The 288,358-nt window shown below is 46.0% G+C and overlaps 2 protein-coding genes and 2 pseudogenes across 5 annotated transcripts; 1 reads left to right on the forward strand and 3 right to left on the reverse strand.

The window, feature by feature from the left end:
- Positions 1 to 48,143: 48,143 nt before the first annotated feature.
- TRUB2 (TruB pseudouridine synthase family member 2) lies at positions 48,144 to 162,154 on the reverse strand. Of its 4 annotated transcripts, none has more exons than XM_063933236.1 (9): positions 162,092 to 162,154; positions 76,846 to 76,977; positions 76,623 to 76,754; positions 75,943 to 76,017; positions 74,078 to 74,139; positions 63,008 to 63,089; positions 50,780 to 50,852; positions 49,604 to 49,740; positions 48,144 to 48,725 (listed from the first exon to the last, which is right to left on the reverse strand). In XM_063933236.1, the coding sequence occupies exons 2-9, from the start codon at positions 76,961 to 76,963 to the stop codon at positions 48,436 to 48,438; spliced, it is 969 nt and encodes a 322-aa protein (XP_063789306.1). In that variant the 5' UTR covers positions 76,964 to 76,977; positions 162,092 to 162,154; the 3' UTR covers positions 48,144 to 48,435. The 4 variants fall into 4 exon arrangements, with proteins under 4 accessions (XP_063789306.1, XP_063789303.1, XP_063789304.1 ...); XM_063933233.1 differs by lacking the exon at positions 162,092 to 162,154 and adding an exon at positions 128,211 to 128,241; XM_063933234.1 differs by lacking the exon at positions 162,092 to 162,154 and adding an exon at positions 83,420 to 83,642.
- Positions 83,725 to 86,530, forward strand: LOC134944565 (SRSF protein kinase 1-like). Its single transcript, XM_063933232.1, has one exon. The coding sequence runs from the start codon at positions 83,865 to 83,867 to the stop codon at positions 85,626 to 85,628; it is 1,764 nt and encodes a 587-aa protein (XP_063789302.1). The 5' UTR covers positions 83,725 to 83,864; the 3' UTR covers positions 85,629 to 86,530.
- On the reverse strand, positions 154,524 to 154,641 carry LOC134947008 (5S ribosomal RNA; annotated as a pseudogene).
- On the reverse strand, positions 154,782 to 154,899 carry LOC134946010 (5S ribosomal RNA; annotated as a pseudogene).
- Positions 162,155 to 288,358: the final 126,204 nt, after the last annotated feature.

Consider the following 288,358-nt stretch of genomic DNA (forward strand, 5'->3'; position numbering starts at 1 on the left):
CTGAGGCTCGCCTTCCCCTAAGGAACTACAAGTAGCACTAAACACAACCTCTCATCACTTAAATGATTATCTGTAATTCTGTATTGCATGAGCGAGGTAAAACAAATATTGATACACAGTACATATACGAGTTATTCTTCCTGGCACGTTTCCAGTCTCATTATACATTATACAGATATAAATAATAAATTAATCAAGTATAATGTGCCTAGTTGTCATTAGATGTTTGAGGGTACTAGCAAATATTAAGTATTCCTCCAGTCCAGATGTACTATGCAGGGACTGCAGCAAATATCTCCAATACATAATGGATGCAGTGTGTGCGGTGCACACGGGGCCCCAGATAGGCCCACACCGCACATCCTGCACCCAGTTTTTCAATACTTGCCTAACTGGAGTTCCCCGCAGGCGGCAGCAGTGCTGGACAGGTCACTGGGTATATTGCGCAGCGGCCATTTTTCCAGCATTCATTTTGATGTCTGATTGAGATAGTCGAAAAGGGGGCCAAAACCTGTCGGATAAACACGTGGATCAGCAGCTATTCCGCCGATCCACGTGCTTTTCGACAAGTCGAATGCCTCGACTTGTCGAAAAGCTCTGAATAGGTCGAATTCAGATTCGACCATAAAAAGTCGAAAACTGACGTCTTTTCGACAGACGGCAGTTTTCGACTGCAATTGAATATACCCCATAGTCAGGTAGAAGTAACTTCAACAAGTCCTTACTTGTTCTAAGTGGTGTTATAGAAAGGGCAGAATGCTTGTTCTATGTGGTGTATTGGGAGCCCCCTGGTGGCAGAATATTTTTCCAAAATGATTCACAAGTATTTTTCTTTTTATAAATATAAAGAGACATTACAAAAGATGAGTGTAAGTGTAAGCTAGTCTTTTCTCTATCGTCCTAGTGGATGCTGGGGTTCCTGAAAGGACCATGGGGAATAGCGGCTCCGCAGGAGACAGGGCACAAAAAGTAAAGCTTTTTCCGATCAGGTGGTGTGCACTGGCTCCTCCCCCTATGACCCTCCTCCAGACTCCAGTTAGATTTTTGTGCCCGGCCGAGAAGGGTGCAATCTAGGTGGCTCTCCTAAAGAGCTGCTTAGAAAAAGTTTAGCTAGGTTTTTTATTTTACAGTGATTCCTGCTGGCAACAGGATCACTGCAGCGAGGGACTGAGGGGAGAAGGAGTCAACTCACCTGCGTGCAGGATGGATTGGCTTCTTGGCTACTGGACATCAAGCTCCAGAGGGACGATCACGGGTACAGCCTGGATGGTCACCGGAGCCACGCCGCCGGCCCCCTTGCAGATGCTGAAGACAGAAGAGGTCCAGAATCGGCGGCTGAAGACTCCTGCAGTCTTCAAAAGGTAGCGCACAGCACTGCAGCTGTGCGCCATTTTCCTCTCAGCACACTTCACACGGCAGTCACTGAGGGTGCAGGGCGCTGGGAGGGGGGCGCCCTGGGAGGCAAAATGATACCTATAAAGGCTAAAAATACCTCACATATAGCCCTAGAGGCTATATGGAGATATTTAACCCCTGCCTAATTTCTCTAAATAGCGGGAGACGAGCCCGCCAGAAAAGGGGCGGGGCCTATCTCCTCAGCACACGGCGCCATTTCCTCTCACAGTTCCGCTGGTCAGGACGGCTCCCAAGTCTCTCCCCTGCACTGCACTACAGAAACAGGGTAAAACAGAGAGGGGGGGGGCACATTTATGGCGATAATTTGATATAACAAAGCAGCTATAAGGGAGCACTTATTATAAGGCTATCCCTGATATATATATATAGCGCTTTTGGTGTGTGCTGGCAAACTCTCCCTCTGTCTCCCCAAAGGGCTAGTGGGTCCTGTCTTCGTTAGGAGCATTCCCTGTGTGTCTGCTGTGTGTCGGTACGTGTGTGTCGACATGTATGAGGACGATATTGGTGTGGAGGCGGAGCAATTGCCAAATATGAGGATGTCACCCCCTAGGGAGTCGACACCGGAATGGATGCCTTTATTTATGGAACTACGGGATAGTGTCAACACGCTAAAGCAGTCGTTTGACGACATGAGGCGGCCGGACAATCAATTAGTGCCTGTCCAGGCGACTCAAACACTGTCAGGGGCTGTGAAACGCCCTTTGCCTCAGTCGGTCGACACAGACCCAGACACAGGCGATGACTCCAGTGGTGACGGTGACGAATCAACCGTATTTTCCAGTAGGGCCACACGTTATATGATTTTGGCAATGAAGGAGGCGTTACATTTAGCTGATACTACAGGTACCACTAAACAGGGTATTATGTGGGGTATGAAAAAACTACCTATAGTTTTTCCTGAATCAGAAGAATTAAATGACGTGTGTAATGAAGCGTGGGTTGCCCCTGATAAAAAACTGATAATTTCAAAGAAATTATTGGCATTATACCCTTTCCCGCCAGAGGTTAGGGAGCGCTGGGAAACACCTCCTAGGGTGGACAAGGCGCTAACACGCTTATCTAAACAAGTGGCGTTACCCTCTCCTGAGACGGCCGCACTTAAAGATCCATCAGATAGGAGGATGGAAAATATCCAAAAAAGTATATACACGCATGCAGGTGTTATACTACGACCAGCTGTAGCGACTGCCTGGATGGGCAGTGCTGGGGTAGTTTGGTCAGAGTCCCTGATTGAAAATATTGATACCCTGGACAGGGACAATATTTTACTGTCGTTAGAACAAATAAAGGATGCATTTCTTTATATGCGTGATGCACAGAGGGATATCTGCACACTGGCATCACGGGTAAGTGCTATGTCCATTTCGGCCAGAAGAGCTTTATGGACGCGACAGTGGTCAGGTGATGCGGATTCAAAACGGCATATGGAAGTTTTGCCGTATAAAGGGGAGGAGTTATTTGGAGTCGGTCTATCAGATTTGGTGGCCACGGCTACTGCCGGGAAATCCACCTTTCTACCTCAAGTCACTCCCCCACAGAAAAAGGCACCGACTTTTCAACCGCAGCCCTTTCGTTCCTTTAAAAATAAGAGAGCAAAGGGCTATTCATATCTGCCACGAGGCAAAGGTCGAGGGAAGAGACAGCAACACGCAGCTCCTTCCCAGGAACAGAAGCCCTCCCCGGCTTCTACAAAAGCCTCAGCATGACGCTGGGGCTCCTCAAGCGGACTCGGGGATGGTGGGCGGTCGTCTCAAAAATTACAGCGCGCAGTGGGCTCACTCGCAGGTAGATCCCTGGATCCTGCAGATAATATCTCAAGGGTACAGGTTGGAATTAGAGACGGATCCACCTCGCCGTTTCCTGAAGTCTGCTTTACCAACGTCCCCCTCCGAAAGGGAGACGGTTTTGGAAGCCATTCACAAGCTGTACTCTCAGCAGGTGATAGTCAAGGTACCTCTTCTACAACAAGGGAAGGGGTATTATTCCACTCTTTTTGTGGTACCGAAGCCGGATGGCTCGGTAAGGCCTATTCTAAATCTGAAGTCCTTGAACCTGTACATAAAGAAGTTCAAGTTCAAAATGGAGTCACTCAGAGCAGTGATAGCGAACCTGGAAGAGGGGGACTTTATGGTATCCTTGGACATCAAGGATGCGTATCTCCACGTTCCAATTTACCCCTCACACCAGGGGTACCTCAGGTTCGTTGTACAAAACTGTCACTATCAGTTTCAGACGCTGCCGTTCGGATTGTCCACGGCACCTCGGATCTTTACAAGGGTAATGGCCGAGATGATGATTCTTCTTCGAAGAAAAGGCGTATTAATTATCCCATACTTGGACGATCTCCTAATAAGGGCGAGGTCCAGAGAACAGCTAGAGATGGGATTAGCACTGTCTCAAGAAGTGCTAAAACAGCACGGGTGGATTCTGAATATTCCAAAATCCCAGTTAATGCCGACAACTTGTCTGCTGTTCCTAGGGATGATTCTGGACACGGTTCAGAAAAAGGTTTTTCTCCCGGAGGAAAAAGCCAAGGAGTTATCCGAGCTTGTCAGGAACCTCCTAAAACCAGGAAAGGTGTCTGTACATCAATGCACAAGAGTCCTGGGAAAAATGGTAGCTTCTTACGAAGCAATTCCATTCGGCAGATTCCACGCAAGAATTTTCCAAAGGGATCTGTTGGACAAATGGTCAGGGTCGCATCTTCAGATGCACCTACGGATAACCCTGTCTCCAAGGACAAGGGTGTCTCTTCTGTGGTGGTTGCAGAGTCCTCATCTATTGGAGGGCCGCAGATTCGGCATACAGGATTGGATCCTGGTGACCACGGACGCCAGCCTGAGAGGCTGGGGAGCAGTCACACAAGGAAGAAACTTCCAGGGAGTATGGACGAGCCTGGAAACGTCTCTTCACATAAACATTCTGGAACTAAGAGCAATATACAATGCTCTAAGCCAGGCAGAACCTCTGCTTCAGGGAAAACCGGTGTTGATCCAGTCGGACAACATCACGGCAGTCGCCCATGTGAACAGACAGGGCGGCACAAGAAGCAGGAGTGCAATGGCAGAAGCTGCAAGGATTCTTCGCTGGGCAGAGAATCATGTGATAGCGCTATCAGCAGTGTTCATCCCGGGAGTGGACAACTGGGAAGCAGACTTCCTCAGCAGACACGATCTTCACCCGGGAGAGTGGGGACTTCATCCAGAAGTTTTCCACATGCTGGTAACCCGTTGGGAAAGACCAATGGTGGACATGATGGCGTCTCGCCTCAACAAAAAACTGGACAGGTATTGCGCCAGGTCAAGAGATCCGCAGGCAATAGCTGTGGACGCGCTGGTAACGCCTTGGGTGTACCAGTCGGTGTATGTGTTTCCTCCTCTGCCTCTCATACCAAAAGTATTGAGAATTATACGGCAAAGAGGCGTAAGAACGATACTAGTGGTTCCGGATTGGCCAAGAAGGACTTGGTACCCGGAACTTCAAGAGATGATCACGGAAGATCCGTGGCCTCTACCTCTAAGGAGGGACTTGCTTCAGCAGGGTCCCTGTCTGTTTCAAGACTTACCGCGGCTGCGTTTGACGGCATGGCGGTTGAACGCCGGATCCTAATGGAAAAAGGCATGCCGGAAGAAGTCATTCCTACTTTGATTAAAGCAAGGAAAGAAGTAACCGTGCAACATTATCACCGAATTTGGCGAAAATATGTTGCGTGGTGCGAAGATCGGAGTGCTCCGACGGAGGAATTTCAACTGGGTCGATTCCTACATTTCCTGCAATCAGGATTGTCTATGGGTCTCAAATTGGGATCTATTAAGGTTCAAATTTCGGCCCTGTCGATTTTCTTTCAAAAAGAATTGGCTTCAGTCCCTGAAGTCCAGACCTTTGTGAAGGGAGTGCTGCATATACAGCCTCCTGTGGTGCCTCCAGTGGCACCGTGGGATCTCAATGTAGTTTTGGATTTTCTAAAATCTCATTGGTTTGAACCACTAAATAAGGTGGATTTGAAATATCTCACTTGGAAAGTGACCATGCTTCTAGCCCTGGCTTCTGCCAGGAGAGTGTCAGAATTGGCAGCTTTATCTTACAAAAGCCCATATCTGATTTTCCATTCGGACAGGGCAGAACTGCGGACTCGTCCGCATTTTCTCCCTAAGGTGGTGTCAGCATTTCATCTGAACCAGCCTATTGTAGTGCCTGCGGCTACAAGTGACTTGGAGGACTCCAAGTTACTGGACGTTGTCAGAGCATTAAAAATATATATTGCAAGAACAGCTGGAGTCAGAAAATCTGACTCATTGTTTATATTGTATGCACCCAACAAGATGGGTGCTCCTGCGTCTAAGCAGACGATTGCTCGTTGGATCTGTAGCACAATCCAACTGGCACATTCTGTGGCAGGCCTGCCACAGCCTAAATCTGTAAAGGCCCACTCCACAAGGAAGGTGGGCTCATCTTGGGCGGCTGCCCGAGGGGTCTCGGCATTACAACTTTGCCGAGCAGCTACGTGGTCAGGGGAGAACACGTTTGTAAAATTTTACAAATTTGATACTCTGGCTAAGGAGGACCTGGAGTTCTCTCATTCGGTGCTGCAGAGTCATCCGCACTCTCCCGCCCGTTTGGGAGCTTTGGTATAATCCCCATGGTCCTTTCAGGAACCCCAGCATCCACTAGGACGATAGAGAAAATAAGATTTTACTTACCGATAAATCTATTTCTCGGAGTCCGTAGTGGATGCTGGGCGCCCATCCCAAGTGCGGATTATCTGCATAAATTGTACATAGTTATTGTTAACTTATTCGGGTTATTGTTGTTGGAAGCCATCTTTCAGAGGCTCCGCTGTTATCATACTGTTAACTGGGTTTAGATCACAAGTTGTACGGTGTGATTGGTGTGGCTGGTATGAGTCTTACCCGGGATTCAAAATCCTCCCTTATTGTGTACGCTCGTCCGGGCACGGTACCTAACTGGAGTCTGGAGGAGGGTCATAGGGGGAGGAGCCAGTGCACACCACCTGATCGGAAAAAGCTTTACTTTTTGTGCCCTGTCTCCTGCGGAGCCGCTATTCCCCATGGTCCTTTCAGGAACCCCAGCATCCACTACGGACTCCGAGAAATAGATTTATCGGTAAGTAAAATCTTATTTTTATTTTATTTGTATTGAACCAATGAGTGATTCATGGATCATAAGAAATAGTACAGAGTAAAATACAATGGAAATATAAAAAAAGGCCCAATTGGGATTATTCAATTGTTATTGCCTTCTGAGGTGATGAGCAAAAATGGCCTCCAAAACAGCATTTTTCACGTGCACCCAGTATTTTAGTCAGGTTCAGCCATTTTGCACAGGTACATTTGGGCACAATCAGTGCGATAAAACAGTGGTTCTCAAACTCGGTCCTCAGGACCCCACACGGTGCATGTTTTGCAGGTAACACAGCAGGTGCACAGGTGTATTAATTACTCGCGGACACATTTTAAAAGGTCCACAGGTGGAGCTAATTATTTCACTTGTGATTCTGTGAGGAGACCTGCAAAACATGCACTGTGTGGGGTCCTGAGGACTGAGTTTGAGAACCTGTGCAATAAAACAATGGTCACATAAACAATTGCATAACGCTCTGTCTAAAGTGACAGGCGATATGCAATTGCCCATTAAAAATTGAATCACCTCCAAGTCTTACTAAACATTACAATGAAAATGAGATATATTGTATGAATTAGAAGTAAAGGGTTAATCCATATCAAATGGTCCAGAATTAAATTAATTGGGTGTGGGGGGGGGGGGGGTGTGTGTGTGTGTGTGTGTGTGTGTGTGTGTGTGTGTGTGTGTTGACCCCTGTAAGTTAATAGTCAGAAACCACCATTACTTTATCTTTATTAAGAAAACAAAAATTGCTATCCCTAATGCACACTGAGTGAAAAATAACACTACATAATAATCAGATTATACCCCTTTCACATCGCACAAATAACCCGGTATCGACACGGCATATTGCTGTGTCGAACCGGGTCAGTGTGCGATGTGAAAGGTTCTTTGACGATTTAGCGGGTCGCCTGACCCGGTAATTCAACCCGGTAAAAAAGAAGGGTTTTACCCGGGTTGATTACCGGGTCAGGTGCGGTGTGAATGGGAGCCATGTCGATGCGACACGGTTCCCATTCACAGCATAGGGAGAGGCGGCGCAGGAGATGAGCTCATCTCCCGGCGCCGCCGCCTCCACCCCCGCCCCTGCTGCTGCTGCTCCCTCCGCTGCTATGGCAACCGACCCGGTATATTGCCGGGTCGGAAAGCCAGCAGCGGAGCGCAAATGCCGGATCCCACTCGGTAAGTACACGTTTGTCTTACCGGGTAGGATCCGGCATTTGCGGTCTGAATGCGGTATAATACAGATATCTGGCTGGTCCGATGCATCCTGGAAGTCTGAAAAGCTTAACCGTTTGTTGCCCAATCCACTGTCGCTTCATCATATCCCAAGGTGGATCCTGTGGACTGCAGAGAAAGGATGTTATCTAGGTAAGTCTACCATAACCTACGCTTTTTTAAATCTGGCAATTAAATGTGGCCTTAAATTTCAGTCATAAGGAAGTGAGGTAGGGAAATAGTTACATGACAAAACATTTAGATTGAAAAAACCGACATACCGTATATACTCGAGTATAAGTCGACCCGAATATAAGCCGAGGCACCTAATTCTACCACAAAAACCTGGGAAAACTTATTGACTCGAGTATAAGCCTAGGGTGGGAAATGCAGCTCTAGCCGTACACAGCCCTCAGTGCCAGATATGCCCTCATACTGCCAGATATGCCCCCACAGTGCCAGATATGCCCCCACAGTGCCAGATATGCCCCCACACTGCCAGATATGCCCCACAGTGCCTGATGTGCCAGATATGCCCTCATGCTGCCACATATGTCCCTCATGCTGCCACATATGACCCTCATGCTGCCACATATGCCCCTCATGCTGCCACATATGCCCCCTCATGCTGCCACATATGCCCCCTCATGCTGCCACATATGCCCCCTCATGCTGCCAGATATGCCCCCTCATGCTGCCAGATATGTCCCCTCATGCTGCCAGATACGTCCCCTCATGATGCCAGATATGTCCCCTCATGATGCCACATATGCCCCCTCATGCTGCCAGATATGCCCCCTCATGCTGCCAGATATGTCCCCTCATGCTGCCACATATGCCCCCTCATGCTGCCAGATATGCCCCCTCATGCTGCCAGATATGCCCCCTCATGCTGCCAGATATGTCCCCTCATGCTGCCAGATATGTCCCCTCATGATGCCACATATGCCCCCTCATGATGCCACATATGCCCCCTCATGCTGCCAGATATGTCCCCTCATGCTGCCACATATACCCCCTCATGCTGCCAGATATGCTCCCTCTCCAAGTGCCAGGTATGCCCCACAGTGTTGTTACTTACCCCTCCGTCGATCCCGCGCTGTCTTCTGGAGGGACACGAAGCGCACAGCACGCGCCTCTCCTGTGTCCCTCCTGCATCTTCGGCGGCAGGTCTATTAAAGGAAGTGCCGGTTCGTGATCAGAGGTCACGAACGGGTACTTCCTGTAATAGAACCGCCGCTGCTGCCGCCGGAGATGCAGGAGGGACACAGGAGAGCCGCGCGCTGTGCGCTTCGTGTCCCTCCTTCACACTGCTCTGCCTCTGCCTGTCACTGACTCGAGTATAAGCCGAGGTGGCTTTTTCAGCACAAAAAAAAGTGCTGAAAAAGTCGGCTTATACTCGAGTATATACGGTACTTCCTGAGGAAGAATTATTGTCTGAGTTTTTATCGTCTGATGCTGTCCGTTCCATTTGGAGAGAATCAGATGTTGAAGGGATCTCTAATGGAATTGAGCATATTCTACCATGTCGAAAGTCGAGACAGTTGACCCCAGAACTCGCATTGCTGCATGGATGGATATTCTGCGACTGTAGCCATTCCTGAACCCTCATATGTAATGAAGCTATTTTGTTTAGAGGCAGAAACATTCTCTGAAGACTGGTATTGAATACAGCCCACAGATTAGTCATTCGTTGTAACGGGACTAAGGAGGACTTTGCCCATTTATGAGCCAGCCGTGAGTCTGTAGGCAGGCTATTGTCAGTTGGAGATGGCGTAACAGAGTTTCCCGGGACTGGGCCAGGATCAGCAAGTTGTCCAAATATGGGAAAATCCTTATTCCCTGACGACGAAGGTGAGCTGCCATCACAACCATAATCTTGGTAAACACCCTTGGAGCTGTAGCCAGTCCAAATGGTAGAGCCTGAAACTGGAAATGCTGTTGTAGGATAGCAAACCTGAGACAGCATTGATGGAAAAGTGCTATAGGTACATATAGGTAAGCATCTTGGATATCCAGGGACACTATGAAATTCCCTGGGTCCCTTGCCAGGATAATAGACCAAAGGGTTCCATACGGAACCGAGGCACCCAGATATATTTGTTCAGAGTCTTGAGATTGAGAATGGGTCGGTAGGATCCATTTGGCTTCTGAACTAAAAACAGGTTGGAACAGAAACTCTGTCCACTCTGAGCCGTAGGAACCGGCATTATCACTCCTGACTGCAGTCATTTCTGCACTGCATCTCGAAGAGCCAGAGCCTTTTATTCCACTGGAGACAGGCTGGTACATAAAAATATTTGAGGAAAAATTTCCTGAAGGATAAAGCGTAACCATGAGATACCGCTCCTTGCACCAAGGTATCCGTGGTGGAATTTTTCCAAAGATGTGCAAAAAGAAGAAGTCAGCCTCCCATCCTGGCGTCCCGCAGGTGGGGGCCCCCACCATCAAACTGACTGCTTGTCTTCTGGTTTAGAAGCTGGGCGTCTGGTTGACCATGTCTGTTTCCCTAGTCTATTCCTAGTCTTACCAGATCTGTCTGGCTGAGACTGTTTGCTGTAAGCCTTTCCTTTAGTTTTACACTGTACCCGAAAGGACTGGAAAGCCGGAAAACTGGGTTTAGTTTTACATGTAATGGGAAACTTCACCTTTTTGGAGTCTGCTTCAGACACAAGAATATGATCTATTTCTGTACCAAACAGAATATTTCCAACAAAAGGCAAAGATTCCAGGACCTTCTTGGATTCTGATGAAGGTTATGCAATGGATAACCCTCAACATAAAAGACTGTTAAAAACTAAATTCCTAAATGGGTTGTCAGAAGTCTATAGAACTCAGTTGTTCCAGGTTAGGCCAGAAACTTCTTATATGGAACTTGAAGCAATAGTTCAGGTGCTAGAAGGAATGGAGGAAAGGGAGAATGAAAAAATAAGAAAAGCCAAAGAAAAGAATGCCATACCGAAGGTAACAGTTCACGTTGTCCAGGAACAAAGCAAGTGGAAAATCAGAAGCCCAACACAAGGGGCCACAGGAAGGAACTCAAAAGAAGGAACCAAGCAAGATGACAGAAAGTGTTATTTCTGCAAGCAAGAAGGACATTTCAAGAAGAATTGCAGAAAATACAAGGAATGGTGTGAAAACCAGCAAGAAAAACCTAAAGCATGAAGAAGTGGCTTCCCGAGGTACCTCCCTGCCAAAACACCATCTGAACAAGAAAATGATCAAGTGACCCTTGTACTGCCAACAGGTCACCAATATCAATGCATTATAGACTCGGGAGCAAGCCGAACAATTTTACAGCTGCAGGAGGTACCAAGTGAATTAATGACCACTGAGACACTTCTAGCAACTGGTTTAGAAGGAACTACAGTGAAATTAAAGGAAAGTAAACCTATGGTATTAACCATTGAAGATGTTGAAACTCCCATTCCGGTCCAATTCCTCACTTCTAGTACTTGCCCAGTAAACTTATTAGGAGCAGATGTTCTAAAGTTGATTCAAGCCTGCATACAGTACACACCAAAAGGAATTACATTTTCCAGTAAATTACCAGAGAAGGTTCATCAACAGATGGAAGCAGCCATACAGATATATCATATAAGACAAGATTCCAACCCAGCACCAAAACAAGATTTGGCTGATGTACCTGACTGGTTAAAGGCAGTACCAGAAAAACTCTGGTCCAAAGGAAAGAATGATGTTGGACACATGCGGGTTCAGCCAGTACAGCTACAGCTGAAACCAGGAACGCAACCAGTATCAATCAGACAATATCCCCTTACAGAAGCACAATCAAAAGCCATAACCCAGCAAGTGGAACAATACAAGAAGGTGGGGGTTATTAAAGAATGCAGATCCCCTTTTAATTTTCCTTTGTTTCCCATTGAAAAAACAAACTAATACAAATGAAGTTCAATATAGGCTTGTTCATGATTTAAGATAAATCAATAAAAGACTAATTGTCAATACTCCAATAGTACCCAATCCTCACACTTTACTCAATCAGATTCCGACTGAAGCTGCATGGTTTTCGACAATCGATCTCGCGAACGCATTTTTTTTTTTTCAGTCCCCATTACAGAAGAAAGCCAGAAGTTTCTAACATTCACTCACGAAGGTAAACAATACTGTTGGACACGATTACCCCAGGGGGGAGCAACCAGTCCATCAGATTTCTCAGAGGCAATGGCATTAATCCTGCAGAAATGGAGACCGCACTTTGCAGACACCCAGTTAGTTCAATATGTCGATGATCTGCTTATTGCTGCACAGACAGAGGAGAAGTGCAAAAAGGAAACAGCATCACTACTCATCTTTTTGGCAGAAGAAGATTGCAGAGTGTCAAAAGACAAACTACAGCTAGTACAGAAAAAAGTTATCTTTTTAGGACACTGCATATCCCAAGGAACAAGGCATCTTACTGATGAAAGAACAAAAGCAATAACTCAAGCAAAAACCCCAAGAACATTAAAAGAAATCAGAGCTTTCCTGGGCCTTATTGGTTATTGCAGAGAATGGATACCCTCAGCTTCATTACTGATGCAACCTCTATATGAATTAACAAAAAAGGAGGCGTCAGCAGAAAACAGGGACACCATTGAAGAAGCAGTAAGAAAACTAAAGCAAGCCATAATAACAGCCCCAGCATTGGGATTGCCTGATTTATAAAAAACCTTTTAACCTATTCTGCCATGAAAACAGAGGGCATTCTTTAGGGGTGCTCACCCAGAAATACGGACCAAAACAAAGACCAGTGGCATACTATTCAGCCCAGCAGGATCCGATTATCAGAGGAGCACCATCCTGTGTCTGAGCAGTGGCAGCAGCAGCGATACTCAAGGAAAAGGTGGCAGACATTGTGCTTGATCATCCACTATGTATACAAGTACCTCACGCTGTAACAGAAATACCAAGTCAAGCAAAAACCAAGCATATTTCTGCAGCCAGACTTACCAAATATGAAGTAGCGCTATTAAGCGCCTCCCATGTCACCATCACAAGATGCACTGTACTAAACCCAGCTACACTCCTTCCCATCAACGATTCAAAAGAGGGGAGGAGAGGGAAAATGGTAATGATGGTGAATCGTCAGATGAGGAGAAAAATGCTGCTACAGACGCAGAAAATACAACACAATCATCTCTACATGATTGCCTAGCCCTCATGGAATTAGTGACTTTACCTCTTCCTAATGTCCAAGATACACCACTGGACAATCCAGACATGAACCTGTTCGTCGATGGATCAAGATATTATGATAATGGATCCCCAAGGACAGGATATGCAGTAACAACTGAAACTGAAGTCATAGATTCTGGACCATTGCCACCAAGCATGTCAGCACAAGAAGCAGAACTCATAGCAATGACCAAAGCCTGCATACATGCTGAAAACATGACAGCTAACATCTACACGGATTCACGCTATGCTTGGGGGGGGTCCCAGGATTACGCTGTTATTTGGAAAAGTAGGGACTTCAAAGGTGCAAACGGAAAACCCATCAAACATGCCAGTTTGATAATGGAACTCTTCAGAGCATTGGAACTACCTAAAAGGATTGGCATAATCAAGGTACAAGCACATACTAAGAGCCAAACCATGGAAGCTAAAGGAAATGCATTTGCAGATGCAGAAGCCAAGAGAATTGCCTTACAATCAAAAGAACCTGAGCAAGTCTTAGTAGCTCAAGATGTGAAGCAAATGCCCAGTGAAGAGGAGTTGATCAAAATACAACAGGCATCACAAGGAGAAAAGGAGAAATGGACACGATTGGGGGCAGAAGAAGATGAACATGGACTTTGGAAGTCAAGAGAATTAAAGTACTGTCTACCAGCAGCTCTATTTCCACCTATGTTACAAGTAGCTCATGGACAAGTACATCATTCAAAGGAAGCCATGGTGAATAGAGTACAAGAGCATTGGATAGCTCCAGGCTTCAATAAAGCTGCAACAAACTTTGTAGCAGGATGCTGGATCTGTGGAATCAGCAATCCAGGACAAAGAACCAAGACACCTCTAGGAACTATACCCAAAGCCTCTTACCCATTTCAAAGACTACAAATCGACTATATACAGTTGCCACGAAGCGGTCCATATAAATATGTACTAGTAGCAACGGACATGTTTAGTCACTGGGCCGAAGCCTGGCCAGTAAGCAAAGCCACAGCAAAAACCACTGCAAAGAAACTGATAGCAGAAGTAGTATGTAGATTTGGGGTACCTGAGGTTATAGAATCAGATAGAGGTACACATTTCACAGGAGAAGTCATGCAGCATATAATGAAAGATTTGGGGGTACAGCAGGCCTTCCACGTGCCTTACCGTCCCCAGGCGAGTGGGAGGGGGGAACATCTGAACTTTGACCTTAAGCTAAAACTACAGAAAATGATGACACAAACCAAAAGAACTTGGCAAGAATGCCTACCTATAGTCTTGTTCAATATTAGGACCACACCTATGAGACCTAGTAAGCTGACTCCATATAAAATATTGTTTGGGTCAGCTCCAAGAACAGGTTGTTATAATCCACAACAGTTACAACATAATCATGGTGATTTAACAGGTTATGTACAGGAGGTCTGTAAAACATTGACTAACCTCCATTGCCGAGTGTTTTCTTCCATTCCAGACCCAGAAGGATCAGCTACGCATAAGCTAAATCCAGGAGATTGGGTCTATTTAAAGAGACATGTGAGAAAGACCTTTGAACCAAGATATGATGGTCCATATCAAGTGCTGCTAACCATGCCTACCTCAATTAAGGTGAAAGGTCGTGATACCTGATTACACGCCTCCCACTCGAAGAAGTTGACAGTGACTCTCCAGCCAGAAGAATGAAGTTGCTTATCCTTTGGTTGTTGTTACGGGTAATCCCCAAGGTTTGGGCTATAAGTCCAGGGGACTGGTTTACTGAAAGGGGGTAGTTCAGGCCTAGTGTAGGTAGAATAGGGAGAAAAAGTGGAATCAAAGAGGGGAAATGATGGTGTAGGAGCTTCCGCAATATAGCAAATATATTGATTCACGCTTTTTCGCATTTATTAAGATATTTACTGTTAATCACAAAATGTGTTCATGTATCCTTAAATATATTGCACAGATATTCAGAAAACTATATACTCCGAATATCTTGTTTAAAGCATGAATTGTTCAAGGACAAGGCAACACCAGATGTATCCAAGGCGGACAAGGCAACACCAGATGAATCCAAGGCTAATTGGGAAGAATGTTGAAGAATGTTTTGAGTTTATGTCCGAAAGACTGATAATCACAAAACAATAACCATTTTCAAGGATGTTCTAGTTGCCAATTGGAACATTGTATGACAATTGATGTATTTCAGGGTCTGAGACATACATGGTGTATTCTGATTGGCTAAATGTATTGGCAAGCATGATTATTTTTTAAGCTATAAAAATAAACCTGTGACGGCCCCTAGCAGGTCAATTATGATTTGCTTAGGTTACACATAATCCTGTGTCATCTTTTCATTCACTGACCTCCAACCGGTTGCTAAAGGAACAGAATTCTGACTGATGACTGCAGAGAGTTTATAGACCAGACCAGAAGAGGTTAAATTACCCTAACAATTCCGAATCAGTCTTCCATGCACGTAGCCAAATAGCTCTGCGAGCTGCTAATGAGGAAGCTACTGTACCCATATCCAGGGCAGCTTCTTCCATAAAAGCAGCTACCTGCTTTATACATGCAATATGGGATAACTGTTTTCTTGTAGCTGTTGAAAGATCATCTTCCAAAGCTTCTGCCGAGACTGCTACTGCCTTAGCCATCCAGGCTGTGGCTATAGCTGGGCTAGTCACTGCCCCTGCTAAGTAAAAACCAGTCTTTAAAAACCCATCAATCTTTCTGTCAGTCCCATTGTTTAACGATGTTGAAGGCAGAGGTAATGTAGATTTGTGCACAAGTCAAACTACATGCACATCTACTTTAAGAGGAACCTCCCTTTTAAAACAGTCTACCGTAGGATTGGGATTTCAGCTGGTCTAAATTAGGAAATTCTGCTTAAACTGTCTTTGGATGTTTAAATACAGACACCTTAGTTTTCAACACAGGCTCGGCTGCCTCTTCAATTGACAGAATGGATTTAACAGCCTGAATTAAATGAGGTATATCCACTGATGAGGAATGCTCCTCCTCTCTAGAAGCAGATTCAGAATTGGAAGATTCAGGTTCATCACCTGAAGTGTCTTCTGATTCTGAAAATCATGTAGACAGTCAGGACGAAGCCCCCTGTCTATGTGATTTCTGTTGCATGTAAGGGTTGTTGCATGTAAGTGGGAACCCCATCCCTGGTACTGTAGCAGGAGTCATACAGTTTACTAAATTAGACAACGTCTGTACAAAAGCTGCCCAGGGAGGTTCCTGTGACAGAACAGGTACCTGACTTGGTGCCAGTCTATTCAATAGGTTTTTATGAAAACTATAGCAATTTGCTCACAAGTCATCTATTACCAGATCATGTGGTGTTGACCCAGATTTGCAGGACAAACATGATGTTAAATGTAGATGCCTCATCAGCTTTGCCTTTTGTGGACATAGCAATAATAATAACCAAACCAATCAGTGTAAATATACGCATAAATGTGACCGTATTCACTTTAATACTGTAAAGTGAAATACAGTCAGATCCCACCCTGCCTCGCACCAGCATTGAGGATCTGAACAGAACAAAAATGGACAGCTAACATAAACAGAGTTAGTCAGCAATCACACTAGCAGTCGGTCACAAAACAATAATGCATTAATATACATTGCAAGATGAGCACATTTCAACTACATAATACATATAAGTAGGTATGAAAATAATACTGCATTACCTTAAACCGGACATTAAACGTATTCAAACGCACAGTGAATAATACAGCAGGAAATGTTCACAACGCTCATTTGCATCAGGCACCTACTCAGGTCGGTAGGAACTCAGTGCTGTATCACCTGCCTCAGGAGAGCGAGATACAGGAAGACTTAAACCCCACTTCCATGTGTGACCACGCCGCAAACAAATGGCTGATAGACTCAGACGCACCAGTGTACTCAGCCACACATGCGACTGTTACCGGTATAATATGTTATGCATCTCAGACAGAAGTGGAAATAGCAGTTCATGGCGGGAGACTCGGCGGAAACTGGTCATGAACTGGGGGGGGGGGGGGGGGGGGGACGACCAGGGGAGTCTTACTCTCCACCGCTGACATCAATCTGAGGAATCGTGGCCTCAACTGATCCCCAGCACCTATGATCCCTGTGGTCTAGCGCTGGTGCACCCAAGGTGGCAGCCGCATCAACCAATGTCCGGTAGTCTCCCCCTGGAACAGTAAGGCTGCGTTACATGCATCTTGAACTACTATTGGTAAAGAGACACCTTACCTTCTCCCCATTCTCAGGCCGCAGCCTGGGATCATCAGTACGGACTTGCTAGTACATCCAGTCTGACTCCCGCCGAAACAGCAGTGTACTCGGAGGTAACAGTTGTCGCGACCCGACGGAGAGTTGTTGGAGCGTCTTTACCATTATACGTTTAAGATGCATAGAAAGATCATTCATAAAAAGAAAAAAACACTATAACATAACAAAGCTTGTGGCTGCAAAAAAAAATCTAGCAACCCAACTGTTCAATGTGGCCGGCTCCTGCCGCACCAAAAAAAAAAATGAATTGCCTGAGCCAGGAGGCGGGGATATATGGAGCTGGCCTAGTGCATCCTGGGAGTCTGAAAACCTTAACTGTTTGGTGTCCAATGCGCTGTCGCTTCATCATATCCCAAGGTAGAACCTGTGGATCATTGAGGACCCTAATAGAGAAAAGTCTATTTTTTGGTTTGTATTTCAGTGGGAAGAAATTAAATTTCAGAGCTGTAATTTTGTTTGGGAATAGATATATACTCAAAGATTTGCCAAACAAACTTTGATTTATCTATCTTGTCTACTTTTTTTATTAGAGCACTTTGAAATTGCTTTTCTGTTTTTCACCTGAATTGACTTCTTCTATTGCTGGAGGGGGACCTGATAAAAATGTCAAATTCACAGCATACACAGTACTCTATGAGGGGTAACTGTAAACAAAAAAAAAATGGAGTTTGATATTCCATTTCAAAAATGGAAAAACATTTTTGAATAATGTGTTGTTGTTTTTTAAATGGTCAAGCAACCATGGCTGGACCACTCCACATGGATTAACCCTAAAGTAAAATAAAATTGCCAGAATGTTTGGGAAGCAATTAGACCAGAGGTTCTCAAACGCAGTCCTCAAGACTGAGGTGCTAATTAAGTCACCTGTGGCCAAGCATGGATAAACTTAAAACCTGGACTGTTGGCATGTCTTGAGGACCACGTTTGAGAACCTCTGAATTCTCAAACTCGGTCTGCAGGACCCCAAACTGCTCACGTTTGCAAGGTCTCCTCACAGATTTGCATGTCCTGTGTGATTGCTTACAGTCCCCCCTACCCGCAGCATGATTAAAATGCGTCGTTTGTGGGGTAGAGTGGCGGCGGCGATCAGGACCGTTTTACAAAATGGGGTCTGCCTCACAGACTTTCTGGACCTTGCTGACCAGTTCCGACAGCCAGTCTGAGTAAACTTTGACTCACACAGACTTGCCGGGGGCTGCAACTATGTTAATCAATGGTTGCGATGGTGATCCACAGATGCAGCACTTGTATCGCAAATGCTGTCAGAAGGCATCTTTTTCTACAGATTCCTCCTGTTGAATTTGCATTTTAGTTGTACAGTATTGCCTGACATATTGGATTCTGGCCCAGAATTGTCATACAGCTTTTACCACATTTCAGAACTTTTCAGTTTTGGTCACCTTTTCCATTGCAACCTCAACCAATTCCATGCAGAAAACAGAAACAACTTGAAAAGAGACATAATAGGATTTCAATTACTTACCGGTAACTCCATTTAGTACCATGGGGTATAGACAGGTCCACTTGGAGCCATGGGCACTATAGAAGTTTGATAACGTGTGCTGGCTCCTCCCTCTATGCCCCTCCTACCAGACTCAGTCTAGGAAACTGTGCCCGAGGAAACGGCCATACTTTGAGAGAAAGAAATAGATAAGGAAAGTGGTAATCTTTTGAACCAGCACAACCATAAAAAGTGGAAATCTATCCTAACCAAACTTGAAAACAGGAACAGCAACAGCAACAGCTAAACCAAACAACAATACTTAAACAAGTAACCGTACAGGAAGAACGAAGCACCGGGCGGGTGCCCAGTATCCCCTACGGACTACGAGAAAAAGATTTACCGGTAGGTAATTAAAATCCTATTTTCTCTTATATACTAGGGGATACTGGGAATCCATTTAGAACCATGGGGAATATGGAGGCCAATCCCGGGATCGGGATCGGCGGGATCCCGGGATTTGAATCCCGGGATTGGAGCCTCCAATTCCGGGATTCAAGGGATTACAGTGCGCATGTGCGGGAGGGTTGGAAGCGGCGCGGGAGCGCGGGTGGGTGTAAGTAATAACACTTACTATCAGGTGGCCACGGCAGCCATGGACACCCTGAACGCAGCGGCAATTTAAATGAAGCGCCGGCCGCCAGCCAATCAGAGCTGGCGGACCGGCAGCCAATCAGGGAAGCTGCCGCAGCAGCGGTAGCCAATCAGGAGCGACTGCTGCGGCAGCTTCCCTGATTGGCTGCCGGTCCGCCAGCTCTGGTTGGCTGGCGGCCGGCGCTTCATTTGAAATGCCGCCACGTTCAGTGTGTCCATGGCGGCCGCCCACCTAATAGTAAGTGTTATTACTTACAGCCTCCCTCTGACGCCGCTACCAACCCCCCCCCCCCCCCCCCCCCCCCCCTCCACGGCACGACATTATAGTGTTCTATCACCTCCCCTGTCCTGGACATAGACTGCTTACCTGGGCCGCAGTCTATATCCAGGACAGGGGAGGTGAGAGAACACTATAGTGCCGTGGAGGGAGGGGGGTGGGGGGGAGTCCGGAGCGGCACCTGTCTGTCAGTGTCTGCGCACACCTATGCCTACCCACTCCCTACCTCCCGCACCGCTACCTACCCCCTCCCTACCTCCCACACCCCTACCTACACCCTCCAGCGCTGCTCCCTACATCTTTCACTGGTCCCTACCGCAATCCCGGGATTGAACGTTTTTCAATCCCGAATCCCGGGATTGAAAAAACGGCCCGGGATTGGCCTCCCTAATGGGGAAGTACCAAAGCTCCCATACTGGGTGGAAGAGTGCCGGGGTTCCCGCAGAACAGATTGACCAAACTGAAGGTCTTCAGAGGCCAAGGTATCGAACTTGTAAAACTTGCCAAACATGTTCAAACCTGACCAAGTAGCTGCTCGACAGAGCTGTAATGCCGAGACCCCCCCCCCCTTTCCCCCCCTCCCCGGGCAGCCGCCCAAGAGGAACCCACCGACCTAGTAGAGTGGGCCTGTACAGATTTCGGAATCGTCAAACCTGCCGTGGAATAAGCATGCTGGATAGGGAGCCTGATCCAACGTGCAATTGACTGCTTAGAAGCAGGACACCCAATTTTATAGACATCATAAAGAACGAACAGCGAGTCCGATTTCCTGTGACGAGCAGTTCGCTTTACATATACCTTCAAAGTCCTTACAACGTCCAAAGACTTTGAAGTAGCAGAGGTGTCATTAACAACCGGAACCACAATTGGCTGGTTGATATGAAACACTGACACCACCTTAGGAAAGAATTGCTGACGAGTCCTGAATTCAGCTCTGTCCTCATGGGAAATCAAGTAGGGGCTCTTGTAAGACAACGCCCCCAGCTACGATACGCGCCTTGCCGAAGACAAGGACAAAAGCGTGACGGTCTTCCACGTAAGATATTTTATGTCTACCTCCTGTAACGGTTCAAACCAATCCGATTGGAGGAATTTCAGAACCAAACTGAGATCCCAAGGTGCCGTGGGAGGCACAAAGAGAGGTTGGATATGAAGAACGTCTGGACCTCAGGGAGAGAAGCCAATGGTTAATGAAATAAAATAGACAAGGCCAAAATCTGAACTTTTATGGAGCCTAGACGTAGGCCCACATCAACTCCCGACTGCAGAAAAAGCAGGAAACGTCCCAGATCAAATTCCACCGTAGAATATTGTCTGCTCTCACACCAAGAGACATAATTCTTCCAGATACGATGGTAATGTTTTGACGTTACCCCCTTCCTGGCTTGTATCATAGTCAGGATGACCTTGTCAGGAATCCCTCTCCTGGCTAGAATCAGCCGTTCAACTTCCATGCCGTCAAACGTAGCCATGGTAAGTCTTGATAAACGAACATGGCCCTGTTGCAGAAGATCCTCTCGAAGAGTCAGAGGCCACTTGTCGAGTTCATCGCCAAATAAGGCCTCACCTGTGAAAGGCAGGCCTTCCACACCTTTTTTGGAGTCTGCGGCAGCAGTCCACTGACGTAGCCATAAACCCTGCATGCCGACACTTTCATAGCTGAGGTGCGTGACTTAAGCAAACCTATCTCCTTAATGGCTTCCAGCATAAAGTTTGCAGAATCTTGGATGTGTTGCAGGAGTAAAACAATTTCCTCTTGAGGTAAAGTGTCCAAGCCCTCAATTAAATTACCAGACCATTTAGCAATGGCTCACGTAATCCACCCACATGCTATAGTGGGTCTCTGGGCCACCCCAGCAGTTGTATACAAAGATCTGAGTGTAGTCTCAATCTTACGATCAGCTGCATCCTTTAGGGAGGCTGCACCAGGAACAGGTAAAACTATGGATTTTCCCATTTTTTCCTATCCTCAGGAGGAAAAGGAAAAGATGATAATAACTGCCTAGGAATTTGAAATTTCTTATCTGGATTAACCCACGGTTCCTCAAACAGGGTATTTAGTTCCTTTGACACAGGAAAAGTGGCTGAGGATTTTTTCTTCACATTAAAGAAAGATTCCTCACACACCTCTGTCACCTTATCAGGAATATTTAGGACTTCACTGATAGCGTCTATGAGAGCCTTAACACCTTGCGATAGAGTACCCTCCCCTACCTCTATGTCCACCTCACCCTCCTCCATTTCAGACCCCTCATTATCAGAGTCAGAATGCAGGATATGGGCCAAAGTACATTTTTGCGGACCAATGGTAGAGGACTGAGACGCTGGTCTGAGTATTGAGTCCTTTTGCATAAACTCAGTCATAGACTGTCTTAAGTATTGCGTCTCCTTCTCATTACAAGACAATTTAGTAGAGATGGTGGAAATCATCCCCCGAATGGAGTCCAGCCATGCTGGCTCCGCCCCACTAGCTTGAGAAGGAATACTACACTGAGTACACACTAGTGAACCCCCTGGAGAAGAGGAACACTGTGCCTTGCATGATACACACACTTTGCCTGACATATTGCAGTAGTAACAGCACACACACCGGAAAAAGGTTAAAAACACAACCCACAAAGAGCCCTTCCCGAGAGACACAGAGAGAATAGAACCAGCACACGGCGCCCTTATAGCTAAAGCCAAGCTTAGCCGGGTCGCAGACTAAGTGCCTAGATTAGGGACTTGGTACACAAGTATAACACTCCCCCTGCTATGACCCCCTGGTACCACTGAGGTAATCTGGAGGCACTCTGGAGGAGCTGCGCATCCCTGCAGTCAGCGTATGTGTTAGCTGCAGTAGGGTAAAATGGTGCCTGAGAGCTGCTGGATCCGCTCATAGTGAAACCCCGCCGCTTCAATGGCACGTGGTCTTCCCGCTCTTCTTTATACTGGCTTTATGTGTCTGAGTGCATAAAATAGAGTAAGCCCTCTTATAAGATGTAACACCAGTCTGGGTACTCAGTCCGCCCCGTCAGCCGTGCGTCTCCGTACCCTAATGACGCCATCATGGCCGGCGACCTGCCGGCTTAGTACTCGCCACTCTTCCTTCTTCTGGCTCTGTTAGGGGTGGCGGCGTGCTGTGGTAATGTACGCGGGGAACGGGACCATTAACCCTTAGTGGGTTTGGGCCGTTCCCCTCCTAAATCCCACGAAGCAGGCAGGCTGGTGACATCCAGTCCTGCCTGAAAATAACAAACTTTTACAATAAATGCAGAAAACTCTTCAGGAGCTTCCAGAGATGTGACCGGCTCCTCCGGGCACATTTTCTAAACTGAGTCTAGTAGGAGGAGCATAGAGGGAGGAGCCAGCACACATTATCAAACTTCTATGGTGCCCACGGCTCCAAGTGGACCCATCTATACCCCATGGTACTAAATGGATTCCCAGTATCACCTCGGACGTAAGAGAAATGTGTGTTTTGCATCATTTTATCCCTGTCTCCTCACAGCAGACCCGTGAATCTCCGCACTTTGTCATCATGGTGGGGATGGGGCCCAATGACGTGAGAGTACAATAGCAAAATCTGCGACCTGCTCTGAATAACCCCTTTAATCCCGCTCCCTCCATATGGCGACACTGCCCGCTTCACTGGGAAGTAGGAAGGATGCGGGTGACCTTGGCTTGGTTGTATAGTTGTAAGGAGTCATTGGATGGGGAGGCAGGATGATTCTGCAATGCCTTGGATAGGAAGTCATGTAAAGATTTATATTGTGCCACTGATTTTTTTTTTTTTTGTGTGTAGACAAAATGAATAATATGCCCTCTCAGGACTGTCTTTGGTGTACCCCAAAACAGAGTAAGTCTTTCCGGGTAATCTAGGTTATAGTCTAGATAACTCATCCATGTAACAGTAAGGAACAGATAGATCTGGATCAAGCTAGTACTAAAGACATAGGACATGGTCAGAAATCAGTATATTGTGAATGTCAGTGTGTTGGACTTATGTTTATCAAAGAATCATTAACTTAAATGGCATTAATTCTCATCCAGGAGTGGTGAAAAACTTGGCTGTGGGATTTTGGAGCCGCCAAACTTCTGTGAGCTGGAGAGAGGATTTAAGAGACTAGATGTTTCCACAAGGAGGAAGTTGGATGTGTAGAGGGAGGTTGTTTATGAAAAAGGGGGATCATCTACTAAGTTCAAATTCCCTCCCACAGTAAGAAGAAAACTAGAATGATGAGCCATACGGTAAGGTCCTGCAAAAACCCAGAGGTAGCCAGTTTAGGATAGTCAATATTGACTAGGGAAGTGGTTCTCAAACTTTGTCCTCAGGACCCTACACAGTCTCATGTGGATCTTTGGAAAGTGACAGTTGGTCATACACCTGCGCCCAGCTCGGTGACCTGGAAAATGTGAACTATGCGGGGTCCTGAAGACAGAGTTTGAGAACCACTGGACTAGGGTATAATGAGCGCCCCATATCTTCACATTAGGATCTGTCACCAATTGCAGATTATTATAGTTGAGGTCTTTATGGAACAAAATGTTCACACCCCTGGTCTTCTTCTGGAAATTAGCAGAGACACACTGGCCTAGCCACAGAGACTGAAGGGAGGACCCGTCACCAGACACCGAATATGTTTTTTATCCCCCCTTCCCCGCCAGCAAGCAGGGAGAATTAGGGGAGGAGAACTCTGATAGCAGTAGACCCAAATTGGGGGAGCGAGAGAGGCGAGCTAAAAACTATAGAAACACAAATACAAAAAAAAAACCTGCATTGCATCATACAATATTTTCAAATATTTTTTAAACCTTTCCAAAAACTAAACGAGCACCATGTAAACATTAAGTAAGGTGCAAAAAACAAATTTGGATAGCTCTAACAGAAGTACATAACCTTCAAGGTGATATGAACTAGAGGAATTAGGGAGATAATACATGGAATCAATGATTAGAGGACCTGTCCTGACCAAGCTTGCAAGTGACGTGATTTAGCCTGAGTGGGATCTGTAAAAAACATAGGTGACCATTATCCTGAATCTTGAGTTTGGATGGGTACATTGGTTCAAACTCGAGGCTAAATGTAATAGGGTGTGAGAATGCCTGTATGTTTAAAGTGGCAATCATTTACAAGGCAAAACCAACCTGGTTTTGCAGTGTTAATGATTGCCACTTTAAAAATACAGGCATTCTCACACATGCTCCTGGCAGCCTATTAGATTTAGCCCCAAGTCTTGTTATCATGGAGTAATTTACACACATCTGAGAATTCTCTGTGCTTCTGGGATACTGAAGCCAAGAAATCTTGAAAGATTAAGAAATATGTATCATCAACAGAGAGGTGTGGAGGTTTTAGGACCCTGTCTTTTCCCCACTGTATATACCCCATCTATACTCCACCATCCCAGTATCCCCTATGGATGTAAGAGAAATAAACAAACTTTGCTTTAACCAGACTTTAGGGCCTATGTACTAAGACTTGGAGAGAAACAAAGTAAGGGTGTGTACACACGGTGAGATCCTTGTATATGCCCGATTTTCACTTGCGATTTCCCTTGAACTCCCCGGACTAACTTTTCTTGAGATATGGACTGTGTGTGCTTCCGATTTTGGCTTATGTGAGATGTCATTGACATGTGAGATGAACTAGATAGTACACCGATCTAGCAAGTGAATACAACAGAACTTTGGATGAAAAGACATTCCAGATTTTACAATACTATACTTGCTTAAGGCAGTGTGGACACCACACTTTTATGACACCATGCCTCTGTGAACAGGACACGACAGCCCAGTTCAATGTTTGTTTTATTACACCTTGGAATCTGACAAACCTATAATTACCTATTCCATTGGAAACTATGAGAATATGATAGTTTGAATTGGTAAAATATGAGATAAAAGGACCAGACTTGTAGTTAGGAGTTAGAAGGAAGAGGGAGAGGGAGAAGAAGAAGGAGAAGGAAGGAAGTCAGTCAGGAGGAGAAGTCATGGAGAACATGCAGAAGGAATGATTCTTGGGATGGCAATCTTTAACTTGCAAGTATAAATATGATAGTAATTGAAACTGTTTGTGAAACTTATGTCATGTTGTTTTATGTTATGTAACGAAGGAAACATAGCATAGCTTAATATAATTATAATTAGTATATATATCACTACTGTGTATATCTTATTCTGTACGATTTGATCTGCCTGTAAATAAAGAATCATATAAAAAGAGCGGTAATATTCAAGCTTGAACTCTCTTTAAGGAATCTTAACTTCATAATTTCATAAGTCATATATATATAAGGACTGCATATATTTATCAGCCAATTAATTTGTAAGCCTGACATAATATATTTGCAGATATATATGATAACGCATATTAATTTAAATATATCCATATATTAATAACCATATATGTTATATTAAATATTAATATTCATAAATAAGATTCCATAAATCAATATTGGCGACCATGAAGGGACTTGTTATTACTGAATCTGATTATCTGATTTATAATATTTATGAGGAGTAGCAAATGCTATAAGCTGGCTACCAAATCTGCAGAATCACGGTGGGGATGTATCTATGAAAATTTATTACCATTGTGTAATGTCAATTTTGTATTCTGTATAACCTAGGATAAATGTGTTAGTGCAATATACGTTATTTTAACTAACATAATATCTATTAGGAAGCAGCACCAATGGCTATAAGCCTGCTGGCAAAGTACAAGATCACAGTGGAATAGGTTACAAATGAGAATAAAGAATTTAAAGGCCTAGAATAGAAAATGTGCACAGTGGAAATGAGTATTTCCAAATAAATGTATAAATGTACCAGGTATTAGAGTTTAACCTTAAGACACCGGTCAATCTTAAGGAGAGGATACCTTCAGTACTAAAAACAAAGAATATATAAATTTAGCATTGTAATGTTAAATATGCAAAAAGTTGCAGCAGCATTAGGAAAAATGCGCAGAACTGCGGCTTTAGAAGCCAAACAGAAATGTAAAGAAGGATCAGGTTCACGTCTTCGTAAGGCGTGCCTGACCATTAATGCAAAAATGCATTCATTATTTAAGTCCCTTAAACAGAAAAATAAACAAAAAAAGTTTGGGGCAGAAGCAAAAAGCCTGGCAGATTGTAAGCAAACTGTCATGACCTCTCAGGAGGAGATAAAAGAAAGTACAAGGGAGAACATTGTAGATGTAGGTGAGACTCAGGACAGCATTGTCCATGTGCAGCACACAGAGTCTGCTATGGTCACACAGACCACCAGCAGAACAGCCTCTTTGGTAAAAGAAGAAAGTAGCAATGTGCCGGATGTGTCTATCATCAGACAGCACATTAATGTAAAGGAGGTAGCAGCAATAGGAGATGTCCCCTATACTGTTTCTACTAAAGGGGAAGATTATTGTAACCCAGATTATGAGTATTCTGCTGAATACACTCTCAGAGTTCCCAATGTAAATGAAGAATTTGTTATGCCCTTAGGCAAAGGTGAATTGTCAGCAGATTTAAACACTGATAGCTGCAGTACAGTGCACACAGGGGTGGAGAAGTTCCCCATGGTGAAAACTCCCATGGCAACCAGAGTTGCAAACCTTGAAATGTATTCACCTGGAAACATGTTTAAAGGGAAAATCCATGAAATTAATTCAGGAATGCATGTTTACAAACAAAGTTCCCAAACTTTTGTAACCCCCACACAACACTCAGAGAAATCTAGTGATGGTGCAAATGTTTGCATGCTCTCAGAGAGACCACATGCAGAGTGTCATTCTGCAAACCACACACCAATTAACAATGACACAAAGTATCACCAGGATGAGAATCTTTTTATGCCCTGGCGCCATAACCATTTTATTACAGGTGTGGAAAGACAGAAAGCCCTGGGACCTGCAATACATATTTGGCAAAGTCTAACAAGTTTCTCTCCCCACAAGAATATTTTTCAGGAAATACAAGATGCTTCAAGACCAAGAAGCCATGCCAAGCAGCAAACGCTATGGTTGGAGACAGTCTGGGACCAGGCTGCATCACAAGGGAGTATGGTCACAAGTGAATACGGTAGTATCATTCCTTTACTTGTTAGATCCAATGTAGCCATTGTTTGCTTTGATGTTCCAACAGCCACAGTTTCCAAATTAAACCTGCATCATATCTGCAGCGACAATTGTGCTGCCATTGACACACAAGGTGACAGGAAAGATTGGCACAGGCCAGAAACAATTGTTTGTTTGTTATTCAATCTTTAAAGACACATTTGTAAATTCTGTACCTGATAACATGCAGCAGATAGGACAGAATGCATAGCACGGAAGGTTAAATCACTGTATAAATATCTGTGATATTCATTGTATGTCTTTTTGTTTGATTCATAGTAATCCTGGCAACCTGTATACAGAATGGTGCAAGACTCCAAAAAGACTCTAATTTACAAGGGAAAAGGTCTTCATTAACCCTTTCATCGCTGCTATCCAGCAAAATCTACATAGCATCCCTAAAGACTGATATATGGATAAATCCTCAAGGAGTTTTCCAGTTTCACAAGAAAGGGGAAGGTTTTCATTAACCCTTTCATCACAAGTAATCATTACTTGTCTTTCAAACTACATGTACACCCCCACAACAGTGTACAGCACATCTCATCACTGTGATTATACAGAACTGTCTCATCCCTTCATATACCTTAATCAAATATATGTAAACATTTGTCTGATATATATATATATATATATATATTATGTAATTGTATTATATACCTTGTAAATATTTTATGTTTTTTTAATATTACACAGTAGATACTACCTATGCTTCCTTCGTAAAAGCTTCAAAAGTAATTAAATATCTAATACAGGATGGTATACCACGTTATAACAAATTGGGACAAGATTATTAAGTGGGATGAATAATTCTCTTAATAAAGACTGTAACAAGTCAAAGGGAATTATTTGTAGCGTAACAGGGTCAACTGTATATGCACATGGCTGCATATAAAATAATATTGGATGGAATTAGATATATTTAAAGCCATTCCTAAATGATATTTAATATCTGTTTGAAGCAAAATTATATTCATTTATTGTATTGATAGGATGTTACTATATACACATCAAAAGCATTTTAAATAATTATTAGTCAAAATATAGGTAGGATAGAAAACGCCTTTATATGGGTTAAACTGGTATAAGTTTATTTAAGATTGAGATGTATAAATAGGTTCAAGGTAGAATAAGGAGACTTAAGACTGCATGGTAATTTATTCAGTGAGGAAATACAGTAAACAGAGTAGGTGTACTACTCGCAGCCATTTGTGGTACTATTGCCCGAAGACAATTAAGACCTACTATTAACAAGCAAAGAAAGAAAGAAAGACTGGTTCATATATGACTGTTCTATTCAAAATCACAACCTGTTTGTGCAAAAGCAATATGGACACTTGTCACAACTGCGGCATTGGAAAAACATTTAAAGGACGCACAAGGCTAAAGACCATTACTGAGGGTCGTCACAAGTACTGAATGTTCAAGACACAGCACTCGACGTACACAGCCCTCTGCCTCAAACAGCGAAATGGCAAGCAAAGGAGCAGCTGCTATGAAGAATTCTACTTCAACTGCCTCCATAATGCAAACGCAAGGCGTCTCCAATTGCAAGCAAACCACGCAGATGACAGTCTTATACCAGTAAATTGCTACAGCCAAGAACAGCAAAAATGTCCAAACGTACTGATCCAGATACAGAAAAAAGGTCTACAATTGGGCTATGGTATTCCAAATGTCTGTAGAAATTAGTTTTCCTCATGAATACTGAATAAAAACCTCAGTCTTGGTCTGCTTTAGTTAAAAAGTAGAATAAGGTTAGGTAAGCTAAGAATTTTTAGAGATTTTTAAAAATCATAATGGTTATTATTATTACACTTATGGTATATATTATGGTTACAACAAAAGTTATGTTTTGAAGAATATTTTGAAATGTATTTGGAAGCAACTACGCTAGTTTAATGTGTGGCCAATCAAAATAATTTCTCATGGCCACAAGGGGGCGACTGTTGCCTTATAGGTAATTGTCCGCACTTAGTATAATATTAGGCCATAAGATGTTGTCTGAATCAAAATATAATTCATTATAAATAGGCGATGTTACCATAGTGGACAGTATACTGGATATATATATAGTAAGGAATAGATATGAAATAAGTTTGAATGTATGAGGTAATGTTTAGCTGATTTAAGAAATTAGGTTTGTGTATGTGTTTATATAGATATACTGTATATTTGTGTTTTACTGCAAGATGGTAAAAAATAGTGTAGGGAACAGGTTTATTCTGCTCTAGTCATAAATAAGGCCAGAGAGGTTACAGTAAGATCAAGAGTCATTGTAGAGAAAAGGTATTAGGCCATAAATGATAATAGGTATGTGACAGAGCTCTGTTGGTCATTGGAATTCACAGGTGTGCTTACAGTAGATCAGAATCTACTGGTTTGTCTATTGTCCAGTGAAGGTTAAAAGCTAGGGAGCATAAATTAACTACTATGAAAAGAGATCACATCCATTGATAAAACATTGTGTAACCGACCCCAGGAAAACTTGTCAATACAACAGAACTTTGGATGAAAAGACATTCCAGATTTTACAATACTATACTTGCTTAAGGCAGTGTGGACACCACACTTTTATGACACCATGCCTCTGTGAACAGGACACGACAGCCCAGTTCAATGTTTGTTTTATTACACCTTGGAATCTGACAAACCTATAATTACCTATTCCATTGGAAACTATGAGAATATGATAGTTTGAATTGGTAAAATATGAGATAAAAGGACCAGACTTGTAGTTAGGAGTTAGAAGGAAGAGGGAGAGGGAGAAGAAGAAGGAGAAGGAAGGAAGTCAGTCAGGAGGAGAAGTCATGGAGAACATGCAGAAGGAATGATTCTTGGGATGGCAATCTTTAACTTGCAAGTATAAATATGATAGTAATTGAAACTGTTTGTGAAACTTATGTCATGTTGTTTTATGTTATGTAACGAAGGAAACATAGCATAGCTTAATATAATTATAATTAGTATATATATCACTACTGTGTATATCTTATTCTGTACGATTTGATCTGCCTGTAAATAAAGAATCATATAAAAAGGGCGGTAATATTCAAGCTTGAACTCTCTTTAAGGAATCTTAACTTCATAATTTCATAAGTCATATATATATAAGGACTGCATATATTTATCAGCCAATTAATTTGTAAGCCTGACATAATATATTTGCAGATATATATGATAACGCATATTAATTTAAATATATCCATATATTAATAACCATATATGTTATATTAAATATTAATATTCATAAATAAGATTCCATAAATCAATACAAGGATTGACTTGCCTGCACAGTCTATCTTTTCTTGCGATGCCGACCAGGCGGGACCGCGCATCGGGATCGCAAGGTGACTTTCACCTTGCGATCTGCACTAACTTTTCTTGCGATTTTGACTATATAGTCAAAATCAAAAGAAAATATCTCACCATGTGTACACACTCCAACTGTTAGGAGACACAAAAACACTGTGAAGCTGGCAGTTATTAGAAACGACCACCAGGTGGAGGTGTTACACAACAGCGGGATCTTTCCTGTTATCTGCCATCCATTATTTTGTTACAATATATAACATGACAATTTAAGTAGCTACACACAGTATATGTATATATATATATATATATATATATATACACACACTGCTCAAAAAAATAAAGGGAACACTAAAATAACACATCCTAGATCTGAATGAATGAAATATTCTTATTAAATACTTTGTTCTTTACATAGTTGAATGTGCCGACAACAAAATCACACAAAAATTATCAATGGATATCAAATTTATTAACCCATGGAGGTCTGGATTTGGAGTCACCCTCAAAATTAAAGTGGAAAAACACACTACAGGCTGATCCAACTTTGATGTAATGTCCTTAAAACAAGTCAAAATTAGGCTCAGTAGTGTGTGTGGCCTCCACGTGCCTGTATGACCTCCCTACAACCCACACAAGTGGCTCAGGTAGTGCAGCTCATCCAGGATGGCACATCAATGCGAGCTGTGGCAAGAAGGTTTGCTGTGTCTGTCAGCGTAGTGTCCAGAGCATGGAGGCGCTACCAGGAGACAGGCCAGTACGTCAGGAGACGTGGAGGAGGCCGTAGGTGGGCAACAACCCAGCAGCAGGACCGCCACCTCCGCCTTTGTGCAAGGAGGAACAGGAGGAGCACTGCCAGAGCCCTGCAAAATGACCTCCAGCAAGCCAGTGTGATTTTGTTGTCAGCACATTCAGCTATGTAAAGTACAAAGTATTTAATAAGAATATTTCATTCATTCAGATATAGGATGTGTTATTTTAGTGTTCCCTTTATTTTTTTGAGCAGTGTATATATATATATATATATATATATATATATATATATATATATATATATATATAAATAAAATAAGAATTTACTTACCGATAATTCTATTTCTCGTAGTCCGTAGTGGATGCTGGGAACTCCGTAAGGACCATGGGGAATAGCGGCTCCGCAGGAGACTGGGCACAAAAGTAAAGCTTTAGGACTACCTGGTGTGCACTGGCTCCTCCCCCTATGACCCTCCTCCAAGCCTCAGTTAGGATACTATGCCCGGACGAGCGTACACAATAAGGAAGGATTTTGAATCCCGGGTAAGACTCATACCAGCCACACCAATCACACCGTACAACCTGTGATCTGAACCCAGTTAACAGCATGATAACAGCGGAGCCTCTGAAAAGATGGCTCACAACAACAAAAACCCGATTTTTGTAACAGCAACTATGTACAAGTATTGCAGACAATCCGCACTTGGGATGGGCGCCCAGCATCCACTACGGACTACGAGAAATAGAATTATCGGTAAGTAAATTCTTATTTTCTCTGACGTCCTAGTGGATGCTGGGAACTCCGTAAGGACCATGGGGATTATACCAAAGCTCCCAAACGGGCGGGAGAGTGCGGATGACTCTGCAGCACCGAATGAGAGAACTCCAGGTCCTCCTCAGCCAGGGTATCAAATTTGTAGAATTTAGCAAACGTGTTTGCCCCTGACCAAGTAGCTGCTCGGCAAAGTTGTAAAGCCGAGACCCCTCGGGCAGCCGCCCAAGATGAGCCCACCTTCCTTGTGGAATGGGCATTTACAGATTTAGGCTGTGGCAGGCCTGCCACAGAATGTGCAAGCTGAATTGTACTACAAATCCAACGAGCAATAGTCTGCTTAGAAGCAGGAGCACCCAGCTTGTTGGGTGCATACAGGATAAACAGCGAGTCAGATTTACTGACTCCAGCCGTCCTGGAAACATATATTTTCAGGGCCCTGACTACATCCAGCAACTTGGAGTCCTCCAAGTCCCTAGTAGCCGCAGGTACCACAATAGGCTGGTTCAGGTGAAACGCTGAAACAACCTTAGGGAGAAATTGAGGACGAGTCCTCAATTCTGCCCTGTCCGTATGAAAAATTAGGTAAGGGCTTTTATAGGATAAAGCCGCCAATTCTGACACACGCCTGGCCGAAGCCAGGGCCAACAGCATTACCACTTTCCATGTGAGATATTTTAAGTCCACAGTGGTGAGTGGTTCAAACCAATGTGATTTTAGGAACCCCAAAACTACATTGAGATCCCAAGGTGCCACTGGAGGCACAAAAGGAGGCTGTATATGCAGTACCCCCTTGACAAACGTCTGAACTTCAGGAACTGAAGCCAGTTCTTTCTGGAAGAAAATCGACAGGGCCGAAATTTGAACCTTAATGGACCCTAATTTTAGGCCCATAGACAGTCCTGTTTGCAGTAAATGCAGGAAACGACCCAGTTGAAATTCCTCTGTAGGGGCCTTCCTGGCCTCGCACCACGCAACATATTTACGCCAAATACGGTGATAATGTTGTGCGGTTACATCCTTCCTGGCTTTGATCAGGGTAGGGATGACTTCATCCGGAATGCCTTTTTCCTTCAGGATCCGGCGTTCAACCGCCATGCCGTCAAACGCAGTCGCGGTAAGTCTTGGAACAGACAGGGTCCCTGCTGGAGCAGGTCCCTTCTTAGAGGTAGAGGCCACGGGTCCTCTGTGAGCATCTCTTGAAGTTCCGGGTACCAAGTCCTTCTTGGCCAATCCGGAGCCACGAGTATAGTTCTTACTCCTCTCCGTCTTATAATTCTCAGTACCTTGGGTATGAGAGGCAGAGGAGGGAACACATACACTGACTGGTACACCCATGGTGTTACCAGAGCGTCCACAGCTATTGCCTGAGGGTCCCTTGACCTGGCGCAATACCTGTCTAGTTTTTTGTTGAGGCAGGACGCCATCATGTCCACCTTTGGTTTTTCCCAACGGTTCACAATCATGTGGAAGACTTCTGGATGAAGTCCCCACTCTCCCGGGTGGAGGTCGTGCCTGCTGAGGAAGTCTGCTTCCCAGTTGTCCACTCCCGGAATGAACACTGCTGACAGTGCTATCACATGATTTTCCGCCCAGCGAAGAATCCTTGCAGCTTCTGCCATTGCCCTCCGGCTTCTTGTGCCGCCCTGTCTGTTTACGTGGGCGACTGCCGTGATGTTGTCTGACTGGATCAGCACCGGCTGACCTTGAAGCAGAGGTCTTGCTAGGCTTAGAGCATTGTAGATGGCCCTTAGCTCCAGGATATTTATGTGAAGTGATGTCTCCAGGCTTGACCACAAGCCCTGGAAATTTCTTCCCTGTGTGACTGCTCCCCAGCCTCTCAGGCTGGCATCCATGGTCACCAGGACCCAGTCCTGAATGCTGAATCTGCGGCCCTCTAGAAGATGAGCACTCTGCAACCACCACAGGAGAGACACCCTTGTCTTTGGTGACCAGATTATCCGCTGATGCATCTGAAGATGCGACCCGGACCATTTGTCTAGCAGATCCCACTGGAAGGTTCTTGCGTGGAATCTGCCGAATGGGATTGCTTCGTAGGAAGCCACCATTTTTCCCAGGACCCTTGTGCATTGATGCACTGAGACTTGGCCTGGTTTTAGGAGATTTCCGACTAGCTCGGATAACTCCCTGGCTTTCTCCTCCGGGAGAAAAACCTTTTTCTGGACTGTGTCCAGGATCATCCCTAGGAATAGAAGGCGTGACGTCGGGATCAGCTGCGATTTTGGAATATTGAGAATCCAACCGTGCTGCCGCAACACTATCTGAGATAGTGCTACCCCGACTTCCAACTGTTCCCTGGATCTTGCCCTTATCAGGAGATCGTCCAAGTAAGGGATAACTAAAACTCCCTTCCTTCGAAGGAGTATCATAATTTCGGCCATTACCTTGGTAAAGACCCGGGGTGCCGTGGACAAGCCAAACGGCAGCGTCTGAAACTGATAGTGACAATTCTGTACCACAAACCTGAGGTACCCTTGGTGAGAAGGGTAAATTGGGACATGTAGGTAAGCATCTTTGATGTCCAGAGACACCATATAATCCCCTTCTTCCAGGTTTGCAATCACTGCTCTGAGTGACTCCATCTTGAATTTGAACCTCTGTATGTAAGTGTTCAAGGATTTTAGATTTAAAATTGGTCTCACCGAGCCGTCCGGCTTCGGTACCACAAACAGTGTGGAATAATACCCCTTTCCCTGTTGCAGGAGGGGTACCTTGATTATTACCTGCTGGGAATACAGCTTGTGAATGGCTTGCAATACTGCCTCCCTGTCTGAGGGAGACGTCGGTAAAGCAGACTTTAGGAAACGGCGAGGGGGAGATGTCTCGAATTCCAATTTGTACCCCTGAGATACCACCTGAAGGATCCAGGGGTCCACTTGCGAGTGGGCCCACTGCGCGCTGAACTTCTTGAGACGGGCCCCCACCGTGCCTGAGTCCGCTTGTAAAGCCCCAGCGTCATGCTGAGGACTTTGCGGAGGCGGGAGAGGGCTTCTGTTCCTGGGAACTGGCTGTGTGCTGCAGCCTTTTTCCTCTCCCTCTGCCACGGGTCAGAAATGAGGAGCCTTTTGCCCGCTTGCCCTTATGGGGCCGAAAGGACTGCGCCTGATAATACGGCGTCTTCTTATGTTGAGAGGCTACCTGGGGTAAAAATGTGGATTTTCCAGCAGTTGCCGTGGCTACCAGGTCTGATAGACCTACCCCAAATAACTCCTCCCCCTTATAAGGCAATACTTCCATGTGCCTTTTGGAATCCGCATCACCTGACCACTGCTGCGTCCATAACCCTCTTCTTGCAGAAATGGACAGCGCGCTAACTCTTGATGCCAGTCGGCAAATATCCCTCTGCGCATCACGCATATATAAAAATGCATCTTTTAAATGCTCTATAGTCAGTAATATACTGTCCCTATCTAGGGTATCAATATTTTCAGTCAGGGAATCCGACCACGCCACCCCAGCACTGCACATCCAGGCTGAGGCGATTGCCGGTCGCAGTATAACACCCGTGTGAGTGTATATACATTTTAGGATATTCTCCTGCTTTCTGTCGGCAGGTTCCTTTAGGGCGGCCGTATCAGGAGAGGGCAGTGCAACCTGTTTTGACAAGCGTGTGAGCGCTTTATCCACCCTAGGGGGTGTTTCCCAACGTGCCCTATCCTCTGGCGGGAAAGGGTATGATGCCAATAACCTTTTAGGAATTATCAGTTTTTTATCGGGGGAAACCCACGCCTCATCACACACTTCATTTAATTCCTCGGATACAGGAAAAACTACAGGCCGTTTTTTCTCCCCAAACATAATACCCTTTTTAGTGGTACTTGTATTATCAGAAATATGCAAAACATTTTTCATTGCCTCAATCATGTAACGTGTGGCCCTACTGGAAGTTACATTTGTCTCATCATCGTCGACACTGGAGTCAGTATCCGTGTCTGTGTCTGCCATCTGAGGTAACGGGCGTTTTAGAGCCCCTGATGGCGTTTGAGACCCCTGGACAGGCACAAGCTGAGTAGCCGGCTGTCTCATATCGTCAACTGTCTTTCGTAAAGAGCTGACATTGTCACGCAATTCCTTCCATAAGCTCATCCACTCAGGTGTCGACTCCCTAGGGGGTGACAACTCTATTATAGGCAATTGCTCCGCCTCCATCTCATTTTCCTCCTCAAACATGTCGACACAATCGTACCGACACACCGCACACACACAGGGAATGCTCTGATAGAGGACAGGACCCCACTAGCCCTTTGGGGAGACAGAGGGAGAGTATGCCAGCACACACCAGAGCGCTATATATAGACAGGAATACCACTATATAACGTGCTTTTCCCTTTATAGCTGCTGTTATTATCAAAACTGCGCCAAATTAGTGCCCCCCCTCTCTTTTTTACCCTTTCTGTAGTGCAGGACTGCAGGGGAGAGTCAGGGAGACGTCCTTCCAGCGGAGCTGTGATGGAAAATGGCGCCCGTGTGCTGAGGAGATAGGCTCCGCCCCCTTCTCGGCGGCCTTTTCTCCCGCTTTTTGGTGAATTCTGGCAGGGGTTAAAATACATCCATATAGCCCTGGGGGTTATATGTGGTGTATTTTCGCCAGCCAAGGTGTTTTACATTGCTGCTCAGGGCGCCCCCCCCTAGCGCCCTGCACCCTCAGTGACCGGAGTGTGAAGTGTGCCTGAGGAGCAATGGCGCACAGCTGCAGTGCTGTGCGCTACCTTGTTGAAGACTGATGTCTTCTGACGCCGATTTTTCCGGACCTCTTCTTGCTTCTGGCTCTGTAAGGGGGCCGGCGGCGCGGCTCTGGGACCGAGCTCCGAGGCTGGGCCTGTGTTCGGTCCCTCTGGAGCTAATGGTGTCCAGTAGCCTAAGAAGCCCAAGCTGGCTGCAAGCAGGCAGGATCGCTTCTTCTCCCCTTAGTCCCTCGATGCAGTGAGCCTGTTGCCAGCAGGTCTCACTGAAAATAAAAAACCTAAAACTAAACTTTCACTAAGAAGCTCAGGAGAGCCCCTAGTGTGCACCCTTCTCGGCCGGGCACAAAAATCTAACTGAGGCTTGGAGGAGGGTCATAGGGGGAGGAGCCAGTGCACACCAGGTAGTCCTAAAGCTTTACTTTTGTGCCCAGTCTCCTGCGGAGCCGCTATTCCCCATGGTCCTTACGGAGTTCCCAGCATCCACTAGGACGTCAGAGAAATATATATAAACTACGACGATAAGAAAACACATGGTGGCACTCAAGAGAATCTTCTAAAAGTGTAAAATATATTGAGATTGCATATAGGTTATGCTATCTCCATGCTAAGTGAAGTGCCGGGAAAATTGCACATATATATATATATATATATATATATATAAAATCTATGCCAAGGCAACCGGACGCCACCAGCGCTGTGACATCATCCCTGCAGGATGAGATGGGCGCATCCATAACACAGCTCTCGTTCCCAAGAACAAATTTTGCGGGCTTCTTCATTTATTTAAAAGTAAGATGACACTTTTTTTGATGTTTGTTCACCTTGACAAGGGGGCGTTTGAGCCCCGAAATGTCAGCTGTATATGACGACATTTTATTACTAAAGCTTTTAAAAGTCTCTGAGTGCCGTTGTTTGCATCTTTAAGTATTCTCTATTATCCAGAAGGCACCTGAGCAGGAGCAGCACATTTAGGCAGTGGAGTGTAGTGATATTGGAACTATATATACAGTACATCCGTAAAGTTTTCACAGCGCTTCACTTTATTCTTGAATCAATTAAGTTTTCCCTCAAAATTCTACACACAATACCCCATAATGTCAACATGAAAAAAAGTTTTTTTGATATTTTTGCAAGTTTCTAAAAAATAAGAAATCACATGTACGTAAGTATTCACAGCCTTTGCTCAATACTTTGTTGATGCACCTTTGGCAGCAATTACTGCCTCAAGTATTTTTGAATATGATGCCACAAGCTTGGCACACCTATCTTTAAAAAAATTTTTTTTTTTTGATTATCGAATTATTTGATATTTGTTAAATCTGCTACTTTATCACTTAACTACAATGTCTAAATATCCAACATGCTCAGTGATTACTCTTTAGTCTTATACTTACGTTTTTAACTTTCATTTTGCTGCATAGATGGTTAATTTATATCTACAAACCATAATACTGTGTTGGAAAAAAAAATTCTGATCACATGCAACTATGCAGTATTTCTAATAGAGGTTCCTTTTTTTTGTTTTCTAATTTTGTACCCTTAGGGGGCATTATCAAAATCAAATTCTAAATTTGGTTATTTTACCCTCATAGGTAACTTTAAGATACCTGTGTAATTTCACACTAATTTTCAATAGGTCCAGGTAACCCGCCTCTCTCATCCACTGTCTGCTATATCGTTATATGACGGTGGACAGTAGAAGACGGGCCCTGAACCTATACGTTTCCTGTATCCTGCCTTTTTTCAGTACTTTCTTATCCTGATGCCGGTCATAAAATTTCTCTGCAATGCAAAAGTAACAGAGAGACCGTGCACTTTGACGGATAGTAGAAGTACCTCTTCTGGTATGTGCCAATAACCAGACACCCTCTCATTCACAATCTATGTGATATTACTGCCATATCTCACTGGCTACGCCCAATCTCGCCAGATCGAAGCTAAGCAGTGAGGAGCCTGATCAGTACCTAGATGGGAGACTGCTAGGGAATATTAGGTGCAGTAGTAAATACCTCTGTCTCCATGTGAAAAGCAGAAGTGTTGGAGCAACCTTTGACCCTTACCAACTTCACACCTATAATCTCTTTTTTCATTCGTTTGATTCTAGACTAATTCAGAGATTTTTCTTTCACTGTACATGTTGACTAGCAATTTAGCATTAGCAGATTGTCAGATACCAGGTTATATTATCATAATAGGCAATGGTTATTGGACGAAAATTCTTAATCTAGATTGCCATATCGAATGCCTATATGTCGTATGTCGGAAACCTTTTTTCCTGTTATGTTGAAATTGAATTTCTGATATTTTCATCACTGTGTCACTGTCACCGCAAAATATTTATAGAAATTGGAGACTTGATACTCCTATTCATCAATCTTTTCTTATTGTTAAATGAGAATCTCTTTTCAGATTCAAAAATACAAGCAGAGGAAGGTTTAAGATTCTTTACAAACCTTCTTATCAAGCATTATATGTGTGTTTGTGTACCTAATTTTTATACATTCTAATTAAAAGTTAAGTTTTATTTCTTAAGCGTGCCCCAACACAGAGTCTCTCTTTTCTCTCTTTAATATTGATACATGCTATTGACTCTGGGTGCACCACCAACAACAGCAACTCCTTGGATACCGATTTCAGGCATCGCTTATGCACATGCACTGTTGGTCTACAAGGGACAAATTTTATAAGAACCCATTTCAAAGACATTACTTTAATCCTGTGCGGTACCAAACTAACCTTTTCTCACACCTATCTTTGGGTAGTTTCGCCCATTCCTCTTTACAGCACATCTTAAGCTCCATCAGGTTGGATGGTAAGCATCGGTGCACAGCCATTTCCAGATCTCGCCAGGGATGTTCAATCGGATTCAAGTCTGGGCTCTGGCTGGGCCACTCAAGGACATTCACAGAGTTGTCCTGAAGCCACTCCTTTGATATCTTGGCTGTGTGCTTAGGGTGGTTGTCCTGCTGAAAGATGAACCGTCGCCCCAGTCTGAGGTCAAGAGCAGGTTTTCATCCAGGATGTCTCTGTACATTGCTACATTCATCTTTCCGTCTATCCTGACTAGTCTCCCAGTTCCTGCCACTAAAACACATCCCCACAGCATGATGCTGGCACCACCATGCTTCACTGTAGGAATGGTATTGGCCTGGTTTCCTCCAAACAGGACACCTGGCATTCACGCCAAAGAGTTCAATATTTGTCTCATCACACCAGTGAATTTTGTTTCTCATGGTTGGTCTGAGAGTCCTTCAGGTGCATTTTGGCAAACTCCAGGCAGGCTGCCATGTGCTTTTTACTAAGGAGGGGCTTCCATCTGGCCACTCTACCATAGAGGCCTGATTGGTGGATTGCTGCAGAGATGGTTTTCCTTTTGGAAGGTACTCCTCTCTACACAGAGGAATGCTGTAGCTCTGAAAGAGTGACCATCGGGTTCTTGGTCTCCTCCCCGACTAGGGCCCTTCTCTCCCGATCGCTCAGTTTAGATGGCCGGCAAGCTCCAGGAAGCGTCCTGGTGGTTCCGAACTTCTTCTATTTATAGATGATGGAGGCCACTATGCTCATTGGGACCTTCAAAGCAGCAGATATTTTTCTGTACCCTTCCCCAGATTTGTGCCTCGAGACAGTCATGTCTCGGCGGTCTACAGACAATTCCTTTGACTTCATGCTTGGTTTGTGCTCAGACATGCACAGTCAAGTGTGGGACCTTATATAGACAGGTGTGTGCCTTTCCAAATCATGTCCAATCAACTGAATTTATCACAGGTGGATTCCAATTAAGCTGTAGGAACATCTCAAGGATAATCAGTGGAACAGGATGCACCGGAGCTCAATTTTGAGCTTCATGGCAAAGGCTGTGAATACTTATGTACATGTGACTTTTTATTTTTAATAAACTTGCACGTTGCCATTATGGGGTATTGTGTGTAGAATTGTGAGGGAAAAAATGTATTCCATTTTGGAAATAAGGCTGTAACATAACAAAATGTGGAAAAAGAGAAGCGTTGTGACTACTTTCTAGATGCACTGTGTAGCAACACCAACCTAACCTGGATAGCGCGGCTATCCCAACAATAAAATGGGACCGCAACGTCGGTCCAACCAAATACTTACACAGGTAAGCAGGAACGAAGCACTCAGTCGGGCGCCCAGTATCCACTACGGACTAGGAGAAAAGGAATTACCGGGAGGTATTAAATTCCTATTTTCTCTTACGTTCTAGTGGATACTGGGGTCTTTTACTTTAGTACCATGGGAAAGTCCCAAAGCTCCCAAACGGGTGGGAGAGTGCTGAGACCCCTGTAAAACCGCCTGACCAAACTGAAGGTCATCCTTGGCCAAGGTATCGAACCTATAGAATTTAACAAACGTGTTCGAACCAGACCAGGTTGCAGCTCGGCACAATTGGAGGGCCGAGACACCCCAGGCAGCAGCCCAGGAAGAGCCCACCGACCTCGTCAAGAGGGCCTGAATAGACAGCAAAGGCAGAGCCGCCGAAGTATAGGCCTGTTGAATGGTCAACCAGAGCCAACGAGCAATAGATTGCTTAGAGGCTGGCCGACCAATCTTGGAGGCATCATAAAAGGACAAACAGTGAGTCAGATTTCCGATGACGGGCCATCATTTTGACATAAATCTTCAGAGCCAGTCCACATCCAAGGACTCAGGAGCAATGGAAGCATCAGATAACACCGGAACCACAATAGGCCGATTCACATGAAAAGCTGACACCACTTTCGGCAAAAACTGAGGAAAAATCAAAGGGCTCTTCAGAGATACGCCTGGCAGACGCTAAAGCCAATAACATTACCGTCTTCCATGTGGGAAATTTCAACTCCACCCCACATAAGGGTTCAAACCAATCTGATTGGAGAAAAGACAGAACCACATTGGAGGTCCCACGGAGCCGTGGGAGGTACAAAGGGCAGTTGCATATGAAGAACACCCTTCAGAAAAGTCTGTACTTCAGGCAACATGGCAAGCTGTTTCTGGAAGAAAATAGAGAGCGCCGAAATCTGGACTTTGATGGAGCCTAAGCGTAGGCCCATATCCACTCCCGCTTGCAGGAAAAGTAGAAAACGACCAATTCCAAATTCCATTTCTACTTTCACACCAGCAAACATACTTTTTCCAGATACGATGATAATGTTTTGACTTAGCCATCTTCCTGGCCTGGACCATTGTAGAAATAACCCGAGAGGGAAGACCCTTTCTCGCTAGAATCTCCCTCTAAACTTCCAAGCCGTCAAACGTAGCCGCTGTAAGTCTGGATAGACGAACGGACCTTGCTGAAGAAGATTGTCTTGGAATGGCAGAGGCCAGGAATCCTCTAGAGTCATGGCCAGGAGGTCCGAGTACCACGCTCGTCGAGGCCAATCTGGGGCAATTAGAATTGCCAGAACGCTTTCCCTTCTTAGCCTTTTTAGCACCCTTTGGAGCAACGGTAAAGGAGGGAACAGGTACACATACTGGTATGTCCACGGCGCCGTCAGTGCGTCCACTGCTACAGCTTGCGGATCCCTCGTTCTGGAACAGTAACGTCATAACTTCTTGTTGAGACAAGAAGCCATCAGATCTATCTGCGGAGAGCCCCATCAATGAATTAATTGTTGAAACACCTGGGGATGTAGGCCCCATTCCCCCGAATGGAGGTCGTGCCTGCTGAGGAAGTCTACTTCCCAGTTGTCCACTCCTGGAATGAATATGGCTGAGACGGCCCTTGCGTTGGCCTCCGCCCAGAAGGGGATCTTTGGTACTTCTCGCATCGCTGCTCTGCTTCTTGTGGTTTATGTATGCCACCGCCGTGGCGTTGTCCAATTGAACCTGGATCGCCTGACCCTTCAGGAGATGGGAGGCTTGTAGAAGGGCATTGTAAACTGCCCTGAGTTCCAGGATGTTTATCGGTAAAGTCGATTCCTGAACTGACCACAACCCTTGGAAATGGGCTCCTTGGGTTACCGCTCCCCAACCCCGGAGGCAGTGGCAGATCTTGCCACGGGAAAGCAGGACTTTTGCCAGGAGGGCGCCGCACCATGTCAAGATCCGCCACTGTGCAGAGTGCCCCCCCAGCAGTGCCCCCGCGCTGTGCCTCCCCCCGCTGTGAGAAGGGAACCAGACGCTACACGTCTAGTTTCCTTTCGTGGCGCTGGTCCCCCCCGCTGTGAAGGGAATCAGACGCTAAGCGTCTAGTTTCCCTTCATGGAGAGGACCTTTGCTGTGCGGTGCGTGATGACGTCATCGCGCACCGCACAGCATTGTAGCATAGACGCTAGGGGTCATAATTGACCTCTAGTGCCTATGCTGTGCTATGGGGAAGACGTCATGACTGACGTCTCTCCCATAGATCCGAGGAGAAGAGCGGCGCCGGGGGGAGGTCTGCAGGTCTGGAATCAGGAGCGGGGTATAGTAAGTATACTTTGTTTGTTTGTTTTTTTATTTCCTTTCAGCGGCGCTACAAATGGGGGCGTGACTGACCACGCCCCCACATTAAGCCACACCCCTAACTTTTGCCCGGGGCGCCACAAGGGCAAGAACCGGCCCTGCCCGGAGGCTTGCATCCGTTGTCAGTAGAGTCCACAAGTGGATATTGAAACATCTGCCCTCTACCAGGTGAGGAATTTGAAGCCACCGTAATAGAGAAATCCGGGCTTTCGGAGAAAGGGTCACTTCCTGATGCATATGCAGGAGAGTACCCGACCACTTGTCCAGCAGATCCAGTTGAAATGGCCGGACATGAAACCTGCCGTATTGGATTGCCTCATAAGCAGCCACCATCTTGCCCAGTAATCTGATGCAAAGATGTATAGCCACCCTGTGAGGACTGAGTACTGAGCGGACCACAGCCTGGATAGCCGAGGCCTTGTCTATCGGGAGAAACACCTTTTACGATACCATGTCTAGTATCACTCCCAGGAACTGAAGACGCTGGGCCGGTTCCAGGTGAGATTTCTGGAAATTTAAGATCCACCCATGATCCGCGAGTAGGTGAGTAGTCAGATCGATGCTGTGTAGCAAACATTCCCTGGACAAAGCCTTTATCAGGAGATCGTCCAAGTAGGGGATTATGTTTACTCCCATCATTCGCAGTTGGAGCATCATCTGCGCCATGACCTTGGTGAAGACCCACGGAGCTGTGGATAATCCAAAGGATAAGGCCCGAAACTGGAAATGGTCGTCCAATATGGTGAACCTGAGGTAAGCCTGATGAGGGGGCCACATGGGAATGTGAAGGTAAGCGTCCTTGACATCTAGAGACATCAGGAACTCCCCCTCCTCCAGAGCGGACACCACCACCCTCAGGGACTCCATCCTGAATTTGAACTTTCGTAGATACGGGTTGAGAGACTTCAGATTCAAGATGGGCAGCACCGAACCATCTGGTTTGGGAACGACAAAAAGACTGGACTAAAAACCCCTGTTGCGTAACGAAGGAGGCATAGGAACTACCACCCGTCTGCAAAAGTTTTTGAATAGCCTCTTGCAAGGTAACTTTTGCTGCGGGTAAAGCTGGTAAGCCCGACGTGAAAAACCTGTGAGGAGGGAGCGTTTGGAATTCCAGCCGGTATCTATGGGAAATGAGGTCCCTCACCCAAGGATCCCGGCAGGACTCCGCCCACATGTGAGCGAAGTAGTGAAGGAGAGCACCTACCCGAAAGTCGCCTTGTCGCTGGGGCCAACCGTCACGCGGACGGTTTAGCGGCAGGGGATCCGATGGTCTGGTCCAGGGAGACAGCAGGTGCAGGGTTACGGGACTTACCACAAGATCCTCTGGAAGTGGTGGAGACCCCTCGGCCCCTGCCTCTGAACCTTGCCACACGAAAGAACTGCAAAGAGGGTCCGGTGTAAGAACGTCTAGCATGTGGCGCAGCCGACAGCAGATAGGTAGAATTACCCGCCATTGCTTGGGAGATCCATTTATTCAATTAGTCTCCAAACAAGGCATCACCTGTAAAGGGAAGATCTTCTACACCCTTTTTGGAATAAGCGTCCGCCGCCCATTGGCGTAACCACAGAGCTCTGCGCGCTGAGACCACCATTGCAGTAGTGTGGCCATTAATCTTACACAACTCCTTTATAGCCTCGCTCATAAAATTTGCAGCATCCTGTACCCGCAAATGATTGTGGGGAGCTGTGCTGCGCCTGCTGACGTATAAATGGCCTTGAGCGTGGTCTCAATTTTACGGTCAGCAGGTTCCTTCAGGGATACAGCCCCAGGGACAGGCAGTACCAATTTTTTTGAGAGTATGGACACAGACGTATCGACCGACGGGGGTTTTTCCCAGACCTTCCTATCCTCACCTGGAATTTTAAATTTTTTATCAGGGTTTAACCAAGCCTCCCTGGTCAGAGAGTTAAACTCTTTAGACACCGGAAAGGTAGCTGAACTATTGGGTCTTACATTATTAATGTATAACTCCTCATCTGGTTCCGCCACCGGGTCCGGTATGTGAAGGACCTCTCTTAGAGCAAAAATGAGAGCCTCCACCCCAGAGGACAGAGAGCTGTCATCGTCCATATCATCATCATCATCCACATCTGGCTGATCAGAATCGGACCGGAAAACCTGTGGCAATGAGCGTTTAGGAGAAGTCACTAGAGGAGGCTGCGAAGCCATCTTGGAATCTGCTGCCTTAGTCACACAATCGAGTGTTTTAACACCTGTCTCTCTCGTTTAGCTGCAGCTAGTTCAGAATTTACACTGAGAATCATGCACTTAAAGCTATCCAACCAGTCAGGTGCCTGTGAGCTGGGTCCTTGAGTAGACAAGGAACATTGCTCACACATGAGAGACCCCGCTGAAGACGGGGTAGAATTACAAGCAGCACACATAACCAAATCTTCAGACATTATACAGAAAAATACAGCGCAGCCCTTTGCCCTTTGGAGTGACACAGAGGAGCGGACCCAGCACACAGCAGCACAATGTGTGTAAATAAGTGTATGTAATAGAAGTGCAGCGGCTCTACCGCTTGCGTGCTCCCCCCTGTCTAAGACCCCCTGGTACCAGTTCAGACAGTCTGTAACAAAGTGGGTCCCGGAGGAGCAGCGTGCATGCAGCCTTGATGACCCGCAGCAGCATAAAATGGCGCCTTCTCGCCGCTGGTCCCGCTCCGGGAAGCCCCGCCCCTTCCAATAGCGCGCTGTCCCTCACAAAATGATACTGGCCACAAGTGTAAAACACATCAGAAATGTCTGCAACAGTCCACACAAAGTCTTAAGGGCCCCATACACTACAACGATATGTCTGAGACTGAAGTCGGATGTAATTTCCCTTGAACTCCCCCGGGACCTTCCCAGGAGTGATTCCATACGATTTGGTACTTTTGTGCTATTTTTGCATAAGATATATCGCATGCGATTGATGAAGCCGCTATACATCGCATGCAATATATATCGTACGGCATACGATTGTACCATGAGATATATCTGATGGGCTGGATAGAGGGCTACGGGGGCTGGGAGTGTCCTGAGAATGCCAGTCACACTTCCCTGTGATACATCGCATGCAATATATCACATGCACAAAAAAAACACACTTTTTTCATCCAATTCTGATATATCATTAGTGCAGCACCAACGACCTAGGGGATCCTATCCGACAGCCACGGGGACGCGCATCAGATTGGATACGATCTACACATACGATTGTACACAATTTCATACAATATATCAGACGGATATATCGGAATTGTATGAAATCGTGTAAAATCGTACTAGTGTATGGGGCCCTTTAGATGACAGTGAGCACTGCGGGGCAATAGCCTTGAGACAGTTACGTCCGCGGCGGGCACCGCAGCTCCGGGCCCGTGACCGCCGCGTGACATGCCGCCAAACTGCACCAGGGACCCGGTAACCGGGGCCCCGGTGTAACACTCACCGCACGTGGTCTTCGGCATCTGTTAGAGGGTGGCGGCTAGCTGCTGGCGTGGGCACACATACGGACGATGAGTGATCAGCACCTCAGGAGCTCAGTGTCCTGTCAGCTGGGATTACGAACCATTAACCCTTAGGAGTTGGTTCGGTCCCCCCTCTAAGTCCCACGAAGCAGGTAGTCCAGGCATTCCCAACCACGGTCCTCAAGGCACACCAACAGTGCAGGTTTTAGTGATATCCAGGCTGCAGCACAGATGGTTAAATCAAAATAACTGAGGTACTAATTAAGTCACCTGTGCTGCAGCCTGGATATCCCTAAAACCTGCACTGTTAGTGTGCCTTGAGGGCCGTGTTTGGGAATGCCTGAGGTAGTCCGTCTGCCAAGCAGACCTACCTGAAAATAATAAACTAAATTCAAATTTAAAAGAAAAATCGTTGGAGCTCCAGAGAAGTGCACCCGGCACCTTGGGCACATTTTTCTAAACTGAGTCTGGTAGGAGGAGCATAGAGGGAGGAGCCAGCACACACATACACACACTAAAGGTTTTAAAGTGCCAGGATCCAGTGGACCCAATCTATACCCCAATGGTACTAAAGTACAAGACCCCAGTATCCACTAGGACGTAAGAGAAATTGTTTTAATGGTGTATATGTGTCGCTAGAGTATTAATGTGTCAGATTTAAACTATCATTATATTGTATCAATCCGTGAGTGACCATTATAGGAATCTTTTTTTTCTCTTGGATGTTTGCTCCGGTACCAGAAAAACATGTCGCGCTATTAGGGTAAAGACAACAAAGACCATGTTATTACAGTTACATTATTATTATTATTATTATTATTATATATTTTAGTGATTTATTATGTTTGTAGCTGCGTAAAACAGGTCATGTTGAATAGAAATACATTCCTGCAAAATTGTCATTGTATAATAATATCTTTCTCTCTCATTGGTCATTTAAAGTACTGGGAGAGAGGTAAATACTCAGTCGTGGAACAGTGTTTTGGGATGTGTGTGGCTTGGATTGAAGTGTGGGTAGGGAAAGGCTAGAGAAGCATGACAGTAACAGCTGTATAATGCATTTAAAACATTTAGATATTTTTATACACATATGCGGGGAAAAAACATAACTAAAAAAGGAAAAAAAAACTGGGGTTGTATCCAATGGTTAGTTGCAGCAATGACCATGGGAAGGTGTTGGTGGGGGGATGCTACTGCAGTCAGATTTCTGTTCTCTCTTATGGAAGTCCAGAGACTGGACAGGTAGTCAGGATCTCCCAGTATTAGCAGAGACAGTATGTAAGGACTGTAAGTGGATCTCTCACATTATGGTACGTAGTGTGCATAGAGAGATATTCCCTGGTAAGTGTCATGGGGTCCTTATCTCTCCATTACCAAGTGATTCCTGATTGTCACCACTCTCCAAACTCCTGTCTGTGCTATCCATCCACAACTCTGAAGCTCTCTCCCTGCACTCTTCAATTGCTCTGGAGATACTGTCCAGGTTCCAGTGCGAGTTTGTCAGCGCACAGTCCAAGGTGAACGGGCCTTCCCGTGTGCGACGTACTTTGGTGCAGACTGCAGAGGATCGCAGCTCCAGGCCGATCTCATGGACCAACTTGCGGAGGTATTTCTGGGTCTCGTGCATGCACTGAATCTCTGAGGGGAGAATAAAACCTAATAACAGCAGCAGCCTATGGTTACACATAGCACATAGATCATCAATAGCGCTCATACAGGACCCGTCGCCAGAGAAGTGACATTTCTAGACAATTTGTCATTTCTAGATTAGAGGTTGTAAATACAGTGTACACAGTGTAACTGTGTGACAGGTTCACTTTCATCAACATACATCATTAATATGGTGACGGGGGCATCACACTAACAAAATGTATCTATGGAGGAGATTTAATTAAGTGCAAAGTGCAGCTGCACACATGGGGCCTTATTCAGCTTCCATTGGAATAGCGCCACATGACGCAAAGTACGGATGTTCGGTACTTTGTGAACGCGCCGGACCTGTACTACACATGTGCAGAACACATCTTCAACGTTGGACACAGATCAGCAGCAGATTGTCAGTGAGTGACAGTGTGCTGCCCTATGGGGGCGCGACGGCCTGTTTCCTAAACAGCGGTGTGTCGCCGTCGTTGTTGGGGGGAGGACGAGGCCAAGATCTTTGTTTTATCTGCGGCGGCAGGCTTGCGTGATCCCATGGGGCCCTAGGACGCAGCTCGGATCTGTAATGTAGCAGGAGGCGTGACACCCCCTGCTGCATTATTATATTAGAGCTACCGCTGCTGCTTTCATGCAAGTATCCACCAAGCTCCTCCGACCACATCTGTATCAAGCCCACTGCGTGTAATTACGGTAGGAAAACTCCACTTCCTGTATAATCCAGACTATATAAGCACCTCCCAGCTATACAGCTATTTTAAATTATAAAACATATTATATATTTACATAGATGCTGTGTGTATGTAAAAATTCCATGAAAACGACCTGTTTACTTTCTGCAGACTTATAATGACCCTTACCTATAGTGAAATCTGGTGGGGAGAACGCCACACATCGCATTCCAAGTACGAGAGGCGGGGTCATCACCTCAGGGCGGAGCTGGCCCTGTACCGCCATGTCATACGCCTCCTGACTTTTTAGGTCTATATGACTGTGCCTAGGGAAGAAGCAGCCTAGAGATTAGGTTTGTTCTTTAGGACTAATAAACAGTGTTTCTATAAAGCAAATACTTCCCCTAAATATAAGCAACAGATTATCCGAATGCTGTTACATCTAAAAGACAAAACTATTTCATATACACCTGATGCAAGTAACACAGAGGCGTTCAAGTATTCGTGTATAGAAGATAGGTAAAATAAAGTGCGCAAGAAAGCAGCTCCTAGGACCAATATGGAAAAAGTGTCGCCTTACACTTGAGCAAATCTAAACTATTCACAAAACCCCAGAAAGTTCCCTGGGCACTTATATGCAAAATAGAAAACAAAAAAACAGAAAAAAATATATATAGCGTAATGTATTACAATTATTGTTAAAGATGAGAAGTAGATGAGACCAAATGAGCCTCGTACTACAAGTTCCAGTCTACTGTTTAGGTAGACTAAAAGCGTATATACAGGAAGCGGGCACCCCCGATGTCACTGCCACCTATGAAACGCCTCCTGTTGTGTGCTCTTCTCCTTAATGAAGTAATTTATATATATATATATATATATATATATATATATATATATATATATATATATACACACACACACACACACACACACACACATATATATATATAAAAGAACGGAAAGCTTTCCATAGCATAATACCGTTTATTCACACATTATAAAAATGGTTTCTACAATGCCCGCTTTCTGTATATACGCTTTTAGTCTACCTAGACAGCAGACTGGAACTAATGGTACGAGGCTAGTTCAAGTATTCGTCAGAAACTCTGTATTTTATGGCGTAAGACATGTATCCGTGCACACTGCAGGAATCCCTAGATAGTGAAGTGAACACCTGCTTGCTATTGGTAGTACATACGATTTACATATAAAGTGTATATATTGTACACCTACTTGCTATCCGTACTACACACAAATTACATATATTAATGTCATCTTTACATAAGATACATATAAAAAAAAAATGCAGATATAAACAATTGTTAAGCTGAATGTAAAGCCTGATCTGGTGTATGAACCTACATTAGCAAAGCCTTTTGGTTGCTCCCCTGAATCATTGCCAGAACCCGCTCAAACTTGTCTCTTGTGATATGATCTGTGGAGAGAATACAGAGTCAGTGCTTGTTCCAATGTTTCTATATGCCATACGGTAAAACACCAAGCCATGCACGCCAGGTCTATAAGCATCACAGACCATGATGTAGCCATCCACAGCTCAGCAAATGGTGCAACCTACAGAACACACACAGCTCACTGTGGTAGGTTAGTTTGGGTGCCACCCTTCTCCTCCCCCTCCTTATTCCCATTCCATTTTGTTCTGTCTATATAACCCTACCGGAGAACAATGGATACTAGTTGGATAAAGGTGGCCCTCTGAGTTTCTATGCTGTTTTACAATTGTCTTGTATAGGATTGCCTATTGAGGCCTCTGTACACCATTTCTGTGATATGCTGATGCTTTCCTTTTGTGTTTCTTTGGCATTTAAAATAAAGATAGCAAAAAAAAAAAAACCCCACGCCTGTAAACACGTCATGTTATCACCATTGATTCTGAAGGTGTCACACTGCAGAAACCTGGACAAAACAAAGGTTAAAACAAAGGTTAAAACAAAGTGTAGGGTGGGCTGTGCTCATAATGCAGATTACAATTTATTGTCAAAAGGACAGAGCTGGGACAAGGAGAGTGTGACTCAGTACACATTATTAGAGTGCAGGGAGCACCGGTATGAGAAGGCTAAGCTTTAGTAAAGGTGTGGGCCTTCAGTAAGCTTTGCATGATTTGAAGGAGTAAAGTCTGATTAGGCAGGGTAGGGAATTCCATAAGCAGATAGTTGCACGGGAGACATCTTGTAGCCAGGAGTGAGTGGTGGCTAACAGGACGTGATCATCCCCTCCAGTACCTGTAGGTCATCATCCTCAGTAGCAATAGATCCCTCACGTGCATTACCCCCACTCCCATGTCCATTGGTCCTCAATGAAGAATTACCACCTCCACCCCAGGGGCAGCAAATTCACTACTGCAGTTGGCCTTTGTCTAGGTTTTTGTTTTTGTTTGAAAAATAAGATTTTAAACATACCGGTAAATCTTTTTCTCCTAGTCCGTAGAGGATGCTGGGGACTCCGTAAGGACCATGGGGTATAGACGGGCTCCGCAGGAGACATGGGCACCTAAAAGAACTTTCTAGTATGGTGTGCACTGGCTCCTCCCTCTATGCCCCTCCTCCAGACCTCAGTTAGAGAACTGTGCCCAGAGGAGATGGACAATACGAGGAAAGGATTTTGTTAATCTAAGGGCAAGATTCATACCAGCCCACACCAATCATACCATATAACCTGGAATACACATAACCAGTTAACAGTATGAACAAACAACAGTACCGGTCCAAGACCGATTCTAACTGTAACATAACCCTTATGTAAGCAATAACTATATACAAGTCTTGCAGATTTTCCGCACTGGGACGGGCGCCCAGCATCCTCTACGGACTAGGAGAAAAAGATTTACCGGTAGGTTTAAAATCTTATTTTCTCTTACATCCTAGAGGATGCTGGGGACTCCGTAAGGACCATGGGGTTTATACCAAAGCTCCCAATCGGGCTGGAGAGTGCGGATGACTCTGCAGCACCGACTGAGCAAATGCTAGGTCCTCATCAGCCAGGGTCTCAAACTTGTAGAATTTTGCAAAAGTGTTTGACCCCGACCAAGTTGCTGCTCGGCAAAGCTGTAATGCCGAGACGCCCCGGGCAGCCGCCCAAGAAGAGCCCACCTTCCTAGTGGAATGGGCCTTTTCTGAATGCGGTAACGGCAATCCAGCCGTAACATAAGCCTGCTGAATCGTGTTATAGATCCAGCGAGCAATAGTCTGCTTCGAAGCAGGTGCGCCAATCATGTTGGCAGCATACAGGACAAACAATGCATCTGTTTTCCTAATTCTAGCCGTCCTGGCTACATAAATCTTTAAGGCCCTGACTATATCCAGGGACATGGAATCCTCAAAGTCACTCGTAGCCACAGGCACCACAATAGGTTGGTTCATATGAAATGAAGACACCACCTTAGGTAAAAATTGAGGACGAGTCCTCAATTCCGCTCTATCTACGTGAAAAATCGAGTAAGGGCTCTTGTAAGACAAGGCCGCCAATTCTGACACACGCCTCGCAGATGCCAAGGCCAACAACATGACCACCTTCCAGGTGAGAAATTTCAACTCCACCGTTTTACAGGGTTCAAACCAGTGTGATTTACGGAACTGCAACACCATGTTCAGGTCCCATGGTGCCACTGGGGGCACAAAAGGAGGCTGGATGTGTAGTACTCCTTTTACAAAAGTCTGGACTTCTGGAAGAGAAGCCAATTCCTTCTGAAAGAATATTGACAAGGCCGAAATCTGTACTTTAACAGAGCCTAACTTTAGGCCCATATCCACTCCTGTCTGTAGGAAGTGGAGAAAACGACCCAGATGGAAATCTTCCGTAGGAGCATTCTTGGTTTCACACCAAGAGACATATTTCCGCCAGATACGGTGATAATGTTTCGCAGTCACCTCCTTCCTAGCCTTTATTAGAGAAGGTATGACCTTCTCCAGAATACCCTTCTCCGCTAGGATCCGGCGTTCAACCGCCATGCCGTAAAACGTAACCGCGGTAAGTCTTTGAACATGCAGGGCCCCTGCTGTAACAGGTCTTCCCTTAGAGGAAGAGGCCAGGGATCTTCCGTGAGCATCTCCTGAAGATCTGAGTACCAGGCCCTTCGAGGCCAGTCTGGAACAATGAGTATTGTTTGTACTCTTTTTCGATTTATGATCCTCAACACTTTTGTGATGAGAGGAAGAGGAGGAAACACGTAGACCGACTGGAATACCCATGGTGTTACCAGAGCGTCTACTGCTATTGCCTGAGGGTCCCGGGACCTGGCACAATACTTCCGAAGCTTCTTGTTGAGGCGTGACGCCATCATGTCTATTTGAGGAACTCCCCAGAGATCCATTATTTCTGCAAAGACTTCTTGATGAAGTCCCCACTCTCCTGGATGGAGATCGTGTCTGCTGAGGAAGTCTGCTTCCCAGTTGTCCACTCCCGGAATGAAGACAGCTGACAGAGCGCTTACGTGATTTTCCGCCCAGCGAAGAATCCTGGTGGCTTCCGCCATCGCGACTCTGCTTCTTGTCCCGCCTTGGCGGTTCACATGAGCTACTGCTGTGACATTGTCTGATTGAATCAGAACCGGTAGGTTGCGAAGAAGAATCTCCGCTTGTCGAAGGCAGTTGTATATGGCCCTTAGCTCCAACACGTTGATGTGTAGACAGGACTCCTTGTCTGACCATAGTCCCTGAAAATTTCTTTCTTGGGTGACTGCTCCCCATCCTCGGAGGCTCGCGTCCGTGGTTACCAGGATCCAGTCCTGAATGCCGAACCTGCGACCCTCTAGAAGGTGAGCACTTTGCAGCCACCATAGAAGAGACACCCTGGCCCTGGGGGACACTGTTATTTTTTTATGTAATTGTAGATGGGACCCGGACCATTTGTCCAGAAGATCCCATTGAAACGTCCTTGCATGGAACCTGCCGAAGGGAATGGCCTCGTAAGTTGCCACCATTTTCCCCAGAACCCGAGTGCATTGATGAGCTGACACTTTTTTCGGCTTCAGTAGTTCTCGGACCATGTTCTGGGGGTCCTGGACTTTTTCCAACGGGAGGAAAACTTTCTTTTGCTCCGTGTCCAGTATCATGCCAAGGAAGGCTAGTCGAGTTGTCGGAACCAACTGTGACTTTGGTAGATTGAGAATCCACCCATGTTGCTGAAGCACTCTCTGAGAGAGTGACACGTTCTCCAGTAATTGCTCTCTTGATCTCGCTTTTATCAGGAGATCGTCCAAGTATGGGATAATTGTGACTCCTCGCTTGCGCAGGATCACCATCATTTCCGCCATTATCTTGGTGAAAATCCTCGGGGTCGTGGACAGCCCAAACGGCAATGTCTGAAATTGGTAATGACAATCGTGTACCGCGAATCTCAGGTACTCCTGATGAGAGGGATATATGGGGATATGAAGGTAAGCATCCTTTATGTCCAGTGACACCATAAAATCCCCCCCCCCTTCCAGGCAGGCTATCACCGCTCGGAGCGATTCCATCTTGAATTTGAATCTTTTCAGCTACAGGTTTAGGGATTTTAGGTTTAAAATGAGCCTGACCGAACCATCCGGCTTCGGGACCACAAATAGGGTTGTCAACAGCGAGTGATTATCAGGGTTCCCCTGAGCCAACAGGGAAAAGGGTATTCCCTTTTCCCTGTTGGCTCAGGGGAACCCTGATAATCACTCGCTGTTGACACAGCGTTTGAATTGCAGCTAGCACTACTTCCCGCTCTGGAGTAGAAGCTGGTAAGGCCGACTTGAAAAATCGGCGTGGGGGCACCTCTTCGAATTCCAGCTTGTAGCTCTGGGAGACTATTTCTATCACCCAAGGGTCCACGTCTGACTGAACCCAGACTTGGCTGAATAGTCAAAGGCGTGTCCCCACCTGAGCGGACTCCCGCAGGGGAGCCCCAGCGTCATGCGGTGGACTTAGCGGAAGCCGGGGAGGACTTCTGCTCTTGGGAACCAGCCGCAGCAGGTGTCCTCCTGCCTCTACCCTTACCTCTGGCGAGGAAAGAGGAGCCCCGACCTCTTCTGGATCTATGTGACCGAAAGGACTGCATCTGATATTGTGGGGGTTTCTTTTGCTGTTGGGGAACAAAAGGTAAAAAGGTCGACTTATCCGCGGTAGCTGTAGTGATCAGGTCCGCGAGGCCGTCCCCAAACAATACATCACCTTTGTAAGGCAAAACCTCCATATGCCTTTTTGAGTCTGCATCCCACGTCCATTGGCGGATCCACAAGGCTCTTCTTGCCGAAATAGCCATAGCATTGGCTCTTGAACCCAGTAAACCAATGTCTCTTTGAGCGTCCCTCATATATAAGACTGCGTCCTTAATATGAGCTAATGTTAACAAAATTGTATCCCTATCTAGGGTATCAAGGTCAGCTGACAGTGTATCTGTCCAAGCTGCTACTGCACTACATACCCATGCCGACGCAATTGCCGGTCTAAGCAAAGTACCAGTATGAGTGTAGATAGACTTTAGTGTAGTCTCTTGCCTGCGGTCCGCAGGATCCTTGAGGGCCGCTGTGTCAGGGGACGGTAGCGCCACCTTCTTGGAAAGGCGTGTTAAGGCTTTGTCCACTGTGGGAGAGGATTCCCAACGTACCCTGTCCTGTGTAGGGAAAGGGTACGCCATAAGAACCCTTTTGGGAATCTGCAGTTTCTTCTCTGGAGTTTCCCAAGCTTTTTCACATAACTCATTAATTTCATGGGAAGGAGGAAAGTTTATAACCTGTTTCTTTCCCTTAAACATGTGTATCCTCGTGTCGGGCACCGAGGGCTCATCAATGATATGTAACACATCTTTAATTGCAATAATCATGCACTGAATACTTTTTGTCACCCTGGGGTGCAACTTTGCTTCATCATAGTCGACAATGGAATCAGAGTTCGTGTCGGTATCTGTGTCCCTTATTTGTGAGAAGGGACGTTTCTGAGACCCCGACGGGTCCTGTGAGTCGGTACAATCTGTAGATTGATTACCTGCCGACGCTCTGGACTCTGCTTTGTCCAGTCTTTTATGCAGTGAAGCTACACTAGCATTTAACATATGCCACATATCCATCCAATCCTGAGTCGGCACCGCCGACTGAGACACACCACTCATCTGTTCCACCTCCTCTTTGGATAAGCCTTCCGTTTCAGACATGCCGACACACGTACCGACACCCCACACACACTGGGATATAACTATTAGGGGACAATTCCCTAAAGAAGGCCCTTTGGAGAGACAGAGAGAGAGTATGCCAGCACACACCAGCGCCAACTGACCCAGGGAAAAAAAACCCAGATAGCGCTTTTACATATAAATGTATACAGATTTCCCCACTCACTGCGCCTTAAATATGTGCCCCCCTCTCTTATTTTCAGCCCTCTGATGCTCAGCAGGGGAGAGTCCGGGGAGCCAGCGTTCTCTGCAGCCTCTGTGGAGAAAATGGCGCTGGTTAGTGCTGAGGGATCAAGCTCCGCCCCCTCGCACGGCAAGCTTCGGTCCCGCTCGAGATTTTGAAAAAAAAATGGCAGGGATTCGTAGTTTACTGTCCCGCAGCCTAACTACATGCTTCTTGCCAAAAAATGAGGTTTATTACTGCCCAGGGAGCCCCCCCCTGCGCCCTGCACCCATCAGTGCAATGTGTGTAAATGTGGGAGCAATGGCGCGCAGCTACCTGCTGCGCGCTTACCTCATGAAGATCTGAAGTCTTCTGCCGCCTGACGTCTTCTTATGATCTGTCATACTCACCCGGCTTCTTTTTTCCGGCATCTGTGAGAAGGATGGCGGCGCGGCTCCGGGACGAACCCCAGGGTGAGACCTGTGTTCCGACTCCCTCTGGAGCTAATGGTGTCCAGTAGCCTAAGAAGCAGAGCCCTTAACTCTTAAGAAGTAGGTCTGCTTCTCTCCCCTCAGTCCCACGATGCAGGGAGTCTGTTGCCAGCAGAGCTCCCTGAAAATAAAAAACCTAACAAAATTATTTTTACAGAAAACTCAGGAGAGCTCACTGTAATGCACCCTATCTCCTCTGGGCACAAGATCTAACTGAGGTCTGGAGGAGGGGCATAGAGGGAGGAGCCAGTGCACACCATACTAGAAAGTTCTTTTAGGTGCACATGTCTCCTGTGGAGCCCGTCTATACCCCATGGTCCTTACGGAGTCCCCAGCATCCTCTAGGACGTAAGAGAAATATATTTATTGAGTTTTCACAATAAAGCAAAGAAAGATACAAACATTTGTGCAGTGTCAGAAAAGGGATAAGGGAAACATCCAAGCAAAACAGTAGGGAGATATAAACATAACATGCTGTCCCGTACTAGAGAAAATACAATATAATGGACAGAAGGATCCCGTATTAGAGTAGGCTTATGGTAAGAATGGTAAAGAACAAAGCCAAGATTTCGACCTTCAGTTAAGTAACGTAATGGACCGGCACAAATGGCATATAAAATATAACAGTAAAATAGAGAATACAAACAAAGAAGGAGCAAGAGGGACGAATCTGGAAAAGGAAGGGAGGGAGGGACACAGGGTACGAAGTTAGTGTCTGCAAAAGACATAAAAAAACTTTTTTTGTGACGGGCATACGACAGAATGAGAACAAAAAATATAACAGGACTCACGATACATGTATGTAGACAAGCATTAAAAGGTTAAACAAATATGGTCAAGGGTCATTGGCAATGCGACGCAATAAGAGCCATTTTGTTGAATCAAATAAAGATAATAATAATAATAATTTTATTTATATAGCGCTCTTTCTCCAATAGGACTCAATGCGCTTAACAGATACATAGCATAATATAGTACAGAAAATAATGAAGTACATTTTCATAAAATACAGAAGCATGAAGATACTAAAAGGGACATTATGGAAATGCTTGAGTAAACAGAAAAGTCTTGAGTCTACATTTGAAGGATTCTATAGTTGGGGCCTCTCGCACTGTGCGGGGAAGTGAGTTCCATAGAGTCGGAGCCGCATGACTAAAAGCTCGACCCCCAGATGAATTACGGTAGATTCTAGGTACTGCTAAAAGTCCTTCATCTACAGATCGCAGTAATCGAGTGGGGCAGTATGGGGTCAGAAGCTGTTTCAGGTACCTTGGTCATGTAATGCTTTGAAACTCAGTATTCCAATCTTGAAGATGATTCGCCATCGTACAGGCAGCCAGTGAAGGGAGTAGAGGATGGGTGTTATGTGGCTAGAACGGGGCTGGTTGGTTAATAGCCTGGCAGCTGTGTTTTGCACCAGCTGTAAGCGCTGCAATTCTTTTGCTGGTAGACCAAGGTAGAGGGCATTACAGTAGTCTAATCGAGATGATACAAATGCATGTATGACTTTTGGCATATCATCTGAGGGAATTAAGTGCTTGATTCTGGCTATGTTCCTCAGGTGAAAGAATGAGGATTTGATTGTGGCTGATATCTGATGTTTAAGTGTCAAGCCACCATCCAGGACAACGCCAAGATTCCGCACACGATCACTGGTCTGTAATTCTGAATCCCCGAGTGTAAGTCCAGTTGGTTGGCTATGCTGCAGTCTTGTCCTTTGATGTTGCGGTCGTATCATAAGGACCTCTGTTTTGTCCGGGTTCAGTCGCAGCCAACTGGCGCTCATCCACTCCTGTAGTTCAGCTAGACAGCCATTTAGGGTTGCTATTGGGTTATCAATGCCCGGAGCAAAGGACAAGTACAGTTGTGTATCATCTGCATAGCAGTGGTAGACCAGGCCATGGCGCCTGATTATTTCACCCAATGGGAGCATGTATACTGCAAAAAGCATGGGGGATAGTATAGAACCTTGTGGGACACCACATGGCAATGGCACTGGTGGTGATGAGTATAATCCAGATGATACTCTCTGTGACCTGCCTGTGAGAAATGATTTGAACCAGTTTAGGACTGTGCCATCCAGACCACAGAAATGTATCAGTCGCTCAAACAGAAGCCCATGGTCCACGGTATCAAATGCTGCCGAGAGATCCAGAAGGATTAATATTGAACAGTCACCTCTGTCTTTTGCCATCAGAAGATCATTTAACACACACACCAGGGCTGTTTCAGTGCTATGTCTTCTCCTGAATCCTGATTGAAATGGATCATAAATATCATGGGTTGTCAGGCGGGTTTCCAGTTGATTTGCAACGACTTTCTCAATAACCTTTCCTAGGAAAGGAAGGTTTGATACCGGTCTGTAGTTGGTCATGCAGTCGGGATCTAAATTAGGTTTTTTAAGAAGCGGTCTAACAATTGCTTCCTTTAGGGGTCCAGGAAAAGTGCCTGTCTGCAAAGAGCATTGAACAATTTTTGTAAAGACAGGACCAATTATATCCATACAACCTATTAGAAGCTTGGTTGAGGCTGGGTCCAGATCACAGGTGGTGGGACGTAAAATCCGAGCAATTTCAGCAGTGTCCTTTACATCCACTGGATCAAAGCTGGTCCATGAAGGCAGGTAGCTTATATTGGCAGGTTTTGTAGTTTGGCACTCCTTTGATGTCACTGTGGAGATTCCAGCCCGGATGGTGGATATTTTATCTGCAAAGAAGTTTGCAAACTCGTTGCATCTTGCCTGGGAGAGGGTCTCATCAGTCTGCAGGCATGCTGGCTTGCAAAGCATTTCCACTGTGCGGAAAAGTTGAGCTGGCCTATTGTTTGCTGCTGTGATCTCATTTGACAGGAACTGTGCTTTCTTACGAGTGATTGTTGATTGATATTCTACGTTATGCTTTATTAGTTTTATTTTGTCATCCACTAGATTAGTCTTCCTCCATCGTCTTTCCAGTCTACGCCCCCTTTTCTTGAGCTCACTAACACTGTTGTCGAACCATGGAGCTTGACGTTGTGGTTTACGAGGTCTTAAACGCACAGGGGCGATAATATCAATTGCAGCCATAACTTCACTATTATAATAACGGACTAGGGAACAGGGATCTTCACAGGCACCCAGTATAGCAGAGAGATCCAGATTTGCTGCAAGAGCCTGGGGAGTCATACCCCTCCTCGGACGATACCTGGTCAACTCCACGGGCAGAGATCTTAATTGAGGGGTTGCAACTGAGAACCAGAGGGAGTAGTGGTCTGACCAGATGACTGGGTTTATTTTTAGGTCAGTGACTTCTAATCCAATCTGAAAGACAAGGTCCAGAGTGTGACCACTTTTATGTGTGGCAGAGGGAATGACCTGTGTGAAGCCCAGACCATTCATTGTGCACAGGAGGTCTTGGCCAAGGCGTGAGAGCTCATCATCCACCCATGCATTGAAATCCCCGAGGATGAGCCATCTTTGATGTTCCAGAACCAGGCCAGCGACAGTGTCTGCAATTTCTTGCAGAAATATCTTTCCATCTCCAGGTGGCCGGTAAATGAGAAGTACTCTGAAACCTAATCCTGTCGAACTCCGGGCAGCAATGCACTCAAATGAGCGAGTAGTTTCAATAGGGTGGACCCTAAGTTTAAGTTCTTTTTTGAAGCAGATAGCCACCCCGCCACCCCTGCGGTCCAGTCTTGGGTTGTGGATGACAGTAGTTTGTTGGTACTGCAGCCTCCAATATAGGTGCTGCATTTTCATCTAGCCAGGTCTCTGTAATACAGGCTAGATCTGCAGATTCAATAAGGTCAGCAATTGTTGCAGTCTTGTTTCTTATAGATCTGGCATTACAAAGGACTGACCTGATTGGGCATACCAGAGGGCCTTCAGTTTTCTTTATGCTAAGTGCAGGAGCTCTGGGTATGGGGGTCACAAAGTGAGAGTTGACAGTTCTGTCCTTCCAAACACAGGGCCGTCTTTTGGGTATCACTTCTATTTGATTGTTCTTTGAGTATGGGGGTGAGCAGGTGGGCAAAGGACTTAGATGGTTACCGGGGGAAATACATTTCCGGCCTGCTCGCTTCCCACGAATGCGCCTGTGTTTTCTTTTTAAAATGCCAAGGGATTGGAGAATAGAAGCCTGTGATGGTGTGATAGGAACTGCAGAACGTGGTGGGCGGAGTGAAAGAATGAAGCTGGAGCAATACGTATACATTTGGTCATCAATGACAGATTACTATAAATTTGAGCTGCATATGATGATGAGAGAGGGAGAGAAAGCAGTGGGGGGTTTTTTTTGTTTGTGTTTTTTCCTTTTTGTGTTTTGTTTTCCCCCAATTCGGTATGTGATTCAATATGATAATTGGATTATGAACAAAGTTATTGCAATAACCTATTGTGTATATTTGAAGCAAGTAATAAATAAAATAACTGCTGATTTAGTCAATTATCCTAGGATAGGCAGCCTTTTGGAAAGGTGTTAGAAGCCAATTCCTACTGTGTAGGTGTGAAAAGTCTCAGTGTGAGAGGCCTTTGAAGTAGATTTTTTTGTGGGGGTAGTGATAATGTGTCCTGGAAATGGATCCTGATTTTAAACAGTGAGCCTTCAGCAATTCAGAGCCTGAATGTACTGATATTAGTAGATTAATGCAATAAGTCAGTTATTTGTTGCTCAGAGAACAGAGGTGGATGATGTCTAAGTGAGGGGCTGGATGTAGCCAAAGATAGGTTGTAATCCACAGTACCTTATCTGGGTAATGTCCAATGCAGAGTACAGCAGCTGCTAAACTGAAGGATTTCTCAGTGGAGGTATGCAGAGGATTCAGTCCAGTGTGTATCTCAGCGCAGGAATGCAATCCGTTGGTTTTGATGAAATGTCCGCGTAGAGTAGTACAAGTTCAAGGTAAGTCCTTGGATATTTATGATGATTCATAGGTCTGTTGTGGTGAATTTAAGCTGTTTTATGGAGATGATCAGGAGCATACAAAAGGTGAGGCAGCCATCTTGGGCGCCACTCTGCTCTCTTAGATAACACATGTTGTTGGTGGGAAGAGTCCAAAGATTCTATAAATGGCCCCATTTTCTGTAAAAACGTGTAACATTACATTCAACACTTGACCTTTGTCTGTTACTTGTCTCTTGTGTTATACAGAGAGAGAAAGTAACGCAGTTATGTAATGGGTACATGCTCCATACAGTCAATGTAATACACACGCACATACATTTGGAAGTAATCATTGCCCTTATCCTGTGAACTCTAATGTTACAAGGTTACATTCGCTCAGCAGTTCTCGCTCTGATGCTCTCTCATACAGAGAGCTAGCATGTAACCCATCGGTGGAACAAGAAGACACATAGGGGCTTGGGATCAACTGGTTTTTCCTTAATGCTGTAATCAAGGAGATGAAAGGCCGTCACGCACGTACACCTACTTTGGACTTGAAGGGGTTAATGTTGCAGCTGACATTAGTTTACAGTATTGTCGGGTTTTATTACTGGTTTTAGCGGATCTGTTTTCCACCATTATATGTACGATGTACCCAACGCATGAGGTTTCTTGCATAACAATGTTCAAAGTGTGACTTCATCACAGCAGTCACCCAAAGATAAAGGGGTGTATGGAATACTCATGCTAGTCACATGACACCACGACAAGGCAATGCTATTATGCCAGATACTGAAACAGACTTGTCAAGCAAAGTGATTGGTGGACTTAGATGACATCACAAGCCAGTGTGAAGCTTGCAGTGTTAGCTACTATTACTATACTGAAGATTTAAATGGGCAGGTCTCGAGTAAAAACCACTCACCGAATGTCGTCTTCTCAATGATCTTCCCGGCATCTGAAAAATCACTGGAAGCTTTGCCAAACACACCACATACTGTGTAATCCTTGCAAAGAAGGCAAAAGTGTTGGTAGAAAAGTAAAATAAAAGTTAAGGTGATAAAAAATAACCAAACAAACATGCATAAACAACCTATTCAGCATGTTGCAAACAAATTCAAAAACTTTTCCACCACTAAAATGAAATACAGTAATTCATTACATACAGTTAGGCCCATATATATGGGAAGCAGTTAAAATACCGCCAGTCGGGATCCCAGCAATCACAACAGAGATGCCGGAATACCGACTAGCAGTGAAATCCTGACGCCAGAATCCCGGCGACGCAGGCTATTCTCCCTCTGTGGGTGTCCACGACACCCATAGAGGGAGAACATAACCTGTGGTGAGCGCAGCGGGCCCACAAGGAGCTTTCCAGCGCTTGACCCGCTGTTGGCATCCTGGTGGCCGGGATGCAGCTGTCGGTATACTGACGGCTGGGACGCCGATAAAGCATATATTATATATATATATATATATATATATATATACATATACATACACACACACACACACACACAAGGAGTTCCTGCACTCTCACAATAATCAAGTCAGCTGCTGGGGTGTCTATCAAGGTCCAGTCACAAAGAAGTCCGGGCCCATAGTACAATACAGGAAATCCCACTTACGTGAGAAAAGATAGCACTCTCCAGACTAAATATCCAATACAGTCAAAAATAAATTTAATGTAAAAGGTAGTCTCACAGTTCAAATGAAGTATCAAACGATCTCCAACAATGTCCAACGTTTTGGTCCCTGACGGGGCCTTCTTCAAGGAATAAACACAGTCAATAGTGGCAGCAGTTCAATATCAATGAAGTCTTGCAGGGAAACTGGAGACACAGATGGTGCCTCACCGGCCCCTGCTAAATACCATAGTAATTGGCGCTAGCCACGCCCCCAAAATGGCCGCCGGTCGTGTGAAACGCACAGCTGGACCGCATGCTTATCCCCTCCACCTGGAGGTCTGCTGCGTCCAGCTGATAATGGTAGCAGTGTGGCAACATAGCGGGCCTCATCAGGGCTAGAGCTGTGCATGGGGTGCATCGCTTTACCTCCGGTGACGCGATATCACCATAGCAGCGGCTCCGAAACCCGGAAGCGGTCAACGTCCATCCCTGGACCGCATTTGGAGCGCATCGCGTCACTTCCGGTGACGCGATGTGCCTAGCAACTGTAATCGAAACCAAGTCAGCTCACACTGCTCGCGTATTAACAGTGCATGCCTGCAATCTGTGCGGGTAGTGTCAGGGGTAGGGACGGGCATGGGGTGCATCGCGTCACTTCGGGTGACGCGTCATCACCGTAGCAGCGGCTCCGATACCCGGAAGCGGTCAGTGTCCATCCATGGACCGCATTTGGAACGCATCGCGTCACTTCCGGTGACGCGATGTGCTAGGCAACTGTACTCAAAAACAACAATCAGCTCACACTGCTAGTAGCTTCATACAATGTATTGATAGGGCATGCCAGCAGTCTGTGGGGATATAAGGCTGCAGTGTCAATGTTAGTTACAGGTCAATGCTGCATATCAATCAGGTGCAGCAGAATAAAGATAGTTAATAATGGTATAGCAAAGGCCGGTGAGGTCACTCAGGGGGATACATACTATATGCAGTTAGGTGCAAATACAAGGTGCCAAATAAAGTGTAATAATCAATAAAGGTATAACAGTGGATCAAAACATGCCGTGGGAAAAATTTCATTTAACAAAGTGACCATGTTATAAACACATAGTGTATGATCCTGGTACGGCAATAAATCATCCAAGCTCTATTTCAAAAAAATTGACAAGGGGTTATTTTCATTCATGCCCCTCGGGGCTATCGTGTCTAGTCTATGGATCCACATGCTCTCCTTTTGTTCAGTAGCAGGGCACGGTCTCCACCCCTGGGTGGTGGCGGTATCCAGTCAATCAGCTTAGATCGTAGGTCAGAGACCTGGTGTTTAGAAGTCATAAAATGCCTGGCTACAGGTAAGACTGCCGAACCAGTGGCAATAGCCTGGTGTATAGATGTCCTGTGGTTTGCCATGCGATCCCTGAACCGTCTTGTGGTCATTCCCACGTAGTATAGCCCGCACGGGCAGGTCAAAATGTAAATCAAATGGTCCATGGCACAGTGTAGTCTGAATTTGATCGCTATGGGACGACCCGAGTGTGGATGCGGAAAATGCAAACCCGTAAGCATGGCCCTACAGGTTGTGCAGCCAGTGCACCTAAAGCATCCTGACCACAAGACGGTTCAGGGATCGCATGGCAAACCACAGGACATCTATACACCAGGCTATTGCCACTGGTTCGGCAGTCTTACCTGTAGCCAGGCATTTTAGGACTTCTAAACACCAGGTCTCTGACCTACGATCTAAGCTGATTGACTGGATACCGCCACCACCCAGGGGTGGAGACCGTGCCCTGCTACTGAACAAAAGGAGAGCATGTGGATCCATAGACTAGACACGATAGCCCCGAGGGGCATGAATGAAAATAACCCCTTGTCAATTTTTTTGAAATAGAGCTTGGATGATTTATTACCGTACCAGGATCATACACTATGTGTTTATAACATGGTCACTTTGTTAAATGAAATTTTTCCCACGGCATGTTTTGATCCACTGTTATACCTTTATTGATTATTACACTTTATTTAGCACCTTGTATTTGCACCTAACTGCATATAGTATGTATCCCCCTGAGTGACCTCACCGGCCTTTGCTATACCATTATTAACTATCTTTATTCTGCTGCACCTGATTGATATGCAGCATTGACCTGTAACTAACATTGACACTGCAGCCTTATATCCCCACAGACTGCTGGCATGCCCTATCAATACATTGTATGATGCTACTAGCAGTGTGAGCTGATTGTTGTTTTTGAGTACAGTTGCCTAGCACATCGCGTCACCGGAAGTGACGCGATGCGTTCCAAATGCGGTCCATGGATGGACACTGACCGCTTCCGGGTATCGGAGCCGCTGCTACGGTGATGACGCGTCACCCGAAGTGACGCGATGCACCCCATGCCCGTCCCTACCCCTGACACTACCCGCACAGATTGCAGGCATGCACTGCTAATACGCGAGCAGTGTGAGCTGACTTGGTTTCGATTACAGTTGCTAGGCACATCGCGTCACCGGAAGTGACGCGATGCGCTCCAAATACGGTCCAGGGACGGACGTTGACCGCTTCCGGGTTTCGGAGCCGCTGCTATGGCGATATCGCGTCACGATGCACCCCATGCACGGCTCTAGCCCTGATGAGGCCCGCTATGTTGCCACACTGCTACCATTATCAGCTGGACGCAGCAGACCTCCAGGTGGAGGTGATAAGCATGCGGTCCAGCTGTGCGTTTCACACGACCGGCGGTCATTTTGGGGGCGTGGCTAGCGCCAATTACTATGGTATTTAGCAGGGGCCGGTGAGGCACCATCTGTGTCTCCAGTTTCCCTGCAAGACTTCATTGATATTGAACTGCTGCCACTATTGACTGTGTTTATTCCTTGAAGAAGGCCCCGTCAGGGACCGAAACGTTGGACATTGTTGGAGATCGTTTGATACTTCATTTGAACTGTGAGACTACCTTTTACATTAAATTTATTTTTGACTTTATTGGATATTTAGTCTGAAGAGTGCTATCTTTTCCCACGTAAGTGGGATTTCCTGTAAAAAAAAAAAAAAAAAAAAAAAAAAAAAAAATTATATATATATATATATATATATATATATATATATATATATATATATATATATATATAGTTTATTAAAACATATTCAAATTACAGTTATATATTGAATATGTATTTGAAGTTCAGACTATCAGCTTTAATTTGAGGGTACTCACATCTAAATTGGAGGAAGGGTTTAGGAATTTCAACTGTTTAATATATGGCCCCCTCTTTTACAAGGGACCAAAAGTAATTGGGGAATTGACTCAGAAGCTGTTTTATTGACAGATCTGGGTTATTCCTTTGTTACATCTTAAGCAATTAAGCAGGCTAAAACTCTGGAGTTAATCTGGACAGATGAAACGAAGATCAACCTGTACCAGAATGATTAGAAGAAAAAGTATGTAGAAGACTTGGAATATCTCATGATCCAAAGCTTACCACCTCATCCATAAAATATGGTGAAGGCAGTGTGATGACCTTGGGCTTGCATGGCAGCCACTGGCACTTGGTCACTACTGTTTAATGATGATGTTACTGAAGATAGAAGACTGTCTGCTCAGATTCAGCAAAGTTGATTGGACACTGCTTCACAGTACAGATGGACAATGACCTAAAACATACTCCGAAAACGGGTGTAGTACGGTATGCCGGCGCTCGGGCTCCCGGCGACCAGCATACCGGCGCCGGGAGCCTGACCGCCGGCATATCGACAGCGGGGCGAGCGCAAAGGAGCCCCTTGCGGGTTCGCCACGCTGCGGGCACGGTGGCGCGCTACACTATTTTATTCTCCCTCCAGGGGGGTCGTGGACCCCCACGAGGGAGAATAGCCGTCGGTATGCCGGGTGTCAGGATCCCGGCGCCGGTATACTGTGCGCCGGGATCCCGTCATTCGGCATACTGAATACCACCCCCGAAAACAACCCAGGAGTTTAAGGCAAAGAAATTGAATATTCTGCAATGGGCGAGTCAGTCACCTGAGCTCAACCTAATGGAGCATGCATTTCACTTGCTGAAGACAAAGCTAAAGGCAGAAAGACTCATAGAAATGTAGCATTTGGTGATGTCCATAGGTTCCAGACATCATGCAGTCACTGCCTGCAAAGGATTCTCAACAAAGTCTAAAAAAAATGTATATTTTATTTATGATTTATGTATTATGTATGATTTGTCCAATTACATTTGAGCTCCTGAAATAGGGAAATGTGTTTAAAAATGGCTGCAATCCCTAATATTTCCATACATTATTTTTGTTTAACTCCTGGAACTAATGCTGAAAGTCTGCACTTTATTTTCATCTCCATTGTTTCATTTCAAATGCATTGTGGAGGGGCAGATTTATTAAGCTCGGTGAAGTGATAAAGTGGAAGGTGATAAAGTACCAGCCAATCAGATTTTAATGTCCATGTCACAGGCTGGGTTTGAAAAATGACAGTTAGGAGCTGACTGGCTGATCCTTTATCACCTTCCACTTTATCACTTCACCGAGCTTAATAAATCTGCCCCAATAATAAGATTTTACTTACCGATAAATCTATTTCTCGGAGTCCGTAGTGGATGCTGGGGTTCCTGAAAGGACCATGGGGAATAGCGGCTCCGCAGGAGACAGGGCACAAAAAGTAAAGCTTTTCCAGATCAGGTGGTGTGCACTGGCTCCTCCCCCTATGACCCTCCTCCAGACTCCAGTTAGGTACTGTGCCCGGACGAGCGTACACAATAAGGGAGGATTTTGAATCCCGGGTAAGACTCATACCAGCCACACCAATCACACCGTACAACTTGTGATCTAAACCCAGTTAACAGTATGATAACAGCGGAGCCTCTGAAAGATGGCTTCCTTCAACAATAACCCGAATTAGTTAACAATAACTATGTACAATTATTGCAGATAATCCGCACTTGGGATGGGCGCCCAGCATCCACTACGGACTCCGAGAAATAGATTTATCGGTAAGTAAAATCTTATTTTCTCTATCGTCCTAGTGGATGCTGGGGTTCCTGAAAGGACCATGGGGATTATACCAAAGCTCCCAAACGGGCGGGAGAGTGCGGATGACTCTGCAGCACCGAATGAGAGAACTCCAGGTCCTCCTTAGCCAGAGTATCAAATTTGTAAAATTTTACAAACGTGTTCTCCCCTGACCACGTAGCTGCTCGGCAAAGTTGTAATGCCGAGACCCCTCGGGCAGCCGCCCAAGATGAGCCCACCTTCCTTGTGGAGTGGGCCTTTACAGATTTAGGCTGTGGCAGGCCTGCCACAGAATGTGCAAGTTGGATTGTGCTACAGATCCAACGAGCAATCGTCTGCTTAGACGCAGGAGCACCCATCTTGTTGGGTGCATACAATATAAACAACGAGTCAGATTTTCTGACTCCAGCTGTCCTTGCAATATATATTTTTAATGCTCTGACAACGTCCAGTAACTTGGAGTCCTCCAAGTCACTTGTAGCCGCAGGCACTACAATAGGCTGGTTCAGATGAAATGCTGACACCACCTTAGGGAGAAAATGCGGACGAGTCCGCAGTTCTGCCCTGTCCGAATGGAAAATCAGATATGGGCTTTTGTAAGATAAAGCTGCCAGTTCTGACACTCTCCTGGCCGAAGCCAGGGCTAGAAGCATGGTCACTTTCCATGTGAGATATTTCAAATCCACCTTCTTTAGTGGTTCAAACCAATGAGATTTTAGAAAGTCCAAAACCACATTGAGATCCCACGGTGCCACTGGAGGCACCACAGGAGGCTGTATATGTAGCACTCCCTTAACAAAGGTCTGGACTTCAGGGACTGAAGCCAATTCTTTTTGAAAGAAAATCGACAGGGCCGAAATTTGAACCTTAATAGATCCCAATTTGAGACCCATAGACAATCCTGATTGCAGGAAATGTAGGAATCGACCCAGTTGAAATTCCTCCGTCGGAGCACTCCGATCTTCGCACCACGCAACATATTTTCGCCAAATTCGGTGATAATGTTGCACGGTTACTTCTTTCCTTGCTTTAATCAAAGTAGGAATGACTTCTTCCGGCATGCCTTTTTCCTTTAGGATCCGGCGTTCAACCGCCATGCCGTCAAACGCAGCCGCGGTAAGTCTTGAAACAGACAGGGACCCTGCTGAAGCAAGTCCCTCCTTAGAGGTAGAGGCCACGGATCTTCCGTGATCATCTCTTGAAGTTCCGGGTACCAAGTCCTTCTTGGCCAATCCGGAACCACTAGTATCGTCCTTACGCCTCTTTGCCGTATAATTCTCAATACTTTTGGTATGAGAGGCAGAGGAGGAAACACATACACCGACTGGTACACCCAAGGCGTTACCAGCGCGTCCACAGCTATTGCCTGCGGATCTCTTGACCTGGCGCAATACCTGTCCAGTTTTTTGTTGAGGCGAGACGCCATCATGTCCACCATTGGTCTTTCCCAACGGGTTACCAGCAAGTGGAAGACTTCTGGATGAAGTCCCCACTCTCCCGGGTGAAGATCGTGTCTGCTGAGGAAGTCTGCTTCCCAGTTGTCCACTCCCGGGATGAACACTGCTGACAGTGCTATCACATGATTCTCTGCCCAGCGAAGAATCCTTGCAGCTTCTGCCATTGCACTCCTGCTTCTTGTGCCGCCCTGTCTGTTCACATGGGCGACTGCCGTGATGTTGTCCGACTGGATCAACACCGGTTTTCCCTGAAGCAGAGGTTCTGCCTGGCTTAGAGCATTGTATATTGCTCTTAGTTCCAGAATGTTTATGTGAAGAGACGTTTCCAGGCTCGTCCATACTCCCTGGAAGTTTCTTCCTTGTGTGACTGCTCCCCAGCCTCTCAGGCTGGCGTCCGTGGTCACCAGGATCCAATCCTGTATGCCGAATCTGCGGCCCTCCAATAGATGAGCACTCTGCAACCACCACAGAAGAGACACCCTTGTCCTTGGAGACAGGGTTATCCGCAGGTGCATCTGAAGATGCGACCCTGACCATTTGTCCAACAGATCCCTTTGGAAAATTCTTGCGTGGAATCTGCCGAATGGAATTGCTTCGTAAGAAGCCACCATTTTTCCCAGGACTCTTGTGCATTGATGTACAGACACCTTTCCTGGTTTTAGGAGGTTCCTGACAAGCTCGGATAACTCCTTGGCATTTTCCTCCGGGAGAAAAACCTTTTTCTGAACCGTGTCCAGAATCATTCCTAGGAACAGCAGACGAGTTGTCGGCATTAACTGGGATTTTGGAATATTCAGAATCCACCCGTGCTGTTTTAGCACTTCTTGCGACAGTGCTAATCCCATCTCTAGCTGTTCTCTGGACCTTGCCCTTATTAGGAGATCGTCCAAGTATGGGATAATTAATACGCCTTTTCTTCGAAGAAGAATCATCATCTCGGCCATTACCTTTGTAAAGACCCGAGGTGCCGTGGACAATCCGAACGGCAGCGTCTGAAACTGATAGTGACAGTTTTGTACAACGAACCTGAGGTACCCCTGGTGTGAGGGGTAAATTGGAACGTGGAGATACGCATCCTTGATGTCCAAGGATACCATAAAGTCCCCCTCTTCCAGGTTCGCTATCACTGCTCTGAGTGACTCCATCTTGAACTTGAACTTCTTTATGTACAGGTTCAAGGACTTCAGATTTAGAATAGGCCTTACCGAGCCATCCGGCTTCGGTACCACAAAAAGAGTGGAATAATACCCCTTCCCTTGTTGTAGAAGAGGTACCTTGACTATCACCTGCTGAGAGTACAGCTTGTGAATGGCTTCCAAAACCGTCTCCCTTTCGGAGGGGGACGTTGGTAAAGCAGACTTCAGGAAACGGCGAGGTGGATCTGTCTCTAATTCCAACCTGTACCCCTGAGATATTATCTGCAGGATCCAGGGATCTACCTGCGAGTGAGCCCACTGCGCGCTGTAATTTTTGAGACGACCACCCACCGTCCCCGAGTCCGCTTGAGAAGCCCCAGCGTCATGCTGAGGCTTTTGTAGAAGCCGGGGAGGGCTTCTGTTCCTGGGAAGGAGCTGCCTGTTGCTGTTTCTTCCCTCGACCTCTGCCTCGTGGCAGATATGAATAGCCCTTTGCTCTCTTATTTTTAAAGGAACGAAAGGGCTGCGGTTGAAAAGTCGGTGCCTTTTTTTGTTGGGGAGTGACTTGAGGTAGAAAGGTGGATTTCCCGGCTGTAGCCGTGGCCACCAAATCTGATAGACCGACTCCAAATAACTCCTCCCCTTTATACGGCAAAACTTCCATATGTCGTTTTGAATCCGCATCGCCTGTCCACTGTCGCGTCCATAAAGCTCTTCTGGCCGAAATGGACATAGCACTTACCCGTGATGCCAGTGTGCAGATATCCCTCTGTGCATCACGCATATAAAGAAACGCATCCTTTATTTGTTCTAACGACAGTAAAATATTGTCCCTGTCCAGGGTATCAATATTTTCAATCAGGGACTCTGACCAAACTACCCCAGCACTGCACATCCAGGCAGTCGCTATAGCTGGTCGTAGTATAACACCTGCATGTGTGTATATACTTTTTTGGATATTTTCCATCCTCCTATCTGATGGATCTTTAAGTGCGGCCGTCTCAGGAGAGGGTAACGCCACTTGTTTAGATAAGTGTGTTAGCGCCTTGTCCACCCTAGGAGGTGTTTCCCAGCGCTCCCTAACCTCTGGCGGGAAAGGGTATAATGCCAATAATTTCTTTGAAATTATCAGCTTTTTATCAGGGGCAACCCACGCTTCATTACACACGTCATTTAATTCTTCTGATTCAGGAAAAACTATAGGTAGTTTTTTCACACCCCACATAATACCCTGTTTAGTGGTACCTGTAGTATCAGCTAAATGTAACGCCTCCTTCATTGCCAAAATCATATAACGTGTGGCCCTACTGGAAAATACGGTTGATTCGTCACCGTCACCACTGGAGTCAGTGCCTGTGTCTGGGTCTGTGTCGACCGACTGAGGCAAAGGGCGTTTCACAGCCCCTGACGGTGTTTGAGTCGCCTGGACAGGCACTAATTGATTGTCCGGCCGTCTCATGTCGTCAAACGACTGCTTTAGCGTGTTGACACTATCCCGTAGTTCCATAAATAAAGGCATCCATTCTGGTGTCGACTCCCTAGGGGGTGACATCCTCATATTTGGCAATTGCTCCGCCTCCACACCAATATCGTCCTCATACATGTCGACACACACGTACCGACACACAGCAGACACACAGGGAATGCTCCTAACGAAGACAGGACCCACTAGCCCTTTGGGGAGACAGAGGGAGAGTTTGCCAGCACACACCAAAAGCGCTATATATAACAGGGATAGCCTTATAATAAGTGCTCCCTTATAGCTGCTTTATATATATCAAAATATCGCCATAAATTTGCCCCCCCTCTCTGTTTTACCCTGTTTCTGTAGTGCAGTGCAGGGGAGAGACCTGGGAGCCGTCCTGACCAGCGGAGCTGTGAGAGGAAATGGCGCCGTGTGCTGAGGAGATAGGCCCCGCCCCTTTTCCGGCGGGCTCGTCTCCCGCTATTTAGTGAATCCAGGCAGGGGTTAAATATCTCCATATAGCCTCTGGGGGCTATATGTGAGGTATTTTTAGCCTTTATATAGGTTACATTTGCCTCCCAGGGCGCCCCCCCCCAGCGCCCTGCACCCTCAGTGACTGCGTGTGAAGTGTGCTGAGAGGAAAATGGCGCACAGCTGCAGTGCTGTGCGCTACCTTTAGAAGACTGCAGGAGTTTTCAGCCGCCGATTCTGGACCTCTTCTGACTTCAGCATCTGCAAGGGGGCCGGCGGCGCGGCTCCGGTGACCATCCAGGCTGTACCTGTGATCGTCCCTCTGGAGCTGATGTCCAGTAGCCAAGAAGCCAATCCATCCTGCACGCAGGTGAGTTCACTTCTTCTCCCCTCAGTCCCTCGTTGCAGTGATCCTGTTGCCAGCAGGACTCACTGTAAAATAAAAAACCTAAGCTAAACTTTTTCTAAGCAGCTCTTTAGGAGAGCCACCTAGATTGCACCCTTCTCGGCCGGGCACAAAAATCTAACTGGAGTCTGGAGGAGGGTCATAGGGGGAGGAGCCAGTGCACACCACCTGATCTGGAAAAGCTTTACTTTTTGTGCCCTGTCTCCTGCGGAGCCGCTATTCCCCATGGTCCTTTCAGGAACCCCAGCATCCACTAGGACGATAGAGAAATTAGGCAAATTGTGTCAGTTTCCAAATATATATGGACCCAACTGTATTTTTTAGCACTTATAAGTTTTTTTTTTAGACCACCTATACAGAAGTCTTGACAATACACCTAAGAAATAACTATACATGGGGAAAAAAAAACATAACCAGGTTGTCTTACCTTGGAACAATGGCTTTCATAGAACGTTGGTAGAATTCTGTTGCCCTGCCCAATTCCAAACACTGAAAACAAAACACAAACAGGAAGAAATAAAAACCAACACTGCATGAATACAGTTCAAACTTAAAATTGGCAAAAGTATCAGGGATGGCTGAGTAATGGCCTCTACATATTAGGTGGTATAGTAAGCAATATCGCTCATTTCTACCCTCCGGAGCGATATCGTTTACTATATTGCCCTGTGTGTATTCTGCTGACGACAACCGATGCGCGGCCGCGCGAGTCGTTAATGACACTTGGTGTCGGCAGTGCATGCAGCTCAATTTGGACTTATCGTCCAAAACTGCATAGAAACATAGAAACATAGAATTTGTCGGCAGATAAGAACCACTTGGCCCATCTAGTCTGCCCCTTTTTTTTTTTTTATATATTATTTTTTTTTTATCACTAACCTTATTTGTTCCTTATTTCTTTGTAAGGATATCCTTATGTCTATCCCATGCATGTTTAAATTGCTCTACTGTCTTAGCCTCTACCACCTCTGATGGGAGGCTATTCCACTTGTCCACTACCCTTTCTGTGAAATAATTTTTCCGCAAATTTCCCCTGAACCTCCCCCCCTCCAGTCTCAGTGCATGTCCTCGTGTCCTATTGCTTCTCTTCATTTGGAGAATGTTTCCCTCCTGGACTTTGTTAAAACCCTTCATATATTTGAAAGTTTCTATCATGTCCCCCCTTTCTCTTCTCTGCTCCAAACTATACATATTGAGATTTCTTAGTCTTTCTGGGTATGTTTTGTGATGTAGGCCATGCACCATTTTAGTTGCCCTCCTTTGTACAGTTTCTAATGTATTAATATCCTTTTGAAGATATGGCCTCCAGAACTGAATACAGTATTCTAGATGAGGCCGTACCAATGACCTATACAGTGGCATTATTACTTCTTTCTTTCTGCTGCTGATTCCTCTCCCAATGCAGCCAAGCATCTGACTAGCCTTCCTCATTGCCTTGTTACATTGCTTACCTGCCTTTAAGTCATCTGAAATAGTGACTCCTAGATCCCTTTCCTCCTCAGTAGTTTCCAGTATAGTGCCGGGGCACGACGTCACTGTGCCATATCGATGGCGATATCACACAGTGCGGCAGATGTATTAAGCCTGGAGAAGTGATAAACCAGTGATAAGTGCAAGGTGATAATGCACCAGCCAATCAGCTCCAATATGTAAATTGACAGTTAGGAGCTGATTGGCTGGTGCGTTATCACCTTCCACTTATCACTGCTTTATCACTTCTCCAGGGTTAATACATCTGCCCCAGTGTGCATGCCCACGTTGGACGGCCCATGCCGCGAGGGGGACATACTAGGCTATGTCGCTTATGGAATGTACATTTACAATAATGAGTAGCTGCTTTTCCTACCATATCTAGCATGGGGACTGTCAGGACCAGCTTGTGTCTCATCCAAATGACGCTGATGTTTATGTAGTGAATAAATCAAGCAGAAAATAGGAATAATTTCTCCTGGCGCCCTACAGTACCAAATCAATTATCCTGTTCAAAAGTTCACAATCCCTAAGCAGCAAAGTCTTCTGGGGGTTCAAGTCCTTTCTATGAATTCAAGGGGATGTGCACCAATATTTCTCCCGCTGCATGGCGCGTGGGTGCTTAAAGGGAAGCCAACCACTCTTTTTCATGTAATGGTCATAAATGATGTCACAAGAAGATATAAGAAGGAAAAGAAAGCACCAGGAAAAATTTGTTCTATTTTCTGCTATTTCAGTGTTAGCGACAATATGAGTAACTTATATTGTGCAGACAAAGGGAAAGCTTAATATATTTTGTCTATTTACATAACAAAAACTCACCTAATACCCCAGATGATTCTATATCCAGCTTATGCACCACACCAATCTTCAGGTAAGTGTAGTCTGGTCCCTTAACTGTAAAGCAAACAAGAGACAATGAGAAATAACATTACACTAAGGGGGTCATTCCGAATTGATCGTAGCTGTGCTAAATTTAGCACAGCTACGATCATCCACACTGACATGCGGGGAGACGCCCAGCACAGGGCTATCCCGCCCCACATGTCAGTCCGGGCCCCCCCAACCCCCCTGCAGAAGTGCAAAGGCATCGCACAGCGGAGATGCCTTTGCACTTCAAGAGTAGCTCCCGACCAGCACAGCTCTAGCGTGCTGGCCGGGAGCTACTCGTCGCGTCCCCGGCCCGCAGCGGCTGCGTGTGACGTCACGCAGCCGCTGCGGCCCACTGCCCCCAACGGTCTGGCCACGCCTGCGTTGGCCGGACTAAGCCCCCTAAACGTCGGCTTAACGCCGCCGTCCAGCCCCCTCCCGCCCAACGACCGCCTCAGAGGCTATCGCTAGGCAACGACGGCTGCCATGCGCCCGCGCATGCGCAGTTCCGACCCGATCGTTGCACTGCGGAAAAAAATGCAGCGAGCGATCGGGTCGGAATGACCCCTTAAGAACGCAGACACAACTAGAGACAGGTAACCGTTTTGCTATATTAGATGGTTGGTACCCACCCAGTATATGATCAGCCAGGACAGGAACAGCTGTCGCTGTCTTCGTCAGTTCAACCCCGCTGCTGCCCTCTACAGCTTGTGGTAGGAAAACGATCTTCTGCCGCGGTGGACGTTGCTTAAGAGAGTTCAGCTCTGTACAACACATAAGAAAGATTATAGTTGCACAAATCTATGCAAATCCTCATTATAACAGCTGCAACATTACAAAACAAAGTTTCATTACCTTTCAACAGCTTTATCTTTACTGTATCACGTACAGACCTCCAGTCATATCCAGGAGGTTTATATACTGCAAAGAGACCGTGTAATTTACGAAATGCAGTGGAAGCAGACCGAGCCATGACTACATTAATCACTAAGGAGAAATATAAATATTATGGTTAATGTCTATTACAGACAACAATCTATATCTAAGCTGGGTCTGCAAAGCAAATATCACTTTAGAACATAATTGATAATGTTATTTTGCCAACCATTATGTTTAGAGTCCTAAATTATTCTGGAATGTTCAAACAAAATGGGCAAAAAGGATAATGTAAAATCATCCATGACTAGCTGATGTGTCCGGTTTCAACCAGGCAAAGGTTTGCTGGGTGGAATATTTTACTCCTTTTCACCCCCTTCAGTCAAATTTCGAAAAAAAATCCCTGCTTAGTGGGTGGCTGCAAATAATTGACGCAGTTTCCAGACCACCCAAACAGGTCACATGTTTCAGGTCCCCCTGCAGGTGCACAGGGAGAATTTACCAACTGTCACATTTCCAGAGCACAATGGTGATGCATTGTAAATGACAGGCGGACGTCTTGCCACATAAGTCCAAAACGAAGCAACGACAAAATTTTTCAGCAAATCTACAGACCAAAACCTTTCATTTGGTATATGATATGCCCTACTCAGGAAACGGCATCATAGAAATATGTCACTAATAAAAGTTGTCCGTCTGCTATTAATAGATAATATTAAATGAGAAGATCCATAATTACAGTTATCACACTATCTGTGCATTCAATCAGCTGTTAAGCTGCAGCAATATATCTACTCATATTTCTCAACATTTATATATCATTTCTGGACACAAGTTGGCGCGGAACATCAGCATCTAAGCATGTGAAAGCATCCATACCATGCACCAAAAACTAATTTTTCCTAGTCATCATGCCACACATCATTAACGCTTTTCAAAAACTCTGGAGGTTGCAAAATAGCTGCCAGCTGCACAGATCTAAACTCACAGCATGTCATGTAACTGAGGAGGACAAGCATCTGACAGTACATGGAGCAGGCACAGCTCAGAGCAGCATTTCTAAGCCTCTTTCTGCATTGCATCATGTGCCATTACAGGCGTGCGCAGGGTCTTGATAAGGAGTACGTGGGCCATGGTGGAACAGGGGATTTATTTTTCAATAGGGACCTATGGACATGGGGTGGAAAGTGTAATGCCACTGGGCGATATATTACAACTGGAGGAGAGGGTGGCTAATGCCAATGGGGGAAGGGGCAGGTTATTTTTAATGGGGTCATCGGGACACTGGGTGGGTGCTAGACAGCCACTAGGAATTTTTATTTATGAAAATCATTAAATACATTTTTTTTACTTCCTTAAATTTAGAAAAAATAAATAAAAATTGCACTTTAAGATAATCTTTCCAGATATTGGGTTTGACTGAGGCTGTGTACACACGGTGAGATTTTTTCTTACGATTCTGACTATATAGTAAAAATCTTAAGAAAAGTTAGTGCAGATCGCAAGGTGAAAGTCACCTTGCGATCCCGATTCAATGCCGATGCGCGGTCGGCATCGTAAGAATAGATAGTCAAAATTGACTTGCCTGCATAGTCTCTCTCTATAGAAGAGATAGTCAAAATTGACTCTTAGCCAAAATCGCACATAGTCAGTATCGCAAGCACACTCATTATGTGCTTGCGATACTGACTATGTGCCAACCTAGCCCCTGTTGCATAGTGAAAATCGGGCATAGCCCGAATCTCACCGTGTGTACGGGCCCTGAGAGACTAAGCAGGAGTCGGGAAAGCATGCACAAACACGTAAGGTGCATACACATGGGGGTAAATTTACTAAGATGTGAGTTCTTTTTAAGATGGGATGTTGCCCAAAGCAACCAATCAGATTATACTTCACATGTATCACCTTCTAGAACATAAAATCTGGAATCTGATTGGTTGCTATGGGCAACATCCCATCTTAAATAGAACTCCCATCTTAGTAAATTTACCCCATGGTGAGATCCTTGCTCTGCCCTTTTTTGACTATGCGAATTCCCTTGAACTCCCCCAGAGCACAGATTTTGACTATACTTTGTACTAGATAGTACACTGGATAGTCAAGATTGACTTGCTTGCACAGTCTATCTAGCCTTACGATACCGACCCCACGGGACCGCAAGCTGCTAAACACCTTGAGATGTGCACTAACTTTCCTTAAGATTTTGACCATATTGTCAAAATCTTACAATTTTATCTCACTGTGTGTATGCACCTCTAGACTCGGAATGCACAGCTATAAGAAGTGTGCTAAAACATAATTTGGGATTGGCATCTCTGTACTTAAGACAGTTGTTTTTGGACACCTTGCGTCTGACTGAGCAACTCAATTGTTGCTACGTTCCGGCACAAATACCGCAGGCGCCAGGTTTAGCTGCCTTCGGAATTGTTCGTCCAATTATTCACGCCTGTCAACACCATCAGTTAAATAACCCCCTGTCTAAAAAAAAAAACCAGGTGATCAGGTGTGAGTTTGGGCACAAAAACATTTGAATCATCATCTACATAGAAATAAATTGTATCAATCTTCTCTGGGATCTATGTTATTTTTAATTCATAAGCAGTTAGAGGAGTGAATACCCATTGCGGTATCCGGATGATCAATGTAAAAGTCGACAGTCAATAGGTCAACAGCGCTAAAGGGCATCAGGTACAAAAGGTCGACATGACGACGGTTGACACACGTTTTTCCAACATTTGCTTGATTATCTATCTACGTGGATGATTGGGAATAGCAGCCTGTGGCAAGCTGAGCGAGCCACCTTGCCCAAAGCGTCACAAGCCCACACGTTTCTACTGATGGCGGTCATATATGATGAAACATACAAGATTTCACCCCCACAAAAATTAAAAAATTAATTGTGTCGACCATTGTCACGTCGACCTTTTGTACCTGCTGACCTAGACACTGCAGATCTTCCATACCACCCCCACCCATCACACATGCACAGTTAGAAAATAAAACAAGAGAAAGGTATTTTCACTGTTGGCCTTTGGGGATGTCGGAATTTCTTCAGTCAATATTTTGACCTGAAAGGGGGGGGGGGGGGCTTGTCGGTGTTGTGATTGTCGGTATCTGAATTATGTACACGTCGGTTGTCTGGATAATGAGTGCGTCAGCATTGTGAAATGTTCGGAATTTTGTTCTGTTGATATTTTAACGGTCAGCGTAATGGTTGTGTTGGTGTTCCATTTGTGTCTGTATTATTTGTGTCTGTATTCTAGTGGTTTCGGTATATTGTCATTCGGTGTTTGGTTGTGGGGTTTCTGTTAATAGGTGTTTCTTCCGTCGGTAACTTAACTAGGTACCTCCTCCGCAATACAAAATAGTGTACAAAAGTAGAGCACAGTAACTATAAAGATAACAGGATGTAATGCACAGTAGTGTTCACACTACGTGCAGGGTGTTAATCAGTGAGGAGGGCATATTTTAATATAGAAGAGCACAATTATACGTGATGTATCCCTGCAGCTACAGTAGCCATTAGCGATACATCACATCTAAAATGTTACCCTTCAAAATACAAATATGCCCCCTCACTGACCAGCAGCACCCCACACCTAGGGGTATATTTACTAAGCTCCTGATTTTGACCGAGAAGGTGTTTTTTCTTCAAAGTGTCATCTCGGAAATTTACTAAACTCAAATCACGGCAGTGATGAGTGCATTCATATTTTTGTTTAAGTCAAAGAAAAAAAAAATATGAATGAATACACCATCGGTCAAATACGCCTGTTATTTGCTAGAACTCTGTAATTTACTAAAATTTGTATTTCACAAACACTGCCGGCAATAGCCAAACACTGCCGTGAATAAATACAAATCGTAAAAAAAAGCAGTTTTCAAATAGACCTGCTTTTTTTTACCGTGTTCTGATAGGCATGCACGGATCCGTGCATGCCTATCAGTGGTAAGGGGTGGGAAAGTGTTAAATGTAAGAAAAAAAAATGCGTGGGGTCCCCCCTCCTAAGCAAAGCCAGCCTCGGGCTCTTTGAGCCGGTCCTGGTTGTCAAAATTTGGGGGGAAAAATGACAGGGGTTCCCCCATATTTCATCAACCAGTACCGGGCTCTGCACCTGGTCCTGGTGCAAAAAATACGGGGGACAAAAAGCGTAGGGGTCCCCCGTATTTTTTGAACCAGCACCGGGCTCCACTAGCCAGGTACATAATGCCACAGCCGGGGGACACTTTTATTGTGGTCCTGGCATTACATCCCCAACTAGTCACCACTGGCCGGGGTACCCTGGAGGAGTGGGAACCCCTTAAATCAAGGGGTCCCCCCTCCAGCCACCCAACGGCCGGGGGTGACGCCCGTGGCTGTCCCCCACATCCAAGGGCGGCGGATGGGGGGCTGATAGCCAAGTGTAAAAAATCAGAATATTGTTTTTAGTAGCAGTACTACAAGTCCAGGCAAGCCTCCCCCGCAAGCTGGTACTTGGAGAACCACAAGTACCAGCATGCGGTGGAAAACCGGGCCCGCTGGTACCTGTAGTACTACTACTAAAAAAAATACCCAACAAAAAACAGGACACACACACCGTGACAGTAAAAGTTTATTACATACATGCACACCTCCATACATACTTACCTATGTTCACACGAGGCTCGGTCCTCTTCTCCATGTAGAATCCTCGGGGTACCTGTGAAAAAAATTATACTCACAAAATCCAGTGTATCTTCTGTTCTTTGTATAATCCACGTACTTGGCAAAAAGACAAACCGGAAACCCGACCACGCACTGAAAGGGGTCCCATGTTTACACATGGGACCCCTTTCCCCGACTGCCAGGACCCCCCCCCTGACTCCTGTCAAAGAGGGTCCCTTCAGCCAATCAGGGAGCGCACGTTGTGGCACTCTCCTGATTGGCTGTGCGCTCCTGTAGTGTCAGTGAGGCTGCACACGGCAGAGATACAATGTTGCGCCTATGCGCTCCATTGTATCCAATGGTGGGAACTTTGCGGTCAGCGGTGAGGTTACTTTCGGTCAACCGCTGACCGCAAAGTTCCCACCATTGGATACAATGGAGCGCATAGGCGCAACATTGTATCTCTGCCGTGTGCAGCCTCACTGACACTACAGGAGCGCACAGCCAATCAGGAGAGTGCCACGACGTGCGCTCCCTGATTGGCTGAAGGGACCCTCTTTGACAGGAGTCAGGGGGGGGGGTCCTGGCAGTCGGGGAAAGGGGTCCCATGTGTAAACATGGGACCCCTTTCAGTGCGTGGTCGGGTTTCCGGTTTGTCTTTTTGCCAAGTACGTGGATTATACAAAGAACAGAAGATACACTGGATTTTGTGAGTATAATTTTTTTCACAGGTACCCCGAGGATTCTACATGGAGAAGAGGACCGAGCCTCGTGTGAACATAGGTAAGTATGTATGGAGGTGTGCATGTATGTAATAAACTTTTACTGTCACGGTGTGTGTGTCCTGTTTTTTGTTGGGTATTTTTTTTAGTAGTAGTACTACAGGTACCAGCGGGCCCGGTTTTCCACCGCATGCTGGTACTTGTGGTTCTCCAAGTACCAGCTTGCGGGGGAGGCTTGCTGGGACTTGTAGTACTGCTACTAAAAACAATATTCTGATTTTTTTACACTTGGCTATCAGCCCCCCATCCGCCGCCCTTGGATGGGGGGGGGGGGGGGGGGGGGACAGCCTCGGGCTTCACCCCTGGCCCTTGGGTGGCTGGAGGGGGGGGGGGGGCCTTGATTTAAGGGGTTCCCACTCCTCCAGGGTACCCCGGCCAGGGGTGACTAGTTGGGGATGTAATGCCAGGGCCGCCAGGACCACAATAAAAGTGTCCCCAGGCTGTGGCATTATGTACCTGGCTAGTGGAGCCCGGTGCTGGTTCAAAAAATACGGGGGACCCCTACGCTTTTTGTCCCCCGTATTTTTTGCACCAGGACCAGGCGCAGAGCCCAGTGCTGGTTGATAAAATATGGGGGAACCCCTGTCATTTTTTTCCCCATATTTTGACAACCAGGACCAGCTCAAAGAGCCCGAGGCTGGTTTTGCTTAGGAGGGGGGACCCCACGCATTTTATTTTTTTATTTTTAACACTTTATTTTTTTTACGAAAGGTGCACAATGAAGCCCTGCACGGATCTCACAGATCCGGCCGAGATTCATTGTGTTAATGTCGGCAGTGTTTTACTATTCACTCCCGTAAAACACTGCCAAAAAATACGAATGACATCGACTTTGGAAAACACGAAAATGCAGAATACGACAGCATAGTAAATTAGTCGTAATAAATTCAAAAAGTTGCAATTTCACACATTCAATGTCATTCGTGTTTGAACTTTAACCTCATTCTGAAATTACGATTTTTTGTAAATATACCCCCTGGAGTGAACAGTAATACAGTTGGGCATTGTGGGTACCACCATACATTGTAGGCACCACACATACCTGGCGCCGCAGCATTGTTGCAGCAAATATGATTGGACTAACTATATTACTACAGATAACAAAACACAGCATTACAGGCTAACAACCTAGTATACCGGTACGTACTGCGTGTCTCACATAAGCAACATTACAATAAGACCATATAATGAGCAATCAAGGAAGAATAGCAGCATACAGCAACACCCGATGTCCTCACTGTAGGCGGAACGTCAGAGCACTGTCCATGTCTCTTGTGGTGGCCGCCACCTTTGTCCTCCAACCTCAGTGAGTCCTTATCAGACACCACTTCCGTCCCACCGGGGTGTACCAAGATGGCGGCTGCCCTCATGGTGAAACCACGTGGGAAGCCGGCGCTCCTCCCCTAACGTACTCCCTGCCGCTCTCGCGAGCCTGTCAAGGATCAGGTGACCAGAGCCGGCAGTTTGGGGAAGACGGACCTGTACGCCGGGGGGCGTGGTTTGTGAAATCTCGGCGCCTGGACGGCGGAAGTGAGAGGACAGAGGTCGCGGCGCATGCGCTTCTAATCCCTCCTTCCCGACCCGGCTCAGACATGGAGAGGAAGGTGCTGGCGTTACAGGCGCGCAAGAAGCGGGCCAAGGCTAAAAGAAGCGTGAAGAAGCCGGCGGAGACCTGTCAGCGCAGGCCGGCCCCGCAGCCTCCCTCAGACGACGAGGAAGAGGAGGAGGAAGAGATACTAGGCAGCGATGACGAGGAACAGGAGGACCCCAGTGACTACTGCAAAGGCGGCTACCACCATGTGAGGATCGGGGACCTCTTTAGCAACCGCTACCATGTCATCCGCAAGCTGGGCTGGGGCCACTTCTCCACTGTCTGGCTGTGCTGGGACCTCCAGGCCAAGCTGTTTGTGGCCCTAAAGGTGGTGAAGAGCGCTGAGCACTATACAGAGACCGCCCTGGATGAGATCCGGCTGCTGCGCGCGGTGAGGGACACGGACCCCGCGCACCCGGGTCGGGAAGTCGTGGTCCAGCTCCTGGACGACTTCAAAATATCTGGCGTCAACGGCTCCCACGTCTGCATGGTCTTCGAGGTCCTCGGACACCACCTGCTGAAGTGGATCATTAAGTCCAATTACCAAGGGCTGCCGCTCCCCTGCGTGAAGAGTATCATCTGTCAGGTCCTCCAGGGCCTGGACTACCTGCACAGCAAGTGTAAGATCATCCACACGGACCTCAAGCCAGAGAACATTCTGCTGTGCGTGGACGACACCTACGTCCGCCGGCTGGCTTCCGATGCCACCCAGTGGCTGCGCTCTGGTGCCCCGCCACCTTCGGGATCAGCGGTGAGTACGGCACCGCAGCCTAAGCCCTCCACCAAGCTGACGAAGAATAAGAAGAAGAAGCTGAAAAAGAAGCAGAAGCGCCAGGCCGAGCTGCTGGAGAAGAGGGTGCAAGAGATGGTGGGGATGGAAGTAGAAGCTGTAGAGGGTTCTCAGGAGGCCCAGGAACAGAAGGATAGCCCAACCCTTCATGAGGGGTCAGATGTGAATGGACTGCAGAATGAGGCATCTGATACCCCAATCAATGAGGATATATTGTCCCCAGGCGATGCACCTCCTTGCAAAACGGAGACCAGCCATAATGATGATTTGGATGAGAGTTTATTGAGCCAGCCACCTGTCCCGCACAAGGAACCAGATGAGGACAAGGAGATTTGCCAGTCTCAAGCAGGTGACATATGTGAAGAACAGAAAGAAACCATCAAAATGGAAGAGAGTGAGGAAAGGCTAGTAGGAGATGGTAAATCAAAAGCTGCCGACATTTTATTAAATCCCCTCGACCCCCAGAATGCAGAAAAGATTAGAGTGAAGATTGCAGACCTTGGAAATGCATGCTGGGTGCAAAAGCACTTTACAGAGGACATTCAGACTAGACAGTATAGATCCCTGGAAGTTCTCATTGGCTCTGGCTACAGCACTCCAGCAGATATCTGGAGCACTGCTTGCATGGCTTTCGAGTTGGCGACAGGCGATTACCTGTTTGAACCGCACTCAGGTGAAGACTACGCACGTGATGAAGACCACATCGCCCTGATCATCGAGCTGCTGGGCCAGATCCCACGCAAACTCATTACGGCTGGAAAACACTCCATGGAGTTCTTTACTAAAAAGGGAGATCTCAAGCACATTTCAAAGCTCAAGCCCTGGGGTCTGTCTGAGGTCCTGAAGGAGAAATACGAGTGGTCTGAAGAGGATGCCTCAGGATTTGCAGACTTTCTTCTGCCCATGTTGGAATTAGTCCCTGAAAAGCGGGCTACTGCTGCCCAGTGCCTGCGTGACCCCTGGCTACAGTCCTAGAGACATTAAGGCATGCTCACGTTCGGACACCATTCGTTCGTAAAAGGGCTATGTTTCAACCTACAGTCGGGGGGTGAACATTTTATTTCACTGAAGCAGTGGTCAGAAAGTTTAAATCTGTTACGTGTCATGTATTCCTATTACCATGGCATCTATGGCAGAGCTGTTGATAGACAAGGATGGCCTTGTTTTAGGGTTGAAAGCTAGAGATTTGGTGGAAAGTTTCTCCAGTAGTTAACGCTATCCTTGGTTACGTTCAGTTTGGAGAGAAAAAACCAAGTCCTCTTATTGCGATGCTGACATGGACTCCTGGACTTTTTCATCTTTATAATGATCCCTTTTTCATATATTTTTATGTGTCCATGTTTGGGCTACAATGCTCGTCCTGTTTCCATCTTTTTTTTTTTCATAGCATCCATGACACAAGTTAATAATTCCATTAAAGCTGCATTTTTCCATTTTCACGTTAACAGAAGCGGTCCGTGAGATCAGCCTTTAGAGATTACCGTAAACACTACTAAGAAAAATATATAGCAAGTTTTCAGGACTGCTGGAAGGAGACCTGAACGCTTGTTATAGATTACATGCATCATCTCTACATACATACATACATACATACATACATACATACATACATACATACATACATTTATGTTGTTGTTTTATGCCCTTCTATTGCAAAAGCAGAAGACCTCGATTTTTTTAAAAGAATGTTAATTTGTTTGTTTATACCGTGTTCCCTAACTGCATTGTGATTTCAGATATCACAGGTACCGTCAGTTGGGCAGTCCGGCTGTTTTACATCACATTTGTTCCATATCTTTCATTAATGAAACAATTTGCTGTAATTTTGACGTATTATTGGAAGAATTTACATAATAAATACTATTTAGTGCTAAAAACAGGAAAAGAAACTTGATTTTACGTTATATATAAAAAAAACTACTTGGGGGTTTTTTATTTTAAAGTCAAAGAAATCTTAATGCTTGTGACCCTCCTTCCTTCCTTCGTTCTGTTCTGAATGACGTCGTCAAGCCCTGCGCGGAATGACAGGACACAGTGGCCAAAATTGGGTGAATGTGTAAAATGCAGCTAGCGGTCAGTAGGCGGTGACTTGGAATTCCGAGATTAGTTATTTCACATGGTTCCTATGAGTGCATACTTCATTTTTGTTTTAAATTTGCTAACTTAATGTTTTTATTGCAAGGTTATGTTCAGTAAGACTGTACGCACAGGCAATTCAGGTTTGGAATTTTCATTTATAATAAGTCAGCATGAGGTTGTGTATAGCTCTCTTCTGCTTAGTCTTTTAAGTTTTTAAGCAGTGATTGTCCACTCAAACAGATCATGTTTTCTGGATTTCTTTAATCATGCACAGTTTGTTAAGGGCCCTACACATTAGGCGATAACACTGAACGATATGAACGTGCTCGTTCATATCGTCCAGTGTGTAGGCATCGTTGGTGCCGGGTCGCTTATGCATGCAGGCCAACTTCACTCCCCCGCTGCCGGGTCGGCCGTATCAGCCGTCGGCAGCGGGTCGCCTAATTGTGTAGGGGGCATTAGATTAGTAATGCTCCCACCTGCTTCCACAGAGTCCCTGAAAACATGACCTGTTTGGGAAACTTGAGGACTGGAGTTGAGAACCACTGTTCTAAAGCTTTGTAAGCGCAGAAGGAGTTAAATTGTAATTGCAGCAGTAGCTATGTGACTTTTGAAAGGTGCCTGCTCATACCCATTAATTAACCCCCCTCACCCACCTATTATAGCAGATCAACAATAACTGGATAGCTGCAGCTGCTGTCCAATCAGAGCTCTTATGGCAAAAGTGTTAGCAGGTATGAAAATGTAAATTCTTTCGCCGGCTGCAGTCGGAGTATGGGCCTTTGCTGATGCGTGGATGGCTGGGTGTCACCTGAATATTTGGATCACTGCTGTTCTGCAGCTTGGTTTAGCGGTCTATTTACTAAGCCTTGGAGAGATAAAGAAGACGGAGATAAAGTACCAGTTAATCAGCTCATAACTGTCATTTTTCAAACAGCTGGTAACATGACAGTTGGGAGCTGATTGGTTAGTACTTTAACTCTGTCCACTTTCTCTCTCCAAGGCTTAGTAAATAGATCTCTTAGTGATCTACAGTTACATCTTAGCTGTGGCTGGACATCACCATCTCAGTCTGCCAAGTGGTGTTAATCACAATCCATAATGACTTCTTTTGTACTGCTGTGAAAATGAACTATTCATAGCGCTGTTGCAAGGAATATGAAGAGTTACAAGACACAGTGGGAAATGTCTGCCTGTTCCTTTAAGCAGCAATCATTTAAAAGGCAAAACTAGGTTGCTTTTGCCTTGTAAATTATTGCCTCTAGAAAAATTGGGTGGAAACATTCCGATACCTGCATCTCTCAGCCTATGTCGTTTCACCCATACAGTAGTTATATTGGAGGGGCTCAGTGTTAGAGACCCGTTCCAGGTTCTATTCCTGCTGTATGGGTGTCGTGGACACCCACAAGTGGGAATAGTCTTGTGGCGCCGGCATTGCCAGCTGTCTGTTTTCCGGCGTCTGTATCCTGAACGTGAACGCCGGGATCCTGACAGCCGACAAATTAAACATACACCCCACAAAATTAACTTTTTATAATATAATTAAAATATATAAATATGAAACCAGGGATTTGTATTTTGCTGCTGGTGATAAATAGGCACATGCCACTGTTAGATGTTAGTGGAGTAGACACTAGCTGGCAGCACACATTCAGAATCCATGCAGATGTGTCATGTGACTCTTCCACAAAGCCCCTCCTCTGTAGAGTCCTGTAAACACGACTGCTTACAGCGCTGTCTTTAAAATGCATCGGTCACTTTTACTCACTGGATGCAGCCATTATGTGTGTGATCTGATTTCAGGAAGAATGCAGCTTAACGTCACTTGTGCCAAATAGGGTGCGTACATTTGGTTAAACCCAGCAAATGACAGCCTCCATGGTCTGTAGGTCCTTCAATAATTGGTTGTTATTGACACAAGTTCTTAACCATCAGGAACTTCAATCAGAACATTAAGAAAGGGGAATAACGGATGCGCTGTGTTCCAGGAAATAAATTGAACGATGAGAGCCAACAATTTAAATATATAAATTTATTAATAATAAAACTACATAAGTGACCTTAAAAAATCAAATCAAGAACACCTCTAAATGTTCCGTTTGTAGATGTCTAGTAAGCATATGTTAACAGTTGTTATAAATAGTGTCCATAATTTGCAAAGCACTGATAATTGGGCTGATAGCCGGTAAATGAGATACAGGTGCAGTCTCGGAGTGTAGCAGGCTGTATTTAGCTGGAATAAACGGCTGGCAGATAAGCAACAAATTCAGTCCCGGAATAGTAGGTGTATGTTATCACCGGACATGAGATAAATGTTTTACCTCTCGGATGGGCTGGCGATTATATACACCTACTATTCCGGGACTGAATTTGTTGCTTATCTGCCAGCCGTTTATTCCAGCTAAATACAGCCTGCTACACTCCGAGACTGCACCTGTATCTCATTTACCGGCTATCAGCCCAATTATTATCAGTGCTTTGCAAATTATGGACACTATTTATAACAACTGTTAACATATGCTTACTAGACATCTACAAACGGAACATTTAGAGGTGTTCTTGATTGGATTTTATAAGGTCACTTATGTAGTTTTATTATTAATAAATTTATATATTTAAATTGTTGGCTCTCATCGTTCAATTTATTTCCTGGAACACAGCGCATCCGTTATTCCCCTTTCTTTCTCATCTTGTCAACACCACACATAGTGTTCACGGATGCGCAGTCTTCCAGGATAATATTAACTTTGACACAATTGTATGTATATATATTATTTCTCTAACGTCCTAGTGGATGCTAGGGACTCCGTAAGGACCATGGGGAATAGACGGGCTCCGCAGGAGACAGGGCACTTTAAGAAAGAATTAGGAATACTGGTGTGCACTGGCTCCTCCCTCTATGTCCCTCCTCCAGACCTCAGTTTGAATCTGTGCCCGGACGAGCTGGGTGCTACTTAGTGAGCTCTCCTGAGCTTGCTAATAAGAAAGTATTTTGTTAGGATTTTTTATTTTCAGAGAGATCTGCTGGCAACAGACTCTCTGCTACGTGGGACTGAGGGGAGAGAAGCAGACCTACTCACTGTGGATAGGTCATGCTTCTTAGGCTACTGGACACCATTAGCTCCAGAGGGATCGAACACAGGAACGCACCCTTGGTCGTCCGATCCCAGAGCCGCGCCGCCGCCCCCCTCGCAGACCCAGAAGCCAGAAGCCGGCGTGAGAAGCAAGAAGACTTCAAAATCGGCGGCAGAAGACTCCAGTCTTCATATGAGGTAGCGCACAGCACTGCAGCTGTGCGCCATTGCTCCCACATTAAACCCACATACTCCGGTCACTGTAGGGTGCAGGGCGCAGGGGGGGGCGCCCTGGGCAGCAATTAGAGACCTCTTGGCAAAATGGGCATATATACAGTTGGGCACTGTATATATGCATGAACCCCCGCCATTATTTTACACAAAATCGAGGGACAGAAGCCCGCCGCTGAGGGGGCGGGGCTTCTTCCTCAGCACTCACCAGCGCCATTTTCTCTCCACAGCTCCGCTGAGAGGAAGCTCCCCAGGCTCTCGCCTGCAGATTCACGGTAGAAAGAGGGTAAAAAGAGAGGGGGGGGCACATAAATTTAGCACAAAATCAGTGTATACAGCAGCTACTGGGTAAACACTAAGTTACTGTGTGATTCCTGGGTCATATAGCGCTGGGGTGTGTGCTGGCATACTCTCTCTGTCTCTCCAAAAGGCCTTGTGGGGGTTCTGTCCTCAAATAGAGCATCCCCTGTGTGTGTGGTGTCGGTACGCGTGTGTCGGCATGTTTGACGAGGAAGGCTATGTGGAAGCAGAGCAGGTACAAATGAATGTGGTGTCTCCGCTGACGGCGCCGACACCTGATTGGATGGATATGTGGAAGGTTTTAAATGATAATGTAAATTCCTTGCATAAAAGGTTGGATAAAGCTGAAGCCTTGGGACAGTCAGGGTCTCAACCCATGCCTGATCCTACAGCGCAGAGGCCGTCAGGGTCTCAGAAGCGCCCACTATCCCAAATTGTTGACACAGATATCGACACGGATTCTGACTCCAGTGTCGATGGCGATTATGCAAAGTTTCAGCCTAAAATGGCTAAAGCCATCCGCTACATGATTATAGCAATGAAGGATGTATTGCACATCTCAGAGGAAAACCCAGTCCCTGACAAGAGGGTTTATATGTTTGGGGAAAAAAGGCAAGAGGTGACTTTTCCTCTTCACATGAGTTAAATGAGTTACGTGAAAAAGCTTGGGATTCTCCTGATAGGAAAGTGCAGATTTCCAAACGGTTGCTTATGGCGTATCCTTTCCCGCCAACGGACAGGTTACGCTGGGAATCCTCCCCTAGGGTAGACAAAGCTTTGACACGCTTATCTAAGAAGGTAGCCCTGCCGTCACAGGATACGGCCACCCTAAAAGATCCTGCGGATAGAAAGCAGGAAGGTATCCTGAAGTCCGTTTATACACATTCAGGTACCCTACTAAGGCCGGCAATTGCGTCGGCCTGGATGTGTACTGCTGTAGCAGCATGGACAGATACTTTATCTGAGGAACTTGATACCTTGGACAAGGATACTATATTACTGACCCTGGGGCATATAAAAGACGCTGTCCTATATATGAGAGATGCCCAGAGAGACATTTGCCTACTGGGCTCTAGAATAAATGCAATGTCGATTTCTGCCAGAAGGGTCCTGTGGACTCGGCAATGGACAGGTGATGCCGACTCAAAAAAGCACATGGAGGTTTTACCTTATAAGGGCGAGGAATTGTTTGGGGACGGTCTCTCGGACCTAGTTTCCACAGCTACGGCTGGGAAGTAAAATTTTTTGCCATATATTCCCTCGCAACCTAAGAAAGCACCGTATTACCAAATGCAATCCTTTCGATCACAAAGAGGCAAGAAAGTCCGAGGTGCGTCCTTTCTTGCCGGAGGCAGGGGTAGAGGAAAGAAGCTGCACAATACAGCTAGTTCCCAGGAACAGAAGTCCTCCCCGGCTTCCACTAAATCCACCGCATGACGCTGGGGCTCCACAGGTAGAGCCAGGAGCGGTGGGGGCGCGTCTCCGAAATTTCAGCCACCAGTGGGTTTGCTCACGGGTGGATCCCTGGGCTATACAGATTGTATCTCAGGGATACAAGCTGGAATTCGACGTGATGCCCCCTCACCGTTACCTCAAATCGGCCCTGCCAGCTTCCCCCATAGAGAGGGAAATAGTGTTAGCGGCAATTCACAAATTATATCTCCAGCAGGTGGTGGTAAAGGTTCCCCTCCTTCAACAGGGAAGGGGTTACTATTCCACAATGTTTGTGGTACCGAAACCGGACGGTTCGGTCAGACCCATATTGAATTTAAAATCCCTGAACATTTACCTGAAAAGGTTCAAGTTCAAGATGGAATCGCTCAGGGCGGTCATTGCAAGCCTGGAAGAGGGGGATTTTATGGTGTCTCTGGACATAAAGGATGCTTACCTGCATGTCCCCATTTATCCACCTCATCAGGAGTACCTCAGATTTGTGGTACAGGACTGTCATTACCAATTCCAGACGTTGCCGTTTGGTCTGTCCACGGCACCGAGAATATTTACCAAGGTAATGGCAGAAATGATGGTGCTTCTGCGAAAGCAAGGAGTCACAATTATCCCATACTTGGACGATCTCCTCATAAAGGCGAGGTCCAGAGAGCAGTTGCTGATCAGCGTAGCACACTCTCGGGAAGTGTTGCAACAGCACAGCTGATTCCTACGACGCGTCTGCCCTTCCTGGGCATGATTCTGGACACAGACCAGAAGAAGGTGTTTCTCCCGGCGGAGAAGGCCCAGGAGCTCGTGACTCTGGTCAGAGACCTCTTAAAACAAAAAAAAAACAGGTGTCGGTGCATCAATGCACGCGAGTCCTGGGAAAGATGGTGGCGTCATACGAAGCCATTCCCTTTGGCAGGTTCCATGCGAGGACCTTTCAGTGGGATCTGTTGGACAAGTGGTCCGGATCGCATCTTCAGATGCATCGGCTGATCACCCTATCCCCCAGGGCCAGGGTGTCTCTTCTGTGGTGGCTGCAGAGTGCTCACCTTCTCGAGGGCCGCAGGTTCGGCATACAGGACTGGGTCCTGGTGACCAAGGATGCAAGCCTCCGAGGGTGGGGGGCAGTCACTCAGGGAAGAAATTTCCAGGGGCTGTGGTCAAGTCAGGAGACTTGTCTGCACATCAGTATCCTGGAACTAAGAGCCATATACAACGCCCAAAGTCAAGCGGAGCTTCTGCTTCGCAACCAACCGGTGCTGATTCAGTCAGACAACATCACCGCAGTGGCTCATGTAAACCGCCAAGGCGGCACAAGGAGCAGGGTGGCGATGGCAGAAGCAATTCTTCGCTGGGTGGAGAATCACGTGCAAGCACTGTCAGCAGTGTTCATTCCGGGAGTGGACAACTGGGAAGCAGACTTCCTCAGCAGGCACGACCTCCACCCGGGAGAGTGGGGACTTCATCAAGAAGTCTTCACACAGATTACAAATCGATGGGAACTGCCACAGGTGGACATGATGGCATCCCGCCTCAACAAAAAGCTACAAAGGTATTGTGCCAGGTCAAGAGACCCTTAGGCGATAGCTGTGGACGCACTAGTGACACCGTGGGTGTTCCAGTCGGTTTATGTGTTTCCTCCTCTTCCTCTCATACCCAAGGTGCTGAGAATCGTAAGAAAAAGAGGAGTGAGAATAATACTCATTGTTCCGGATTGGCCAAGAAGGACTTGGTATCCGGAACTGCAAGAAATGCTCACAGAGGACCCATGGCCTCTGCCTCTCAGACAGGATCTGTTGCAACAGGGGCCCTGTCTGTTCCAAGACTTACCGCGGCTGCGTTTGACGGCATGGCGGTTGAAAGCCGGATCCTAGCGGAGAAAGGCATTCCGGATGAGGTTATTCCTACGCTAATAAAGGCTAGGAAGGACGTGACAGCAAAACATTATCACCGTATATGGCGAAAATATGTTGCTTGGTGTGAGGCCAGGAAGGCCCCTACAGAGGAATTCCAGCTGGGCCGTTTCCTTCACTTCCTATAGTCGGGAGTGACTATGGGCTTAAAATTAGGGTCCAATAAGGTCCAGATTTCGGCCCTATCCATTTTCTTTCAAAAGGAACTGGCTTCTCTTCCTGAAGTTCAGACGTTTGTAAAGGGAGTGCTGCATATTCAGCCCCCTTTTGTGCCACCAGTGGCACCTTGGGATCTTAACGTGGTGTTGAGTTTCCTGAAATCTCACTGGTTTGAGCCACTTAAGACCGTGGAGTTAAAATATCTCAAGTGGAAGGTGGTCATGCTATTGGCCTTAGCTTCGGCTAGGCGTGTGTCAGAATTGGCGGCTTTGTCACATAAAAGCCCCTATCTGGTTTTCCATATGGACAGGGCAGAATTACGGACTCGTCCGCAATTTCTGCCAAAAGTGGTGTCATCTTTTCATTTGAACCAACCTATTGTGGTGCCTGCGGCTACTCGTGACTTGGAGGATTCCAAGTTACTAGATGTAGTCAGGGCTTTGAAGGTTTATGTAGCCAGAAAGGCTGGAGTCAGGAAAACTGACTCGCTGTTTATCCTGTATGCATCCAACAAGCTGGGTGCTCCTGCTTCAAAGCAAACTATTGCTTGCTGGATCTGTAATACGATTCAGCAGGCTCATTCTGCGGCTGGATTGCCGCCTCCAAAATCAGTAAAAGCCCATTCCACAAGGAAGGTGGGCTCTTCTTGGGCGGCTGCCCTAGGGGTCTCGGCATTACAGCTTTGCCGAGCAGCTACTTGGTCGGGTTCAAACACTTTTGCAAAATTCTACAAGTTTGATACCCTGGCTGAGGAGGACCTTGTGTTTGCTCATTTGGTGCTGCAGAGTCATCCGCACTCTCCCGCCCGTTAGGGAGCTTTGGTATAATCCCCATGGTCCTTACGGAGTCCCCAGCATCCACTAGGACGTTAGAGAAAATAAGATTTTACTTACCGGTAAATCTATTTCTCGTAGTCCGTAGTGGATGCTGGGCGCCCGTCCCAAGTGCGGACTTCTTCTGCAATATTTGTATATAGTTATTGCTTAAATAAGGGTTATGTTATGGTTGCATCAGGTTTATCTGGTGCTCTGTTCTTGTTCATACTGTTAACTGGGTAAGTTTATCACGAGTTATACGGTGTGATTGGTGTGGCTGGTATGAGTCTTACACTGGATTCCAAAATCCTTTCCTTGTACTGTCAGCTCTTCCGGGCACAGTTTCCTTAACTGAGGTCTGGAGGAGGGACATAGAGGGAGGAGCCAGTGCACACCAGTATTCCTAATTCTTTCTTAAAGTGCCCTGTCTCCTGCGGAGCCAGTCTATTCCCCATGGTCCTTACGGAGTCCCCAGCATCCACTACGGACTACGAGAAATAGATTTACCGGTAAGTAAAATCTTATTTTTTGGGGCGCTATATAGCAGTCAGTTGTCTCAATCAGAACATTGTTTACAAGGACTGTGGGGGTCATTCTGACCCGATCGCATGCTGCAGTTTTTCGCAGCGTAGTGATCGGGTCAGAACTGCGCCAGCGCTGCAGTGCACCGGCGCATGGCCGACCGTCGCTGTGCTACGCTCCCCTCTGCCTGATTGACAGGCAGAGATAGGCAGGGGCGCGAAACGGCGTTTGGCCGCCTTTCGTGGGCGCGAAACGGCCAACGCAGGCGTGGCCGGACTGTGCGGGGAGTGGCCTGCAGCAGCTGCGTGACGTCACATGCAGCCACTACGGGCCGGGGAGCGAAGAGTAGCTCCCGGTCCGCACGCTAAAGCTGCGCTGGCCGGGAGCTACTCTTGAAGTGCAAAGGCATCACCACTGTGCAATGCCTTTGCACTTCTGTAGGGGAGGGCTGACACAGACATGCGGGGCGGACTAGCCCTGTGCTGGGGGTCCCCCCGCATGTCTGAGTTCATGATCGTAGCTGTGCTAAATTTAGCACAGCTACGATCAACTCGGAATGACCCCCTGTGTTCAAACTTTTGCAATTTTGGCAAGGGGTAGACAGTGTGCTGCACTCATGCTGTAGAACTGCACATCCCAGCATGGCCTGCTACAGTTTTGCAGTTAGGGCATGTTAAGACTGGCAGGTCATGCTGGGATGTGTAGTTCTAGCTGTGGCGCTGTACGTGCCCTGTACCTACTATAGCTCTGATAGAAAGTTCAAAGATACTGAATGATGAGATTGGATTCTTGCAACTTTTTGCCTCTGGTTTGTGGCAACACACGGACAATCACCTGTGCATTACATAGAGGGAGGGGTAAGCTGATTGCGAAAAACATCATTACCTGTAGACCCCTAATGAACAAATATTTTTCTCTTACATCCTAGAGGATGCTGGGGACTCCGTAAGGACCATGGGGTATAGACGGGCTCCGCAGGAGATAGGGCACCTAAAAAGAACTTTGACTATGGGTGTGCACTGGCTCCTCCCTCTATGCCCCTCCTCCAGACCTCAGTTAGATATTGTGCCCAGAGGAGAATGGGTGCACTGCAGAGGGCTCTCCAGAGTTTTCTGTGGAAAAATAATTTTGTTAGGTTTTTTATTTTCAGGGAGTCCTGTTGGCAACAGGCTCCCTGCATCGTGGGACCGAGGAGAGAGAAGCAGAGCTGGCTTGTAAAGTTGGGCACTGCTTCTAGGCTACTGGACACCATTAGCTCCAGAGGGAGTCGGAACACAGGTCTCACCTGGGGTTCGTCCCGGAGCCGCGCCGCCGTCCTCACAGATGCCGAAGATAGAAGCTGGGTGAGTATTGAGGAAAAGACTTCAGGCGGCAGAAGACAGATCTTCATGAGGTAAGCGCGCAGCGGTAAGCTGCGCGCCATTGCTCCCAGTCACACACACACAAGCAGGCACGTAAGGGTGCAGGGCGCAGGGGGGGGGGGCGCCCTGGGCAGCAATAAACCTCAATTTGGCCATAAATACGATGGATTAGGCTGTGGGACAGTAAACCCGCGGACCCCCGCCATTTTATTAGTATATGATGATGGGACCGAAGCCCGCCGTCGGGTGGGCGGGGCTTGATCCTCAGCACTAACCAGCGCCATTTTCTCCACAGAGGCTGCATGAGAAAACGCTGGCTCCCTGTTCTCTCCCCTGTTGAGCTTCACAGGTTGGAAAAAGGAGGAGGGGGGCACTTTGGCGACGCAGTGAGTGGAGATTACAATTATAAACATATAACAGCGCTATCTGGTCATATATTCCAGTGTTTTTAAGCGCTGGGTGTGTGCTGGCATACTCCATCTCTCTGTCTCTCCTAAGGGCCTGGTTGGGGTTTTGTCCCCTTATAGGTAACTCCCTGTGTGTGTGGGGTGTTGGTACGTGTGTGTCGACATATCTGAGGCGGAAGGCTTCTCCAAGGAGGAGGTGGAGCAAATGAGTGGTGTGTCCCCGTCGGTTGTGCCGACTCCAGATTGGATGGACATGTGGCATACGTTGCATGCAAGTGTGGCATCTTTACATAAAAGGCTTAATAAGGCTGGTTTAGGGGGGACATCAGGCGGTCAATCCTCAGATTGGACCGACTCACAGGGCCCGTCGGGGTCTCAAAAGCATCCCTTCCCTTAACACAAGACACTACTACCGACATGGATTCTGATTCCAGTGTCGACTATGACGAAGTAAAATTGCACCCTACGGTGACTAAAACTATTCAGTGTATGATTGTGGCAATAAGGGATGTGTTGCATATTGTGGATGAACCCTCGGTCCCCGACACAAGGGTACACATGTTTAAGGAAAAGAAACAGATTATTAATTTTCCCACATCTCATGAATTAAATGAGTTCTTTGGAAAAGCTTGGGAGACTCCGGATAAGAGACCGCAGATCCCCAAAATAATTTTTATGGCATACCCTTTCCCTAAGCAGGACAGGGAGATTTGGGGATCACCCCCCACTGTGGACAAGGCACAAGGCCCTGACGCGCTTGTCCAAGAAAGTGGCGCTACCGTCTCCTGACACAGCGGTCCTTAAGGACCTTGCAGATCGCAGGCAAGAAACTACCTTAAAGGGTATTTATTCTCATATGGGTGCTGTGCTAAGACCGACGATTGCGTCGGCATGGGTGTGTAGCGCAATTGCAGCTTGGACAGATGAGCTGACAGATCAATTTGATAATATGGATAAGGATACTATATTCCTAACTCTAGCCCATATAAAAGACGCAGTCTTATTTATGAGGGATGCTCAAAGGGACATTGGATTGCTAGCTTCTAGGGCCAATGCCATGTCTATCTCAGCGAGAAGATCCTTATGGACTCGCCAATGGACGGGTGATGCGGATTCCGAAAAACATATGGAAGTACTACTCTATAAGGGTGATCTATTGTTTGGGGATGGGCTGACGGATCTGGTTTCCACAGCTACAGCAGGTAAATCAAATTTTTTACCATATATTCCCCAACAGCAAAAGAAAGCAACACCTTATCAGATGCAGTCCTTTCGGTCGCACAAGTCCAAAAGAGGTCGGGGATCCTCTTTCCTCGCCAGAGGTAAGGGCAGAGGCAAGAGAGCACCTGCTTCGGCAGGTGCCCAGGAACAAAAGTCCTCCCCGGCTGCTCCAAAACCCACAGCATGACGCTGGGGCTCCCCTGAGGGAGTCCGCACTGGTGGGGGCACGTTTTCGACTTTTCAGTCAGGCCTGGGTCAGATCGGACCTGAATCCCTGGGTGTTGGAAATAGTTTCACAGGGTTACAAACTGGAATTCAAGGAGGTGCCCCCGCGCCGATTTTTCAAGTCGGCCCTACCAGCTTCCACATCGGAAAGGGATGTAGTGTTAGCTGCAATTCAAACGCTGTGTATACAGCAAGTGATAATCAAGGTTCCCCTGCACCAGCAGGGAAGAGGTTACTACTCAACCCTATTTGTGGTCCCGAAACCGGACGGTTCGGTCAGACCGATTTTGAATCTGAAATCCCTAAACCTGTACATTAAAAAGATTCAAATTCAAAATGGAATCACTCAGAGCGATAATAGCCAACATGGAGGAGGGGGAGTTTATGGTGTCTCTGGACATAAAGGATGCGTACCTTCATGTCCCCATATATGCCCTCCATCAGGAATACCTGAGATTCGCTGTACAGGATTGTCATTACCAATTTCAGACGTTGCCGTTTGGACTTGCCACGGCCCCGAGGATTTTCACCAAGATAATGGCGGAAATGATGGTGGTCCTGCGCAAGCATGGAGTCACAATTATCCCATACTTGGACGATCTCCTGATAAAAGCGAGATCAAGAGAGAAATTACTGAGCAGTGTGGCGCTCTCTCTGAGAGTGCTCCAGCAACACGGTTGGATTCTAAATCTACCGAAGTCACAGTTGATTCCGACAACTCATCTACCGTTCCTAGTTATGATACTGGATACGGAACAAATGAAGGTCTTCCTCCCAATAGAGAAAGCCCAAGACATCCAGAACATGGTCAGAGACCTGCTAAAACCGAAAAGGGTGTCCGTTCACCAATGCACTCGAGTTCTGGGGAAAATGGTGGCAGCCTACGAGGCCATTCCCTTCGGAAGGTTCCATGCAAGGACTTTTCAATGAGACCTTCTGGACAAGTGGTCCGGGTCCCATCTGCATTTACATCGGAAAATAACTCTGTCCCCAGGAACCAGAGTGTCCCTCCTGTGGTGGCTGCAGAGTGCTCACCTGCTGGAGGGTCGCCGGTTCGGGATTCAGGACTGGATCCTGGTTACCACGGACGCGAGCCTCCGAGGATGGGGAGCGGTCACACAGGGAAAGACTTTCAGGGTCTTTGGTCAGACCAGGAGTCCTGTCTACACATCAATGTGTTGGAACTCAGGGCCATTTACAACGGCCTTCGACAAGCGGAGAGTTTTCTTCGAAACCTTCCGGTTCTGATTCAATCAGACAATGTCACAGCAGTGGCTCATGTGAACCGCCAAGGCGGGACAAGAAGCAGAGTCGCAATGGCGGAAGCCACAAGGATCCTTCGCTGGGCGGAAAATCATGTAAGCGTTCTGCCGGCTGTCTTCATTCCGGGAGTGGACAACTGGGAAGCAGCGTTCCTCAGCAGACACGATCTCCATCCAGGAGAGTGGGGACTTCATCAAGAAGTCTTTGCAGAAGTAACACGTCTTCGGGGAACTCCTCAAATAGACATGATGGCGTCACGCCTCAACAAAAAACTTCGGAGGTATTGCGCCAGGTCTCGGGACCCTCAGGCAGTAGCAGTAGACGCACTGGTAACACCGTGGGTGTTCGACTCGGTCTACGTGTTCCCTCCTCTTCCTCTCATCACGAAAGTGTTGAGGATCATAAGACGAAGAAGAGTACAGACGATACTCGTTGTCCCAGACTGGCCTCGAAGGGCTTGGTACTCGGATCTACAAGAGATGCTCACAGGAGACCCCTGGCCTCTTCCCCTGAAGGAAGACCTGTTGCAGCAGGGGCCCTGTGTATTTCAAGACTTACCGCGGTTACGTTTGACTGCATGGCGGTTGAACGCCGAATCCTAGCGAAAAAGGGGATTCCGGAAGAGGTCATCCCTACTTTAATAAAGGCTAGGAAGGAGGTGACGATAAAACATTATCACCGTATCTGGCGAAAGTATGTGTCTTGGTGTGAGACCAAGAATGCACCTACGGAAGATTTTAATTTGGGTCGTCTTCTCCACTTCCTACAGACAGGAGTGGATATGGGCATGAAATTAGGCTCGGTTAAGGTACAGATTTCGGCCCTCTCGATTTTCTTTCAGAAGGAATTGGCTTCTCTTCCAGAATTCCAGACGTTTGTAAAGGGAGTGCTGCACATCCAGCCCCCTTTTGTGCCTCCAGTGGCACCATGGGACCTGAACGTGGTGTTGCAGTTCCTAAAATCACACTGGTTTGAACCGCTTACCAAGGTTGAATTTAAATTTCTTACCTGGAAGGTGGTAATGTTGTTGGCCTTAGCATCAGCAAGGCGAGTTTCAGAATTGGCGGCTCTATCACACAAGAGCCCCTACTTGATTTTTCATGTGGATCGAGCTGAATTGAGGACACGTCCGCAATTTTTGCCTAAAGTGGTTTCGTCGTTCCATATGATCAACCTATTGTGGTGCCTGTGGCTACTGGTGACCTGGAGGATTCCATATCCCTGGACGTAGTCAGGGCCTTAAAAATTTATGTAGCCAGGACGGCTAAAATTAGGAAAACAGAGGCTCTGTTTGTCCTGTATGCGGCCAATAAGATTGGCGCTCCTGCTTCAAAGCAGACTACTGCTCGCTGGATCTGTAATACGATTCAGCAGGCTCACTCTACGGCTGGATTGCCGGTACCAAATTCGGTTAAGGCCCATTCCACTAGGAAGGTGGGCTCTTCTTGGGCGGCTGCCCGAGGCGTCTCGGCTTTACAACTTTGCCGAGCGGCGACGTGGTCGGGGTCAAACACTTTTGCTAAATTCTACAAGTTTGATACCCTGACTGATGAGGACCTAGCGTTTGCTCAGTCGGTGCTGCAGAGTCATACGCACTCTCCCGCCCGATTGGATGCTTTGGTATAAACCCCATGGTCCTTACGGAGTCCCCAGCATCCTCTAGGACGTAAGAGAAAATAAGATTTTAAACCTACCGGTAAATCTATTTCTCCTAGTCCGTAGAGGATGCTGGGTGCCCGTCCCAGTGCGGAAACTCTGCAAGACTTGTATATAGTTATTGCTTACATAAGGGTTATGTTACAGTTGACATCGGTCTTGGACCGTTACTGTCGTTTGTTCATACTGTTAACTGGTTATGTATGTTCCAGGTTACATGGTATGATTGGTGTGGGCTGGTATGAATCTTGCCCTTGGATTGCTAAATCCTGCCTTGTATTGTCCATCTCCTCTGGGCACAGTTCTCTAACTGAGGTCTGGAGGAGGGGCATATAGGGAGGAGCCAGTGCACACCCATAGTCAAAGTTCTTTTTAGGTGCCCTATCTCCTGCGGAGCCCGTCTATACCCCATGGTCCTTATGGAGTCCCCAGCATCCTCTACGGACTAGGAGAAATAGATTTACCGGTAGGTTTAAAATCTTATTATCTGCTAATTCCGCATTAGTTTTCACATTCAATACGGTTATTGGTGCTTAAAATTGCTTTGGTACAAACGCCATTTGATTAATGTTTTTAATTAAATACTAATTAGTCTTGATTGGAAAAGATATATATAGCCTGCATCCATCGTACAAGTTTCCATACATCAGTGTTTCGTCGCCCTCAGTGGCTGGAGTTGGCGTCGGATTGCTACTAATGGAAGCATTGCACTTCCGCACAAAGCTGGTATTCTGCCGCATGATAGATTACATTGTAACATTACATTACACAAATGGACTGGTGCAGAATAATGGCCATAATAACTCTATAAAGATTAGCGCAGTTTCACTGATATGCTCCGCTGTGCATATCAAGAGCTGTGTGCAGCCTTGTATTGGCAGCATATGCCCCCAGTTTATATCATCAGGCATATAGTTAAGCCCTGTGTATTTAATTGTTGGGTTTACTTGTAATTACACCAGCAAGTTAGGCGTCAATAAATAACAAAACAAAAATAAACCACAAGCTCCTCTGAAGTACAGCAGAAACAATGGTGCAATTTGCATTAATAAATAAATATTTAGAAAAAAAAATGCCCAGAAAAGTTATATCCATAGCTAATCACAAGTGCTTCTCTAATGCAGCTGTTTGCACCTACCCTAACCATTTTCAAGAAATGCAGCTATCTTGGCAATATATGCGTCTGTTCCCGGTCTGCAAATGTTCTCAGCTATGCAAACATGCCCTTTCTGTAGTGTAGCCCTTACACTCTACCTGCGTTCTGGCAGGGTATAGATAATCTCATCAGGGTGACCCTAATTAGGTCGACAGTCAATAGGTCAAGCCCATATGGTTGACATGAAAAAAGTCCACACGTCCTTAGGTCAACAGGTAAAAGATAGACATTGAAAATGAACAACTATTTTTGGTGTTGTTTTCAATGTCAAAACATAGGGAACCCCAATTAGTGTTCTGCATCCCCTTGCATGTTACTATTCCCAATTGTAGTCCACGTGGATGGTCAAGAATGCAAAAGTTGAAAAATGCAACAAAAAAAACCCTTAAAAAGTTATATTGACCGTTGTCGTGTTGATCATTTGAACCTGTCCTTCTTTTGTACCTATTGACCGTAAGCACCGTTGACCTTTTGACCATCGACCTATAGATTCGATACTGTTGTTGCACTAGGTGCAAGGAGGCAAAAGTTCCAGAAAAGCACAAGATACACAGACTGCTATAGTATAGACTCTGCGTCGGTATCTAAATTTATCTGCACAAGTTTTTCAGTTCATGAAATGGGTGATTTGTTGACATTTCTTTCTCGTACGTCCTAGAGGATGCTGGGGACTCCAAAAGGACCATGGGGTATAGACGGATCCGCAGGAGCCTGGGCACACTATAAAGACTTAAACTGGGTGTGAACTGGCTCCTCCCTCTATGCCTCTCCTCCAGACCTCAGTTAGACTTTGTGCCCAGGAGTGATGGGTCACACACTAGGGGAGCTCTCCTGAGTTTCTCTGAAAGACTTTATTGTTAGGTTTTTTATTTTCAGGCAGACCTGCTGGCTACAGGCTCCCTGCATCGTGGGACTGAGGGGGAGAGAAGCAGGACCTACTTCTTCTTAGTTCAAAGGCTCTGCTTCTCGGCTACTGGACACCATTAGCTCCAGAGGGTTCGATCACTTGGTGCGCCTAGCTGCTTGTTCCCGGAGCCACGCCGTCACCCCCCTCACAGAAGCCAGAAGAAAGAAGCCGGGTGAATATGTGAAGAACAGAAGACTTCAGTGACGGCAGAAGACTTCAGTAACGGAGGTAACAGATCGTGCTACGCTCCATGCTCCCACACACCAACGGCACTCACAGGGTGCAGGGCGCTGGGGGGAGTGCGCCCTGGGCAGCAGGTCACTGTTTTCTTTTTAAGGCTGGCATGAAAGCATATCGGTGCCTGGGCACTGTGTCTCATACCCCCGCCAGCATATAACAGCGCGCTGCGTGCAATTCCACCCCGCAGCCAGCTCCAAAGGGTGCAGGGCACTGGGGGGGGGGAGCGCCCTGGGCAGCATATTAGAGTTTTATGAGCTGTGTGAGATCAGTCTGGTGGTGCCGGGGCTCCGTGTCCCGGACCCCCGTCAGCACATTGTAGCGCACTACGCGCCGTTTCTTCCCCGCCGCCAGCTCCCACGGGTGCAGGGGGGGGGGGGGAGCGCCCTGGGCAGCATATTACAGGCAGTAAAAGGTTTAAACTGGCGGTGCCGGGGCTCCGTGCCCCGGACCCCGCCAGCATGTTCTAGCGCGCTACGCGCCATTTCTCCCCCGACGCCGGCTCCATGGGTGCAGGGCGCCGGGAGGGAGGGGGGTGCCATGGGCTGCATAGATTGGTTATACATGTTGGTCCCCAGCGCCGCACGCGATACCGCAGGGCATAAAGGCGGTCGCGCGCCGCGCCGGTGCTCCCACACACCAACGTTTTACTTGGGTGCAGGCGGGGCGCCCTGAACGGCAGTGTTTTGTGTATATATATATATATATATATATATATATATATATATATAGTGGATTTACACTATATAGGTGTCCAGACTGTATATTTCGGTTAAGGGGCGAGAGTGCGCTGGGAAGAGACGGAGCTTAGTCCTAAGAACGGAGTCAGCGCCATTTTCCTCATCCCCGCCAGGACTTGCTGTATAGTAAGATGGAGGGGGGGCACAGTGGTTTTAATGCTATATGGTGTCATATAGCATTATGTTGGATAATGGATGCATAATCCTTGTTGTAATACATAACTTCACTGTTTCCCTGTTAGTTTACCCACTATCGGTTAGTCGACATGTGTCGACGGGTGTGGGGGCTTAGTCACGAGCTGTTGTGGAGATAACTGGTGGCTGCGCCGACGCACGGCGGTACTTGATTCGGAAAATTAAGTATTACCAAGCTGGTTTTTGTGTGCTTAAAACAGTTAACACATTAGGGAAGTCACAGTAGTTTGTGGATGCCCTGTCGGCATCAACGGTATTTCCTGGGTGAAAAATTGTCAGGCTTTTATTGCCTTGTACCTATATATATGTATGTATATTTATAGGTGTTTGTGGGGGGAGTCTTATCAAATTTGTATTTGTATGCTTCCCTCAGACCTCTCGGGGTTCCCAGTTTATTATTATTTTTTGCCCGCTTACTATTCCTTGCTGTCGACATTTACTAAGTTTTCTGTCGACCATAAAGTTCCTGGTAGATCCACATCGGGGGCGTGTCAGTACATGATCATACACATTCACAACACATTACTGTCTCTAGGGACCTGACTGGTCGGGACAATCCTCTTGCATATAGGTTATGTCTATATGTTTATATATGTAGATATGGGTTTATATATGCATGATTTGGATATGTGTTTTATTGTGTATTGCAGAATGTATATCAATGAATGCTGAAATAATGGTATTCTTATCATGTGCTGGTCGCTCTGTTGATTAAGCTCTAGATTGGCCGTGACGAGTTGGTTGCGATCCTCTCAAGGAGTCCGAATATTATTCTCTTCACAACGCGGAGAGAAAATTATGACAGTCAACTCCTGGTCGACGCAGAGCTCGGTCGCAAAGGATCATACACAAGTGATATTTTGACCTTATTTGCACTGTATGCACTTGAGGGAGTGTTGTATTCAGGTAGGCATCCGACAGAATTACCCTACCCAGAATGGGTGGGCTTGCCTATGTTTATTTTTCCTTATAACATTACAGCAGGCTGCCATGTGACAGTAGGAGGTGTGACTGGGAAAATGCTGAGGATGTCTCCGGGAGATGCTGGAGGGAGGTATACAGCTGTTTGGTGTGGCCTCTGTTCAGTCAATCTCGGCGGATTCCACTGGTAAGTCTAACTTCGTGAGTTAGCCTCCTTCACGATGGTTGGTGCCTCATTCTTTTGTGGGGTGCAGTCATTTTGACCGGTTCGATACCGTTCTTTTTTCCTTTTCTGTGCAGACAGTGGAAGGTGAAAAGGTAAGTGTTCTGCAGCCTTGTTAGGTTCGCAGAAGTGAATGTCGTTTTCTGTTTCCACTACATCCACCGCTTATCGCTGAGTCTATCTGGCTGGTTTCCACTCCGGTGACCACTTGTCTACTAAGTTTCAGTTAGTCCAGGAATAGACTAGGACCTGTGAGTTATTCATAGAATCTAAAGGGGGACATTCTGAGTTCCGGTTGTTTCCCCTTACTGTTTTTCTAATAGATCTTGCCGTTCCCTTCTGGAAGGGGAGGTAGTACGCGACGCCATATAGAGGTGCGTCAGGTTCAGGACATTCTCTGGTTGTCCCTGTATAAAGGTGCAAATCGTTGTTTCTCTCTGACTGTTCTTAGACACAGGGATTGGCTGTTGTTCGGCTTTGAGGTGACACCTCATCAATATGTTCCGCCTAAGAGGTTTTTTTTCGGTGAGCAGGTCTATTTCCAGAGTGGTTTTCATGGGACCAGTAGGGAATGTGGTCTGGGTCTCACCTGCGCATGCACCGGAATATAATCCAAACGGCCAGGACATCGCTCCTGTGGTGTCTGCTCGGTTCTCTCCTTCTAGAGGAATGAAGGTTCGGGATCCAGGTTTAGATCCTGGTGTCCGTGCATACAGATCTCCGATGCTGGGAAGCAGTCCTTTGCAAGGGGTGTATTTCCAGAGGATAAGGTCAAGTTGAAAAACTTGTCTGCTGTAAGCTTTCTTGAATTAAGAGCTATTTTGACGAACGTATTCTTCGTGTTCTGTCCGTGTTAGTTCTGCCAGATGACTTGTCAGCAGTGGCGTAGGTAGGCCGCTATGGCAGAACATGGAGCAAAGCGGCAATGGCAGAAGTTGCACAGTTTGCAGTTGAGGGGGAAGTCTGGAAAACGCTTTGTTAGCAGTCTTCGTTCCGGAGGTAAACGACGGGAAAATAGATTTCCTCTGCTGACGTGATATCCAGCCGGAGAAAATTCAGTCATCATCGAGAAGCTTTCCCAGACGTGACAAGTCTTTGAGGAGTGTCGCAATTGGACATGTTGGCGTCTCGCCTCAACGAGAGGCCTCAAGGAGATGGTTCCAGGTCAAGGGACACTCAAGATATAGCAGTGGACATCCTCGTGACTCCGTGGGTGTTTTTAGTCGGTCTATGTGGCCTCTCCGCTTTCAAACAACAAAGCGTTACCACCGTAGTTGGAGTACTTATGTGTCTCGGTGTGTTTCTACGAAGGCTCCAATGGAAGACATTCAGCTAGGTCGTGCTTATCCATAATTTACAAGCCGGTGTGGAGGCAAGCCTAATAAGTTTCTTTACAAAATTTCTCTCTCGGAAAGTGGTCATGCTATTGGCTTTGACGTCCGCAAGGCGGGTGTCGGAAGTGGTGGTTTTGTCTCACAAGAGCCTTGTTTGATCTTTCAGGTGGATAGAGAGAAATTGGGTACTCGGTTGGTAGTTCTACCAAGAGTGGTTTCTGGGTTTAGCAGAATTCGGCCTATTTTGTTGCCGGTGGTTACTTAGGCATTAGCTGATTTAAATTCCCTCGATCTAGCCGGGGATTTGAGTATGTAGGTCGCCAATTTGGCTCAGTTTGGAGAAACAGAAGCTCTGTTTGTCTGGTATGTTCCCAGCATGGTTTGGGAGACTGCGTTATGCAGTCTGTTACACGCTGAATCTGTGATTCTACGGCTGGATTGCCGTCACCGAAGTCGGTGGAGGTCTATTCTTTTGGGAAGATGGGTTTTTCTTGGGCGGATGCCCGGGGAGTCTCAGCGGGTCAACTTTGCCGAGCGGATTCTTGGTCGGGATCAACCGCTTTTGCTATGCTCTACAAGTTTGATATCCTGATTTTTGGGGACCTTTTGTTTGCTCATTCGGTGCTGCAGAGTCGTCCGCACTCTCCCGCCCGCTTTGGATCTTTGGTATAAACCCCTTGGTCCTTTTGGAGTCCCCAGCATCCTCTAGGACGTATGAGAAAATAGGATTTTGGTACCTACCGGTAAATCCTTTTCTCTTAGTCCGTAGAGGATGCTGGGCGCCCGTCCCAGTGCGTACTGTGTCTGCAGTTATTGCTTTTGGTTACACCCTGATGGTGTGTTTTCTCTGTCAGGCGGTTGATACCGTTGTTCATGCCATGGCATGCGGGGTCTTATTTTTGTTTATGTGGACACACGGTTTGTGTTACATATTCTCTCAGCATGTGGCTGTGTTTTGTGCATGCCGTTGGCTGGTATTCTACTGAATGCCACGTTCTACGGTGTGTTTGAGGTGTGAGCTGGTATGACACTCACCGTGTTTATAACAATAAATTCTTTCCTCGAAATGTCCATCTCTCCTGGGCACAGTTTTCTAACTGAGGTCTGGAGGAGGGGCATAGAGGGAGGAGCCAGTTCACACCCAGTTTAAGTCTTTATAGTGTGCCCAGGCTCCTGCGGATCCGTCTATACCCCATGGTCCTTTTGGAGTCCCCAGCATCCTCTACGGACTAAGAGAAAAGGATTTACCGGTAGGTACCAAAATCCTATTTTTGGTTTTCTCAGATACGTTGTCTGCTTAGAGCTACCCATAAATACCAAGGGACCATAGCTGTGTCCAGTTTGATCACACTTGTAGGTGACAAAATTGTACCAATCTGGACACTCCTTATATTGAGGTAAACTGATGCACTCACACACACTAACAAACAGTTGCCAAATATATGGCCTGTTTCTCACAGCGCCGCCGTGTGAATTCACCTGGAAGTTTCATGGAGCAATCCAATGTTGCAGGGTAAAAATACAGCTGGCCAGTGTTTGTTGGCTTCCTGCAAAAGCAGCCAGTATTTACCCTGCATGCAAAAATAATACATGTACTTGCCCCCCTTGCAATGCAGCATGGTTTGTTCCAAATACAAAATTAGTTGTACTTTTTGCTTTTCATCAATTTCCAAATAAACACGGTTGCGAATATAAAGTACTTACAGTAAGTGTTTCTTTTACGTCCTTGGGGATACTGGGAATCCATTTTGTACCATGGGGTATAGACGGGTCTACTAGGAGCCTTGGGCACTTTATGAATTTGATAGTTTGCGCTGGCTCCTCCCTCTATGCTCCTCCCACCAGACTCAGTTTAGAAAATGTGCCCGGAGGAGCTGGTCACGTTGCTGGAAGCTCCTGAAGAGTTTTCTGCATTTCTTTTATCTGTTCGTTTCAGGCAGGACTGGATGGCACCAGCCTGCCTGCTTCGTGGGACTTAGGGGGGAAAACGGCCCAATCTCTTGAAGGGTTAATAGTCCTGTTCCCCGCTGACAGGACACTAGCTCCTGAGGGAACTATTTGCAAGCCCCACCACAGCGAGCGTACATTCCCGCAGCACGCCTCCACTCCTAACAGAGCCAGAAGAAAGAGTGGTGAGTACTAAGCCGGCGTCCCGGTTAGCGCCCATTATGGAGGCATGACTGAACGGAGACGCACGGCTTCTACATGGGGCGGCTGGGTCTCCAGACTCAGTACACAGTGTAGACGCACAGCTTCTGAGGGGGCGAACTGAGTCTCGGTACACTATATGTGTACACAGTATCCAGACTGGCATTACAGACTTAAAAGGAGGCTGACTCCACTTTAGGCACAAAATTACCTCAGCCAGTATAAAAAAGAGCAGGAAGACCACGTGCCATTGAAGGGGCGGGGCTTCACTATGAGCGGGTCCAGCAGCACATTAGCGCCATTTTCCCTCTGCAGCGGCTTCTCCGGAGAGATTCCAGATGATCTCAGCGGTACCAGGGGGTCATAGCAGAGACGGAGCGATTATTAGTGTAATTTAGGTACTTGCTCTGTGACCCGGCTAAGCTTTGCATTAGCGGTAAGGGTGCCGTGTGCTGGCTCCATACTATCGGTCTCCCTGGAAGGGCTCTTTGTGGGTTAATTGTGCATTTAACCTTTTCCTGTGTGTGTGTACTGTCACAGTATGTCGGGCAAAGAGTGTGTTTCATGTAAGGCACAGTGGGGCAGATGTATTAACCTGTAGAAGGCATAAGGAAGTGATAAACCAGAGGTTCTCAAACTCGGTCCTCGGGAGCCCACACAGTGCATGTTTCTCTGACGTCCTAGTGGATGCTGGGAACTCCGTAAGGACCATGGGGAATAGACGGGCTCCGCAGGAGACTGGGCACTCTAAAAGAAAGATTAGGTACTATCTGGTGTGCACTGGCTCCTCCCTCTAATCCCCTCCTCCAGACCTCAGTTAGAATCTGTGCCCGGCCAGAGCTGGGTGCTCCTAGTGGGCTCTCCTGAGCTTGCTAGAAAGAAAGTATTTGTTAGGTTTTTTATTTTCAGTGAGATCTGCTGGCAACAGACTCACTGCTACGTGGAACTGAGGGGAGAGAAGCAAACCTACCTGCTTGCAGCTAGCTTGGGCTTCTAAGGCTACTGGACACCATTAGCTCCAGAGGGTTCGAACACAGGGCCTGACCTCGATCGTCCGTTCCCGGAGCGGCGCCGCCGTCCCCCTTGCAAAGCCAGAAGACAGAAGAGAAGCGATGAAATCGGCGGCAGAAGACTCCTGTCTTCATTAAGGTAGCACACAGCACCGCAGCTGTGCGCCATTGCTCCCACAGCACACCACACACTCCGGTCACTGTAGGGTGCAGGGCGCTGGGGGGGGGGCGCCCTGGGCAGCAATAAAAATACCTTTGGCATAAAAGTACACATAATACAGTCTGTGACTGTATATGTGTAAAACCCCCGCCATTTTTAGCCAGAAACAGGACAGAAGCCTGCCGCTGAGGGGGCGGGGCCTTCTTCCTCAGCACACCAGCGCCATTTTCTCTTCACAGCTCCGCTGGAAGGAAGCTCCCCAGGCTCTCCCCTGCAGTATCCTGGTACACAAAGGGTGAAAAGAGAGGGGGGGGGGGCACATAAATTTAGGCGCAAAAATTGTATATACAGCAGCTACTGGGTAAACACTGAGTTGTAGTGTAATCCCTGGGTTATATAGCGCTGGGGTGTGTGCTGGCATACTCTCTCTCTGTCTCTCCAAAGGGCCTTGTGGGGGAACTGTCCTCAAATAGAGCATCCCCTGTGTGTGTGGTGTGTCGGTACGCGTGTGTCGACATGTCTGAGGTAAAAGGCTCCTCTAAGGAGGTGATAGAGCGGATATGTGTGTGAGAGGGTGTCTCCGTCGACAACGCCGACACCTGTTTGGATATGTGTAAGTGCTAAGGTGAATTTATTGCACAAATGGTTAGGGAACAGACAGGAAATCTACCCATGTCTGTCCCTATGTCACAGAGACCTTCAGAGTCTCACAATGCTCACTATCCAAAATAACAAACACTGGTATCGACATGGAGTTTAACTCCACTGTCGACTACGATAATGCAAAGTTACAGCCAAGATGGCTAGAAGGTATTCAATATATGATTATTGAAATAAAAGATGATTTGCATATCACTGATGACTCATCTGTCCCTGACACAAGAGTACACATGTTTAAGGGGAAGAATGCTGAGGTAAATTTCCCTCCTCTCATGAGGAAAAAGAGCGGGAATCTCCAGACAAGAGACGGCAGCTTCCCACAAGAGAATTCTCAGGCTGTATCCTTTCCCCACTAGGGCCAGGATATGTTGAGAATCTTCCCCTAGGGTGTCCTGTTTGCACAGACGGTAGCACTTGCTATTCTCAGGGATCCTGCAGACAGCGTGCACATTCTAGTATACTACCCAGACCGGCGATTGTGTCGGCATGGGTTTATAGCGCTGTGGCAGAGTGGACAGGTACCTTATCAGCAGAGATTGAGACCCTAGTAAATATATTAAAGATGCTGTCTTAAGTGATAGATATATAGTTATAAAGCATGCCCAAAGAGACATGAGTATACTGGGTCCTAGAGTCAAAGCTATGTCGATCTCTGCTTGACGTGTCCTGTAGAATATGCATTGGACAGATGATGCCGACTTAAGAGGCATATGGAAGGCTGAGGATTGTGTGGAGAAGGGTTCTCGGGCCTGGTCTCCACAGCTATAGCTGGTAATTCTGCTAGTTTGCCTTATATTCCTGCACAGCCTAAGAAAGCACAACATTATTAAATGCAGCCTTTCGAATAAAGAAACAAGAAAGTGTGAGGTGCGTACTTTCTTGTCAGAGGCGGGGTCAGAGAAAAGAAGCTGCACAACACAGCTAGTTCCCAGGAACAGAAGTCCTCTCCGGCCTCTACAAAAATCCACCACTGGCGGAGCTAGGCCCGGTGGGGACACGCCTTCGTAAGTTCAGCCACAAGTGGGTTCACTCCCTGTTAGGTCCCTGGGCAATAGATATTGTGTCTCAGGGATACAAGCTGGACTGTGAGAAGATGCCCCCTCACCGACGGCCCTGTGGGCTTCCCCCCAAGAGATGGAACCAGTGTTAACTGCAATTCACAATTTGTATCTTTAACAGGTGGTGGTCAAGGGTCCCCTCCTTCAACAAGAGGGTGTTATTATTCGACCATGTTGTAATCCCGAAACCAGACGGTTCGGTCAGACCCATATTGAATTAAAAATCCCTGAACATATACCTGAGAAGGTTCAAGGTCAAGATGGAATCGCTAAGAGCGGTCAGGGCAAGCCTAAAAAGGGGGAGACTTTATCGTGAATCGGGACATAAGGGATGCATACCTTCATGTCCCCATTTATCCACCTCATTAGGCGTACCTCAGAATTGCGGTACGGGATTGTCATAACCAAGGTAATGGCGGATATTATTGTGCTCCTGCGGAAGCAAGGTGTCACTATTATCACGTACTTGGACGATCTCCTCATAAAAGCGAGATCAAGAGAGCAGTTGCTGAACAGCGTATCACTTTCTCTGGAAGTGTAACGGCAACACGGCTGGATTCTATATATTCCAAAGTCGCAGTTGGTTCCTACAGCTCATCTGCCTCTCCTAGGCACGATCCTAGACACAGACCAGAAAAGGGTTTATCTCCCGATAGAGAGAGAGCTCAGGAGCTCATGACACTGGTCAGGAATCTATTAAAACCAAAACAGGTTTCAGTGCATCACTGCACTCGAGTCCTGGGAAGGATGGTGGCATCATACGAGGCCATCCCCTTAGGCAGGTTCCATGCGAGGACCTTCCAATGGGACTTACTGGACAAGTGGTCCGGATCACCTCTTCAGAGGCATCGGTTAATCACCCTATCCCCCAGGGCTAGGGTGTCTCTCCTGTGGTGGCTGCAGAGTGCTCACCTTCTCGAGGGCCGCAGATTCGGCATTCAGGACTGGATCCTGGTGACCACGGATGCAAGCCTCCGAGGGTGGGGGGCAGTTACACAGGGAAGAAATTTCCAAGGTCTGTGGTCAAGTCAACAGACTTGCCTTCACATCAATATCCTGGAACTAAGGGCCATATACAACGCCCTAAGTCAAGCGGAGATCCTGCTTCGCGACCAACCGGTTCTGATCCAGTCAGACCTCAGTGGTTCATGTAAACCGCCAAGGCGGCACAAGGAGCAGGGTGGCGAGGGTAGAAGCCACCAGAATTCTTCGCTGGGCGGAGAATCAAGTAAGCGCACTGTCAGCAGTGTTCATTCCGGGAGTGGACAACTGGGAAGCAGACTTCCTCAGCAGGCACGACCTCCACCCGGGAAAGTGGGGACTTCATCAGGAAGTCTTCACGCAGTTTGCAAATTGATGGGAACTGCCTCAGGTGGACTAGATGGCGTCCCACCTCAATAAAAAGCTAAAAAAGGTTTTACGCCGGGTCAAGGGACCCTCAGGTGATAGCTGTGGTCGCACTAGTAACACCGTGGGTGTTCCAGTCGGTCTATGTATTCCCTCCTCTTCCTCTCATGCCCAAGGGCTGAGAATTGTAATAAAAGGAGGAGTGAGAACAATATTCTTTGCTCCGAATTGGCCAAGAAGGTTTCGGTACCCGGAGCTGCAAGAAATGCTCTCAGAGGACTCAGGGCTTCTGCCTCTCAGACAGGACATGTTGCAACAGGGGCCCTGTCTGTTCCAAGACTTACCGCGGCTGCATTTGACGGCATGGCGGTTGAACGCCGGATCCTAGCGGAAAAGGGCATTCCGGATACAGTTATTGCTACGCTGATAAAGGCTAGGAAAGACGTGACAGCAAGACTTTTTCACTGTATATAGTGAAAATAGGTTGCTTGGTGTGAGGCCGGGAAGGCCCTACAGAGGAATTCCAGCGGGGTCGATTCCTGCACTTCCTACAGTCAGGAGTGACTATGGGCCTAAAATTAGGATCCATAAAGGTCAAGATTTCGGCCCTATCCATTTTCTCTCAAAAAGAACTGGCTTCACTGCCTGAAGTTCAGACGTGGTTCCGGGGGTGCTGCATATTCAGCCTCCTTTTGTGCCACCGGTGGCACCTTGGGATCTTAACGTTGTGTTGGATTTCCTGAAATCCCACTGGTTTGAGCCACTTAAGACCGTGGAGCTAAAATATCTCACGTGGAAAGTGGTCATGCTATTGGCCTTAGCTTCAGTTAGGCGTGTGTCAGAATTGGCGGTTTTGTCATGTAAAAGCCCTTATCTGATCTTCTATATGGACAGGGCAGAATTGAGGACTCGTCCCCAATTTCTGCCTAGGGTGGTATCATCGTTTCATTTGAACCAGCCTATTGTGGTGTCTGCGGCTACTAGGGACTTGGAGGATTCCAAGTTGCTGGACGTAGTCCGGGCTTTGAAAATTTATGTTTCCAGAACGGCGGGAGTCAGAAAGTCTGACTCGCTGTTTATTCTGTATGCAGCCAACAAGGTTGGCGCTCCTGCTTCGAAGCAGACTATTGTTCGCTGGATCTATAGCACGATTCAGCTGATTCACTCTGCGGCTGGATTGCCGCATCCAAAATCGGTGAAAGCCCATTCCACAAGGAAGGTGGGCTCTTCTTGGGCGGCTGCCCGAGGGGTCTCGGCTTTACAGCTTTGCCAAGCTGCTACTTGGTCGGGGTCAAACACGTTTGCTAAGTTCTACAAGTTTGATACCCTGGCTGAGGAGGACCTTGAGTTTGCTCATGCGGTGCTGCAGAGTCATCCGCACTCTCCCGCCCGTTTGGGAGCTTTGGTATAATCCCCATGGTCCTTACGGAGTTCCTAGCATCCACTAGGACGTCAGAGAAAATAAGAATTTACTCACCGGTAATTCTATTTCTCGTAGTCCGTAGTGGATGCTGGGCGCCCGTCCCAAGTGCGGACTCTCTGCAATACATGTATATAGTTATTGCTTAACTAAAGGGTTATTGTTATGAGCCATCGGTTAAATGAGGCTCAGTTGTTGTTCATACTGTTAACTGGGTATGGTTATCACAAGTTGTACAGTGTGATTGGTGTGGCTGGTATGAGTCTTACCCTGGATTCCAAATCCTTTCCTTGTTGTGTCAGCTCTTCCAGGCACAGTTTCCCTAACTGAGGTCTGGAGGAGGGGCATAGAGGGAGGAGCCAGTGCACACCAGATAGTTCCTAATCTTTCTTTTAGAGTGCCCAGTCTCCTGCGGAGCCCGTCTATTCCCCATGGTCCTTACGGAGTTCCCAGCATCCACTACGGACTACGAGAAATAGAATTACCGGTGAGTAAATTCTTATTTTTGCAGGTAACCCAGCAGGTGCACAGGTGTATTAATTACTCACTGACACATTTTAAAAGGTCCACAGGTGGAGCTAATTATTTCACTTGCGATTCTGTGAGGAGACCTGCAAAACATGCACTGTGTGGGCCCCCGAGGACCGAGTTTGAGAACCTCTGTGATAAACCACTGATATGTGCAAGGTGATAAAGGCACCAGCCAATCAGCTCCGGTATGTAAATTAACAGTTACGATCTGATTGGTCGGTGCCTTTATCACCTTGCACATATCACTGGTTTATCACTTCCTTATGCCTTCTGCAGGTTAATACATCTGCCCCAGTGTTCCTCCTCTCCAGGGGGTTCACTACTGTGTACTCAGTGTAGTGTACTTTTCCAGGCTAGGGAATGATTTCTAATATTTCAAATAAATTGTCCTGCAATGAGAGAGAGAGAGAGAATCATTACTTAAGACAATCGATGACTGAGTTTATGAATAGAGACTCATTACCCAAACCAGCATCTCGCGCCCCTGCCATTTGTCCGCAAAAATTTACTTTGGCCCATATCCTGCAGTCTGACTATGATGATGAAGGGTCAGACATGGAGGAGGGGGAGGTGGACTCAGAAGTGGGGGAGGCTACTCTGTCACAGGGAATAGAGGCTCTCATATAGGCTATCAGATAAGTTCTGTATATCCCTGATAAGGTGACAGAGGAGAGTGAGGAATCTTATTTTAATATAAAAAAAGAAATCCTCAGCCACTTTTCCTGTGTCAAAGGAACTAAATATCCTGTTTGAAGAACCGTGGGTTAATCCTGATAGGAAGTTTCAAATAACTAAAAGGTTGCTATCATCTTTTCCTCCTGAGGATAGGAAAAAATGGGAAAATCCACCGATAGTGGATGCATCAGTATCCAGGCAGTCACAAAAAATTGTATTGCCTGTCCCGGTTGCAGCCTCCGTGAAAGACACGGCTGATTGTAGAATTGAAACCACACTCAAATCCTTGTATACAGCTGCTGGGGTGGCCCAGAGACCCACTATAGCATGTGGATAGATGACTAAGGCCACTGCCAAATGGTCGGGTAACCTTATTGAAGTGTTAGATACCTTGCCTTGGGGAGATTAGTTTACTCCTGCAACATATACAGGACTCTGTGAACTTTATGGTGGAAGCCATAAAATAAATAGGCTTGCTTAATGCATGCACCTCTGCTATGGCAGTGTCAGCACGCAGGGGCTTATGGCTACGTCAGTGGGCTGCTGACGCGGACTCCAGGAAAGGTGTGGAAGGCCCACCCTTCACAGGATAGGCCTTAGTTGGAGATGAACTAGACAAATGGATTTCCAAAGCTACTGCGGGTAAGTCCACATATCTTCCTTCTGCAGCTCCCCCAGCCAGGAAGGCTTACTCAGGTTCCAATTTACAGTCCTTTCGGACGGCCAAGTTTAGGGGCAAAACCAGAGGTTCTTCTACAGCCACCAGAGGCGCTACAGGTAAACCATGCAAACCAGCAACTGCTGGTTCTGAGGAACAAAGCTCAAGCTCTGCTTCCTCAAAGCCTTTAGCATGATGGTGGACTGCAATGCCTGGAAGCCTTACAGGTGGGAGCCCGGCTAAACATTTTCAGTCACATCTGGAAAAGTTCGTGCCAGGATCCCTAGGTCATAGATCTTATTTCCCAGGGCTACAGACTGGAGTTTCAGGAGCTCCCATCTCGCAGATTCTTCAAATCAGGCTTGCCAGTTTCACAGGAGGCTAGTATAACTTTACAGGACGCCATTCAAAAACTGGTACAGACTCGGGTCATTGTTCCAGTTCCACCTCATCTGCAAAACAAGGGGTATTATTCCAACTTGTTTGTAGTACCAAAACCGGACGGTTCGGTAAGACCAATTTTGAACCTCAAGTCGTTGAACCCGTACTTACGAGTGTTGAAATTCAAGATGGAGTCTCTGAGAGCGGTGATCTCCGGTTTGGAGGAGGGGGAATTCCTAGTGTCTCTGGATATCAAGGATGCGTACCTTCACATTCTGATCTGGCCGCCTCATCAGGCTTAACTACGGTTTGCATTGCAGGACTGTCACTACCAGTTCAAGGCCCTGCCATTTGGTGTCTCCACGGCACCGAGAGTGTTCATCAAAGTGATGGCAGAGATGATGTTTCTACTCTGCAAACAGGGAGTGAACATGATTCCGTACCTGGACGATCTTCTGATAAAGGCACCGTCCAGGGAGCGGTTGTTGGACAGCATTGGCCTCTCAACCAGACTACTCCTGCATCACAGGTGGATTCTGAACTTGCCAAAATCTCACCTGGAACCTACGCAGAGGCTTCCTTTCCTGGGAATGATACTCGACACAGAGTCTAAGAGAGTGTTCCTTTCCTTGGAGAAGGCTATGGTAATCCAGTCGATGGTTCGAGCTGTCCTGAAGCCAACCCGGATCTCGGTGCATCTGTGCATTTGCCTTCTGGGGAAAATGGTGGTCTCTTACGAGGCGCTTCAGTACAGAAGGTTTCATGTGAGGCCCTTCCAGCTGGATCTGTTGGACAAATGGCATCTTCACATGCACCAGAGGATCTGTCACCAAGAGCCAGGATCTCCCTTCTGTGGTGGCTACAGACTTCTCACCTCGTCGAAGGTTGGAGGTTCAGGATTCAGAATTGGATTTTGCTAACCACACATGCAAGCCTCAGAGGTTGGGGAGCAGTCAACCAGGGGGTGCAGTTTCAAAGAAGATGATCAAGTCAGGAAGTCGTCCTTCCAATAAACATCTTGGAACTCAGGGCAATCTACAATGCCCTTCTGCAGACCTCATCTCTACTTCGGAATCAGGCCATTCAAGTCCAGTTGGACAATGTAACGGCGGTAACGTACATAAACCGACAGGTCGGAACGAAAAGCAGAGCAGCAATGTCAGAGGTGTCAAGAATTCTCCGCTGGGCGGAAAAACACGCCGTGGCGTTGTCAGTGGTATTCATTCCGGGAGTAGACAACTGGGAAGCAGACTTCCTCAGCAGACACAACCTGCACCTAGGGGAGTGGGGCCTCCACCCGGAGGTGTCACGGTGGTGGACATGTCGGTGGAGATATCCACAGATCGACGTGATGGCCTCTTTACTTAACAAGAAGCTCAAGCTGTATTGTTCCAGGTCGAGAGAGCCACAAGCAGTGGCGGTAGACGCTCTGACGACTCGGTGGGTCTACCAGCTGGTGTACGTGTTTCCTCCACTTCCTCTGATCCCAAGAATTCTAAAGAGAATAAAAAGGGAAAAGGTTCAAGCAATCCTGATTGCTCCATACTGGCCTCGAAGGGCCTGGTACGCGGATCTTCTTGAGATGCTGATCGAAGATCCGGGGCCTCTACCTCTTCGCGAGCATCTTCTGCAACAGGGCCCGTTTGTCTATCAAGACTTACCGTTGCTACGTTTAACGGCATGGAAGTTGAACGGCTGATTCTAGCCAGGAGAGGGATTCCTGACAAGGTCATCCCGACTATGATCCAAGCCAGGAAGGGGCTAACGTCTAAACATTACCTCTGTATATGGAAGAAGTATGTCTCTTGGTGTGAGAGCAGACCATATTTTGCAGTGGAATTTCATCTAGGACGATCCTGCTTTTTCTGCAGTCGGGAGTGGATGTGGGCCTAGGCTCCATTAAAGTCCAGATTTTGGCCTTGTCTATTTACTTTCAGAAACAATTGGCTTCTCTCCCTGCGGTCCAGGCGTTCTTGAAAGGCGTTCTGCACATCTAGCCTCCCTTTATGCCTCCAACGGCACCTTGGGATCTCCATTTGGTGCTGCAGTTCCTCCAATCGGACTGGTTTGAACCATTACAGGAGGTTGACGTGAAGTACCTAACGTGGAAGACCATCACACTGTTGGCCTTGACTTCAGCAAGACATGTGTCGGAGCTAGGGGCGTTGTCTCACAAGAGTCCCTACTTAATTTTCCATGAGGACAGAGCTGAATTCAGAACTCGTCAGCAATTTCTAAGCTGGTGTCCACGTTTCACATCAACCAACCCATTGTGGTACCGGCTGTTACGGACACCTCTGCTACTTCAAAGTCTTTGGATGTTGTGAGGGCTTTCAAGGTGTATGTAAAGAGAATAGCTCGTCAGAGAATATCCAACTTGCTGTTCGTTCTCTATAATCCCAATAAAATTGGGTATCCTGCTTCAAAGCAGTCTATTGCATGCTGGAATAGGGCTCACTATCCTGCATGCTTATTCCACGGCAGGATTGCCGGTTCCAAAATCTGTACAGGCCCACTCTACTAGGTCGCTGGGTTCTTCTTGGGCGGCTGCCCGGGGTGTCTCTGCTTTACAGCTCTGCCGAGTAGCTATTTGCTCAGGTTCGAACACGTTTTACAAGTTCGGTACTTTGGCCTCTGAGGACCTTCAGTTTGGTTAATCAGTTCTGCAGGAACCTCAGCACTTTCCCACCCGGTTTGGGAGCTTAGGTACTTCCCCATGGTACTAAATGGATTCCCAGTATACCCAAGGACTTAAGAGAAAATACACTGCTCAAAAAAATAAAGGGAACACTAAAATAACACATCCTAGATCTGAATGAATGAAATATTCTTATTAAATACTTTGTTCTTTACATAGTTGAATGTGCTGACAACAAAATCACACAGAAATTATCAATGGAAATCAAATTTATTAACCCATGGAGGCCTGGATTTGGAGTCACACTCAAAATTAAAGTGGAAAAACACACTACAGACTGATCCAACTTTGATGTAATGTCCTTAAAACAAGTCAAAATGAGGCTCAGTAGTGCGTGTGGCCTCCATGTGCCTGTATGACCTCCCTACAATGCCTGGGCATGCTCCTGATGAGGTGGCGGATGGTCTCCTGAGGGATTTCCTCCCAGACCTGGACTAAAGCATCCGCCAACTCCTGGACAGTAAGTGGTGCAACGTGGCATTGGTGGATGGAGCGAGACATTATGTCCCAAATGTGCTCAATTGGATTCAGGTCTGGGGAACGGGTGGGCCAGTCCGTAGCATCAATGCCTTCGTCTTGCAGGAACTGCTGCCACACTCCAGCCACATGAGGTCTAGCATTGTCTTGCATTAGGAGGAACCCAGGGCCAACCGCACCAGCATGTGGTCTCACAAGGGGTCTGAGGATCTCATTTCGGTACCTAATAGCAGTCAGGCTACCTCTGGCGAGCACATGGAGGGCTGTGGGCCCCCCAAAGAAATGCCACCCCACACTATTACTGACCCACTGCCAAACCGGTCATGCTGGAGGATGTTGCAGGCAGCAGAACGTTCTCCTTGGCGTCTCCAGACTCTGTCACGTCTGTCACATGTGCTCAGTGAGAACCTGCTTTCATCTGTGAAGAGTACAGAGCACCAGTGGCGAATTTGCCAATCTTGGTGTTCTCTGGCAAATGCCAAACGTCCTGCACGGTGTTGGGCTGTAAGCACAACCCCACCTGTGGAAGTCGGGCCCTCATACCACCCTCATGGAGTCTGATTCTGATCGTTTGAGTAGACACATGCACATTTGTGGCTTGCTGGAGGTCATTTTGCAGGGCTCTGGCAGTGCTCCTCCTGTTCCTCCTTGTACAAAGGTGGAGGTAGCGGTCCTGCTGCTGGGTTGTTGACCTCCTACGGCCGCCTCCACGTCTCCTGATGTACTGGCCTGTCTCCTGGTAGCGCCTCCATGCTCTGGACACTACGCTGACAGACACAGCAAACCTTCTTGCCACAGCTCGCATTGATGTGCCATCCTGGATGAGCTGCACTACCTGAGCCACTTGTGTGGGTTGTAGGGAGGTCATACAGGCATGTGGAAACCACACACACTACTGAGACTCATTTTGACTTGTTTTAAGGACATTACATCAAAGTTGGATCAGCCTGTAGTGTTTTTCCTCTTTAATTTTGAGTGTGATTCCAAATCCAGACCTCCATGGGTTAATAAATTTGATTTACATTGATAATTTTTGTGTGATTTTGTTGTCAGCACATTCAACTATGTAAAGAACAAAGTATTTAATAAGAATATTTCATTCATTCAGATCTAGGATGTGTTATTTTAGTGTTCCCTTTATTTTTTTGAGCAGTGTATGATTTTAATTACCTACAGGTAAATCCTTTTCTCTTAGTTCATAGGGGATCCTGGATGCCCGCCCGGTGCTTCGTTTTTCCTGCACTATTACTTAGCTAAGTATTCCGGTTTGTTCAGCTGTTGCTGTTCCTGGTTTCAAGTTTGGTTAGCAGGGCTTTCCTCTAGTTCTGTGTGTGCTGGTTCGTAATCTCACCACTTTCTTTATCTATCCTTCTCTCAAAGTGTGTCCGTCTCCTTGGACACAGTTTCCTAGACTGAGTCTGGTAGGAGGGGCATAGAGGGAGGAGCTAGCGCACACTATCAAATTCTTAAAGTGCCCAAGGCTCCTAGTGAACCCGTCTATACCCCATGGTATTAAATGGATTCCCGTATTCCCTACGGACTACGAGAAAAGGATTTACCGGTAGATAATTACAATCTATTTTTTGTCACGCCATGCGGATGTACTGTTAACGAAGCAAACTTAGGACACACTTAAAAAGATTTGCAACTTGTACATACTGTATGGCTGTGCAATAAGTGTTTCTGAGATTTAACTTGAAGAACAATGAATGTGTCTTTGGGTAGAACACTCACCATGGCTGCTAGTAATGTTACACAGGTCAGTAGTTGGGCAGATTTACAAACATGGAATTATTCTCTAAAGCTACAGATCAGACTATATAAGGCAAATCACACCGCTACAAACAACTTTTTGGAGAACTTTGTACCAGAGCCGGCCCTAACCAATATGATGCCCTAGGCAAGATTTTGGCTGGTGCCCCCTAGCACCACCGCTGGTTCTGCCTCTGACCTTGCACCTCTTTCCCAGCACCATAACCCCTCACCCATAGCAGTCCTTGTACCCCCTATATTTTAAATAGGAACAGTTCACACATTTGACGCGCAGCCCAAAAAGCGGCATCTTCTTGCTGGGAAGGGGCATGGCCACACAATAATAACCCCAATTCCAATTACGCCACACAGTACTGCAACTTTATTCACATTTTATCTTGCGATAGTGTCCATAATTCATATTACATCCCACAGTAGTATCACTTTTACCTTATAAACGTTACTCCTCACAGTAGAGCCCCTTATTCACATTACATCACACTGAATTGCTCCTTATTCACATTACACCACACCTTATTACTCTTTAGTCACATTAAACGACACAGTAGTGCCCTTAATATATTCAACGCCACATAGTAGAGCACCTTATACACAATTCCACACAATAATGCCCCTTACACATATGAGACACATTAATGTCCTTATAAACATAATGCGCCTTACACATTATGACAACCTTTATTAATGCTCTTTTACGCATAATGGCCCTCATTCCGAGTTGATCGGTCGCAAGGCGAATTTAGCAGAGTTACACACGCTAAGCCGCCGCCTACTGGGAGTGAATCTTAGCTTCTTAAAATTGCGACCGATGTATTCGCAATATTGCGATTACTAACTACTTAGCAGTTTCAGAGTAGCTCCAGACTTACTCTGCCTGTGCGATCATTTCAGTGCTTGTCGTTCCTGGTTGACGTCACAAACACACCCAGCGTTCGCCCAGGCACTCCCACCGTTTCCCCGGCCACTCCTGCGTTTTTGCCGGAAACGGTAGCGTTTTCAGCCACACGCCCCTGAAACGCCGTGTTTCCGCCCAGTAACACCCATTTCCTGTCAATCACATTACGATCGCCGGAGCGAAGAAAAAGCCGTGAGTAAAAATACTTTCTTCATAGTAAAGTTACTTGGCGCAGTCGCAGTGCGAACATTGCGCATGCGTACTAAGCGGATTTTCACTGCGATGCGATGAAAAAGAACGAGCGAACAACTCGGAATGAGGGCCAATGTACCTTACACATATGGCGCACGCTATTAATGCCCTTATACACATAATGACACACATAGTGCCCCCTACACATTTGCTGCACATTATTATTGCCCCTATACACATAATGACACACAGACAGTACCCTGTTACACATATGCCGCACATTATTAATGCCCTTATACACATAATGACACACATAGTGGCCCTTAACACATATGTTGCACATTATTAATGCATTTTTACATGACACACATAATGCTCCTTACACATATTCCCGAACACTACTGCACAACCAACCCACTCACATGCACACAGCACTCACACTTCCACTAACACCTCTGCCTCTGCTTGGATACAGATGTGTCCTCACAAATCTTGCATCAATGCTAAAGTCAGGCACATTTTTTGTAATGAAAATTCATCTCATTTGCATTGCTATGTGGCTAGGATGCACAAGCAGCTTCTGCTGTTTAAACTGATATGCAGCATGCCTATATACTGTGTGAGACTGTGGCTATATCTGCATATTAAATGCTACATACAGAATATAGGCATGTCGCATATCATTTTAATCAGCAGAAGCTGCTGATGCCCCTAGGTATATCAAATGCCCTAGGCAATTGCCTAGTTTGCCTATGCCTATGGCCGGCTCTGCTTTGTACATATAAATTTACTGTAGCTTTAGTGCTTTGCTAATTAAATACTTAATTAGTTAATTCAATAATTAAATTATAGTCTATCAGCACACTTATTTTTGTATTTAAGGCCCAAATGTATTAAGCCTTAGAAAGTGATAAAGTGAAGACAGATAAAGAGATAAAGTACCAGCCAACTAGCTCCTGTCATTTTTCAAACATCCTGTAACATGACAGGAGTTGATTGGCTGGTACCCTCTGTATCCATATGGTCACAGTGAAAGTCTCCTTCCCAGCCCAGCAAAATGTTGTTACCTTTCTACATGACACACAAGTGGATGCATGTGATGCAGATGGTCCCACATCTACTTCCGAGTTGTGGATAACTTGCATCTGGTGTATGAGTGGCACAGGGGACCACACTCCCAGTATGTGAGTGGCACAGAGGATCACCCTCCCAGTGCATAAGTGGCACAGACGATCACCCTCACAGTGTGTGACTGGCACAGAGGATCACCCTCCCAGTGCGTGAGTGGCACAGAGGGTCACTCTCGTAGTGCGTGAGTGGCACAGACGATCACCCTCGTAGTGCATGAGTGGCACAGAGGATCACCCTCCCAGTGCGTGAGTGGCACAGAGGATCACCCTCCCAGTGCGTGAGTGGCACAGAGGATCACCCTCCCAGTGCGTGAGTGGCACAGAGGATCACCCTCCCAGTGCGTGAGTGGCACAGAGGATCACCCTCCCAGTGCGTGAGTGGCACAGAGGATCACCCTCCCAGTGCGTGAGTGGCACAGAGGATCACCCTCCCAGTGCGTGAGTGGCACAGAGGATCACCCTCCCAGTGCGTGAGTGGCACAGAGGGTCACCCTCGTAGTGCGTGAGTGGCACAGATGATCACCCTCGTAGTGCGTGAGTGGCACAGATGATCACCCTCCCAGTGTGTGAGTGGCACAGAGGGTCACCCTCGTAGTGCGTGAGTGGCACAGAGGATCACCCTCCCAGTGTGTGAGTGGCACAGAGGATCATCCTCCCAGTGTGTGAGTGGCACAGAGGCCGACGCTCCCAGTGTGTGAGTGGCACAGAGGCCGACGCTCCCAGTGTGTGAGTGGCACAGAGGCCGACGCTCCCAGTGTGTGAGTGGCACAGAGGCCGACGCTCCCAGTGTGTGAGTGGCACAGAGGCCCACGCTCCCAGTGTGTGAGTGGCACAGAGGGTCACCCTCGTAGTGCGTGAGTGGCACAGAGGATCACCCTCCCAGTGTGTGAGTGGCACAGAGGATCACCCTCCCAGTGTGTGAATGGCACAGAGGCCGACGCTCCCAGTGTGTGAATGGCACAGAGGCCCACGCTCCCAGTGTGTGAGTGGCACAGAGGCCCACGCTCCCAGTGTGTGAGTGGCACAGAGGCCCACGCTCCCAGTGTGTGAGTGGCACAGAAGCCCACGCTCCCAGTGTGTGAGTGGCACAGAGGCCGACGCTCCCAGTGTGTGAGTGGCACAGAGGCCGACGCTCCCAGTGTGTGAGTGGCACAGAGGCCCACGCTCCCAGTGTGTGAATGGCACAGAGGCCCACGCTCCCAGTGTGTGAATGGCACAGAGGCCCACGCTCCCAGTGTGTGAGTGGCACAGAGGCCCACGCTCCCAGTGTGTGAGTGGCACAGAGGCCCACGCTCCCAGTGTGTGAGTGGCACAGAGGCCCACGCTCCCAGTGTGTGAGTGGCACAGAGGCCCACGCTCCCAGTGTGTGAGTGGCACAGAGGCCCACGCTCCCAGTGTGTGAGTGGCACAGAGGCCCACGCTCCCAGTGTGTGAATGGCACAGAGGCCCACGCTCCCAGTGTGTGAATGGCACAGAGGCCCACGCTCCCAGTGTGTGAGTGGCACAGAGGCCCACGCTCCCAGTGTGTGAGTGGCACAGAGGCCCACGCTCCCAGTGTGTGAGTGGCACAGAGGCCCACGCTCCCAGTGTGTGAGAGGCACAGAGGCCCACGCTCCCAGTGTGTGAGTGGCACAGAGGCCCACGCTCCCAGTGTGTGAGTGGCACAGAGGCCCACGCTCCCAGTGCGTGAGTGGCACAGAGGCCCACGCTCCCAGTGCGTGAGTGGCACAGAGGCCCACGCACCCAGTGTGTGAGTGGCACAGAGGCCCACGCTCCCAGTGTGTGAATGGCACAGTAGAGCGTCAGCCCATCTCTGATCTTTCCTCACATAAGCCAGCTACTGTTTTACACTGTATGAGTTTTTAACTTTTTTCGTTGCAAAAAAATTTTTTATTGTTTTTTTTTCTGTCTCTCTAATATTACTTCTTACTATTCAGTAATTGATAGAAAAAATAAACCAGAGATGAAACATATATGGAGCAGAGGAAAATAGGCGCTCAGATAAATAGGCTGACAACATTGTGATGAATAGGTATCAGGACACGAACATCATGAAATAAGCGGATTAGTTTTGTCAGAAGGGGGACAGAATAAGAAAGCAGGGGGTGGGGGCATGCTGCTGGCATGGGGAGGTGGAAGTAGGACGCAGGAGACTTTGTTACACTCCTTTTCTGTTGAAAATGTAGTTGTTCAGATATGTAAATTGCTAAGTGTAGAGATTACAGCAACGTCAGGAGAAGTGGAGGCAGAGTATAGAACATGGGGGGTAATTCCAAGTTGATCGCAGCAGGAAATTTTTTAGCAGTTGGGCAAAACCATGTGCACTGCAGTGGAGGCAGATATAACATGTGCAGAGAGAGATAGATTTGGGTGTGGTGAGTTCAATCTGCAATCTAAATTGCAGTATAAAAATAAAGCAGCCAGTATTTACCCTGCACAGAAACAAAATAACCCACCCAAATCTAACTCTCTCTGCAAATGTTGTATCTGCCCCCCCCACCTGCAGTGCACATGGTTTTGCCCAACTGCTAAAAAATGTCCTGCTGCGATCAACTTGGAATTACCCCCATGGTGTCCAGCGTTCCCATAAATTGGTAAAAGTTCACTCCCCCCGTCACCTCTCCCAACGCCGCCAGGTCGCCCGTCAGCCATATCCGCCGTCAGGCAGCTCGGCGGCGGATCGTCGAGTCTGTAAGGGGCATTAGATGTGGGTGGGTTGTTTTGTTTTTGTGCAGGGTAAATACTGGCTGCTTTATTTTTAAACTGTAATTTAGATTTCAGTTTCAACACACCCCACCCAAATCTAACTCTCTCTGCACATGTTATATCTGCCACACCTGCAGTGCACATGGGCCCTCATTCCGAGTTGTTCGCTCGCTAGCTGCTTTTAGCAGCATTGCACACGCTAGGCCGCCGCCCTCTGGGAGTGTATCTTAGCTAAGCAGAATAGCGAACGAAAGATTAGCAGAATTGCTACAAAATAATTCTTAGCAGTTTCTGAGTAGCTCCAGACCTACTCACAGATTGCGATCAGCTCAGTCCGTTTAGTTCCTGGTTTGACGTCACAAACACGCCCAGCGTTCGGCCAGCCACTCCCCCGTTTCTCCAGACACTCCCGCGTTTCTCCCTGACACGCCTGCGTTTTTTAGCCAACGCCGTGAAACCGCTGAGTTGCCGCCCAGAAACGCCCCTTTCCTGTCAATCATTTACCGAACAGCAGTGCGACTGAAAAGCATCGTACGAACACCAGCAAATCTTCTAAATTTTGTGTTAAATAACTTTGCGCATGCGCACTGCGTATCATGCGCAGTTAGCAACATATCGCAGCACAGCGAAAATCGGCAACGAGGGAACAACTTGGAATGACCACCAATGGTTTTGCCCAACTGCTAACAAATTTGCTGCTGCGATCAACTGTGAATTAGGCCCATAATCTCCATCAGGTAAACCTGCCAGGTTCCGTTGACGACCGTTTGCAACAAGATGGCGGAAAGCTGATTCCAATATACTGCAAATTGGTTAGTGGTGGTAGGTACGATATGTCACATCCATTTGTCCTGGCGGAGCGTGGCTGGTATACTGTGTTTATTGAGTTATAAATATCTTGCCAGGTTGTTGAAAGCTTGAGACGTTACCACCAGTACTTTTTTTTTTAAGAAATAGATTTAAGGTATTGCATGACAGAGATAACATGTATACATATAGCAAGTCAATTACAGAAGTCACAATAGACATAATATGATGTGAATAGTAACATTAGCTGAGAATCAACAAGACAAAAGAAAATAGATACCTGTGAGTTTTGATCAGTAAAGGGAAGGGAGAGAAGGGGAGTGAGGGAAAGGAGGGAAGGGGGAGTGAAGAAAAGGAAGGAGAGGGAGGAGAGTGGGGGGGGGGGAGCATCTGTTGGTGTTACTGTGCATAGTGTCAACATGACTTTTTAAAATAAAAATAGGATTCTACTTTACCATCCAGGTGGACCATGATTGGGAATAGTAGCCTTGCCCGTAGCGTGACCAGCGAAGCAGTGCCCTGATTGGGGTTCCTGATCATGTTATGCAAAAAACAACACCAACAAAGTTTTAAATGGTCATGTTGATTGACTGTTGACCTAATCCATTTCGACCCATCAATCCATAACCTTCTGTGATTAAATGGTTAGCTCTCTATGAAACTATCGTCCACCTAGCAAACTGGCTGCCTCCGCAGTGTGTATGCAATGCTGTATACACTTCAAATGGTCCCTTGCTAATCCATATGAGTAACAACACACATTCATCTATACCTTTTTTATTTTATTAGCACAGCTTAAGAGCTATGGGGGTCATTCCGAGTTGTTCGCTCGGTAAAAATCTTCGCATCGCAGCGATTTTCCGCTTAATGCGCATGCGCAATGTCCGCACTGCGACTGCGCCAAGTAAATTTGCTATGCACTTAGGAATTTTACTCACGGCATTTTCATCGTTCTGGCGATCGTAATGTGATTGACAGGAAATGGGTGTTCCTGGGCGGAAACAGGCCGTTTTATGGGCATGTGGGAAAAAACGCTACCGTTTCCCGAAAAAACGCAGGAGTGGCTGGAGAAACGGGGGAGTGTCTGGGCGAACGCTGGGTGTGTTTGTGACGTCAAACCAGGAACGACAAGCAGTGAAATGATCGCAGATGCCGAGTAAGTCTGAAGCAACTCAGAAACTGCTACGAGGTGTGTAATCGCAATATTGCGAATACATCGTTCGCAATTTTAAGATGCCAAGATTCACTCCCAGTAGGCGGCGGCTTAGCGTGAGCAACTCTGCTAAAATCGCTTTGCGAGCGAACAACTCGGAATGAGGGCCTATAACAATACTCATTGGTTGCAAACACCAGTCTGTCATACAGTATTTTAGTGCAGCACAACTGCCTATGTAATCTGAGGCCTCAGGTCTGCAGCAGTACTGATGCGTCTGATTACGCCTCTTGCAAAGTCACCAATCACAGCTCTGGCTGTAGCTGTTGCTGTAGGATACAGATGGTGCTGATGCTCTTGTTCTTATAAATGTAATGCCCATTTCTCTGACGTCCTAGTGGATGCTGGGAACTCCGTAAGGACCATGGGGAATAGACGGGCTCCGCAGGAGACTGGGCACTCTAAAAGAAAGATTAGGTACTATCTGGTGTGCACTGGCTCCTCCCACTATGACCCTCCTCCAGACCTCAGTTAGATTTCTGTGCCCGGCCGAGTTGGATGCACACTAGGGGCTCTCCTGAGCTCCTAGAAAGAAAGTTTATTTTAAGTTTTTTATTTTACAGTGAGACCTGCTGGCAACAGGCTCACTGCATCGAGGGACTAAGGGGAGAAGAAGCGAACCTACCTGCTTGCAGCTAGCTTGGGCTTCTTAGGCTACTGGACACCATTAGCTCCAGAGGGATCGACCGCATGGAACTGGCCTTGGTGTTCGTTCCCGGAGCCGCGCCGCCGTCCCCCTTACAGAGCCAGAAGCAAGAAGAGGTCCGGAAAATCGGCAGCAGAAGACATCAGTCTTCACCAAGGTAGCGCACAGCACTGTAGCTGTGCGCCATTGCTCCTCACACACACTACTCACTCCGGTCACTGAGGGTGCAGGGCGCTGGGGGGGCGGCGCCCTGAGCAGCAATAAAAACACCTTGGCTGGCAAATATATCACAATATATAGCCCCAGAGGCTATATATGTGAAAAATACCCCTGCCAGAATCCATAAAAAAGCGGGAGAAAAGTCCGCAAAAAAGGGGCGGAGCTATCTCCCTCAGCACACTGGCGCCATTTTCTCTTCACAGTGCAGCTGGAAGACAGCTCCCCAGGCTCTCCCCTGTAGTTTGCAGGCTCAAAGGGTTAAAAAGAGAGGGGGGGCACTAAATTTAGGCGCAATATTGTATATACAAGCAGCTATTGGGAAAAATTCACTCAATATAGTGTTAATCCCTAAATTATATAGCGCTCTGGTGTGTGCTGGCATACTCTCTCTCTGTCTCCCCAAAGGGCTTTGTGGGGTCCTGTCCTCAGTCAGAGCATTCCCTGTGTGTGTGCGGTGTGTCGGTACGGCTGTGTCGACACGTTTGATGAGGAGGCTTATGTGATGGCAGAGCAGATGCCGATAAATGTGATTTTGCCCCCTGTGGGGCCGACACCAGAGTGGATGGATAGGTGGAAGGTATAAACCGACAGTGTCAACTCCTTACATAAAAGGCTGGATGACGTAACAGCTGTGGGACAGCCGGCTTCTCAGCCCGCGCCTGCCCAGGCGTCTCAAAGGCCATTAGGGGCTCAAATACGCCCGCTCCCTCAGATGGCAGACACAGATGTCGACACGGAGTCTGACTCCAGTGTCGACGAGGTTGAGACATATACACAATCCACTAGGAACATCCGTTACATGATCCCGGCAATAAAAAATGTGTTACACATTTCTGACATTAACCCAAGTACCACTAAAAAAGGGTTTTATGTTTGGGGAGAAAAAGCAGGCAGTGTTTTGTTCCCCCATCAAATGAGTGAATGAAGTGTGAAAAAGCGTGGGTTCCCCCGATAAGAAACTGGTAATTACTAAAAAGTTACTGATGGCGTACCCTTTCCCGCCAGAGGATAAGTTACGCTGGGAGATATCCCCTAGGGTGGATAAGGCGCTCACACGTTTGTCAAAAAAGTTGGCACTGCCGTCTTAGGATATGGCCACTTTGAAGGTACCTGCTGATAAAAAGCAGGAGGCTATCCTGAAGTCTGTATTTACACACTCAGGTACTAGACTGAGACCTGCAGATAGTGCTGCTGCAGCGTGGTCTGTGACCCTGTCAAACAGGGATACTATTTTGCGAACATAAGACGTCGTCTTATATATGAGGGATGCACAGAGGGATATTTTGCCGGCTGGCATCCAGAATTAATGCAATGTCCATTCTGTCAGGAGGGTATTAGAGACCCGACACTGGACAGGTGATGCTGACTTTAAAAGGCACATAGAGCCTTATAAGGGTGAGGAATTGTTTGGGGATGGTCTCTGGGACCTCGTATCCACAGCAACAGCTGGGAAGAAAATTTTTTACCTCAGGTTTCCTCACAGCCTAAGAAAGCACTGTATTATCAGGTACAGTCCTTTCGGCTTCAGAAAAGCAAGCGGGTCAAAGGCGCTTCCTTTCTGCACAGAGACGAGGGAAGAGGGAAAAAGCTGCACCAGTCAGCCAGTTCCCAGAATCAAAATTCTTCCCCCGCTTCCTCTGAGTCCACCGCATGACGCGGGGGCTCCACAGGCGTAGCCAGGTACGGTGGGGGGCCGCCTCAAAAATTTCAGCGATCAGTGGGCTCGCTCACAGGTGGATCCCTGGATCCTTCAAGTAGTATCTCAGGGGTACAAGCTGGAATTCGAGGCGTCTCCCCCCCGCCGTTTCCTCAAATCTGCCTTGCCGACAACTCCCTCAGGCAGGGAGGCTGTGCTAGAGGCAATTCACAAGCTGTATTCCCAGCAGGTGATAGTCAAGGTGCCCCTACTTCAACAAGGACGGGGTTACTATTCCACACTGTTTGTGGTACCGAAACCGGACGTTCCGTGAGACCCATTTTAAATTTGAAATCCTTGAACACATACATAAAAAAATTCCAGTTCAAGATGGAATCGCTCAGGGCGATTATTGCAAGCCTGGAGGAGGGGGATTACATGGTATCCCTGGACATCAAGGATGCTTACCTACATGTCCCCATTTACCATCCTCACCAGGAGTACCTCAGATTTGTGGTACAGGATTGCCATTACCAATTCCAAACACTGCCGTTTGGACTGTCCACGGCACCGAGGGTCTTTACCAAGGTAATGGCAGAAATGATGATACTCCTTCGAAAAAAGGGAGTTTTAATTATCCCGTACTTGGACGATCTCCTTATAAAGGCGAGGTCCAAGGAGCAGTTGTTGGTAGGAGTAGCACTATCTCGGGAAGTGCTACAACAGCACGGATGGATTCTATACATTCCAAAGTCATAGCTGGTTCCTACCACACGCCTACTGTTCCTGGGGATGGTTCTGGACACAGAACAGAAAAAAGTGTTTCTCCCGCAGGAGAAAGCCAAGGAGCTGTCATCTCTAGTCAGAGACCTCCTGAAACCAAAACAGGTATCGGTGCATCACTGCACACGAGTCCTGGGAAAAATGGTAGCAGCTTACGAAGCAAAATTCCATTCGGCAGGTTCCATGCAAGAACCTTTCAGTGGGACCTCTTGGACAAGTGGTCGGGATCGCATCTTCAGATGCATCGGCTGATAACCCTGTCTCCAAGGACCAGGGTATCTCTACTGTGGTGGCTGCAGAGTGCTCATCTTCAAGAGGGCCGCAGATTCGGCATACAGGACTGGGTCCTGGTAACCACGGATGCCAGCCTTCGAGGCTGGGGGGCAGTCACACAGGGAAGAAATTTCCAAGGACTTTGGTCAAGTCAGGAGTCGTCCCTACACATAAATATTCTGGAACTGAGGGCCATGTACAATGCCCTAAGCCTGGCAAGGCCTCTGCTTCAAAACCAGTCGGTACTGATCCAATCAGACAACATCACGGCAGTCGCCCATGTAAACCGACAGGGCGGCACAAGAAGCAGGATGGCGATGGCAGAAGCCACAAGGATTCTCCGATGGGCGGAAAATCACGTCTTAGCACTGTCAGCAGTGTTCATTCCGGGAGTGGACAACTGGGAAGCAGACTTCCTCAGCAGACATGACCTACACCCGGGAGAGTGGGGACTTCATCCAGAAGTCTTCCAACTGTTGGTAAACCGTTGGGAAAGGCCACAGGTGGAGATGATGGCGTCCCGCCTAAACAAAAAACTAGATATTGCGCCAGGTCAAGGGACCCTCAGGCAATAGCTGTGGACGCTCTAGTGACACCGTGGGTGTACCAGTCGGTTTATGTATTCCCTCCTCTGCCTCTCATACCAAAGGTACTGAGAATAATAAGAAAACGAGGAGTAAGAACGATACTCGTGGTTCCGGATGGGCCAAGAAGAGCTTGGTACCCAGAACTTCAAGAAATGATATCAGAGGACCCATGGCCTCTACCGCTCAGACAGGATCTGCTACAGCAGGGGCCCTGTCTGTTCCAAGACTTACCGCGGCTGCGTTTGACGGCATGGCGGTTGAATTCCGGATCCTAAAGGAAAAGGGCATTCCGGAGGAAGTCATTCCTACGCTGATAAAAGCCAGGAAAGAAGTAACCGCAAACCATTATCACCGTATTTGGCGAAAATATGTTGCGTGGTGTGAGGCCAGGAAGGCCCCAACAGAGGAATTTCAGCTGGGTCGTTTTCTGCACTTCCTACAGTCAGGACTGACTATGGGCCTAAACTTGGGTTCCATTAAGGTCCAGATTTCGGCTCTGTCGATTTTCTTCCAGAAAGAACTGGCTTCACTGCCTGGAGTTCAGACATTTGTAAAGGGAGTGCTACATATGCAGCCCCCTTTTGTGCCTCCTGTGGCACCTTGGGATCTCAACGTGGTGTTGAGTTTCTTAAAATCACATTGGTTTGAGCCACTTAAAACTGTGGATTTGAAATATCTCACGTGGAAAGTGGTCATGTTATTGGCCTTGGCTTCTGCCAGGCGTGTGTCAGAATTGGAGGCTTTGTCATGTAAAAGCACTTATCTGATTTTCCATATGGATAGGGCAGAATTGAGGACTCGTCCCCAGTTTCTCCCTAAGGTGGTATCAGCTTTTCACTTGAACCAACCTATTGTAGTGCCTGCGGCTACTAGGGACTTGGAAGATTCCAAGTTACTGGACGTAGTCAGGGCCTTAAAAATTTATATTTCCAGGATGGCTGGAGTCAGGAAAACTGACTCGCTTTTTATCCTGTAGGCACCCAACAAAATAGGTGCTCCTGCTTCTAAGCAGACTATTGCTCGCTGAATTTGTAGCACAATTCAGCTGGAGCATTCTGCGGCTGGATTGCCGCATCCTAAATCAGTAAAAGCCCATTCCACGAGGAAAGTGGGTTCATCTTGGGCGGCTGACCGAGGGGTCTCGGCTTTACAACTTTGCCGAGCTGCAACTTGGTCAGGGGCAAACACGTTTGCTAAATTCTACAAATTTGATACCCTGGCTGAGGAGGACCTTGAGTTCTCTCATTCGGTGCTGCAGAGTCATCCGCACTCTCCCGCCCGTTTGGGAGCTTTAGTATAATCCCCATGGTCCTTACGGAGTTCCCAGCATCCACTAGGACGTCAGAGAAAATAAGATTTTACTCACCGGTAAATCTATTTCTCGTAGTCCGTAGTGTATGCTGGGTGCCCATCCCAAGTGCGGATTGTCTGCAATACTTGTATGTAGTTATTGCCTAACTAAGGGTTATTGTTGAGCCATCTGTTGAGAGGCTCAGTTATATTTCATACTGTTAAATGGGTGTAGTATCACGAGTTATACGGTGTGATTAGTGTGGCTGGTATGAGTCTTACCCGGGATTCAAAATCCTTCCTTATTGTGTCAGCTCTTCCGGGCACAGTATCCTAACTGAGGTCTGGAGGAGGGTCATAGTGGGAGGAGCCAGTGCACACCAGATAGTACCTAATCTTTCTTTTAGAGTGCCCAGTCTCCTGCGGAGCCCGTCTATTCCCCATGGTCCTTACGGAGTTCCCAGCATCCACAACGGACTACGAGAAATAGATTTACCGGTGAGTAAAATCTTATTTTATTTACAGTTGCAGATATACTGCTGTAGCCTTGGGTGCCACCCAGTGGTAGAGAATGGGAACAACTGCAAATCAATCCTATTACTGATCCAAATACAGCTCATGCATCACATGCCACTAGGCAGCTGGGGAGGCAGTCTCTGGCTCAGAGTCTCTCACGTTTGTTCCTGTTGGACAAAGTAGATAAAAATAAATTCTCATATAAGCTGGTAACTGTACAGTTACATTTCTCTGGTTTATTTTATATGCTACCGACAGAGACAATAATTCTGCAATTCTAGACTTAATACCAGAGATATTAGGTCACCAGTTTCATTATTTACTAAACAGACTAGATGTTGCCCATAGCAACCTATCAGCTTATAGCTATTATTTATTTAGCACAGTCCATGAAGCATACCTCCCAACTGTCCCGAATGCAGCGGGACAGTACCGCTAATTGGACACTGTCCCGTTGTCCCTCCCGCAGGTCACAGTGTCCCGCGGGCTGGGGGGGCAGATTGGGAGAGCCAGTGATCACCGCTGCTCTTCTCTGCAAAGCAGCCGGTGATCACCAAATAGATGCCCTGCCCATGTGCATGGCATCTATCAGTGCAGGGAGAGTTAGTCGGGGGCTGCCCAGCTGCTCAGGGAGCACTGGGCACGCCCCCAAAATGGAAAAAAACAAAAACAGGGGTCGTGGTGCTACACCACGCCCCTCCCCAGGCCCCACCCACTCCTCCCGATACCACGCCCCCTTTTCGGCCTCCGGTGCGGCAGGTCCCGGTCAAGACACACACATAACCTTCAATGCTTCCCTATCCAGTTACATTCCCTCTGCACAGTCCCCATAACCTCACATTTTGTCTTCCAACATTGCTGGGTGATCATATCATACAACCCACTAAGAACCTAGCAACCTGGGGAAACATTATGTAACAGGTTGCATCTATCCTTGTGTATCAATACCTATTTCCCTATAGATTGTAAGCTTGCGAGCAGGGCCTTCCTACCGCTATGTCTGTCTTTGCCCAGTTTTGTTCTATAATTGTTGTTCTAATTGTAAATCACAACGGAATATGCTGCACTATATAAGAAACTGCTAATAAATAAATAAATAAATAAATAAGAATGGACAAAAGTTGGGAGGTTTGATGAAGTGACACTTTGAAGCTGATTGGCAACTTCTCTCTTGAAGGTTTGATACATCTCCCCCTAAGTAGCCATGCAGCGTGACTGAGTCACACGCTGATGCTGCACACAGCCACCTGACCCAGGAGCGCCACTGGCGTTTCTATAACAGGTGCAATGAGGGCACACACCGCACATATATCTAAAAATATACCTCTCCAGAGTCCAGCATCGGGTGCTGCAACCGCAGCGAAAATCTCTTCCAAAATGGGCACGTGCAAGCGCAGGAGTGAATTTGGTCTCCGGAACATGGCGAGCGCCATGTTTCCAGAGACCTGCGCATGAGCAGTAGACTCCAGCACGATGACGGAGACTTCTGCGCCGTGCAGAGGAAGGGGCCCACCCGGAGTCTGCACAGGAGCCTCCTCCTCTGTTAAAACGCCCCTGAGCAGCATGCAGGCAGAAGCTGCGTGGAGTGAGGACGTGCGTGGCTGGGCGGCTATCTAGAATAACTCGGCTAACTGTGGCCTTTAGTTTTGTGTTTACCACACGGCATTGGCCGTCCACAGGATGGAGAACACCACCACTGTCTGCGACAGAATCCAGTGTCTTTTTTGATTGCTGGGCATATGCATGTTGATTGACAGGAAGCGAACGTTTGTTGGTGGTAACTGGCCCTTTTTGGGAGTGTTGGGGAAAACACAGGCGTTCCTAAGCGTTTTCAGGGAGGGTGTGTGACGTCTGCTCCGGCCCCGACCAGCCTGTTGCTATCACACTGTAGGAGTAGGTCTTGGGCTACGCACAGACTGGAAAAAATATTTCATGGTGAGTGAGTTGCGAACGGATAAGCAGCTGACCGGCGTACGCAAAGCTTTTTGCATGGCGTACGCAGACTTGCACGGGGCTGGGAATTCACTCTGTCTGGGTGGCGGCTATGTGATCGCAAACCTCTGCAAATTCACTGAGGAGCGATCAAGTCTGAATCGGGCCCAGTGATTAGTGATCTGTCAATCGGAGCTCTGTGGAACTGATAAGGAGTGAGCTCCAGATCTCACTCAACTTTTACCTGTCCTGTGCCGATTTCCATGCGGCCATTTTGAATGACAAAGCACTGCTTCATGCAGCAAGGTGTGACCAAAACTGTTATTGGAAGGTAAAGAGAGAGAAAGGTTATACTTATTAGGGGTAATTCCAAGTTGATCGCAGCAGGAAATCTTTTAGCAGTTGGGCAAAACCATGTGCACTGCAGGGGGGGGGGGGGGGGGGGCGCAGATAATAAGAATTTACTCACCGGTAATTCTATTTCTCGTAGTCCGTAGTGGATGCTGGGAACTCCGTAAGGACCATGGGGAATAGCGGGCTCCGAAGGAGGCTGGGCACTCTAGAAAGATCTTAGACTACCTGGTGTGCACTGGCTCCTCCCACTATGACCCTCCTCCAAGCCTCAGTTAGGTACTGTGCCCGGACGAGCGTACACAATAAGGAAGGATTTTGAATCCCGGGTAAGACTCATACCAGCCACACCAATCACACCGTACAACTCGTGCTATGAAACACAGTTAACAGTATGAAACAATAGAGCCTCTCAACAGATGGCTCAACAATAACCCGATTTAGTTAACAATAACTATGTACAAGTAATGCAGATAAACCGCACTTGGGATGGGCGCCCAGCATCCACTACGGACTACGAGAAATAGAATTACCGGTGAGTAAATTCTTATTTTCTCTAACGTCCTAGTGGATGCTGGGAACTCCGTAAGGACCATGGGGATTATACCAAAGCTCCCAAACGGGCGGGAGAGTGCGGATGACTCTGCAGCACCGAATGAGAGAACTCCAGGTCCTCCTCAGCCAGGGTATCAAATTTGTAGAATTTTGCAAACGTGTTTGCCCCTGACCAAGTAGCTGCTCGGCAAAGTTGTAAAGCCGAGACCCCTCGGGCAGCCGCCCAAGATGAGCCCACCTTCCTTGTGGAATGGGCATTGACAGATTTTGGCTGTGGCAGGCCTGCCACAGTATGTGCAAGCTGAATTGTACTACAAATCCAACGAGCAATAGTCTGCTTAGAAGCAGGAGCACCCAGCTTGTTGGGTGCATATAGGATAAACAGCGAGTCAGATTTTCTGACTCCAGCCGTCCTGGAAACATATATTTTCAGGGCCCTGACAACGTCTAGCAACTTGGAGTCCTCCAAATCCTTAGTAGCCGCAGGCACCACAATAGGCTGGTTCAGGTGAAACGCTGACACCACCTTAGGGAGAAACTGGGGACGAGTCCTCAATTCTGCCCTATCCATATGGAAAATCAAATAAGGGCTTTTACAAGACAAAGCCGCCAATTCTGATACTCGCCTGGCAGAAGCCAAGGCCAATAACATAACCACCTTCCATGTGAGATATTTCAGATCCACGGTTTTTAGTGGTTCAAACCAAAGTGATTTTAAGAAAACTCAACACCACGTTGAGATCCCAAGGTGCCACAGGAGGCACAAACGGGGGCTGACTATGCAGCACTCCTTTTATAAATGTCTGAACTTCAGGTACTGAAGCTAGTTCTTTTTTGAAAGAAAATCGACAGAGCCGAGATCTGTACCTTAATGGAACCCAATTTAAGGCCCATAGTCACTCCTGCTTGCAGGAAATGCAGAAATCGACCTAGTTGAAATTCCTCTGTTGGGGCCCTTTCGGCCTCACACCATGCAACATATTTTCGCCATATGCGGTGATAATGAGTTGCTGTAACCTCTTTCCTGGCTTTAGTAAGCGTAGGAATTACTTCCTCCGGAATACCCTTTTCCTTCAGGATCCGGCGTTCAACCGCCATGCCGTCAAACGCAGCCGCGGTAAGTCTTGGAACAGACAGGGCCCCTGCTGCCGCAGGTCCTGACTGAGTGGCAGAGGCCATGGGTCCTCTGATATAAATTCTTGAAGTTCTGGGTACCAAGCTCTTCTTGGCCATCCACGAGTATCGTTCTTACTCCTCGCCTTCTTATTATTCTCAGTACCTTTGGTATGAGAGGCAGAGGGGAGAACACCTAAACCGACTGGTACACCCACGGTGTTACCAGAGCGTCCATAGCTATCGCCTGAGGGTCCCTTGACCTGGAGCAATATCTTTTATAGCTTTTTGTTAAGGCGGGACGCCATCATGTCCACCTGTGGCCTTTCCCAATGGTGTACAATCCTATTGGAAGACTTCTGGAGGAAGTCCCCATTCTCCCGGGTGGAGGTCGTGTCTGTTGAGAAGATCTGCTTCCCAGTTGTCCACTCCGGGAATGAACACTGCTGACAGTGCTAACACATGATTTTCCGCCTATCGGAGAATCCTTGTGGCTTCTGCCATCGCCATCCTGCTTTTTGTGCCGCCCTGTTGATTACATGGGCGACTGCCGTGATGTTGTCTGATTGGATCAGTACCGGCTGGTTTTGAAGCAGAGGCCTTGCTGGCCTCAGGGCATTGTAAATGGCCCTCAGATCCAGAATATTTATGTGTAGGGAAATAACCTGACTTGACCAAAGTCCCTGGAAGTTTCTTCCCTATGTGACTGCCCCCCAGCCTCAAAGGCTGGAATCCATGGTCACTAGGACCTAGTCCTGTATGCCGAACCTGCGGCCCTCTTGAAGATGGGCACTCTGCAGCCACCACAGTAGAGATACCCCGGTCCTTGGAGACAGGGTTATCAGCCTATGCATCGGAAGATGCGATCCGGACCACTTGTCCAACAGGTCCCTCTGAAAAGTTCTTGTATGGAACCTGCCTAATAGGATTGCTTCGTAAGAAGCTACCATTTTTCCCAGGACTCGCGTGCAATGATGCACCGCTACCTATTTTGGTTTCAGGAGGTCTCTGACTAGAGATGACAACTCCTTGGCTTTCTCCTCCGGGAGAAACACTATTTCTGGTTTATGTCCAGAACCATCCCCAGGAACAGTAGACGTGTCATAGGAACCAGCTGTGACTTTGGACTGTTTAGAATCCACCTATGCTGTTGTAGCACTTTCCAAAATAGTGCTACCCCGACTACCAACTGCTCCTTGGACCTCGCCCTTATAACGAGATTGTCCAATTACGGGATAATTACAACTCCCTTTTTTTGAAGGAGTATCATCATTTCGGCCATTACCTTGATAAAACACCCTCGGTGCCATGTACAGTCCAAACGGCAGTGTCTGGACTTGGTAATGGTAATCCTGTACCACAAATCTGAGGTACTCCTGGCGAGGATGGTAAATGGGGACATGCAGGAAAGCATCCTTGATGTCCCGGGATACCATGTAATCCCCCTCGTCCAGGCTTGCAATAACCGCCCTGAGCGATTCCATCTTGAACTTGAATTTTTTTATGTTCAAGGATTTTAAATATAAAATGGGTCACACCGAACCATGCGGTTTCGGTACCCCAACCCGTGTGGAATAGTAACCCCGTCCTTGTTGAAGTAGGGGCACCTTGAGTATTACCTGCTGGGAATACCGCTTATTAATTGCCTCTAGCACAGCCTCCCTGCTTGAGGGAGTTGTCAGCAAGGCATATTTTAGGAAACGGCTGGGGGGAGACATCTCTAATTCCAGCTTGTACCCCTGAAATACTACTTGGAAGAAACAGGGATCCACCTGTGAGCGAGCCCACTAATTGCTGAAATTTTTGAGGCGGCCCCCCACCGTACCTGGCTACACCTGTGGAGCACCCGCGTCATGGTGTGTACTCACAGGAGGCGGGGGAAGAATCTTGATTCTGGGAACAGGCTGACTGGTGCAGCTTTTTCCCTCTACCCTTGTCTCTGTACAGAAAGGAAGCGCCATTTGACCCGCTTGCTTTTCTGAAGCCGAAAGGACTGTACCTTTTTCTGTGAGGAAACCTGAGGTAAAATTATTTCTTCCCAGCAGTTGCTGTGGATACGAGGTCCCAGAGACCATCCCCAAATAATTCCTCACTCTTATAAGGCTCTCTATGCGCTTTTTAAGTCAGCATCACCTGTCCAGTGACAGGTCTCTAATACCCTCCTGACAGAATGGACATTACATTTATTTTGGATGCCAGCCGGCAAAATATCCCTCTGTGCATCCCCCATATATAAGACAACGTCTTTAATATGTTTTTATGTTTGCCAACTATTATCCCTGTTTGACAGGGTCACCAACCACGCTGCAGCAGCACTATCTGCAGGTCTCAGTCTAGTACCTGAGTGTGTAAATACAGACTTCAGGATAGCCTCCTGTTTTTTTTATCAACAGGTACCTATTAAAGTGGCCGTATCCTAAGACGGCAGTGCCACCTTTTTTGACAAACGTGTGAGCGCCTTATCCACCCTATGGGATATCTCCCAGCGTAACTTATCCTCCTGGCGGGAAAGGGTACGCCATCAGTAACTTTTTATAAATTACCAGTTTCTTAACGGGGGAACCCACGCTTTTCACACACTTCATTTATTCATCTGATGGGGGAACAAAACACTGCCTGTTTTTTCTCCCCAAACCTAAAACCCATTTATAGAGGTTAAAGTCAGAAATGTATAACACATTTTTTATTGCCGGGATCAAGTCACGGATTGGATTGTGTATATGTCTCCACCTTGTCGACACTGGAGTCAGACTCCGTGTCGACATCTGTGTCTGCCATCTGAGAGAGCGGGCGTTTTTGAGCCCCTGATGGCCTTTGAGACGCCTGGGCAGGCGCGGGCTGCGAAGCCGGCTGTCCCACAGCTGTTACGTCATCCACCCTTTTATGTAAGGAGTTGACACTGTCGGTTAATACCTTTTACCTCTCTATCCACTCTGGTGTCGGCCCCACAGGGGGCGACATCACATATATCGGCCTCTGTTCCGTCACCATATAAGCCTCCTCATTCAACATGTCGACACAGCCGTACCGACACACCGCAGACACACAGGGAATGCTCTAAACGAGGACAGGACCCACAAAAGCCCTTTGGGGGGACAGAGTGAGAGTATGCCAGCACACACCAGAGCGCTATATACTGCAGGGACTAACTGAGTTATGTCCCCTATAGCTTTATATCTATATATATAATGTATACTGCGCCTAAATTTAGTGCCCCCTCTCTCTTTTTTTAACCCTTGCAGACTGCAGGGGAGAGCCAGGGAGCTTCCCTCCAACGGAGCTGTGAGGGAAAATGGCGCCAGTGTGCTGAGGAGATAGGCTCCGCCCCTTTTTCGCGGCCTATTCTCCCGTTTTTTATGGACTTCTGGCAGGGGTATTTACCTCATATATAGCCCCTGGGGCTATATATTGAGGTATTTTTGCCAGCCAAGGTGTTTTTATTGCTGCCTCAGGGCGCCCCCCCCCAGCGCCCTGCACCCTCAGTGACCGGAGTATGAAGTGTGTGAGAGGAGCAATGGCGCACAGCTGCAGTGCTGTGCGCTACCTTGGTGAAGACTGAGTCTTCATGCCGCCGATTTTCCGGACCATCTTCTTGCTTCTGGCTCTGTAAGGGGGACGGCGGCGCGGCTCCGGGACCGAACATCAAGGCTGGGCCTGCGGTCGATCCCTCTGGAGCTAATGGTGTCCAGTAGCCTAAGAAGCCCAATCCGGCTGCAAGCAGGCGAGTTCGCTTCTTCTCCCCTTAGTCCCTCGCTGCAGTGAGCCTGTTGCCAGCAGGTCTCACTGAAAAGAACAAATTCTAAGACTATAACTTTCTAAGAGCTCAGGAGAGCCCCTAGTGTGCATCCAACCTCGGCCGGGCACGAAATCTAACTGAGGCTTGGAGGAGGGTCATAGTGGGAGGAGCCAGTGCACACCAGGTAGTCTAAGATCTTTCTAGAGTGCCCAGCCTCCTTCGGAGCCCGCTATTCCCCATGGTCCTTACGGAGTTCCCAGCATCCACTAGGACGTTAGAGAAATAACATTTGCAGAGAGAGTTAGATTTGGGTGGGTTATTTTGTTTCTGTGCAGGGTAAATACTGGCTGCTTTATTTTTACACTGCAATTTAGATTGCAGATTGAACTCACCCCACCCAAATCTAACTCTCTCTCCACATGTTATATCTGCCTCCCCTGCAGTGCACATGGGGGGTCATTCCGAGTTGTTCGCTCGGTAAAAATCTTCGCATCGCAGCGATTTTCCGCTTAATGCGCATGCGCAATGTCCGCACTGCGACTGCGCCAAGTAAATTTGCTATGCAGTTAGGATTTTTACTCACGGCTTTTTCATCGCTCCGGCGATCGTAATTTGATTGACAGGAAGTGGGTGTTACTGGGCGGAAACAGGCCGTTTTATGGGCGTGTGGGAAAAAACGCTACCGTTTCCGGAAAAAAAGCAGGAGTGGCCGGAGAAACGGGGGAGTGTCTGGGCGAACGCTGGGTGTGTTTGTGACGTCAAACCAGGAACGACAAGCACTGAACTGATCGCAGATGCCGAGTAAGTCTGAAGCTACTCTGAAACTGCTACGAGGTGTGTAATCGCAATATTGCGAATACATCGTTCGCAATTTTAAGATGCTAAGATTCACTCCCAGTAGGCGGCGGCTTAGCATGAGCAAATCTGCTAAAATCCGCTTGCGAGCGAACAACTCGGAATGACCCCCATGGTTTTGCCCAACTGCTAAAAAAAATTCCTGCTGCGATCAACTTGGAATTACCCCCATTGTCTCAACACACAGTGGGTGGAATCCAATTAGGTTCGATATCGCGGTTTCGCGATAAGTTATCACAAATGCGATAATTTGGTATCTTATGAGCAGCGATAAGTTATCGGTAAAAAGTCTCCATAGGGTTAATCGCGGATTTCTCTTCGCCATCTCAGAGCTGGGGATAAGTAGCGCAAAATCTTATTTTAAGCTAAAAATGTTGGGATTTGGCTCAGAACCCCTGGGACACCTCCCCCTGAATGACTAATTAATTTTTTTTACATTATTTTTATGTTCAAACAATGCAAAGTGATGGAAATTGGGGTACAAGGTATGGGACAGGTATATTGGGGTGCTTTATGAGTGGGATAAGTGTTTTTAGGCTTGCAGGTAGGAGGAATCGGCCCGTTTCCACTTTCTTTCTTTTTTAAGACCCCAAAATTGACCCAAATATATACTCAGACCCATTTTCATGTTCCCCAAATTTAATGAGTGCATTTATTTTTCAGGAAAAAAATCCTATCACTTTTTAGCATTTTAAAAATAATGCATATAATAGCCATTTGACCCGACTTAATGACACCTGTTCGTTATATTATGGGCGCTAATAGGAATGTTTTCCGATATTAGTTCGGTATTTTTGCGGATACAGAGACAGGGACATTTACTCACTTTTTACTATGCTTTTGCTGACTAGAATTATCACACGATTGCCGTTATCGACGATTTGGAATAGGATAGGTGCGATAAATAGGACCGATTTTTCTGGAGATAGGTGCGATAACATTAGCCGCGAACGCGTTATCGCTGCTAATTGGATACCCCCTATAGAGGGCAATATTACACTTGAACATCGTAGTATTTTAGTCTTTTTTTTCTTCTATTGCATAAAGCGCTGTAAACCATGTGTGTGTGATTGTAATGGTTTGCTTTGATGTCATTTCAGAACCGTGTGCTTAAATTATTTGCATCCAGCATGGCCACACCCCCTGTATTTGGTCAAGCCCCCTGTACTTAGCCACACTTTTTTAGGCACCCTCATGCACCCCCAGAAGAGTGGTTGGATCAGTATCCATCCCACTTCCTGGTGAATGACATGGAGACCCCCGCTGTAGCTCCTCCCAGTTACATAAAGTAGGCAATAGGATGGCCAATTCCGGGCCATTTTTTCAATCCCAGGTATCAGGATTGAAAAATGGTCAATCCCGGGATTCCTGGGATTAGCTTTTTTGCTTTTGTGTCCGAAAGCCCCCACCCCAGCCCCACCCCTCATCACCCGCCACACATAACTCTCCATACTGCGGGGGCGGGTGGATGGGAAACTTCCATCAGGCTCGGGAGCGGGTGATGGGCGGCTCTCCTGCAGGTTCGGCGGCGGGTGACGGCCCAGCGTGACCTCTGACTTCACATCACGCTGCGCAGGGGGAGCCGGGAGATGGGAACCAGGCAGCGTTGAGCGTCCAGCAGTAAAAAACACAAAGGGCCGCCTGATCCAGCAATCCTTGGGATTGGAGCTTCCAATCCCAGGATTGAATCCCGGCTGATTTTTGGCCTACATCCCGGGATCCTGACGAATCCGATCCCGGAATTGCTCGCCCTAGTAGGCAAGTACGTGTTTGGGGTATAGTTGCCCACTCTTCCAGTATTTCTGGGAGACTTCTGAATTTTGGGGAGTCCTTCCAGCTCCCAGGTATGAGGGCAACTCTCTCACACTTGTTTCATGTTTTGAGGCAAGGAGCATGATGGTACAATTCACCCTGTATTGATTAATTGTGGCATTGTGCCATAATGCCACGAATCGCACCAAAATGTAATGAGCCCACAGTAATGCAAATCGTAATCGCGACGTCTCCACCTGGACCTCCTTCTCGGTAAATCTCCCAGGGACCTCCCAGTAAAGGTTGGAAAGTATGGTTTGGGGTGTCTACGTTGTAAAGCCACAGGAGGTTTCAGGTTCTGGATAGAGCAGCATTTCAATGCAACATCACTTTGGGCCAGGTGTTTAGAATTCATTGCAGCAAGATAATGGGGGTCATTCCGATCTGATCGCACGGGGCTGTTTGTCGCAGCGCAGCGATCAGGTCACTACTGCGCATGCTTATGCACCGCAATGCGCAGGCGCGTCGTACGGGTACAAAGCGGATCGTTGCTGTGTGATGGATTTAATGAAGAATCAATTCGCACAGCTGATCGCAAGGAGATTGACAGGAAGAGGTTTCTGGGTGGCAACTTACCATTTTCTGGGAGTGCCGTGGAAAACGCAGGCATGTCCAGGCGTTTGCAGGGTGGGTGTCTGACGTCATTTCCGGGACCTGACAGGCTGAAGTGATCGCAGTGGCTGAGTAAGTTCAGAGCTACTCATAAACTTCACAAAAACTTTTTGCACAGCTTCCCTACACAAGCGATCGCACACTTGCTATGCTAAAATACACTCCCCCATAGGCGGTGACTATCTGCAAAAAACTGATGCCATGCGATCCACTCGGAATGACCTCCTATGTTCCATGCCCCTAGACTTGAAAGGTCCTTGAATGGTTTGTAGAGTAATACAATGAATCTAGCTGACAGCAGTCACTCAGTGCTATTGACCATTTCAGGGCTGACATGGAACAAAAGTATTTTGAGCAGAAATCCAAAACCATTTACTTTCCTAGAATAATCTGAGGCATTGCAGCTGATTTGCACCCACTCCATGATTTTGTGGGGACATGGGCTGAACAACAAACTATTTATGTAGATACCATACCATACATGTAGCATAATGTAGTGGCTTCTTTGTGTGCTTGCTTGTGCATTAGGACAGCTCCTATTAATTCTCTAGAAGGTAGTAACATAACTGCATTTTTATGATTATTGGTTCAGCTGTTACACATTATTAATTAATCTGGTTTCCTAGACAATAGGGAAGTTTGTAGAAACTGATATTGAGATATGATAAGGCACCACTAGGGGTCAGTGTAACTTAGTGCATGTACTTGTACATCATTATAGGGCAGATAGTAAAGAAACCAGGGGGTTTATTCACTAATGGTACCCATACACTTGTGCGATTGCCTTCGACGCGATATCAGGCCCGATTTCCCTTGAAGCTCACCTTGAGACAAATCGCATCGAAAGTGCATTTTCGGTGCATTTCATGTGCATACAATCTCATGCCCCTTACGACCGGAAATCGGGCGCATCGCATGCTGACCAAAAGCACACCAGATTTATCTGCCAGATTTCTAAAAATTTAAATAGCAGGCTGGCCTATCTGGGGGATGTATAAACAAGCAGCAGAGCCGGATTACCGGCGGGGCGGAAGGGGCTGTCGTCCCGGGGCCCCCACACACTGTTCTCACAGCTGCAAAAAAAAAAATTGGAGTAGGAGTACAGCATTTACCTATCTCCTCTCCGTCCTCCTCGGCAGCTGAGCTGTTCCTTTACTGCTGCGGCCGCCGAGGAGCTTCACTCACTGCAGTGTGAAGTCTCGCGAGATTTGACATTATCTCGCGAGACTTCACACTGCTGTGAGTGAAGCTCCTCAGCAGCCATAGCAGTAAAGGAACAGCTCAGCTGCCGAGGAGGACGGAGGGGAGACAGGTAAATGCTGTACTCCTACTCCAATGGTTTTATTGCAGTTGTGAGGACAGTGTGTGACGGCCCCACAAATTTGTTGCCCAGGGGCCCCCACATACCTTAATCCGGCCCTAACAAGCAGCCATTTTATAGTCGGTGCACTTCTGTTTGCTCTGTGACTAGAGAAGTTTGGTTTATACCTGCTGCTCGTTCCACATTGCTAGCTACCGTACACTGCTTTGTTCTGCTTGCATTACAAAGTGTTTCTATACTGCTGTGTGTAGAGATGGATTCTGCTCGTTACCAGGCTCTCATGCATACCCTCCAACTGTACCTTTTTAATAGGTACAGTACCTTTTTTTTATGGTCTGTACCGATTTTTGGCTCTCTAAACTTCCATTGAAAGTATAGGAAAAGGGGTGTGACCACGCCCCTTTTACCAGTGGCCAAGCCCCCTTTTCTAATTTGTACCGCTTTTTATATGTAAAATGTTGGAGGGTATGTCTCATGTGCTACTCTGGGGAGACAGGGAGAGGGCCCAGCAAAGGCGGAGGGAGAGATCTTGCTGGACAAAGGAGTGGCTGCTTAAGCGGCCTATTCGCTCCTACATCATACTAACCTACTTTGCTGCCTCCTCCTCCGGGAGGATGCAGCGTTCTAGGTGTATGGGGGCGTGGCCGGCAGCAGGACGGGCGGTACGGAGGCGTGGCCGGCAGCAGGATGGGCGGTCCGGGGGCGTTTCATCAGGGTCGCGTCATCGTGACTCCACCCCCCGCTGTGCTGTGCCGAGAAACGAGGCACTGCATAGCGGGGGGCGGAGCTATGATGACGCAATTCAGCGCGAATCGCGTCATCGGACCCCCTCGGGCCGCCCACTCGGCCGAGGGGGAAAGCGGGAGGCTTGCCCACCTTTCCGGGGGGCCGGGAGGGTCACCCGATTTTCGGGAGCCTCCCGGCCATTCTGGGAGGGTAGGCAAGTATGTCCTACATGCCCCTCCTGGATGAGATCAGGGAGAACAACCCGGATGACTACCGCAACTTCCTGCGCATGAATGATGACACCTTCCAGGAGTTGCTGCATCTAGTGACCCCCCTCATACAGAAGCGCGATACCAGATGGTGGGTTCCTATCCCTGCTGAGGAGAGGCTCGTGGATACCCTGCGGTTCCTTGCTACTGGACAGTCCTTTGAGGAGCTGAAGTATGGGACCCGTGTCTCTGCGCAGGCTTTGGGACACATCATACCTGAAACCTGCAAGGCTAATATCAAAGTGCTTCAGTATAAGTACTGCAAGGTAAGAAAATTACACCACACATTGCTTGTCGTGTAACAAAATGTTTTATTTTGCAAACTGAAATTGCGTAGAAAAAATATGTGCTTTTTATTTCAAGACATAATTGTATATGTGGCCAACATGGCTAAACATCAGCAAACAGTATAAAGTTTTCATGATGGAGCACATCTGCATCATTACATTTATGACATGATAACAAAAATGCTACATATAGCAACAAATGTGGTGCATTGTGATACTATGGCGTTGAGTGGCACCGCAGCCAGGGGCACACATGCAACTTGGGTTAGGAAGATTGGTCCCCGGTACCATCAACCTGCACCAAGTTGCATGTGTGCCCCTGGTAGCGGTGCCACTCAATGCCGTAGTATCACAATGCACCACATCTGTTGCTATATATAGGATATATAAACGTTATGGTAAGAACTTACCGTTGATAACGTGATTTCTCTTATGTCCACAGGTATCCACAGGATAACATTGGGATATTGTCGAGCGACAGCGAAAATGGCACCAACACGGTCACGAGCTTTCTGGCCTCCCAGGATGCATTGGGGCCTCCACTATATAGTCCCGCCCACTGACTCAGTCAGATCAGTTCTTTCCACAGCGATTATAGGCAGGAACATTAGGTAGAGACCTGTACAGGCGATAAGAACACATATGCACACCCTTCCATACAAGAAGGAAGAGGTTTTCAGTGTTTGTCTAGATCCTCAAATCAGATGCGTCCGGGTGGGATCCCTGTGGATACCTGTGGACATAAGAGAAATCACGTTATCAACGGTAAGTTCTTACCATAACGTTTATTTCTCTGGCTGGGTCCACAGGATTATCCACAGGATAACATTGGGATTCCCAAAGCCATTTTAGTGGTGGGGACGCTCCTGATTGCACAGGAGGACCTTTCGCCCGAAGTCTGCGTCATGAGAGGCAAAAGTATCCAAGGCATAATGTCTGATGAATGTGTTTATGGAAGACCATGTGGCTGCCTTACATATCTGTTCTGCTGATGCACCCTGTTGTGCTGCCCAAGAAGGACCTACCTTACGTGTAGAGTGTGCAGAGACATTAGCCGGAATAGGGAGATCTGCATGAGAATAAGCTTCAGATATTACCACTCGGAGCCATCTCGCCAGCGTCTGTTTACTAGCAGGCCAACCTCTCCTATGGAATCCGTAGAGGATGAAGAGGGAATCTGTTTTCCTGATGGCACTAGTACGATCTATATAGATTTTTAAAGACCGGACCACGTCCAGTGACGCTTCTCCCGCAGATAGTCCCGATACCTGAAAAGCTGGGACTACAATCTCTTCATTCAGGTGAAACTTTGACACCACCTTTGGAAGATAACTAGATCTCGTTCTGAGAACTGCTCTGTCTGGAAAAAAACTTAGGAAAGGAGACTTACATGATAATGCTCCTAAATCTGACACTCTTCTGGCTGACGCCATTGCCAGTAAAAAAAGAACTTTAATCGTTAACCACTTAAGATCCGCTCTCTCAAGTGGTTCAAACAAAGGACCCTGGAGAAATTTAAGAACTAAATTCAAATTCCAGGGAGCTGCAGGAGGAACAAATGGAGGTTGAATATGTACTACTCCTTGGAAAAACGTACGTACATCCTGTAGGTCAGCAATCTTCTGCTGAAACCATACAGTCAATGCTGAGACTTGCACCCTCAAGGAAGCAACCTTCAACCCCTTATCCAATCCTGCCTGCAGAAAATCCAAAATTCTAGCTACTTTAAAGGCTCTTGGATTGTAATTTTTTCCAGAACACCAATGAATATAGGCTTGCCATATTCTATGATATACACGGGCCGAAGAAGGCTTTCTTGCTCTAAGCATGGTTTGGATTACTTGCTTTGAAAATCCTTTAGCCTCTAAGATAGAGGTTTCAACAGCCACGCCGTCAAAGACAGGCGATCCAGATGACTGTGACAACAAGGACCCTGCATTAACAGATCTGGACGTTGAGGGAGCAGTATCGGTGCTTCCACGGACATTCTCCACAGATCTGTGTACCAATGCCTTCTTGGCCAAGCTGGCGCTATTAGAATAATTGCTCCTTTTGCCTGTTTTATCTTTCTCACTACTCTGGGTAACAGAGATATTGGAGGGAACAGATATGCCAGCTGAAACCTCCATTCTACTGACAGTGCGTCTACCAGGACTGCTCCTGGGTCCCTTGTTCTTGATCCGTACCTCGGAACTTTGTTGTTTAGACGAGACGCCATAAGGTCTATCTCCGGTAGACCCCATCTGTTCACCAGTGTCTGAAACACTTCTGGGTGTAGTGCCCATTCGGTTTCCTGAATGGTGTGCCGACTGAGAAAATCCGCTTCCCAATTTAGTACACCCGGGACAAATACTGCTGACAATGCTGGGAGATGGAGTTCTGCCCACTTTAGAATGGGAGTTACTTCCTCCATCAGACTCTTGCTGTGAGTCCCTCCTTGATGATTTAGGTATGCTACTGCCGTCGCATTGTCTGAGCGGATCTGGACTGGTCTTCCTTGTAGATTGTCCTTTGCCTGAACTAGGGCCAAGTAAATGGCTCTTATTTCTAACAGATTTATCGGCAGGCGACTTTCCCTTGCGGTCCATTTTCCCTAGAACCATAGGCTTCCGAGTACCGCCCCCCAACCTTGCAGGCTGGCATCTGTCGTCAGGACTTGCCACTCTTTTATCCAAAAGGGTCTCCCCTTGTTTAAATGGTCTGTCTGTAGCCACCATGCTAGAGACCTTTTTACATTTACTGGAATCTTTATCATCTGCTTCTTTATTGTTTGATGATTTCCGTTCCATTTTGTCAAAATGAGATGCTGCAATGGTCTGGAGTGGAATTGCGCATATTCCACCATGTCGAACGTTGATACCATCAGACCCAACAGTCGCATTGCTGCATGGACTGACATTGTCTGGGCTTACAACGCTTCCTGAGCCATGACCTGCACCTTGACTATTTTCTTCTCTGGTAAGAGAACTCTCTGTAGGTCTGAATCCAATATGGCTCCCAAATGAACCATCCGCTGTGATGGATTCAGGGACGACTTCTCCCAATTTATGAGCCACCCGTGTCTCTGTAAACAAACTATCGTCTGTTGGAGATGGCTCAACAGTAAATCTTGCGACTGTGCTAAGATTAATAGGTCGTCTAGGTATGGGAATATCCTTATCCCTTGTTTGCGCAGACAAGCTGCCATAACCACCATGATCTTGGTAAACACCCTGGGTGCTGTAGCTAGCCCGAAGGGCAGAGCTTGGAACTGGAAGTGTTCCTTGAGGATGGCAAACCTGAGGTAACACTGATGTGATAGTGCTATAGGCACATGTAGGTAAGCATCCCGCACATCCAGAGATACCATATAGTCTCCCGGTTCCATAGCCAACATTATGGAGCGTAACGTCTCCATGTGGAACTTCGGGATCCATATGTAATTGTTCAACATCTTCAGATTTAGAATTGGTCGATATGACCCATTTGGTTTCTGGATTAGAAACAGATTGGAGTAATACCCCTGTCCCTTTTGTGATGGAGGTACTGGGACAATCACACCTGACTGCAGTAATTTTTGGACTGCTTCTTGCAGGGCATTGGCCTTCGACTCTATACGAGACGGGCTGGTGCAAAAAAATCTTTGAGGAGGCTGCCTCCTGAATGGGAACCCATACCCCTGAGATACTACCTTCTGCACCCAGGCATCTGTTGTTGACTGTTGCCATGTGTGTGCAAATTGCAGGAGTCGGCCCCCAACCCTGGAATCCTCCAGGCGGAGGCCCGTCTCTTCAGGCTGAGGGCTTTTGTTCAGGTTTGGAAGCTGGCTTTTTGCTAGCCCACTGCTTCCTACCCCTGGATTTAAACTGGGGTTGTTTAGGCTCCTCTTTACCTTTCGCTTTGCCTTGCCAGCGAAATGAGCGAAATTTTAAACCCTTGGACTTAGGGTTGTAGGTAGCCGGAAATCTGACCTTCTTCGATTCAGCCTCTGACTCTAGGATATCCGATAAAGGTTTTCCAAATAATATATTACCCACGAAAGGCAATGCTTCCAATTCCTTCTTGGACTCCGCATCTGCCTTCCAGGTCCGTAGCCAGACTGCTCTGCGAGCGACTACTGCCAGGGCTGAAGCTTTAGAAGCAACAGTGCCTACATCAATGGCTGCTTCTTCTAAATACTGGGCAGATTGTCTTAAACGGCAAAGACGATCCTCTTGCTCCCTAGTAGGAGAGGGGATGTCATTCTCTAGTTCCTCTATCCATTCGCCCATTGCCTTTGCTACCCAGGCCGAAGCCATAGCAGGTCTTACCACTGCACCCACAAGAGAAAAAATATTTTTCAATAGGCTCTCTACCCTCCTGTCTGTGACATCATTCAAAGAGGTAGATGACAGTGGCAAAGCAGATTTGTGCACGAGTCGCAGAACATGTGCATCTACTTTTGGAGGAACTTCTCTCTTCGAACAATCTCCAGCAGGAAATGGATAATAAGAATCCCATCTCCTAGGAATCTTATACTTTTTACCGGGCGCTGCCCAAGACTCATCCATCATTTCCGTCAACTCCTCTGACGCTGGAAATTCAGCTTTCACTGACTTTGTTCGTTTGAATACAGGTGCTTTTGCTTTTAACGCTGTCTTGGCTGGTTCTTCCAGAGAAAGCACAGCCTTTACTGCATTAATGAGTTCAGCTACATCATCTGAACTAAAGCTCTGCGACTGATCATCATACGGAGTTGAATCTATTGTTTCCGCATCATCATCCGATGTATCCTCTTGTGTAGTCTGCCATACAGACGTATCTGTCTTAGTCTTACCTACCCCTTGGTTGCTTGTAGAGGCTACTGGAACCAAACCATAGGAAGGGAGCTGCATGTATGGGTTCATAGTGTAACCTAACCCTTGAGGTGGTGCTACTGGAGCTAACCTGTCCGCTATTGAAGACAGAGTCTTTGCGAACATATTCCATGGTGGCTCTACTGGAGGTTGAACTAACTCCTGTTTTTTACTTCGCTGAAAAGCGAAACAGTTTGCACACAAACCCTCATAAGTGACCAATTGAATCATATCAATTACCCCTAACTTACAAGATAAGCATGTTAGGGCTGTAGGAGTGCTTGACAAATTCTCCTCATCACTTTTGCCGCTCACAGACATTTTTTCTGATATTGACTACACAATTTTGTGACTGAACCACACCCTATAATCAGTATATAGAGGTGATATCAATCTGACCACAGTGCACCTGATTTGAGGGTCAGAACAGGACTGACATTACACAGAAAAGTCAGCACACATACTAGCAGTCAGTCACATGTTAAAGCATTAGACATTGTCATATGAGAATACAACCTCCATAATAACTTATACATAAGTAGGAAAATTGTACTTCTGTTTAACTGGTTCTTTTTCAACATAACATGCAGAAAACACAGTAATATACAGGTCTCATATGCAATAGGTACTAAAAATTAACAGTGCACACTAAGAAGTATGTACAAAATTTCATTTGGAACCGCACTAGTCTTGACAATCTAAACAGAGTATATAAATGGCATAGAAAAACCAATATATATGCAGTTGGAAAAAATATAATTTTAAACTGCTAATGATTGGCGGTGCTCCCAGGAATTTTGTAGATTAGACTACAATTGAAAAAGAGAGACAAGACAAAAAACCCTTGTTTGGGAGCACTCGTTTGTAACAATTTATGTGATGTAAATAGAGTAAATGATGAGAAAAATAAAACTTAACCTTTAATTGTTTCTTGAATAAAAGGAAAAAAGTTATAAGACAATTTGAGGACTCGTGTCTGGTATTCAGAAAAAAGAAACTTGTTTGACCTTTTTAGCAAATGAGGTACAAGTTGCTAGGAGAGGGTGAAAATGTCAGAAGTGATATATTGAATGAATATCAGTGTGTTCTGATGAAATAAATGTATCCAGAACAGTCACTGTACATGCCTCAAAATGAAGGTTTCAAAAATAGAAGCGTGATATGGTAGCAAGGTTGAGTCGACTGGAGTTGTTCTTATGAGAGGGATAGATGAAGAAGAGGGGGCCCACTGCACCTGGTATTCTCAGGGGGTTTCCCATCCTGATACTGACCAGGCCATACCTGCTTAGCTTCCGAGATCGGACAAGATCGGGCGCATTCAGGGTAGTATGGCCGTGGGCCTGTGGTAAGGGATGTGGAGAAAGAGATAGAGAGTACTCCTATTGTCTGTACTGTATATAGATCAACCATATGTGGTCCGGGAGTATTTTTCCAGAAACAGACATAGAGGTATAGTCAGCTTTGGAGAATTAAAAAGGGGGGCCCACCGCACCTGGTATTCTCAGGAGGTTTTCCTTCCTAGTACTGACCAGGCCACGCCTGCTTAGCTTCCGAGATTGGACAAGATCGGGCGTATTCAGGGTAGTATGGCCGTGGGCCGGTATAAGGAAAATATTGAGTGGAAAGGGAGAGTGCACTGCTTTGTGTACTTCACACTCAACCACGACCACTGATGGTCTCAAAATAATATTTCCAGACAATATCAAGGTGATTTGGAGTGTCTGGAATTGATAGAAATATATTGTGGTGGGTGGAGTTTAGAAGGATAATGTGAGGTGTGTATGTGTATATATCATAATAATTAGTCTAAGGAAAGATGGTAATGATAATGGTAGTGATAACTTGTAAATAAAGAATGTACCAAATGGTAGAGCAGAGCTGGAAAATGACTCAAATTAAATGACAATTCACACAATATTTGCTGGACCCTTGGGGGGAAAAAACAGATAAATGGTCATATATTAGAAAGGAGCCCACGGCTGGCTCCCAAATGGTACTTTTAGCCTTATATTATGAATAGAAAAGGTCAAATACCAAGTGGCATATGTTCAGCAGTCAAAGTCGGAGTTGCTGCTGCGGAGCTCAAAGCTGGCTCACATATGGTACTGTTAATCCCATATTCTGAATGGGAACAATTAGTACCAAGTGTCAGTTGATTAATGATAAATACCAGAAAGTAGAGAAAATGCTACCTTGAATATACATGCGCGTTGAAATCACAGAAAAATGTCCTAATAAATGCACTTGTGTGTATAAATCACAGTTAGATATCTGTATCTAATAAATGAACCTTAGAGGCATGAGCGGGTGTTAGGACTTGGGTAAACTGTCAACTCTTTACAAACTTATGGTGAGTATAAACATCACATAAATTGTTACAAACGAGTGCTCCCAAACAAGGGTTTTTTGTCTTGTCTCTCTTTTTCAATTGCACACTAAGAAGTAGAAGGAATTTTTAGTACTGTATACCCTGCCTCCAGGGAGCGGGATACAGGGAGACTCACCACACTTCCATATCCAAGCAAAGACGCTCGAAAGACGCTGAGTGGATTCAGACGCTACTGGTGTACACTGCCGCTCTTGGTAACTGATAACGGACACGGACGCTCACCAACGGACACGGACGCTGAGCGACTCCACGTGCATGCAGACACTAAAGGCCTGCGACTCGGTCTGGGCGGGTTTATATCCAGTGTACACAACCGCAGCGTCTAAGCTGCGACCGAGTACCCTCGTGGTAGCGTCTGAGCCGGAAGTGAGGTCATTCAGTTCATGAAACGAGAGACCCGCGGGAACTGGCCATGAACTCGGAGGAGGGACGGCCAGGAGAGCGTCTGAAACCCCCTGTTGACTTAAACTCCCAGGATCGCGGCCTCACCTAGTCCTGGCGCCTATGATCCCCGGAGCGTAGCGCTGTCACACTCGAGATGTTCGGCGCATCAACACGCTGTTTGTAGTCTCCACCAAATCAGCGTAGCTGTGTCCTGACCCCTCTAGTAAGAGGAAGTCCATATACTCACTGTCTCCCCATGCTCCGGCCACAGCCTGGTAACGTCTGCTGGACCTGCTAGAACATCCGACACAGACGCCCGTCGAGACAGCACTGTACCGCGAAGGTAAGCGTTGTTGCGACCCGGTGGGGAGTTGTTGGAGCGACTCTTTCTAATACACGTTTAAGACGCTGTTAAGAGAAGTTGCTCAAACCAAAACAGTAAGTCTATAAAAATAAAGTAATGAAAACTTGAGGCTGCTTTCACAGCAGCCCTGTGACCATGCGGCTTCCTGCCGCACCAAGCAAAAAACTGATCTGACTGAGTCAGTGGGCGGGACTATATAGTGGAGGCCCCAATGCATCCTGGGAGGCCAGAAAGCTCGTGACCGTGTTGGTGCCATTTTCGCTGTCGCTCGACAATATCCCAATGTTATCCTGTGGATAATCCTGTGGACCCAGCCAGAGAAAGATATATATATATATATATATATATATATATATATATATATATATATATATATATATATATATATATATATATATATATATATATATATATATATATATATACATACATACACCGTGTGGTTGGGTGGCACTCAAGGGGACTTATTTACCAGAAATAAACACAGAGACAGTGCTCCTCAGATGTGGTACCGCATCTGAGGAGCACTGTCTCTGTGTTTATTTCTGGTAAATAAGTCCCCTTGAGTGCCACCCGACCACACGGTATATCTCTGCATGCAGCAAGGAGAGGCACCGGGGGCAGCTGTTATCGATAACGGAGTGCCGGTTATTGGAGAAGATATATATATATAAAACACAAATCGTCTCCTAGCATGCAGCGGCACTCAGGGAATGTTACATGAAATTTTTTGGCAAAAGGTGTTTATTCCATAGTGAGAAAAATGGTCCAACGTTTCGGGGTGCAACCACCCCTTTGTCAAGGTGAACACAACAAAAGTGAAAACAAAATGCAAAGTGATTACCTTTATACGTGAGGGAGGTGAGGAGGTCCCGCCAGCGGGAGGTGCAGCAGCGTTTCCGGGGACAGGAATGTAATTCCTTCCCTGCTTGTGCGCGTGAAAACGTAGTGCGTCAGCTCCGGTCACGTGGTCCGGCATCGCGTCCCATGGCGTCCTGGTTCCCATAGTAACAGTCCGTGTGACTGTCATGCACTGGCAGCCTGCACGGAGAACAAGAGTACTCACAGGGTGTCATGGCGCGGTGGGCACGGTCCGTGCTGAATGAATGAACATGTGCTATTAAAAGATTAATGTGTCATCAACGAAAAAAAACTACATAAAAATACACAATACATACATTTACATGTTAGAGCAGCTATGAAATATAATACTATGGCACATTAACTGTAATCACATGGTGGAGCAGCCCTGTCAAGGCAGCCATATCGCTCCATATTTTAGCAACGTATAATGTTGTATTCAAAATTGCACTAATCGCGTTCTGTAATACAGCTTGTGTTACACACCTGAGGCCAGTGTGCACCCCATCCGATGTCTGCCCCCTGCGGACAGAACACGGAGGGGCGCACTCCGGGCACAGATATGAACAGGAGCTTTTTAAACTACAATCATTCCTATACCCTGAAGTGATAGTTCTATGGCTAAGAAACTAGCGTTGTTAAATATCAAAATACATTCCACGGCATTTTGTCATTGAGTCCGTTGGGCTTAATGGTCGCCAGATTGTAGATCCATCTCGCCTCCAACCTCAATAAGTCGCCTGCTCTGTCTCCACCCCTCAGTTTTTTTGGGCATTGATCAATGATCTGAAATCTTAGATCGTTCATAGAGTGACCGCGGTCGGCATAATGCCGGGCTACCGGCTGTTCTGATGGTTTGCCTGATAGTGCAGTTTTGACAGCAGACCTATGTAGTGCAAGACGATCTCGGGCATTACGGATGGTCTTGCCCACATATTGCAGCCCACAGGGGCAGGTGATTAGATACACTATAAAAGTGCTAGTGCAGGTAAGTATGTGCCTGATATCATATGTTTTTCCTGTACAGCAAGATATGAAAGCGGAGCCAGGATTCATAAATTTACAGGTCTCACAACCTAGACATTTATAACATCCAGGGGGTCTGGAGAGAAACGTGGTTGGTTCCGGTTTGTCGAAACCTGTGATGTCCGAATGGACGACCCAATCTTTGATGCTCTTTCCCCTGGTGTGACAAACCATAGGTTTCTTTCTGTGCAACGATGGTAATGTCCTATCGGTTGTAATAATGGGCCATAATGCTTGTAAGGCCCTGGGCACTACCGGACTGGCTGTATTATATTTTGTGACAAATGGTAAGATGTGAGTGTCCTTTTTAGTTTTCTGGCATAGCAGATCCTCCCTGCGCATGCCTGCTACTTCATGCTGACTGGCCTGTAATGCTTTGATGTTGTATCCCCTTTCAATGAATCGATCCTTTACTACAGTCAAGGCTCCCTCTAATTCAGTGGGGTTGCTGGTGATCCTTGCCGCCCTGATAAATTGTGATTTGGGCAATCCTTTCTTCAGTGCCTCAGGGTGGTGGCTGTTATGTCTGAGCAGTGTATTTTTATCCGTTGGTTTATAGAATACTGCCGTCGATATTTTGTTGCTGTTAATAGAAACCATCACGTCTAGATAATTTAATGTGGACGAGCTCCACGACGCTGTGACCTTGATGGGAGAGATTCTGTTGTTTATGTGGGCGATGAGTGCTTCAAATTTCTCCTGGCCGCCAGTCCACAGGATGAATATGTCATCTATATACCGAGCATAGTATAAAATATGTTGTGATATGGTGACATCATTAAAAAACAGACTATAGAGCCGAAATTTACAGACAGCTGGGGGATCACCAAGTCTATCGAGAGTTATCTCAAGATCCCACTATGGAATATAAACAAGAAATTGACAACATCTTAGATGTGGCCACCGCTGCCGGAAAAATCTCCAAGAAACTATGTTCGGCTCTCAAACAGGAATTCCCTGTGGTACCAGTTTTATTTACAGTGCCTAAAATACACAAATATGTGGACAAACCCCCTGGGAGACCGATCATCTCTGCGCACAAGTCACTTTACCAACCTATTTCATCGTTTCTAGATAGCGTATTGCAGCCGCTCATTTGTCAACAACCTAGATGCATCAAGGATACCACCATGTTCCTGAACCAACTCAGGTCATTACCGAACATTCCCACAGGCACTTTAATTTGCACTATTGACATTTGTAGCTTATACACCAGCATACCGCAAAGGGCGGGACTTGAAGCCATGAGGGATTTTTTAACCCGTGTTAACATGGAGTCTATTGAGACAAATTTGTTTCTTGAGCTGCTAGAGTTGACCCTCATAAGAAATTATTTTTTATTTGATGGAAGATTTTACTGCCAAGTAAGTGGGTGTGCGATGGGGAGCAATGTGTCGCCATCCTTCGCCAATACTTTTATGCTTCAGGAAGAGCAGAACATGTTTTTTAATGATGTCACCATATCACAACATATTTTATACTATGCTCGGTGTATAGATGACATATTCATCCTGTGGACTGGCGGCCAGGAGAAATTTGAAGCACTCATCGCCCACATAAACAACAGAATCTCTCCCATCAAGGTCACAGCGTCGTGGAGCTCGTCCACATTAAATTATCTAGACGTGATGGTTTCTATTAACAGCAACAAAATATCGACGGCAGTATTCTATAAACCAACGGATAAAAATACACTGCTCAGACATAACAGCCACCACCCTGAGGCACTGAAGAAAGGATTGCCCAAATCACAATTTATCAGGGCGGCAAGGATCACCAGCAACCCCACTGAATTAGAGGGAGCCTTGACTGTAGTAAAGGATCGATTCATTGAAAGGGGATACAACATCAAAGCATTACAGGCCAGTCAGCATGAAGTAGCAGGCATGCGCAGGGAGGATCTGCTATGCCAGAAAACTAAAAAGGACACTCACATCTTACCATTTGTCACAAAATATAATACAGCCAGTCCGGTAGTGCCCAGGGCCTTACAAGCATTATGGCCCATTATTACAACCGATAGGACATTACCATCGTTGCACAGAAAGAAACCTATGGTTTGTCACACCAGGGGAAAGAGCATCAAAGATTGGGTCGTCCATTCGGACATCACAGGTTTCGACAAACCGGAACCAACCACGTTTCTCTCCAGACCCCCTGGATGTTATAAATGTCTAGGTTGTGAGACCTGTAAATTTATGAATCCTGGCTCCGCTTTCATATCTTGCTGTACAGGAAAAACATATGATATCAGGCACATACTTACCTGCACTAGCACTTTTATAGTGTATCTAATCACCTGCCCCTGTGGGCTGCAATATGTGGGCAAGACCATCCGTAATGCCCGAGATCGTCTTGCACTACATAGGTCTGCTGTCAAAACTGCACTATCAGGCAAACCATCAGAACAGCCGGTAGCCCGGCATTATGCCGACCGCGGTCACTCTATGAACGATCTAAGATTTCAGATCATTGATCAATGCCCAAAAAAACTGAGGGGTGGAGACAGAGCAGGCGACTTATTGAGGTTGGAGGCGAGATGGATCTACAATCTGGCGACCATTAAGCCCAACGGACTCAATGACAAAATGCCGTGGAATGTATTTTGATATTTAACAACGCTAGTTTCTTAGCCATAGAACTATCACTTCAGGGTATAGGAATGATTGTAGTTTAAAAAGCTCCTGTTCATATCTGTGCCCGGAGTGCGCCCCTCCGTGTTCTGTCCGCAGGGGGCAGACATCGGATGGGGTGCACACTGGCCTCAGGTGTGTAACACAAGCTGTATTACAGAACGCGATTAGTGCAATTTTGAATACAACATTATACGTTGCTAAAATATGGAGCGATATGGCTGCCTTGACAGGGCTGCTCCACCATGTGATTACAGTTAATGTGCCATAGTATTATATTTCATAGCTGCTCTAACATGTAAATGTATGTATTGTGTATTTTTATGTAGTTTTTTTTCGTTGATGACACATTAATCTTTTAATAGCACATGTTCATTCATTCAGCACGGACCGTGCCCACCGCGCCATGACACCCTGTGAGTACTCTTGTTCTCCGTGCAGGCTGCCAGTGCATGACAGTCACACGGACTGTTACTATGGGAACCAGGACGCCATGGGACGCGATGCCGGACCACGTGACCGGAGCTGACGCACTACGTTTTCACGCGCACAAGCAGGGAAGGAATTACATTCCTGTCCCTGGAAACGCTGCTGCACCTCCCGCTGGCGGGACCTCCTCACCTCCCTCACGTATAAAGGTAATCACTTTGCATTTTGTTTTCACTTTTGTTGTGTTCACCTTGACAAAGGGGTGGTTGCACCCCGAAACGTTGGACCATTTTTCTCACTATGGAATAAACACCTTTTGCCAAAAAATTTCATGTAACATTCCCTGAGTGCCGCTGCATGCTAGGAGACGATTTGTATACTACATATCCCAGAAGGCACCGGGGCGCCTATTACCACAAAGGGTGAGTGCCAATCCATTGGTATACATATATATAAAACACCATATCTTCCGGCACTCTAGACTTCAATGCTCCTTGCTCTGGTGCCCTCCTCTGGGATGATGGCCCCTGGTATGCAGAAATACAATGGAGTAGGCGGCACTCAGAGACTAATAACAGAAGGTTGACCGTGCAAAAAAAGCCCCTTGGGGCGTACTTTATTGTGACGTTTCGGGGATGCTACCCCTTCTTCAGACAAAGTGTGAATAAACAGTGAAACAACTTAAATACCTACAGAGGACTTACCCCTCCCCGTCCGCCTCAGCGTGCTCCCGGTCTCCACGGGCGCCTTCTCCCAGCGGGCACTTCCGGACGCGGCTGCATTGGTCGCACCGGAAGTCGCGTCATTTGTCCGGTGCCGGGAGCCATGGCAACGAGCTGTGTACGGACGAACAGACAATGTAAAAGTCCTCACAGTGCAAAAACAACAACCGACATTATTAAGAGTGAGGCTAATCAGCCCCACATAGACGTGCAATGTGAAACATAATGTTGACAAAACAACCACACTTAAAAACAATGTTTGTAATCGTGTACAATCTCTGCTAAAAAGCATATAACATATCTACTGATATAATATTTAATCCAAGCACTTTAATTGCACCTTGGATCCCAGCCTGGGAAACCCAACAAGTTCTAAAACCTAGACATAAACTGACATCTACTTACTTACAAGGAAAAATGCAGAACTGCCTGCCCCTCTGTGTTAACCATTGGAATTCTGCCATCTAGTGGCTGAAACCAAAACATGATGTAGCTATAGCTATACCTCTATAGCCTAGACCAGGCATGTCCAAACTGCGGCCCTCCAGCTGTTGTGAAACTACATATCCCAGCATGCCCTGACACAGTTTTGCTGTCAGAGAATGCTAAAGCTGTGTCAGGGCATGCTGGGATGTGTAGTTTCTCAACAGCTGGAGGGCCGCAGTTTGGACATGCCTGGCCTAGACTCTTTGCACATCTAAATCTATTAGAATGTGCTGGGATTGGCATTGTGAGGAATTGATACCTGTCATCTAGAATTCAAATAACTGGAAGTGAACCCATTACTGACCCACCTCTCTGCAACCTAACCGGTTCGGCATTTTTTACAGGAAATGACTTAGGTTCAGAGATTCATTAAGACCCTTGGGGGCCACACAATCCAGACGGAAAATCCATCTGGATTCAAGTTGCAACAATGCTTTCCCCCTATCGCCCCCCCCGTCTGGGGACTGGCACATGGTCTATTGCTTTATATCGCAAACTAGCTAAGTTATGTTTATGAGCAAGAAAAAAAGGCATTTGTTTCCCCCTGCACCCTGAATGATAACAGTAACCAGATATAAATCCCACATGATAATAGAATTCAGAGATCTTCGTTACACATATTTGCGCAAATGTGTGGTTAAGCCCCAAAGCCGCATCAAGGCCTCTCTGTATATTTGGGGTCCCTAGCGCTATATCTAGGTGCAGGGTGTGGCACCCAAAAACACCAGAATGAGCCAGAAAGCCCAGCGTAGCATACCAGTGTAAAAAACTATAGTGTTAATAAATTAGTATTTAGGAAGCCGAAGCTATAGAGAGGGTGATACAAACATGAAATGTAATTAAAATAGAGAAATAGTGTTAGAAAATTAATAAGTGAAAAGTGTTAATAGAATGTAAAGGTATGCCACACTAAAGCCATCCTGCTCAGCCAGTCCAGAGGCACCACACCTCACACCTCCATTACCCCAATCTGGGTCTAATATTAACCAGCAAGGAGCCACATGATAATGGCTCCTTACTAAAATATGTCTAAGCTAAGAGCTACCTACCTTGGAGCAACCCCATAATGCTCCATGTGGCATGTCAGGGCCTGCACCTCCTCCTAATGCAGGAACCTCTCTGCCTCTCACAACAGACATATAGATTGGTAAATGCTCAATTAGCTTAGTGATATCATTCAGGTGCTCGAAAGGGAGGGGTATTTCTAAGCACCTGAATGATATCACTAAGCTAATTGAGCATTTACCAATCTATATGTCTGTTGTGAGAGGCAGAGAGGTTCCTGCATTAGGAGGAGGTGCAGGCCCTGACATGCCACATGGAGCATTATGGGGTTGCTCCAAGGTAGGTAGCTCTTAGCTTAGACATATTTTAGTAAGGAGCCATTATCATGTGGCTCCTTGCTGGTTAATATTAGACCCAGATTGGGGTAACGGAGGTGTGAGGTGTGGTGCCTCTGGACTGGCTGAGCTGGATGGCTTTAGTGTGGCATACCTTTACATTCTATTAACACTTTTCACTTATTAATTTTCTAACACTATTTCTCTATTTTAATTACATTTCATGTTTGTATCACCCTCTCTATAGCTTTGGCTTCCTAAATACTAATTTATTAACACTATAGTTTTTTACACTGGTATGCCACGCTGGGCTTTCTGGCTCATTCTGGTGTTTTGGGGTGCCACACCCTGCACCTAGATATAGCGCTAGGGACCCCAAATATACAGAGAGGCCTTGATGCGGCTTTGGGGCTTAACCACACATTTGCGCAAATATGTGTAACGAAGATCTCTGAATTCTATTATCATGTGGGATTTATATCTGGTTACTGTTATCATTCAGGGTGCTGGGGAAACCAATTGCTTTTTTTCTTGCTCAGAAATACCCCTTCCTTTCGAGCACCTGAATGATATCACTAAGCTAATTGAGCATTTACCAATCTATATGTAAGTTATGTTTATGCAAGAAGAAATGGCGAGCTACCGGTTGGTCACTATTGCCTGTCGTTAGAGCTGCCCTGATGGCTGACCTATGCTGGGTAAGACGTACCTTTAGTTGGCATTCCGTCTTCCCAACATACTAACATAGTACAGCCTGCATGGGCAGATGATGACGTAAATGACATATTTGCTGGTACATGTCAACGGCCATTTGATACTAAATCTCTTATTGGTATGGGGGTGAGGAATAGAATCACCCGTCATCAAAAAGGAACACGTGGTACACCCCAGGCACCGAAAGCAGCCATTCTTTCTGCTAAGAAAGTGCCTGGGGGTCTCACCATCACGAAACCAGTTATGTCTGTTTTTACCAATAGGTCTTTGAGGTTCTTCCCTCGTGCATAGCTGGGTCTGAGATGACTTCTGTGGAAGCAGCCTAAATCTGGGTCTGTGGCCACTATTTGCCACAGCTCTTTGGCTTTCTTAGTAGTATATGCACTCAGTGTATTGAATTCATTGACCCAGGTGACTGTATTCGCTGTACAATTGGGACCACTGCTGCTCTTGGCTTGAAAGTTAGCTAACGCTCTTGAACGTGCTTTCCTCAACTCACTCCTGGAGTATCCTCTTTCCTCAAATTTTTTTATCATGATATCAAGTTGATCCTCCCTAGTAACGGGGTTACTATTATTCTTACATACCCGCAACAGCTGTGAGTATGGCAACCCCCTTTATATATAAAGTTCCATAGGGCAGCACATCCATACAACACGGTAAAAATAGGTGCCTTCTGTTAGGCGCTCAATAGCCAAGAGCCCAAATAGCATGTAGATACGGCGGCACTCAGAAATAAACGAAGAAAACACAGGTATAGCTTCAACGTTTCGATGGTATTTAATCCATCGTCATCAGGAATAAACAATACAATACAAACTTACCACTCTTATCCCCTACACCACACCACTTGAACCGGCAGAGTTCCGGGACGGGAAGCACGGCGCACACTGGCGTCATAATCCCCGACCCGTCACAGCATAGCTGGGTGAAAATTAAAAACATGGAACGGATTTAAGTGACTGCTGATACAAAATGTATAGAAAGAACATAATGCACTCAATAACAGCAATAATCATATACTTAATCAATAATCTTACAACAATATACCGTATTTTTCGCACCATAAGACGCACCTGACCATAAGACGCACCTAGTTTTTAGAGTAGGAAAACTGGAAAAAAAATATTCTGAACCATTTCTGCTTTATCATCCTTGCGCTGCCTCCCTAGTTTTCACCAACCTCTAAGAGATATTTCTGTGTGATTTCTCAGACTCCTACAAGGATTCTGCACAGTGCAGCCTTCTGTCAGAGCCAGCATACAGAGACACACACACATCAGAGCCAGCATACATATAGACACACACACACACACACACACACACACACACACACACACACACACACACTGACAGTACCAGTGGTTCCCCGCGTCTAGGCTCTCAGCTAACGCTGCCCGCGGTGCACTCCTGAGGAGGGAGGAGGTGGGGAGGAGCGGGGGAGTCACATGATGCCGGCTCTGCTGCTGAGATGGGCTCTGAGATGCGGGTGCTCTGCTGATGTTGGCGCAGCAGCATCCAGGACCCGCCGCTACCTGCCGGCGCTACCCGCAAACACGTCTTATTCGCTCCATAAGACGCACATACTTTTCCCCCCACATTTTTGGGGAGAAAAAGTGCGTCTTATGGTCCGAAAAATACGGTAACTACTATGTTATGTTATAGTGCACCGCATTCAATAAGGCCATTGTTGATAATTAAATAGCAACAATGATATGCATGCAAAGCAAACACTTTAAATGGGAGACTGAAAAATAACGATTAACACGACAATTGAAACTACATGAACATTTCAATGGTTCTAAATCTACTGTAGGTGTGTCAGATGAGAATGTGAATATTGCAATACCCTCTAAATTACGTCAATTGCAACCTAAGAGTGCGTTTGACCCATTTACTAATAATGTGTCCATAAAAACATTTACTCGTATGTTGAATAGTGAGGTAGATGAAATGTATTTAACTCCCTCTAGGTCGTATGGCAATTTGTCCCGCGAGGAGTTTAAAGCACTTAAAGATTTGTCATCCTACTCTGATATTGTGATACGCCCCGCTGACAAGGGTGGGGCCATTGTGATACAAGATCTCACTAAATATAAATTGGAATTAGGAATCACAATTATCAGATGGGAATGTATACAAACGTTTGGTGCGAGATCCTACCAGTGTATTTAAGGGTGAATTGATTACTATACTTGATGGAGCTGTAGAGTCGGGTGCCATTACTTCTCAGTTACGCAATGCTCTGATTCCCAAATGTCCACTGACTCGCCTTCTTTATTCACTACCCAAAATCCACAAGAACCCTGTATCTCCTTAAGGCCGGCCAATCATTTCGGCCCGACAATCATTATTCCAACCTTTAGCTATTTTTTTTGACACGTTGTTACAGCCGTGTATTGTATCCCATCCTCGACATCTTCTAGATACTACATCTTTTTTGAAAAAAATTAGCTGAGGTAGTTGATATTCCTGCGAATAGCTTCCTCTGCAGCATCGATGTGTCGAGTTTATATACCATCATCCCTACTACAAAGGGGCTACGAGCTACACGTGATCTAATATCTAACAATCCGTTATATAATGGTCCTGATATTAATTTGATTATTGATCTTTTGCATCTTCTTCTTACCAAGAATTATTTCATGTACGATAATCCGTTTTTTCTACAGCTATCCGGGTGTGCGATGGGGTCCAGTGTGGCCCCATTGTATGCTAATGCGTACATGTTCAGTGCTGAACATGACATTTTCTTTACAGATTCAGAAATTTTTGATAACATCAGATTTTTTGTTAGGTACATAGACGATATTTTTCTTATATGGTCTGGTACCCGGGAGAACTTTATTTCTATAATTGATAGACATAATAGTTCTGCCAGTCCCATTAAATTCTCATACGTGATTGATGCCCACCAGGTACACTCTTTGGACGTTGAGGTCCGTTTAACTGAGGGCAGGATCAGCACTGACCTGTATATCAAAGATACAGATAGAAATTCCCTCTTACATGCCCAAAGTTTTCACCCTAAGAGCCTCAAATATGGTTTACCATATTCACAGTTTATTAGGGCTAGGAGAATATGTGACAATGAAGAAACAGCTGAGGGGCATATTGACAGTATGATGCTCAAATTTGCTGAGAGGGGATATCAGTGGGATACATTACATCAAGCTAAAACACGAACGATGTCGATGTCTAGGGATACCCTTTTGTCCAAAAGTAAGAAAAATAAGGAAAAGAATCAAAGTAACCGGATGCCGTGGGTTAATCATTATAACCCTTTCAGTAAACAAATTAATTCAGTTTCCAAATCCCTGTGGCCAATAGTTAGATCTGATCAGGATCTTAATTATACGATGTTAATATCATGCTTTGCTACACCAGAGGCCGAAATATCAGGGATTGGGTAGTTAAAACCGATGTTTCCAAAATTAATAGATCTACCACTCAACACTTTCTGTCTAAAAAGAATGGTTGTTATAAATGTATCAATTGTACGACTTGCAGATCTTTAATTACGGGCAATAGCTTTCCCCACCCGCATAGTGGGAAGCGGTTACCCATTCGGCATGTGGTGACCTGCATTACTAAATTTATTGTTTACCTACTAACTTGTCCATGTGGGCTAAGTTATGTAGGAAAAACCAAAAGAACCTTGCGTGAACGGATGTCGGCACATCGTTCTGCTATAAGGGCAGCGTTAGAGGCAGGTAAAAGTGACCAGCCGGTTGCGCGTCACTTTTATCAAGCGGGACACAATCTTTCATCTCTTAGATATACCATCATTGATCACATTCCCCCGGATCCCAGGGGGGGGGGGGGGGGGGGATCGATTATTGAAATTGCTTAGATGTGAAAGCAAATGGATCTTTGACCTGGGTACGCTCTCTCCGAGAGGACTTAATGAAAATTTGGGACTACATTGTTTCCTCTAGTTGCTTTATTAAAGCTTGACTGTATTCTATCTTTTGTTCTCTATTGTTGCAATACTCTAAATAGAGTGTTTGCTTTGCATGCATATTATTGTAGCTATTTAATTATCAACAATGGCCTTATTGAATACGGTGCCACTATAACATAACATACTAGTTATATTGTTGTAAGATTATTGATTAAGTATATGATTATTGCTGTTATTGAGTGCATTATGTTCTTTCTATACATTTTGTATCAACAGTCACTTAAATCCGTTCCGTGTTTTAAATTTTCACCCGGCTATGCTGTGACGGGTCGGGGATTATGACGTCAGTGTGCGCCGTGTTTCCCGTCCCGGGAATCCGCTGGTTCACGTGGTGTGGTGTAGGGGATAAGAGTGGTAAATTTGTATTGTATTGTTTATTCCTGATGACGATGGATTAAATACCATCGAAACGTTGAAGCTATACCTGTGTTTTCTTCGTTTATTTCTGAGTGCCGCCGTATCTACATGCTATATATATATATATATATATATATATATATGTGAAAGGGTGGTAGAACCCGGCGCCTTCTGTGTTGTGTGGTTTCCAAGTGAAGATTAAGCGTACCGCATCACAAGTGTGTTCAAGCCTGTAGAATAGGTGTGACTTCTCCTGGTCGCGATCTTCTTATTTCCCCGGTTGCTCCGTGGGTGGACCGTGAGGAGATTTAGAAAACCACAATAGTGTAAACCCCCTGGGGTTTGAGGAGCAGAGGGAAACTCTTACACTGGTCTGAAGATTTCTTACTGTCCATTTGGACCACTGCAGACAACAACATTCACAATGCTCATTGAGCCCTGAACTCCACACCACGGGAGAGGAACACCATAAAGGAATACACTATATGCAAGATCTACAAGTCCTGATGGTACATATTTTTAAACTACCTTAGGTTGTGGATACACCACTGTGTTTATGAAATTGACACTGGGTGAATTATTATTTTTTCACTATTTATCTCATTTGAAAAAACGTTCTTTATACCAGCACACCTGTCATTGTTGTTTTGCAATATTACACTATGGTGGTTTTCTAAATCTCCTCACGGTCCACCCACGGAGCAACCGGGGAAATAAGAAGATGGCGACCAGGAGAAGTCACACCTATTCTACAGGCTTGAACACACTTGTGATGCGGTACGCTTAATATTATTCTAACTTCACTTGGAAACCACACAACACAGAAGGCGCCGGGTTCTACCACCCTTTCACATTTTTATTCAACAGGACTTTGGAAATAGAGTCCATACAAGAGAACCTGCTTAGCAGCCCCCCAGAATTAGGGGATGTGTCTTTGAACTTTAAACAGGATTTATCATTCAACTTACCCATAATAGTCTTGTTTTATTGGTAGTAGCGCTATTTGCACCACTGTTCACATATATATATATATATATATATATATATATATATATATATATATATATATATATATATATATATATATATATATATATATATATATATCAACTGAAGTTCAGAATAATCCACATTCAGAACAGGCAAGGCACTCCAGGGTTTTTTCAATGAGATAATTTTTATGTAAGCATGAAACTCAGTACATCACCGTAAGCACTTCATCATCAGAACAATGCTGCATTTCGGGCCCCGCAGGGTCCCTTTCTCAGGTAGGTGAAAGTGCTGTAAGAAAAGACAAACATGTTTGTCTTTTCTTACAGCACTTTCACCTACCTGAGGAAGGGACCCTGCGGGGCCCGAAATGCAGCATTGTTCTGATGATGAAGTGCTTACGGTGATGTACTGAGTTTCATGCTTACATAAAAATTATCTCATTGAAAAAACCCTGGAGTGCCTTGCCTGTTCTGAATGTGGATTATTCTGAACTTCAGTTGATGTGTGAATTTTGCAATGGCACACAGGTCATTGTTCTTTTGACCACTTGAGTGCCGGATCTATTTCTGGACTATATATATATATATATATATATATATATATATATATATATATATATATATATATATATATATAATATATTACTTTTTATAAATATGCAGCCAACATGGCTGAACATTTTCAAACAGTATAAAGTTTTCGTGATGCAGCACATCTGCATCATTACATTTATGACATGATAACAAAAATACTGTATATAACAACAAATGTGGTGCATTTTGATACTACGGCGTTAAGTGGCACCGCAGCCAGGGGCACAATGCACACATGCAACTTCGGGTAGGAAGATGGGTCCCCGGTTCCATCAACCTGCACCAAGTTGCATGTGTGCATTGTGCCCCTGTCTGCGGTGACGCTCAACACCGTAGTATCAGAATGCACCACATCTGTTGCAATATATAAGTGCTTGATGATATACGGTGCAGTATGATATACAGTGTTTTTTGAGTGGCAGCGCTTTCAGGGGCACAATGCACACATGCAGGTAGGCCCGGCTTCAGGCTCCCCGGTACCATCAACCGTACCCAAGCTGCATGTGTGCAATGTCCACCTGAAAGTGGTGCCACTAAAAGGCCTATATACCAGGGAAGCAGGAATTTTATATATACCAAAGAAGTGGTGCATTCTGATACTGCGGCGTTGAGTGTCACCGGTGCCAGGGGCGCAATGCACACATGCAGCTAGGGGCAGGAAGTCCATTGTGCATTGCATCCTGAAAACGTTGACACTCACCGTAGTATCAGACTTCACCACATCTGTTGGTATATATAACAAGGGCAGCAGTAAATGAGAATCACCCTACATTTGAAAGAGAGTTGTCTCCTCCTCCTCTTGTCCCCCCTGTGACATCAAGGAGGTCAAAATTGCAGAGGAGACGGTGCATGTGTAGCTGCCTTGGGAAGGGTAGCTGGTTTGAGGAGGAGATTGGATAGTGGGGGAAGGGTGGGTGGATGGGGGTTGACAATAATGAGAAGGGTGGCTGGTTTGATGAGGAGGGGTTTGAGGAGGATGGAAAGTGGAGAAAGGCTAGTTGGATGGGGCCTGTGGTTGCGGATAACCGGAATGGTAGGTGTGATGCGGAGTAGTAGATGTAAGGTAGGTGGGTGGTGGTGAACTGAAGGTCAATGGCAGATTAGCAGGTGCTTGAGGTTCTGGCCCATGAATGTTCCACTCTGGTGTCAGTTGTCCTGAGAGTGTTTGGTTCAAAACCTGTGACACCAGGCACTGGCACTCTACTTGCTGCTGCGCAGAAACCTTACGCATAGTTTTGCTCACATATGATGCAAAGTCATCAAATTCATTCGGTTTTCGGAGCAGCTGTGAACGGGCCTCAAATAGTAGAGGATCTTCTACAAATTTTGTTTTCCGTGGCTTCCTCCTGGCAGCCTGTCGCTGTGGAGAGGTTATTTCCTCTGGTGATGTGTTGATGAGGGCAGGGGTACAGCTGAGGTCTTCTTCAGATGTCTGTAGGTCTTGTGACTGTAGGGTAAAGAAAAACATATTTAGTGAATATTGAAACATTTTTTTTTCTTTTACAGTTCCCTACAAGCGTGGCAGAATGGCAAGCTATTGCAGAGGACTTTGACAGGCGCTGGAATTACCCCAACTGTGGTGGTGCGATAGACGGGAAACATGTGCGCATCAACAAACCCACCAACAACGGGTCGGACTAGTTCAATTATAAAGGCTACTTTAGCATTGTTCTCATGGCGGTGGTCAATGCAAACTATGAATTTATTTTCCTGGATGTTGGGAAAAATGGTTGTTGCTCGGATGGTGGATCATTGAAAAATACGCACTTCTATGATAGGCTCACCACCAACTCCATTCATCTGCCGCCTGTGGAGAAAACAAAGAATGGTCTGGGATTTGTGTTCATGGCAGATAAGGCCTTCGCACTGCACGAACACATAATGAAGCCCTACCCGCAAAGAGTCCTGAACCACAATAGGCGCATTTTTAACCACCGCCTTTCTAGGACCCGCAGGGTTGTTGAGAATGCATTTGGCATTCTCAGCAACTGGTTCAGGATCTTCCACAAACCCATTAACATGAGGCTGGACAAAATTGACTGTATAGTAACAGCATGTTGTATACTACACAGCATGCTCCGACGCAAGGCCACGAGGCAAATGCCTTTGCTCCCAGCGAGACCGGAAGATCCCAATCAGCCAGTGGTGACAGCGCCAATTTCCTCGGTGGGACCACCAGCAGCAACTTTACGCGGCACTGCAAGGGCAAAAGAGGTCAGGGAAAAATATGCCTTCTTCAATGGGGAAGGAGCTGTGGCATGGCAGGAGGAATATATTAGGTAAAAACAATTTAAAAAGCAACTTACCCCTTTGGCCTCCTCCACGTCCAGACTTCCCTCCTCCGATTCTGCCATCGCCACTAGGGACTCCTTAGCTGACCGTTTCTCCAGGAGGAAGTGTAGATCTTTGTAGTACCACAGCTACAGCACATACACTTTGTCTGCACCGGCCCCTGACCTCTTGGACTCCTCCACCTTGCGGTTCTCTTTGACAAAGACTGGCCTTAGAGTGGCGATTTTCTTCCGGACCCAGGCCACCGAGGCAGCAGAGTTGGTGGGCTTGGAGTACTCCACCATCCGTGTATAAGCAGCCTCCCTCTTCTGCTTGTTGCTGTAGTCCGGTGAGGACGTCAGCCACAGACACTCCTCCTCATGGTACAGGCTGATGAAGCCGGAAAGAAACTCGCGGTTCTCATAGGACATCTGCAGAATGCAAAAAAAGGAAAATTAATAAACATGACAAAGTTCCATTATTCTGGTTAAATAAAGTTTGTTTTCTAGTTATTGGTGTGAGTTATCTGAAATATGTTGTGAAAATACATTGCTTTGCAGGATGCAGCAGCATAATGGTGGGCTGTGGCTTGCAGTGGCGCAGTATAATGGCGTTTAGGGTACGGCCGCCTGGGGCTTGCAGTAGTGCAGCATTTTGAGCAGGGGGCCAGTATAATACTGGGTGCAACAGCATAATGGTGGGCAGTGTTAGTAAAATAGAATAGTAGTCATTGGTGGCCAGCGGCGCAGTATAAAGGCGTTTAGGGCGCGGCCGCATGGGGCTTGCAGTAATGCAGCATTTTGGGCAGGGGGCCAGTATAATCGTGGGTAGAGCAGCATAAAGGGTGGGCAGTGTTGGTAAAAAAGAATAATAGTCATTGGTGGCCAGTGGTATAGCCTACCTTGTGCTGTGTTTGTGCGGAGCTCAGCAGCGTGCTTGCAGCCTCCTCTCCAGTCATGTGCGCAGTGAGGGGAAGAGGAGTGGCCAGGAAGTCGGCTCTTGTCTTCACATATCGCACATCGCAATGTGATAAATCGAAAGTGGTAAAAAACAGCATGCGATCACGCCCCGATTTGCTAAAAATTAAGTGCAGCACATACTATCTTAAGATGCAAGATTCGACCGGCGTGCCCACGCATCGTGTCGAAAGGTACCTAACATGTGCATACAAACCCCAGAATTCTTGCACAGATCCAGTCGAAAATCGAAGGTTAGTACCGATTATCTCACAAGTGTATGGGCAGAATTGGGTTCTAAAACCCAGCATTTATGATTGTGTTTATGTCCGAAATATAAAAGGGCAATACTATTACCAGCCATGTTTTGCTAGTAAAATCATTGCCCTTTTAAATTTCGTCCATTAGCACAATCGATAGTTTCAGGTTTTACAACCCAAAGCTTAGCAAACAGACCTCCAGAACCCATGATGTGCTTGAGAGTTGCCGGAACCGTTGCAATACCGGCAATGTAGCCCATAGATTTAAAGTGGTAATAATTTAAAAGGCAAAACCAACCTGGTTTTTATTTGTTTTACAGATTGTGGGATATTCTACATAAACCTGGCCAAGGTTCCTTTCTTCACTCTCAGGTGATAGAATTGTAAGAAATGTAATCCTGAACACCAGCCTGCGGCAAAGGTGTGTCGACGCTTATCATAGAATGTCTCTTTAACCCCTTAGAAGGCTGCTTGCCCATTAAACAACATGCATTTTGGATTGCTTGTACCAGCCATCCACTGATTGTTGGGTCAAAAGCACCTTGACCCTTTATTTGCCCCAGCACCACTATGAACAGCCTATCAATGGCTCTGATTTGGTTCAGTTACCACAATAAAGCTTTTACGGCATTTGGCTATATTCACCTACCTCAGTGGCGCACCCAGGGGGGGGGGGGGGGGGTTTCCGGGCACCCAGAAACCCCCCTCCACTAAAAAATATTTTTTTAATTTTTTTTTTAGCTGCATGAGATTATTAATGGCTGTCTAGCGTCCTCTGCAGCCGGCTGTCTTCCTGGTGGCACTTGTAAGTGCTTAATAAAAGTTTACTTTATTTTAATTATAGTACATATATATCCATGTACATACATATATACACACATGTACATACATATAAACACACACACACACACACACACACACACACACACACACACATGATATATACATGCGTATATACGTGTACTGTGTATATATATATATATATATATACATGTTTAATATGGTATATGGGTGGTCTATTGTGTTTCTATGTGCTTGCTGACGATGAGTATACGTTGAGCCTTGTATCTTCATTCATACATATGGAGTAAATATTGCACTTTGACTAAACTACAGTGTGCTGGTCCTGTCTATACTAGTGACTCTTTTGCGGGATGGACATGTGATGCTATATATATATATATGTGTGTGTGTATATATACGGTATATATATATATATATGTGTGTGTAGATATATATATATATATATATATATATATATACACACACACACACACACACACACACACAGAGACACACTACTTTTACGGACCCAGCATATACTGGGTCACCTCAGTCCCCACCCCCGTGCTTGGCTCCACCCAGTTCTGGAAACCCCCCCATGCAAATCCTGCGTTTGCCACTGTACCTGATGGACCTCCAGCGCAGACTGGGTAAGTCTGTAAGTCCTGCACCTGGCACCACCTTTCTACAGAAATGTGGCAGTGGAGAGGGACAAGTTGAAGATGTGAGGGGGATTCAATCACTTATTAATTAATACACCTGTGCTACAGATACCTGATGTGGTATTATTAAACCTTGAGGACTACAGGGAATAAATACTGCCTCGGCAAGTAGGGTAGCAATACCATTATGGTGGATGCATAATTATACGTTAATTATGAAACTTCCCAATCAGGACCAGCTCTGGGCATAGCCGATCTAAGCACTTGCCAAGGGGCAACCTAGCTCCAGAGGGGGCACCTAGGGTTACAACCCATCTGGGATTATGTATGAAAATCCCAGTGCCAACGTAGAAGCCACTTTTCAAATTTGGCGCAGGCAAGTGTTATGCTTCTTGCTTAAACATAATAATTTCTGCAGCCAAATATAAACCATAATATAATATAATACAATGAAAACCGATTTGGCCTAATTCTGAGTTGGATACAGTGTTGATGTTGGACACAGTGAAGCAATGTTTTTCATCTGCAAATGCGTCTGATGTAGGCCATACATCTCAGTGGCTATTCCCCGATTTCGATCGGATGATTGGCGATTTCTTACAAAATACAAGGTGTTTAAAATTTCCTTTTGTGAAACGTCTTCTGTGTATGAGCTGCTGGGCTGCTGATGCTTTGTGTCAGCACGTTTCTGTATGTGTGGGCAGAGCAGGAACAGGGAAATAGTTTCCCTACTGTCCTACGTGCATGCAGGCACTATGTAGTGTCCAAGGGTGTAGTGCCAAATCTGATAGTGGAACTTCCTCTTACCTGCTTGATTTAGGTACCCTGTCTGTGGTGGTGGCCACCGGGCCGAGTATGCATTGTGGGCAATCCGGCCCTGCTATATGCTGGTCACTCAATAACAAGACCAGATATAAAATCTGCATGCTCAATAATATAAATAATAATAAAACAGAAGTACACAGAATATTACCGCCTCATGTAGCCTGCAGTGGAAAATGCCATTATACCTTTTGCGGCTAAAGGCTGACCTATGCAGTTGCTCAAATTTGTTTCAAATAGTTCTTGAACTGATTAATCAAACTGGATCTAATATTCAAACATTCAGAAAGGTTCTCGTGCTTTAGAAGTCAAGCTAAATTTTTTAAAGGCGGACAAGTTCTACCATGTTCTAGCTCCAAGGTGTTTGAGCTTTTATGGCTACATTGTGAAGCATTTAAATGGTTTAACTTGTAAACAGGGAATTTCAAGCACCGTAATGTTTACTGTCTAGATGTTAGAACATTGTATCATGTTGTAGCCAATTAATATCAAACATGCAACAATTTATAGTTTATCCTAAGCGCTCTTCCCAACAGCCCCAATTTCAGCAGGACAGTCCCACTCTTTGGGCACTGTCTCGCTGTCCCACATGCGGGCTGCAGTGTCCCACGGATGGACGGACGGGCGGACGGGTGGTGGTGGTGGGGGGGTTGTATGTGTCATCCGCACTGTGCTGGAATAGGCTGGGGGCCCGGTGTGATGTGATCAGAGGCATGACATGCAGCCACATCCCAGAAAATATACACAATGCACTCGGGAGTGTGGTCTTATGTATCATGATGCCACACTCTTTTTTCGGGCTCTCAAGCGAAACTCCGTCACCGTCCTCCTCAGTGTCTGGCGGTATGCTTTAACTACGATTTTTTAACTTCAAACTTGAACCGCAAAATTGGATGTGGCTCTTGAACCCAAATCAAAGGACCCAGGGGCAGATTTATGAAGCTCGGTGAAGTGATAAAGTGGAAGATAATAAAGGACCAGCCAATCAGAATTTAACTTCCATGTCACAGGCTGGGTTTGAAAAATGACAGTTAGGAGCTGACTGGCTGGTGCGTTATCACCTTCCACTTTATCACTTCACCGAGCTTAATAAATCTGCCCCCCAGTTCAAAGAATTCGAGCAACACTACTGTCCACTTTCAAACCATCATCACGATTGTCAATGATCCTTCTCCGTACTTTTCAATTATAAACAAACGTAAGAGAAATGTACTCTAAAGTTCAGCGCCATTGTCAACTGATTCTTTCAAAGTTAAGACAGCTTTTGCACCTTCTTGGTGTGGGAGTTGAGTTGGGGCTGGTGACAGATATTTGGTGGATTTTATGATTAGTTGAGCATTTAGGTGGAATTTATTTCCCATTAAATGACAAACAGAATCTTTAACTAACACCCTCCTTGCTCTGACCATGACAATGATCTCAGCCCACACACAAGTTGCTAAGACATTAATACACATAAATTATGTAGAGCTTGCATTCTATTGGTTATTTCAGGGTAAGCAAAACAATGAATCAAATAAAGGTAAAAATATGTGATTATTGGCAGCAATATTTTACCACTTCCCTTGAGAGCTTTCATAGTCTGGTTTTGTCATGTGGAAGATGACGTCAGAAGTGGGCAAGTTGCAACACATACCGTAGTAGCACATAGGGACTGAGACTGCTCGTTTGAATTTTATTAATACATATTTACACTTACTTCACACAAATAGAGTTTATGAGTTTAGTACGGATGTGGATCATTAGATCGACAGTGTCTAGGTCAACAACGTTTAGGTCGACCACTATAGGTCGACAGGGGTTGAAGGTCAACAGGGCTTCTAGGTCGACATGTTCTAGGTCGACAGGTCAAAAGGTCAACATGAGTTTTTCATGGGGTTTTTTTGTGTCGTTTTCTACGTACAGTGACCGGGAAGCCCAATTAGTGCACCGTGTCCCCTCGCATGGCTCGCTTCCCTCGCCATGCTTCGGGCAAGGTGGCTCGCTCCGCTACCGCTGCGCACGGCACAGGTTACCGTTCCAATCGTAGTCTACATGGATCGTTAAGTATGAAAAAGTTCAAAAAAAGAATTTTTTTTTTGAAAAACTCATGTCGACCTTTTGATTCATCGACCTAGAAACCCCGTTGACCTTGAAAACATGTCGACCAAGTGACTGTTGACCTAAACATTATCGACCTAGACACTGTCGATTTTCAGACCGGATCCCATTTAGCACAACTCAAACTGGCCAAAATGCACACATGTGGACGCAATAAACCGGAGCTGCTGGTTACACAACACCACAAATTCTGCACTCCACAGAACTGCAGCTGCACTTGAAAAGCAAAATATTGAAAACATCAGAGTCTGTAGGATTTTAAATGTAATTTGCTTACAAATGACTGCAGAAGTTCTATCTCGCTAACCAAGCACAACACTAGCACAGTCAGGGCAGTAGCGAGAGGTGTGCGACCACTATCACTATTCAGGGCACAAGGATGAGGGGATGGGACGGAGGTCACTGCTCTGACTGCATCCTGGAGTGGCAGCTCACCATCCTTTTCCACCTAGAAAGATGCTGGGCACGACATATGAACACTCATGGTAACTCTCTTCCTGCACCCAGATCTCCCCTGGTGCTTGATCTGTGACATCATGATGTAATGTGCCTGGGGATCAGGGTGCTATAGCACTGAGCACAGATAAGCAGTGGACCCCCAGCTTCCAGTTCTTTACCACTAGTTACCAGTGGCGTGCGGTGAGGTCAGAGGCTGGTGAGGCACTACAGCCATAATGTCCGCCGAATCCTGTCGATGACCCCTACCGCCGCCGAGCCAATGCCCGCTACTGCCTCTGAGCCGATGCCTGCTGTCACCACCAATGGCTTACAAACTTGCCCACCATCAACTGACCCAGCCCTCCGCCACTAATTTTCATCTCAATCTGATGCCGCCAATGCCCGCTGCCTGCCTGCTCATCATACTTGTGATATAGTGTACATTTTTATAGAAAAAAAATAAAAATTAGTGTTTGGGAAGGGAGTGGGAGGAGGACATGAATGCAATTTTGTTGTCCAGGGCTTCCATTAACTTAATGGAGAAGGGTCTGAATGTGTTAAAAAATAAATGCGTGAGGTCCCCCCTCCTAAGTATAACCAGCCTTGGGCTCTTTGAGCCGGTCCTGGTTGTTTAAATACTGGGGAAAAATTGGACAGGGGTTCCCCATATTTAGACAACCAGCACCGGGCTCTTAGACCGGTCCTGGTTCCAAAAATACGGGGGACAAAAGATGTAGGGGTCCCCCGTATTTTTAAAACCAGCACCGGGCTCCACAAGCCAGGGACATAATGCCACAGCCGGGGGACACATTTATGTAGGTCCCTGCGCCCGTGGCATAACCCCCCCAACTAGTCACCCCTGGCCGAGGTTCCCTGGAGGAGTGGGGACTCCTTAAATCAAGAGGCACCCCCCCTCCAGGCACCCAAGGGCCAGGGGTGAAGCCCGAGGCTGTCCCCAGCACCCTTGGGCGGTGGGTGCTGGGCTGATAGCCATAAGTGTGTATAAAAAAGAATATTGTTTTTTTGTTGTGGAACTACAAGGCCCAGAAAGCCTCCCCCACCTGCTGGTACTTGGAGAACCTCAAGTACCAGCATGCGGAGAAATAACGGGCCCGCTGGTACCTGTAGTTCTACAACAAAAAAATACCCAAATAAAAACACAACACACACACCGTGAAAGTAAAAATTTATTAAAACACACTTACACACTCACACATACTTACCTACATCCCACGCCGGTCACGTCCACTTGTCCATGTAGAATCCAATAGGTGGTTCCTGTAAAAATGAGAGAGAGATTACTTACCTACATCCCACGCCGGTCACGTCCACTTGTCCAGTAGAATCCAACAGGGCCGGTACCTGTAAAAATGAAAATTATACTTACAAAGTAATCCACAGGAGGAGAGAGAGAAATTAATGAATATTATGCACTCGCTGACGCGGGAGGACGTTAGCACAGACAGGGGAGAGTGCTGCTGCTAGCTGGGATGATGGAGCAGGCTCCCCCAATAGTTGTGAGCCTAGTAGCTGTACCCCTGTAGTAGTGCCCCCTGTAGCAGTGCCCCCAGTAGCAGTGCCCCGAGTAGTTGTGACCCCTGTAGTTGTGCCCCCAGTCGCTGTGCCCCCTGTAGCTTTGCCCCTTGTGGCTGTGCCCCCAGTAGTTGTGACCCCCTGTAGCTGTGCCCGTTGTAGCTTTGCCCCCAGTAGCTGTGACCCCAGTAGCTGTGACCACTGTAATTGTGCCCCCAGCTGCTGTGCCCCTTGTAGTTGTGCCCCCCAGTTGCTGTGCCCGTTGTAGTTGTGCCCCTTGTAGTAGTGCCCCTTGTAGTTGTGCCCCCAGTTGCTGTGCCCCTTTTGCTGTGCCCCTTATAGTTGTGCCCCTGTTGCTGTGCCCCTTGTTGTTGTGCCCCCAGTTGCTGTGCCCCTTGTAGTTGTGCCCCCCACTTGCTGTGCCCCTTGTAGTTGTGCCCCTTTTGCTGTGCCCCTTATAGTTGTGCCCCTGTTGCTGTGCCCCTTGTTGTTGTGCCCCCCAGTTGCTGTGCCCCTTATAGTTGTGCCCCTGTTGCTGTGCCCCTTATAGTTGTGCCCCTGTTGCTGTGCCCCTGTTGCTGTGCCCCTTATAGTTGTGCCCCTGTTGCTGTGCCCCTTATAGTTGTGCCCCTGTTGCTGTGCCCCTTGTTGTTGTGCCCCCAGTTGCTGTGCCCCTTGTAGTTGTGCCCCCCACTTGCTGTGCCCCTTGTAGTTGTGCCCCTTTTGCTGTGCCCCTTATAGTTGTGCCCCTGTTGCTGTGCCCCTTGTTGTTGTGCCCCCCAGTTGCTGTGCCCCTTATAGTTGTGCCCCTGTTGCTGTGCCCCTTATAGTTGTGCCCCTGTTGCTGTGCCCCTTATAGTTGTGCCCCTGTTGCTGTGCCCCTTATAGTTGTGCCCCTGTTGCTGTGCCCCTTATAGTTGTGCCCCTGTTGCTGAGCCCCTTGTTGTTGTTCCCCCCAGTTGCTGTGCTCCTGTTGCTCTGCCCCCAACACAAACACATAAAAAAAAACACAGACACATACTTACCGCTCCTGCAGCGCTGCCTCCGTCTCCGTCCGCCAGCTCCTCTCTGCTGTACTATGGGAGAGAAGTCATGACTCATGACGTCTCTCCCATAGTAGCGCCGCTCAGACACCAGGGGTCAATTATGACCTCTGGTGTCAGTCAGCGGCGCCGGCTGCAGCAGGCACCCGCACAGCCCACGGCGCCTGCTGCAGCCGGGAAGGGGGCTCGCTAGTGATTGGACAGCGGATCCAGCACTGGATCCGCTGGGCCAATCACATCTGGGGCACTGACAGGGGCGTGCATTCATCGGGGCTGAATGCACGCCCCTGTCATTGCGGCACCAGTATAGGTGCCGCTTCCCCATTAATTTTCAAGGGGCTTTCACAGCCCATTGCTGCGCCCCGCCCCCTGCCCGCCCCCCGCTGCCCGGACTTTTAGTGTTAGTAGCGGGAGGCACCTCTCCCGCTGCCTCCCAGCTGTCCCTCACACGCAGCCACAGGGGGGGAGAATTATTAAAATAATAAAAAAATATATTTATAACAGACTGTGTTATAAATATCTTCTTTTTATTATTTTAATCATTATGACAGGGGAGGCACTGCCTCCTCTGCCTGCACGTCCCTGCTAGTTACACCCAGACAGGGGAGGATCAAGAAGAAGATGAAAGGGGGGGCACCATGATAGGGGAACGGTAATAGTTATGTTTACATGCACCGAAGGCACGCATGCTCCCAGATAAGAGGAGTGGTATCAAAGGGGGTGTGGCCTCACAGAATACGCCATCAGGTAATGATTGGCTGTAGGAGCGCATCCTGGTTTATTGCCAATGTTTCACCCTGCTAAAAAGGCTCATTGGGCATCAAAATGTTGGTCACCTGTTCCATTAGTTATGGGAGCCTGGAAGCACCCCAGCACAATATAATTATTATAGGTTTTAGTTGGTGGCGGCAGGTGCAGCATACCTTGTTTTGGGCACTGCACTGAGACTCAGACTGCAGGACACGAACCACCCATCTTTGATTAGCAGAAGCAGCCAGCTGGATCTCCAACAAGCAGCATAAGACATCTGTAGGACAGACCTGTCACAATCACACGGGCCGCCTTCTCAAAGCTGAGGCTGAGAGTGACTGCACCTAGCATGGTGGTAAAGGAAGTGGAGGAGGAAGCGCTGGGAAACTGTGCGGTGCAGTGAGGGCTAATGAAGCTTTCTGCGCCGTCATAAGTAACAGTCTTACTCGATGCTGGCATTTGAACTAGAGATGAGCGGGTTCGGTTTCTCTGAATCCGAACCCGCCAGAACTTCATGTTTTTTTTCACGGGTCCGAGCGACTCGGATCTTCCCGCCTTGCTCGGTTAACCCGAGCGCGCCCGAACGTCATCATGACGCTGTCGGATTCTCGCGAGGCTCGGATTCTATCGCGAGACTTGGATTCTATATAAGGAGCCGCGCGTCGCCGCCATTTTCACACGTGCATTGAGATTGATAGGGAGAGGACGTGGCTGGCGTCCTCTCCATTTAGATTATAAGAGACTGAGAGAGATTTACTGGAGCTGACTAGGAGGAGTACTGTTACTGTAGAAGTGTAGAGACTGAGTGGAGAGAGTTTACTAGTGAGGACAGTGCAGTTTACTTTATAATCCGTTCTCTGCCTGAAAAAAGCGATACACAGCACACAGTGACTCAGTCACATACCATATCTGTGTGCACTGCTCAGGCTCAGGCCAGTGTGCTGCATCATCTATTATCTATATATAATATTATATATATCTGTCTGACTGCTCAGCTCACACAGCTTATAATTGTGGGGGAGACTGGGGAGCACTACTGCAGTGCCAGTTATAGGTTATAGCAGGAGCCAGGAGTACATAATATATTATATAGTGAGTGACCACCAGACACACAGTGCAGTTTATTTAATATATCCGTTCTCTGCCTGAAAAAAGCGATACACACAGTGACTCAGTCAGTCACATACCATATCTGTGTGCACTGCTCAGGCTCAGGCCAGTGTGCTGCATCATCTATATATATTATATATCTGTCTGACTGCTCAGCTCACACAGCTTATAATTGTGGGGGAGACTGGGGAGCACTACTGCAGTGCCAGTTATAGGTTATAGCAGGAGCCAGGAGTACATAATATTATATTAAAATTAAACAGTGCACACTTTTGCTGCAGGAGTGCCACTGCCAGTGTGACTAGTGACCAGTGACCTGACCACCAGTATATATAATATTAGTAGTATACTATCTCTTTATCAACCAGTCTATATTAGCAGCAGACACAGTACAGTGCGGTAGTTCACGGCTGTGGCTACCTCTGTGTCGGCACTCGGCAGCCCGTCCATAATTGTATATACCACCTAACCGTGGTTTTTTTTTCTTTCTTTATACATACATACTAGTTACGAGTATACTATCTCTTTATCAACCAGTCTATATATTAGCAGCAGACACAGTACAGTGCGGTAGTTCACGGCTGTGGCTACCTCTGTGTCGGCACTCGGCAGCCCGTCCATAATTGTATATACCACCTAACCGTGGTTTTTTTTTCTTTCTTTATACATACATACTAGTTACGAGTATACTATCTCTTTATCAACCAGTCTATATATTAGCAGCAGACACAGTACAGTGCGGTAGTTCACGGCTGTGGCTACCTCTGTGTCGGCACTCGGCAGCCCGTCCATAATTGTATATACCACCTAACCGTGGTTTTTTTTTCTTTCTTTATATATACATACTAGTTACGAGTATACTATCTCTTTATCAACCAGTCTATATTAGCAGCAGACACAGTACAGTGCGGTAGTTCACGGCTGTGGCTACCTCTGTGTCGGCACTCGGCAGCCCGTCCATAATTGTATATACCACCTAACCGTGGTTTTTTTTTCTTTCTTTATACATACATACTAGTTACGAGTATACTATCTCTTTATCAACCAGTCTATATTAGCAGCAGACACAGTACAGTGCGGTAGTTCACGGCTGTGGCTACCTCTGTGTCGGCACTCGGCAGCCCGTCCATAATTGTATATACCACCTAACCGTGGTTTTTTTTTCTTTCTTTATACATACATACTAGTTACGAGTATACTATCTCTTTATCAACCAGTCTATATATTAGCAGCAGACACAGTACAGTGCGGTAGTTCACGGCTGTGGCTACCTCTGTGTCGGCACTCGGCAGCCCGTCCATAATTGTATATACCACCTAACCGTGGTTTTTTTTTCTTTCTTTATACATACATACTAGTTACGAGTATACTATCTCTTTATCAACCAGTCTATATATTAGCAGCAGACACAGTACAGTGCGGTAGTTCACGGCTGTGGCTACCTCTGTGTCGGCACTCGGCAGCCCGTCCATAATTGTATATACCACCTAACCGTGGTTTTTTTTCTCTTTCTTTATACATACATACTAGTTACGAGTATACTATCTCTTTATCAACCAGTCTATATATTAGCAGCAGACACAGTACAGTGCGGTAGTTCACGGCTGTGGCTACCTCTGTGTCGGCACTCGGCAGCCCGTCCATAATTGTATATACCACCTAACCGTGGGTTTTTTTTCTTTCTTTATACATACATACTAGTTACGAGTATACTATCTCTTTATCAACCAGTCTATATATTAGCAGCAGACACAGTACAGTGCGGTAGTTCACGGCTGTGGCTACCTCTGTGTCGGCACTCGGCAGCCCGTCCATAATTGTATACTAGTATCCAATCCATCCATCTCCATTGTTTACCTGAGGTGCCTTTTAGTTGTGCCTATTAAAATATGGAGAACAAAAATGTTGAGGTTCCAAAATTAGGGAAAGATCAAGATCCACTTCCACCTCGTGCTGAAGCTGCTGCCACTAGTCATGGCCGAGACGATGAAATGCCAGCAACGTCGTCTGCCAAGGCCGATGCCCAATGTCATAGTACAGAGCATGTCAAATCCAAAACACCAAATATCAGTAAAAAAAGGACTCCAAAACCTAAAATAAAATTGTCGGAGGAGAAGCGTAAACTTGCCAATATGCCATTTACCACACGGAGTGGCAAGGAACGGCTGAGGCCCTGGCCTATGTTCATGGCTAGTGGTTCAGCTTCACATGAGGATGGAAGCACTCAGCCTCTCGCTAGAAAAATGAAAAGACTAAAGCTGGCAAAAGCAGTAGCACCGCAAAGAACTGTGCGTTCTTCGAAATCCCAAATCCACAAGGAGAGTCCGACTCCAATTGTGTCGGTTGCGATGCCTGACCTTCCCAACACTGGACGTGAAGAGCATGCGCCTTCCACCATTTGCACGCCCCCTGCAAGTGATGGAAGGAGCACCCGCAGTCCAGTTCCTGATAGTCAGATTGAAGATGTCAGTGTTGAAGTACACCAGGATGAGGAGGATATGGGTGTTGCTGGCGCTGGGGAGGAAATTGACCAGGAGGATTCTGATGGTGAGGTGGTTTGTTTAAGTCAGGCACCCGGGGAGACACCTGTTGTCCGTGGGAGGAATATGGCCGTTGACATGCCAGGTGAAAATACCAAAAAAATCAGCTCTTCGGTGTGGAGGTATTTCACCAGAAATGCGGACAACAGGTGTCAAGCCGTGTGTTCCCTTTGTCAAGCTGTAATAAGTAGGGGTAAGGACGTTAACCACCTCGGAACATCCTCCCTTATACGTCACCTGCAGCGCATTCATAATAAGTCAGTGACAAGTTCAAAAACTTTGGGTGACAGCGGAAGCAGTCCACTGACCAGTAAATCCCTTCCTCTTGTAACCAAGCTCACGCAAACCACCCCACCAACTCCCTCAGTGTCAATTTCCTCCTTCCCCAGGAATGCCAATAGTCCTGCAGGCCATGTCACTGGCAATTCTGACGAGTCCTCTCCTGCCTGGGATTCCTCCGATGCATCCTTGCGTGTAACGCCTACTGCTGCTGGCGCTGCTGTTGTTGCCGCTGGGAGTCGATGGTCATCCCAGAGGGGAAGTCGTAAGCCCACTTGTACTACTTCCAGTAAGCAATTGACTGTTCAACAGTCCTTTGCGAGGAAGATGAAATATCACAGCAGTCATCCTACTGCAAAGCGGATAACTGAGGCCTTGGCATCCTGGGTGGTGAGAAACGTGGTTCCGGTATCCATCATTACTGCAGAGCCAACTAGAGACTTGTTGGAGGTACTGTGTCCCCGGTACCAAATACCATCTAGGTTCCATTTCTCTAGGCAGGCGATACCGAAAATGTACACAGACCTCAGAAAAAGAGTCACCAGTGTCCTAAAAAATGCAGCTGTACCCAATGTCCACTTAACCACGGACATGTGGACAAGTGGAGCAGGGCAGGGTCAGGACTATATGACTGTGACAGCCCACTGGGTAGATGTATGGACTCCCGCCGCAAGAACAGCAGCGGCGGCACCAGTAGCAGCATCTCGCAAACGCCAACTCTTTCCTAGGCAGGCTACGCTTTGTATCACCGGTTTCCAGAATACGCACACAGCTGAAAACCTCTTACGGCAACTGAGGAAGATCATCGCGGAATGGCTTACCCCAATTGGACTCTCCTGTGGATTTGTGGCATCGGACAACGCCAGCAATATTGTGTGTGCATTAAATATGGGCAAATTCCAGCACGTCCCATGTTTTGCACATACCTTGAATTTGGTGGTGCAGAATTTTTTAAAAAACGACAGGGGCGTGCAAGAGATGCTGTCGGTGGCCAGAAAAATTGCGGGACACTTTCGGCGTACAGGCACCACGTACAGAAGACTGGAGCACCACCAAAAACTACTGAACCTGCCCTGCCATCATCTGAAGCAAGAAGTGGTAACGAGGTGGAATTCAACCCTCTATATGCTTCAGAGGTTGGAGGAGCAGCAAAAGGCCATTCAAGCCTATACAATTGAGCACGATATAGGAGGTGGAATGCACCTGTCTCAAGTGCAGTGGAGAATGATTTCAACGTTGTGCAAGGTTCTGATGCCCTTTGAACTTGCCACACGTGAAGTCAGTTCAGACACTGCCAGCCTGAGTCAGGTCATTCCCCTCATCAGGCTTTTGCAGAAGAAGCTGGAGGCATTGAAGAAGGAGCTAAAAGGGAGCGATTCCGCTAGGCATGTGGGACTTGTGGATGCAGCCCTTAATTCGCTTAACAAGGATTCACGGGTGGTCAATCTGTTGAAATCAGAGCACTACATTTTGGCCACCGTGCTCGATCCTAGATTTAAAGCCTACCTTGGATCTCTCTTTCCGGCAGACACAAGTCTGCTGGGGTGCAAAGACCTGCTGGTGACAAAATTGTCAAGTCAAGCGGAACGCGACCTGTCAACATCTCCTCCTTCACATTCTCCCGCAACTGGGGGTGCGAGGAAAAGGCTCAGAATTCCGAGCCCACCCGCTGGCGGTGATGCAGGGCAGTCTGGAGCGACTGCTGATGCTGACATCTGGTCCGGACTGAAGGACCTGACAACGATTACGGACATGTCGTCTACTGTCACTGCATATGATTCTCTCAACATTGATAGAATGGTGGAGGATTATATGAGTGACCGCATCCAAGTAGGCACGTCACACAGTCCGTACTTATACTGGCAGGAAAAAGAGGCAATTTGGAGGCCCTTGCACAAACTGGCTTTATTCTACCTAAGTTGCCCTCCCACAAGTGTGTACTCCGAAAGAGTGTTTAGTGCCGCCGCTCACCTTGTCAGCAATCGGCGTACGAGGTTACATCCAGAAAATGTGGAGAAGATGATGTTCATTAAAATGAATTATAATCAATTCCTCCGCGGAGCATTGACCAGCAGCAATTGCCTCCACAAAGTACACAGGGAGCTGAGATGGTGGATTCCAGTGGGGACGAATTGATAATCTGTGAGGAGGGGGATGTACACGGTGATATATCGGAGGGTGAAGATGAGGTGGACATCTTGCCTCTGTAGAGCCAGTTTGTGCAAGGAGAGATTAATTGCTTCTTTTTTGGGGGGGGTCCAAACCAACCCGTCATATCAGTCACAGTCGTGTGGCAGACCCTGTCACTGAAATGATGGGTTGGTTAAAGTGTGCATGTCCTGTTTTGTTTATACAACATAAGGGTGGGTGGGAGGGCCCAAGGACAATTCCATCTTGCACCTCTTTTTTCTTTTCTTTTTCTTTGCATCATGTGCTGATTGGGGAGGGTTTTTTGGAAGGGACATCCTGCGTGACACTGCAGTGCCACTCCTAGATGGGCCCGGTGTTTGTGTCGGCCACTAGGGTCGCTAATCTTACTCACACAGTCAGCTACCTCATTGCGCCTCTTTTTTTCTTTGCGTCATGTGCTGTTTGGGGAGGGTTTTTTGGAAGGGACATCCTGCGTGACACTGCAGTGCCACTCCTAGATGGGCCCGGTGTTTGTGTCGGCCACTAGGGTCGCTAATCTTACTCACACAGCTACCTCATTGCGCCTCTTTTTTTCTTTGCGTCATGTGCTGTTTGGGGAGGGTTTTTTGGAAGGGCCATCCTGCGTGACACTGCAGTGCCACTCCTAGATGGGCCCGGTGTTTGTGTCGGCCACTAGGGTCGCTAATCTTACTCACACAGCTACCTCATTGCGCCTCTTTTTTTCTTTGCGTCATGTGCTGTTTGGGGAGGGTTTTTTGGAAGGGACATCCTGCGTGACACTGCAGTGCCACTCCTAGATGGGCCCGGTGTTTGTGTCGGCCACTAGGGTCGCTTATCTTACTCACACAGCGACCTCGGTGCAAATTTTAGGACTAAAAATAATATTGTGAGGTGTGAGGTATTCAGAATAGACTGAAAATGAGTGTAAATTATGGTTTTTGAGGTTAATAATACTTTGGGATCAAAATGACCCCCAAATTCTATGATTTAAGCTGTTTTTTAGTGTTTTTTGAAAAAAACACCCGAATCCAAAACACACCCGAATCCGACAAAAAAAATTCGGTGAGGTTTTGCCAAAACGCGTTCGAACCCAAAACACGGCCGCGGAACCGAACCCAAAACCAAAACACAAAACCCGAAAAATTTCAGGCGCTCATCTCTAATTTGAACCCCGAGCCTGGGCTGGACTCTGGCCGGCTGGCAGTGGGAGAGGTAGGTTGCAGTGTGAGCAGGGGGAGGCTGGAGCTGCAGCTCCAGCATCCCCATTGGTTACCACACAGACTTGCTGTTAGAGCAGCGGTGAGTCCTAGTGCCTGCCGACTCTTTTATCAAATCTGACTGACGGAAATAGCAGTAGTGCAGCTGCTGTTTTCCTTTTGAAAAAAAAAAGAAGAAGTCATAAACGACAAAGGGGTGGGGGGTGGGGGGGCACGAGCCAGAGTGCCCCCCCCCACCCCCCTGGATCCGCCTGTGCACCCAGATGTGGTGCTTGCACCTTAGGTGGTTGTTGCAGCAGGCTTCCAGATAATGGGGCAGATGTATTAAGCCTGGAGAAGTGATAAGTAGAAGGTGATAACGCACTAGCCAGTCAGCTCCTAACTGCCATTTTACATATTGGAGCTGATTGGCTGGTGCGTTATCACCTTGCACTTATCACTGCTTCATCACTTCTCCAGCCTTAATACATCTGCCCCAGTGTCTCACATTCCCCAGCACATATAACCACACATGTGAAGATGTATGTAATATATGTGCTGCCAGTGTATATGGATAGGCAGTGGCACTGTATACCACTGCCGCCGTACAGAATCCGAGACTCGGTACTAGGCTACATCCTCCTAAGCCCGCCCCAGGACTCCGGTGAAATGAGCCATTGAGAGTCTGTCAGCGAGCTTATAAAGAGAGTGAATTCTAATGCTTACTGACTGAGTCCCGGGTTCTGCATGGTGGCTGTCAGAGCCGGCCCTAGCCAATTTGAAGCCCTAGGCAAAATTTTGTCTGGTGCCCCCTAGCACTGCCGCTAGTTCTGCATCTGACCCAGCAACACTCGGGCAGTGGGGCCCACCGGGTGGTTATCCTGTGGTCCAGTTCAACCCTCAATAACGCCACAAAGTAATGCCCATAATACACATAATTCCACACAGTGATGCACCTTACACATATGCCCCACATCAGTAATGCCCATAATACACATAATGCCACACAGTGGTGCACCTTACACATATGCCCCACATTAGTAATGCCCATAATACACATAATGCCACACAGTGATGCACCTTACACATATGCCCCACATTAGTAATGCCCATAATACACATAATGCCACACAGTGATGCAGCTTACAAATATGCCACACATTAGTAATGCCCATAATACACATAATGCCACACAGTGATGCACCTTACACATATGCCCCACATTAGTAATGTCCATAATACACATAATGCCACACAGTGATGCACCTTACACATATGCCCCACATTAGTAATGCTAGTAACTTTTTTTTAAATAAAACGCATGACTGCATTTTGTGAGATGGGGGGGGGCAGGATGGGTGAGTGTTTGCGCTCCCACCTGTTAAAGGGGCACCCATACAAGGAGGGATGTGACCTCACAGGGTATGTCATCCTTTGCAAGCCTCATCCTTTATTTTAGCTTGCTGGTTGGACACAGATGGCAGCAAAGTCCAGATACTGCCACACTTGGGGCGGGATGTATTAACATACATCGCCGCCCCTCGCCGGTTACCGCAGCGATGTTGATCGCATATGTACTAACATATGCGATCAACATCGCGATGCGGTGACGGAGGCCCCCCGCGATACCTGTTAGGTGGTCTGCGGGGGGTCTCCGTCACCTCCCCGGGGTCCCCACACTGGCTAGATGCCGGGAAGCAGCAGCAGGCTGCCCCCGGCACCTCCTCCTCCCCCCTGCAGCCGGAAGGACGTCCGGCTGCGTTGCTAGGGGGAGGAGGACACTACCTTCCGGGTCCAGGGCAGCCTGGAGGAAGGTAAGCCAGGGAGAAGGGGGGTCGGCGTCTGCGGCGGGGGTCGACGGTGTCGGCGGGTTGCGGCGGTCGGCGAAAAGAAGCCCATAGGCTTCTATAGGGTTTCGCCATCCAGAGATGGCGAAACCCTGGACGCCGAAAACGCTGCGGTAGGGTCTTAGTAAATATGAAAATGCGGTAAAACCCCCGTTTTCGGGGGTTTTACCGCATTTTTGCTTTAGTACATCCCGCCCTTGCTGATTATACAAAAAGACCAGTATCAAACATGTAGCAACTGTCCATTCTCTTGGGTGTTCAGTGTGATTGCTGGTGTCTGTTACTCCTGGCAACTGCATGCCCTTTATTTTATACAGTGGGAGCGATATGCTCTGCTCTCCAGTCCGACGCGTCTGAACGTCACGCTGCACTGATGTTTCATATAGAAATATCACAACGCAACTTACTGACCACGTCACAGTGCTGGATGGCAGGGGAATATTACGGCATGGACTGACTAGGAAATAAAGTGTGGGGAGAACACTGCCCATGTTATGTCCCTGCAGACACCTGGGGTTTGCACAGGGATAAGGGACACACACAGGATGGCAGGGTCCCCCTCCCCCATGTGCACAAGCAGTATAGGTGATGTCACATTTATGTGAAGCAGTCTTCAAAAATTCACATGTGGTATCATAAGGAGCCATCCAATAATAACCTTATATCATAGGTCTGCAAACTCGGTCCTCAGGACCCCACACAGTGCATGTTTTGCAGGTAACCCAGCAGGTGCACAGGTGTATTAATTACTAACAGACACGTTTTAAAAGGTCCGCAGGTGGAGTTAATTATTTCACTTGTGATTGATACAGCGAGGACCATACCTCATATATCATCAGCTTGAGTCTGACATTCAGATATTCGAATATGGGGAAGATTCATATGTGTATAGAATCTAACTGGTTCACAAGCATAAGGAACCTCATCGGTCAGCAGCTTGAACCTGACACTCAGAGACTCAGGAGTGAAGGCAATTCAAATGGGTATAATGTCTAACCAATTTAGAACACGTGGTAGACCCTCCAGTAGTGCAGTGCTGACAGCCAAGTCTCTGTATAATGTATATATTACCGATGAGGTTCCTTATGAGGTATGGTCCTCGCTGTATCAATCAAGTCCCATTGAAATATTGAAACGTTGTTCATACATCTTTGAATGACCTTTTATGTGCTGACAATATGTTCTGAAATGAAGAGATTTTACCCCTGATGAAGTCTTGGAACTAGACGAAACGCGTTGGGTTATTTATCTATCTATTATCTGATGTTACCTACGAATCTACAATAAGGAGAAGGAGGAAATCGTAGTGATATATCTACGCTTTTTCCTCATCACTACAAACTGATTGTTCAAATTGTGCGACAAATGTAAATGTATCAACTCTGTATACTTATGAACATTTGTGTCGGGTTTATATGTTGTTTTAATAAATTTTTATGTTAGTATTTGTTATCTGACGTAATTTATCCGGAGAGTACTGTAAGGGTCCGTTTTTAGGTAGGGCGTTGAGATGAGCGCCGGAAATTTTTCGGGTTTTGTGTTTTGGTTTTGGGTTCGGTTCCGCGGCCGTGTTTTGGGTTCGACCGCGTTTTGGCAAAACCTCACCGAATTTTTTTGTCGGATTCGGGTGTGTTTTGGATTCGGGTGTTTTTTTCCAAAAAACCTAAAAAACAGCTTAAATCATAGAATTTGGCGGTCATTTTGATCCCAAAGTATTATTAACCTCAAAAACCATAATTTCCACTCATTTTCAGTCTATTCTGAATACCTCACACCTCACAATATTATTTTTAGTCCTAAAATTTGCACCGAGGTCGCTGTGTGAGTAAGATAAGCGACCCTAGTGGCCGACACAAACACCGGGCCCATCTAGGAGTGGCACTGCAGTGTCACGCAGGATGGCCCTTCCAAAAAACCCTCCCCAAACAGCACATGACGCAAAGAAAAAAAGAGGCGCAATGAGGTAGCTGTGTGAGTAAGATTAGCGACCCTAGTGGCCGACACAAACACCGGGCCCATCTAGGAGTGGCACTGCAGTGTCACGCAGGATGTCCCTTCCAAAAAACCCTCCCCAAACAGCACATGACGCAAAGAAAAAAAGAGGCGCAATGAGGTAGCTGTGTGAGTAAGATAAGCGACCCTAGTGGCCGACACAAACACCGGGCCCATCTAGGAGTGTCACTGCAGTGTCACGCAGGATGTCCCTTCCAAAAAACCCTCCCCAAACAGCACATGACGCAAAGAAAAAAAGAGGCGCAATGAGGTAGCTGTGTGAGTAAGATAAGCGACCCTAGTGGCCGACACAAACACCGGGCCCATCTAGGAGTGGCACTGCAGTGTCACGCAGGATGTCCCTTCCAAAAAACCCTCCCCAAACAGCACATGACGCAAAGAAAAAGAAAAGAAAAAAGAGGTGCAAGATGGAATTGTCCTTGGGCCCTCCCACCCACCCTTATGTTGTATAAACAAAACAGGACATGCACACTTTAACCAACCCATCATTTCAGTGACAGGGTCTGCCACACGACTGTGACTGATATGACGGGTTGGTTTGGACCCCCCCCCAAAAAAGAAGCAATTAATCTCTCCTTGCACAAACTGGCTCTACAGAGGCAAGATGTCCACCTCATCATCACCCTCCGATATATCACCGTGTACATCCCCCTCCTCACAGATTATCAATTCGTCCCCACTGGAATCCACCATCTCAGCTCCCTGTGTACTTTGTGGAGGCAATTGCTGCTGGTCAATGTCTCCGCGGAGGAATTGATTATAATTCATTTTAATGAACATCATCTTCTCCACATTTTCTGGATGTAACCTCGTACGCCGATTGCTGACAAGGTGAGCGGCGGCACTAAACACTCTTTCGGAGTACACACTTGTGGGAGGGCAACTTAGGTAGAATAAAGCCAGTTTGTGCAAGGGCCTCCAAATTGCCTCTTTTTCCTGCCAGTATAAGTACGGACTGTGTGACGTGCCTACTTGGATGCGGTCACTCATATAATCCTCCACCATTCTATCAATGTTGAGAGAATCATATGCAGTGACAGTAGACGACATGTCCGTAATCGTTGTCAGGTCCTTCAGTCCGGACCAGATGTCAGCATCAGCAGTCGCTCCAGACTGCCCTGCATCACCGCCAGCGGGTGGGCTCGGAATTCTGAGCCTTTTCCTCGCACCCCCAGTTGCGGGAGAATGTGAAGGAGGAGATGTTGACAGGTCGCGTTCCGCTTGACTTGACAATTTTGTCACCAGCAGGTCTTTCAACCCCAGCAGACTTGTGTCTGCCGGAAAGAGAGATCCAAGGTATGCTTTAAATCTAGGATCGAGCACGGTGGCCAAAATGTAGTGCTCTGATTTCAACAGATTGACCACCCGTGAATCCTTGTTAAGCGAATTAAGGGCTCCATCCACAAGTCCCACATGCCTAGCGGAATCGCTCCGTGTTAGCTCCTCCTTCAATGTCTCCAGCTTCTTCTGCAAAAGCCTGATGAGGGGAATGACCTGACTCAGGCTGGCAGTGTCTGAACTGACTTCACGTGTGGCAAGTTCAAAGGGCATCAGAACCTTGCACAACGTTGAAATCATTCTCCACTGCGCTTGAGACAGGTGCATTCCACCTCCTATATCGTGCTCAATTGTATAGGCTTGATTGGCCTTTTGCTGCTCCTCCAACCTCTGAAGCATATAGAGGGTTGAATTCCACCTCGTTACCACTTCTTGCTTCAGATGATGGCAGGGCAGGTTCAGTAGTTTTTGGTGGTGCTCCAGTCTTCTGTACGTGGTGCCTGTACGCCGAAAGTGTCCCGCAATTCTTCTGGCCACCGACAGCATCTCTTGCACGCCCCTGTCGTTTTTTAAAAAATTCTGCACCACCAAATTCAAGGTATGTGCAAAACATGGGACGTGCTGGAATTTGCCCATATTTAATGCACACACAATATTGCTGGCGTTGTCCGATGCCACAAATCCACAGGAGAGTCCAATTGGGGTAAGCCATTCCGCGATGATCTTCCTCAGTTGCCGTAAGAGGTTTTCAGCTGTGTGCGTATTCTGGAAAGCGGTGATACAAAGCGTAGCCTGCCTAGGAAAGAGTTGGCGTTTGCGAGATGCTGCTACTGGTGCCGCCGCTGCTGTTCTTGCGGCGGGAGTCCATACATCTACCCAGTGGGCTGTCACAGTCATATAGTCCTCAGTCTGCCCTGCTCCACTTGTTCACATGTCCGTGGTTAAGTGGACATTGGGTACAACTGCATTTTTTAGGACACTGGTGAGTCTTTTTCTGACGTCCGTGTACATTCTCGGTATCGCCTGCCTAGAGAAGTGGAACCTAGATGGTATTTGGTAACGGGGGCACACTGCCTCAATAAATTGTCTAGTTCCCTGTGAACTAACGGCGGATACCGGACGCACGTCTAACACCAACATAGTTGTCAAGGCCTCAGTTATCCGCTTTGCAGCAGGATGACTGCTGTGATATTTCATCTTCCTCGCAAAGGACTGTTGAACAGTCAATTGCTTACTGGAAGTAGTACAAGTGGGCTTACGACTTCCCCTCTGGGATGACCATCGACTCCCAGCAGCAACAACAGCAGCGCCAGCAGCAGTAGGCATTACACGCAAGGATGCATCGGAGAAATCCCAGGCAGGAGAGGACTCGTCAGAATTGCCAGTGACATTGCCTGCAGGACTATTGGCATTCCTGGGGAAGGAGGAAATTGACACTGAGGGAGTTGGTGGGGTGGTTTGCGTGAGCTTGGTTACAAGAGGAAGGGATTTACTGGTCAGTGGACTGCTTCCGCTGTCACCCAAAGTTTTTGAACTTGTCACTGACTTATTATGAATGCGCTGCAGGTGACGTATAAGGGAGGATGTTCCGAGGTGGTTAACGTCCTTACCCCTACTTATTACAGCTTGACAAAGGGAACACACGGCTTGACACCTGTTGTCCGCATTTCTGGTGAAATACTTCCACACCGAAGAGCTGATTTTTTTGGTATTTTCACCAGGCATGTCAACGGCCATATTCCTACCACGGACAACAGGTGTCTCCCCGGGTGCCTGACTTAAACAAACCACCTCACCATCAGAATCCTCCTGGTCAATTTCCTCCCCAGCGCCAGCAACACCCATATCCTCCTCATCCTGGTGTACTTCAACACTGACATCTTCAATCTGACTATCAGGAACTGGACTGCGGGTGCTCCTTCCATCACTTGCAGGGGGCGTGCAAATGGTGGAAGGCGCATGCTCTTCACGTCCAGTGTTGGGAAGGTCAGGCATCGCAACCGACACAATTGGAGTCGGACTCTCCTTGTGGATTTGGGATTTCGAAGAACGCACAGTTCTTTGCGGTGCTACTGCTTTTGCCAGCTTTAGTCTTTTCATTTTTCTAGCGAGAGGCTGAGTGCTTCCATCCTCATGTGAAGCTGAACCACTAGCCATGAACATAGGCCAGGGCCTCAGCCGTTCCTTGCCACTCCGTGTGGTAAATGGCATATTGGTAAGTTTACGCTTCTCCTCCGACAATTTTATTTTAGGTTTTGGAGTCCTTTTTTTACTGATATTTGGTGTTTTGGATTTGACATGCTCTGTACTATGACATTGGGCATCGGCCTTGGCAGACGACGTTGCTGGCATTTCATCGTCTCGGCCATGACTAGTGGCAGCAGCTTCAGCACGAGGTGGAAGTGGATCTTGATCTTTCCCTAATTTTGGAACCTCAACATTTTTGTTCTCCATATTTTAATAGGCACAACTAAAAGGCACCTCAGGTAAACAATGGAGATGGATGGATTGGATACTAGTATACAATTATGGACGGGCTGCCGAGTGCCGACACAGAGGTAGCCACAGCCGTGAACTACCGCACTGTACTGTGTCTGCTGCTAATATATAGACTGGTTGATAAAGAGATAGTATACTCGTAACTAGTATGTATGTATAAAGAAAGAAAAAAAAACCACGGTTAGGTGGTATATACAATTATGGACGGGCTGCCGAGTGCCGACACAGAGGTAGCCACAGCCGTGAACTACCGCACTGTACTGTGTCTGCTGCTAATATATAGACTGGTTGATAAAGAGATAGTATACTCGTAACTAGTATGTATGTATAAAGAAAGAAAAAAAAAACCACGGTTAGGTGGTATATACAATTATGGACGGGCTGCCGAGTGCCGACACAGAGGTAGCCACAGCCGTGAACTACCGCACTGTACTGTGTCTGCTGCTAATATAGACTGGTTGATAAAGAGATAGTATACTCGTAACTAGTATGACTATAAAGAAAGAAAAAAAAACCACGGTTAGGTGGTATATACAATTATGGACGGGCTGCCGAGTGCCGACACAGAGGTAGCCACAGCCGTGAACTACCGCACTGTACTGTGTCTGCTGCTAATATATAGACTGGTTGATAAAGAGATAGTATACTCGTAACTAGTATGTATGTATAAAGAAAGAAGAAAAAACCACGGTTAGGTGGTATATACAATTATGGACGGGCTGCCGAGTGCCGACACAGAGGTAGCCACAGCCGTGAACTACCGCACTGTACTGTGTCTGTTGCTAATATAGACTGGTTGATAAAGAGCTAGTATACTCGTAACTAGTATGTATGTATAAAGAATGAAAAAAAAATCACGGTTAGGTGGTATATACAATTATGGACGGGCTGCCGAGTGCCGACACAGAGGTAGCCACAGCCGTGAACTACCGCACTGTACTGTGTCTGCTGCTAATATAGACTGGTTGATAAAGAGATAGTATACTCGTAACTGGTATGACTATAAAGAAAGAAAAAAAAAACACGGTTAGGTGGTATATACAATTATGGACGGGCTGCCGAGTGCCGACACAGAGGTAGCCACAGCCGTGAACTACCGCACTGTACTGTGTTTGCTGCTAATATATAGACTGGTTGATAAAGAGATAGTATACTCGTAACTAGTATGTATGTATAAAGAAAGAAAAAAAAACCACGGTTAGGTGGTATATACAATTATGGACGGGCTGCCGAGTGCCGACACAGAGGTAGCCACAGCCGTGAACTACCGCACTGTACTGTGTCTGCTGCTAATATAGACTGGTTGATAAAGAGATAGTATACTCGTAACTAGTATGTATGTATAAAGAAAGAAAAAAAAACCACGGTTAGGTGGTATATACAATTATGGACGGGCTGCCGAGTGCCGACACAGAGGTAGCCACAGCCGTGAACTACCGCACTGTACTGTGTCTGCTGCTAATATAGACTGGTTGATAAAGAGATAGTATACTCGTAACTAGTATGACTATAAAGAAAGAAAAAAAAACCACGGTTAGGTGGTATATACAATTATGGACGGGCTGCCGAGTGCCGACACAGAGGTAGCCACAGCCGTGAACTACCGCACTGTACTGTGTCTGCTGCTAATATAGACTGGTTGATAAAGAGATAGTATACTACTAATATTATATATACTGGTGGTCAGGTCACTGGTCACTAGTCACACTGGCAGTGGCACTCCTGCAGCAAAAGTGTGCACTGTTTTATTTTAATATAATATTATGTACTCCTGGCTCCTGCTATAACCTATAACTGGCACTGCAGTGCTCCCCAGTCTCCCCCACAATTATAAGCTGTGTGAGCTGAGCACAGTCAGATATATATATACATTGATGCAGCACACTGGGCTGAGCAGTGCACACAGATATGGTATGTGACTGAGTCACTGTGTGTATCGTTTTTTTCAGGCAGAGAACGGATATATTAAATAAAACAAACAACTGCACTGTCTGGTGGTCACTGTGGTCGTCAGTCACTAAACTCTGCACTCTCTTCTACAGTATCACAGCCTCAGGTCAATCTCTCTCTCTCTCTCTCTCAACCCTAATCTAAATGGAGAGGACGCCAGCCACGTCCTCTCCCTATCAATCTCAATGCACGTGTGAAAATGGCGGCGACGCGCGGCTCCTTATATAGAATCCGAGTCTCGCGATAGAATCCGAGCCTCGCGAGAATCCGACAGCGTCATGATGACGTTCGGGCGCGCTCGGGTTAACCGAGCAAGGCGGGAAGATCCGAGTCGCTCGGACCCGTGAAAAAAAACATGAAGTTCGTGCGGGTTCGGATTCAGAGAAACCGAACCCGCTCATCTCTAGCGTTGATATAACTCCCTTGGCGCCATCTCCTCTATTTCGTTTCATATATATATATATATATATGAAACGAAATAGATATATATATAAAGTCCTCTATTGCAAAAGAGCCTGTTTTGCAATAAGCATGGCACTACAGGATTTGCTCTAAAAAGGTTTAATGAGCAACATCCATAACATCCATAACAATCACGGTTTCTACCAAGTAGTCAGCCTATGGTCAAAGGTTCGTTTCTGGACCTGGCAGGGTCCTGTCATCAGGACTTGGTGCTGCTACATGTATAGAAGTAGTGTGAGGAAGCAGTACACCAATGGTACCATCAGGTCATGTACATTTATTTAAAGCAATAGTGTATACTTTGTCCTACGCTGCATGCTTCATTTATATTGGTGACAGCGGGCAGTGTCAGTACTTCAAGGTCCCTGGTAGTAGTAGTGGAGGCTCATGGGAGAGAAGGAGATAAAGGGGGCTGCACTGACCGTTAGTGGCAGTCGGTCCTCAGTGAAAGGGAGCGGGATTGTATACCTACCTGTGGTGGGGTTTTTTTTTCTATCTTCTTCATACTAGTAGTTTAGGAGTCCGCAGTGCTGACAGTGTCCAGCAGGTCCGTCATTATACAATATATACCTGTCCTGCAGTAGTGATATATATATATTTTTTATATCATTATCATCCAGTCTATACTAGCAGACGCAGTATGGTAGTCCACGGCTGTAGCTACCTCTGTGTCGGCAGTCGCTCGTCCATAATTGTATACCTACCTGTGGTGGTTTTTTTTTTTCTATCTTCTTCATACTAGTAGTTTAGGAGTCTGCAGTGCTGACAGTGTCCAGCAGGTCCGTCATTATACAATATATACCTGTCCTGCAGTAGTGATATATATATATTTTTATATCATTATCATCCAGTCTATACTAGCAGACGCAGTACGGTAGTCCACGGCTGTAGCTACCTCTGTGTCGGCAGTCGCTCGTCCATAATTGTATACCTACCTGTGGTGTTTTTTTTTTTCTATCTTCTTCATACTAGTAGTTTAGGAGTCTGCAGTGCTGACAGTGTCCAGCAGGTCCGTCATTATACAATATATACCTGTCCTGCAGTAGTGATATATATATATTTTTTATATCATTATCATCCAGTCTATACTAGCAGACGCAGTACGGTAGTCCACGGCTGTAGCTACCTCTGTGTCGGCACTCGCTCGTCCATAATTGTATACCTACCTGTGGTGGGTTTTTTTTTTCCTATCTTCTTCATACTAGTAGTTTAGGAGTCTGCAGTGCTGACAGTGTCCAGCAGGTCCGTCATTATACAATATATACCTGTCCTGCAGTAGTGATATATATATATTTTTTATATCATTATCATCCAGTCTATACTAGCAGACGCAGTACGGTAGTCCACGGCTGTAGCTACCTCTGTGTCGGCAGTCGCTCGTCCATAATTGTATACCTACCTGTGGTGGGTTTTTTTTTTCTATCTTCTTCATACTAGTAGTTTAGGAGTCTGCAGTGCTGACAGTGTCCAGCAGGACCGTCATTATACAATATATACCTGTCCTGCAGTAGTGATATATATATTTTATATCATTATCATCCAGTCTATACTAGCAGATGCAGTACGGTAGTCCACGGCTGTAGCTACCTGTGTCGGCAGTCGCTCGTCATCCATAAGTATACTAGTATCCATCCATCTCCATTGTTTACCTGAGGTGCCTTTTAGTTGTGCCTATTAAAATATGGAGAACAAAAATGTTGAGGTTCCAAAAATAGGGAAAGATCAAGATCCACTTCCATCTCGTGCTGAAGCTGCTGCCACTAGTCATGGCCGAGACGATGAAATGCCATCAACGTCGTCTGCCAAGGCCGATGCCCAATGTCATAGTACAGAGCATGTAAAATCCAAAACACCAAATATCAGTAAAAAAAGGACTCAAAAATCTAAAATAAAATCGTCGGAGGAGAAGCGTAAACTTGTCAATATGCCATTTACCACACGGAGTGGCAAGGAACGGCTGAGGCCCTGGCCTATGTTCATGGCTAGTGGTTCAGCTTCACATGAGGATGGAAGCACTCAGCCTCTCGCTAGAAAAATGAAAAGACTTAAGCTGGCAAAAGCACAGCAAAGAACTGTGCGTTCTTCGAAATCACAAATCCACAAGGAGAGTCCAATTGTGTCGGTTGCGATGCCTGACCTTCCCAACACTGGACGTGAAGAGCATGCGCCTTCCACCATTTGCACGCCCCCTGCAAGTGCTGGAAGGAGCAACCGCAGTCCAGTTCCTGATAGTCAGATTGAAGATGTCAGTGTTGAAGTACACCAGGATGAGGAGGATATGGGTGTTGCTGGCGCTGGGGAGGAAATTGACCAGGAGGATTCTGATGGTGAGGTGGTTTGTTTAAGTCAGGCACCCGGGGAGACACCTGTTGTCCGTGGGAGGAATATGGCCATTGACATGCCTGGTGAAAATACCAAAAAAATCAGCTCTTCAGTGTGGAAGTATTTCAACAGAAATGCGGACAACATTTGTCAAGCCGTGTGTTGCCTTTGTCAAGCTGTAATAAGTAGGGGTAAAGACGTTAACCACCTCGGAACATCCTCCCTTATACGTCACCTGCAGCGCATTCATCATAAGTCAGTGACAAGTTCAAAAACTTTGGGCGACAGCGGAAGCAGTCCACTGACCAGTAAATCCCTTCCTCTTGTAACCAAGCTCACGCAAACCACTCCACCAACTCCCTCAGTGTCAATTTCCTCCTTCCCCAGGAATGCCAATAGTCCTGCAGGCCATGTCACTGGCAATTCTGACGAGTCCTCTCCTGCCTGGGATTCCTCCGATGCATCCTTGCGTGTAACGCCTACTGCTGCTGGCGCTGCTGTTGTTGCTGCTGGGAGTCGATGGTCATCCCAGAGGGGAAGTCGTAAGACCACTTTTACTACTTCCACCAAGCAATTGACTGTCCAACAGTCCTTTGCGAGGAAGATGAAATATCACAGCAGTCATCCTGCTGCAAAGCGGATAACTGAGGCCTTGGCATCCTGGGCGGTGAGAAACGTGGTTCCGGTATCCATCATTACTGCAGAGCCAACTAGAGACTTGTTGGAGGTACTGTGTCCCAGGTACCAAATACCATCTAGGTTCCATTTCTCTAGGCAGGCGATACCGAAAATGTACACAGACCTCAGAAAAAGACTCACCAGTGTCCTAAAAAATGCAGTTGTACCCAATGTCCACTTAACCACGGACATGTGGACAAGTGGAGCAGGGCAGACTCAGGACTATGTGACTGTGACAGCCCACTAGGTAGATGTATTGACTCCCGCCGCAAGAACAGCAGCGGCGGCACCAGTAGCAGCATCTCGCAAATGCCAACTCTTTCCTAGGCAGGCTACGCTTTGTATCACCGCTTTCCAGAATACGCACACAGCTGAAAACCTCTTACGGCAACTGAGGAAGATCATCGCAGAATGGCTTACCCCAATTGGACTCTCCTGTGGATTTGTGGCATCGGACAACGCCAGCAATATTGCGTGTGCATTAAATCTGGGCAAATTCCAGCACGTCCCATGTTTTGCACATACCTTGAATTTGGTGGTGCAGAATTATTTAAAAAACGACAGGGGCGTGCAAGAGATGCTGTCGGTGGCCAGAAGAATTGCGGCACACTTTCGGCGTACAGGCACCATGTACAGAAGACTGGAGCACCACCAAAAACGCCTGAACCTGCCCTGCCATCATCTGAAGCAAGAAGTGGTAACGAGGTGGAATTCAACCCTCTATATGCTTCAGAGGTTGGAGGAGCAGCAAAAGGCCATTCAAGCCTATACAACTGAGCACGATATAGGAGGTGGAATGCACCTGTCTCAAGCGCAGTGGAGAATGATTTCAACGTTGTGCAAGGTTCTGCAACCTTTTGAACTTGCCACACGTGAAGTCAGTTCAGACACTGCCAGCCTGAGTCAGGTCATTCCCCTCATCAGGCTTTTGCAGAAGAAGCTGGAGACATTGAAGGAGGAGCTAACACAGAGCGATTCCGCTAGGCATGTGGGACTTGTAGATGGAGCCCTTAATTCGCTTAACAAGGATTCACGGGTGGTCAATCTGTTGAAATCAGAGCACTACATTTTGGCCACCGTGCTCGATCCTAGATTTAAAACCTACGTTGGATCTCTCTTTCCGGCAGACACAAGTCTGCTGGGGTTCAAAGAACTGCTGGTGAGAAAATTGTCAAGTCAAGCGGAACGCGACCCGTCAACATCTCCTCCTTCACATTCTCCCGCAACTGGGGGTGCGAGGAAAAGGCTCAGAATTCCGAGCCCACCCGCTGGCGGTGATGCAGGGCAGTCTGGAGCGACTGCTGATGCTGACATCTGGTCCGGACTGAAGGACCTGACAACGATTACGGACATGTCGTCTACTGTCACTGCATATGATTCTCTCCCCATTTAAAGAATGGTGGAGGATTATATGAGTGACCGCATCCAAGTAGGCACGTCAGACAGTCCGTACTTATACTGGCAGGAAAAAGAGGCAATTTGGAGGCCCTTGCACAAACTGGCTTTATTCTACCTAAGTTGCCCTCCCACAAGTGTGTACTCCGAAAGAGTGTTTAGTGCCGCCGCTCACCTTGTCAGCAATCGGCGTACGAGGTTACATCCAGAAAATGTGGAGAAGATGATGTTCATTAAAATTAATTATAATCAATTCCTCTGTGGAGACATTCACCAGCAGCAATTGCCTCCACAAAGTACACAGGGAGCTGAGATGGTGGATTCCAGTGGGGACGAATTGATAATCTGTGAGGAGGGGGATGTACACGGTGATATATCGGAGGATGATGATGAGGTGGACATCTTGCCTCTGTAGAGCCAGTTTGTGCAAGGAGAGATTAATTGCTTCTTTTTTGGTGGGGGTCCAAACCAACCCGTCATTTCAGTCACAGTCGTGTGGCAGACCCTGTCACTGAAATGATGGGTTGGTTAAAGTGTGCATGTCCTGTTTATACAACATAAGGGTGGGTGGGAGGGCCCAAGGACAATTCCATCTTGCACCTCTTTTTTCTTTTTTTTCTTTGCGTCATGTGCTGTTTGGGGAGTAGTTTTTTGAAGGGCCAGCCTGCGTGACACTGCAGTGCCACTCCTAGATGGGCCAGGTGTTTGTGTCGGCCACTAGGGTCGCTTAGCTTACTCACACAGCTACCTCATTGCGCCTCTTTTTTTTCTTCTTTGCGTCATGTGCTGTTTGGGGAGTAGTTTTTGGAAGGGCCAGCCTGCGTGACACTGCAGTGCCACTCCTAGATGGGCCAGGTGTTTGTGTCGGCCACTAGGGTCGCTTAGCTTACTCACACAGCTACCTCATTGCGCCTCTTTTTTTTCTTCTTTGCGTCATGTGCTGTTTGGGGAGTAGTTTTTTGAAGGGCCAGCCTGCGTGACACTGCAGTGCCCCTCCTAGATGGGCCAGGTGTTTGTGTCGGCCACTAGGGTCGCTTAGCTTACTCACACAGCTACCTCATTGCGCCTCTTTTTTTTCTTCTTTGCGTCATGTGCTGTTTGGGGAGTGTTTTTTGGAAGGGCCATCCTGCGTGACACTGCAGTGCCACTCCTAGATGGGCCAGGTGTTTGTGTCGGCCACTTGGGTCGCTTATCTTAGTCACACAGCTACCTCATTGCGCCTCTTTTTTTCTTTGCGTCATGTGCTGTTTGGGGTGTGTTTTTTGGAAGGGCCATCCTGCGTGACACTGCAGTGCCACTCCTAGATGGGCCAGGTGTTTGTGTCGGCCACTTGGGTCGCTTATCTTAGTCACACAGCTACCTCATTGCGCCTCTTTTGTTCTTTGCGTCATGTGCTGTTTGGGGGGTGTTTTTTGGAAGGGCCATCCTGCGTGACACTGCAGTGCCACTCCTAGATGGGCCAGGTGTTTGTGTCGGCCACTTGGGTCGCTGAGCTTAGTCATCCAGCGACCTTGGTGCAAATTTTAGGACTAAAAATAATATTGTGAGGTGTGAGGTGTTCAGAATAGACTGAAAATGAGTGGAAATTATGGTTATTGAGGTTAATAATACTTTGGGATCAAAATGACCCCCAAATTCTATGATTTAAGCTGTTTTTTAGGGTTTTTTGAAAAAAACACCCGAATCCAAAACACACCCGAATCCGACAAAAAAAATTCGGTGAGGTTTTGCCAAAACGCGTTCGAACCCAAAACACGGCCGCGGAACCGAACCCAAAACCAAAACACAAAACCCGAAAAATTTCCGGTGCTCATCACTAGGTAGCAGGAGTGACACATGGGAGAGCTGGCTGGAGTGATATAGGAGGGTGGTAGCAAGAGTGACACATGGGAGAGCTGGCTGGAGTGACATAGGTGGGTGGTAGCAGGAGTGACACATGGGAGAGCTGGCTGGAGTGATATAGGAGGGTGGTAGCAAGAGTGACACATGGGAGAGATGGCTGGAGTGATATAGGAGGGTGGTAGCAAGAGTGACACATGGGAGAGACGGCTGGAGTGACATAGGTGGGTGGTAGCAGGAGTGACACATGGGAGAGCTGGCTGGAGTGATATAGGAGGGTGGTAGCAAGAGTGACACATGGGAGAGATGGCTGGAGTGAAACAGCAGGGTCCTGGCAGTAATGACACATGGGAAAGCTGGCTGGAGTGATATAGGAGGGTGGTAGCAAGAGTAACACATGGGAGAGCTGGATGGAGTGACATAGGAGGGTGGTAGCAAGAGTGACACATGGGAGAGCTGGCTGGAGTGATATAGGAGGGTGGTAGCAAGAGTGACACATGGGAGAGACGGCTGGAGTGACATAGGTGGGTGGTAGCAAGAGTGACACATGGGAGAGCTGGGTGGAGTGATATAGGAGGGTGGTAGCAAGAGTGACACATGGGAGAGTTGGCTGGAGTGAAACAGCAGGGTCCTGGCAGTAATGACACATGGGAAAGCTGGCTGGCATGACAGCACGGTGTTGGCTGGAGTGACACATGGGGGAGCTGGCTGGAGTGACACAGGGGGGTGCTGGCAGAAGTGACTCATGGGAAGCTGGCTGGAGTGACATAGGAGCGTTCTAGCAGGAGTGACTCATGGGAAGCTGGCTGGAGTGACAGCAGGGTGGAGTGACACATGGGGAAGCTGGCTGGAGTGACATAGGAGCGCTCTAGCAGGAGTGACACATGGGGGAGCTGGCTGGAGTGACACATGGGAAGCTGGCTGGAGTGACAGCAGGGTGTTGGCTTGAGTGACATATGGGGGAGCTGAAGTTTATTATGTGAATCTGGCTTTCTCTAACGTCCTAAGTGGATGCTGGGGACTCCGTAAGGACTACACTACGGACTACGAGAAATAGATTTACCGGTGAGTAAAATCTTATTTTTTCAATTATTTTATGTGAAAGTGGCTTTTTAATGGATATGGCTTTAAAAAAAAATAATTTTATGTTGTTCTGGCTTTTTCAATGTATTTTATGCCAGGGGCGTGGTCTAGCAAGCACAAGGCCACATTCCATTTTTGCATGCGCCCTGTCGGCTCTTTGACGTACCTAACAAGGATAGTCACTCTTTGTCACTGACTGGTTGGCCACCCCTGCAATAGACAGCAACACGCTACCAGAATATCAGACACCTTCGCATGGCTTTCGAGGAGCACACTATCAGATTTATCAAGACACCTGAACCTGGTCTTCAATTTTTTTAAGCAGCCACCTACAAAATATTAACACACAGCAGGTAGGTCAAGCAGCGTACATGTGATAAATACTGTTTTGTACTGTAAGAAAATCTAGTATATACTGATGACTATTTGAGTTTGTAAATTGTAAGGATCATGTCATGGACCCGAGTAGCCTGCAACAACAGGGGATTGAGAACAGGCTTTGGGCCTGATTCAGACCTGACCGCTGCTGTGCGTTTTCGCACAGGGGGCGATCAGTAATTAAGTGCGCATGCGTATGCACCGCAATGCACACGCACGACACCAAACAACAACAGGCATCTGCGAAAATTCTAATCGCACAGCCATCCGCATGCTGATTGACAGGAGGAATCCGTTTGTGGGTGGTAACTGACCATTTTCTGGGAATGTCAGGAAAAACGCAGACATGCCCAAGCATTTTCAGGGAGGGTGTGTGACGTCATTTCCGCCCCCGATCAGCCCATTCTCATCGCTCTGTAGGAGTAAGTCCTGGGCTGCGCACAGACTGCACACACTGGAAAAATCATTCAGTGGTGAGTGAGGTGCGAACGGATTTGCAGCTGTTCCGCTGACTGAGGGAGTTTTTAGCAGCTCGGCGTACACATGCGATCGCACACTTGCATGGTGAATATACACTGGGTGGTGACTATCTGATCGCAGGGCTACAATTTTAGCAGCCCAGTGATAAGATCTGAATCACCCCCTCTATTTGAGGATGGCTTCCGTTCTCACAATCACATTCTACAAATGATGTATTTTTGGAGTTGGTAAGAAGGTCTCCATACTAGTGTATGGTGACCACGTTCCGCTCTGGGAAGGACAGGATTTCAGTGTAATCTTCTGCGTTACCTTTGTAATGAATGGGGACAGTACATTTGCCTACATTTGAGGATAATGAATAGACCTTCTAGTCTTCATTTTAATTATTAAGGCTTTGCCTGATTAATATTTGTATGCATGGCAATTAAAGATACTATTTAATATTTTAACTGACACTAATATGATATTGAGATCTTACTGCAAGCAGTAACCTAGCCTTATTGATTGTGAGAGCCGGCATGTGTGTGGTATGCCTAGCGGAACATCGCTCGCACACCACATGCCACAAGGCTGCAGCTACAGCATTATCCTTATTAATAATGCATTAGGCTATTAGAAAGCTGGCACTGATCTTTGGCTTGTGTTCCTACCAGCTTTTATCTTCACCCAGCGGAGAGTACATCTCCCTGGGAGACCTGTCACCGGCCTCACTCTGCGATTGTGGAGATTCCTGCTTCCTGTGTTTGATTTATTTTTGTGGGTCTGTGTCTAGAACAGCACAATCTGTCAGTAATTTCTTCATAGACAAACACAAGGTCATACAAATATTGCTCAGCAATAATACGCTTAATACATACCAATCAGCATGCTATTTGCAGCGAATCCCCAGGATAATCCGATTCCCCTGGATGTATTAGTATAACTTTGCAGATCTCAGACTTTAAAGGTACAAAGGTCAGTAAATAAGCAAACTAGATATAGCCCCATGCACAACCGGGCACCACAATGCATCTGGAGGGGTGTGGTAGGGTAAATTTCACAGTTAGGATAGCCTCCCTCAGAGGATATCTATAATTGGTGCAGTGTGCATAGGCAAATGAAGGGGGGGGGGGGGGGTTCCGGTTGCCCGGAAACCCCCTCCTCTTGGCAAGTGGCTCAATTTATGACAATAGCAATGGTATATAATACTGTTACAAGCTGCGAATGCAGCTTGTATTCTGTTTATGTTTTTATGTGGTGAGTCTGTTGTATTCCTGTTAGCATTCCAGGTTTTCTTATGTACTTGTTTGGGGTACTGTTGCGGGCCGCCTTTGGTGAGTCTGTGTAACTGCAGCCTGTCTCTTGTATGTGTGTCCTGTGCAGGCTCACCTGTCAGATAATTAGGCCATTACCTTGTGTCCGGTTTTCCACCCATCCTGATTGGGGCTTGGTTCCTTTATCACCTTCACCTGAGGCCGGTTAAAGCTTCAAATTCCTGTTTGTACTTGGTCCCTGTTCCTTGGTGGAATCTATAATCTGTGCAGTTAGTGCTGTTTGTTCCAGTTGCCAAGCCTGCTATCACTGCACACAGTGTAATCCTGCTCTGAAGCCGGTCTCAGTCTCAGTGTCTCTGGATCTCTGCTTCCCTTCAGGGGGTTCTGTTCCAGTTCCAAATTCCGGGCTTCTTCAGAATTCACATAAGACAGTTTAAGCTAAATTCTGGAATTTGAATTGGTTATTTTCAAAGTTTGAGTTACCTCTTGTATTTGATTATTTATATCATCCTGAGCATTGTTGCATATATTATCCATTGATATTTAGTTGCTTAATATTATCCTGTGCATTGTTGCATTTACATACCATCTGTGTTTGATTATTATACCACCCTGTGCATTGTTGCATTTCTTATACATTCTATGTTTATTATTATTATTTCACTGTGTGCATTGTTGCACTTACGTGCATTCTGTTATTATCTCCATCTGTACATTTAGCAGCGTTACTAAGGTTGTGTCCAGTGAATGTCTCACTGTACTGCATTTACTCTTGCCAAGTCTCCAATAGTTACCTTGTCCTTACATAAGACCTGGGGGCATTTGAGTACGGGCTGGACCTAATTCACCCTGGAAAGGCGGCTGCTAAAGGTGAAGTCCTGCATCGCAGGATGCTAAACGACTGCTGTACATTGGTAATTACGTGAGCGTCTCCACCTGGTAACCCTCTTAACTGAGTAGTCCACATAACAAATACAATTACTAGAGCTGCTGCCACAACATGCAGTTTAAGGGACAGAGCAGAGCTGCTGCACATGGCCAGTGGTAGCAGCTTATTCTACCAAGTATGCGGTGTTGTGTGTGGAACTCAATCAATGTATTGGACCAGCTACCCAGAAGATGAGACAGACGCCTTACCATGAGGTGGGAGAATGTGTGCTTTGAAAGTGATATACTGGTTCTATTTATGTTTGTATATTAATGCATTATGGTATATATAACTTTTCTGACCACTTATTTATATTATTAAAATGTTTGAAACAGCTTGTACTAGAGACCGTCTATAGTGTAAAATATTATTACTGTATTCCATACTGTATTCAGTGTTTAAAAAATCAATGCTTACATTAATGTTATACAATACAGAAAAACTTGCGCTCCAATACAGTAGTCCCGCAACAAGTGCTAAGGTGATCACTCCCACCTCCAACAGTTCAACAATAAAATAAACTTGCAAATGTGCGCACCCTATGGGGTAACAAGGTTCTGATCTTATTGTCCCTTTAACAGTCCACAACCAAGTTCTTATATCTTATATATTGGTAGATGCTCAATTAGCTTAGTGATATCATTCAGGTGCTCGAAAGGGAGGGGTATTTCTAAGCAAGAAAAAAAGGCATTTGTTTCCCCCAGCACCCTGAATGATAACCGTAACCAGATATAAATTCCACATAATAATAGAATTCAGAGATCTTCGTTACACATATTTGCGCAAATGTGTGAATAAGCCCCAAAGCCGCATCAAGGCGTCTCTGTATATTTGCGGTGCCTAGCGCTATATCTAGGTGCAGGGTGTGGCAGCCCAAAACACCAGCATAAGCCAGAAAGCTCAGCGTAGCATACCAGTGAAAAAACTATAGTGTTAATAAATTAGTATTTAGGAAGCCGAAGCTATAGAGAAAGTGATACAAAAATGAAATGCAATTAAAATAGAGAAATAGTGTTAAAAAATGAATAAGTGAAAAGTGTTAATAGAATGTAAAGGTATGCCACACTAAGGCCATCCAGCTCAGCCAGTCCAGAGGCACCACACCTCACACCTCCACTACCCCATTCTGCTGTCGGGATCCCGGGATCGGTATGCTGACCGCCGGTATCCCCAACGCCGGTCTCTCAGACCCAACCCGTTTTTATATATATATTGCATGATCTATGGAAAAGTTTTTTTGATACACGTATCCATATAGAAAGATCTATATAAATTTTTACGTTAAAATTGCACATACCATTTTACTGTCCTCACTTTCTGCTAATTTTTTACTGTATATTCAATTATTAAAAATATTTTTTTCTGTATTTCCACCTTTGAGGTAACTAGTAAAGGAAGAATAAAAATTACTTTTCAGCGTTTCCAACATGAAACAGCAGGTGGCGATATAAGACCAGCACCAGTGTTTGTGTTTCTTTCTACCCACTGTACAACAGAAACAACAGTCCAATAATTCCAGAACAACAATGCTTTATCTTTACAATGACTTTAGTAACATGGCAGCGGTAGCAGGGAGCAGAATTGCAGCAGATGGCTTTTATGGCTCTCCCTCTTATTATTTATTTATTACCAGTTACTTATATAGCGCACACATATTCCGCAGCGCTTTACAGAGAACGTTTGCCCATTCACAGCAGTCCCGGCCCCAGTGGAACTTACAATCTGTATTCCCTATCACATGTACACACAGACACATTCACTTAAGGTCTTATATGACTTATTTATTATTATGCCCCTTTGTGATAAGATGCATTATCACCACATATCTATTTATCAATTTATAAGCCACCTCCCCTCCTTATCTCCCATAAACACATACTGATTACTGACTGTTTTAAAATCAGTGGTGATACTGCTAGCAGCTTTCGGGGCGGGGCTGGCTTTCAGCATAATTCAGCCCCTCCCTCAACATGGCAGAATGACTTAGGGGTCTATTCATGAAGCAGTGAAAAGTGTGGAGAAGTTAGCCTGTGGAGAAGTTGCCCATGGCAACCAATCAGCAACTCTGTACAATTGTATAGTATGCAAATTATAAATGTTACTTCAATGCTGATTGGTTGCCACAGGCAACTTCTCCACTGGCTCACTTCTCCACACTTTTCACTGCTTCATGAATAGACCCCTTCATTCACGGATCTGCAGGGTGGAGACAGGGATTCCAAGACGCAATTTGCATCATTTTGCCCCGCCCTCTCCATACGGATATCTACCCATCCTGCCTACTTCATTAGGATGTGGGTGGGATGTGGGAGATCTGCATATGCTTCCGCGCCATTCAGGGGCCATCGGAAAGCCGACATCAAATACTGAAAACACTGCCATCGTAACAAACAAATTATGGTGCTAAAACATTAATGTAAATCCCTACACTGAATTGTTATAACAGACCTCCGAATGAAAGCTATGCTTTATCACGTGAGCAAACAAAGGGGCCTATGTATTAAGCCTCAGAGAGAGATAAAGTGGAGAGAGATAAAGTACCAACCAACTAGTTCCTGTTATTTTTAAAACACAGCCTGTAACATGGCAGTTAGGAACTGATTGGATGGTTCTTTATCTCTCTCCAAGGCTTAGTAAATAGGTCCCAAAGACCTTTCCCTGTCAGTAGGCCTAACAATAGGAAACGTTGACTCATATTTACTGACTTGGATGCCCCCAAGCCAGGAGGGAGTAGCCTGGTTGGTACATAAGGGGTGTAGCCGGCGTGAAGGTGGGCTGTACGATCGGCATAGTGGCACATTCAGACCACCGTGGCTCTGCTATACTGTGCAGAGAAAACAAGCATTTCATAGTGGGGGACAGGCCTATGATGATGGGATTCAGCACGAATCGCCTCATCGGGTCCTCTCGGACCGCTCACTTGTGATGTGGGCGGCCGAGTGAAGTGGTGGTGGTGGTGGGGGGGGGGGGGGGCGGGGGAGGATGCAAGCTGCTGGTGGGGTGTGTGGGAGACTTGCCCGTCTTTCCGGGGTTAGGGGGGGGCAGGAATGTCAATTTTCGGGAGCCTCCCAGCCTGTCCGGGAGGGTAGTTAAGTATGCCTTTTACAGAATAGCCTACTATAGGGCCACTTGTGTACTAAGGGGTTCCCTAGAAAAGCACAAGACTGCAGGACAAGTGTTTTTGTACTGGCCACAGAAATCCCCTGTGCCTCTAATGTCTGTAACAGTTTTCTATAAGAAACATGTTATCTCTCAACCAATAGCTAACCAATGGGGTATCTATAATGGCTGCAGGATGTGCGGTGCGCACAGGCCCCTGGACCCAGGGCCGTCAAGAGGCAGGGGAGTGGGTACTCATTTACCAGGCCTGATGGAGGGGCCCGGAGGGGGCCCGAGTCTGCCCCCCCCCCCCCTTGCTTACCTGGCAGCAGCAGGAGCTCTCTTCTCCTCAGCCCAGAACACGCTACTGTGTGCTGGCTGGACTGCAGTGTGGCCAGAGAGGCAGCCTCTACAAGTGCGGTTAGCGGGGTAGCAATCACACTGATCGCACTACCCCCCGATTCGCTGCACTATACAATCTTTTTTTTTTTCTAAGAGGGTGTGGTCACACTTCCCACGATTTGACCATGCCCCCAAATTTTACCCGGGCTCGGCAGATCTTTCAACAGCACTGCTTGGGCCCACACTTAGTATCCCAAAGCCTGTGTACCAGTAGCTTCAAGCAGGCACTGAAATCCCACCTGTTCATAAAAGCATACCAGTCCACAGCTTAAAGCATGTTACAATGTAGTTTACCTCAAGCTCTTTCATCCTCCAACTCTCCCACTCTTGCTTCCTTCCTGTGTCGTCCATTTGTCTCCCCCTTCCCTTTAACATGTAAGCTCCTATGAGCAGGGCCCTCCTCCCTCCTGTCTCATCACCTACTGTAGTTGCTCATCAGCTACATTCTCCACCTCCTCCTTGGACTCTCTGCCCCAGACTCCTCCCCTTTCTTTGTCTTTGTTTCACACCTTTTTTGGCTCTAAAACTTCTTAGTTATACCAGACTTGCCTACCCTCCCGCATTCAGCGGGAGGCTCCCGGTTTTGACCTCAACCTCCCGCTGCCCCGAAAATCTACCCCGTTCTCCTGTTTTTTCACTATTTTTGTGAGAATATGCGGATTGCGCATGCGCAAGTCCGGAAGTACCGTGGGTGGGGCCTGGATGGGCGACATGTTGCTTAATTGCCGGTCACCGCGGGGTTATGGGTGCGCAGATGGCGGAGAGGCTGTGTGCGCGGCTGAGGCGTCAGTGTTAGCTCCGGCAAAGTCCCCATCAGCGGCGGCAGCGGAGACCCCATTAGTGTCGGCTGCAGAGCAGGGCCGGATCTAGGCCTTGTGACGCCCAGGGCGAAAAAATAGGGGCATGGCTTCAGAGAAGAGGCGTGGTCAGTTATGCCCTCAGCAGTTGTGCCCTCAGCAGTTGTGCTCCCAGTACTGTGTCCCCTGCACTGTGCCCCCAGTAGCGCCGATCACCCCAAAAAATTAAAAAATAAAATAAATAAAAAAATACTCACCATCCCCGCTCCTGCTTCCCAACCGCTGCTGTCCTCCATCTCCGGCCGCCGGCGCCGCTCCTCGGATTTATGGAAGAGACGTCATGACGTCTCTCCCGTGGTATCCATTCACATGGTCGACCATGTAATGGTCGACAGTCATTAGGTTGACCACTTTTGGTCGACATTGACACGGTCGACATGGACACATGGTCGACACATGAAAGGTCGAGACATGAAAAGGTCGACATGAGTTTTTTACCTTTTTTTTCTTTTGGGGAACTTTTCCATACTTTACGATCCACATGGACTACGATTGGAACGGTAAAGTGTGCCGAGCGAAGCGGCAGCGGAGCAAAGGCACCGTGCCCGAAGCATGGTGAGCGAAGCGAGCCATGCGAGGGGACGCGGTGCACTAATTGGGGTTCCCAGTCACTTTACGCAAAAAACGACACCCCAAAAAGTAAAAAAAACCTCATGTCGACCTTTTCATATGTCGACCTTTCATGTGTCGACCATTTTCATGTGTCGACCATGTGTCCATGTCGACCATGTCAATGTCGACCATTAGTGGTCGACCTAATGACTGTCGACCATAACATGGTCGACCATTCATACCGGAACCCTCTCCCATAGCACAGCATAGACACTAGAGGTCAATTATGACCCCTAGTGTCTATGTGCCAGCACCAGGAGGCACCACCAGTAGCGGATCTTACCACGGCGGCGGTGCCCTCTGGAAGGCGGCGCCCCGGGCAAAAATCCTGCGTGCTCGTAGCAAGAATCGCTACTGCTGCAGAGACCCTATTAGCGGCGGCTGCAGAGACCCCATCAGCAGCGGCAGTGGAGGCCCCAGTAGCAACTGCAGAGACCCCATCAGCAGCACAGCAGCAATGGTTGAAATGTAAGATAACCAAATAAGCCTGCCTGTATCTTGGATAGGGTGCATGTGACTGGGATGGGGAGAGCAGGGCAGGGCTGAAGAAAATCAACAAAGTGGGTAGTGAGTGTCTACTCTTGTGTGAGCAGCCTGAGCTGGTGCTTTTGATTACACGTTATTGCTACTTGCAAGCCCAAGCTGACTATCACTCATCCTAGCTGCATCAATAATCACTGGGAAAAGAGCCGGATTAAGGGGGGTGCCCCGGGGATACGTACCCCGGGCCCCCCTTTCGAAAAGGGCCCCCCCGCTGCTATCCCACAGATTGGATTTGTGTTCTGATCCGATCTGTGTTTCTGAGCAGTGGCCATCACTGCAGCGGAGGTGTCCTGGTCAGCTGCGCTCAGCTGTTTTTTATGTGGTGGGTTTGCAGGGTGCGCGCAGGCGCCCTGCCGCCGTGCATGCACAGTAGTGATTGGTCACCCCAACAACATTACAGATTTAATAAATTAGACCTGTAGCCCCAAACTATCTGTCAACCATTGTGGTTTGGGAGGGTATACATTCACTAGGTCAACTTTCATAATGATGACACCAGAACATCAACAGTTATGTTGTTAACATAGTTAACATGTCAACACCATGAATGTCGATAGCTGTAAAATGTTGACATGGATAGTATGTTGATATATGAAAAGCATTAGGGTTAGAGTTAGGTCTAGTGGTTAGGGTTAGCTGTACAGTTAGGCTCACCTTAAACAGACTGTGTCGACATTCTCACCTTGTCAACATTTCATCAGTGTTGACATGGCAGTCAACATTATGACCATGTTGACATACTCATGTAGACAATATGAATGTCAACATGGCCAATGTCAGCAAATATACCAAGAGAGATGTCCCTGGTAACAAGGCGCGGACGCCATGTTCCCAGAGACTGGCATATGCACAAAAGACTCTAGATTCTACTTGATGCCAGAGAGGAGGGGGCCCGCAATGGAGGCTGCACGTGAGCCCTCTCCTCACTTAAAAAACCTCTAAGTCTCTCATAGAAACAAAAACATTCTAGTCTTCATAGATTTACTACATGTGTAAGCGACACCTTTATCTTATCTGTTTTACTACATACAGTACCTTCATATTTCTTTGGATGACAATTTTTTTTTAGTAAACTGTTACATCACATTAGTATAAGATAATACCGATTCTGAGTCGCTGGCAGTCATGTCATGACCATGGCTGAGTATTTTGCCGCAATCACCTCTGCGTCTTATACTAATGCTGCACCCAATTTCTTCAAAACTGAGTTGGCCGTTTGCAGCTCGCACACTCCCTGCGTTCAGATTCGGTCTGCATCTCTGTGCAGTAGCTATCGGGACATATGTGCAGTAAAATATCGGATACATGCGCAGATATAAACCATCGGCCTCTTGCGTCGGACATTGCCACTATGTACACCTTTGAATCAGCCCAACAGGGGGAGATGTACTCAGTGGTGCAGAGGGGGGGAGGGGAGCAGCTACTATTTGCCTGGGCCCAGGACTGATGGAGGGGCCCAACGGGGGCCCAAGTCCCCGTTCCTTTACCTGGGAGCAGCAGCTGCAGCTCTTCTCCTCAGCACAGCACACGCTGCTGTGTGCTGTGCTGCACTGTGGCCAGGGAGGCACTAAAAATAAAAAAATTCTGTATTTCTTTTTACGTGTGCAGGGCCACGCCTCCCATGATTAGGCCATGCCCCCTAGAAAGTACCTGGGCCCAGCCAGGCTCTCTACTGCCCTGGATGTACTAAGCTTTGTAGAGAGATAAATTTGCAGCCAATCAGTCCCTAACTGCCATGTTTGCAAAAAGGACAGTCAGGTGCTGATTGGTTGATACTTTATCCATACCTCCCAACTTTGGCCTCAGATAAGGAGGGACATGCCGCGCCTCTGGTGCAGCCGCACTCGAAAAGGGTGCAGGGCTTTGTCAGATGGGGCGGTGCTTCCCTGGAAGGGGGCGGGACCTCAACACATGATCTCCATTTTTTTGTCATTTTGGGGGCGTGCCCAGCGCTCCCTGAGCAGCTGGGCAGCCTCCCACCTCACTCCCTGCTCTGTTTAGATGCCGTGCGCATGCAGAGCAGAGCACCGGTGATCACAGGATCTCCCACCTGCCACACCCACCCGCGGGAGACTGCGACCCGTGGGGGGGGACAGCGGGACAGTCTCCAAATAGCGGTACTGTCCCGCTGGAATTGGGACAGTTGGGAGGTATGCTTTATCTCTCTCCATGGCTTAGTACATCTGCCCCTATATATGGTAATTGTAGCAATTAGTTAATGATTGCAGTGTTAATAATGATACTCAGATACTGGACATTCCCATCTGGCATTTGTTGCTTCTGTACCTCGGCCTGTAGTAGTAGGAAATCAGCTATGTGACATGCTAGCACAGAGAGAGGTGCAGGAGGCTGAAAACAGTGAGAGCATCAGTAAATAATTGATCCAAATTAATGAGCAATAAACGAGACATCTCCTCAGCCAGGAGTATTTACGGGAAGTATCATCTATTTTTCATGTGCCTGTGATTCTCCGCCCGCTGTGCCACTTTTATAGCTTGGATACTGGCAGCGGTTATAGGCGCAGTGCCATCCTAAAAGCCGGCTGAGCTCCCTCCTCTCTGCCGCTGAATAATCCACCCTGTTCTCCAGTATATATTTAGTCACAGCCATTGGAAGTAATAACATGCTGCATCATTAGAAAGCAGATACACGGTAGTGTTCTGCATTTATACATGGGATCTTTTGTCATTTCTTATAATACAAGGTTTATGTCCCTCCACAATCCATTCATTCAGGTTGTGCACAGATACATATATCGGGAGATGTATCAAACCTTCTAGAAAGGATAAGTGGAGAAGTTGTCCAACCAATTAACTCCTAGCTATCATTTATCAAGTGCATTCTATAAAATGCTAGCTAGAAGCTTATTGGTTGCTATGGGCAACTTCTCCACCTGTATGCTTTGGAAGGAATGCTACATTTTTCCCATTGGGGTCTGTCTATTATTATCCAGCAATAAGGCTGATTTTCTTTCGCTGCAATAAGAAAACCACCTGCGGCCATGATTTATCATTAAAAGATAAGTGGGGTTACTGGACTGGCAATACTGGTGGCTTTGGGCTCAGTTTTGGGCTCCTTAGCCGCTGAAGGCCAGATGTTTGGGAAGAAATTACATTAGAATCCACTAATGCCCAAAATGACGCTTGTCCATCCTTCCAAATGTAAAAAAAATATATTAATGTATATCAGTTTACAAACCAATTGTAGGAACCCATAAAACACTTTTCACTGTGCACAAAAAACACACCAGAGGAGGATATTTATCAAACTTTGGACAGTGATAAAGTGGAAAAACATAAATTACGAGCCAATCAGCTCCTAACTGTCATTTTAAAAGCTGTGTACTAAGCCTTGGAGAGAGAGAGAAAGTGGACGAGAGATAAAGTACTACCAACCACTCAGTTCCTGTCATTTATGAAGCACAGCCTGTAACATGTCAGTGAGGAGCTGATTAGCTGGTACTATGGGGACTAAGGGTCTTATTCAGCTTCAGTTGCAATATTGCAAAATCACGAATCGGGTGATTATTGGCAGACTGCGCATGAGCGGGGAATGCATTGCGCGTGCGGAGGATATATTGCGATCGCAATTTGATTGACAGGAAGTGTGGGTGTGAACATGTAATTTGTGGGGAGTATTTGGAAAAATGCAGGCGGATCATGGCCGTTTCAGGGCGTGTATCTGACGTCAGTTGTAATGGATTGCAACTACAAATATGGCACCGGTGCAACTGCATTCTCATTATTCTGACTATCCCTGGGTCAACCGCAATTCCCATTATTACACCACTCAGTTACCGCATTTTATATCAATACCCCTCACTGATAGTAGTAGGTCCCCATCACTAATAATACCCATTTTCTCTGACGTCCTAGTGGATGCTGGGACTTCCGTAAGGACCATGGGGGATAGCGGCTCCGCAGGAGACTGGGCACAAGAGTAAAAGCTTTAGACTAGCTGGTGTGCACTGGCTCCTCCCCCTATGACCCTCCTCCAAGCCTCAGTTAGATTTTTGTGCCCGAACGAGAAGGGTGCATGCTAGGTGGCTCTCCTGAGCTGCTTAGAAGTAAAAGTTTAAATAGGTTTTTTATTTTCAGTGAGTACTGCTGGCAACAGGCTCACTGCATCGTGGGACTAAGGGGAGAAGAAGCGAACTCACCTGCGTGCAGAGTGGATTGGGCTTCTTGGCTACTGGACATTAGCTCCAGAGGGACGATCTCAGGTTCAGCCTGGATGGGTCCCGGAGCCGCGCCGCCGGCCCCCTTACAGAGCCAGAAGAGCAAAGAGGTCCGGAGAAAGCGGCGGCAGAAGACGTTCCTGTCTTCAAATAAGGTAGCGCACAGCACTGCAGCTGTGCGCCATTGCTCTCAGCACACTTCACACTCCGGTCACTGAGGGTGCAGGGCGCTGGGGGGGAGCGCCCTGAGACGCAATAAAACACTATAAAAACCTTATATGGCTAAAGAAATGCATCACATATAGCTCCTAGGCTATATGGATGCATTTAACCCCTGCCAGTTTTCCTGAAAAAAGCGGGAGAAAAGGCCGCCGAGAAGGGGGCGGAGCCTATCTCCTCAGCACACAAGCGCCATTTTCCCTCACAGCTCCGCTGGAAGGACGGCTCCCTGACTCTCCCCTGCAGTCCTGCTACAAGAATCAGGGTAAAACAAGAGAGGGGGGGCACTATTGGCAGCTAATATATAATACAGCAGCTATAACAGGGAGTAACACTTATATAAGGTTATCCCTGCTTATATATAGCGCTCTGGTGTGTGCTGGCAAACTCTCCCTCTGTCTCCCCAAAGGGCTAGTGGGGTCCTGTCCTCTATCAGAGCATTCCCTGTGTGTGTGCTGGGTGTCGGTACGATTGTGTCGACATGTATGAGGAGGAAAATTATGTGGAAGCAGAGCAATTGCCTGTGTTAGTGATGTCACCCCCTAGGGAGTCGACACCTGACTGGATGGTCGTATTTAAAGAATTACGTGACAATGTCAGCACTTTGCAAAAAACTGTTGACGACATGAGACAGCCGGCAAATCAGTTAGTGCCTGTTCAGGCGTCTCAGACACCGTCAGGGGCGCTAAAATGCCCGTTACCTCAGATGGTCGACACAGACCCAGACACGGATACTGAATCCAGTGTCGACGGTGAGGAGACAAACGTAATGTCCAGTAGGGCCACACGTTACATGATCATGGCAATGAAGGAGGCATTGAACATTTCTGACACTACAAGTACCACAAAAAAGGGTATTATGTGGGGTGTGAAAAAACTACCAGTAGTTTTTCCTGAATCAGAGGAATTAAATGAGGTGTGTGATAAAGCGTGGGTTTCCCCCGATAAAAAACTGCTGATTTCTAACAAATTATTGGCACTATACCCTTTCCCGCCAGAGGTTAGGGCACGTTGGGAAACACCCCCTAGGGTAGATAAGGCGCTCACACGCTTATCAAAACAAGTGGCGTTACCGTCTCCTGATACGGCCGCCCTCAAGGAACCAGCTGATAGAAGGCTGGAAAATATCCTAAAAGGTATATACACACATACTGGTGTTATACTGCGACCAGCAATCGCCTCAGCCTGGATGTGCAGCGCTGGAGTGGCTTGGTTGGATTCCCTGACTGAAAATATTGATACCCTGGATAGGGACAGTATTTTATTAACTATAGAGCATTTAAAGGATGCATTACTATATATGCGTGATGCACAGAGGGATATTTGCACCTTGGCATCAAGAGTGAGTGCGATGTCCATTTCTGCCAGAAGGGCGTTATGGACGCGACAGTGGTCAGGTGATGCAGATTCCAAACGACATATGGAAGTATTGCCGTATAAAGGGGAGGAGTTATTTGGGGTCGGTCTATCAGACCTGGTGGCCACGGCAACGGCTGGAAAGTCCACCTTTTTACCCCAGGTCACCTCTCAGCAGAAAAAGACACAGTCTTTTCAAACTCAGTCCTTTCGTTCCTATAAGAACAAGCGAGCAAAAGGCCACTCATTTCTGCCCCGGGGCAGAGGAAGAGGAAAAAGACTGCACCAGGCAGCCTCTTCCCAGGAGCAGAAGCCCTCCCCCGCTTCTGCCAAGTCTTCAGCATGACGCTGGGGCTTTACAAGCGGACTCAGGCACGGTGGGGGCCCGTCTCAAAAATTTCAACGCGCAGTGGGCTCACTCGCAAGTGGACCCCTGGATCCTGCAGGTAGTATCACAGGGGTACAAATTGGAATTCGAGACGTCTCCCCCTCGCCGATTCCTGAAGTCTGCTCTTCCAACGTCTCCCTCCGACAGGGAGGCAGTATTGGAAGCTATTCACAAGCTGTATTCCCAGCAGGTGATAATCAAGGTACCCCTCCTACAACAGGGAAAGGGGTATTATTCCACGCTGTTTGTGGTACCGAAGCCGGACGGCTCGGTGAGACCAATTTTAAATCTGAAATCCTTGAACACTTACATAAAAAGGTTCAAATTCAAGATGGAATCACTCAGAGCAGTGATAGCGAACCTGGAAGAAGGGGACTATATGGTATCTCTGGACATCAAAGATGCTTATCTCCATGTCCCAATCTTCCCTTCTCACCAGGGGTACCTCAGGTTTGTGGTTCAAAACTGTCATTATCAGTTTCAGACGCTGCCGTTTGGATTGTCCACGGCACCCCGGGTCTTTACCAAGGTAATGGCCGAAATGATGATTCTCCTTCGAAGAGAAGGCGTCTTAATTATCCCTTACTTGGACGATCTCCTGATAAGGGCAAGATCCAGGGAACAGTTAGAGTTCGGAGTAGCACTGTCTCAGGTAGTGCTACGTCAGCACGGGTGGATTCTAAATATCCCAAAATCACAGCTGATTCCAACAACACGTCTACTGTTCCTGGGGATGATTCTGGACACAGTCCAGAAAAAGGTGTTTCTCCCGGAGGAGAAGGCCAGGGAGTTATCCGAGCTAGTCAGGAACCTCCTAAAACCAGGCCAAGTGTCAGTGCATCAATGCACGAGAGTCCTGGGAAAAATGGTGGCTTCTTACGAAGCAATTCCATTCGGAAGATTCCATACAAGAACTTTTCAGTGGGATCTGCTGGACAAATGGTCCGGATCGCATCTTCAGATGCATCAGCGGATAACCCTATCTCCAAGGACAAGGGTGTCTCTCCTGTGGTGGTTACAGAGTGCTCATCTTCTAGAGGGCCGCAGATTCGGCATTCAGGATTGGATGCTGGTGACCACGGATGCCAGTCTGAGAGGCTGGGGAGCAGTCACACAGGGAAGAAATTTCCAGGGCTTGTGGTCAAGCATGGAAACGTCTCTTCACATAAATATCCTGGAACTAAGGGCCATTTACAATGCCCTAAGTCAAGCAAGGCCTCTGCTTCAGGGTCAGTCGGTATTGATCCAATCGGACAACATCACGGCAGTCGCCCACGTCAACAGACAGGGCGGCACAAGAAGCAGGAGGGCAATGGCAGAAGCTGCAAGGATTCTCTGCTGGGCGGAAAATCATGTGGTAGCACTGTCAGCAGTGTTCATTCCGGGAGTGGACAACTGGGAAGCAGACTTCCTCAGCAGACACGACCTCCACCCGGGGGAGTGGGGACTTCACCCAGAAGTCTTCCAAGTGATTGTAAACCGTTGGGAAAAACCAAAGGTGGACATGATGGCGTCCCGTCTCAACAAAAAACTGGACAGATATTGCGCCAGGTCAAGGGACCCTCAGGCAATAGCGGTGGACGCTCTGGTAACACCGTGGGTGTACCAGTCGGTGTATGTGTTCCCTCCTCTGCCTCTCATACCCAAAGTACTGAGAATCATAAGAAGGAGAGGAGTAAGAACTATACTCGTGGCTCCGGATTGGCCAAGAAGAACTTGGTACCCGGAACTGCAAGAGATGCTCACGGAGGACCCGTGGCCTCTACCTCTCAGAAAGGACCTGCTCCAGCAGGGACCTTGTCTGTTTCAAGACTTACCGCGGCTGCGTTTGACGGCATGGAGGTTGAACGCCGGATCCTGAAGGAAAAAGGCATTCCAGATGAAGTCATCCCTACCCTGGTCAAGGCCAGAAAGGATGTAACCGCAAAACATTATCACCGCATTTGGCGGAAATATGTTGCGTGGTGTGAGGCCAAAAAGGCCCCTACAGAGGAATTTCAACTGGGTCGTTTCCTGCATTTCCTGCAAACAGGACTATCTATGGGCCTAAAATTAGGGTCCATTAAGGTTCAAATTTCGGCCCTGTCAATCTTCTTCCAAAAAGAACTGGCTTCAGTGCCTGAAGTTCAGACGTTTGTCAAAGGGGTACTGCACATACAGCCTCCTTTTGTGCCTCCAGTGGCACCTTGGGATCTCAATGTAGTGTTGAGTCTCCTAAAATCACATTGGTTTGAACCACTCACCACTGTGGAATTGAAATATCTCACATGGAAAGTGGTCATGCTGTTAGCCCTGGCTTCAGCCAGGCGTGTCTCTGAATTGGCGGCTTTATCATATAAAAGCCCTTACCTAATTTTTCATTCAGACAGGGCAGAACTGAGGACTCGCCCTCAATTTCTCCCTAAGGTGGTTTCAGCGTTTCACATGAACCAGCCTATTGTGGTACCTGCGGCGACTAGGGACTTGGAGGACTCCAAGTTGCTGGACGTAGTCAGGGCCCTGAAAATATATGTTTCCAGGACGGCTGGAGTCAGAAAATCTGACTCGCTGTTTATCCTGTATGCACCCAACAAGCTGGGTGCTCCTGCTTCTAAGCAGACGATTGCTCGTTGGATTTGTAGTACAATTCAGCTTGCACATTCTGTGGCAGGCCTGCCACAGCCAAAATCTGTAAAAGCCCATTCCACAAGGAAAGTGGGCTCATCTTGGGCGGCTGCCCGAGGGGTCTCGGCTTTACAACTTTGCCGAGCAGCTACTTGGTCAGGGGCAAACACGTTTGCTAAATTTTACAAATTCGATACCCTGGCTGAGGAGGACCTGGAGTTCTCTCATTCGGTGCTGCAGAGTCATCCGCACTCTCCCGCCCGTTTGGGAGCTTTGGTATAATCCCCATGGTCCTTACGGAAGTCCCAGCATCCACTAGGACGTCAGAGAAAATAAGAATTTACTTACCGATAATTCTATTTCTCGTAGTCCGTAGTGGATGCTGGGCGCCCATCCCAAGTGCGGATTGTCTGCAATACTTGTATATAGTTATTGTTACAAAAAAAATCGGGTTGTTTATTGTTGTGAGCCATCTTTTCAGAGGCTCCTACGTTTGTCATACTGTTAACTGGGTGCAGATCACAGGTTATACGGTGTGATTGGTGTGGCTGGTATGAGTCTTACCCGGGATTCAAAATCCTTCCTTATTATGTACGCTCGTCCGGGCACAGTATCCTAACTGAGGCTTGGAGGAGGGTCATAGGGGGAGGAGCCAGTGCACACCAGCTAGTCTAAAGCTTTTACTTTTGTGCCCAGTCTCCTGCGGAGCCGCTATCCCCCATGGTCCTTACGGAAGTCCCAGCATCCACTACGGACTACGAGAAATAGAATTATCGGTAAGTAAATTCTTATTATTACACCCCTCAGGCTGTGACTGTTTTGATTATATATCAATGTCCCCCCCCCCCCCCCCCACTGGACTGTATATCAGTGCCCCCCCCCCCCTCCACCCTTTCCACTGATTGTAACAGACACCCCCTTCCCTATACCCTGGCTTTTATCTGTACCCCATTCCATACACCCTGGCTTTTATCTGCACCCCCTTCCCTATACCCTGTCTTTTATCTGCATCCATTCCCTGCACCCTGGCTTTTATTTGTACCCCATTCCCTATACCCTGGCTTTTATCTGTACCCCATTCCCTATACCCTGGCTTTTATCTGTACCCCATTCCCTATACCCTGGCTTTTATCTGTACCCCCTTCCCTATACCCTGTCTTTTATCTGCATCCCATTCCCTATACCCTGGCTTTTATCTGTACCCCATTCCCTATACCCAGGCTTTTATCTGGACCCCCTTCCCTATACCCTGGCTTTTATCTGGACCCCCTTCCCTATACCCTGGCTTTTATCTGTACCCCATTCCCTACACCCTGGCTTTTATCTGTACCCCATTCCCTACACCCTGGTTTTTATCTGCACCCCCTTCCCTATACCTTGGCTTTTATCTGCACCCCCTTCCCTATACCCTGGCTTTTATCTGTATCCCATTCCATACACCCTGGCTTTTATCTGCACCCCCTTCCCTATACCCTGGCTTTAATCTGTACCCCCTTCCCTATACCCTGGCTTTTATCTGTACCCCATTCCCTACACCCTGGCTTTTATCTGTACCCTATTCCCTACGCCCTGGCTTTTATCTGTATCCCATTCCCTACACCCTGGCTTTTATCTGTGCCCCATTCCATACACCCTGGCTTTTATCTGCACCCCCTTCCCTATACCCTGGCTTTTATCTGTACCCCCTTCCCTATACCCTGGCTTTTATCTGTACCCCCTTCCCTATACCCTGGCTTTTATCTGTACCCCATTCCCTACACCCTGGCTTTTATCTGTACCCCATTCCATACACCCTGGCTTTTATCTGTACCCCATTCCCTACACCCTGGCTTTTATCTGTACCCCATTCCCTATACCCTGGCTTTTATCTGTACCCCATACCCTACACCCTGGCTTTTATCTGTATCCCATTCCATACACCCTGGCTTTTATCTGTACCCCATTCCCTATACCCTGGCTTTTATCTGTACCCCATTCCCTACACCCTGGCTTTTATCTGCATCCCATTCCCTACACCCTGGCTTTTATCTGTACCCCATTCCCTATACCCTGGCTTTTATCTGGACCCCATTCCCTGCACCCTGGCTTTTATCTGTACCCCATTCCCTACACCCTGGCTTTTATCTGTACCCCCTTCCCTATACCCTGGCTTTTATCTGTACCCCATTCCCTACACCCTGGCTTTTATATGTACCCTATTCCCTACACCCTGGCTTTTATCTGTACCCCCTTCCCTATACCCTGGCTTTTATCTGTACCCCATTCCCTACACCCTGGCTTTTATCTTTTCCCCCTTCCCTATACCCTGGCTTTTATCTGGACCCCCTTCCCTATACCCTGGCTTTTATCTGTACCCCATTCCCTACACCCTGGCTTTTATCTGTACCCCATTCCCTACACCCTGGCTTTTATCTGCACCTCCTTCCCTATACCTTGGCTTTTATCTGCACCCCCTTCCCTATACCCTGGCTTTTATCTGTATCCCATTCCATACACCCTGGCTTTTATCTGCACCCCCTTCCCTATACCCTGGCTTTTATCTGTACCCCCTTCCCTATACCCTGGCCTTTATCTGTACCCCATTCCCTACACCCTGGCTTTTATCTGTACCCCATTCCCTACGCCCTGGCTTTTATCTGTATCCCATTCCCTACACCCTGGCTTTTATCTGTGCCCCATTCCATACACCCTGGCTTTTATCTGCACCCCCTTCCCTATACCCTGGCTTTTATCTGTACCCCATTCCCTACACCCTGGCTTTTATCTGTACCCCCTTCCCTATACCCTGGCTTTTATCTGTACCCCATTCCCTACACCCTGGCTTTTATCTGTACCCCATTCCATACACCCTGGCTTTTATCTGTACCCCATTCCCTACACCCTGGCTTTTATCTGTACCCCATTCCCTATACCCTGGCTTTTATCTGTACCCCATTCCCTACACCCTGGCTTTTATCTGTATCCCATTCCATACACCCTGGCTTTTATCTGTACCCCATTCCCTACACCCTGGCTTTTATCTGTACCCCCTTCCCTATACCCTGGCTTTTATCTGTACCCCATTCCCTACACCCTGGCTTTTATCTGTACCCTATTCCCTACACCCTGGCTTTTATCTGTACCCCCTTCCCTATACCCTGGCTTTTATCTGTACCCCCTTCCCTATACCCTGGCTTTTATCTGTACCCCCTTCCCTATACCCTGGCTTTTATCTGTACCCCATTCCCTACACCCTGGCTTTTATCTGTACCCCATTCCCTACACCCTGGCTTTTATCTGTACCCCATTCCCTACACCCTGGCTTTTATCTGTACCCCCTTCCCTATACCCTGGCTTTTATCTGTACCCTATTCCCTACGCCCTGGCTTTTATCTGCATCCCATTCCCTATACCCTGGCTTTTATCTGGACCCCCTTCCCTATACCCTGGCTTTTATCTGCATCCCCTTCCCTATACCCTGGCTTTTATCTGGACCCCTTCCCTATACCCTGGCTTTTATCTGCACCCCCTTCCCTATACCCTGGCTTTTATCTGTACCCCATTCCCTACACCCTGGCTTTTATCTGTATCCCATTCCATACACCCTGGCTTTTATCTGCATCCCATTCCATACACCCTGGCTTTTATCTGCATCCCATTCCCTACACCCTGGCTTTTATCTGCACCCCCTTCCCTATACCCTGGCTTTTATCTGTACCCCATTCCCTACACCCTGGCTTTTATCTGCACCCCCTTCCCTATACCCTGGCTTTTATCTGGACCCCCTTCCCTATACCCTGGCTTTTATCTGCACCCCCTTCCCTATACCCTGGCTTTTATCTGCACCCCCTTCCCTATAATCTGGCTTTTATCTGTACCCCATTCTCTACACCCTGGCTTTTATCTGTACCCCCTTCCCTATACCCTGTCTTTTATATGCACCCCCTTCCCTATACCCTGGCTTTTATCTGCACCCCCTTTCCTATACCCTGGCTTTTATCTGCACCCCCTTCCCTATACCCTGGCTTTTATCTGTACCCCTTCCCTATACTCTGGATTTTATCTGTACCCCCTTCACTATACCCTGGCTTTTATCTGTACCCCCTTCCCTATACCCTGGCTTTTATCTGGACCCCCTTCCCTATACCCTGGCTTTTATCTGGACCCCCTTCCCTACACCCTGGCTTTTTTCTGTGCCCTATTCCCTACACCCTGGCTTTTATCTTTACCCCTTTCCCTATACCCTGGCTTTTTTCTGTGCCCTATTCCCAATCCCTACACCCCGGCTTTTATCTGTACCCCCTTCCCTATACCCTGGCTTTTATCTGTACCCCATTCCCTATACCCTGGCTATTATCTGTACCCCATTCCCTACACCCTGGCTTTTATCTGTATCCCATTCCCTACACCCTGGATTTTATCTGTACCCCATTCCATACACCATGGCTTTTATCTGTACCCCATTCCATACACCCTGGTTTTTATCTGCATCCCATTCCCTACACCCTGGCTTTTATCTGCATCCCATCCCTACACCCTGGCTTTTATCTGTACCCCATTCCCTACATCCTGGCTTTTATCTGTATCCCCTTACCTACACCCTGGCTTTTATCTGTATCCCCTTCCCTATACCCTGGCTTTTATCTGTACCCCCTTCCCTATACCCTGGCTTTTATCTGCACCCCCTTTCCTATACCCTGGCTTTTATCTGCACCCCCTTTCCTATACCCTGGCTTTTATCTGTGCCCCCTTCCCTATACCCTGGCTTTTATCTGTACCCCACTCCCTATACCCTGGCTTTTATCTGGACCCCCTTCCCTATACCCTGGCTTTTATCTGTACCCCATTCCCTATACCCTGTCTTTTATCTGCATCCCATTCCCTATACCCTGGCTTTTATCTGTATCCCATTCCCTATACCCTGTCTTTTATCTGTACCCCATTCCCTATACCCTGGCTTTTATCTGGACCCCCTTCCCTATACCCTGGCTTTTATCTGTACCCCATTCCCTACACCCTGGCTTTTATCTGTACCCCATTCCCTACACCCTGGCTTTTATCTGCACCCCCTTCCCTATACCCTGGCTTTTATCTGCACCCCCTTCCCTATACCCTGGCTTTTATCTGTTTCCCATTCCATACACCCTGGCTTTTATCTGCACCCCCTTCCCTATACCCTGGCTTTAATCTGTACCCCCTTCCCTATACCCTGGCTTTTATCTGTACCCCATTCCCTACACCCTGGCTTTTATCTGTACCCTATTCCCTACGCCCTGGCTTTTAACTGTATCCCATTCCCTATACCCTGGCTTTTATCTGTACCCCATTCCCTACACCCTGGCTTTTATCTGTATCCCATTCCATACACCCTGGCTTTTATCTGTACCCCATTCCCTACACCCTGGCTTTTATCTGCATCCCATTCCCTACACCCTGGCTTTTATCTGTACCCCATTCCCTACACCCTGGCTTTTATCTGTACCCCCTTCCCTATACCCTGGCTTTTATCTGTACCCCCTTCCCTATACCCTGGCTTTTATCTGTACCCCATTCCCTACACCCTGGCTTTTATCTGTACCCCATTCCCTACACCCTGGCTTTTATCTGTACCCCATTCCCTACACCCTGGCTTTTATCTGTACCCCCTTCCCTATACCCTGGCTTTTATCTGTACCCTATTCCCTACGCCCTGGCTTTTATCTGCATCCCATTCCCTATACCCTGGCTTTTATCTGGACCCCCTTCCCTATACCCTGGCTTTTATCTGCATCCCCTTCCCTATACCCTGGCTTTTATCTGCATCCCCTTCCCTATACCCTGGCTTTTATCTGGACCCCCTTCCCTATACCCTGGCTTTTATCTGCACCCCCTTCCCTATACCCTGGCTTTTATCTGTACCCCATTCCCTACACCCTGGCTTTTATCTGTATCCCATTCCATACACCCTGGCTTTTATCTGCATCCCATTCCATACACCCTGGCTTTTATCTGCATCCCATTCCCTATACCCTGGCTTTTATCTGTATCCCATTCCATACACCCTGGCTTTTATCTGCATCCCATTCCCTACACCCTGGCTTTTATCTGCACCCCCTTCCCTATACCCTGGCTTTTATCTGTACCCCATTCCCTACACCCTGGCTTTTATCTGCACCCCCTTCCCTATACCCTGGCTTTTATCTGGACCCCCTTCCCTATACCCTGGCTTTTATCTGCACCCCCTTCCCTATACCCTGGCTTTTATCTGCACCCCCTTCCCTATAATCTGGCTTTTATCTGTACCCCATTCTCTACACCCTGGCTTTTATCTGTACCCCCTTCCCTATACCCTATCTTTTATCTGCACCCCCTTCCCTATACCCTGGCTTTTATCTGCACCCCCTTTCCTATACCCTGGCTTTTATCTGCACCCCCTTCCCTATACCCTGGCTTTTATCTGTACCCCTTCCCTATACTCTGGATTTTATCTGTACCCCCTTCACTATACCCTGGCTTTTATCTGTACCCCCTTCCCTATACCCTGGCTTTTATCTGGACCCCCTTCCCTATACCCTGGCTTTTATCTGGACCCCCTTCCCTACACCCTGGCTTTTTTCTGTGCCCTATCCCCAATCCCTACACCCTGGCTTTTATATGTACCCCATTCCCTATACCCTGGCTTTTATCTGGACCCCCTTCGCTATACCCTGGCTTTTATCTGGACCCCCTTCCCTACACCCTGGCTTTTTTCTGTGCCATATTCCCTACACCCTGGCTTTTATCTTTACCCCCTTCCCTATACCCTGGCTTTTATCTGTACCCCATTCCCTATACCCTGGCTATTATCTGTACCCCATTCCCTACACCCTGGCTTTTATATGTACCCCATTCCCTACACCCTGGCTTTTATCTGTACCCCATTCCTTACACCCTGGCTTTTATCTGTACCCCATTCCATACACCCTGGCTTTTATCTGTACCCTATTCCATACACCCTGGCTTTTATCTGCATCCCATTCCCTACACCCTGGCTTTTATCTGCATCCCATCCCTACACCCTGGCTTTTATCTGTACCCCATTCCCTACACCCTGGCTTTTATCTGTATCCCCTTACCTACACCCTGGCTTTTATCTGTATCCCCTTCCCTATACCCTGGCTTTTATCTGTACCCCATTCCCTATACCCTGGCTTTTATCTGCACCCCCTTTCCTATACCCTGGCTTTTATCTGCACCCCCTTTCCTATACCCTGGCCTTTATCTGTACCCCCTTCCCTATACCCTGGCTTTTATCTGTACCCCCTTCCCTATACCCTGGCTTTTATCTGTACCCCCTTCCCTATACCCTGGCTTTTATCTGTACCCCCTTCCCTACACCCTGGCTTTTATTTGCATCCCATTCCCTACACCCGGGCTTTTATCTGTGCCCCATTCCTTGCACCCTGGCTTTTATCTGTGTGTGACTGAGTCTCTGAATCTGCATATAGAATGCTACAATTCAGCGGCCATGGCTTTTTTTTCATGCCAAGTTCTGTTGTGCTCCATATACAGACTCAGGGCCTGATTCAGAGTTCAGTTTCGGAGAGGGGCAGCACGCATATTCCTGATTATTGGTATCTGCGGCTGCACAAGGAGCCTAATTCAGACCCGAACATGTGTACACAGTGAGATGCTGTCGCGGGGCAGAAGTCCGGACAACACAGGCGGACCATTGCTGGGGGGTCACAGCTAGGCTGCGCAGGCAGGGAGCTACTTGGCAGGTGTGAAACCATCGCCGACGTGCAATGCTCTTGCACCTGTGTCTGTGTGTATGTGTCTGGGGAGGGGGGGAGGGCCTGACAGGCTGCGTGGACTACCGCATGTCAGAGAATCTGATTGTAGATGTGCTAAATTTAGCACATATACGATCAGGTCTGAATCACCCACAAGGTCCGTTATGTGCATGTGCAGAACAGGCTTTGTGATGTCACCTATATTTCCCCTCTGCTCTTATTAAGTTCAAGACTAGAAGGGGGAGGGGGTAGTAGAAGTGCTGCCCATTATTTAAATCTTCTACATGTGACTAGTAAAATGACAATGGAGTGATGTATGTGCACATGTGACTAGTAAAATGACAATGGAGTCAGGTGATGTATGTGCACATGTGACTAGTAAAATGACAATGGAGTCAGGTGATGTATGGGCACGTGTGACTAGTAAAATGACAATGGAGTGAGGTGATGTATGGGCACGTGTGACTAGTAAAATGACAATGGAGTGAGGTGATGTATGGGCACATGTGACTAGTAAAATGACAATGGAGTCAGGTGATGTATGGGCACATGTGACTAGTAAAATGACAATGAAGTCAGGTGATGTATGGGCACGTGTGAATAGTAAAATGACAATGGAGTCAGGTGATGTATGTGCACGTGTGACTAGTAAAATGACAATGGAGTCAGGTGATGTATGTGCACGTGTGACTAGTAAAATGACAATGGAGTCAGGTGATGTATGGGCACGTGTGACTAGTAAAATGAAAATGGAGTCAGGTGATGTATGGGCACGTGTGACTAGTAAAATGACAATGGAGTGATGTGATGTATGGGCACATGTGACTAGTAAAATGACAATGGAGTCAGGTGATGTATGGGCACATGTGACAAGTAAAATGACAATGGAGTCAGGTGATGTATGGGCACGTGTGACTAGTAAAATGACAATGGAGTGATGTGATGTATGGGCACATGTGACTAGTAAAATGACAATGGAGTCAGGTGATGTATGGGCACATGTGACAAGTAAAATGACAATGGAGTCAGGTGATGTATGGGCACGTGTGACTAGTAAAATGACAATGGAGTCAGGTGATGTATGGGCACGTGTGACAAGTAAAATGACAATGGAGTGAGGTGATGTATGGGCACATGTGACTAGTAAAATGACAATGGAGTAAGGTGATGTATGGGCACGTGTGACTAGTAAAATGACAATGGAGTCAGGTGATGTATGGGCACATGTGACTAGTAAAATGACAATGGAGTCAGGTGATGTATGTGCACATGTGACTAGTAAAATGACAATGGAGTCAGGTGATGTATGGGCACATGTGACTAGTAAAATGACAATGGAGTGAGGTGATGTATGGGCACATGTGACTAGTAAAATGACAATGGAGTGAGGTGATGTATGGGAACATGTGACTAGTAAAATGACAGTGGAGTGAGGTGATGTATGGGCACGTGTGACAAGTAAAATGACAATGGAGTCAGGTGATGTATGGGCACATGTGACTAGTAAAATGACAATGGAGTCAGGTGATGTATGGGCACATGTGACTAGTAAAATGACAATGGAGTCAGGTGATGTATGTGCACGTGTGACTAGTAAAATGACAATGGAGTCAGGTGATGTATGGGAACGTGTGACTAGTAAAATTACAATGGAGTCAGGTGATGTATGGGCACATGTGACTAGTAAAATGACAATGGAGTCAGGTGATGTATGGGCACGTGTGACAAGTAAAATGACAATGGAGTCAGGTGATGTATGGGCACGGGTGACTAGTAAAATGACAATGGAGTCAGGTGATGTATGGGCACGTGTGACAAGTAAAATGACAATGGAGTAAGGTGATGTATGGGCACGTGTGACTAGTAAAATGACAATGGAGTCAGGTGATGTATGGGCACATGTGACTAGTAAAATGACAATGGAGTCAGGTGATGTATGTGCACATGTGACTAGTAAAATGACAATGGAGTGAGGTGATGTATGGGCACATGTGACTAGTAAAATGACAATGGAGTGAGGTGATGTATGGGAACATGTGACTAGTAAAATGACAGTGGAGTCAGGTGATGTATGGGCACGTGTGACAAGTAAAATGACAGTGGAGTCAGGTGATGTATGGGCACATGTGACTAGTAAAATGACAATGGAGTCAAGTGATGTATGGGCACATGTGACTAGTAAAATGACAATGGAGTCAGGTGATGTATGGGCACATGTGACTAGTAAAATGACAATGGAGTCAGGTGATGTATGGGCACGTGTGACTAGTAAAATGATAATGGAGTCAGGTGATGTATGTGCACATGTGACTAGTAAAATGACAATGGAGTCAGGTGATGTATGTGCACATGTGACTAGTAAAATGACAATGGAGTGATGTGATGTATGGGCACGTGTGACTAGTAAAATGACAATGGAGTCTGGTGATGTATGGGCACGTGTGACTAGTAAAATGACAATGGAGTAAGGTGATGTATGGGCACATGTGACTAGTAAAATGACAATGGAGTCAGGTGATGTATGGGCACGTGTGACTAGTAAAATGACAATGGAGTGAGGTGATGTATGGGAACATGTGACTAGTAAAATGACAGTGGAGTCAGGTGATGTATGGGCACGTGTGACAAGTAAAATGACAATGGAGTCAGGTGATGTATGGGCACATGTGACTAGTAAAATAACAATGGAGTCAGGTGATGTATGGGCACATGTGACTAGTAAAATGACAATGGAGTCAGGTGATGTATGTGCACATGTGACTAGTAAAATGACAATGGAGTCAGGTGATGTATGGGCACATGTGACTAGTAAAATGACAATGGAGTGAGGTGATGTATGGGCACATGTGACTAGTAAAATGACAATGGAGTGAGGTGATGTATGGGAACATGTGACTAGTAAAATGACAGTGGAGTGAGGTGATGTATGGGCACGTGTGACAAGTAAAATGACAATGGAGTCAGGTGATGTATGGGCACGTGTGACTAGTAAAATGACAATGGAGTCAGGTGATGTATGGGCACATGTGACTAGTAAAATGACAATGGAGTCAGGTGATGTATGTGCACGTGTGACTAGTAAAATGACAATGGAGTCAGGTGATGTATGGGAACGTGTGACTAGTAAAATTACAATGGAGTCAGGTGATGTATGGGCACATGTGACTAGTAAAATGACAATGGAGTCAGGTGATGTATGGGCACGTGTGACAAGTAAAATGACAATGGAGTCAGGTGATGTATGGGCACGGGTGACTAGTAAAATGACAATGGAGTCAGGTGATGTATGGGCACATGTGACTAGTAAAATGACAATGGAGTCAGGTGATGTATGGGCACGTGTGACTAGTAAAATGACAATGGAGTCAGGTGATGTATGTGCACATGTGACTAGTAAAATGACAATGGAGTCAGGTGATGTATGTGCACATGTGACTAGTAAAATGACAATGGAGTGATGTGATGTATGGGCACGTGTGACTAGTAAAATGACAATGGAGTCTGGTGATGTATGGGCACGTGTGACTAGTAAAATGACAATGGAGTAAGGTGATGTATGGGCACATGTGACTAGTAAAATGACAATGGAGTCAGGTGATGTATGGGCACGTGTGACAAGTAAAATGACAATGGAGTAAGGTGATGTATGGGCACGTGTGACTAGTAAAATGACAATGGAGTCAGGTGATGTATGGGCACATGTGACTAGTAAAATGACAATGGAGTCAGGTGATGTATGTGCACATGTGACTAGTAAAATGACAATGGAGTGAGGTGATGTATGGGCACATGTGACTAGTAAAATGACAATGGAGTAAGGTGATGTATGGGCACGTGTGACTAGTAAAATGACAGTGGAGTCAGGTGATGTATGGGCACGTGTGACAAGTAAAATGACAGTGGAGTCAGGTGATGTATGGGCACATGTGACTAGTAAAATAACAATGGAGTCAGGTGATGTATGGGCACATGTGACTAGTAAAATGACAATGGAGTCAGGTGATGTATGGGCACATGTGACTAGTAAAATGACAATGGAGTCAGGTGATGTATGGGCACATGTGACTAGTAAAATGACAATGGAGTCAGGTGATGTATGGGCACGTGTGACTAGTAAAATGACAATGGAGTCAGGTGATGTATGTGCACATGTGACTAGTAAAATGACAATGGAGTCAGGTGATGTATGTGCACATGTGACTAGTAAAATGACAATGGAGTGATGTGATGTATGGGCACGTGTGACTAGTAAAATGACAATGGAGTCTGGTGATGTATGGGCACGTGTGACTAGTAAAATGACAATGGAGTAAGGTGATGTATGGGCACATGTGACTAGTAAAATGACAATGGAGTCAGGTGATGTATGGGCACGTGTGACTAGTAAAATGACAATGGAGTGAGGTGATGTATGGGAACATGTGACTAGTAAAATGACAGTGGAGTCAGGTGATGTATGGGCACGTGTGACAAGTAAAATGACAATGGAGTCAGGTGATGTATGGGCACATGTGACTAGTAAAATAACAATGGAGTCAGGTGATGTATGGGCACATGTGACTAGTAAAATGACAATGGAGTCAGGTGATGTATGGGCACATGTGACTAGTAAAATGACAATGGAGTCAGGTGATGTATGGGCACGTGTGACTAGTAAAATGACAATGGAGTCAGGTGATGTATGTGCACGTGTGACTAGTAAAATGACAATGGAGTTAGGTGATGTATGGGCACGTGTGACTAGTAAAATTACAATGGAGTCAGGTGATGTATGTGCACATGTGACTAGTAAAATGACAATGGAGTCAGGTGATGTATGTAAAATGACAATGGAGTCAGGTGATGTATGGGCACATGTGACTAGTAAAATGACAATGGAGTCAGGTGATGTATGTGCACATGTGACTAGTAAAATGACAATGGAGTCAGGTGATGTATGTGCACATGTGACTAGTAAAATGACAATTGAGTGAGGTGATGTATGGGCACGTGTGACTAGAAAAATGACAATGGAGTCAGGTGATGTATGGGCACGTGTGACTAGTAAAATGACAATGGAGTAAGGTGATGTATGGGCACATGTGACTAGTAAAATGACAATGGAGTCAGGTGATGTATGGGCACATGTGACTAGTAAAATGACAATGGAGTCAGGTGATGTATGGGCACGTGTGACTAGTAAAATGACAATGGAGTCTGGTAATGTATGGGCACGTGTGACTAGTAAAATGACAATGGAGTCAGGTGATGTATGTGCACGTGTGACTAGTAAAATGACAATGGAGTCTGGTGATGTATGGGCACGTGTGACTAGTAAAATGACAATGGAGTCAGGTGATGTATGTGCACATGTGACTAGTAAAATGACAATGGAGTCAGGTGATGTATGGGCACGTGTGACTAGTAAAATGACAATGGAGTCAGGTGATGTATGGGCACGTGTGACTAGTAAAATGACAATGGAGTCTGGTGATGTATGGGCACGTGTGACTAGTAAAATGACAATGGAGTCAGGTGATGTATGTGCACATGTGACTAGTAAAATGACAATGGAGTCAGGTGATGTATGTGCACATGTGACTAGTAAAATGACAATGGAGTGAGGTGATGTATGGGCACATGTGACTAGTAAAATGACAATGGAGTCAGGTGATGTATGGGCACGTGTGACTAGGAAAATGACAATGGAGTGAGGTGATGTATGGGCACATGTGACTAGTAAAATGACAATGGAGTCAGGTGATGTATGGGCACGTGTGACTAGTAAAATGACAATGGAGTAAGGTGATGTATGGGCACATGTGACTAGTAAAATGACAATGGAGTCAGGTGATGTATGGGCACATGTGACTAGTAAAATGACAATGGAGTCAGGTGATGTATGGGCACGTGTGACTAGTAAAATGACAATGGAGTCTGGTGATGTATGGGCACATGTGACTAGTAAAATTACAATGGAGTCAGGTGATGTATGGGCACGTGTGACTAGTAAAATGACAATGGAGTCAGGTGATGTATGGGCACATGTGACTAGTAAAATGACAATGGAGTCAGGTGATGTATGGGCACATGTGACTAGTAAAATGACAATGGAGTCAGGTGATGTATGGGCACGTGTGACTAGTAAAATGACAATGGAGTCAGGTGATGTATGGGCACATGTGACTAGTAAAATGACAATGGAGTGAGGTGATGTATGGGAACATGTGACTAGTAAAATGACAGTGGAGTCAGGTGATGTATGGGCACGTGTGACAAGTAAAATGACAATGGAGTCAGGTGATGTATGGGCACATGTGACTAGTAAAATAACAATGGAGTCAGGTGATGTATGGGCACATGTGACTAGTAAAATGACAATGGAGTGAGGTGATGTGTGGGCACGTGTGACTAGTAAAATGACAATGGAGTCAGGTGATGTATGGGCACGTCTGACTAGTAAAATGACAATGGAGTCAGGTGATGTATGTGCACATGTGACTAGTAAAATGACAATGGAATCAGGTGATGTATGGGCACGTGTGACTAGTAAAATGACAATGGAGTCTGGTGATGTATGGGCACGTGTGACTAGTAAAATTACAATGGAGTCAGGTGATGTATGGGCACGTGTGACTAGTAAAATGACAATGGAGTGAGGTGATGTAGGGGCACATGTGACTAGTAAAATTACAATGGAGTCAGGTGATGTATGGGCACGTGTGACTAATAAAATGACAATGGAGTCTGGTGATGTATGGGCACGTGTGACTAGTAAAATGACAATGGAGTAAGGTGATGTATGGGCACATGTGACTAGTAAAATGACAATGGAGTCAGGTGATGTATGGGCACATGTGACTAGTAAAATGACAATGGAGTCAGGTGATGTATGGGCACATGTGACTAGTAAAATGACAATGGAGTCAGGTGATGTATGTGCACATGTGACTAGTAAAATGACAATGGAGTGAGGTGATGTATGTGCACATGTGACTAGTAAAATTACAATGGAGTCAGGTGATGTATGGGCACATGTGACTAGTAAAATGACAATGGAGTGATGTGATGTATGGGCACGTATGATTAGTAGAATGACAATGGAGCCAGGTGATGTATGTGCACATGTGACTAGTAAAATGACAATGGAGTAAGGTGATGTATGGGCACATGTGACTAGTAAAATGACAATGGAGTGATGTGATGTATGGGCACATGTGACTAGTAAAATGACAATGGAGTGAGGTGATGTATGGGCACATGTGACTAGTAAAATGACAATGGAGTCAGGTGATGTATGGGCACGTGTGACTAGTAAAATGACAATGGAGTCAGGTGATGTATGTGCACATGTGACTAGTAAAATGACAATGGAGTCAGGTGATGTATGTGCACATGTGACTAGTAAAATGACAATGGAGTGAGGTGATGTATGGGCACGTGTGATTAGTAGAATGACAATGGAGCCAGGTGATGTATGTGCACGTGTGACTAGTAAAATGACAATGGAGTAAGGTGATGTATGGGCACATGTGACTAATAAAATTACAATGGAGTCAGGTGATGTATGGGCACATGTGACTAGTAAAATGACAATGGAGTGATGTGATGTATGGGCACATGTGACTAGTAAAATGACAATGGAGTAATGTGATGTATGGGCACATGTGACTAGTAAAATGACAATGGAGTCAGGTGATGTATGGGCACGTGTGACTAGTAAAATGACAATGGAGTCTGGTGATGTATGGGCACGTGTGACTAGTAAAATGACAATGGAGTCAGGTGATGTATGTGCACATGTGACTAGTAAAATGACAATGGAGTCAGGTGATGTATGTGCACATGTGACTAGTAAAATGACAATGGAGTGAGGTGATGTATGGGCACATGTGACTAGTAAAATGATAATGGAGTCAGGTGATGTATGGGCACGTGTGACTAGTAAAATGACAATGGAGTAAGGGGATGTATGGGCACATGTGACTAGTAAAATTACAATGGAGTCAGGTGATGTATGGGCACATGTGACTAGTAAAATGACAATGGAGTGATGTGATGTATGGGCACATGTGACTAGTAAAATGACAATGGAGTAATGTGATGTATGGGCACATGTGACTAGTAAAATGACAATGGAGTCAGGTGATGTATGGGCACGTGTGACTAGTAAAATGACAATGGAGTCTGGTGATGTATGGGCACGTGTGACTAGTAAAATGACAATGGAGTCAGGTGATGTATGTGCACATGTGACTAGTAAAATGACAATGGAGTCAGGTGATGTATGTGCACATGTGACTAGTAAAATGACAATGGAGTGAGGTGATGTATGGGCACATGTGACTAGTAAAATGATAATGGAGTCAGGTGATGTATGGGCACGTGTGACTAGTAAAATGACAATGGAGTAAGGGGATGTATGGGCACATGTGACTAGTAAAATGACAATGGAGTAAGGTGATGTATGGGCACATGTGACTAGTAAAATGACAATGGAGTCAGGTGATGTATGTGCACATGTGACTAGTAAAATGACAATGGAGTGAGGTGATGTATGGGCACATGTGACTAGTAAAATGACAATGGAGTCAGGTGATGTATGGGCACATGTGACTAGTAAAATGACAATGGAGTGATGTGATGTATGGGCACGTGTGATTAGTAGAATGACAATGGAGCCAGGTGATGTATGTGCACATGTGACTAGTAAAATGACAATGGAGTAAGGTGATGTATGGGCACATGTGACTAGTAAAATTACAATGGAGTCAGGTGATGTATGGGCACATGTGACTAGTAAAATGACAATGGAGTGATGTGATGTATGGGCACATGTGACTAGTAAAATGACAATGGAGTTATGAGCTGTATGGGCACATGTGACTAGTAAAATGACAATGGAGTGAGGTGATGTTTGGGCACATGTGATTAGTAAAATGACAATGGAGAGAGGTGATGTATGTGCACGTGTGACTAGTAAAATGACAATGGAGTCAGGTGATGTATGGGCACGTGTGACTAGTAAAATGACAATGGAGTCAGGTGATGTATGGGCACGTGTGACAAGTAAAATGACAATGGAGTGAGGTGATGTATGGGCACGTGTGACTAGTAAAATGACAATGGAGTCAGGTGATGTATGAGCACGTGTGACAAGTAAAATGACAATGGAGTGAGGTGATGTATGGTCACATGTGACTAGTAAAATGACAATGGAGTAAGGTGATGTATGGGCACGTGTGACTAGTAAAATGACAATGGAGTCAGGTGATGTATGGGCACGTGTGACTAGTAAAATGACAATGGAGTCTGGTGATGTATGGGCACGTGTGACTAGTAAAATGACAATGGAGTCAGGTGATGTATGTGCACATGTGACTAGTAAAATGACAATGGAGTCAGGTGATGTATGTGCACATGTGACTAGTAAAATGACAATGGAGTGAGGTGATGTATGGGCACATGTGACTAGTAAAATGATAATGGAGTCAGGTGATGTATGGGCACGTGTGACTAGTAAAATGACAATGGAGTAAGGGGATGTATGGGCACATGTGACTAGTAAAATGACAATGGAGTCAGGTGATGTATGGGCATATGTGACTAGTAAAATGACAATGGAGTAAGGTGATGTATGGGCACATGTGACTAGTAAAATGACAATGGAGTCAGGTGATGTATGTGCACATGTGACTAGTAAAATGACAATGGAGTGAGGTGATGTATGGGCACATGTGACTAGTAAAATGACAATGGAGTCAGGTGATGTATGGGCACATGTGACTAGTAAAATGACAATGGAGTGATGTGATGTATGGGCACGTGTGATTAGTAGAATGACAATGGAGCCAGGTGATGTATGTGCACATGTGACTAGTAAAATGACAATGGAGTTATGTGATGTATGGGCACATGTGACTAGTAAAATGACAATGGAGTGAGGTGATGTTTGGGCACATGTGATTAGTAAAATGACAATGGAGAGAGATGATGTATGTGCACGTGTGACTAGTAAAATGACAATGGAGTCAGGTGATGTATGGGCACGTGTGACTAGTAAAATGACAATGGAGTCAGGTGATGTATGGGCACGTGTGACAAGTAAAATGACAATGGAGTGAGGTGATGTATGGGCACGTGTGACTAGTAAAATGACAATGGAGTCAGGTGATGTATGGGCACGTGTGACAAGTAAAATGACAATGGAGTGAGGTGATGTATGGTCACATGTGACTAGTAAAATGACAATGGAGTAAGGTGATGTATGGGCACGTGTGACTAGTAAAATTACAATGGAGTCAGGTGATGTATGGGCACATGTGACTAGTAAAATGACAATGGAGTCAGGTGATGTATGGGCACATGTGACTAGTAAAATGACAATGGAGTCAGGTGATGTATGGGCACATGTTACTAGTAAAATGACAATGGAGTGAGTTGATGTATGGGCACATGTGACTAGTAAAATGACAATGGAGTAAGGGGATGTATGGGAACATGTGACTAGTAAAATGACAGTGGAGTCAGGTGATGTATGGGCACGTGTGACAAGTAAAATGACAGTGGAGTCAGGTGATGTATGGGCACATGTGACTAGTAAAATAACAATGGAGTCAGGTGATATATGGGCACATGTGACTAGTAAAATGACAATGGAGTCAGGTGATGTATGGGCACATGTGACTAGTAAAATGACAATGGAGTCAGGTGATGTATGTGCACATGTGACTAGTAAAATGACAATGGAGTGATGTGATGTATGGGCACGTGTGACTAGTAAAATGACAATGGAGTCTGGTGATGTATGGGCACGTGTGACTAGTAAAATGACAATGGAGTAAGGTGATGTATGGGCACGTGTGACTAGTAAAATGACAATGGAGTCAGGTGATGTATGGGCACATGTGACTAGTAAAATGACAATGGAGTGATGTGATGTATGGGCACATGTGACTAGTAAAATGACAATGGAGTAATGTGATGTATGGGCACATGTGACTAGTAAAATGACAATGGAGTCAGGTGATGTATGGGCACGTGTGACTAGTAAAATGACAATGGAGTGAGGTGATGTTTGGGCACATGTGATTAGTAAAATGACAATGGAGTCAGGTGATGTATGTGCACATGTGACTAGTAAAATGACAATGGAGTCAGGTGATGTATGTGCACATGTGACTAGTAAAATGACAATGGAGTGAGGTGATGTATGGGCACGTGTGATTAGTAGAATGACAATGGAGCCAGGTGATGTATGTGCACATGTGACTAGTAAAATGACAATGGAGTAAGGTGATGTATGGGCACATGTGACTAATAAAATTACAATGGAGTCAGGTGATGTATGGGCACATGTGACTAGTAAAATGACAATGGAGTGATGTGATGTATGGGCACATGTGACTAGTAAAATGACAATGGAGTAATGTGATGTATGGGCACATGTGACTAGTAAAATGACAATGGAGTCTGGTGATGTATGGGCACGTGTGACTAGTAAAATGACAATGGAGTCTGGTGATGTATGGGCACGTGTGACTAGTAAAATGACAATGGAGTCAGGTGATGTATGTGCACATGTGACTAGTAAAATGACAATGGAGTCAGGTGATGTATGTGCACATGTGACTAGTAAAATGACAATGGAGTGAGGTGATGTATGGGCACATGTGACTAGTAAAATGATAATGGAGTCAGGTGATGTATGGGCACGTGTGACTAGTAAAATGACAATGGAGTAAGGGGATGTATGGGCACATGTGACTAGTAAAATTACAATGGAGTCAGGTGATGTATGGGCACATGTGACTAGTAAAATGACAATGGAGTAAGGTGATGTATGGGCACATGTGACTAGTAAAATGACAATGGAGTCAGGTGATGTATGTGCACATGTGACTAGTAAAATGACAATGGAGTGAGGTGATGTATGGGCACATGTGACTAGTAAAATGACAATGGAGTCAGGTGATGTATGGGCACATGTGACTAGTAAAATGACAATGGAGTGATGTGATGTATGGGCACGTGTGATTAGTAGAATGACAATGGAGCCAGGTGATGTATGTGCACATGTGACTAGTAAAATGACAATGGAGTAAGGTGATGTATGGGCACATGTGACTAGTAAAATTACAATGGAGTCAGGTGATGTATGGGCACATGTGACTAGTAAAATGACAATGGAGTGATGTGATGTATGGGCACATGTGACTAGTAAAATGACAATGGAGTTATGTGATGTATGGGCACATGTGACTAGTAAAATGACAATGGAGTGAGGTGATGTTTGGGCACATGTGATTAGTAAAATGACAATGGAGAGAGATGATGTATGTGCACGTGTGACTAGTAAAATGACAATGGAGTCAGGTGATGTATGGGCACGTGTGACTAGTAAAATGACAATGGAGTCAGGTGATGTATGTGCACATGTGACTAGTAAAATGACAATGGAGTGATGTGATGTATGGGCACGTGTGACTAGTAAAATGACAATGGAGTCTGGTGATGTATGGGCACGTGTGACTAGTAAAATGACAATGGAGTAAGGTGATGTATGGGCACGTGTGACTAGTAAAATGACAATGGAGTCAGGTGATGTATGGGCACATGTGACTAGTAAAATGACAATGGAGTGAGGTGATGTATGGGAACATGTGACTAGTAAAATGACAGTGGAGTCAGGTGATGTATGGGCACGTGTGACAAGTAAAATGACAATGGAGTCAGGTGATGTATGGGCACATGTGACTAGTAAAATAACAATGGAGTCAGGTGATGTATGGGCACATGTGACTAGTAAAATGACAATGGAGTCAGGTGATGTATGGGCACATGTGACTAGTAAAATGACAATGGAGTCAGGTGATGTATGGGCACATGTGACTAGTAAAATGACAATGGAGTCAGGTGATGTATGGGCACGTGTGACTAGTAAAATGACAATGGAGTCAGGTGATGTATGTGCACATGTGACTAGTAAAATGACAATGGAGTCAGGTGATGTATGGGCACGTGTGACTAGTAAAATGACAATGGAGTCTGGTGATGTATGGGCACGTGTGACTAGTAAAATGACAATGGAGTCAGGTGATGTATGGGCACGTGTGACTAGTAAAATGACAATGGAGTCAGGTGATGTATGTGCACATGTGACTAGTAAAATGACAATGGAGTCAGGTGATGTATGTGCACATGTGACTAGTAAAATGACAATGGAGTGAGGTGATGTATGGGCACATGTGACTAGTAAAATGACAATGGAGTCAGGTGATGTATGGGCACGTGTGACTAGGAAAATGACAATGGAGTAAGGTGATGTATGGGCACATGTGTGGAGTCAGGTGATGTATGGGCACATGTGACTAGTAAAATGACAATGGAGTCAGGTGATGTATGGGCACATGTGACTAGTAAAATGACAATGGAGTCAGGTGATGTATGGGCACGTGTGACTAGTAAAATGACAATGGAGTAAGGTGATGTATGGGCACATGTGACTAGTAAAATGACAATGGAGTCAGGTGATGTATGGGCACATGTGACTAGTAAAATTACAATAGAGTCAGGTGATGTATGGGCACGTGTGACTAGTAAAATGACAATGGAGTCTGGTGATGTGTGGGCACGTGTGACTAGTAAAATGACAATGGAGTAAGGTGATGTATGGGCACATGTGACTAGTAAAATGACAATGGAGTCAGGTGATGTATGGGCACATGTGACTAGTAAAATGACAATGGAGTGAGGTGATGTATGGGAACATGTGACTAGTAAAATGACAGTGGAGACAGGTGATGTATGGGCACGTGTGACAAGTAAAATGACAATGGAGTCAGGTGATGTATGGGCACATGTGACTAGTAAAATAACAATGGAGTTAGGTGATGTATGGGCACATGTGACTAGTAAAATGACAATGGAGTCAGGTGATGTATGGGCACATGTGACTAGTAAAATGACAATGGAGTCAGGTGATGTATGGGCACGTGTGACTAGTAAAATGACAATGGAGTTATGTGATGTATGGGCACATGTGACTAGTAAAATGACAATGGAGTGAGGTGATGTTTGGGCACATTTGATTAGTAAAATTACAATGGAGAGAGATGATGTATGTGCACGTGTGACTAGTAAAATGACAATGGAGTCAGGTGATGTATGGGCACGTGTGACTAGTAAAATGACAATGGAGTCAGGTGATGTATGGGCACGTGTGACAAGTAAAATGACAATGGAGTGAGGTGATGTATGGGCACGTGTGACTAGTAAAATGACAATGGAGTCAGGTGATGTATGGGCACGTGTGACAAGTAAAATGACAATGGAGTGAGGTGATGTATGGTCACATGTGACTAGTAAAATGACAATGGAGTCAGGTGATGTATGGGCACGTGTGACTAGTAAAATTACAATGGAGTCAGGTGATGTATGGGCACATGTGACTAGTAAAATGACAATGGAGTCAGGTGATGTATGGGCACATGTGACTAGTAAAATGACAATGGAGTCAGGTGATGTATGGGCACATGTTACTAGTAAAATGACAATGGAGTGAGTTGATGTATGGGCACATGTGACTAGTAAAATGACAATGGAGTAAGGGGATGTATGGGAACATGTGACTAGTAAAATGACAGTGGAGTCAGGTGATGTATAGGCACGTGTGACAAGTAAAATGACAGTGGAGTCAGGTGATGTATGGGCACATGTGACTAGTAAAATAACAATGGAGTCAGGTGATATATGGGCACATGTGACTAGTAAAATGACAATGGAGTCAGGTGATGTATGGGCACATGTGACTAGTAAAATGACAATGGAGTCAGGTGATGTATGGGCACGTGTGACTAGTAAAATGACAATGGAGTCAGGTGATGTATGTGCACATGTGACTAGTAAAATGACAATGGAGTCAGGTGATGTATGTGCACATGTGACAAGTAAAATGACAATGGAGTGATGTGATGTATGGGCACGTGTGACTAGTAAAATGACAATGGAGTCTGGTGATGTATGGGCACGTGTGACTAGTAAAATGACAATGGAGTAAGGTGATGTATGGGCACGTGTGACTAGTAAAATGACAATGGAGTCAGGTGATGTATGGGCACATGTGACTAGTAAAATGACAATGGAGTGAGGTGATGTATGGGAACATGTGACTAGTAAAATGACAGTGGAGTCAGGTGATGTATGGGCACGTGTGACAAGTAAAATGACAATGGAGTCAGGTGATGTATGGGCACATGTGACTAGTAAAATAACAATGGAGTCAGGTGATGTATGGGCACATGTGACTAGTAAAATGACAATGGAGTCAGGTGATGTATGGGCACATGTGACTAGTAAAATGACAATGGAGTCAGGTGATGTATGGGCACATGTGACTAGTAAAATGACAATGGAGTCAGGTGATGTATGGGCACATGTGACTAGTAAAATGACAATGGAGTCAGGTGATGTATGGGCACGTGTGACTAGTAAAATGACAATGGAGTCAGGTGATGTATGTGCACATGTGACTAGTAAAATGACAATGGAGTCAGGTGATGTATGGGCACGTGTGACTAGTAAAATGACAATGGAGTCTGGTGATGTATGGGCATGTGTGACTAGTAAAATGACAATGGAGTCAGGTGATGTATGGGCACGTGTGACTAGTAAAATGACAATGGAGTGAGGTGATGTATGTGCACATGTGACTAGTAAAATGACAATGGAGTCAGGTGATGTATGTGCACATGTGACTAGTAAAATGACAATGGAGTGAGGTGATGTATGGGCACATGTGACTAGTAAAATGACAATGGAGTCAGGTGATGTATGGGCACGTGTGACTAGGAAAATGACAATGGAGTAAGGTGATGTATGGGCACATGTGTGGAGTAAGGTGATGCATGGGCACATGTGACTAGTAAAATGACAATGGAGTCAGGTGATGTATGGGCACATGTGACTAGTAAAATGACAATGGAGTCAGGTGATGTATGTGCACATGTGACTAGTAAAATGACAATGGAGTCAGGTGATGTATGTGCACATGTGACTAGTAAAATGACAATGGAGTGAGGTGATGTATGGGCACATGTGACTAGTAAAATGACAATGGAGTCAGGTGATGTATGGGCACGTGTGACTAGTAAAATGACAATGGAGTAAGGTGATGTATGGGCACATGTGACTAGTAAAATGACAATGGAGTCAGGTGATGTATGGGCACATGTGACTAGTAAAATTACAATAGAGTCAGGTGATGTATGGGCACGTGTGACTAGTAAAATGACAATGGAGTCTGGTGATGTGTGGGCACGTGTGACTAGTAAAATGACAATGGAGTAAGGTGATGTATGGGCACATGTGACTAGTAAAATGACAATGGAGTCAGGTGATGTATGGGCACATGTGACTAGTAAAATGACAATGGAGTGAGGTGATGTATGGGAACATGTGACTAGTAAAATGACAGTGGAGACAGGTGATGTATGGGCACGTGTGACAAGTAAAATGACAATGGAGTCAGGTGATGTATGGGCACATGTGACTAGTAAAATAACAATGGAGTTAGGTGATGTATGTGCACATGTGACTAGTAAAATGACAATGGAGTCAGGTGATGTATGTGCACATGTGACTAGTAAAATGACAATGGAGTGAGGTGATGTATGGGCACATGTGACTAGTAAAATGACAATGGAGTCAGGTGATGTATGGGCACGTGTGACTAGGAAAATGACAATGGAGTAAGGTGATGTATGGGCACATGTGTGGAGTAAGGTGATGCATGGGCACATGTGACTAGTAAAATGACAATGGAGTCAGGTGATGTATGGGCACATGTGACTAGTAAAATGACAATGGAGTCAGGTGATGTATGTGCACATGTGACTAGTAAAATGACAATGGAGTCAGGTGATGTATGTGCACATGTGACTAGTAAAATGACAATGGAGTGAGGTGATGTATGGGCACATGTGACTAGTAAAATGACAATGGAGTCAGGTGATGTATGGGCACGTGTGACTAGTAAAATGACAATGGAGTAAGGTGATGTATGGGCACATGTGACTAGTAAAATGACAATGGAGTCAGGTGATGTATGGGCACATGTGACTAGTAAAATTACAATAGAGTCAGGTGATGTATGGGCACGTGTGACTAGTAAAATGACAATGGAGTCTGGTGATGTGTGGGCACGTGTGACTAGTAAAATGACAATGGAGTAAGGTGATGTATGGGCACATGTGACTAGTAAAATGACAATGGAGTCAGGTGATGTATGGGCACATGTGACTAGTAAAATGACAATGGAGTGAGGTGATGTATGGGAACATGTGACTAGTAAAATGACAGTGGAGACAGGTGATGTATGGGCACGTGTGACAAGTAAAATGACAATGGAGTCAGGTGATGTATGGGCACATGTGACTAGTAAAATAACAATGGAGTTAGGTGATGTATGGGCACATGTGACTAGTAAAATGACAATGGAGTCAGGTGATGTATGGGCACATGTGACTAGTAAAATGACAATGGAGTCAGGTGATGTATGGGCACGTGTGACTAGTAAAATGACAATGGAGTTATGTGATGTATGGGCACATGTGACTAGTAAAATGACAATGGAGTGAGGTGATGTTTGGGCACATGTGATTAGTAAAATGACAATGGAGAGAGATGATGTATGTGCACGTGTGACTAGTAAAATGACAATGGAGTCAGGTGATGTATGGGCACGTGTGACTAGTAAAATGACAATGGAGTCAGGTGATGTATGGGCACGTGTGACAAGTAAAATGACAATGGAGTGAGGTGATGTATGGGCACGTGTGACTAGTAAAATGACAATGGAGTCAGGTGATGTATGGGCACGTGTGACAAGTAAAATGACAATGGAGTGAGGTGATGTATGGTCACATGTGACTAGTAAAATGACAATGGAGTAAGGTGATGTATGGGCACGTGTGACTAGTAAAATTACAATGGAGTCAGGTGATGTATGGGCACATGTGACTAGTAAAATGACAATGGAGTCAGGTGATGTATGGGCACATGTGACTAGTAAAATGACAATGGAGTCAGGTGATGTATGGGCACATGTTACTAGTAAAATGACAATGGAGTGAGTTGATGTATGGGCACATGTGACTAGTAAAATGACAATGGAGTAAGGGGATGTATGGGAACATGTGACTAGTAAAATGACAGTGGAGTCAGGTGATGTATGGGCACGTGTGACAAGTAAAATGACAGTGGAGTCAGGTGATGTATGGGCACGTGTGACTAGTAAAATAACAATGGAGTCAGGTGATATATGGGCACATGTGACTAGTAAAATGACAATGGAGTCAGGTGATGTATGGGCACATGTGACTAGTAAAATGACAATGGAGTCAGGTGATGTATGGGCACGTGTGACTAGTAAAATGACAATGGAGTCAGGTGATGTATGTGCACATGTGACTAGTAAAATGACAATGGAGTCAGGTGATGTATGTGCACATGTGACTAGTAAAATGACAATGGAGTGATGTGATGTATGGGCACGTGTGACTAGTAAAATGACAATGGAGTCTGGTGATGTATGGGCACGTGTGACTAGTAAAATGACAATGGAGTAAGGTGATGTATGGGCACGTGTGACTAGTAAAATGACAATGGAGTCAGGTGATGTATGGGCACATGTGACTAGTAAAATGACAATGGAGTGAGGTGATGTATGGGAACATGTGACTAGTAAAATGACAGTGGAGTCAGGTGATGTATGGGCACGTGTGACAAGTAAAATGACAATGGAGTCAGGTGATGTATGGGCACATGTGACTAGTAAAATGACAATGGAGTCAGGTGATGTATGGGCACGTGTGACTAGTAAAATGACAATGGAGTCAGGTGATGTATGTGCACGTGTGACTAGTAAAATGACAATGGAGTCAGGTGATGTATGGGCACGTGTGACTAGTAAAATGACAATGGAGTCTGGTGATGTATGGGCACGTGTGACTAGTAAAATGACAATGGAGTCAGGTGATGTATGGGCACGTGTGACTAGTAAAATGACAATGGAGTCAGGTGATGTATGTGCACGTGTGACTAGTAAAATGACAATGGAGTCAGGTGATGTATGTGCACATGTGACTAGTAAAATGACAATGGAGTGAGGTGATGTATGGGCACATGTGACTAGTAAAATGACAATGGAGTCAGGTGATGTATGGGCACGTGTGACTAGGAAAATGACAATGGAGTAAGGTGATGTATGGGCACATGTGTGGAGTAAGGTGATGCATGGGCACATGTGACTAGTAAAATGACAATGGAGTCAGGTGATGTATGGGCACATGTGACTAGTAAAATGACAATGGAGTCAGGTGATGTATGTGCACATGTGACTAGTAAAATGACAATGGAGTCAGGTGATGTATGTGCACATGTGACTAGTAAAATGACAATGGAGTGAGGTGATGTATGGGCACATGTGACTAGTAAAATGACAATGGAGTCAGGTGATGTATGGGCACGTGTGACTAGTAAAATGACAATGGAGTAAGGTGATGTATGGGCACATGTGACTAGTAAAATGACAATGGAGTCAGGTGATGTATGGGCACATGTGACTAGTAAAATTACAATAGAGTCAGGTGATGTATGGGCACGTGTGACTAGTAAAATGACAATGGAGTCTGGTGATGTGTGGGCACGTGTGACTAGTAAAATGACAATGGAGTAAGGTGATGTATGGGCACATGTGACTAGTAAAATGACAATGGAGTCAGGTGATGTATGGGCACGTGTGACTAGTAAAATGACAATGGAGTGAGGTGATGTATGGGAACATGTGACTAGTAAAATGACAGTGGAGACAGGTGATGTATGGGCACGTGTGACAAGTAAAATGACAATGGAGTCAGGTGATGTATGGGCACATGTGACTAGTAAAATAACAATGGAGTTAGGTGATGTATGGGCACATGTGACTAGTAAAATGACAATGGAGTCAGGTGATGTATGGGCACATGTGACTAGTAAAATGACAATGGAGTCAGGTGATGTATGGGCACGTGTGACTAGTAAAATGACAATGGAGTCAGGTGATGTATGTGCACATGTGACTAGTAAAATGACAATGGAGTCAGGTGATGTATGGACACGTGTGACTAGTAAAATGACAATGGAGTCTGGTGATGTATGGGCACGTGACTAGTAAAATGACAATGGAGTCAGGTGATGTATGGGCACGTGTGACTAGTAAAATGACAATAGAGTCAGGTGATGTATGTGCACATGTGACTAGTAACATGACAATGGAGTCAGGTGATGTATGTGCACATGTGACTAGTAAAATGACAATGGAGTAAGGTGATGTATGGGCACATGTGACTAGTAAAATGACAATAGAGTCAGGTGATGTATGGGCACGTGTGACTAGTAAAATGACAATGGAGTCAGGTGATGTATGGGCACATGTGACTAGTAAAATGACAATGGAGTCAAGTGATGTATGTGCACATGTGACTAGTAAAATGACAATGGAGTCAGGTGATGTATGTGCACATGTGACTAGTAAAATGACAATGGAGTGATGTGATGTATGGGCACGTGTGACTAGTAAAATGACAATGGAGTCTGGTGATGTATGGGCACGTGTGACTAGTAAATTGACAATGGAGTAAGGTGATGTATGGGCACGTGTGACTAGTAAATTGACAATGGAGTAAGGTGATGTATGTGCACATGTGACTAGTAAGATGACAATGGAGTCAGGTGATGTATGTGCACATGTGACTAGTAAAATGACAATGGAGTGAGGTGATGTATGGGCACATGTGACTAGTAAAATGACAATGGAGTCAGGTGATGTATGGGCACGTGTGACTAGTAAAATGACAATGGAGTCAGGTGATGTATGGGCACATGTGTGGAGTAAGGTGATGTATGGGCACGTGTGACTAGTAAAATGACAATGGAGTCAGGTGATGTATGGGCACGTGTGACTAGTAAAATGACAATGGAGTCAGGTGATGTATGTGCACATGTGACTAGTAAAATGACAATGGAGTGAGGTGATGTATGGGCACATGTGACTAGTAAAATGACAATGGAGTCAGGTGATGTATGGGCACGTGTGACTAGTAAAATGACAATGGAGTAAGGTGATGTATGGGCACATGTGACTAGTAAAATGACAATGGAGTCAGGTGATGTATTGGCACGTGTGACTAGTAAAATGACAATGGAGTGAGGTGATGTATGGGCACATGTGACTAGTAAAATGACAATGGAGTCAGGTGATGTATGGGCACGTGTGACTAGGAAAATGACAATGGAGTAAGGTGATGTATGGGCACATGTGTGGAGTAAGGTGATGTATGGGCACGTGTGACTAGTAAAATGACAATGGAGTCAGGTGATGTATGGGCACATGTGACTAGTAAAATGACAATGGAGTCAGGTGATGTATGGGCACGTGTGACTAGGAAAATGACAATGGAGTAAGGTGATGTATGGGCACATGTGTGGAGTAAGGTGATGTATGGGCACGTGTGACTAGTAAAATGACAATAGAGTCAGGTGATGTATGGGCACGTGTGACTAGTAAAATGACAATGGAGTCAGGTGATGTATGGGCACATGTGACTAGTAAAATGACAATGGAGTCAAGTGATGTATGTGCACATGTGACTAGTAAAATGACAATGGAGTCAGGTGATGTATGTGCACATGTGACTAGTAAAATGACAATGGAGTGATGTGATGTATGGGCACGTGTGACTAGTAAAATGACAATGGAGTCTGGTGATGTATGGGCACGTGTGACTAGTAAAATGACAATGGAGTAAGGTGATGTATGGGCACGTGTGACTAGTAAAATGACAATGGAGTCAGGTGATGTATGGGCACATGTGACTAGTAAAATGACAATGGAGTGAGGTGATGTATGGGAACATGTGACTAGTAAAATGACAGTGGAGTCAGGTGATGTATGGGCACGTGTGACAAGTAAAATGACAATGGAGTTAGGTGATGTATGGGCACATGTGACTAGTAAAATAACAATGGAGTCAGGTGATGTATGGGCACATGTGACTAGTAAAATGACAATGGAGTCAGGTGATGTATGGGCACATGTGACTAGTAAAATGACAATGGAGTCAGGTGATGTATGGGCACGTGTGACTAGTAAAATGACAATGGAGTCAGGTGATGTATGTGCACATGTGACTAGTAAGATGACAATGGAGTCAGGTGATGTATGGGCACGTGTGACTAGTAAAATGACAATGGAGTCTGGTGATGTATGGGCACGTGTGACTAGTAAAATGACAATGGAGTCAGGTGATGTATGGGCACGTGTGACTAGTAAAATGACAATGGAGTCAGGTGATGTATGTGCACATGTGACTAGTAAAATGACAATGGAGTCAGGTGATGTATGTGCACATGTGACTAGTAAAATGACAATGGAGTGAGGTGATGTATGGGCACATGTGACTAGTAAAATGACAATGGAGTCAGGTGATGTATGGGCACGTGTGACTAGGAAAATGACAATGGAGTAAGGTGATGTATGGGCACATGTGTGGAGTAAGGTGATGTATGGGCACGTGTGACTAGTAAAATGACAATGGAGTCAGGTGATGTATGGGCACGTGTGACTAGTAAAATGACAATGGAGTCAGGTGATGTATGTGCACATGTGACTAGTAAAATGACAATGGAGTGAGGTGATGTATGGGCACATGTGACTAGTAAAATGACAATGGAGTCAGGTGATGTATGGGCACGTGTGACTAGTAAAATGACAATGGAGTAAGGTGATGTATGGGCACATGTGACTAGTAAAATGACAATGGAGTCAGGTGATGTATTGGCACGTGTGACTAGTAAAATGACAATGGAGTAAGGTGATGTATGGGCACATGTGACTAGTAAAATGACAATGGAGTCAGGTGATGTATGGGCACATGTGACTAGTAAAATGACAATGGAGTGAGGTGATGTATGTGCACGTGTGACTAGTAAAATGACAATGGAGTGATGTGATGTATGGGCACGTGTGACTAGTAAAATGACAATGGAGTCTGGTGATGTATGGGCACGTGTGACTAGTAAAATGACAATGGAGTAAGGTGATGTATGGGCACGTGTGACTAGTAAAATGACAATGGAGTCAGGTGATGTATGGGCACATGTGACTAGTAAAATGACAATGGAGTGAGGTGATGTATGGGAACATGTGACTAGTAAAATGACAGTGGAGTCAGGTGATGTATGGGCACGTGTGACAAGTAAAATGACAATGGAGTTAGGTGATGTATGGGCACATGTGACTAGTAAAATAACAATGGAGTCAGGTGATGTATGGGCACATGTGACTAGTAAAATGACAATGGAGTTAGGTGATGTATGGGCACGTGTGACTAGTAAAATGACAATGGAGTCAGGTGATGTATGTGCACATGTGACTAGTAAGATGACAATGGAGTCAGGTGATGTATGGGCACCTGTGACTAGTAAAATGTCAATGGAGTCTGGTGATGTATGGGCACGTGTGACTAGTAAAAGGACAATGGAGTCAGGTGATGTATGGGCACGTGTGACTAGTAAAATGACAATGGAGTCAGGTGATGTATGTGCACATGTGACTAGTAAAATGACAATGGAGTCAGGTGATGTATGTGCACATGTGACTAGTAAAATGACAATGGAGTGAGGTGATGTATGGGCACATGTGACTAGTAAAATGACAATGGAGTCAGGTGATGTATGGGCACGTGTGACTAGGAAAATGACAATGGAGTAAGGTGATGTATGGGCACATGTGTGGAGTAAGGTGATGTATGGGCACGTGTGACTAGTAAAATGACAATGGAGTCAGGTGATGTATGGGCACATGTGACTAGTAAAATGACAATGGAGTCAGGTGATGTATGGGCACATGTGACTAGTAAAATGACAATGGAGTGATGTGATGTATGGGCACGTGTGACTAGTAAAATGACAATGGAGTCAGGTGATGTATGGGCACGTGTGACTAGTAAAATGACAATGGAGTCAGGTGATGTATGGGCACATGTGACTAGTAAAATGACAATGGAGTCAAGTGATGTATGTGCACATGTGACTAGTAAAATGACAATGGAGTCAGGTGATGTATGTGCACATGTGACTAGTAAAATGACAATGGAGTGATGTGATGTATGGGCACGTGTGACTAGTAAAATGACAATGAAGTCTGGTGATGTATGGGCACGTGTGACTAGTAAAATGACAATGGAGTAAGGTGATGTATGGGCACGTGTGACTAGTAAAATGACAATGGAGTCAGGTGATGTATGGGCACATGTGACTAGTAAAATGACAATGGAGTGAGGTGATGTATGGGAACATGTGACTAGTAAAATGACAGTGGAGTCAGGTGATGTATGGGCACGTGTGACAAGTAAAATGACAATGGAGTTAGGTGATGTATGGGCACATGTGACTAGTAAAATAACAATGAAGTCAGGTGATGTATGGGCACATGTGACTAGTAAAATGACAATGGAGTCAGGTGATGTATGGGCACATGTGACTAGTAAAATGACAATGGAGTCAGGTGATGTATGGGCACGTGTGACTAGTAAAATGACAATGGAGTCAGGTGATGTATGTGCACATGTGACTAGTAAGATGACAATGGAGTCAGGTGATGTATGGGCACGTGTGACTAGTAAAATGACAATGGAGTCTGGTGATGTATGGGCACGTGTGACTAGTAAAATGACAATGGAGTCAGGTGATGTATGGGCACGTGTGACTAGTAAAATGACAATGGAGTCAGGTGATGTATGTGCACATGTGACTAGTAAAATGACAATGGAGTCAGGTGATGTATGTGCACGTGACTAGTAAAATGACAATGGAGTGAGGTGATGTATGGGCACATGTGACTAGTAAAATGACAATGGAGTCAGGTGATGTATGGGCACGTGTGACTAGGAAAATGACAATGGAGTAAGGTGATGTATGGGCACATGTGTGGAGTAAGGTGATGTATGGGCACGTGTGACTAGTAAAATGACAATGGAGTCAGGTGATGTATGGGCACGTGTGACTAGTAAAATGACAATGGAGTCAGGTGATGTATGTGCACATGTGACTAGTAAAATGACAATGGAGTGAGGTGATGTATGGGCACATGTGACTAGTAAAATGACAATGGAGTCAGGTGATGTATGGGCACGTGTGACTAGTAAAATGACAATGGAGTAAGGTGATGTATGGGCACATGTGACTAGTAAAATGACAATGGAGTCAGGTGATGTATTGGCACGTGTGACTAGTAAAATGACAATGGAGTGAGGTGATGTATGGGCACATGTGACTAGTAAAATGACAATGGAGTCAGGTGATGTATGGGCACGTGTGACTAGGAAAATGACAATGGAGTAAGGTGATGTATGGGCACATGTGTGGAGTAAGGTGATGTATGGGCACGTGTGACTAGTAAAATGACAATGGAGTCAGGTGATGTATGGGCACATGTGACTAGTAAAATGACAATGGAGTCAGGTGATGTATGGGCACGTGTGACTAGGAAAATGACAATGGAGTAAGGTGATGTATGGGCACATGTGTGGAGTAAGGTGATGTATGGGCACGTGTGACTAGTAAAATGACAATGGAGTCAGGTGATGTATGGGCACATGTGACTAGTAAAATGACAATGGAGTCAGGTGATGTATGTGCACATGTGACTAGTAAAATGACAATGGAGTGAGGTGATGTATGGGCACATGTGACTAGTAAAATGACAATGGAGTCAGGTGATGTATGGGCACGTGTGACTAGTAAAATGACAATAGAGTCAGGTGATGTATGGGCACGTGTGACTAGTAAAATGACAATGGAGTCAGGTGATGTATGGGCACATGTGACTAGTAAAATGACAATGGAGTCAAGTGATGTATGTGCACATGTGACTAGTAAAATGACAATGGAGTCAGGTGATGTATGTGCACATGTGACTAGTAAAATGACAATGGAGTGATGTGATGTATGGGCACGTGTGACTAGTAAAATGACAATGGAGTCTGGTGATGTATGGGCACGTGTGACTAGTAAAATGACAATGGAGTAAGGTGATGTATGGGCACGTGTGACTAGTAAAATGACAATGGAGTCAGGTGATGTATGGGCACATGTGACTAGTAAAATGACAATGGAGTGAGGTGATGTATGGGAACATGTGACTAGTAAAATGACAGTGGAGTCAGGTGATGTATGGGCACGTGTGACAAGTAAAATGACAATGGAGTTAGGTGATGTATGGGCACATGTGACTAGTAAAATAACAATGGAGTCAGGTGATGTATGGGCACATGTGACTAGTAAAATGACAATGGAGTCAGGTGATGTATGGGCACATGTGACTAGTAAAATGACAATGGAGTCAGGTGATGTATGGGCACGTGTGACTAGTAAAATGACAATGGAGTCAGGTGATGTATGTGCACATGTGACTAGTAAGATGACAATGGAGTCAGGTGATGTATGGGCACGTGTGACTAGTAAAATGACAATGGAGTCTGGTGATGTATGGGCACGTGTGACTAGTAAAATGACAATGGAGTCAGGTGATGTATGGGCACGTGTGACTAGTAAAATGACAATGGAGTCAGGTGATGTATGTGCACATGTGACTAGTAAAATGACAATGGAGTCAGGTGATGTATGTGCACATGTGACTAGTAAAATGACAATGGAGTGAGGTGATGTATGGGCACATGTGACTAGTAAAATGACAATGGAGTCAGGTGATGTATGGGCACGTGTGACTAGGAAAATGACAATGGAGTAAGGTGATGTATGGGCACATGTGTGGAGTAAGGTGATGTATGGGCACGTGTGACTAGTAAAATGACAATGGAGTCAGGTGATGTATGGGCACGTGTGACTAGTAAAATGACAATGGAGTCAGGTGATGTATGTGCACATGTGACTAGTAAAATGACAATGGAGTGAGGTGATGTATGGGCACATGTGACTAGTAAAATGACAATGGAGTCAGGTGATGTATGGGCACGTGTGACTAGTAAAATGACAATGGAGTAAGGTGATGTATGGGCACATGTGACTAGTAAAATGACAATGGAGTCAGGTGATGTATTGGCACGTGTGACTAGTAAAATGACAATGGAGTCAGGTGATGTATTGGCACGTGTGACTAGTAAAATGACAATGGAGTAAGGTGATGTATGGGCACATGTGACTAGTAAAATGACAATGGAGTCAGGTGATGTATGGGCACATGTGACTAGTAAAATGACAATGGAGTGAGGTGATGTATGTGCACGTGTGACTAGTAAAATGACAATGGAGTGATGTGATGTATGGGCACGTGTGACTAGTAAAATGACAATGGAGTCTGGTGATGTATGGGCACGTGTGACTAGTAAAATGACAATGGAGTAAGGTGATGTATGGGCACGTGTGACTAGTAAAATGACAATGGAGTCAGGTGATGTATGGGCACATGTGACTAGTAAAATGACAATGGAGTGAGGTGATGTATGGGAACATGTGACAAGTAAAATGACAGTGGAGTCAGGTGATGTATGGGCACGTGTGACAAGTAAAATGACAATGGAGTTAGGTGATGTATGGGCACATGTGACTAGTAAAATAACAATGGAGTCAGGTGATGTATGGGCACATGTGACTAGTAAAATGACAATGGAGTCAGGTGATGTATGGGCACATGTGACTAGTAAAATGACAATGGAGTCAGGTGATGTATGGGCACGTGTGACTAGTAAAATGACAATGGAGTCAGGTGATGTATGTGCACATGTGACTAGTAAAATGACAATGGAGTCAGGTGATGTATGTGCACGTGACTAGTAAAATGACAATGGAGTGAGGTGATGTATGGGCACATGTGACTAGTAAAATGACAATGGAGTCAGGTGATGTATGGGCACGTGTGACTAGGAAAATGACAATGGAGTAAGGTGATGTATGGGCACATGTGTGGAGTAAGGTGATGTATGGGCACGTGTGACTAGTAAAATGACAATGGAGTCAGGTGATGTATGGGCACGTGTGACTAGTAAAATGACAATGGAGTCAGGTGATGTATGTGCACATGTGACTAGTAAAATGACAATGGAGTGAGGTGATGTATGGGCACATGTGACTAGTAAAATGACAATGGAGTCAGGTGATGTATGGGCACGTGTGACTAGTAAAATGACAATGGAGTCAGGTGATGTATGGGCACCTGTGACTAGTAAAATGACAATGGAGTCTGGTGATGTATGGGCACGTGTGACTAGTAAAATGACAATGGAGTCAGGTGATGTATGGGCACGTGTGACTAGTAAAATGACAATGGAGTCAGGTGATGTATGTGCACATGTGACTAGTAAAATGACAATGGAGTCAGGTGATGTATGTGCACATGTGACTAGTAAAATGACAATGGAGTGAGGTGATGTATGGGCACATGTGACTAGTAAAATGACAATGGAGTCAGGTGATGTATGGGCACGTGTGACTAGGAAAATGACAATGGAGTAAGGTGATGTATGGGCACATGTGTGGAGTAAGGTGATGTATGGGCACGTGTGACTAGTAAAATGACAATGGAGTCAGGTGATGTATGGGCACATGTGACTAGTAAAATGACAATGGAGTCAGGTGATGTATGTGCACATGTGACTAGTAAAATGACAATGGAGTGAGGTGATGTATGGGCACATGTGACTAGTAAAATGACAATGGAGTCAGGTGATGTATGGGCACGTGTGACTAGGAAAATGACAATGGAGTCAGGTGATGTATGGGCACATGTGACTAGTAAAATGACAATGGAGTCTGGTGATGTATGGGCACGTGTGACTAGTAAAATGACAATGGAGTCTGGTGATGTATGGGCACGTGTGACTAGTAAAATGACAATGGAGCAAGGTGATGTATGGGCACGTGTGACTAGTAAAATGACAATGGAGTCAGGTGATGTATGGGCACATGTGACTAGTAAAATGACAATGGAGTGAGGTGATGTATGGGAACATGTGACTAGTAAAATGACAGTGGAGTCAGGTGATGTATGGGCACGTGTGACTAGTAAAATGACAATGGAGTAAGGTGATGTATGTGCACATGTGACTAGTAAAATGACAATGGAGTCAGGTGATGTATGGGAACATGTGACTATTAAAATGACAGTGGAGTCAGGTGATGTATGGGCACGTGTGACAAGTAAAATGACAATGGAGTCAGGTGATGTATGGGCACATGTGACTAGTAAAATAACAATGGAGTTGAGTGATGTATGGGCACATGTGACTAGTAAAATGACAATGGAGTCAGGTGATGTATGGGCACATGTGACTAGTAAAATGACAATGGAGTCAGGTGATGTATGGGCACGTGTGACTAGTAAAATGACAATGGAGTCAGGTGATGTATGTGCACATGTGACTAGTAAAATGACAATGGAGTCAGGTGATGTATGGGCACGTGTGACTAGTAAAATGACAATGGAGTCTGGTGATGTATGGGCACGTGTGACTAGTAAAATGACAATGGAGTCAGGTGATGTATGGGCACGTGTGACTAGTAAAATGACAATGGAGTCAGGTGATGTATGTGCACATGTGACTAGTAACATGACAATGGAGTCAGGTGATGTATGGGCACGTGTGACTAGTAAAATGACAATGGAGTAAGGTGATGTATGGGCATATGTGACTAGTAAAATGACAATGGAGTCAGGTGATGTATGGGCACGTGTGACTAGTAAAATGACAATGGAGTCTGGTGATGTATGGGCACGTGTGACTAGTAAAATGACAATGGAGCAAGGTGATGTATGGGCACGTGTGACTAGTAAAATGACAATGGAGTCAGGTGATGTATGGGCACATGTGACTAGTAAAATGACAATGGAGTGAGGTGATGTATGGGAACATGTGACTAGTAAAATGACAGTGGAGTCAGGTGATGTATGGGCACGTGTGACAAGTAAAATGACAATGGAGTTAGGTGATGTATGGGCACATGTGACTAGTAAAATAACAATGGAGTCAGGTGATGTATGGGCACATGTGACTAGTAAAATGACAATGGAGTCAGGTGATGTATGGGCACATGTGACTAGTAAAATGACAATGGAGTCAGGTGATGTATGGGCACGTGTGACTAGTAAAATGACAATGGAGTCAGGTGATGTATGTGCACATGTGACTAGTAAGATGACAATGGAGTCAGGTGATGTATGGGCACATGTGACTAGTAAAATGACAATGGAGTCAGGTGATGTATGGGCACATGTGACTAGTAAAATGACAATGGAGTCAGGTGATGTATGGGCACGTGTGACTAGTAAAATGACAATGGAGTCAGGTGATGTATGTGCACATGTGACTAGTAAGATGACAATGGAGTCAGGTGATGTATGGGCACCTGTGACTAGTAAAATGACAATGGAGTCTGGTGATGTATGGGCATGTGTGACTAGTAAAATGACAATGGAGTCAGGTGATGTATGGGCACATGTGACTAGTAAAATGACAATGGAGTCAGGTGATGTATGTGCACATGTGACTAGTAAAATGACAATGGAGTCAGGTGATGTATGTGCACATGTGACTAGTAAAATGACAATGGAGTCAGGTGATGTATGGGCACATGTGACTAGTAAAATGACAATGGAGTCAGGTGATGTATGGGCACGTGTGACTAGGAAAATGACAATGGAGTAAGGTGATGTATGGGCACATGTGTGGAGTAAGGTGATGTATGGGCACATGTGACTAGTAAAATGACAATGGAGTCAGGTGATGTATGGGCACATGTGACTAGTAAAATGACAATGGAGTCAGGTGATGTATGTGCACATGTGACTAGTTAAATGACAATGGAGTGAGGTGATGTATGGGCACATGTGACTAGTAAAATGACAATGGAGTCAGGTGATGTATGGGCACGTGTGACTAGTAAAATGACAATGGAGTGGGGTGATGTATGGGCACATGTGACTAGTAAAATGACAATGGAGTCAGGTGATGTATGGGCACGTGTGACTAGTAAAATGACAATGGAGTCTGGTGATGTATGGGCACGTGTGACTAGTAAAATGACAATGGAGTAAGGTGATGTATGGGCACATGTGACTAGTAAAACGACAATGGAGTGAGGTGATGTATGGGCACATGTGACTAGTAAAATGACAATGGAGTGAGGTGATGTATGGGAACATGTGACTATTAAAATGACAGTGGAGTCAGGTGATGTATGGGCACGTGTGACAAGTAAAATGACAATGGAGTCAGGTGATGTATGGGCACATGTGACTAGTAAAATAACAATGGAGTTGAGTGATGTATGGGCACATGTGACTAGTAAAATGACAATGGAGTCAGGTGATGTATGGGCACATGTGACTAGTAAAATGACAATGGAGTCAGGTGATGTATGGGCACGTGTGACTAGTAAAATGACAATGGAGTCAGGTGATGTATGTGCACATGTGACTAGTAAAATGACAATGGAGTCAGGTGATGTATGGGCACGTGTGACTAGTAAAATGACAATGGAGTCTGGTGATGTATGGGCACGTGTGACTAGTAAAATGACAATGGAGTCAGGTGATGTATGGGCACGTGTGACTAGTAAAATGACAATGGAGTCAGGTGATGTATGTGCACGTGTGACTAGTTAAATGACAATGGAGTGAGGTGATGTATGGGCACATGTGACTAGTAAAATGACAATGGAGTCAGGTGATGTATGGGCACGTGTGACTAGTAAAATGACAATGGAGTGAGGTGATGTATGGGCACATGTGACTAGTAAAATGACAATGGAGTCAGGTGATGTATGGGCACGTGTGACTAGTAAAATGACAATGGAGTCTGGTGATGTATGGGCACGTGTGACTAGTAAAATGACAATGGAGTAAGGTGATGTATGGGCACATGTGACTAGTAAAACGACAATGGAGTGAGGTGATGTATGGGCACATGTGACTAGTAAAATGACAATGGAGTGAGGTGATGTATGGGAACATGTGACTATTAAAATGACAGTGGAGTCAGGTGATGTATGGGCACGTGTGACAAGTAAAATGACAATGGAGTCAGGTGATGTATGGGCACATGTGACTAGTAAAATAACAATGGAGTTGAGTGATGTATGGGCACATGTGACTAGTAAAATGACAATGGAGTCAGGTGATGTATGGGCACATGTGACTAGTAAAATGACAATGGAGTCAGGTGATGTATGGGCACGTGTGACTAGTAAAATGACAATGGAGTCAGGTGATGTATGTGCACATGTGACTAGTAAAATGACAATGGAGTCTGGTGATGTATGGGCACGTGTGACTAGTAAAATGACAATGGAGTCAGGTGATGTATGGGCACGTGTGACTAGTAAAATGACAATGGAGTCAGGTGATGTATGTGCACATGTGACTAGTAACATGACAATGGAGTCAGGTGATGTATGTGCACATGTGACTAGTAAAATGACAATGGAGTCAGGTGATGTATGTGCACATGTGACTAGTAAAATGACAATGGAGTGAGGTGATGTATGGGCACATGTGACTAGTAAAATGACAATGGAGTCTGGTGATGTATGGGCACGTGTGACTAGTAAAATGACAATGGAGTAAGGTGATGTATGGGCACATGTGACTAGTAAAATGACAATGGAGTCAGGTGATGTATGGGCACATGTGACTAGTAAAATGACAATGGAGTAAGGTGATGTATGGGCACATGTGACTAGTAAAATGACAATGGAGTCAGGTGATGTATGTGCACATGTGACTAGTAAAATGACAATGGAGTGAGGTGATGTATGGGCACATGTGACTAGTAAAATGACAATGGAGTCAGGTGATGTATGTGCACATGTGACTAGTAAAATGACAATGGAGTGATGTGATGTATGGGCACGTGTGATTAGTAGAATGACAATGGAGCCAGGTGATGTATGTGCACATGTGACTAGTAAAATGACAATGGAGTCAGGTGATGTATGGGCACATGTGATGGAGTAAGGTGATGTATGGACACATGTGACTAGTAAAATGACAATGGAGTCAGGTGATGTATGGGCACGTGACTAGTAAAATGACAATGGAGTCAGGTGATGTATGGGCACGTGTGACTAGGAAAATGACAATGGAGTAAGGTGATGTATGGGCACATGTGTGGAGTAAGGTGATGTATGGGCACGTGTGACTAGTAAAATGACAATGGAGTCAGGTGATGTATGGGCACATGTGACTAGTAAAATGACAATGGAGTCAGGTGATGTATGTGCACATGTGACTAGTAAAATGACAATGGAGTGAGGTGATGTATGGGCACGTGTGACTAGTAAAATGACAATGGAGTAAGGTGATGTATGGGCACATGTGACTAGTAAAATGACAATGGAGTCAGGTGATGTATGGGCACGTGTGACTAGTAAAATGACAATGGAGTGATGTGATGTATGGGCACGTGTGACTAGTAAAATGACAATGGAGTCTGGTGATGTATGGGCACGTGTGACTAGTAAAATGACAATGGAGTAAGGTGATGTATGGGCACGTGTGACTAGTAAAATGACAATGGAGTCAGGTGATGTATGGGCACGTGTGACTAGTAAAATGACAATGGAGTAAGGTGATGTATGGGCACATGTGACTAGTAAAATGACAATGGAGTCAGGTGATGTATGGGCACGTGTGACTAGTAAAATGACAATGGAGTGATGTGATGTATGGGCACGTGTGACTAGTAAAATGACAATGGAGTCTGGTGATGTATGGGCACGTGTGACTAGTAAAATGACAATGGAGTAAGGTGATGTATGGGCACGTGTGACTAGTAAAATGACAATGGAGTCAGGTGATGTATGGGCACGTGTGACTAGTAAAATGACAATGGAATCAGGTGATGTATGGGCACATGTGACTAGTAAAATGACAATGGAGTCAGGTGATGTATGGGCACGTGTGACTAGTAAAATGACAATGGAGTCAGGTGATGTATGTGCACATGTGACTAGTAAAATGACAATGGAGTCAGGTGATGTATGGGCACGTGTGACTAGTAAAATGACAATGGAGTCTGGTGATGTATGGGCACGTGTGACTAGTAAAATGACAATGGAGTCAGGTGATGTATGGGCACGTGTGACTAGTAAAATGACAATGGAGTCAGGTGATGTATGTGCACATGTGACTAGTAAAATGACAATGGAGTCAGGTGATGTATGTGCACATGTGACTAGTAAAATGACAATGGAGTGAGGTGATGTATGGGCACATGTGACTAGTAAAATGACAATGGAGTCAGGTGATGTATGGGCACGTGTGACTAGGAAAATGACAATGGAGTAAGGTGATGTATGGGCACATGTGTGGAGTATGGTGATGTATGGGCACATGTGACTAGTAAAATGACAATGGAGTCAGGTGATGTATGGGCACATGTGACTAGTAAAATGACAATGGAGTCAGGTGATGTATGTGCACATGTGACTAGTAAAATGACAATGGAGTCAGGTGATGTATGTGCACATGTGACTAGTAAAATGACAATGGAGTGAGGTGATGTATGGGCACATGTGACTAGTAAAATGACAATGGAGTCAGGTGATGTATGGGCACGTGTGACTAGTAAAATGACAATGGAGTAAGGTGATGTATGGGCACATGTGACTAGTAAAATGACAATGGAGTCAGGTGATGTATGGGCACATGTGACTAGTAAAATTACAATAGAGTCAGGTGATGTATGGGCACGTGTGACTAGTAAAATGACAATGGAGTCTGGTGATGTGTGGGCACGTGTGACTAGTAAAATGACAATGGAGTAAGGTGATGTATGGGCACATGTGACTAGTAAAATGACAATGGAGTCAGGTGATGTATGGGCACATGTGACTAGTAAAATGACAATGGAGTGAGGTGATGTATGGGAACATGTGACTAGTAAAATGACAGTGGAGACAGGTGATGTATGGGCACGTGCGACAAGTAAAATGACAATGGAGTCAGGTGATGTATGGGCACATGTGACTAGTAAAATAACAATGGAGTTAGGTGATGTATGGGCACATGTGACTAGTAAAATGACAATGGAGTCAGGTGATGTATGGGCACATGTGACTAGTAAAATGACAATGGAGTCAGGTGATGTATGGGCACGTGTGACTAGTAAAATGACAATGGAGTCAGGTGATGTATGTGCACATGTGACTAGTAAAATGACAATGGAGTCAGGTGATGTATGGACACGTGTGACTAGTAAAATGACAATGGAGTCTGGTGATGTATGGGCACGTGACTAGTAAAATGACAATGGAGTCAGGTGATGTATGGGCACGTGTGACTAGTAAAATGACAATAGAGTCAGGTGATGTATGTGCACATGTGACTAGTAACATGACAATGGAGTCAGGTGATGTATGTGCACATGTGACTAGTAAAATGACAATGGAGTAAGGTGATGTATGGGCACATGTGACTAGTAAAATGACAATAGAGTCAGGTGATGTATGGGCACGTGTGACTAGTAAAATGACAATGGAGTCAGGTGATGTATGGGCACATGTGACTAGTAAAATGACAATGGAGTCAGGTGATGTATGGGCACATGTGACTAGTAAAATGACAATGGAGTCAGGTGATGTATGGGCACGTGTGACTAGTAAAATGACAATAGAGTCAGGTGATGTATGTGCACATGTGACTAGTAACATGACAATGGAGTCAGGTGATGTATGTGCACATGTGACTAGTAAAATGACAATGGAGTGATGTGATGTATGGGCACGTGTGACTAGTAAAATGACAATGGAGTCTGGTGATGTATGGGCACGTGTGACTAGTAAAATGACAATGGAGTAAGGTGATGTATGGGCACGTGTGACTAGTAAAATGACAATGGAGTCAGGTGATGTATGGGCACATGTGACTAGTAAAATAACAATGGAGTGAGGTGATGTATGGGAACATGTGACTAGTAAAATGACAGTGGAGTCAGGTGATGTATGGGCACGTGTGACAAGTAAAATGACAATAGAGTCAGGTGATGTATGTGCACATGTGACTAGTAACATGACAATGGAGTCAGGTGATGTATGTGCACATGTGACTAGTAAAATGACAATGGAGTAAGGTGATGTATGGGCACATGTGACTAGTAAAATGACAATAGAGTCAGGTGATGTATGGGCACGTGTGACTAGTAAAATGACAATGGAGTCAGGTGATGTATGGGCACATGTGACTAGTAAAATGACAATGGAGTCAGGTGATGTATGGGCACATGTGACTAGTAAAATGACAATGGAGTCAGGTGATGTATGGGCACGTGTGACTAGTAAAATGACAATAGAGTCAGGTGATGTATGTGCACATGTGACTAGTAACATGACAATGGAGTCAGGTGATGTATGTGCACATGTGACTAGTAAAATGACAATGGAGTGATGTGATGTATGGGCACGTGTGACTAGTAAAATGACAATGGAGTCTGGTGATGTATGGGCACGTGTGACTAGTAAAATGACAATGGAGTAAGGTGATGTATGGGCACGTGTGACTAGTAAAATGACAATGGAGTCAGGTGATGTATGGGCACATGTGACTAGTAAAATAACAATGGAGTGAGGTGATGTATGGGAACATGTGACTAGTAAAATGACAGTGGAGTCAGGTGATGTATGGGCACGTGTGACAAGTAAAATGACAATGGAGTTAGGTGATGTATGGGCACATGTGACTAGTAAAATAACAATGGAGTCAGGTGATGTATGGGCACATGTGACTAGTAAAATGACAATGGAGTCAGGTGATGTATGGGCACATGTGACTAGTAAAATGACAATGGAGTCAGGTGATGTATGGGCACGTGTGACTAGTAAAATGACAATGGAGTCAGGTGATGTATGTGCACATGTGACTAGTAAGATGACAATGGAGTCAGGTGATGTATGGGCACGTGTGACTAGTAAAATGACAATGGAGTCTGGTGATGTATGGGCACGTGTGACTAGTAAAATGACAATGGAGTCAGGTGATGTATGGGCACGTGTGACTAGTAAAATGACAATGGAGTCAGGTGATGTATGTGCACATGTGACTAGTAAAATGACAATGGAGTCAGGTGATGTATGTGCACATGTGACTAATAAAATGACAATGGAGTGAGGTGATGTATGGGCACATGTGACTAGTAAAATGACAATGGAGTCAGGTGATGTATGGGCACGTGTGACTAGGAAAATGACAATGGAGTAAGGTGATGTATGGGCACATGTGTGGAGTAAGGTGATGTATGGGCACGTGTGACTAGTAAAATGACAATGGAGTCAGGTGATGTATGGGCACGTGTGACTAGTAAAATGACAATGGAGTCAGGTGATGTATGTGCACATGTGACTAGTAAAATGACAATGGAGTGAGGTGATGTATGGGCACATGTGACTAGTAAAATGACAATGGAGTCAGGTGATGTATGGGCACGTGTGACTAGTAAAATGACAATGGAGTAAGGTGATGTATGGGCACATGTGACTAGTAAAATGACAATGGAGTCAGGTGATGTATTGGCACGTGTGACTAGTAAAATGACAATGGAGTAAGGTGATGTATGGGCACATGTGACTAGTAAAATGACAATGGAGTCAGGTGATGTATGGGCACATGTGACTAGTAAAATGACAATGGAGTGAGGTGATGTATGTGCACGTGTGACTAGTAAAATGACAATGGAGTGATGTGATGTATGGGCACGTGTGACTAGTAAAATGACAATGGAGTCAGGTGATGTATGGGCACATGTGACTAGTAAAATGACAATGGAGTGAGGTGATGTATGGGCACATGTGACTAGTAAAATGACAATGGAGTCAGGTGATGTATGGGCACATGTGACTAGTAAAATGACAATGGAGTCAGGTGATGTATGGGCACGTGTGACTAGTAAAATGACAATGGAGTCAGGTGATGTATGTGCACATGTGACTAGTAAAATGACAATGGAGTCAGGTGATGTATGTGCACATGTGACTAGTAAAATGACAATGGAGTGAGGTGATGTATGGGCACATGTGACTAGTAAAATGACAATGGAGTCAGGTGATGTATGGGCACATGTGACTAGTAAAATGACAATGGAGTCAGGTGATGTATGGGCACGTGTGACTAGGAAAATGACAATGGAGTAAGGTGATGTATGGGCACATGTGTGGAGTAAGGTGATGTATGGGCACGTGTGACTAGTAAAATGACAATGGAGTCAGGTGATGTATGGGCACATGTGACTAGTAAAATGACAATGGAGTGAGGTGATGTATGGGCACATGTGACTAGTAAAATGACAATGGAGTCAGGTGATGTATGGGCACGTGTGACTAGTAAAATGACAATGGAGTGATGTGATGTATGGGCACGTGTGACTAGTAAAATGACAATGGAGTCTGGTGATGTATGGGCACGTGTGACTAGTAAAATGACAATGGAGTAAGGTGATGTATGGGCACGTGTGACTAGTAAAATGACAATGGAGTCAGGTGATGTATGGGCACATGTGACTAGTAAAATGACAATGGAGTGAGGTAATGTATGGGAACATGTGACTAGTAAAATGACAGTGGAGTCAGGTGATGTATGGGCACGTGTGACAAGTAAAATGACAATGGAGTTAGGTGATGTATGGGCACATGTGACTAGTAAAATAACAATGGAGTCAGGTGATGTATGGGCACATGTGACTAGTAAAATGACAATGGAGTCAGGTGATGTATGGGCACATGTGACTAGTAAAATGACAATGGAGTCAGGTGATGTATGGGCACGTGTGACTAGTAAAATGACAATGGAGTCAGGTGATGTATGTGCACATGTGACTAGTAAGATGACAATGGAGTCAGGTGATGTATGGGCACGTGTGACTAGTAAAATGACAATGGAGTCTGGTGATGTATGGGCACGTGTGACTAGTAAAATGACAATGGAGTCAGGTGATGTATGGGCACGTGTGACTAGTAAAATGACAATGGAGTCAGGTGATGTATGTGCACATGTGACTAGTAAAATGACAATGGAGTCAGGTAATGTATGTGCACATGTGACTAGTAAAATGACAATGGAGTGAGGTGATGTATGGGCACATGTGACTAGTAAAATGACAATGGAGTCAGGTGATGTATGGGCACGTGTGACTAGGAAAATGACAATGGAGTAAGGTGATGTATGGGCACATGTGTGGAGTAAGGTGATGTATGGGCACGTGTGACTAGTAAAATGACAATGGAGTCAGGTGATGTATGGGCACATGTGACTAGTAAAATGACAATGGAGTCAGGTGATGTATGTGCACATGTGACTAGTAAAATGACAATGGAGTGAGGTGATGTATGGGCACATGTGACTAGTAAAATGACAATGGAGTCAGGTGATGTATGGGCACGTGTGACTAGTAAAATGACAATGGAGTAAGGTGATGTATGGGCACATGTGACTAGTAAAATGACAATGGAGTCAGGTGATGTATGGGCACGTGTGACTAGTAAAATGACAATGGAGTCTGGTGATGTATGGGCACGTGTGACTAGTAAAATGACAATGGAGTAAGGTGATGTATGGGCACATGTGACTAGTAAAATGACAATGGAGTCAGGTGATGTATGGGCACATGTGACTAGTAAAATGACAATGGAGTGAGGTGATGTATGTGCACATGTGACTAGTAAAATGACAATGGAGTGATGTGATGTATGGGCACGTGTGACTAGTAAAATGACAATGGAGTCTGGTGATATATGGGCACGTGTGACTAGTAAAATGACAATGGAGTAAGGTGATGTATGGGCACGTGTGACTAGTAAAATGACAATGGAGTCAGGTGATGTATGGGCACGTGTGACTAGTAAAATGACAATGGAGTGAGGTGATGTATGGGAACATGTGACTAGTAAAATGACAGTGGAGTCAGGTGATGTATGGGCACGTGTGACAAGTAAAATGACAATGGAGTTAGGTGATGTATGGGCACATGTGACTAGTAAAATAACAATGGAGTCAGGTGATGTATGGGCACATGTGACTAGTAAAATGACAATGGAGTCAGGTGATGTATGGGCACATGTGACTAGTAAAATGACAATGGAGTCAGGTGATGTATGGGCACGTGTGACTAGTAAAATGACAATGGAGTCAGGTGATGTATGTGCACATGTGACTAGTAAGATGACAATGGAGTCAGGTGATGTATGGGCACGTGTGACTAGTAAAATGACAATGGAGTCTGGTGATGTATGGGCACGTGTGACTAGTAAAATGACAATGGAGTCAGGTGAAGTATGGGCACGTGTGACTAGTAAAATGACAATGGAGTCAGGTGATGTATGGGCACATGTGACTAGTAAAATGACAATGGAGTCAGGTGATGTATGGGCACATGTGACTAGTAAAATGACAATGGAGTCAGGTGATGTATGGGCACATGTGACTAGTAAAATGACAATGGAGTCAGGTGATGTATGGGCACGTGTGACTAGTAAAATGACAATGGAGTCAGGTGATGTATGTGCACATGTGACTAGTAAAATGACAATGGAGTCAGGTGATGTATGGGCACGTGTGACTAGTAAAATGACAATGGAGTCTGGTGATGTATGGGCACGTGTGACTAGTAAAATGACAATGGAGTCAGGTGATGTATGGGCACGTGTGACTAGTAAAATGACAATGGAGTCAGGTGATGTATGTGCACATGTGACTAGTAAAATGACAATGGAGTCAGGTGATGTATGTGCACATGTGACTAGTAAAATGACAATGGAGTGAGGTGATGTATGGGCACATGTGACTAGTAAAATGACAATGGAGTCAGGTGATGTATGGGCACCTGTGACTAGGAAAATGACAATGGAGTAAGGTGATGTATGGGCACATGTGTGGAGTAAGGTGATGTATGGGCACATGTGACTAGTAAAATGACAATGGAGTCAGGTGATGTATGGGCACATGTGACTAGTAAAATGACAATGGAGTCAGGTGATGTATGTGCACATGTGACTAGTAAAATGACAATGGAGTCAGGTGATGTATGTGCACATGTGACTAGTAAAATGACAATGGAGTGAGGTGATGTATGGGCACATGTGACTAGTAAAATGACAATGGAGTCAGGTGATGTATGGGCACGTGTGACTAGTAAAATGACAATGGAGTAAGGAGATGTATGGGCACATGTGACTAGTAAAATGACAATGGAGTCAGGTGATGTATGGGCACATGTGACTAGTAAAATTACAATAGAGTCAGGTGATGTATGGGCACGTGTGACTAGTAAAATGACAATGGAGTCTGGTGATGTGTGGGCACGTGTGACTAGTAAAATGACAATGGAGTAAGGTGATGTATGGGCACATGTGACTAGTAAAATGACAATGGAGTCAGGTGATGTATGGGCACATGTGACTAGTAAAATGACAATGGAGTGAGGTGATGTATGGGAACATGTGACTAGTAAAATGACAGTGGAGACAGGTGATGTATGGGCACGTGTGACAAGTAAAATGACAATGGAGTCAGGTGATGTATGGGCACATGTGACTAGTAAAATAACAATGGAGTTAGGTGATGTATGGGCACATGTGACTAGTAAAATGACAATGGAGTCAGGTGATGTATGGGCACATGTGACTAGTAAAATGACAATGGAGTCAGGTGATGTATGGGCACGTGTGACTAGTAAAATGACAATGGAGTCAGGTGATGTATGTGCACATGTGACTAGTAAAATGACAATGGAGTCAGGTGATGTATGGACACGTGTGACTAGTAAAATGACAATGGAGTCTGGTGATGTATGGGCACGTGACTAGTAAAATGACAATGGAGTCAGGTGATGTATGGGCACGTGTGACTAGGAAAATGACAATGGAGTAAGGTGATGTATGGGCACATGTGTGGAGTAAGGTGATGTATGGGCACGTGTGACTAGTAAAATGACAATGGAGTCAGGTGATGTATGGGCACGTGTGACTAGTAAAATGACAATGGAGTAAGGTGATGTATGTGCACATGTGACTAGTAAAATGACAATGGAGTGAGGTGATGTATGGGCACATGTGACTAGTAAAATGACAATGGAGTCAGGTGATGTATGGGCACATGTGACTAGTAAAATGACAATGGAGTGAGGTGATGTATGGGAACATGTGACTAGTAAAATGACAATGGAGTGAGGTGATGTATGTGCACGTGTGACTAGTAAAATGACAATGGAGTGATGTGATGTATGGGCACGTGTGACTAGTAAAATGACAATGGAGTCTGGTGATGTATGGGCACGTGTGACTAGTAAAATGACAATGGAGTCAGGTGATGTATGGGCACATGTGACTAGTAAAATGACAATGGAGTGAGGTGATGTATGGGCACATGTGACTAGTAAAATGACAATGGAGTCAGGTGATGTATGGGCACATGTGACTAGTAAAATGACAATGGAGTCAGGTGATGTATGGGCACGTGTGACTAGTAAAATGACAATGGAGTCAGGTGATGTATGTGCACATGTGACTAGTAAGATGACAATGGAGTCAGGTGATGTATGGGCACCTGTGACTAGTAAAATGACAATGGAGTCAGGTGATGTATGGGCACGTGTGACTAGTAAAATTACAATGGAGTCAGGTGATGTATGTGCACATGTGACTAGTAAAATGACAATGGAGTCAGGTGATGTATGTGCACATGTGACTAGTAAAATGACAATGGAGTGAGGTGATGTATGGGCACATGTGACTAGTAAAATGACAATGGAGTCAGGTGATGTATGGGCACATGTGACTAGTAAAATGACAATGGAGTCAGGTGATGTATGGGCACGTGTGACTAGGAAAATGACAATGGAGTAAGGTGATGTATGGGCACATGTGTGGAGTAAGGTGATGTATGGGCACGTGTGACTAGTAAAATGACAATGGAGTCAGGTGATGTATGGGCACATGTGACTAGTAAAATGACAATGGAGTCAGGTGATGTATGTGCACATGTGACTAGTAAAATGACAATGGAGTGAGGTGATGTATGGGCACATGTGACTAGTAAAATGACAATGGAGTCAGGTGATGTATGGGCACATGTGACTAGTAAAATGACAATGGAGTCAGGTGATGTATGGGCACGTGTGACTAGTAAAATGACAATGGAGTCAGGTGATGTATGTGCACATGTGACTAGTAAGATGACAATGGAGTCAGGTGATGTATGGGCACCTGTGACTAGTAAAATGACAATGGAGTCAGGTGATGTATGGGCACGTGTGACTAGTAAAATTACAATGGAGTCAGGTGATGTATGTGCACATGTGACTAGTAAAATGACAATGGAGTCAGGTGATGTATGTGCACATGTGACTAGTAAAATGACAATGGAGTGAGGTGATGTATGGGCACATGTGACTAGTAAAATGACAATGGAGTCAGGTGATGTATGGGCACATGTGACTAGTAAAATGACAATGGAGTCAGGTGATGTATGGGCACGTGTGACTAGGAAAATGACAATGGAGTAAGGTGATGTATGGGCACATGTGTGGAGTAAGGTGATGTATGGGCACGTGTGACTAGTAAAATGACAATGGAGTCAGGTGATGTATGGGCACATGTGACTAGTAAAATGACAATGGAGTCAGGTGATGTATGTGCACATGTGACTAGTAAAATGACAATGGAGTGAGGTGATGTATGGGCACATGTGACTAGTAAAATGACAATGGAGTCAGGTGATGTATGGACACGTGTGACTAGTAAAATGACAATGGAGTGATGTGATGTATGGGCACGTGTGACTAGTAAAATGACAATGGAGTCTGGTGATGTATGGGCACGTGTGACTAGTAAAATGACAATGGAGTAAGGTGATGTATGGGCACGTGTGACTAGTAAAATGACAATGGAGTCAGGTGATGTATGGGCACATGTGACTAGTAAAATGACAATGGAGTGAGGTAATGTATGGGAACATGTGACTAGTAAAATGACAGTGGAGTCAGGTGATGTATGGGCACGTGTGACAAGTAAAATGACAATGGAGTTAGGTGATGTATGGGCACATGTGACTAGTAAAATAACAATGGAGTCAGGTGATGTATGGGCACATGTGACTAGTAAAATGACAATGGAGTCAGGTGATGTATGGGCACATGTGACTAGTAAAATGACAATGGAGTCAGGTGATGTATGGGCACGTGTGACTAGTAAAATGACAATGGAGTCAGGTGATGTATGTGCACATGTGACTAGTAAGATGACAATGGAGTCAGGTGATGTATGGGCACGTGTGACTAGTAAAATGACAATGGAGTCTGGTGATGTATGGGCACGTGTGACTAGTAAAATGACAGTGGAGTCAGGTGATGTATGGGCACGTGTGACAAGTAAAATGACAATGGAGTTAGGTGATGTATGGGCACATGTGACTAGTAAAATAACAATGGAGTCAGGTGATGTATGGGCACATGTGACTAGTAAAATGACAATGGAGTCAGGTGATGTATGGGCACATGTGACTAGTAAAATGACAATGGAGTCAGGTGATGTATGGGCACGTGTGACTAGTAAAATGACAATGGAGTCAGGTGATGTATGTGCACATGTGACTAGTAAAATGACAATGGAGTCAGGTGATGTATGGGCACGTGTGACTAGGAAAATGACAATGGAGTAAGGTGATGTATGGGCACATGTGTGGAGTAAGGTGATGTATGGGCACGTGTGACTAGTAAAATGACAATGGAGTCAGGTGATGTATGGGCACATGTGACTAGTAAAATGACAATGGAGTCAGGTGATGTATGTGCACATGTGACTAGTAAAATGACAATGGAGTGAGGTGATGTATGGGCACATGTGACTAGTAAAATGACAATGGAGTCAGGTGATGTATGGGCACGTGTGACTAGTAAAATGACAATGGAGTAAGGTGATGTATGGGCACATGTGACTAGTAAAATGACAATGGAGTCAGGTGATGTATGGGCACGTGTGACTAGTAAAATGACAATGGAGTCTGGTGATGTATGGGCACGTGTGACTAGTAAAATGACAATGGAGTAAGGTGATGTATGGGCACATGTGACTAGTAAAATGACAATGGAGTCAGGTGATGTATGGGCACATGTGACTAGTAAAATGACAATGGAGTGAGGTGATGTATGTGCACATGTGACTAGTAAAATGACAATGGAGTGATGTGATGTATGGGCACGTGTGACTAGTAAAATGACAATGGAGTCTGGTGATATATGGGCACGTGTGACTAGTAAAATGACAATGGAGTAAGGTGATGTATGGGCACGTGTGACTAGTAAAATGACAATGGAGTCAGGTGATGTATGGGCACGTGTGACTAGTAAAATGACAATGGAGTGAGGTGATGTATGGGAACATGTGACTAGTAAAATGACAGTGGAGTCAGGTGATGTATGGGCACGTGTGACAAGTAAAATGACAATGGAGTTAGGTGATGTATGGGCACATGTGACTAGTAAAATAACAATGGAGTCAGGTGATGTATGGGCACATGTGACTAGTAAAATGACAATGGAGTCAGGTGATGTATGGGCACATGTGACTAGTAAAATGACAATGGAGTCAGGTGATGTATGGGCACGTGTGACTAGTAAAATGACAATGGAGTGATGTGATGTATGGGCACGTGTGACTAGTAAAATGACAATGGAGTCTGGTGATGTATGGGCACGTGTGACTAGTAAAATGACAATGGAGTAAGGTGATGTATGGGCACGTGTGACTAGTAAAATGACAATGGAGTCAGGTGATGTATGGGCACGTGTGACTAGTAAAATGACAATGGAGTAAGGTGATGTATGGGCACATGTGACTAGTAAAATGACAATGGAGTCAGGTGATGTATGGGCACGTGTGACTAGTAAAATGACAATGGAGTGATGTGATGTATGGGCACGTGTGACTAGTAAAATGACAATGGAGTCTGGTGATGTATGGGCACGTGTGACTAGTAAAATGACAATGGAGTAAGGTGATGTATGGGCACGTGTGACTAGTAAAATGACAATGGAGTCAGGTGATGTATGGGCACATGTGACTAGTAAAATGACAATGGAGTGAGGTGATGTATGGGAACATGTGACTAGTAAAATGACAGTGGAGTCAGGTGATGTATGGGCACGTGTGACTAGTAAAATGACAATGGAGTCAGGTGATGTATGGGCACGTGTGACTAGTAAAATGACAATGGAGTCAGGTGATGTATGGGCACGTGTGACTAGTAAAATGACAATGGAGTCAGGTGATGTATGTGCACATGTGACTAGTAAAATGACAATGGAGTGAGGTGATGTATGGGCACATGTGACTAGTAAAATGACAATGGAGTCAGGTGATGTATGGGCACGTGTGACTAGGAAAATGACAATGGAGTAAGGTGATGTATGGGCACATGTGTGGAGTAAGGTGATGTATGGGCACGTGTGACTAGTAAAATGACAATGGAGTCAGGTGATGTATGGGCACATGTGACTAGTAAAATGACAATGGAGTCAGGTGATGTATGTGCACATGTGACTAGTAAAATGACAATGGAGTGAGGTGATGTATGGGCACGTGTGACTAGTAAAATGACAATGGAGTAAGGTGATGTATGGGCACATGTGACTAGTAAAATGACAATGGAGTCAGGTGATGTATGGGCACGTGTGACTAGTAAAATGACAATGGAGTGATGTGATGTATGGGCACGTGTGACTAGTAAAATGACAATGGAGTCTGGTGATGTATGGGCACGTGTGACTAGTAAAATGACAATGGAGTAAGGTGATGTATGGGCACGTGTGACTAGTAAAATGACAATGGAGTCAGGTGATGTATGGGCACGTGTGACTAGTAAAATGACAATGGAGTAAGGTGATGTATGGGCACATGTGACTAGTAAAATGACAATGGAGTCAGGTGATGTATGGGCACGTGTGACTAGTAAAATGACAATGGAGTGATGTGATGTATGGGCACGTGTGACTAGTAAAATGACAATGGAGTCTGGTGATGTATGGGCACGTGTGACTAGTAAAATGACAATGGAGTCAGGTGATGTATGGGCACATGTGACTAGTAAAATGACAATGGAGTGAGGTGATGTATGGGAACATGTGACTAGTAAAATGACAGTGGAGTCAGGTGATGTATGGGCACGTGTGACAAGTAAAATGACAATGGAGTTAGGTGATGTATGGGCACATGTGACTAGTAAAATAACAATGGAGTCAGGTGATGTATGGGCACATGTGACTAGTAAAATGACAATGGAGTCAGGTGATGTATGGGCACATGTGACTAGTAAAATGACAATGGAGTCAGGTGATGTATGGGCACGTGTGACTAGTAAAATGACAATGGAGTCAGGTGATGTATGTGCACATGTGACTAGTAAGATGACAATGGAGTCAGGTGATGTATGGGCACGTGTGACTAGTAAAATGACAATGGAGTCTGGTGATGTATGGGCACGTGTGACTAGTAAAATGACAATGGAGTCAGGTGATGTATGGGCACGTGTGACTAGTAAAATGACAATGGAGTCAGGTGATGTATGTGCACATGTGACTAGTAAAATGACAATGGAGTCAGGTGATGTATGTGCACATGTGACTAGTAAAATGACAATGGAGTGAGGTGATGTATGGGCACATGTGACTAGTAAAATGACAATGGAGTCAGGTGATGTATGGGCACGTGTGACTAGGAAAATGACAATGGAGTAAGGTGATGTATGGGCACATGTGTGGAGTAAGGTGATGTATGGGCACGTGTGACTAGTAAAATGACAATGGAGTCAGGTGATGTATGGGCACGTGTGACTAGTAAAATGACAATGGAGTCAGGTGATGTATGTGCACATGTGACTAGTAAAATGACAATGGAGTAAGGTGATGTATGGGCACATGTGACTAGTAAAATGACAATGGAGTCAGGTGATGTATGGGCACGTGTGACTAGTAAAATGACAATGGAGTAAGGTGATGTATGGGCACGTGTGACTAGTAAAATGACAATGGAGTCAGGTGATGTATGGGCACGTGTGACTAGTAAAATGACAATGGAGTGATGTGATGTATGGGCACATGTGACTAGTAAAATGACAATGGAGTGAGGTGATGTATGTGCACATGTGACTAGTAAAATGACAATGGAGTGAGGTGATGTATGGGCACATGTGACTAGTAAAATGACAATGGAGTCAGGTGATGTATGGGCACGTGTGACTAGGAAAATGACAATGGAGTAAGGTGATGTATGGGCACATGTGTGGAGTAAGGTGATGTATGGGCACGTGTGACTAGTAAAATGACAATGGAGTCAGGTGATGTATGGGCACGTGTGACTAGTAAAATGACAATGGAGTCAGGTGATGTATGTGCACATGTGACTAGTAAAATGACAATGGAGTAAGGTGATGTATGGGCACATGTGACTAGTAAAATGACAATGGAGTCAGGTGATGTATGGGCACGTGTGACTAGTAAAATGACAATGGAGTAAGGTGATGTATGGGCACATGTGACTAGTAAAATGACAATGGAGTCAGGTGATGTATGGGCACATGTGACTAGTAAAATGACAATGGAGTGAGGTGATGTATGTGCACGTGTGACTAGTAAAATGACAATGGAGTGATGTGATGTATGGGCACGTGTGACTAGTAAAATGACAATGGAGTCTGGTGATGTATGGGCACGTGTGACTAGTAAAATGACAATGGAGTAAGGTGATGTATGGGCACGTGTGACTAGTAAAATGACAATGGAGTCAGGTGATGTATGGGCACATGTGACTAGTAAAATGACAATGGAGTGAGGTGATGTATGGGAACATGTGACAAGTAAAATGACAGTGGAGTCAGGTGATGTATGGGCACGTGTGACAAGTAAAATGACAATGGAGTTAGGTGATGTATGGGCACATGTGACTAGTAAAATAACAATGGAGTCAGGTGATGTATGGGCACGTGTGACTAGGAAAATGACAATGGAGTAAGGTGATGTATGGGCACATGTGTGGAGTAAGGTGATGTATGGGCACATGTGACTAGTAAAATGACAATGGAGTCAGGTGATGTATGGGCACATGTGACTAGTAAAATGACAATGGAGTCAGGTGATGTATGGGCACGTGTGACTAGGAAAATGACAATGGAGTAAGGTGATGTATGGGCACATGTGTGGAGTAAGGTGATGTATGGGCACATGTGACTAGTAAAATGACAATGGAGTCAGGTGATGTATGGGCACATGTGACTAGTAAAATGACAATGGAGTCAGGTGATGTATGTGCACATGTGACTAGTTAAATGACAATGGAGTGAGGTGATGTATGGGCACATGTGACTAGTAAAATGACAATGGAGTCAGGTGATGTATGGGCACGTGTGACTAGTAAAATGACAATGGAGTGAGGTGATGTATGGGCACATGTGACTAGTAAAATGACAATGGAGTCAGGTGATGTATGGGCACGTGTGACTAGTAAAATGACAATGGAGTCTGGTGATGTATGGGCACGTGTGACTAGTAAAATGACAATGGAGTAAGGTGATGTATGGGCACATGTGACTAGTAAAACGACAATGGAGTGAGGTGATGTATGGGCACATGTGACTAGTAAAATGACAATGGAGTGAGGTGATGTATGGGAACATGTGACTATTAAAATGACAGTGGAGTCAGGTGATGTATGGGCACGTGTGACAAGTAAAATGACAATGGAGTCAGGTGATGTATGGGCACGTGTGACTAGTAAAATGACAATGGAGTCTGGTGATGTATGGGCACGTGTGACTAGTAAAATGACAATGGAGTAAGGTGATGTATGGGCACATGTGACTAGTAAAATGACAATGGAGTCAGGTGATGTATGGGCACATGTGACTAGTAAAATGACAATGGAGTGAGGTGATGTATGGGAACATGTGACTATTAAAATGACAGTGGAGTCAGGTGATGTATGGGCACGTGTGACAAGTAAAATGACAATGGAGTCAGGTGATGTATGGGCACATGTGACTAGTAAAATAACAATGGAGTTGAGTGATGTATGGGCACATGTGACTAGTAAAATGACAATGGAGTCAGGTGATGTATGGGCACATGTGACTAGTAAAATGACAATGGAGTCAGGTGATGTATGGGCACGTGTGACTAGTAAAATGACAATGGAGTCAGGTGATGTATGGGCACATGTGACTAGTAAAATGACAATGGAGTCAGGTGATGTATGTGCACATGTGACTAGTAAAATGACAATGGAGTCAGGTGATGTATGTGCACATGTGACTAGTAAAATGACAATGGAGTGAGGTGATGTATGGGCACATGTGACTAGTAAAATGACAATGGAGTCAGGTGATGTATGGGCACGTGTGACTAGGAAAATGACAATGGAGTAAGGTGATGTATGGGCACATGTGTGGAGTAAGGTGATGTATGGGCACATGTGACTAGTAAAATGACAATGGAGTCAGGTGATGTATGGGCACATGTGACTAGTAAAATGACAATGGAGTCAGGTGATGTATGTGCACATGTGACTAGTTAAATGACAATGGAGTGAGGTGATGTATGGGCACATGTGACTAGTAAAATGACAATGGAGTCAGGTGATGTATGGGCACGTGTGACTAGTAAAATGACAATGGAGTGAGGTGATGTATGGGCACATGTGACTAGTAAAATGACAATGGAGTCAGGTGATGTATGGGCACGTGTGACTAGTAAAATGACAATGGAGTCTGGTGATGTATGGGCACGTGTGACTAGTAAAATGACAATGGAGTAAGGTGATGTATGGGCACATGTGACTAGTAAAACGACAATGGAGTGAGGTGATGTATGGGCACATGTGACTAGTAAAATGACAATGGAGTGAGGTGATGTATGGGAACATGTGACTATTAAAATGACAGTGGAGTCAGGTGATGTATGGGCACGTGTGACAAGTAAAATGACAATGGAGTCAGGTGATGTATGGGCACATGTGACTAGTAAAATAACAATGGAGTTGAGTGATGTATGGGCACATGTGACTAGTAAAATGACAATGGAGTCAGGTGATGTATGGGCACATGTGACTAGTAAAATGACAATGGAGTCAGGTGATGTATGGGCACGTGTGACTAGTAAAATGACAATGGAGTCAGGTGATGTATGTGCACATGTGACTAGTAAAATGACAATGGAGTCAGGTGATGTATGGGCACGTGTGACTAGTAAAATGACAATGGAGTCTGGTGATGTATGGGCACGTGTGACTAGTAAAATGACAATGGAGTCAGGTGATGTATGGGCACGTGTGACTAGTAAAATGACAATGGAGTCAGGTGATGTATGTGCACATGTGACTAGTAAAATGACAATGGAGTCAGGTGATGTATGGGCACGTGTGACTAGTAAAATGACAATGGAGTCTGGTGATGTATGGGCACGTGTGACTAGTAAAATGACAATGGAGTCAGGTGATGTATGGGCACGTGTGACTAGTAAAATGACAATGGAGTCAGGTGATGTATGTGCACATGTGACTAGTAACATGACAATGGAGTCAGGTGATGTATGTGCACATGTGACTAGTAAAATGACAATGGAGTCAGGTGATGTATGTGCACATGTGACTAGTAAAATGACAATGGAGTGAGGTGATGTATGGGCACATGTGACTAGTAAAATGACAATGGAGTCTGGTGATGTATGGGCACGTGTGACTAGTAAAATGACAATGGAGTAAGGTGATGTATGGGCACATGTGACTAGTAAAATGACAATGGAGTCAGGTGATGTATGGGCACATGTGACTAGTAAAATGACAATGGAGTAAGGTGATGTATGGGCACATGTGACTAGTAAAATGACAATGGAGTCAGGTGATGTATGTGCACATGTGACTAGTAAAATGACAATGGAGTGAGGTGATGTATGGGCACATGTGACTAGTAAAATGACAATGGAGTCAGGTGATGTATGTGCACATGTGACTAGTAAAATGACAATGGAGTGATGTGATGTATGGGCACGTGTGATTAGTAGAATGACAATGGAGCCAGGTGATGTATGTGCACATGTGACTAGTAAAATGACAATGGAGTCAGGTGATGTATGGGCACATGTGACTAGTAAAATGACAATGGAGTGATGTGATGTATGGGCACGTATGATTAGTAGAATGACAATGGAGCCAGGTGATGTATGTGCACATGTGACTAGTAAAATGACAATGGAGTAAGGTGATGTATGGGCACATGTGACTAGTAAAATTACAATAGAGTCAGGTGATGTATGGGCACGTGTGACTAGTAAAATGACAATGGAGTCTGGTGATGTGTGGGCACGTGTGACTGGTAAAATGACAATGGAGTCAGGTGATGTATGGGCACATGTGACTAGTAAAATGACAATGGAGTCAGGTGATGTAGGGGCACGTGTGACTAGTAAAATGACAATGGAGTAAGGTGATGTATGGACACATGTGACTAGTAAAATGACAATGGAGTCAGGTGATGTATGGGCACATGTGACTAGTAAAATGACAATGGAGTCAGGTGATGTATGGGCACGTGTGACTAGGAAAATGACAATGGAGTAAGGTGATGTATGGGCACATGTGACTAGTAAAATGACAATGGAGTAAGGTGATGTATGTGCACATGTGACTGGTAAAATGACAATGGAGTCAGGTGATGTATGGGCACATGTGACTAGTAAAATGACAATGGAGTCAGGTGATGTATGGGCACGTGTGACTAGGAAAATGACAATGGAGTAAGGTGATGTATGGGCACATGTGTGGAGTAAGGTGATGTATGGGCACGTGTGACTAGTAAAATGACAATGGAGTCAGGTGATGTATGTGCACATGTGACTAGTAAAATGACAATGGAGTCAGGTGATGTGTGGGCACGTGTGACTGGTAAAATGACAATGGAGTGATGTGATGTATGGGCACGTATGATTAGTAGAATGACAATGGAGCCAGGTGATGTATGTGCACATGTGACTAGTAAAATGACAATGGAGTGATGTGATGTATGGGCACATGTGACTAGTAAAATGACAATGGAGTAAGGTGATGTATGTGCACATGTGACTGGTAAAATGACAATGGAGTCAGGTGATGTATGGGCACATGTGACTAGTAAAATGACAATGGAGTCAGGTGATGTAGGGGCACGTGTGACTAGTAAAATGACAATGGAGTAAGGTGATGTATGGACACATGTGACTAGTAAAATGACAATGGAGTCAGGTGATGTATGGGCACATGTGACTAGTAAAATGACAATGGAGTCAGGTGATGTATGGGCACGTGTGACTAGGAAAATGACAATGGAGTAAGGTGATGTATGGGCACATGTGTGGAGTAAGGTGATGTATGGGCACGTGTGACTAGTAAAATGACAATGGAGTCAGGTGATGTATGGGCACGTGTGACTAGTAAAATGACAATGGAGTCAGGTGATGTATGTGCACATGTGACTAGTAAAATGACAATGGAGTCAGGTGATGTATGTGCACATGTGACTAGTAAAATGACAATGGAGTGAGGTGATGTATGGGCACGTGTGACTAGTAAAATGACAATGGAGTCAGGTGATGTATGGGCACATGTGACTAGTAAAATGACAATGGAGTCAAGTGATGTATGTGCACATGTGACTAGTAAAATGACAATGGAGTCAGGTGATGTATGTGCACGTGTGACTAGTAAAATGACAATGGAGTCAGGTGATGTATGGGCACGTGTGACTAGTAAAATGACAATGGAGTAAGGTGATGTATGGGCACATGTGACTAGTAAAATGACAATGGAGTCAGGTGATGTATGGGCACATGTGACTAGTAAAATTACAATAGAGTCAGGTGATGTATGGGCACGTGTGACTAGTAAAATGACAATGGAGTCTGGTGATGTGTGGGCACGTGTGACTAGTAAAATGACAATGGAGTAAGGTGATGTATGGGCACATGTGACTAGTAAAATGACAATGGAGTCAGGTGATGTATGGGCACATGTGACTAGTAAAATGACAATGGAGTCTGGTGATGTATGGGCACGTGACTAGTAAAATGACAATGGAGTCAGGTGATGTATGGGCACGTGTGACTAGTAAAATGACAATAGAGTCAGGTGATGTATGTGCACATGTGACTAGTAACATGACAATGGAGTCAGGTGATGTATGTGCACATGTGACTAGTAAAATGACAATGGAGTAAGGTGATGTATGGGCACATGTGACTAGTAAAATGACAATAGAGTCAGGTGATGTATGGGCACGTGTGACTAGTAAAATGACAATGGAGTCAGGTGATGTATGGGCACATGTGACTAGTAAAATGACAATGGAGTCAAGTGATGTATGTGCACATGTGACTAGTAAAATGACAATGGAGTCAGGTGATGTATGTGCACATGTGACTAGTAAAATGACAATGGAGTGATGTGATGTATGGGCACGTGTGACTAGTAAAATGACAATGGAGTCTGGTGATGTATGGGCACGTGTGACTAGTAAAATGACAATGGAGTAAGGTGATGTATGGGCACGTGTGACTAGTAAAATGACAATGGAGTCAGGTGATGTATGGGCACATGTGACTAGTAAAATGACAATGGAGTGAGGTGATGTATGGGAACATGTGACTAGTAAAATGACAGTGGAGTCAGGTGATGTATGGGCACGTGTGACAAGTAAAATGACAATGGAGTTAGGTGATGTATGGGCACGTGTGACTAGTAAAATAACAATGGAGTCAGGTGATGTATGGGCACATGTGACTAGTAAAATGACAATGGAGTCAGGTGATGTATGGGCACATGTGACTAGTAAAATGACAATGGAGTCAGGTGATGTATGGGCACGTGTGACTAGTAAAATGACAATGGAGTCAGGTGATGTATGTGCACATGTGACTAGTAAGATGACAATGGAGTCAGGTGATGTATGGGCACGTGTGACTAGTAAAATGACAATGGAGTCTGGTGATGTATGGGCACGTGTGACTAGTAAAATGACAATGGAGTCAGGTGATGTATGTGCACATGTGACTAGTAAGATGACAATGGAGTCAGGTGATGTATGGGCACGTGTGACTAGTAAAATGACAATGGAGTCTGGTGATGTATGGGCACGTGACTAGTAAAATGACAATGGAGTCAGGTGATGTATGGGCACGTGTGACTAGTAAAATGACAATGGAGTCAGGTGATGTATGTGCACATGTGACTAGTAAAATGACAATGGAGTCAGGTGATGTATGTGCACATGTGACTAGTAAAATGACAATGGAGTGAGGTGATGTATGGGCACATGTGACTAGTAAAATGACAATGGAGTCAGGTGATGTATGGGCACGTGTGACTAGGAAAATGACAATGGAGTAAGGTGATGTATGGGCACATGTGTGGAGTAAGGTGATGTATGGGCACGTGTGACTAGTAAAATGACAATGGAGTCAGGTGATGTATGGGCACGTGTGACTAGTAAAATGACAATGGAGTCAGGTGATGTATGTGCACATGTGACTAGTAAAATGACAATGGAGTGAGGTGATGTATGGGCACATGTGACTAGTAAAATGACAATGGAGTCAGGTGATGTATGGGCACGTGTGACTAGTAAAATGACAATGGAGTAAGGTGATGTATGGGCACATGTGACTAGTAAAATGACAATGGAGTCAGGTGATGTATTGGCACGTGTGACTAGTAAAATGACAATGGAGTAAGGTGATGTATGGGCACATGTGACTAGTAAAATGACAATGGAGTCAGGTGATGTATGGGCACATGTGACTAGTAAAATGACAATGGAGTGAGGTGATGTATGTGCACGTGTGACTAGTAAAATGACAATGGAGTGATGTGATGTATGGGCACGTGTGACTAGTAAAATGACAATGGAGTCTGGTGATGTATGGGCACGTGTGACTAGTAAAATGACAATGGAGTCAGGTGATGTATGGGCACATGTGACTAGTAAAATGACAATGGAGTGAGGTGATGTATGGGCACATGTGACTAGTAAAATGACAATGGAGTCAGGTGATGTATGGGCACATGTGACTAGTAAAATGACAATGGAGTCAGGTGATGTATGGGCACGTGTGACTAGTAAAATGACAATGGAGTCAGGTGATGTATGTGCACATGTGACTAGTAAGATGACAATGGAGTCAGGTGATGTATGGGCACCTGTGACTAGTAAAATGACAATGGAGTCTGGTGATGTATGTGCACATGTGACTGGTAAAATGACAATGGAGTCAGGTGATGTATGGGCACATGTGACTAGGAAAATGACAATGGAGTAAGGTGATGTATGGGCACATGTGACTAGTAAAATGACAATGGAGTAAGGTGATGTATGTGCACATGTGACTGGTAAAATGACAATGGAGTCAGGTGATGTATGGGCACATGTGACT

Source organism: Pseudophryne corroboree, chromosome 7 (assembly GCF_028390025.1).
Source record: "Pseudophryne corroboree isolate aPseCor3 chromosome 7, aPseCor3.hap2, whole genome shotgun sequence".
NCBI classification, from domain to species: domain Eukaryota; kingdom Metazoa; phylum Chordata; class Amphibia; order Anura; family Myobatrachidae; genus Pseudophryne; species Pseudophryne corroboree.

Coding starts and splice junctions, on each gene's coding strand:
- LOC134944565 (XM_063933232.1), top strand. CDS start 83,865: ATGGAGAGGAAGGTGCTGGCGTTACAGGCGCGCAAGAAGCGGGCCAAG.
- TRUB2 (XM_063933233.1), bottom strand. Junction 76,018..76,622: donor CCTGGCTGATCATATACTGG/GTGGGTACCAAC, acceptor TTTGCTTTACAG/TTAAGGGACCAGACTACACT. Junction 49,741..50,779: donor AACCAAAAGGCTTTGCTAAT/GTAGGTTCATAC, acceptor CTTCTTCCCTAG/GCACAGTCATATAGACCTAA.